Below are 288,358 nucleotides of genomic sequence, written 5' to 3' on the forward strand. Positions count from 1 at the left end.
TTTCTGTTCTGTGCATTCAACTAACAGAGTTGAACCTTACTTTTGATTGAGCCGTTCTGAAACACTCTTTCTGTAGAAACTGCAATTGGACATTCTGAGCGCTAAGAGGCCTATATTGGGAAAAAGAATGTCTACAAATAAAAACTACACAGAAGAATTGTGTGAAACTTCTTTCTGTTCTGTTTGTTCAACTAAAAGAGTTGAACCTTAGTTTTGATTGAGCCGTTCTGAAACACTCTTTCTGTAGAAAATGCAAGTGGAGATTCGGAGCGCTAAGAGGGTAATAGTGGAAAAAGGAATGTCTCCAAATATAAACTACACAGAATCATTCTGTGAAACTTCTTTCTGATCTGTGCATTCAGCTAACAGAGTTAAACCACACTTTTGATTGAGCAGATCTGAACACTCTTTCTGTAGAAAATGCAACTGGACATTTGGAGAGCTAAGAGAGTAGTAGTGGAAAAAGGAATATATTCAAATATAAACTACACAGAAGCATTCTGTGAAACTTCTTTCTGATCTGAGCATTCAGCTAACAGACTTAAACCACACTTTTGATTGAGCAGTTTTGAAACACTCTGTCTGTAGAAAATGCAACTGGACATTCGTAGCGCTAAGTGGGTAATAGTGGAAAAAAGAATATGTTCAAATATAAACTACACAGAAGCATTGTATGAAACTTCTTTCTGTTCGGCGCATTCAACTAACAGAGTTGAACCTTACTTTTGATTGAGCCTTTCTGAAACACTCTTTCTGTAGAAACTGCAATTGGACATTCTGAGCGCTAAGAGGCCTATATTGGGAAAAATAATATCTTCAAATAAAAACTACACAGAAGCATTGTGTGAAACTTATTTCTGATATGTTCATTAAGCTAACAGAGTTAAACCATACTTTTGATTGCGCAGTTCTGAACACTCTTTCTGTAGAAAATGCAAGTGGACATTCGGAGCGCTAAGAGGGTAATAGTGGAAAAAGGAATATATTCAAATATAAACTACACAGTAGCATTCTGTGAAAACTCTTTCTGTTCTGTGCATTCAGCTAACAGAGTTGAACCTTACTTTGATTGAGCCGTTCTGAAACACTCTTTCTGTAGAAACTGCAATTGGACATGCTAAGCGCTAAGAGGCCTACATTGGGAAAAAGAATATCTTCAAATAAAAACTACACAGATGCATTCTGTGAAACTTATTTCTGATCTGTAAATTCAGTTAACAGAGATAAAACATATTTTTGATTGAGCAGTTATGAAACCCTCTTTTTGTAGAAAATGCAAGTGGAGATTCGGAGCGCTAAGAGGGTAATAGTGGAAAAAGGAATGTCTTCAAATATAAACTACACAGAATCATTCGTGAAACTTCTTTCTGATCTGTGCATTCAGCAAACAGAGTTAAACCGTACTTTTGATTGAGCAGATCTGAACACTCTTTCTGTTGAAAATGCAACTGGACATTTGGAGCGCTAAGCGCGTATTAGTGGAAAAAGGAATATATTCAAATATAAACTACACAGAAGCATTCTGTGAAACTTCTTTCTGATCTGAGCATTCAGCTAACAGAGTTAAACCATACTTTTGATTGAGCAGTTTTGAAACACTCTGTCTGTAGTAAATGCAACTGGACATTCGTAGCGCTAAGTGGGTAATAGTGGAAAAAAGAATATGTTCAAATATAAACTACACAGAAGCATTGTATGAAACTTCTTTCTGTTCTGTGCATTCAACTAACAGAGTTTAACCTTACTTTTGATTGAGCCGTTCTGAAACACTCTTTCTGTAGAAACTGCAATTGGACATTCTGAGCGCTAAGAGGCCTATATTGGGAAAAAGAATGTCTACAAATAAAAACTACACAGAAGAATTGTGTGAAACTTCTTTCTGTTCTGTTTGTTCAACTAAAAGAGTTGAACCTTAGTTTTGATTGAGCTGTTCTGAAACACTCTTTCTGTAGAAAATGCAAGTGGAGATTCGGAGCGCTAAGAGGGTAATAGTGGAAAAAGGAATGTCTCCAAATATAAACTACACAGAATCATTCTGTGAAACTTCTTTCTGATCTGTGCATTCAGCTAACAGAGTTAAACCATACTTTTGATTGAGCAGATCTGAACAGTCTTTCTGTAGAAAATGCAACTGGACATTTGGAGCGCTAAGAGAGTAGTAGTGGAAAAAGGAATATATTCAAATATAAACTACACAGAAGCATTCTGTGAAACTTCTTTCTGAACTGAGCATTCAGCTAACAGAGTTAAACCATACTTTTGATTGAGCAGTTTTGAAACACTCTGTCTGTAGAAAATGCAACTGGACATTCGTAGCGCTAAGTGGGTAATAGTGGAAAAAAGAATATGTTCAAATATAAACTACACAGAAGCATTGTATGAAACTTCTTTCTGTTCTGTGCATTCAACTAACAGAGTTGAACCTTACTTTTGATTGAGCCTTTCTGAAACACTCTTTCTGTAGAAACTGCAATTGGACATTCTGAGCGCTAAGAGGCCTCTATTGGGAAAAATAATATCTTCAAATAAAAACTACACCGAAGCATTGTGTGAAACTTATTTCTGATATGTTCATTAAGCTAACAGAGTTAAACCATACTTTTGATTGCACAGTTCTGAACACTCTTTCTGTAGAAATTGCAAGTGGACATTCGGAGCGCTAAGAGGGTAATAGTGGAAAAAGGAATATATTCAAATATAAACTACACAGTAGCATTCTGTGTAAAATCTTTCTGTTCTGTGCATTCAACTAACAGGGTTGAACCTTACTTTTGATTGAGCCCTTCTGAAACACTGTTTCTGTAGAAACTGCAGTTGGACATGCTAAGCGCTAAGAGGCCTACATTGGGAAAAAGAATATCTTCAAATAAAAACTACACAGATGCATTCTGTGAAACTTATTTCTGATCTGTAAATTCAGTTAACAGAGATAAAACATATTTTTGATTGAGCAGTTATGAAACCCTCTTTTTGTAGAAAATGCAAGTGGAGATTCGGAGCGCTAAGAGGGTAATAGTGGAAAAAGGAATGTCTTCAAATATAAACTACACAGAATCATTCGTGAAACTTCTTTCTGATCTGTGCATTCAGCAAACAGAGTTAAACCGTACTTTTGATTGAGCAGATCTGAACACTCTTTCTGTTGAAAATGCAACTGGACATTTGGAGCGCTAAGCGCGTATTAGTGGAAAAAGGAATATATTCAAATATAAACTACACAGAAGCATTCTGTGAAACTTCTTTCTGATCTGAGCATTCAGCTAACAGAGTTAAACCATACTTTTGATTGAGCAGTTTTGAAACACTCTGTCTCTAGTAAATGCAACTGGACATTCGTAGCGCTAAGTGGGTAATAGTGGAAAAAAGAATATGTTCAAATATAAACTACACAGAAGCATTGTATGAAACTTCTTTCTGTTCTGTGCATTCAACTAACAGAGTTTAACCTTACTTTTGATTGAGCCGTTCTGAAACACTCTTTCTGTAGAAACTGCAATTGGACATTCTGAGCGCTAAGAGGCCTATATTGGGAAAAAGAATGTCTACAAATAAAAACTACACAGAAGAATTGTGTGAAACTTCTTTCTGTTCTGTTTGTTCAACTAAAAGAGTTGAACCTTAGTTTTGATTGAGCCGTTCTGAAACACTCTTTCTGTAGAAAATGCAAGTGGAGATTCGGAGCGCTAAGAGGGTAATAGTGGAAAAAGGAATGTCTCCAAATATAAACTACACAGAATCATTCTGTGAAACTTCTTTCTGATCTGTGCATTCAGCTAACAGAGTTAAACCATACTTTTGATTGAGCAGATCTGAACACACTTTCTGTAGAAAATGCAACTGGACATTTGGAGCGCTAAGAGAGTAGTAGTGGAAAAAGGAATATATTCAAATATAAACTACACAGAAGCATTCTGTGAAACTTCTTTCTGAACTGAGCATTCAGCTAACAGAGTTAAACCATACTTTTGATTGAGCAGTTTTGAAACACTCTGTCTGTAGAAAATGCAACTGGACATTCGTAGCGCTAAGTGGGTAATAGTGGAAAAAAGAATATGTTCAAATATAAACTACACAGAAGCATTGTATGAAACTTCTTTCTGTTCTGTGCATTCAACTAACAGAGTTGAACCTTACTTTTGATTGAGCCTTTCTGAAACACTCTTTCTGTAGAAACTGCAATTGGACATTCTGAGCGCTAAGAGGCCTCTATTGGGAAAAATAATATCTTCAAATAAAAACTACACAGAAGCATTGTGTGAAACTTATTTCTGATATGTTCATTAAGCTAACAGAGTTAAACCATACTTTTGATTGCACAGTTCTGAACACTCTTTCTGTAGAAATTGCAAGTGGACATTCGGAGCGCTAAGAGGGTAATAGTGGAAAAAGGAATATATTCAAATATAAACTACACAGTAGCATTCTGTGTAAAATCTTTCTGTTCTGTGCATTCAACTAACAGGGTTGAACCTTACTTTTGATTGAGCCCTTCTGAAACACTGTTTCTGTAGAAACTGCAGTTGGACATGCTAAGCGCTAAGAGGCCTACATTGGGAAAAAGAATATCTTCAAATAAAAACTACACTGATGCATTCTGTGAAACTTATTTCTGATCTGTAAATTCAGTTAACAGAGATAAAACATATTTTTGATTGAGCAGTTATGAAACACTCTTTTTGTAGAAAATGCAAGTGGAGATTCGGAGCGCTAAGAGGGTAATAGTGGAAAAAGGAATGTCTTCAAATATAAACTACACAGAATCATTCGGTGAAACTTCTTTCTGATCTGTGCATTCAGCTAACAGAGTTAAACCATACTTTTGATTTAGCAGATCTGAACACTCTTTCTGTTGAAAATGCAACTGGACATTTGGAGCGCTAAGAGCGTAGTAGTGGAAAAAGGAATATATTCAAATATAAACTACACAGAAGCATTCTGTGAAACTTCTTTCTGATCTGAGCATACAGCTAACAGAATTAAACCATACTTTTGATTGAGCTGTTTTGAAACACTCTGTCTGTAGAAAATGCAACTGGACATTCGTAGCGCTAAGTGGGTAATAGTGGAAAAGAGAATATGTTCAAATATAAACTACACAGAAGCATTGTATTAAACTTCTTTCTGTTCTGTGCATTCAACTAACAGAGTTGAACCTTACTTTTGATTGAGCCGTTCTGAAACACTCTTTCTGTAGAAACTGCAATTGGACATTCTGAGCGCTAAGAGGCCTATATTGGGAAAAAGAATGTCTACAAATAAAAACTACACAGAAGAATTGTGTGAAACTTCTTTCTGTTCTGTTTGTTCAACTAAAAGAGTTGAACCTTAGTTTTGATTGAGCCGTTCTGAAACACTCTTTCTGTAGAAAATGCAAGTGGAGATTCGGAGCGCTAAGAGGGTAATAGTGGAAAAAGGAATGTCTCCAAATATAAACTACACAGAATCATTCTGTGAAACTTCTTTCTGATCTGTGCATTCAGCTAACAGAGTTAAACCATACTTTTGATTGAGCAGATCTGAACACTCTTTCTGTAGAAAATGCAACTGGACATTTGGAGAGCTAAGAGAGTAGTAGTGGAAAAAGGAATATATTCAAATATAAACTACACAGAAGCATTCTGTGAAACTTCTTTCTGATCTGAGCATTCAGCTAACAGACTTAAACCACACTTTTGATTGAGCAGTTTTGAAACACTCTGTCTGTAGAAAATGCAACTGGACATTCGTAGCGCTAAGTGGGTAATAGTGGAAAAAAGAATATGTTCAAATATAAACTACACAGAAGCATTGTATGAAACTTCTTTCTGTTCGGCGCATTCAACTAACAGAGTTGAACCTTACTTTTGATTGAGCCTTTCTGAAACACTCTTTCTGTAGAAACTGCAATTGGACATTCTGAGCGCTAAGAGGCCTATATTGGGAAAAATAATATCTTCAAATAAAAACTACACAGAAGCATTGTGTGAAACTTATTTCTGATATGTTCATTAAGCTAACAGAGTTAAACCATACTTTTGATTGCACAGTTCTGAACACTCTTTCTGTAGAAAATGCAAGTGGACATTCGGAGCGCTAAGAGGGTAATAGTGGAAAAAGGAATATATTCAAATATAAACTACACAGTAGCATTTTGTGTAAAATCTTTCTGTTCTGTGCATTCAACTAACAGAGTTGAACCTTACTTTTGATTGAGCCCTTCTGAAACACTGTTTCTGTAGAAACTGCAATTGGACATGCTAAGCGCTAAGAGGCCTACATTGGGAAAAAGAATATCTTCAAATGAAAAGTACACAGATGCATTCTGTGAAACTTATTTCTGATCTGTAAATTCAGTTAACAGAGATAAAACATATTTTTGATTGAGCAGTTATGAAACACTCTTTTTGTAGAAAACGCAAGTGGAGATTCGGAGCGCTAAGAGGGTAATAGTGGAAAAAGGAATGTCTTCAAATATAAACTACACAGAATCATTCGGTGAAACTTCTTTCTGATCTGTGCATTCAGCTAACAGAGTTAAACCATACTTTTGATTGAGCAGATCTGAACACTCTTTCTGTTGAAAATGCAACTGGACATTTGGAGCGCTAAGAGCGTAGTAGTGGAAAAAGGAATATATTCAAATATAAACTACACAGAAGCATTCTGTGAAACTTCTTTCTGATCTGAGCATACAGCTAACAGAGTTAAACCATACTTTTGATTGAGCAGTTTTGAAACACTCTGTCTGTAGAAAATGCAACTGGACATTCGTAGCGCTAAGTGGGTAATAGTGGAAAAGAGAATATGTTCAAATATAAACTACACAGAAGCATTGTATTAAACTTCTTTCTGTTCTGTGCATTCAACTAACAGAGTTGAACCTTACTTTTGATTGAGCCGTTCTGAAACACTCTTTCTGTAGAAACTGCAATTGGACATTCTGAGCGCTAAGAGGCCTATATTGGGAAAAAGAATGTCTACAAATAAAAACTACACAGAAGAATTGTGTGAAACTTCTTTCCGTTCTGTTTGTTCAACTAAAAGAGTTGAACCTTAGTTTTGATTGAGCCGTTCTGAAACACTCTTTCTGTAGAAAATGCAAGTGGAGATTCGGAGCGCTAAGAGGGTAATAGTGGAAAAAGGAATGTCTCCAAATATAAACTACACAGAATCATTCTGTGAAACTTCTTTCTGATCTGTGCATTCAGCTAACAGAGTTAAACCATACTTTTGATTGAGCAGATCTGAACACTCTTTCTGTAGAAAATGCAACTGGACATTTGGAGCGCTAAGAGAGTAGTAGTGGAAAAAGGAATATATTCAAATATAAACTACACAGAAGCATTCTGTGAAACTTCTTTCTGATCTGAGCATTCAGCTAACAGACTTAAACCACACTTTTGATTGAGCAGTTTTGAAACACTCTGTCTGTAGAAAATGCAACTGGACATTCGTAGCGCTAAGTGGGTAATAGTGGAAAAAAGAATATGTTCAAATATAAACTACACAGAAGCATTGTATGAAACTTATTTCTGTTCGGTGCATTCAACTAACAGAGTTGAACCTTACTTTTGATTGAGCCTTTCTGAAACACTCTTTCTGTAGAAACTGCAATTGGACATTCTGAGCGCTAAGAGGCCTATATTGGGAAAAATAATATCTTCAAATAAAAACTACACAGAAGCATTGTGTGAAACTTATTTCTGATATGTTCATTAAGCTAACAGAGTTAAACCATACTTTTGATTGCGCAGTTCTGAACACTCTTTCTGTAGAAAATGCAAGTGGACATTCGGAGCGCTAAGAGGGTAATAGTGGAAAAAGGAATATATTCAAATATAAACTACACAGTAGCATTCTGTGAAAACTCTTTCTGTTCTGTGCATTCAGCTAACAGAATTGAACCTTACTTTGATTGAGCCGTTCTGAAACACTCTTTCTGTAGAAACTGCAATTGGACATGCAAAGCGCTAAGAGGCCTACATTGGGAAAAAGAATATCTTCAAATAAAAACTACACAGATGCATTCTCTGAAACTTATTTCTGATCTGTAAATTCAATTAACAGAGATAAAACATATTTTTGATTGAGCAGTTATGAAACACTCTTTTTGTAGAAAATGCAAGTGGAGATTCGGAGCGCTAAGAGGGTAATAGTGGAAAAAGGAATGTTTTCAATTATAAACTACACAGAATCATTCGTGAAACTTCTTTCTGATCTGTGCATTCAGCTAACAGAGTTAAACCATACTTTTGATTGAGCAGATCTGAACACTCTTTCTGTTGAAAATGCAACTGGACATTTGGAGCGCTAAGAGCGTAGTAGTGGAAAAAGGAATATATTCAAATATAAACTACACAGAAGCATTCTGTGAAACTTCTTTCTGATCTGAGCATTCAGCTAACAGAGTTAAACCATACTTTTGATTGAGCAGTTTTGAAACACTCTGTCTGTAGAAAATGCAACTGGACATTCGTAGCGCTAAGTGGGTAATAGTGGAAAAAAGAATATGTTCAAATATAAACTACACAGAAACATTGTATGAAACTCCTTTCTGTTCTGTGCATTCAACTAACAGAGTTGAACCTTACTTTTGATTGAGCCGTTCTGAAACACTCTTTCTGTAGAAACTGCAATTGGACATTCTGAGCGCTAAGAGGCCTATATTGGGAAAAAGAACGTCTACAAATAAAAACTACACAGCAGAATTGTGTGAAACTTCTTTCTGTTCTGTTTGTTCAACTAAAAGAGTTGAACCTTAGTTTTGATTGAGCCGTTCTGAAACACTCTTTCTGTAGAAAATGCAAGTGGAGATTCGGAGCGCTAAGAGGGTAATAGTGGAAAAAGGAATGTCTCCAAATATAAACTACACAGAATCATTCTGTGAAACTTCTTTCTGATCTGTGCATTCAGCTAACAGAGTTAAATCATACTTTTGATTGAGCAGATCTGAACACTCTTTCTGTAGAAAATGCAACTGGACATTTGGAGCGCTAAGAGAGTAGTAGTGGAAAAAGGAATATATTCAAATATAAACTACACAGAAGCATTCTGTGGAACTTCTTTCTGAACTGAGCATTCAGCTAACAGAGATAAACCATACTTTTGATTGAGCAATTTTGAAACACTCTGTCTGTAGAAAATGCAACTGGACATTCGTAGCGCTAAGTGGGTAATAGTGGAAAAAAGAATATGTTCAAATATAAACTACACAGAAGCATTGTATGAAACTTCTTTCTGTTCTGTGCATTCAACTAACAGAGTTGAACCTTACTTTTGATTGAGCCTTTCTGAAACACTCTTTCTGTAGAAACTGCAATTGGACATTCTGAGCGCTAAGAGGCCTCTATTGGGAAAAATAATATCTTCAAATAAAAACTACACAGAAGCATTGTGTGAAACTTATTTCTGATATGTTCATTAAGCTAACAGAGTTAAACCATACTTTTGATTGCACAGTTCTGAACACTCTTTCTGTAGAAAATGCAAGTGGACATTCGGAGCGCTAAGAGGGTAATAGTGGAAAAAGGAATATATTCAAATATAAACTACACAGTAGCATTCTGTGAAAAATCTTTCTGTTCTGTACATTCAACTAACAGAGTTGAAACTTACTTTTGATTGAGCCGTTCTGAAACACTGTTTCTGTAGAAACTGCAATTGGACATTCTAAGCGCTAAGAGGCCTACATTGGGAAAAAGAATATCTTCAAATAAAAACTACACAGATGCATTCTGTGAAACTTATTTCTGATCTGTAAATTCAGTTAACAGAGATAAAACATATTTTTGATTGAGCAGTTATGAAACACTCTTTTTGTAGAAAATGCAAGTGGAGATTCGGAGCGCTAAGAGGGTAATAGTGGAAAAAGGAATGTCTTCAAATATAAACTACACAGAATCATTCGGTGAAACTTCTTTCTGATCTGTGCATTCAGCTAACAGAGTTAAACCATACTTTTGATTGAGCAGATCTGAACACTCTTTCTGTTGAAAATGCAACTGGACATTTGGAGCGCTAAGAGCGTAGTAGTGGAAAAAGGAATATATTCAAATATAAACTACACAGAAGCATTCTGTGAAACTTCTTTCTGATCTGAGCATACAGCTAACAGAGTTAAACCATACTTTTGATTGAGCAGTTTTGAAACACTCTGTCTGTAGAAAACGCAACTGGACATTCGTGGCGCTAAGTGGGTAATAGTGGAAAAGAGAATATGTTCAAATATAAACTACACAGAAGCATTGTATTAAACTTCTTTCTGTTCTGTGCATTCAACTAACAGAGTTGAACCTTACTTTTGATTGAGCCGTTCTGAAACACTCTTTCTGTAGAAACTGCAATTGGACATTCTGAGCGCTAAGAGGCCTATATTGGGAAAAAGAATATCTACAAATAAAAACTACACAGAAGAATTGTGTGAAACTTCTTTCTGTTCTGTTTGTTCAACTAAAAGAGTTGAACCTTAGTTTTGATTGAGCCGTTCTGAAACACTCTTTCTGTAGAAAATGCAAGTGGAGATTCGGAGCGCTAAGAGGGTAATAGTGGAAAAAGGAATGTCTCCAAATATAAACTACACAGAATCATTCTGTGAAACTTCTTTCTGATCTGTGCATTCAGCTAACATAGTTAAACCATACTTTTGATTGAGCAGATCTGAACACTCTTTCTCTAGAAAATGCAACTGGACATTTGGAGCGCGAAGAGAGTAGTAGTGGAAAAAGGAATATATTCAAATATAAACTACACAGAAGCATTCTGTGAAACTTCTTTCTGATCTGAGCATTCAGCTAACAGAGTTAAACCACACTTTTGATTGAGCAGTTTTGAAACACTCTGTCTGTAGAAAATGCAACTGGACATTCGTAGCGCTAAGTGGGTAATAGTGGAAAAAAGAATATGTTCAAATATAAACTACACAGAAGCATTGTATGAAACTTCTTTCTGTTCTGTGCATTCAACTAACAGAGTTGAACCTTACTTTTGATTGAGCCTTTCTGAAACACTCTTTCTGTAGAAACTGCAATTGGACATTCTGAGCGCTAAGAGGCCTCTATTGGGAAAAATAGTATCTTCAAATAAAAACTACACAGATGCATTCTGTGAAACTTATTTCTGATCTGTAAATTCAGTTAACAGAGATAAAACATATTTTTGATTGAGCAGTTATGAAACACTCTTTTTGTAGAAAATGCAAGTGGAGATTCGGAGCGCTAAGAGGGTAATAGTGGAAAAAGGAATGTCTTCAAATATAAACTACACAGAATCATTCGGTGAAACTTCTTTCTGATCTGTGCATTCAGCTAACAGAGTTAAACCATACTTTTGATTGAGCAGATCTGAACACTCTTTCTGTTGAAAATGCAACTGGACATTTGGAGCGCTAAGAGCGTAGTAGTGGAAAAAGGAATATATTCAAATATAAACTACACAGAAGCATTCTGTGAAACTTCTTTCTGATCTGAGCATACAGCTAACAGAATTAAACCATACTTTTGATTGAGCTGTTTTGAAACACTCTGTCTGTAGAAAATGCAACTGGACATTCGTAGCGCTAAGTGGGTAATAGTGGAAAAGAGAATATGTTCAAATATAAACTACACAGAAGCATTGTATTAAACTTCTTTCTGTTCTGTGCATTCAACTAACAGAGTTGAACCTTACATTTGATTGAGCCGTTCTGAAACACTCTTTCTGTAGAAACTGCAATTGGACATTCTGAGCGCTAAGAGGCCTATATTGGGAAAAAGAATGTCTACAAATAAAAACTACACAGAAGAATTGTGTGAAACTTCTTTCTGTTCTGTTTGTTCAACTAAAAGAGTTGAACCTTAGTTTTGATTGAGCCGTTCTGAAACACTCTTTCTGTAGAAAATGCAAGTGGAGATTCGGAGCGCTAAGAGGGTAATAGTGGAAAAAGGAATGTCTCCAAATATAAACTACACAGAATCATTCTGTGAAACTTCTTTCTGATCTGTGCATTCAGCTAACAGAGTTAAACCATACTTTTGATTGAGCAGATCTGAACACTCTTTCTGTAGAAAATGCAACTGGACATTTGGAGAGCTAAGAGAGTAGTAGTGGAAAAAGGAATATATTCAAATATAAACTACACAGAAGCATTCTGTGAAACTTCTTTCTGATCTGAGCATTCAGCTAACAGACTTAAACCACACTTTTGATTGAGCAGTTTTGAAACACTCTGTCTGTAGAAAATGCAACTGGACATTCGTAGCGCTAAGTGGGTAATAGTGGAAAAAAGAATATGTTCAAATATAAACTACACAGAAGCATTGTATGAAACTTCTTTCTGTTCGGCGCATTCAACTAACAGATTTGAACCTTACTTTTGATTGAGCCTTTCTGAAACACTCTTTCTGTAGAAACTGCAATTGGACATTCTGAGCGCTAAGAGGCCTATATTGGGAAAAATAATATCTTCAAATAAAAACTACACAGAAGCATTGTGTGAAACTTATTTCTGATATGTTCATTAAGCTAACAGAGTTAAACCATACTTTTGATTGCGCAGTTCTGAACACTCTTTCTGTAGAAAATGCAAGTGGACATTCGGAGCGCTAAGAGGGTAATAGTGGAAAAAGGAATATATTCAAATATAAACTACACAGTAGCATTCTGTGAAAACTCTTTCTGTTCTGTGCATTCAGCTAACAGAATTGAACCTTACTTTGATTGAGCCGTTCTGAAACACTCTTTCTGTAGAAACTGCAATTGGACATGCAAAGCGCTAAGAGGCCTACATTGGGAAAAAGAATATCTTCAAATAAAAACTACACAGTTGCATTCTCTGAAACTTATTTCTGATCTGTAAATTCAATTAACAGAGATAAAACATATTTTTGATTGAGCAGTTATGAAACACTCTTTTTGTAGAAAATGCAAGTGGAGATTCGGAGCGCTAAGAGGGTAATAGTGGAAAAAGGAATGTCTTCAATTATAAACTACACAGAATCATTCGTGAAACTTCTTTCTGATCTGTGCATTCAGCTAACAGAGTTAAACCATACTTTTGATTGAGCAGATCTGAACACTCTTTCTGTTGAAAATGCAACTGGACATTTGGAGCGCTAAGAGCGTAGTAGTGGAAAATGGAATATATTCAAATATAAACTACACAGAAGCATTCTGTGAAACTTCTTTCTGATCTGAGCATTCAGCTAACAGAGTTAAACCATACTTTTGATTGAGCAGTTTTGAAACACTCTGTCTGTAGAAAATGCAACTGGACATTCGTAGCGCTAAGTGGGTAATAGTGGAAAAAAGAATATGTTCAAATATAAACTACACAGAAACATTGTATGAAACTCCTTTCTGTTCTGTGCATTCAACTAACAGAGTTGAACCTTACTTTTGATTGAGCCGTTCTGAAACACTCTTTCTGTAGAAACTGCAATTGGACATTCTGAGCGCTAAGAGGCCTATATTGGGAAAAAGAACGTCTACAAATAAAAACTACACAGAAGAATTGTGTGAAACTTCTTTCTGTTCTGTTTGTTCAACTAAAAGAGTTGAACCTTAGTTTTGATTGAGCCGTTCTGAAACACTCTTTCTGTAGAAAATGCAAGTGGAGATTCAGAGCGCTAAGAGGGTAATAGTGGAAAAAGGAATGTCTCCAAATATAAACTACACAGAATCATTCTGTGAAACTTCTTTCTGATCTGTGCATTCAGCTAACAGAGTTAAACCATACTTTTGATTGAGCAGATCTGAACACTCTTTCTGTAGAAAATGCAACTGGACATTTGGAGCGCTAAGAGAGTAGTAGTGGAAAAAGGAATATATTCAAATATAAACTACACAGAAGCATTCTGTGAAACTTCTTTCTGATCTGAGCATTCAGCTAACAGAGTTAAACCATACTTTTGATTGAGCAGTTTTGAAACACTCTGTCTGTAGAAAATGCAACTGGACATTCGTAGCGCTAAGTGGGTAATAGTGGAAAAAAGAATATGTTCAAATATAAACTACACAGAAGCATTGTATGAAACTTCTTTCTGTTCTGTGCATTCAACTAACAGAGTTGAACCTTACTTTTGATTGAGCCTTTCTGAAACACTCTTTCTGTAGAAACTGCAATTGGACATTCTGAGCGCTAAGAGGCCTATATTGGGAAAAATAGTATCTTCAAATAAAAACTACACAGAAGCATTGTGTGAAACATATTTCTGATATGTTCATTAAGCTAACAGAGTTAAACCATACTTTTGATTGCGCAGTTCTGAACACTCTTTCTGTAGAAAATGCAAGTGGACATTCGGAGCGCTAAGAGGGTAATAGTGGAAAAAGGAATATATTCAAATATAAACTACACAGTAGCATTCTGTGAAAACTCTTTCTGTTCTGTGCATTCAGCTAACAGAGTTGAACCTTACTTTGATTGAGCCGTTCTGAAACACTCTTTCTCTAGAAACTGCAATTGGACATGCAAAGCGCTAAGAGGCCTACATTGGGAAAAAGAATATCTTCAAATAAAAACTACACAGATGCATTCTCTGAAACTTATTTCTGATCTGTAAATTCAATTAACAGAGATAAAACATATTTTTGATTGAGCAGTTATGAAACACTCTTTTTGTAGAAAATGCAAGTGGAGATTCGGAGCGCTAAGAGGGTAATAGTGGAAAAAGGAATGTCTTCAAATATAAACTACACAGAATCATTCGTGAAACTTCTTTCTGATCTGTGCATTCAGCTAACAGAGTTAAACCATACTTTTGATTGAGCAGATCTGAACACTCTTTCTGTTGAAAATGCATCTGGACATTTGGAGCGCTAAGAGCGTAGTAGTGGAAAAAGGAATATATTCAAATATAAACTACACAGAAGCATTCTGTGAAACTTCTTTCTGATCTGAGCATTCAGCTAACAGAGTTAAACCATACTTTTGATTGAGCAGTTTTGAAACACTCTGTCTGTAGAAAATGCAACTGGACATTCGTAGCGCTAAGTGGGTAATAGTGGAAAAAAGAATATGTTCAAATATAAACTACACAGAAGCATTGTATGAAACTTCTTTCTGTTCTGTGCATTCAACTAACAGATTTGAACCTTACTTTTGATTGAGCCGTTCTGAAACACTCTTTCTGTAGAAACTGCAATTGGACATTCTGAGCGCTAAGAGGCCTATATTGGGAAAAAGAATGTCTACAAATAAAAACTACACAGAAGAATTGTGTGAAACTTCTTTCTGTTCTGTTTGTTCAACTAAAAGAGTTGAACCTTAGTTTTGATTGAGCCGTTCTGAAACACTCTTTCTGTAGAAAATGCAAGTGGAGATTCGGAGCGCTAAGAGGGTAATAGTGGAAAAAGAATGTCTCCAAATATAAACTACACAGAATCATTCTGTGAAACTTCTTTCTGATCTGTGCATTCAGCTAACAGAGTTAAACCATACTTTTGATTGAGCAGATCTGAACACTCTTTCTGTAGAAAATGCAACTGGACATTTGGAGCGCTAAGAGAGTAGTAGTGGAAAAAGGAATATATTCAAATATAAACTACACAGAAGCATTCTGTGAAACTTCTTTCTGATCTGAGCATTCAGCTAACAGACTTAAACCACACTTTTGATTGAGCAGTTTTGAAACACTCTGTCTGTAGAAAATGCAACTGGACATTCGTAGCGCTAAGTGGGTAATAGTGGAAAAAAGAATATGTTCAAATATAAACTACACAGAAGCATTGTATGAAACTTCTTTCTGTTCGGCGCATTCAACTAACAGAGTTGAACCTTACTTTTGATTGAGCCTTTCTGAAACACTCTTTCTGTAGAAACTGCAATTGGACATTCTGAGCGCTAAGAGGCCTATATTGGGAAAAAGAATATCTTCAAATAAAAACTACACAGAAGCATTGTGTGAAACTTATTTCTGATATGTTCATTAAGCTAACAGAGTTAAACCATACTTTTGATTGCGCAGTTCTGAACACTCTTTCTGTAGAAAATGCAAGTGGACTTTCGGAACGCTAAGAGGGTAATAGTGGAAAAAGGAATATATTCAAATATAAACTACACAGTAGCATTCTGTGAAAACTCTTTCTGTTCTGTGCATTCAGCTAACAGAGTTGAACCTTACTTTGATTGAGCCGTTCCGAAACACTCTTTCTGTAGAAACTGCAATTGGACATGCTAAGCGCTAAGAGGCCTACATTGGGAAAAAGAATATCTTCAAATAAAAACTACACAGATGCATTCTGTGAAACTTATTTCTGATCTGTAAATTCAGTTAACAGAGATAAAACATATTTTTGATTGAGCAGTTATGAAACACTCTTTTTGTAGAAAATGCAAGTGGAGATTCGGAGCGCTAAGAGGGTAATAGTGGAAAATGGAATGTCTTCAAATATAAACTACACAGAATCATTCGTGAAACTTCTTTCTGATCTGTGCATTCAGCTAACAGAGTTAAACCGTACTTTTGATTGAGCAGATCTGAACACTCTTTCTGTTGAAAATGCAACTGGACATTTGGAGCGCTAAGCGCGTATTAGTGGAAAAAGGAATATATACAAATATAAACTACACAGAAGCATTCTGTGAAACTTCTTTCTGATCTGAGCATTCAGCTAACAGAGTTAAACCATACTTTTGATTGAGCAGTTTTGAAACACTCTGTCTGTAGAAAATGCAACTGGACATTCGTAGCGCTAAGTGGGTAATAGTGGAAAAAAGAATATATTCAAATATAAACTACACAGAAGCATTGTATGAAACTTCTTTCTGTTCTGTGCATTCAACTAACAGAGTTTAACCTTACTTTTGATTGAGCCGTTCTGAAACACTCTTTCTGTAGAAACTGCAATTGGACATTCTGAGCGCTAAGAGGCATATATGGGGAAAAAGAATATCTACAAATAAAAACTACACAGAAGAATTGTGTGAAACTTCTTTCTGTTCTGTTTGTTCAACTAAAAGAGTTGAACCTTAGTTTTGATTGAGCCGTTCTGAAACACTCTTTCTGTAGAAAATGCAAGTGGAGATTCGGAGCGCTAAGAGGGTAATAGTGGAAAAAGGAATGTCTCCAAATATAAACTACACAGAATCATTCTGTGAAACTTCTTTCTGATCTGTGCATTCAGCTAACAGAGTTAAAACATACTTTTGATTGAGCAGATCTGAACACTCTTTCTGTAGAAAATGCAACTGGACATTTGGAGCGCTAAGAGAGTAGTAGTGGAAAAAGGAATATATTCAAATATAAACTACACAGAAGCATTCTGTGAAACTTCTTGCTGAACTGAGCATTCAGCTAACAGAGTTAAACCATACTTTTGATTGAGCAGTTTTGAAACACTCTGTCTGTAGAAAATGCAACTGGACATTCGTAGCGCTAAGTGGGTAATAGTGGAAAAAAGAATATGTTCAAATATAAACTACACAGAAGCATTGTATGAAACTTCTGTCTCTTCTGTGCATTCAACTAACAGAGTTGAACCTTACTTTTGATTGAGCCTTTCTGAAACACTCTTTCTGTAGAAACTGCAATTGGACATTCTGAGCGCTAAGAGGCCTCTATTGGGAAAAATAATATCTTCAAATAAAAACTACACCGAAGCATTGTGTGAAACTTATTTCTGATATGTTCATTAAGCTAACAGAGTTAAACCATACTTTTGATTGCACAGTTCTGAACACTCTTTCTGTAGAAAATGCAAGTGGACATTCGGAGCGCTAAGAGGGTAATAGTGGAAAAAGGAATATATTCAAATATAAACTACACAGTAGCATTTTGTGTAAAATCTTTCTGTTCTGTGCATTCAACTAACAGAGTTGAACCTTAATTTTGATTGAGCCCTTCTGAAACACTGTTTCTGTAGAAACTGCAATTGGACATGCTAAGCGCTAAGAAGCCTACATTGGGAAAAAGAATATCTTCAAATGAAAACTACACAGATGCATTCTGTGAAACTTATTTCTGATCTGTAAATTCAGTTAACAGAGATAAAACATATTTTTGATTGAGCAGTTATGAAACACTCTTTTTGTAGAAAACGCAAGTGGAGATTCGGAGCGCTAAGAGGGTAATAGTGGAAAAAGTAATGTCTTCAAATATAAACTACACAGAATCATTCGTGAAACTTCTTTCTGATCTGTGCATTCAGCTAACAGAGTTAAACCATACTTTTGATTGAGCAGATCTGAACACTCTTTCTGTTGAAAATGCATCTGGACATTTGGAGCGCTAAGAGCGTAGTAGTGGAAAAAGGAATATATTCAAATATAAACTACACAGAAGCATTCTGTGAAACTTCTTTCTGATCTGAGCATTCAGCTAACAGAGTTAAACCATACTTTTGATTGAGCAGTTTTGAAACACTCTGTCTGTAGAAAATGCAACTGGACATTCGTAGCGCTAAGTGGGTAATAGTGGAAAAAAGAATATGTTCAAATATAAACTACACAGAAGCATTGTATGAAACTTCTTTCTGTTCTGTGCATTCAACTAACAGATTTGAACCTTACTTTTCATTGAGCCGTTCTGAAACACTCTTTCTGTAGAAACTGCAATTGGACATTCTGAGCGCTAAGAGGCCTATATTGGGAAAAAGAATGTCTACAAATAAAAACTACACAGAAGAATTGTGTGAAACTTCTTTCTGTTCTGTTTGTTCAACTAAAAGAGTTGAACCTTAGTTTTGATTGAGCCGTTCTGAAACACTCTTTCTGTAGAAAATGCAAGTGGAGATTCGGAGCGCTAAGAGGGTAATAGTGGAAAAAGGAATGTCTCCAAATATAAACTACACAGAATCATTCTGTGAAACTTCTTTCTGATCTGTGCATTCAGCTAACAGAGTTAAACCATACTTTTGATTGAGCAGATCTGAACACTCTTTCTGTAGAAAATGCAACTGGACATTTGGAGCGCTAAGAGAGTAGTAGTGGAAAAAGGAATATATTCAAATATAAACTACACAGAAACATTCTGTGAAACTTCTTTCTGAACTGAGCATTCAGCTAACAGAGATAAACCATACTTTTGATTGAGCAGTTTTGAAACACTCTGTCTGTAGAAAATGCAACTGGACATTCGTAGCGCTAAGTGGGTAATAGTGGAAAAAAGAATATGTTCAAATATAAACTACACAGAAGCATTGTATGAAACTTCTTTCTGTTCTGTGCATTCAACTAACAGAGTTGAACCTTACTTTTGATTGAGCCTTTCTGAAACACTCTTTCTGTAGAAACTGCAATTGGACATTCTGAGCGCTAAGAGGCCTCTATTGCTAAAAATAATATCTTCAAATAAAAACTACACAGAAGCATTGTGTGAAACTTATTTCTGATATGTTCATTAAGCTAACAGAGTTAAACCATACTTTTGATTGCACAGTTCTGAACACTCTTTCTGTAGAAAATGCAAGTGGACATTCGGAGCGCTAAGAGGGTAATAGTGGAAAAAGGAATATATTCAAATATAAAATACACAGTAGCATTCTGTGTAAAATCTTTCTGTTCTGTGCATTCAACTAACAGAGTTGAACCTTACTTTTGATTGAGCCCTTCTGAAACACTGTTTCTGTAGAAACTGCAATTGGACATTCTAAGGGCTAAGAGGCCTACATTGGGAAAAAGAATATCTTCAAATAAAAACTACACAGATGCATTCTGTGAAACTTATTTCTGATCTGTAAATTCAGTTAACAGAGATAAAACATATTTTTGATTGAGCAGTTATGAAACACTCTTTTTGTAGAAAATGCAAGTGGAGATTCGGAGCGCTAAAAGGGTAATAGTGGAAAAAGGAATGTCTTCAAATATAAACTACACAGAATCATTCGGTGAAACTTCTTTCTGATCTGTGCATTCAGCTAACAGAGTTAAACCATATTTTTGATTGAGCAGATCTGAACACTCTTTCTGTTGAAAATGCAACTGGACATTTGGAGCGCTAAGAGCGTAGTAGTGGAAAAAGGAATATATTCAAATATAAACTACACAGAAGCATTCTGTGAAACTTCTTTCTGATCTGAGCATACAGCTAACAGAGTTAAACCATACTTTTGATTGAGCAGTTTTGAAACACTCTGTCTGTAGAAAATGCAACTGGACATTCGTAGCGCTAAGTGGGTAATAGTGGAAAAGAGAATATGTTCAAATATAAACTACACAGAAGCATTGTATTAAACTTCTTTCTGTTCTGTGCATTCAACTAACAGAGTTGAACCTTACTTTTGATTGAGCCGTTCTGAAACACTCTTTCTGTAGAAACTGCAATTGGACATTCTGAGCGCTAAGAGGCCTATATTGGGAAAAAGAACGTCTACAAATAAAAACTACACAGAAGAATTGTGTGAAACTTCTTTCTGTTCTGTTTGTTCAACTAAAAGAGTTGAACCTTAGTTTTGATTGAGCCGTTCTGAAACACTCTTTCTGTAGAAAATGCAAGTGGAGATTCAGAGCGCTAAGAGGGTAATAGTGGAAAAAGGAATGTCTCCAAATATAAACTACACAGAATCATTCTGTGAAACTTCTTTCTGATCTGTGCATTCAGCTAACAGAGTTAAACCATACTTTTGATTGAGCAGATCTGAACACTCTTTCTGTAGAAAATGCAACTGGACATTTGGAGCGCTAAGAGAGTAGTAGTGGAAAAAGGAATATATTCAAATATAAACTACACAGAAGCATTCTGTGAAACTTCTTTCTGATCTGAGCATTCAGCTAACAGAGTTAAACCATACTTTTGATTGAGCAGTTTTGAAACACTCTGTCTGTAGAAAATGCAACTGGACATTCGTAGCGCTAAGTGGGTAATAGTGGAAAAAAGAATATGTTCAAATATAAACTACACAGAAGCATTGAATGAAACTTCTTTCTGGTCTGTGCATTCAACTAACGGAGTTGAACCTTACTTTTGATTGAGCCGTTCTGAAACACTCTTTCTGTAGAAACTGCAATTGGACATGCTAAGCGCTAAGAGGCCTACATTGGGAGAAAGAATATCTTGAAATAAAAACTACACAGATGCATTCTGTGAAACTTATTTCTGATCTGTAAATTCAGTTAACAGAGATAAAACATATTTTTGATTGAGCAGTTATGAAACACTCTTTTTGTAGAAAATGCAAGTGGAGATTCGGAGCGCTAAGAGGGTAATAGTGGAAAAAGGAATGTCTTCAAATATAAACTACACAGAATCATTCGTGAAACTTCTTTCTGATCTGTGCATTCAGCTAACAGAGTTAAACCGTACTTTTGATTGAGCAGATCTGAACACTCTTTCTGTTGAAAATGCAACTGGACATTTGGAGCGCTAAGCGCGTATTAGTGGAAAAAGGAATATATTCAAATATAAACTACACAGAAGCATTCTGTGAAACTTCTTTCTGATCTGAGCATTCAGCTAACAGAGTTAAACCATACTTTTGATTGAGCAGTTTTGAAACACTCTGTCTGTAGAAAATGCAACTGGACATTCGTAGCGCTAAGTGGGTAATAGTGGAAAAAAGAATATGTTCAAATATAAACTACACAGAAGCATTGTATGAAACTTCTTTCTGTTCTGTGCATTCAACTAACAGAGTTGAACCTTACTTTTGATTGAGCCGTTCTGAAACACTCTTTCTGTAGAAACTGCAGTTGGACATTCTGAGCGCTAAGAGGCCTATATTGGGAAAAAGAATGTCTACAAATAAAAACTACACAGAAGAATTGTGTGAAACTTCTTTCTGTTCTGTTTGTTCAACTAAAAGAGTTGAACCTTAGTTTTGATTGAGCCGTTCTGAAACACTCTTTCTGTAGAAAATGCAAGTGGAGATTCGGAGCGCTAAGAGGGTAATAGTGGAAAAAGGAATGTCTCCAAATATAAACTACACAGAATCATTCTGTGAAACTTCTTTCTGATCTGTGCATTCAGCTAACAGACTTAAACCATACTTTTGATTGAGCAGATCTGAACACTCTTTCTGTAGAAAATGCAACTGGACATTTGGAGCGCTAAGAGAGTAGTAGTGGAAAAAGGAATATATTCAAATATAAACTACACAGAAGCATTCTGTGAAACTTCTTTCTGAACTGAGCATTCAGCTAACAGAGTTAAACCATACTTTTGATTGAGCAGTTTTGAAACACTCTGTCTGTAGAAAATGCAACTGGACATTCGTAGCGCTAAGTGGGTAATAGTGGAAAAAAGAATATGTTCAAATATAAACTACACAGAAGCATTGTATGAAACTTCTTTCTGTTCTGTGCATTCAACTAACAGAGTTGAACCTTACTTTTGATTGAGCCTTTCTGAAACACTCTTTCTGTAGAAACTGCAATTGGACATTCTGAGCGCTAAGAGGCCTCTATTGGGAAAAATAATATCTTCAAATAAAAACTACACCGAAGCATTGTGTGAAACTTATTTCTGATATGTTCATTAAGCTAACAGAGTTAAACCATACTTTTGATTGCACAGTTCTGAACACTCTTTCTGTAGAAAATGCAAGTGGACATTCGGAGCGCTAAGAGGGTAATAGTGGAAAAAGGAATATATTCAAATATAAACTACACAGTAGCATTCTGTGTAAAATCTTTCTGTTCTGTGCATTCAACTAACAGAGTTGAACCTTACTTTTGATTGAGCCCTTCTGAAACACTGTTTCTGTAGAAACTGCAATTGGACATTCTAAGCGCTAAGAGGCCTACATTGGGAAAAAGAATATCTTCAAATAAAAACTACACAGATGCATTCTGTGAAACTTATTTCTGATCTGTAAATTCAGTTAACAGAGATAAAACATATTTTTGATTGAGCAGTTATGAAACACTCTTTTTGTAGAAAATGCAAGTGGAGATTCGGAGCGCTAAAATGGTAATAGTGGAAAAAGGAATGTCTTCAAATATAAACTACACAGAATCATTCGGTGAAACTTCTTTCTGATCTGTGCATTCAGCTAACAGAGTTAAACCATATTTTTGATTGAGCAGATCTGAACACTCTTTCTGTTGAAAATGCAACTGGACATTTGGAGCGCTAAGAGCGTAGTAGTGGAAAAAGGAATATATTCAAATATAAACTACACAGAAGCATTCTGTGAAACTTCTTTCTGATCTGAGCATACAGCTAACAGAGTTAAACCATACTTTTGATTGAGCAGTTTTGAAACACTCTGTCTGTAGAAAATGCAAGTGGACATTCGTAGCGCTAAGTGGGTAATAGTGGAAAAGAGAATATGTTCAAATATAAACTACACAGAAGCATTGTATTAAACTTCTTTCTGTTCTGTGCATTCAACTAACAGAGTTGAACCTTACTTTTGATTGAGCCGTTCTGAAACACTCTTTCTGTAGAAACTGCAATTGGACATTCTGAGCGCTAAGAGGCCTATATTGGGAAAAAGAACGTCTACAAATAAAAACTACACAGAAGAATTGTGTGAAACTTCTTTCTGTTCTGTTTGTTCAACTAAAAGAGTTGAACCTTAGTTTTGATTGAGCCGTTCTGAAACACTCTTTCTGTAGAAAATGCAAGTGGAGATTCAGAGCGCTAAGAGGGTAATAGTGGAAAAAGGAATGTCTCCAAATATAAACTACACAGAATCATTCTGTGAAACTTCTTTCTGATCTGTGCATTCAGCTAACAGAGTTAAACCATACTTTTGATTGAGCAGATCTGAACACTCTTTCTGTAGAAAATGCAACTGGACATTTGGAGCGCTAAGAGAGTAGTAGTGGAAAAAGGAATATATTCAAATATAAACTACACAGAAGCATTCTGTGAAACTTCTTTCTGATCTGAGCATTCAGCTAACAGAGTTAAACCATACTTTTGATTGAGCAGTTTTGAAACACTCTGTCTGTAGAAAATGCAACTGGACATTCGTAGCGCTAAGTGGGTAATAGTGGAAAAAAGAATATGTTCAAATATAAACTACACAGAAGCATTGTATGAAACTTCTTTCTGTTCTGTGCATTCAACTAACAGAGTTGAACCTTACTTTTGATTGAGCCTTTCTGAAACACTCTTTCTGTAGAAACTGCAATTGGACATTCTGAGCGCTAAGAGGCCTATATTGGGAAAAATAGTATCTTCAAATAAAAACTACACAGAAGCATTGTTTGAAACTTATTTCTGATATGTTCATTAAGCTAACAGAGTTAAACCATACTTTTGATTGCGCAGTTCTGAACACTCTTTCTGTAGAAAATGCAAGTGGACATTCGGAGCGCTAAGAGGGTAATAGTGGAAAAAGGAATATATTCAAATATATACTACACAGTAGCATTCTGTGAAAACTCTTTCTGTTCTGTGCATTCAGCTAACAGAGTTGAACCTTACTTTGATTGAGCCGTTCTGAAACACTCTTTCTGTAGAAACTGCAATTGGACATGCAAAGCGCTAAGAGGCCTACATTGGGAAAAAGAATATCTTCAAATAAAAACTACACAGATGCATTCTCTGAAACTTATTTCTGATCTGTAAATTCAATTAACAGAGATAAAACATATTTTTGATTGAGCAGTTATGAAACACTCTTTTTGTAGAAAATGCAAGTGGAGATTCGGAGCGCTAAGAGGGTAATAGTGGAAAAAGGAATGTCTTCAAATATAAACTACACAGAATCATTCGTGAAACTTCTTTCTGATCTGTGCATTCAGCTAACAGAGTTAAACCATACTTTTGATTGAGCAGATCTGAACACTCTTTCTGTTGAAAATGCATCTGGACATTTGGAGCGCTAAGAGCGTAGTAGTGGAAAAAGGAATATATTCAAATATAAACTACACAGAAGCATTCTGTGAAACTTCTTTCTGATCTGAGCATTCAGCTAACAGAGTTAAACCATACTATTGATTGAGCAGTTTTGAAACACTCTGTCTGTAGAAAATGCAACTGGACATTCGTAGCGCTAAGTGGGTAATAGTGGAAAAAAGAATATGTTCAAATATAAACTACACAGAAGCATTGTATGAAACTTCTTTCTGTTCTGTGCATTCAACTAACAGAGTTGAACCTTACTTTTGATTGAGCCGTTCTGAAACACTCTTTCTGTAGAAACTGCAATTGGACATTCTGAGCGCTAAGAGGCCTATATTGGGAAAAAGAATGTCTACAAATAAAAACTACACAGAAGAATTGTGTGAAACTTCTTTCTGTTCTGTTTGTTCAACTAAAAGAGTTGAACCTTAGTTTTGATTGAGCCGTTCTGAAACACTCTTTCTGTAGAAAATGCAAGTGGAGATTCGGAGCGCTAAGAGGGTAATAGTGGAAAAAGGAATGTCTCCAAATATAAACTACACAGAATCATTCTGTGAAACTTCTTTCTGATCTGTGCATTCAGCTAACAGAGTTAAACCATACTTTTGATTGAGCAGATCTGAACACTCTTTCTGTAGAAAATGCAACTGGACATTTGGAGAGCTAAGAGAGTAGTAGTGTAAAAAGGAATATATTCAAATATAAACTACACAGAAGCATTCTGTGAAACTTCTTTCTGAACTGAGCATTCAGCTAACAGAGATAAACCATACTTTTGATTGAGCAGTTTTGAAACACTCTGTCTGTAGAAAATGCAACTGGACATTCGTAGCGCTAAGTGGGTAATAGTGGAAAAAAGAATATGTTCAAATATAAACTACACAGAAGCATTGTATGAAACTTCTTTCTGTTCTGTGCATTCAACTAACAGAGTTGAACCTTAATTTTGATTGAGCCTTTCTGAAACACTCTTTCTGTAGAAACTGCAATTGGACATTCTGAGCGCTAAGAGGCCTCTATTGCTAAAAATAATATCTTCAAATAAAAACTACACAGAAGCATTGTGTGAAACTTATTTCTGATATGTTCATTAAGCTAACAGAGTTAAACCTTACTTTTGATTGCACAGTTCTGAACACTCTTTCTGTAGAAAATGCAAGTGGACATTCGGAGCGCTAAGAGGGTAATAGTGGAAAAAGGAATATATTCAAATATAAACTACACAGTAGCATTCTGTGTAAAATCTTTCTGTTCTGTGCATTCAACTAACAGAGTTGAACCTTACTTTTGATTGAGCCCTTCTGAAACACTGTTTCTGTAGAAACTGCAATTGGACATTCTAAGCGCTAAGAGGCCTACATTGGGAAAAAGAATATCTTCAAATAAAAACTACACAGATGCATTCTGTGAAACTTATTTCTGATATGTAAATTCAGTTAACAGAGATAAAACATATTTTTGATTGAGCAGTTATGAAACACTCTTTTTGTAGAAAATGCAAGTGGAGATTCGGAGCGCTAAAAGGGTAATAGTGGAAAAAGGAATGTCTTCAAATATAAACTACACAGAATCATTCGGTGAAACTTCTTTCTGATCTGTGCATTCAGCTAACAGAGTTAAACCATATTTTTGATTGAGCAGATCTGAACACTCTTTCTGTTGAAAATGCAACTGGACATTTGGAGCGCTAAGAGCGTAGTAGTGGAAAAAGGAATATATTCAAATATAAACTACACAGAAGCATTCTGTGAAACTTCTTTCTGATCTGAGCATACAGCTAACAGAGTTAAACCATACTTTTGATTGAGCAGTTTTGAAACACTCTGTCTGTAGAAAATGCAACTGGACATTCGTAGCGCTAAGTGGGTAATAGTGGAAAAGAGAATATGTTCAAATATAAACTACACAGAAGCATTGTATTAAACTTCTTTCTGTTCTGTGCATTCAACTAACAGAGTTGAACCTTACTTTTGATTGAGCCGTTCTGAAACACTCTTTCTGTAGAAACTGCAATTGGACATTCTGAGCGCTAAGAGGCCTATATTGGGAAAAAGAACGTCTACAAATAAAAACTACACAGAAGAATTGTGTGAAACTTCTTTCTGTTCTGTTTGTTCAACTAAAAGAGTTGAACCTTAGTTTTGATTGAGCCGTTCTGAAACACTCTTTCTGTAGAAAATGCAAGTGGAGATTCAGAGCGCTAAGAGGGTAATAGTGGAAAAAGGAATGTCTCCAAATATAAACTACACAGAATCATTCTGTGAAACTTCTTTCTGATCTGTGCATTCAGCTAACAGAGTTAAACCATACTTTTGATTGAGCAGATCTGAACACTCTTTCTGTAGAAAATGCAACTGGACATTTGGAGCGCTAAGAGAGTAGTAGTGGAAAAAGGAATATATTCAAATATAAACTACACAGAAGCATTCTGTGAAACTTCTTTCTGATCTGAGCATTCAGCTAACAGAGTTAAACCATACTTTTGATTGAGCAGTTTTGAAACACTCTGTCTGTAGAAAATGCAACTGGACATTCGTAGCGCTAAGTGGGTAATAGTGGAAAAAAGAATATGTTCAAATATAAACTACACAGAAGCATTGAATGAAACTTCTTTCTGTTCTGTGCATTCAACTAACAGAGTTGAACCTTACTTTTGATTTAGCCTTTCTGAAACACTCTTTCTGTAGAAACTGCAATTGGACATTCTGAGCGCTAAGAGGCCTATATTGGGAAAAATAATATCTTCAAATAAAAACTACACAGAAGCATTGTGTGAAACTTATTTCTGATATGTTCATTAAGCTAACAGAGTTAAAACATACTTTTGATTGCGCAGTTCTGAACACTCTTTCTGTAGAAAATGCAAGTGGACATTCGGAGCGCTAAGAGGGTAATAGTGGAAAAAGGAATATATTCAAATATAAACTACACAGTAGCATTCTGTGAAAACTCTTTCTGTTCTGTGCATTCAACTAACAGAGTTGAACCTTACTTTGATTGAGCCGTTCTGAAACACTCTTTCTGTAGAAACTGCAATTGGACATGCAAAGCGCTAAGAGGCCTACATTGGGAAAAAGAATATCTTCAAATAAAAACTACACAGATGCATTCTCTGAAACTTATTTCTGATCTGTAAATTCAATTAACAGAGATAAAACATATTTTTGATTGAGCAGTTATGAAACACTCTTTTTGTAGAAAATGCAAGTGGAGATTCGGAGCGCTAAGAGGGTAATAGTGGAAAAAGGAATGTCTTCAAATATAAACTACACAGAATCATTCGGTGAAACTTCTTTCTGATCTGTGCATTCAGCTAACAGAGTTAAACCATATTTTTGATTGAGCAGATCTGAACACTCTTTCTGTTGAAAATGCAACTGGACATTTGGAGCGCTAAGAGCGTAGTAGTGGAAAAAGGAATATATTCAAATATAAACTACACAGAAGCATTCTGTGAAACTTCTTTCTGATCTGAGCATACAGCTAACAGAGTTAAACCATACTTTTGATTGAGCAGTTTTGAAACACTCTGTCTGTAGAAAATGCAACTGGACATTCGTAGCGCTAAGTGGGTAATAGTGGAAAAGAGAATATGTTCAAATATAAACTACACAGAAGCATTGTATTAAACTTCTTTCTGTTCTGTGCATTCAACTAACAGAGTTGAACCTTACTTTTGATTGAGCCGTTCTGAAACACTCTTTCTGTAGAAACTGCAATTGGACATTCTGAGCGCTAAGAGGCCTATATTGGGAAAAAGAACGTCTACAAATAAAAACTACACAGAAGAATTGTGTGAAACTTCTTTCTGTTCTGTTTGTTCAACTAAAAGAGTTGAACATTAGTTTTGATTGAGCCGTTCTGAAACACTCTTTCTGTAGAAAATGCAAGTGGAGATTCGGAGCGCTAAGAGGGTAATAGTGGAAAAAGGAATGTCTCCAAATATAAACTACACAGAATCATTCTGTGAAACTTCTTTCTGATCTGTGCATTCAGCTAACAGAGTTAAACCATACTTTTGATTGAGCAGATCTGAACACTCTTTCTGTAGAAAATGCAACTGGACATTTGGAGCGCTAAGAGAGTAGTAGTGGAAAAAGGAATATATTCAAATATAAACTACACAGAAGCATTCTGTGAAACTTCTTTCTGATCTGAGCATTCAGCTAACAGAGTTAAACCACACTTTTGATTGAGCAGTTTTGAAACACTCTGTCTGTAGAAAATGCAAGTGGACATTCGTAGCGCTAAGTGGGTAATAGTGGAAAAAAGAATATGTTCAAATATAAACTACACAGAAGCATTGTATGAAACTACTTTCTGTTCGGTGCATTCAACTAACAGAGTTGAACCTTACTTTTGATTGAGCCTTTCTGAAACACTCTTTCTGTAGAAACTGCAATTGGACATTCTGAGCGCTAAGAGGCCTATATTGGGAAAAATAATATCTTCAAATAAAAACTACACCGAAGCATTGTGTGAAACTTATTTCTGATATGTTCATTAAGCTAACAGAGTTAAACCATACTTTTGATTGCACAGTTCTGAACACTCTTTCTGTAGAAAATGCAAGTGGACATTCGGAGCGCTAAGAGGGTAATAGTGGAAAAAGGAATATATTCAAATATAAACTACACAGTAGCATTCTGTGTAAAATCTTTCTGTTCTGTGCATTCAACTAACAGAGTTGAACCTTACTTTTGATTGAGCCCTTCTGAAACACTGTTTCTGTAGAAACTGCAATTGGACATTCTAAGCGCTAAGAGGCCTACATTGGGAAAAAGAATATCTTCAAATAAAAACTACACAGATGCATTCTGTGAAACTTATTTCTGATCTGTAAATTCAGTTAACAGAGATAAAACATATTTTTGATTGAGCAGTTATGAAACACTCTTTTTGTAGAAAATGCAAGTGGAGATTCGGAGCGCTAAAATGGTAATAGTGGAAAAAGGAATGTCTTCAAATATAAACTACACAGAATCATTCGGTGAAACTTCTTTCTGATCTGTGCATTCAGCTAACAGAGTTAAACCATATTTTTGATTGAGCAGATCTGAACACTCTTTCTGTTGAAAATGCAACTGGACATTTGGAGCGCTAAGAGCGTAGTAGTGGAAAAAGGAATATATTCAAATATAAACTACACAGAAGCATTCTGTGAAACTTCTTTCTGATCTGAGCATACAGCTAACAGAGTTAAACCATACTTTTGATTGAGCAGTTTTGAAACACTCTGTCTGTAGAAAATGCAACTGGACATTCGTAGCGCTAAGTGGGTAATAGTGGAAAAGAGAATATGTTCAAATATAAACTACACAGAAGCATTGTATTAAACTTCTTTCTGTTCTGTGCATTCAACTAACAGAGTTGAACCTTACTTTTGATTGAGCCGTTCTGAAACACTCTTTCTGTAGAAACTGCAATTGGACATTCTGAGCGCTAAGAGGCCTATATTGGGAAAAAGAACGTCTACAAATAAAAACTACACAGAAGAATTGTGTGAAACTTCTTTCTGTTCTGTTTGTTCAACTAAAAGAGTTGAACCTTAGTTTTGATTGAGCCGTTCTGAAACACTCTTTCTGTAGAAAATGCAAGTGGAGATTCAGAGCGCTAAGAGGGTAATAGTGGAAAAAGGAATGTCTCCAAATATAAACTACACAGAATCATTCTGTGAAACTTCTTTCTGATCTGTGCATTCAGCTAACAGAGTTAAACCATACTTTTGATTGAGCAGATCTGAACACTCTTTCTGTAGAAAATGCAACTGGACATTTGGAGCGCTAAGAGAGTAGTAGTGGAAAAAGGAATATATTCAAATATAAACTACACAGAAGCATTCTGTGAAACTTCTTTCTGATCTGAGCATTCAGCTAACAGAGTTAAACCATACTTTTGATTGAGCAGTTTTGAAACACTCTGTCTGTAGAAAATGCAACTGGACATTCGTAGCGCTAAGTGGGTAATAGTGGAAAAAAGAATATGTTCAAATATAAACTACACAGAAGCATTGTATGAAACTTCTTTCTGTTCTGTGCATTCAACTAACAGAGTTGAACCTTACTTTTGATTGAGCCTTTCTGAAACACTCTTTCTGTAGAAACTGCAATTGGACATTCTGAGCGCTAAGAGGCCTATATTGGGAAAAATAGTATCTTCAAATAAAAACTACACAGAAGCATTGCTTGAAACTTATTTCTGATATGTTCATTAAGCTAACAGAGTTAAACCATACTTTTGATTGCGCAGTTCTGAACACTCTTTCTGTAGAAAATGCAAGTGGACATTCGGAGCGCTAAGAGGGTAATAGTGGAAAAAGGAATATATTCAAATATATACTACACAGTAGCATTCTGTGAAAACTCTTTCTGTTCTGTGCATTCAGCTAACAGAGTTGAACCTTACTTTGATTGAGCCGTTCTGAAACACTCTTTCTGTAGAAACTGCAATTGGACATGCAAAGCGCTAAGAGGCCTACATTGGGAAAAAGAATATCTTCAAATAAAAACTACACAGATGCATTCTCTGAAACTTATTTCTGATCTGTAAATTCAATTAACAGAGATAAAACATATTTTTGATTGAGCAGTTATGAAACACTCTTTTTGTAGAAAATGCAAGTGGAGATTCGGAGCGCTAAGAGGGTAATAGTGGAAAAAGGAATGTCTTCAAATATAAACTACACAGAATCATTCGTGAAACTTCTTTCTGATCTGTGCATTCAGCTAACAGAGTTAAACCATACTTTTGATTGAGCAGATCTGAACACTCTTTCTGTTGAAAATGCATCTGGACATTTGGAGCGCTAAGAGCGTAGTAGTGGAAAAAGGAATATATTCAAATATAAACTACACAGAAGCATTCTGTGAAACTTCTTTCTGATCTGAGCATTCAGCTAACAGAGTTAAACCATACTATTGATTGAGCAGTTTTGAAACACTCTGTCTGTAGAAAATGCAACTGGACATTCGTAGCGCTAAGTGGGTAATAGTGGAAAAAAGAATATGTTCAAATATAAACTACACAGAAGCATTGTATGAAACTTCTTTCTGTTCTGTGCATTCAACTAACAGAGTTGAACCTTACTTTTGATTGAGCCGTTCTGAAACACTCTTTCTGTAGAAACTGCAATTGGACATTCTGAGCGCTAAGAGGCCTATATTGGGAAAAAGAATGTCTACAAATAAAAACTACACAGAAGAATTGTGTGAAACTTCTTTCTGTTCTGTTTGTTCAACTAAAAGAGTTGAACCTTAGTTTTGATTGAGCCGTTCTGAAACACTCTTTCTGTAGAAAATGCAAGTGGAGATTCGGAGCGCTAAGAGGGTAATAGTGGAAAAAGGAATGTCTCCAAATATAAACTACACAGAATCATTCTGTGAAACTTCTTTCTGATCTGTGCATTCAGCTAACAGAGTTAAACCATACTTTTGATTGAGCAGATCTGAACACTCTTTCTGTAGAAAATGCAACTGGACATTTGGAGAGCTAAGAGAGTAGTAGTGTAAAAAGGAATATATTCAAATATAAACTACACAGAAGCATTCTGTGAAACTTCTTTCTGAACTGAGCATTCAGCTAACAGAGATAAACCATACTTTTGATTGAGCAGTTTTGAAACACTCTGTCTGTAGAAAATGCAACTGGACATTCGTAGCGCTAAGTGGGTAATAGTGGAAAAAAGAATATGTTCAAATATAAACTACACAGAAGCATTGTATGAAACTTCTTTCTGTTCTGTGCATTCAACTAACAGAGTTGAACCTTAATTTTGATTGAGCCTTTCTGAAACACTCTTTCTGTAGAAACTGCAATTGGACATTCTGAGCGCTAAGAGGCCTCTATTGCTAAAAATAATATCTTCAAATAAAAACTACACAGAAGCATTGTGTGAAACTTATTTCTGATATGTTCATTAAGCTAACAGAGTTAAACCTTACTTTTGATTGCACAGTTCTGAACACTCTTTCTGTAGAAAATGCAAGTGGACATTCGGAGCGCTAAGAGGGTAATAGTGGAAAAAGGAATATATTCAAATATAAACTACACAGTAGCATTCTGTGTAAAATCTTTCTGTTCTGTGCATTCAACTAACAGAGTTGAACCTTACTTTTGATTGAGCCCTTCTGAAACACTGTTTCTGTAGAAACTGCAATTGGACATTCTAAGCGCTAAGAGGCCTACATTGGGAAAAAGAATATCTTCAAATAAAAACTACACAGATGCATTCTGTGAAACTTATTTCTGATATGTAAATTCAGTTAACAGAGATAAAACATATTTTTGATTGAGCAGTTATGAAACACTCTTTTTGTAGAAAATGCAAGTGGAGATTCGGAGCGCTAAAAGGGTAATAGTGGAAAAAGGAATGTCTTCAAATATAAACTACACAGAATCATTCGGTGAAACTTCTTTCTGATCTGTGCATTCAGCTAACAGAGTTAAACCATATTTTTGATTGAGCAGATCTGAACACTCTTTCTGTTGAAAATGCAACTGGACATTTGGAGCGCTAAGAGCGTAGTAGTGGAAAAAGGAATATATTCAAATATAAACTACACAGAAGCATTCTGTGAAACTTCTTTCTGATCTGAGCATACAGCTAACAGAGTTAAACCATACTTTTGATTGAGCAGTTTTGAAACACTCTGTCTGTAGAAAATGCAACTGGACATTCGTAGCGCTAAGTGGGTAATAGTGGAAAAGAGAATATGTTCAAATATAAACTACACAGAAGCATTGTATTAAACTTCTTTCTGTTCTGTGCATTCAACTAACAGAGTTGAACCTTACTTTTGATTGAGCCGTTCTGAAACACTCTTTCTGTAGAAACTGCAATTGGACATTCTGAGCGCTAAGAGGCCTATATTGGGAAAAAGAACGTCTACAAATAAAAACTACACAGAAGAATTGTGTGAAACTTCTTTCTGTTCTGTTTGTTCAACTAAAAGAGTTGAACCTTAGTTTTGATTGAGCCGTTCTGAAACACTCTTTCTGTAGAAAATGCAAGTGGAGATTCAGAGCGCTAAGAGGGTAATAGTGGAAAAAGGAATGTCTCCAAATATAAACTACACAGAATCATTCTGTGAAACTTCTTTCTGATCTGTGCATTCAGCTAACAGAGTTAAACCATACTTTTGATTGAGCAGATCTGAACACTCTTTCTGTAGAAAATGCAACTGGACATTTGGAGCGCTAAGAGAGTAGTAGTGGAAAAAGGAATATATTCAAATATAAACTACACAGAAGCATTCTGTGAAACTTCTTTCTGATCTGAGCATTCAGCTAACAGAGTTAAACCATACTTTTGATTGAGCAGTTTTGAAACACTCTGTCTGTAGAAAATGCAACTGGACATTCGTAGCGCTAAGTGGGTAATAGTGGAAAAAAGAATATGTTCAAATATAAACTACACAGAAGCATTGAATGAAACTTCTTTCTGTTCTGTGCATTCAACTAACAGAGTTGAACCTTACTTTTGATTTAGCCTTTCTGAAACACTCTTTCTGTAGAAACTGCAATTGGACATTCTGAGCGCTAAGAGGCCTATATTGGGAAAAATAATATCTTCAAATAAAAACTACACAGAAGCATTGTGTGAAACTTATTTCTGATATGTTCATTAAGCTAACAGAGTTAAACCATACTTTTGATTGCGCAGTTCTGAACACTCTTTCTGTAGAAAATGCAAGTGGACATTCGGAGCGCTAAGAGGGTAATAGTGGAAAAAGGAATATATTCAAATATAAACTACACAGTAGCATTCTGTGAAAACTCTTTCTGTTCTGTGCATTCAACTAACAGAGTTGAACCTTACTTTGATTGAGCCGTTCTGAAACACTCTTTCTGTAGAAACTGCAATTGGACATGCAAAGCGCTAAGAGGCCTACATTGGGAAAAAGAATATCTTCAAATAAAAACTACACAGATGCATTCTCTGAAACTTATTTCTGATCTGTAAATTCAATTAACAGAGATAAAACATATTTTTGATTGAGCAGTTATGAAACACTCTTTTTGTAGAAAATGCAAGTGGAGATTCGGAGCGCTAAGAGGGTAATAGTGGAAAAAGGAATGTCTTCAAATATAAACTACACAGAATCATTCGGTGAAACTTCTTTCTGATCTGTGCATTCAGCTAACAGAGTTAAACCATATTTTTGATTGAGCAGATCTGAACACTCTTTCTGTTGAAAATGCAACTGGACATTTGGAGCGCTAAGAGCGTAGTAGTGGAAAAAGGAATATATTCAAATATAAACTACACAGAAGCATTCTGTGAAACTTCTTTCTGATCTGAGCATACAGCTAACAGAGTTAAACCATACTTTTGATTGAGCAGTTTTGAAACACTCTGTCTGTAGAAAATGCAACTGGACATTCGTAGCGCTAAGTGGGTAATAGTGGAAAAGAGAATATGTTCAAATATAAACTACACAGAAGCATTGTATTAAACTTCTTTCTGTTCTGTGCATTCAACTAACAGAGTTGAACCTTACTTTTGATTGAGCCGTTCTGAAACACTCTTTCTGTAGAAACTGCAATTGGACATTCTGAGCGCTAAGAGGCCTATATTGGGAAAAAGAACGTCTACAAATAAAAACTACACAGAAGAATTGTGTGAAACTTCTTTCTGTTCTGTTTGTTCAACTAAAAGAGTTGAACATTAGTTTTGATTGAGCCGTTCTGAAACACTCTTTCTGTAGAAAATGCAAGTGGAGATTCGGAGCGCTAAGAGGGTAATAGTGGAAAAAGGAATGTCTCCAAATATAAACTACACAGAATCATTCTGTGAAACTTCTTTCTGATCTGTGCATTCAGCTAACAGAGTTAAACCATACTTTTGATTGAGCAGATCTGAACACTCTTTCTGTAGAAAATGCAACTGGACATTTGGAGCGCTAAGAGAGTAGTAGTGGAAAAAGGAATATATTCAAATATAAACTACACAGAAGCATTCTGTGAAACTTCTTTCTGATCTGAGCATTCAGCTAACAGAGTTAAACCACACTTTTGATTGAGCAGTTTTGAAACACTCTGTCTGTAGAAAATGCAAGTGGACATTCGTAGCGCTAAGTGGGTAATAGTGGAAAAAAGAATATGTTCAAATATAAACTACACAGAAGCATTGTATGAAACTACTTTCTGTTCGGTGCATTCAACTAACAGAGTTGAACCTTACTTTTGATTGAGCCTTTCTGAAACACTCTTTCTGTAGAAACTGCAATTGGACATTCTGAGCGCTAAGAGGCCTATATTGGGAAAAATAATATCTTCAAATAAAAACTACACAGAAGCATTGTGTGAAACTTATTTCTGATATGTTCATTAAGCTAATAGAGTTAAACCATACTTTTGATTGCGCAGTTCTGAACACTCTTTCTGTAGAAAATGCAAGTGGACATTCGGAGCGCTAAGAGGGTAATAGTGGAAAAAGGAATATATTCAAATATAAACTACAGAGTAGCATTCTGTGAAAATTCTTTCTGTTCTGTGCATTCAACTAACAGAGTTGAACCTTACTTTTGATTGAGCCGTTCTGAAACACTCTTTCTGTAGAAACTGCAATTGGACATGCTAAGCGCTAAGAGGCCTACATTGGGAAAAAGAATATCTTCAAATAAAAACTACCCGCATGCATTCTGTGAAACTTATTTCTGATCTGTAAATTCAGTTAACAGAGATAGAACATATTTTTGATTGAGCAGTTATGAAATACTCTTTTTGTAGAAAATGCAAGTGGAGATTCGGAGCGCTAAGAGGGTAATAGTGGAAAAAGGAATGTCTTCAAATATAAACTACACAGAATCATTCGGTGAAACTTCTTTCTGATCTGTGCATTCAGCTAACAGAGTTAAACCATACTTTAGATTGAGCAGATCTGAACACTCTTCCTGTTGAAAATGCAACTGGACATTTGGAGCGCTAAGAGCGTAGTAGTGGAAAAAGGAATATATTCAAATATAAACTACACAGAAGCATTCTGTGAAACTTCTTTCTGATCTGAACATTCAGCTAACAGAGTTAAACCATACTTTGATTGAGCAGTTTTGAAACCCTCTGTCTGTAGAAAATGCAACTGGACATTCGTAGCGCTAAGTGGGTAATAGTGGAAAAAAGAATATGTTCAAATATAAACTACACAGAAGCATTGTATGAAACTTCTTTCTGTTCTGTGCATTCAACTAACAGAGTTGAACCTTACTTTTGATTGAGCCGTTCTGAAACACTCTTTCTGTAGAAACTGCAATTGGACATTCTGAGCGCTAAGAGGCCTATATTGGGAAAAAGAATGTCTACAAATAAAAACTACACAGAAGAATTGTGTGAAACTTCTTTCTGTTCTGTTTGTTCAACTAAATGAGTTGAACCTTAGTTTTGATTGAGCCGTTCTGAAACACTCTTTCTGTAGAAAATGCAAGTGGAGATTCGGAGCGCTAAGAGGGTAATAGTGGAAAAAGGAATGTCTCCAAATATAAACTACACAGAATCATTGTGTGAAACTTATTTCTGATCTGTGCATTCAGCTAACAGAGTTAAACCATACTTTTGATTGAGCAGATCTGAACACTCTTTCTGTAGAAAATGCAACTGGACATTTGGAGCGCTAAGAGAGTAGTAGTGGAAAAAGGAATATATTCAAATATAAACTACACAGAAGCATTCTGTGAAACTTCTTTCTGATCTGAGCATTCAGCTTACAGAGTTAAACCATACTTTTGATTGAGCAGTTTTGAAACACTCTGTCTGTAGAAAATGCAACTGGACATTCGTAGCGCTAAGTGGGTAATAATGGAAAAAAGAATATGTTCAAATATAAACTACACAGAAGCATTGTATGAAACTTCTTTCTGTTCTGTGCATTCAACTAACAGAGTTGAACCTTACTTTTGATTGAGCCTTTCTGAAACACTCTTTCTGTAGAAACTGCAATTGGACATTCTGAGCGCTAAGAGGCCTCTATTGGGAAAAATAATATCTTCAAATAAAAACTACACAGAAGCATTGTGTGAAACTTATTTCTGATATGTTCATTAAGCTAACAGAGTTAAACCATACTTTTGATTGCGCAGTTCTGAACACTCTTTCTGTAGAAAATGCAAGTGGACATTCGGAGCGCTAAGAGGGTAATAGTGGAAAAAGGAATATATTCAAATATAAACTACACAGTAGCATTCTGTGAAAATTCTTTCTGTTCTGTGCATTCAACTAACAGAGTTGAACCTTACTTTTGATTGAGCCGTTCTGAAACACTCTTTCTGTAGAAACTGCAATTGGACATGCTAAGCGCTAAGAGGCCTACATTGGGAAAAAGAATATCTTCAAATAAAAACTACACAGATGCACTCTGTGAAACTTATTTCTGATCTGTAAATTCAGTTAACAGAGATAAAACATATTTTTGATTGAGCAGTTATGAAACACTCTTTTTGTAGAAAATGCAAGTGGAGATTCGGAGCGCTAAGAGGTTAATAGTGGAAAAAGGAATGTCTTCAAATATAAACTACACAGAATCATTCGGTGAAACATCTTTCGGATCTGTGCATTCAGCTAACAGAGTTAAACCATACTTTTGATTGAGCAGATCTGAACACTCTTTCTGTTGAAAATGCAACTGGACATTTGGAGCGCTAAGAGCGTAGTAGTGGAAAAAGGAATATATTCAAATATAAACTACACAGAAGCATTCTGTGAAACTTCTTTCTGATCTGAGCATTCAGCTAACAGAGTTAAACCATACTTTTGATTGAGCAGTTTTGAAACACTCTGTCTGTAGAAAATGCAACTGGACAATCGTAGCGCTAAGTGGGTAATAGTGGAAAAAAGAATATGTTCAAATATAAACTACACAGAAGCATTTTATGAAACTTCTTTCTGTTCTGTGCATTCAACTAACAGAGTTGAACCTTACTTTTGATTGAGCCGTTCTGAAACACTCTTTCTGTAGAAACTGCAATTGGACATTCTGAGCGCTAAGAGGCCTATATTGTAAAAAAGAATGTCTACAAATAAAAACTACACAGAAGAATTGTGTGAAACTTCTTTCTGTTCTGTTTGTTCAACTAAAAGAGTTGAACCTTAATTTTGATTGAGCCGTTCTGAAACACTCTTTCTGTAGAAAATGCAAGTGGAGATTCGGAGCGCTAAGAGGGTAATAGTGGAAAAAGGAATGTCTCCAAATATAAACTACACAGAATCATTCTGTGAAACTTCTTTCTGATCTGTGCATTCAGCTAACAGAGTTAAACCATACTTTTGATTGAGCAGATCTGAACACTCTTTCTGTAGAAAATGCAACTGGACATTTGGAGCGCTAAGAGAGTAGTAGTGGAAAAAGGAATATATTCAAATATAAACTACACAGAAGCATTCTGTGAAACTTCTTTCAGATCTGAGCATTCAGCTTACAGAGTTAAACCATACTTTTGATTGAGCAGTTTTGAAACACTCTGTCTGTAGAAAATGCAACTGGACATTCGTAGCGCTAAGTGGGTAATAGTGGAAAAAAGAATATGTTCAAATATAAACTACAAAGAAGCATTGTATGAAACTTCTTTCTGTTCTGTGCATTCAACTAACAGAGTTGAACCTTACTTTTGATTGAGCCTTTCTGAAACACTCTTTCTGTAGAAACTGCAATTGGACATTCTGAGCGCTAAGAGGCCTCTATTGGGAAAAATAATATCTTCAAATAAAAACTACACAGAAGCATTGTGTGAAACTTATTTCTGATATGTTCATTAAGCTAACAGAGTTAAACCATACTTTTGATTGCGCAGTTCTGAACACTCTTTCTGTAGAAAATGCAAGTGGACATTCGGAGCGCTAAGAGGGTAATAGTGGAAAAAGGAATATATTCAAATATAAACTACACAGTAGCATTCTGTGAAAATTCTTTCTGTTCTGTGCATTCAACTAACAGTGTTGAACCTTACTTTTGATTGAGCCGTTCTGAAACACTCTTTCTGTAGAAACTGCAATTGGACATGCTAAGCGCTAAGAGGCCTACATTGGGAAAAAGAATATCTTCAAATAAAAACCACACAGATGCATTCTGTGAAACTTATTTCTGATCTGTAAATTCAGTTAACAGATATAAAACATATTTTTGATTGAGCAGTTATGAAACACTCTTTTTGTAGAAAATGCAAGTGGAGATTCGGAGCGCTAAGAGGGTAACAGTGGAAAAAGGAATGTCTTCAAATATAAACTACACAGAATCATTCGGTGAAACTTCTTTCTGATCTGTGAATTCAGCTAACAGAGTTAAATCATACTTTTGATTGAGCAGATCTGAACACTCTTTCTGTAGAAAATGCAACTGGAGATTTGGAGCGCTAAGAGCGTAGTAGTGGAAAAAGGAATATATTCAAATATAAACTACACAGAAGCATTCTGTGAAACTTCTTTCTGATCTGGGCATTCAGCTAACAGAGTTAAACCATACTTTTGATTGAGCAGTTTTGAAACACTCTGTCTGTAGAAAATGCAACTGGACATTCGTAGCGCTAAGTGGGTAATAGTGGAAAAAAGAATATGTTCAAATATAAACTACACAGAAGCATTTTATGAAACTTCTTTCTGTTCTGTGCATTCAACTAACAGAGTTGAACCTTACTTTTGATTGAGCCGTTCTGAAACACTCTTTCTGTGGAAACTGCAATTGGACATTCTGAGCGCTAAGAGGCCTATATTGTAAAAAAGAATGTCTACAAATAAAAACTACACAGAAGAATTGTGTGAAACTTCTTTCTGTTCTGTTTGTTCAACTAAAAGAGTTGAACCTTAGTTTTGATTGAGCCGTTCTGAAACACTCTTTCTGTAGAAAATGCAAGTGGAGATTCGGAGCGCTAAGAGGGTAATAGTGGAAAAAGGAATGTCTCCAAATATAAACTACACAGAATCATTCTGTGAAACTTCTTTCTGATCTGTGCATTCAGCTAACAGAGTTAAACCATACTTTTGATTGAGCAGATCTGAACACTCTTTCTGTAGAAAATGCAACTGGACATTTGGAGCGCTAAGAGAGTAGTAGTGGAAAAAGGAATATATTCAAATATAAACTACACAGAAGCATTCTGTGAAACTTCTTTCTGATCTGAGCATTCAGCTAACAGAGTTAAACCATACTTTTGATTGAGCAGTTTTGAAACACTCTGTCTGTAGAAAATGCAACTGGACATTCGTAGCGCTAAGTGGGTAATAGTGGAAAAAAGAATATGTTCAAATATAAACTACACAGAAGCATTGTATGAAACTTCTTTCTGTTCTGTGCATTCAACTAACAGAGTTGAACCTTACTTTTGATTGAGCCTTTCTGAAACACTCTTTCTGTAGAAACTGCAATTGGACATTCTGAGCGCTAAGAGGCCTCTATTGGGAAAAATAATATCTTCAAATAAAAACTACACAGAAGCATTGTGTGAAACTTATTTCTGATATGTTCATTAAGCTAACAGAGTTAAACCATACTTTTGATTGCGCAGTTCTGAACACTCTTTCTGTAGAAAATGCAAGTGGACATTCGGAGCGCTAAGAGGGTAATAGTGGAAAAAGGAATATATTCAAATATAAACTACACAGTAGCATTCTGTGAAAATTCTTTCTGTTCTGTGCATTCAACTAACAGAGTTGAACCTTACTTTTGATTGAGCCGTTCTGAAACACTCTTTCTGTAGAAACTGCAATTGGACATGCTAAGCGCTAAGAGGCCTACATTGGGAAAAAGAATAACTTCAAATAAAAACTACCCGCATGCATTCTGTGAAACTTATTTCTGATCTGTAAATTCAGTTAACAGAGATAAAACATATTTTTGATTGAGCAGTTATGAAATACTCTTTTTGTAGAAAATGCAAGTGGAGATTCGGAGCGCTAAGAGGGTAATAGTGGAAAAAGGAATGTCTTCAAATATAAACTACACAGAATCATTCGGTGAAACTTCTTTCTGATCTGTGCATTCAGCTAACAGAGTTAAACCATACTTTTGATTGAGCAGATCTGAACACTCTTTCTGTTGAAAATGCAACTGGACATTTGGAGCGCTAAGAGCGTAGTAGTGGAAAAAGTAATATATTCAAATATAAACTACACAGAAGCATTCTGTGAAACTTCTTTCTGATCTGAACATTCAGCTAACAGAGTTAAACCATACTTTGATTGAGCAGTTTTGAAACACTCTGTCTGTAGAAAATGCAACTGGACATTCGTAGCGCTAAGTGGGTAATAGTGGAAAAAAGAATATGTTCAAATATAAACTACACAGAAGCATTGTATGAAACTTCTTTCAGTTCTGTGCATTCAACTAACAGAGTTGAACCTTACTTTTGATTGAGCCGTTCTGAAACTCTCTTTCTGTAGAAACTGCAATTGGACATTCTGAGCGCTAAGAGGCCTATATTGGGAAAAAGAATGTCTACAAATAAAAACTACACAGAAGAATTGTGTGAAACTTCTTTCTGTTCTGTTTGTTCAACTAAATGAGTTGAACCTTAGTTTTGATTGAGCCGTTCTGAAACACTCTTTCTGTAGAAAATGCAAGTGGAGATTCGGAGCGCTAAGAGGGTAATAGTGGAAAAAGGAATGTCTCCAAATATAAACTACACAGAATCATTCTGTGAAACTTCTTTCTGATCTGTGCATTCAGCTAACAGAGTTAAATCATACTTTTGATTGAGCAGATCTGAACACTCTTTCTGTACAAAATGCAACTGGACATTTGGAGCGCTAAGAGAGTAGTAGTGGAAAAAGGAATATATTCAAATATAAACTACACAGAAGCATTCTGTGAAACTTCTTTCTGATCTGAGCATTCAGCTAACAGAGTTAAACCATACTTTTGATTGAGCAGTTTTGAAACACTCTGTCTGTAGAAAATGCAACTGGACATTCGTAGCGCTAAGTGGGTAATAGTGGAAAAAAGAATATGTTCAAATATAAACTACACAGAAGCATTGTATGAAACTTCTTTCTGTTCTGTGCATTCAACTAACAGAGTTGAACCTTACTTTTGATTGAGCCTTTCTGAAACACTCTTTCTGTAGAAACTGCAATTGGACATTCTGAGCGCTAAGAGGCCTCTATTGGGAAAAATAATATCTTCAAATAAAAACTACACAGAAGCATTGTGTGAAACTTATTTCTGATATGTTCATTAAGCTAACAGAGTTAAACCATACTTTTGATTGCGCAGTTCTGAACACTCTTTCTGTAGAAAATGCAAGTGGACATTCGGAGCGCTAAGAGGGTAATAGTGGAAAAAGGAATATATTCAAATATAAACTACACAGTAGCATTCTGTGAAAATTCTTTCTGTTCTGTGCATTCAACTAACAGAGTTGAACCTTACTTTTGATTGAGCCATTCTGAAACACTCTTTCTGTAGAAACTGCAATTGGACATGCTAAGCGCTAAGAGGCCTATATTGGTAAAAAGAATATCTTCAAATAAAAACTACACAGAGGCATTCTGTGAAACTTATTTCTGATCTGTAAATTCAGTTAACAGAGATAAAACATATTTTTGATTGAGCAGTTATGAAACAGTCTTTTTGTAGAAAATGCAAGTGGAGATTCGGAGCGCTAAGTGGGTAATAGTGGAAAAAGGAATGTCTTCAAATATAAACTACACAGAATCATTCGGTGAAACTTCTTTCTGATCTGTGCATTCAGCTAACAGAGTTAAACCACACTTTTGATTGAGCAGATCTGAACACTCTTTCTGTTGAAAATGCAACTGGACATTTGGAGCGCTAAGAGCGTAGTAGTGGAAAAAGGAATATATTCAAATATAAACTACACAGAAGCATTCTGTGAAACTTCTTTCTGATCTGAGCATACAGCTAACAGAGTTAAACCATACTTTTGATTGAGCAGTTTTGAAACACTCTGTCTGTAGAAAATGCAACTGGACATTCGTAGCGCTAAGTGGGTAATAGTGGAAAAGAGAATATGTTCAAATATAAACTACACAGAAGCATTGTATTAAACTTCTTTCTGTTCTGTGCATTCAACTAACAGAGTTGAACCTTACTTTTGATTGAGCCGTTCTGAAACACTCTTTCTGTAGAAACTGCAATTGGACATTCTGAGCGCTAAGAGGCCTATATTGGGAAAAAGAACGTCTACAAATAAAAACTACACAGAAGAATTGTGTGAAACTTCTTTCTGTTCTGTTTGTTCAACTAAAAGAGTTGAACCTTAGTTTTGATTGAGCCGTTCTGAAACACTCTTTCTGTAGAAAATGCAAGTGGAGATTCAGAGCGCTAAGAGGGTAATAGTGGAAAAAGGAATGTCTCCAAATATAAACTACACAGAATCATTCTGTGAAACTTCTTTCTGATCTGTGCATTCAGCTAACAGAGTTAAACCATACTTTTGATTGAGCAGATCTGAACACTCTTTCTGTAGAAAATGCAACTGGACATTTGGAGCACTAAGAGAGTAGTAGTGGAAAAAGGAATATATTCAAATATAAACTACACAGAAGCATTCTGTGAAACTTCTTTCTGATCTGAGCATTCAGCTAACAGAGTTAAACCATACTTTTGATTGAGCAGTTTTGAAACACTCTGTCTGTAGAAAATGCAACTGGACATTCGTAGCGCTAAGTGGGTAATAGTGGAAAAAAGAATATGTTCAAATATAAACTACACAGAAGCATTGAATGAAACTTCTTTCTGTTCTGTGCATTCAACTAACAGAGTTGAACCTTACTTTTGATTGAGCCTTTCTGAAACACTCTTTCTGTAGAAACTGCAATTGGACATTCTGAGCGCTAAGAGGCCTATATTGGGAAAAATAATATCTTCAAATAAAAACTACACAGAAGCATTGTGTGAAACTTATTTCTGATATGTTCATTAAGCTAACAGAGTTAAACCATACTTTTGATTGCGCAGTTCTGAACACTCTTTCTGTAGAAAATGCAAGTGGACATTCGGAGCGCTAAGAGGGTAATAGTGGAAAAAGGAATATATTCAAATATAAACTACACAGTAGCATTCTGTGAAAACTCTTTCTGTTCTGTGCATTCAACTAACAGAGTTGAACCTTACTTTGATTGAGCCGTTCTGAAACACTCTTTCTGTAGAAACTGCAATTGGACATGCAAAGCGCTAAGAGGCCTACATTGGGAAAAAGAATATCTTCAAATAAAAACTACACAGATGCATTCTCTGAAACTTATTTCTGATCTGTAAATTCAATTAACAGAGATAAAACATATTTTTGATTGAGCAGTTATGAAACACTCTTTTTGTAGAAAATGCAAGTGGAGATTCGGAGCGCTAAGAGGGTAATAGTGGAAAAAGGAATGTCTTCAAATATAAACTACACAGAATCATTCGGTGAAACTTCTTTCTGATCTGTGCATTCAGCTAACAGAGTTAAACCATATTTTTGATTGAGCAGATCTGAACACTCTTTCTGTTGAAAATGCAACTGGACATTTGGAGCGCTAAGAGCGTAGTAGTGGAAAAAGGAATATATTCAAATATAAACTACACAGAAGCATTCTGTGAAACTTCTTTCTGATCTGAGCATACAGCTAACAGAGTTAAACCATACTTTTGATTGAGCAGTTTTGAAACACTCTGTCTGTAGAAAATGCAACTGGACATTCGTAGCGCTAAGTGGGTAATAGTGGAAAAGAGAATATGTTCAAATATAAACTACACAGAAGCATTGTATTAAACTTCTTTCTGTTCTGTGCATTCAACTAACAGAGTTGAACCTTACTTTTGATTGAGCCGTTCTGAAACACTCTTTCTGTAGAAACTGCAATTGGACATTCTGAGCGCTAAGAGGCCTATATTGGGAAAAAGAACGTCTACAAATAAAAACTACACAGAAGAATTGTGTGAAACTTCTTTCTGTTCTGTTTGTTCAACTAAAAGAGTTGAACATTAGTTTTGATTGAGCCGTTCTGAAACACTCTTTCTGTAGAAAATGCAAGTGGAGATTCGGAGCGCTAAGAGGGTAATAGTGGAAAAAGGAATGTCTCCAAATATAAACTACACAGAATCATTCTGTGAAACTTCTTTCTGATCTGTGCATTCAGCTAACAGATTTAAAACATACTTTTGATTGAGCAGATCTGAACACTCTTTCTGTAGAAAATGCAACTGGACACTTGGAGCGCTAAGAGAGTAGTAGTGGAAAAAGGAATATATTCAAATATAAACTACACAGAAGCATTCTGTGAAACTTCTTTCTGATCTGAGCATTCAGCTAACAGAGTTAAACCACACTTTTGATTGAGCAGTTTTGAAACACTCTGTCTGTAGAAAATGCAAGTGGACATTCGTAGCGCTAAGTGGGTAATAGTGGAAAAAAGAATATGTTCAAATATAAACTACACAGAAGCATTGTATGAAACTACTTTCTGTTCGGTGCATTCAACTAACAGAGTTGAACCTTACTTTTGATTGAGCCTTTCTGAAACACTCTTTCTGTAGAAACTGCAATTGGACATTCTGAGCGCTAAGAGGCCTATATTGGGAAAAATAATATCTTCAAATAAAAACTACACAGAAGCATTGTGTGAAACTTATTTCTGATATGTTCATTAAGCTAATAGAGTTAAACCATACTTTTGATTGCGCAGTTCTGAACACTCTTTCTGTAGAAAATGCAAGTGGACATTCGGAGCGCTAAGAGGGTAATAGTGGAAAAAGGAATATATTCAAATATAAACTACAGAGTAGCATTCTGTGAAAATTCTTTCTGTTCTGTGCATACAACTAACAGAGTTGAACCTTACTTTTGATTGAGCCGTTCTGAAACACTCTTTCTGTAGAAACTGCAATTGGACATGCTAAGCGCTAAGAGGCCTACATTGGGAAAAAGAATATCTTCAAATAAAAACTACCCGCATGCATTCTGTGAAACTTATTTCTGATCTGTAAATTCAGTTAACAGAGATAAAACATATTTTTGATTGAGCAGTTATGAAATACTCTTTTTGTAGAAAATGCAAGTGGAGATTCGGAGCGCTAAGAGGGTAATAGTGGAAAAAGGAATGTCTTCAAATATAAACTACACAGAATCATTCGGTGAAACTTCTTTCTGATCTGTGCATTCAACTAACAGAGTTGAACCTTACTTTTGATTGAGCCGTTCTGAAACACTCTTTCTGTAGAAACTGCAATTGGACATTCTGAGCGCTAAGAGGCCTATATTGGGAAAAAGAATTTCTACAAATAAAAACTACACAGAAGAATTGTGTGAAACTTCTTTCTGTTCTGTTTGTTCAACTAAAAGAGTTGAACCTTAATTTTGATTGAGCCGTTCTGAAACACACTTTCTGTAGAAAATGCAAGTGGAGATTCGGAGCGCTAAGAGGTTAATAGTGGAAAAAGGAATGTCTTCAAATATAAACTACACAGAATCATTCTGTGAAACTTCTTTCTGATCTGTGCATTCAGCTAACAGAGTTAAACCATACTTTTGATTGAGCAGATCTGAACACTCTTTCTGTTGAAAATGCAACTGGACAATTGGAGCGCTAAGAGCGTAGTAGTGGAAAAAGGAATATATTCAAATATAAACTACACAGAAGCATTCTGTGAAACTTCTTTCTGATCTGAGCATTCAGCTAACAGAGTTAAACCATACTTTTGATTGAGCAGTTTTGAAACACTCTGTCTGTAGAAAATGCAACTGGACATTCGTAGCGCTAAGTGGGTAATAGTGGAAAAAAGAATATGTTCAAATATGAACTACACAGAAGCATTTTATGAAACTTCTTTCTGTTCTGTGCATTCAACTAACAGAGTTGAACCTTACTTTTGATTGAGCCGTTCTGAAACACTCTTTCTGTGGAAACTGCAATTGGACATTCTGAGCGCTAAGAGGCCTATATTGTAAAAAAGAATGTCTACAAATAAAAACTACACAGAAGAATTGTGTGAAACTTCTTTCTGTTCTGTTTGTTCAACTAAAAGAGTTGAACCTTAGTTTTGATTGAGCCGTTCTGAAACACTCTTTCTGTAGAAAATGCAAGTGGAGATTCGGAGCGCTAAGAGGGTAATAGTGGAAAAAGGAATGTCTCCAAATATAAACTACACAGAATCATTCTGTGAAACTTCTTTCTGATCTGTGCATTCAGCTAACAGAGTTAAACCATACTTTTGATTGAGCAGATCTGAACACTCTTTCTGTACAAAATGCAACTGGACATTTGGAGCGCTAAGAGAGTAGTAGTGGAAAAAGGAATATATTCAAATATAAACTACACAGAAGCATTCTGTGAAACTTCTTTCTGATCTGAGCATTCAGCTAACAGAGTTAAACCATACTTTTGATTGAGCAGTTTTGAAACACTCTGTCTGTAGAAAATGCAACTGGACATTCGTAGCGCTAAGTGGGTAATAGTGGAAAAAAGAATATGTTCAAATATAAACTACACAGAAGCATTGTATGAAACTTCTTTCTGTTCTGTGCATTCAACTAACAGAGTTGAACCTTACTTTTGATTGAGCCTTTCTGAAACACTCTTTCTGTAGAAACTGCAATTGGACATTCTGAGCGCTAAGAGGCCTCTATTGGGAAAAATAATATCTTCAAATAAAAACTACACAGAAGCATTGTGTGAAACTTATTTCTGATATGTTCATTAAGCTAACAGAGTTAAACCATACTTTTGATTGCGCAGTTCTGAACACTCTTTCTGTAGAAAATGCAAGTGGACATTCGGAGCGCTAAGAGGGTAATAGTGGAAAAAGGAATATATTCAAATATAAACTACACAGTAGCATTCTGTGAAAATTCTTTCTGTTCTGTGCATTCAACTAACAGAGTTGAACCTTACTTTTGATTGAGCCATTCTGAAACACTCTTTCTGTAGAAACTGCAATTGGACATGCTAAGCGCTAAGAGGCCTATATTGGTAAAAAGAATATCTTCAAATAAAAACTACACAGATGCATTCTGTGAAACTTATTTCTGATCTGTAAATTCAGTTAACAGAGATAAAACATATTTTTGATTGAGCAGTTATGAAACAGTCTTTTTGTAGAAAATGCAAGTGGAGATTCGGAGCGCTAAGTGGGTAATAGTGGAAAAAGGAATGTCTTCAAATATAAACTACACAGAATCATTCGGTGAAACTTCTTTCTGATCTGTGCATTCAGCTAACAGAGTTAAACCATACTTTTGATTGAGCAGATCTGAACACTCTTTCTGTTGAAAATGCAACTGGACATTTGGAGCGCTAAGAGCGTAGTAGTGGAAAAAGGAATATATTCAAATATAAACTACACAGAAGCATTCTGTGAAACTTCTTTCTGATCTGAGCATTCAGCTAACAGAGTTAAACCATACTTTTGATTGAGCAATTTTGAAACACTCTGTCTGTAGAAAATGCAACTGGACATTCGTAGCGCTAAGTGGGTAATAGTGGAAAAAAGAATATGTTCAAATATAAACTACACAGAAGCATTGTATGAAACTTCTTTCTGTTCTGTGCATTCAACTAACAGAGTTGAACCTTACTTTTGATTGAGCCGTTCTGAAACACTCTTTCTGTAGAAACTGCAATTGGACATTCTGAGCGCTAAGAGGCCTATATTGGGAAAAAGAATGTCTACAAATAAAAACTACACAGAAGAATTGTGTGAAACTTCTTTCTGTTCTGTTTGTTCAACTAAAAGATTTGAACCTTAGTTTTGATTGAGCCGTTCTGTAACAGTCTTTCTGTAGAAAATGCAAGTGGAGATTCGGAGCGCTAAGAGGGTAATAGTGGAAAAAGGAATGTCTCCATATATAAACTACACAGAATCATTCTGTGAAACTTCTTTCTGATCTGTGCATTCAGCTAACAGAGTTAAACCATACTTTTGATTGAGCAGATCTGAACACTCTTTCTGTAGAAAATGCAACTGGACATTTGGAGCGCTAAGAGAGTAGTAGCGGAAAAAGGAATATATTCAAATATAAACTACACAGAAGCATTCTGTGAAACTTCTTTCAGATCTGAGCATTCAGCTCACAGAGTTAAACCATACTTTTGATTGAGCAGTTTTGAAACACTCTGTCTGTAGAAAATGCAACTGGACATTCGTAGCGCTAAGTGGGTAATAGTGGAAAAAAGAATATGTTCAAATATAAACTACACAGAAGCATTGTATGAAACTTCTTTCTGTTCTGTGCATTCAACTAACAGAGTTGAACCTTACTTTTGATTGAGCCTTTCTGAAACACTCTTTCTGTAGAAACTGCAATTGGACATTCTGAGCGCTAAGAGGCCTCTATTGGGAAAAATAATATCTTCAAATAAAAACTACACAGAAGCATTGTGTGAAACTTATTTCTGATATGTTCATTAAGCTAACAGAGTTAAACCATACTTTTGATTGCGCAGTTCTGAACACTCTTTCTGTAGAAAATGCAAGTGGACATTCGGAGCGCTAAGAGGGTAATAGTGGAAAAAGGAATATATTCAAATATAAACTACACAGTAGCATTCTGTGAAAATTCTTTCTGTTCTGTGCATTCAACTAACAGCGTTGAACCTTACTTTTGATTGAGCCGTTCTGAAACACTCTTTCTGTAGAAACTGCAATTGGACATGCTAAGCGCTAAGAGGCCTACATTGGGAAAAAGAATATCTTCAAATAAAAACTACACAGATGCATTCTGTGAAACTTATTTCTGATCTGTAAATTCAGTTAACAGATATAAAACATATTTTTGATTGAGCAGTTATGAAACACTCTTTTTGTAGAAAATGCAAGTGGAGATTCGGAGCGCTAAGATGGTAACAGTGGAAAAAGGAATGTCTTCAAATATAAACTACACAGAATCATTCGGTGAAACTTCTTTCTGATCTGTGAATTCAGCTAACAGAGTTAAATCATACTTTTGATTGAGCAGATCTGAACACTCTTTCTGTAGAAAATGCAACTGGAGATTTGGAGCGCTAAGAGCGTAGTAGTGGAAAAAGGAATATATTCAAATATAAACTACACAGAAGCATTCTGTGAAACTTCTTTCTGATCTGGGCATTCAGCTAACAGAGTTAAACCATACTTTTGATTGAGCAGTTTTGAAACACTCTGTCTGTAGAAAATGCAACTGGACATTCGTAGCGCTAAGTGGGTAACAGTGGAAAAAAGAATATGTCCAAATATAAACTACACAGAAGCATTGTATGAAACTTCTTTCTGTTCTGTGCATTCAACTAACAGAGTTGAACCTTACTTTTGATTGAGCCGTTCTGAAACACTCTTTCTGTAGAAACTGCAATTGGACATTCTGAGCGCTAAGAGGCCTATATTGGGAAAAAGAATGTCTACAAATAAAAACTACACAGAAGAATTGTGTGAAACTTCTTTCTGTTCTGTTTGTTCAACTAAAAGAGTTGAACCTTAATTTTGATTGAGCCGTTCTGAAACACTCTTTCTGTAGAAAATGCAAGTGGAGATTCGGAGCGCTAAGAGGGTAATAGTGGAAAAAGGAATGTCTCCAAATATAAACTACACAGAATCATTCTGTGAAACTTCTTTCTGATCTGTGCATTCAGCTAACAGAGTTAAACCATACTTTTGATTGAGCAGATCTGAACACTCTTTCTGTACAAAATGCAACTGGACATTTGGAGCGCTAAGAGAGTAGTAGTGGAAAAAGGAATATATTCAAATATAAACTACACAGAAGCATTCTGTGAAACTTCTTTCTGATCTGAGCATTCAGCTTACAGAGTTAAACCATACTTTTGATTGAGCAGTTTTGAAACACTCTGTCTGTAGAAAATGCAACTGGACATTCGTAGCGCTAAGTGGGTAATAATGGAAAAAAGAATATGTTCAAATATAAACTACACAGAAGCATTGTATGAAACTTCTTTCTGTTCTGTGCATTCAACTAACAGAGTTGAACCTTACTTTTGATTGAGCCTTTCTGAAACACTCTTTCTGTAGAAACTGCAATTGGACATTCTGAGCGCTAAGAGGCCTCTATTGGGAAAAATAATATCTTCAAATAAAAACTACACAGAAGCATTGTGTGAAACTTATTTCTGATATGTTCATTAAGCTAACAGAGTTAAACCATACTTTTGATTGCGCAGTTCTGAACACTCTTTTTGTAGAAAATGCAAGTGGACATTCGGAGCGCTAAGAGGGTAATAGTGGAAAAAGGAATATATTCAAATATAAACTACACAGTAGCATTCTGTGAAAATTCTTTCTGTTCTGTGCATTCAACTAACAGAGTTGAACCTTACTTTTGATTGAGCCGTTCTGAAACACTCTTTCTGTAGAAACTGCAATTGGACATGCTAAGCGCTAAGAGGCCTACATTGGGAAAAAGAATATCTTCAAATAAAAACTACACAGATGCACTCTGTGAAACTTATTTCTGATCTGTAAATTCAGTTAACAGAGATAAAACATATTTTTGATTGAGCAGTTATGAAACACTCTTTTTGTAGAAAATGCAAGTGGAGATTCGGAGCGCTAAGGGGTTAATAGTGGAAAAAGGAATGTCTTCAAATATAAACTACACAGAATCATTCGGTGAAACATCTTTCTGATGTGTGCATTCAGCTAACAGAGTTAAACCATACTTTTGATTGAGCAGATCTGAACACTCTTTCTGTAGAAAATGCAACTGGACATTTGGAGCGCTAAGAGCGTAGTAGTGGAAAAAGGAATATATTCAAATATAAACTACACAGAAGCATTCTGTGAAACTTCTTTCTGATCTGAGCATTCAGCTAACAGAGTTAAACCATACTTTTGATTGAGCAGTTTTGAAACACTCTGTCTGTAGAAAATGCAACTGGACATTCGTAGCGCTAAGTGGGTAATAGTGGAAAAAAGAATATGTTCAAATATAAACTACACAGAAGCATTGTATGAAACTTCTTTCTGTTCTGTGCATTCAACTAACAGAGTTGAACCTTACTTTTGATTGAGCCGTTCTGAAACACTCTTTCTGTAGAAACTGCAATTGGACATTCTGAGCGCTAAGAGGCCTATATTGTAAAAAAGAATGTCTACAAATAAAAACTACACAGAAGAATTGTGTGAAACTTCTTTCTGTTCTGTTTGTTCAACTAAAAGAGTTGAACCTTAGTTTTGATTGAGCCGTTCTGAAACACTCTTTCTGTAGAAAATGCAAGTGGAGATTCGGAGCGCTAAGAGGGTAATAGTGGAAAAAGGAATGTCTCCAAATATAAACTACACAGAATCATTCTGTGAAACTTCTTTCTGATCTGTGCATTCAGCTAACAGAGTTAAACCATACTTTTGATTGAGCAGATCTGAACACTCTTTCTGTAGAAAATGCAACTGGACATTTGGAGCGCTAAGAGAGTAGTAGTGGAAAAAGGAATATATTCAAATATAAACTACACAGAAGCATTCTGTGAAACTTCTTTCTGATCTGAGCATTCAGCTAACAGAGTTAAACCATACTTTTGATTGAGCAGTTTTGAAACACTCTGTCTGTAGAAAATGCAACTGGACATTCGTAGCGCTAAGTGGGTAATAGTGGAAAAAAGAATATGTTCAAATATAAACTACACAGAAGCATTGTATGAAACTTCTTTCTGTTCTGTGCATTCAACTAACAGAGTTGAACCTTACTTTTGATTGAGCCGTTCTGAAACACTCTTTCTGTAGAAACTGCAATTGGACATTCTGAGCGCTAAGAGGCCTATATTGGGAAAAAGAATGTCTACAAATAAAAACTACACAGAAGAATTGTGTGAAACTTCTTTCTGTTCTGTTTGTTCAACTAAAAGAGTTGAACCTTAGTTTTGATTGAGCCGTTCTGAAACACACTTTCTGTAGAAAATGCAAGTGGAGATTCGGAGCGCTAAGAGGGTAATAGTGGAATAAGGAATGTGTTCAAATATAAACTACACAGAATCATTCGGTGAAACTTCTTTCTGATCTGTGCATTCAGCTAACAGAGTTAAACCATACTTTTGAGTGAGCAGATCTGAACACTCTTTCTGTAGAAAATGCAACTGGACATTTGGAGCGCTAAGAGAGTAGTAGTGGAAAAAGGAATATATTCAAATATAAACTACACAGAAGCATTCTGTGAAACTTCTTTCTGATGTGAGCATTCAGCTAACAGAGTTAAACCATACTTTTGATTGAGCAGTTTTGAAACACTCTGTCTGTAGAAAATGCAACTGGACATTCGTAGCGCTAAGTGGGTAATAGTGGAAAAAAGAATATGTTCAAATATAAACTACACAGAAGCATTGTATGAAACTTCTTTCTGTTCTGTGCATTCAACTAACAGAGTTGAACCTTACTTTTGATTGAGCCGTTCTGAAACACTCTTTCTGTAGAAACTGCAATTGGACATTCTGAGCGCTAAGAGGCCTCTATTGGGAAAAATAATATCTTCAAATAAAAACTACACAGAAGCATTGTGTGAAACTTATTTCTGATATGTTCATTAAGCTAACAGAGTTAAACCATACTTTTGATTGCGCAGTTCTGAACACTCTTTCTGTAGAAAATGCAAGTGGACATTCGGAGCGCTAAGAGGGTAATAGTGGAAAAAGGAATATATTCAAATATAAACTACACAGTAGCATTCTGTGAAAATTCTTTCTGTTCTGTGCATTCAACTAACAGAGTTGAACCTTACTTTTGATTGAGCCGTTCTGAAACACTCTTTCTGTAGAAACTGCAATTGGACATGCTAAGCGCTAAGAGGCCTACATTGGGAAAAAGAATATCTTCAAATAAAAACTACACAGATGCACTCTGTGAAACTTATTTCTGATCTGTAAATTCAGTTAACAGAGATAAAACATATTTTTGATTGAGCAGTTATGAAACACTCTTTTTGTAGAAAATGCAAGTGGAGATTCGGAGCGCTAAGGGGTTAATAGTGGAAAAAGGAATGTCTTCAAATATAAACTACACAGAATCATTCGGTGAAACATCTTTCTGATGTGTGCATTCAGCTAACAGAGTTAAACCATACTTTTGATTGAGCAGATCTGAACACTCTTTCTGTAGAAAATGCAACTGGACATTTGGAGCGCTCAGAGTGTAGTAGTGGAAAAAGGAATATATTCAAATATAAACTACACAGAAGCATTCTGTGAAACTTCTTTCTGATCTGAGCATTCAGCTAACAGAGTTAAACCATACTTTTGATTGAGCAGTTTTGAAACACTCTGTCTGTAGAAAATGCAACTGGACATTCGTAGCGCTAAGTGGGTAATAGTGGAAAAAAGAATATGTTCAAATATAAACTACACAGAAGCATTGTATGAAACTTCTTTCTGTTCTGTGCATTCAACTAACAGAGTTGAACCTTACTTTTGATTGAGCCGTTCTGAAACACTCTTTCTGTAGAAACTGCAATTGGACATTCTGAGCGCTAAGAGGCCTATATTGTAAAAAAGAATGTCTACAAATAAAAACTACACAGAAGAATTGTGTGAAACTTATTTCTGTTCTGTTTGTTCAACTAAAAGAGTTGAACCTTAGTTTTGATTGAGCCGTTCTGAAACACTCTTTCTGTAGAAAATGCAAGTGGAGATTCGGAGCGCTAAGAGGGTAATAGTGGAAAAAGGAATGTCTCCAAATATAAACTACACAGAATCATTCTGTGAAACTTCTTTCTGATCTGTGCATTCAGCTAACAGAGTTAAACCATACTTTTGATTGAGCAGATCTGAACACTCTTTCTGTAGAAAATGCAACAGGACATTTGGAGCGCTAAGAGAGTAGTAGTGGAAAAAGGAATATATTCAAATATAAACTACACAGAAGCATTCTGTGAAACTTCTTTCTGATCTGAGCATTCAGCTAACAGAGTTAAACCATACTTTTGATTGAGCAGTTTTGAAACACTCTGTCTGTAGAAAATGCAACTGGACATTCGTAGCGCTAAGTGGGTAATAGTGGAAAAAAGAATATGTTCAAATATAAACTACACAGAAGCATTGTATGAAACTTCTTTCTGTTCTGTGCATTCAACTAACAGAGTTGAACCTTACTTTTGATTGAGCCGTTCTGAAACACTCTTTCTGTAGAAACTGCAATTGGACATTCTGAGCGCTAAGAGGCCTATATTGTAAAAAAGAATGTCTACAAATAAAAACTACACAGAAGAATTGTGTGAAACTTCTTTCTGTTCTGTTTGTTCAACTAAAAGAGTTGAACCTTAGTTTTGATTGAGCCGTTCTGAAACACTCTTTCTGTAGAAAATGCAAGTGGAGATTCGGAGCGCTGAGAGGGTAATAGTGGAAAAAGGAATGTCTCCAAATATAAACTACACAGAATCATTCTGTGAAACTTCTTTCTGATGTGTGCATTCAGCTAACAGAGTTAAACCATACTTTTGATTGAGCAGTTCTGAACACTCTTTCTGTAGAAAATGCAACTGGACATTTGGAGCGCTAAGAGAGTAGTAGTGGAAAAAGGAATATATTCAAATATAAACTACACAGAAGCATTCTGTGAAACTTCTTTCTGATCTGAGCATTCAGCTAACAGAGTTAAACCATACTTTTGATTGAGCAGTTTTGAAACACTCTGTCTGTAGAAAATGCAACTGGACATTCGTAGCGCTAAGTGGGTAATAGTGGAAAAAGGAATATATTCAAATGTAAACTACACAGTAGCATTCTGTGAAAATTCTTTCTGTTCTGTGCATTCAACTAACAGAGTTGAACCTTACTTTTGATTGAGCCGTTCTGAAACACTCTCTCTGTAGAAACTGCAATTGGACATTCTGAGCGCTAAGAGGCCTACATTGGGAAAAAGAATATCTTCAAATAAAAACTACACAGATGCATTCTGTGAAACTTATTTCTGATCTGTAAATTCAGTTAACAGAGATAAAACATATTTTTGATTGAGCAGTTATGAAACACTCTTTTTGTAGAAAATGCAAGTGGATATTCGGAGCGCTAAGAGGGTAATAGTGGAAAAAGGAATGTCTTCAGATATAAACTACACAGAATCATTCGGTGAAACTTCTTTCTGATGTGTGCATTCAGCTAACAGAGTTAAACCATACTTTAGATTGAGCAGATCTGAATACTCTTTCTGTTGAAAATGCAACTGGACACTTGGAGCGCTAAGAGCGTAGTAGTGGAAAAAGGAATATATTCAAATATAAACTACACAGAAGCATTCTGTGAAACTTCTTTCTGATCTGAGCATTCAGCTAACAGAGTTACACCATACTTTTGATTGAGCAGTTTTGAAACACTCTGTCTGTAGAAAATGCAACTGGACATTCGTAGCGCTAAGTGGGTAATAGTGGAAAAAAGAATATGTTCAAATATAAACTACACAGAAGCATTGTATGAAACTTCTTTCTGTTCTGTGCATTCAACTAACAGAGTTGAACCTTACTTTTGATTGAGCCTTTCTGAAACACTCTTTCGGTAGAAACTGCAATTGGACATTCTGAGCGCTAAGAGGCCTCTATTGGGAAAAATAATATCTTCAAATAAAAACTACACAGAAGCATTGTGTGAAACTTATTTCTGATATGTTCATTAAGCTAACAGAGTTAAACCATACTTTTGTTTGCGCAGTTCTGTACACTCTTTCTGTAGAAAATGCAAGTGGACATTCGGAGCGCTAAGAGGGTAATAGTGGAAAAAGGAATATATACAAATATAAACTACACAGTAGCATTCTGTGAAAATTCTTTCTGTTCTGTGCATTCAACTAACAGAGTTGAACCTTACTTTTGATTGAGCCGTTCTGAAACACTCTTTCTGTAGAAACTGCAATTGGACATGCTAAGCGCTAAGAGGCCTACATTGGGAAAAAGAATATCTTCAAATAAAAACTACACAGATGCATTCTGTGAAACTTATTTCTGATCTGTAAATTCAGTTAACAGAGATAAAACATATTTTTGATTGAGCAGTTATGAAACACTCTTTTTGTAGAAAATGCAAGTGGAGATTCGGAGCGCTAAGAGGGTAATAGTGGAAAAAGGAATGTCTTCAAATATAAACTACACAGAATCATTCGGTGAAACTTCTTTCTGATGTGTGCATTCAGCTAACAGAGTTAAACCATACATTTGATTGAGCAGATCAGAACACTCTTTCTGTTGAAAATGCAACTGGACATTTGGAGCGCTAAGAGCGTAGTAGTGTAAAAAGGAATATATTCAAATATAAACTACACAGAAGCATTCTGTGAAACTTCTTTCTGATCTGAGCATTCAGCTAACAGAGTTAAACCATACTTTTGATTGAGCAGTTTTGAAACACTCTGTCTGTAGAAAATGCAACTGGACATTCGTAGCGCTAAGTGGGTAATAGTGGAAAAGAGAATATGTTCAAATATAAACTACACAGAAGCATTGTATGAAACTTCTTTCTGTTCTGTGCATTCAACTAACAGAGTTGAACCTTACTTTTGATTGAGCCGTTCTGAAACACTCTTTCTGTAGAAACTGCAATTGGACATTCTGAGCGCTAAGAGGCCTATATTGGGAAAAAGAATGTCTACAAATAAAAACTACACAGAAGAATTGTGTGAAACTTCTTTCTGTTCTGTTTGTTCAACTAAAAGAGTTGAACCTTAGTTTTGATTGAGCCGTTCTGAAACACTCTTTCTGTAGAAAATGCAAGTGGACATTCGGAGCGCTAAGAGGGTAATAGTGGAAAAAGGAATGTCTCCAAATATAAACTACACAGAATCATTCTGTGAAACTTCTTTCTGATCTGTGCATTCAGCTAACAGAGTTAAACCATACTTTTGATTGAGCAGATCTGAACACTCTTTCTGTAGAAAATGCAACTGGACATTTGGAGCGCTAAGAGAGTAGTAGTGGAAAAAGGAATATATTCAAATATAAACTACACAGAAGCATTCTGTGAAACTTCTTTCTGATCTGAGCATTCAGCTTACAGAGTTAAACCATACTTTTGATTGAGCAGTTTTGAAACACTCTGTCTGTAGAAAATGCAACTGGACATTCGTAGCGCTAAGTGGGTAATAGTGGAAAAAAGAATATGTTCAAATATAAACTACACAGAAGCATTGTATGAAACTTCTTTCTGTTCTGTGCATTCAACTAACAGAGTTGAACCTTACTTCTGATTGAGCCGTTCTGAAACACTCTTTCTGTAGAAACTGCAATTGGACATTCTGAGCGCTAAGAGGCCTCTATTGGGAAAAATAATATCTTCAAATAAAAACTACACAGAAGCATTGTGTGAAACTTATTTCTGATATGTTCATTAAGCTAACAGAGTTAAACCATACTTTTGATTGCGCAGTTCTGAACACTCTTTCTGTAGAAAATGCAAGTGGACATTCGGAGCGCTAAGAGGGTAATAGTGGAAAAAGGAATATATTCAAATATAAACTACACAGTAGCATTCTGTGAAAATTCTTTCTGTTCTGTGCATTCAACTAACAGAGTTGAACCTTACTTTTGATTGAGCCGTTCTGAAACACTCTTTCTGTAGAAACTGCAATTGGACATGCTAAGCACTAAGAGGCCTACATTGGGAAAAAGAATATCTTCAAATAAAAACTACACAGATGCATTCTGTGAAACTTATTTCTGATCTGTAAATTCAGTTAACAGATATAAAACATATTTTTGATTGAGCAGTTATGAAACACTCTTTTTGTAGAAAATGCAAGTGGAGATTCGGAGCGCTAAGAGGGTAACAGTGGAAAAAGGAATATCTTCAAATATAAACTACACAGAATCATTCGGTGAAACTTCTTTCTGATCTGTGCATTCAGCTAACAGAGTTAAACCATACTTTTGATTGAGCAGATCTGAACACTCTTTCTGTAGAAAATGCAACTGGACATTTGGAGCGCTAAGAGCGTAGTAGTGGAAAAAGGAATATATTCAAATATAAACTACACAGAAGCATCCTGTGAAACTTCTTTCTGATCTGAGCATTCAGCTAACAGAGTTAAACCATACTTTTGATTGAGCAGTTTTGAAACACTCTGTCTGTAGAAAATGCAACTGGACATTTGTAGCGCTAAGTGGGTAATAGTGGAAAAAAGAATATGTTCAAATATAAACTACACAGAAGCATTGTATGAAACTTCTTTCTGTTCTGTGCATTCAACTAACAGAGTTGAACCTTACTTTTGATTGAGCCGTTCTGAAACTCTCTTTCTGTAGAAACTGCAATTGGACATTCTGAGCGCTAAGAGGCCTATATTGGGAAAAAGAATGTCTACAAATAAAAACTACACAGAAGAATTGTGTGAAACTTCTTTCTGTTCTGTTTGTTCAACTAAATGAGTTGAACCTTAGTTTTGATTGAGCCGTTCTGAAACACTCTTTCTGTAGAAAATGCAAGTGGAGATTCGGAGCGCTAAGAGGGTAATAGTGGAAAAAGGAATGTCTCCAAATATAAACTACACAGAATCATTCTGTGAAACTTCTTTCTGATCTGTGCATTCAGCTAACAGAGTTAAACCATACTTTTGATTGAGCAGATCTGAACACTCTTTCTGTACAAAATGCAACTGGACATTTGGAGCGCTAAGAGAGTAGTAGTGGAAAAAGGAATATATTCAAATATAAACTACACAGAAGCATTCTGTGAAACTTCTTTCTGATCTGAGCATTCAGCTAACAGAGTTAAACCATACTTTTGATTGAGCAGTTTTGAAACACTCTGTCTGTAGAAAATGCAACTGGACATTCGTAGCGCTAAGTGGGTAATAGTGGAAAAAAGAATATGTTCAAATATAAACTACACAGAAGCATTGTATGAAACTTCTTTCTGTTCTGTGCATTCAACTAACAGAGTTGAACCTTACTTTTGATTGAGCCTTTCTGAAACACTCTTTCTGTAGAAACTGCAATTGGACATTCTGAGCGCTAAGAGGCCTCTATTGGGAAAAATAATATCTTCAAATAAAAACTACACAGAAGCATTGTGTGAAACTTATTTCTGATATGTTCATTAAGCTAACAGAGTTAAACCATACTTTTGATTGCGCAGTTCTGAACACTCTTTCTGTAGAAAATGCAAGTGGACATTCGGAGCGCTAAGAGGGTAATAGTGGAAAAAGGAATATATTCAAATATAAACTACACAGTAGCATTCTGTGAAAATTCTTTCTGTTCTGTGCATTCAACTAACAGAGTTGAACCTTACTTTTGATTGAGCCATTCTGAAACACTCTTTCTGTAGAAACTGCAATTGGACATGCTAAGCGCTAAGAGGCCTATATTGGTAAAAAGAATATCTTCAAATAAAAACTACACAGATGCATTCTGTGAAACTTATTTCTGATCTGTAAATTCAGTTAACAGAGATAAAACATATTTTTGATTGAGCAGTTATGAAACAGTCTTTTTGTAGAAAATGCAAGTGGAGATTCGGAGCGCTAAGTGGGTAATAGTGGAAAAAGGAATGTCTTCAAATATAAACTACACAGAATCATTCGGTGAAACTTCTTTCTGATCTGTGCATTCAGCTAACAGAGTTAAACCATACTTTTGATTGAGCAGATCTGAACACTCTTTCTGTTGAAAATGCAACTGGACATTTGGAGCGCTAAGAGCGTAGTAGTGGAAAAAGGAATATATTCAAATATAAACTACACAGAAGCATTCTGTGAAACTTCTTTCTGATCTGAGCATTCAGCTAACAGAGTTAAACCATACTTTTGATTGAGCAATTTTGAAACACTCTGTCTGTAGAAAATGCAACTGGACATTCGTAGCGCTAAGTGGGTAATAGTGGAAAAAAGAATATGTTCAAATATAAACTACACAGAAGCATTGTATGAAACTTCTTTCTGTTCTGTGCATTCAACTAACAGAGTTGAACCTTACTTTTGATTGAGCCGTTCTGAAACACTCTTTCTGTAGAAACTGCAATTGGACATTCTGAGCGCTAAGAGGCCTATATTGGGAAAAAGAATGTCTACAAATAAAAACTACACAGAAGAATTGTGTGAAACTTCTTTCTGTTCTGTTTGTTCAACTAAAAGATTTGAACCTTAGTTTTGATTGAGCCGTTCTGTAACAGTCTTTCTGTAGAAAATGCAAGTGGAGATTCGGAGCGCTAAGAGGGTAATAGTGGAAAAAGGAATGTCTCCATATATAAACTACACAGAATCATTCTGTGAAACTTCTTTCTGATCTGTGCATTCAGCTAACAGAGTTAAACCATACTTTTGATTGAGCAGATCTGAACACTCTTTCTGTAGAAAATGCAACTGGACATTTGGAGCGCTAAGAGAGTAGTAGCGGAAAAAGGAATATATTCAAATATAAACTACACAGAAGCATTCTGTGAAACTTCTTTCAGATCTGAGCATTCAGCTCACAGAGTTAAACCATACTTTTGATTGAGCAGTTTTGAAACACTCTGTCTGTAGAAAATGCAACTGGACATTCGTAGCGCTAAGTGGGTAATAGTGGAAAAAAGAATATGTTCAAATATAAACTACACAGAAGCATTGTATGAAACTTCTTTCTGTTCTGTGCATTCAACTAACAGAGTTGAACCTTACTTTTGATTGAGCCTTTCTGAAACACTCTTTCTGTAGAAACTGCAATTGGACATTCTGAGCGCTAAGAGGCCTCTATTGGGAAAAATAATATCTTCAAATAAAAACTACACAGAAGCATTGTGTGAAACTTATTTCTGATATGTTCATTAAGCTAACAGAGTTAAACCATACTTTTGATTGCGCAGTTCTGAACACTCTTTCTGTAGAAAATGCAAGTGGACATTCGGAGCGCTAAGAGGGTAATAGTGGAAAAAGGAATATATTCAAATATAAACTACACAGTAGCATTCTGTGAAAATTCTTTCTGTTCTGTGCATTCAACTAACAGCGTTGAACCTTACTTTTGATTGAGCCGTTCTGAAACACTCTTTCTGTAGAAACTGCAATTGGACATGCTAAGCGCTAAGAGGCCTACATTGGGAAAAAGAATATCTTCAAATAAAAACTACACAGATGCATTCTGTGAAACTTATTTCTGATCTGTAAATTCAGTTAACAGATATAAAACATATTTTTGATTGAGCAGTTATGAAACACTCTTTTTGTAGAAAATGCAAGTGGAGATTCGGAGCGCTAAGAGGGTAACAGTGGAAAAAGGAATGTCTTCAAATATAAACTACACAGAATCATTCGGTGAAACTTCTTTCTGATCTGTGAATTCAGCTAACAGAGTTAAATCATACTTTTGATTGAGCAGATCTGAACACTCTTTCTGTAGAAAATGCAACTGGAGATTTGGAGCGCTAAGAGCGTAGTAGTGGAAAAAGGAATATATTCAAATATAAACTACACAGAAGCATTCTGTGAAACTTCTTTCTGATCTGGGCATTCAGCTAACAGAGTTAAACCATACTTTTGATTGAGCAGTTTTGAAACACTCTGTCTGTAGAAAATGCAACTGGACATTCGTAGCGCTAAGTGGGTAACAGTGGAAAAAAGAATATGTCCAAATATAAACTACACAGAAGCATTGTATGAAACTTCTTTCTGTTCTGTGCATTCAACTAACAGAGTTGAACCTTACTTTTGATTGAGCCGTTCTGAAACACTCTTTCTGTAGAAACTGCAATTGGACATTCTGAGCGCTAAGAGGCCTATATTGGGAAAAAGAATGTCTACAAATAAAAACTACACAGAAGAATTGTGTGAAACTTCTTTCTGTTCTGTTTGTTCAACTAAAAGAGTTGAACCTTAATTTTGATTGAGCCGTTCTGAAACACTCTTTCTGTAGAAAATGCAAGTGGAGATTCGGAGCGCTAAGAGGGTAATAGTGGAAAAAGGAATGTCTCCAAATATAAACTACACAGAATCATTCTGTGAAACTTCTTTCTGATCTGTGCATTCAGCTAACAGAGTTAAACCATACTTTTGATTGAGCAGATCTGAACACTCTTTCTGTACAAAATGCAACTGGACATTTGGAGCGCTAAGAGAGTAGTAGTGGAAAAAGGAATATATTCAAATATAAACTACACAGAAGCATTCTGTGAAACTTCTTTCTGATCTGAGCATTCAGCTTACAGAGTTAAACCATACTTTTGATTGAGCAGTTTTGAAACACTCTGTCTGTAGAAAATGCAACTGGACATTCGTAGCGCTAAGTGGGTAATAATGGAAAAAAGAATATGTTCAAATATAAACTACACAGAAGCATTGTATGAAACTTCTTTCTGTTCTGTGCATTCAACTAACAGAGTTGAACCTTACTTTTGATTGAGCCTTTCTGAAACACTCTTTCTGTAGAAACTGCAATTGGACATTCTGAGCGCTAAGAGGCCTCTATTGGGAAAAATAATATCTTCAAATAAAAACTACACAGAAGCATTGTGTGAAACTTATTTCTGATATGTTCATTAAGCTAACAGAGTTAAACCATACTTTTGATTGCGCAGTTCTGAACACTCTTTTTGTAGAAAATGCAAGTGGACATTCGGAGCGCTAAGAGGGTAATAGTGGAAAAAGGAATATATTCAAATATAAACTACACAGTAGCATTCTGTGAAAATTCTTTCTGTTCTGTGCATTCAACTAACAGAGTTGAACCTTACTTTTGATTGAGCCGTTCTGAAACACTCTTTCTGTAGAAACTGCAATTGGACATGCTAAGCGCTAAGAGGCCTACATTGGGAAAAAGAATATCTTCAAATAAAAACTACACAGATGCATTCTGTGAAACTTATTTCTGATCTGTAAATTCAGTTAACAGATATAAAACATATTTTTGATTGAGCAGTTATGAAACACTCTTTTTGTAGAAAATGCAAGTGGAGATTCGGAGCGCTAAGAGGGTAACAGTGGAAAAAGGAATGTCTTCAAATATAAACTACACAGAATCATTCGGTGAAACTTCTTTCTGATCTGTGAATTCAGCTAACAGAGTTAAATCATACTTTTGATTGAGCAGATCTGAACACTCTTTCTGTAGAAAATGCAACTGGAGATTTGGAGCGCTAAGAGCGTAGTAGTGGAAAAAGGAATATATTCAAATATAAACTACACAGAAGCATTCTGTGAAACTTCTTTCTGATCTGGGCATTCAGCTAACAGAGTTAAACCATACTTTTGATTGAGCAGTTTTGAAACACTCTGTCTGTAGAAAATGCAACTGGACATTCGTAGCGCTAAGTGGGTAACAGTGGAAAAAAGAATATGTCCAAATATAAACTACACAGAAGCATTGTATGAAACTTCTTTCTGTTCTGTGCATTCAACTAACAGAGTTGAACCTTACTTTTGATTGAGCCGTTCTGAAACACTCTTTCTGTAGAAACTGCAATTGGACATTCTGAGCGCTAAGAGGCCTATATTGGGAAAAAGAATGTCTACAAATAAAAACTACACAGAAGAATTGTGTGAAACTTCTTTCTGTTCTGTTTGTTCAACTAAAAGAGTTGAACCTTAATTTTGATTGAGCCGTTCTGAAACACTCTTTCTGTAGAAAATGCAAGTGGAGATTCGGAGCGCTAAGAGGGTAATAGTGGAAAAAGGAATGTCTCCAAATATAAACTACACAGAATCATTCTGTGAAACTTCTTTCTGATCTGTGCATTCAGCTAACAGAGTTAAACCATACTTTTGATTGAGCAGATCTGAACACTCTTTCTGTACAAAATGCAACTGGACATTTGGAGCGCTAAGAGAGTAGTAGTGGAAAAAGGAATATATTCAAATATAAACTACACAGAAGCATTCTGTGAAACTTCTTTCTGATCTGAGCATTCAGCTTACAGAGTTAAACCATACTTTTGATTGAGCAGTTTTGAAACACTCTGTCTGTAGAAAATGCAACTGGACATTCGTAGCGCTAAGTGGGTAATATGGAAAAAAGAATATGTTCAAATATAAACTACACAGAAGCATTGTATGAAACTTCTTTCTGTTCTGTGCATTCAACTAACAGAGTTGAACCTTACTTTTGATTGAGCCTTTCTGAAACACTCTTTCTGTAGAAACTGCAATTGGACATTCTGAGCGCTAAGAGGCCTCTATTGGGAAAAATAATATCTTCAAATAAAAACTACACAGAAGCATTGTGTGAAACTTATTTCTGATATGTTCATTAAGCTAACAGAGTTAAACCATACTTTTGATTGCGCAGTTCTGAACACTCTTTCTGTAGAAAATGCAAGTGGACATTCGGAGCGCTAAGAGGGTAATAGTGGAAAAAGGAATATATTCAAATATAAACTACACAGTAGCATTCTGTGAAAATTCTTTCTGTTCTGTGCATTCAACTAACAGCGTTGAACCTTACTTTTGATTGAGCCGTTCTGAAACACTCTTTCTGTAGAAACTGCAATTGGACATGCTAAGCGCTAAGAGGCCTACATTGGGAAAAAGAATATCTTCAAATAAAAACTACACAGATGCATTCTGTGAAACTTATTTCTGATCTGTAAATTCAGTTAACAGATATAAAACATATTTTTGATTGAGCAGTTATGAAACACTCTTTTTGTAGAAAATGCAAGTGGAGATTCGGAGCGCTAAGAGGGTAACAGTGGAAAAAGGAATGTCTTCAAATATAAACTACACAGAATCATTCGGTGAAACTTCTTTCTGATCTGTGAATTCAGCTAACAGAGTTAAATCATACTTTTGATTGAGCAGATCTGAACACTCTTTCTGTAGAAAATGCAACTGGAGATTTGGAGCGCTAAGAGCGTAGTAGTGGAAAAAGGAATATATTCAAATATAAACTACACAGAAGCATTCTGTGAAACTTCTTTCTGATCTGGGCATTCAGCTAACAGAGTTAAACCATACTTTTGATTGAGCAGTTTTGAAACACTCTGTCTGTAGAAAATGCAACTGGACATTCGTAGCGCTAAGTGGGTAACAGTGGAAAAAAGAATATGTCCAAATATAAACTACACAGAAGCATTGTATGAAACTTCTTTCTGTTCTGTGCATTCAACTAACAGAGTTGAACCTTACTTTTGATTGAGCCGTTCTGAAACACTCTTTCTGTAGAAACTGCAATTGGACATTCTGAGCGCTAAGAGGCCTATATTGGGAAAAAGAATGTCTACAAATAAAAACTACACAGAAGAATTGTGTGAAACTTCTTTCTGTTCTGTGCATTCAACTAACAGAGTTGAACCTTACTTTTGATTGAGCCGTTCTGAAACACTCTTTCTGTAGAAACTGCAATTGGACATTCTGAGCGCTAAGAGGCCTATATTGTAAAAAAGAATGTCTACAAATAAAAACTACACAGAAGAATTGTGTGAAACTTCTTTCTGTTCTGTTTGTTCAACTAAAAGAGTTGAACCTTAGTTTTGATTGAGCCGTTCTGAAACACTCTTTCTGTAGAAAATGCAAGTGGAGATTCGGAGCGCTAAGAGGGTAATAGTGGAAAAAGGAATGTCTCCAAATATAAACTACACAGAATCATTCTGTGAAACTTCTTTCTGATCTGTGCATTCAGCTAACAGAGTTAAACCATACTTTTGATTGAGCAGATCTGAACACTCTTTCTGTAGAAAATGCAACTGGACATTTGGAGCGCTAAGAGAGTAGTAGTGGAAAAAGGAATATATTCAAATATAAACTACACAGAAGCATTCTGTGAAACTTCTTTCTGATCTGAGCATTCAGCTAACAGAGTTAAACCATACTTTTGATTGAGCAGTTTTGAAACACTCTGTCTGTAGAAAATGCAACTGGACATTCGTAGCGCTAAGTGGGTAATAGTGGAAAAAAGAATATGTTCAAATATAAACTACACAGAAGCATTGTATGAAACTTCTTTCTGTTCTGTGCATTCAACTAACAGAGTTGAACCTTACTTTTGATTGAGCCGTTCTGAAACACTCTTTCTGTAGAAACTGCAATTGGACATTCTGAGCGCTAAGAGGCCTATATTGGGAAAAAGAATGTCTACAAATAAAAACTACACAGAAGAATTGTGTGAAACTTCTTTCTGTTCTGTTTGTTCAACTAAAAGAGTTGAACCTTAGTTTTGATTGAGCCGTTCTGAAACACACTTTCTGTAGAAAATGCAAGTGGAGATTCGGAGCGCTAAGAGGGTAATAGTGGAATAAGGAATGTGTTCAAATATAAACTACACAGAATCATTCGGTGAAACTTCTTTCTGATCTGTGCATTCAGCTAACAGAGTTAAACCATACTTTTGAGTGAGCAGATCTGAACACTCTTTCTGTAGAAAATGCAACTGGACATTTGGAGCGCTAAGAGAGTAGTAGTGGAAAAAGGAATATATTCAAATATAAACTACACAGAAGCATTCTGTGAAACTTCTTTCTGATGTGAGCATTCAGCTAACAGAGTTAAACCATACTTTTGATTGAGCAGTTTTGAAACACTCTGTCTGTAGAAAATGCAACTGGACATTCGTAGCGCTAAGTGGGTAATAGTGGAAAAAAGAATATGTTCAAATATAAACTACACAGAAGCATTGTATGAAACTTCTTTCTGTTCTGTGCATTCAACTAACAGAGTTGAACCTTACTTTTGATTGAGCCGTTCTGAAACACTCTTTCTGTAGAAACTGCAATTGGACATTCTGAGCGCTAAGAGGCCTCTATTGGGAAAAATAATATCTTCAAATAAAAACTACTCAGAAGCATTGTGTGAAACTTATTTCTGATATGTTCATTAAGCTAACAGAGTTAAACCATACTTTTGATTGCGCAGTTCTGAACACTCTTTCTGTAGAAAATGCAAGTGGACATTCGGAGCGCTAAGAGGGTAATAGTGGAAAAAGGAATATATTCAAATATAAACTACACAGTAGCATTCTGTGAAAATTCTTTCTGTTCTGTGCATTCAACTAACAGAGTTGAACCTTACTTTTGATTGAGCCGTTCTGAAACACTCTTTCTGTAGAAACTGCAATTGGACATGCTAAGCGCTAAGAGGCCTACATTGGGAAAAAGAATATCTTCAAATAAAAACTACACAGATGCACTCTGTGAAACTTATTTCTGATCTGTAAATTCAGTTAACAGAGATAAAACATATTTTTGATTGAGCAGTTATGAAACACTCTTTTTGTAGAAAATGCAAGTGGAGATTCGGAGCGCTAAGGGGTTAATAGTGGAAAAAGGAATGTCTTCAAATATAAACTACACAGAATCATTCGGTGAAACATCTTTCTGATGTGTGCATTCAGCTAACAGAGTTAAACCATACTTTTGATTGAGCAGATCTGAACACTCTTTCTGTAGAAAATGCAACTGGACATTTGGAGCGCTAAGAGTGTAGTAGTGGAAAAAGGAATATATTCAAATATAAACTACACAGAAGCATTCTGTGAAACTTCTTTCTGATCTGAGCATTCAGCTAACAGAGTTAAACCATACTTTTGATTGAGCAGTTTTGAAACACTCTGTCTGTAGAAAATGCAACTGGACATTCGTAGCGCTAAGTGGGTAATAGTGGAAAAAAGAATATGTTCAAATATAAACTACACAGAAGCATTGTATGAAACTTCTTTCTGTTGTGTGCATTCAACTAACAGAGTTGAACCTTACTTTTGATTGAGCCGTTCTGAAACACTCTTTCTGTAGAAACTGCAATTGGACATTCTGAGCGCTAAGAGGCCTATATTGTAAAAAAGAATGTCTACAAATAAAAACTACACAGAAGAATTGTGTGAAACTTCTTTCTGTTCTGTTTGTTCAACTAAAAGAGTTGAACCTTAGTTTTGATTGAGCCGTTCTGAAACACTCTTTCTGTAGAAAATGCAAGTGGAGATTCGGAGCGCTAAGAGGGTAATAGTGGAAAAAGGAATGTCTCCAAATATAAACTACACAGAATCATTCTGTGAAACTTCTTTCTGATCTGTGCATTCAGCTAACAGAGTTAAACCATACTTTTGATTGAGCAGATCTGAACACTCTTTCTGTAGAAAATGCAACTGGACATTTGGAGCGCTAAGAGAGTAGTAGTGGAAAAAGGAATATATTCAAATATAAACTACACAGAAGCATTCTGTGAAACTTCTTTCTGATCTGAGCATTCAGCTAACAGAGTTAAACCATACTTTTGATTGAGCAGTTTTGAAACACTCTGTCTGTAGAAAATGCAACTGGACATTCGTAGCGCTAAGTGGGTAATAGTGGAAAAAAGAATATGTTCAAATATAAACTACACAGAAGCATTGTATGAAACTTCTTTCTGTTCTGTGCATTCAACTAACAGAGTTGAACCTTACTTTTGATTGAGCCTTTCTGAAACACTCTTTCTGTAGAAACTGCAATTGGACATTCTGAGCGCTAAGAGGCCTCTATTGGGAAAAATAATATCTTCAAATAAAAACTACACAGAAGCATTGTGTGAAACTTATTTCTGATATGTTCATTAAGCTAACAGAGTTAAACCATACTTTTGATTGCGCAGTTCTGAACACTCTTTTTGTAGAAAATGCAAGTGGACATTCGGAGCGCTAAGAGGGTAATAGTGGAAAAAGGAATATATTCAAATATAAACTACACAGTAGCATTCTGTGAAAATTCTTTCTGTTCTGTGCATTCAACTAACAGAGTTGAACCTTACTTTTGATTGAGCCGTTCTGAAACACTCTTTCTGTAGAAACTGCAATTGGACATGCTAAGCGCTAAGAGGCCTACATTGGGAAAAAGAATATCTTCAAATAAAAACTACACAGATGCACTCTGTGAAACTTATTTCTGATCTGTAAATTCAGTTAACAGAGATAAAACATATTTTTGATTGAGCAGTTATGAAACACTCTTTTTGTAGAAAATGCAAGTGGAGATTCGGAGCGCTAAGGGGTTAATAGTGGAAAAAGGAATGTCTTCAAATATAAACTACACAGAATCATTCGGTGAAACATCTTTCTGATGTGTGCATTCAGCTAACAGAGTTAAACCATACTTTTGATTGAGCAGATCTGAACACTCTTTCTGTAGAAAATGCAACTGGACATTTGGAGCGCTAAGAGCGTAGTAGTGGAAAAAGGAATATATTCAAATATAAACTACACAGAAGCATTCTGTGAAACTTCTTTCTGATCTGAGCATTCAGCTAACAGAGTTAAACCATACTTTTGATTGAGCAGTTTTGAAACACTCTGTCTGTAGAAAATGCAACTGGACATTCGTAGCGCTAAGTGGGTAATAGTGGAAAAAAGAATATGTTCAAATATAAACTACACAGAAGCATTGTATGAAACTTCTTTCTGTTCTGTGCATTCAACTAACAGAGTTGAACCTTACTTTTGATTGAGCCGTTCTGAAACACTCTTTCTGTAGAAACTGCAATTGGACATTCTGAGCGCTAAGAGGCCTATATTGTAAAAAAGAATGTCTACAAATAAAAACTACACAGAAGAATTGTGTGAAACTTCTTTCTGTTCTGTTTGTTCAACTAAAAGAGTTGAACCTTAGTTTTGATTGAGCCGTTCTGAAACACTCTTTCTGTAGAAAATGCAAGTGGAGATTCGGAGCGCTGAGAGGGTAATAGTGGAAAAAGGAATGTCTCCAAATATAAACTACACAGAATCATTCTGTGAAACTTCTTTCTGATGTGTGCATTCAGCTAACAGAGTTAAACCATACTTTTGATTGAGCAGTTCTGAACATTCTTTCTGTAGAAAATGCAACTGGACATTTGGAGCGCTAAGAGAGTAGTAGTGGAAAAAGGAATATATTCAAATATAAACTACACAGAAGCATTCTGTGAAACTTCTTTCTGATCTGAGCATTCAGCTAACAGAGTTAAACCATACTTTTGATTGAGCAGTTTTGAAACACTCTGTCTGTAGAAAATGCAACTGGACATACGTAGCGCTAAGTGGGTAATAGTGGAAAAAGGAATATATTCAAATGTAAACTACACAGTAGCATTCTGTGAAAATTCTTTCTGTTCTGTGCATTCAACTAACAGAGTTGAACCTTACTTTTGATTGAGCCGTTCTGAAACACTCTCTCTGTAGAAACTGCAATTGGACATGCTAAGCGCTAAGAGGCCTACATTGGGAAAAAGAATATCTTCAAATAAAAACTACACAGATGCATTCTGTGAAACTTATTTCTGATCTGTAAATTCAGTTAACAGAGATAAAACATATTTTTGATTGAGCAGTTATGAAACACTCTTTTTGTAGAAAATGCAAGTGGATATTCGGAGCGCTAAGAGGGTAATAGTGGAAAAAGGAATGTCTTCAGATATAAACTACACAGAATCATTCGGTGAAACTTCTTTCTGATGTGTGCATTCAGCTAACAGAGTTAAACCATACTTTAGATTGAGCAGATCTGAACACTCTTTCTGTTGAAAATGCAACTGGACACTTGGAGCGCTAAGAGCGTAGTAGTGGAAAAAGGAATATATTCAAATATAAACTACACAGAAGCATTCTGTGAAACTTCTTTCTGATCTGAGCATTCAGCTAACAGAGTTACACCATACTTTTGATTGAGCAGTTTTGAAACACTCTGTCTGTAGAAAATGCAACTGGACATTCGTAGCGCTAAGTGGGTAATAGTGGAAAAAAGAATATGTTCAAATATAAACTACACAGAAGCATTGTATGAAACTTCTTTCTGTTCTGTGCATTCAACTAACAGAGTTGAACCTTACTTTTGATTGAGCCTTTCTGAAACACTCTTTCTGTAGAAACTGCAATTGGACATTCTGAGCGCTAAGAGGCCTCTATTGGGAAAAATAATATCTTCAAATAAAAACTACACAGAAGCATTGTGTGAAACTTATTTCTGATATGTTCATTAAGCTAACAGAGTTAAACCATACTTTTGTTTGCGCAGTTCTGTACACTCTTTCTGTAGAAAATGCAAGTGGACATTCGGAGCGCTAAGAGGGTAATAGTGGAAAAAGGAATATATACAAATATAAACTACACAGTAGCATTCTGTGAAAATTCTTTCCGTTCTGTGCATTCAACTAACAGAGTTGAACCTTACTTTTGATTGAGCCGTTCTGAAACACTCTTTCTGTAGAAACTGCAATTGGACATGCTAAGCGCTAAGAGGCCTACATTGGGAAAAAGAATATCTTCAAATAAAAACTACACAGATGCATTCTGTGAAACTTATTTCTGATCTGTAAATTCAGTTAACAGAGATAAAACATATTTTTGATTGAGCAGTTATGAAACACTCTTTTTGTAGAAAATGCAAGTGGAGATTCGGAGCGCTAAGAGGGTAATAGTGGAAAAAGGAATGTCTTCAAATATAAACTACACAGAATCATTCGGTGAAACTTCTTTCTGATGTGTGCATTCAGCTAACAGAGTTAAACCATACATTTGATTGAGCAGATCAGAACACTCTTTCTGTTGAAAATGCAACTGGACATTTGGAGCGCTAAGAGCGTAGTAGTGGAAAAAGGAATATATTCAAATATAAACTACACAGAAGCATTCTGTGAAACTTCTTTCTGATCTGAGCATTCAGCTAACAGAGTTAAACCATACTTTTGATTGAGCAGTTTTGAAACACTCTGTCTGTAGAAAATGCAACTGGACATTCGTAGCGCTAAGTGGGTAATAGTGGAAAAGAGAATATGTTCAAATATAAACTACACAGAAGCATTGTATGAAACTTCTTTCTGTTCTGTGCATTCAACTAACAGAGTTGAACCTTACTTTTGATTGAGCCGTTCTGAAACACTCTTTCTGTAGAAACTGCAATTGGACATTCTGAGCGCTAAGAGGCCTATATTGGGAAAAAGAATGTCTACAAATAAAAACTACACAGAAGAATTGTGTGAAACTTCTTTCTGTTCTGTTTGTTCAACTAAAAGAGTTGAACCTTAGTTTTGATTGAGCCGTTCTGAAACACTCTTTCTGTAGAAAATGCAAGTGGACATTCGGAGCGCTAAGAGGGTAATAGTGGAAAAAGGAATGTCTCCAAATATAAACTACACAGAATCATTCTGTGAAACTTCTTTCTGATCTGTGCATTCAGCTAACAGAGTTAAACCATACTTTTGATTGAGCAGATCTGAACACTCTTTCTGTAGAAAATGCAACTGGACATTTGGAGCGCTAAGAGAGTAGTAGTGGAAAAAGGAATATATTCAAATATAAACTACACAGAAGCATTCTGTGAAACTTCTTTCTGATCTGAGCATTCAGCTTACAGAGTTAAACCATACTTTTGATTGAGCAGTTTTGAAACACTCTGTCTGTAGAAAATGCAACTGGACATTCGTAGCGCTAAGTGGGTAATAGTGGAAAAAAGAATATGTTCAAATATAAACTACACAGAAGCATTGTATGAAACTTCTTTCTGTTCTGTGCATTCAACTAACAGAGTTGAACCTTACTTCTGATTGAGCCGTTCTGAAACACTCTTTCTGTAGAAACTGCAATTGGACATTCTGAGCGCTAAGAGGCCTCTATTGGGAAAAATAATATCTTCAAATAAAAACTACACAGAAGCATTGTGTGAAACTTATTTCTGATATGTTCATTAAGCTAACAGAGTTAAACCATACTTTTGATTGCGCAGTTCTGAACACTCTTTCTGTAGAAAATGCAAGTGGACATTCGGAGCGCTAAGAGGGTAATAGTGGAAAAAGGAATATATTCAAATATAAACTACACAGTAGCATTCTGTGAAAATTCTTTCTGTTCTGTGCATTCAACTAACAGAGTTGAACCTTACTTTTGATTGAGCCGTTCTGAAACACTCTTTCTGTAGAAACTGCAATTGGACATGCTAAGCACTAAGAGGCCTACATTGGGAAAAAGAATATCTTCAAATAAAAACTACACAGATGCATTCTGTGAAACTTATTTCTGATCTGTAAATTCAGTTAACAGATATAAAACATATTTTTGATTGAGCAGTTATGAAACACTCTTTTTGTAGAAAATGCAAGTGGAGATTCGGAGCGCTAAGAGGGTAACAGTGGAAAAAGGAATATCTTCAAATATAAACTACACAGAATCATTCGGTGAAACTTCTTTCTGATCTGTGCATTCAGCTAACAGAGTTAAACCATACTTTTGATTGAGCAGATCTGAACACTCTTTCTGTAGAAAATGCAACTGGACATTTGGAGCGCTAAGAGCGTAGTAGTGGAAAAAGGAATATATTCAAATATAAACTACACAGAAGCATCCTGTGAAACTTCTTTCTGATCTGATCATTCAGCTAACAGAGTTAAACCATACTTTTGATTGAGCAGTTTTGAAACACTCTGTCTGTAGAAAATGCAACTGGACATTTGTAGCGCTAAGTGGGTAATAGTGGAAAAAAGAATATGTCCAAATATAAACTACACAGAAGCATTGTATGAAACTTCTTTCTGTTCTGTGCATTCAACTAACAGAGTTGAACCTTACTTTTGATTGAGCCGTTCTGAAACACTCTTTCTGTAGAAACTGCAATTGGACATTCTGAGCGCTAAGAGGCCTATATTGGGAAAAAGAATGTCTACAAATAAAAACTACACAGAAGAATTGTGTGAAACTTCTTTCTGTTCTGTTTGTTCAACTAAAAGAGTTGAACCTTAATTTTGATTGAGCCGTTCTGAAACACTCTTTCTGTAGAAAATGCAAGTGGAGATTCGGAGCGCTAAGAGGGTAATAGTGGAAAAAGGAATGTCTCCAAATATAAACTACACAGAATCATTCTGTGAAACTTCTTTCTGATCTGTGCATTCAGCTAACAGACTTAAACCATACTTTTGATTGAGCAGATCTGAACACTCTTTCTGTAGAAAATGCAACTGGACATTTGGAGCGCTAAGAGAGTATTAGTGGAAAAAGGAATATATTCAAATATAAACTACACAGAAGCATTCTGTGAAACTTCTTTCTGATCTGAGCATTCAGATAACAGAGTTAAACCATACTTTTGATTGAGCAGTTTTGAAACACTCTGTCTGTAGAAAATGCAACTGGATATTCGTAGCGCTAAGTGGGTAATAGTGGAAAAAAGAATATGTTCAAAAATAAACTACACAGAAGCATTGTATGAAACTTCTTTCTGTTCTGTGCATTCAACTAACAGAGTTGAACCTTACTTTTGATTGAGCCGTTCTGAAACACTCTTTCTGTAGAAACTGCAATTGGACATTCTGAGTGCTAAGAGGTCTCTATTGGGAAAAATAATATCTTCAAATAAAAACTACACAGAAGCATTGTGTGAAACTTATTTCTGATATGTTCATTAAGCTAACAGAGTTAAACCATACTTTTGATTGCGCAGTTCGGAACACTCTTTCTGTAGAAAATGCAAGTGGACATTCGGAGCGCTAAGAGGGTAATAGTGGAAAAAGGAATATAATCAAATATAAACTACACAGTAGCATTCTATGAAAATTCTTTCTGTTCTGTGCATTCAACTAACAGAGTTGAACCTTACTTTTGATTGAGCCGTTCTGAAACACTCTTTCTGTAGAAACTGCAATTGGACATGCTAAGCGCTAAGAGGCCTACATTGGGAAAAAGAATATCTTCATATAAAAACTACACAGATGCATTCTGTGAAACTTATTTCTGATCTGTAAATTCAGTTAACAGAGATAAAACATATTTTTGATAGAGCAGTTATGAAACACTCTTTTTGTAGAAAATGCAAGTGGAGATTCGGAGCGCTAAGAGGGTAATAGTGGAAAAAGGAATGTCTTCAAATATAAACTACACAGAATCATTCGGTAAAACTTCTTTGTGATCTGTGCATTCAGCTAACAGAGCTAAACCATACTTTTGATTGAGCAGATCTGAACACTCTTTCTGTAGAAAATGCAACTGGACATTTGGAGCGCTAAGAGCGTAGTAGTGGAAAAAGGAATATATTCAAATATAAACTACACAGAAGCATTCTGTGAAACTTCTTTCTGATCTGAGCATTCAGCTAACAGAGTTAAACCATACTTTTGATTGAGCACTTTTGAAACACTCTGTCTGTAGAAAATGCAACTGGACATTCGTAGCGCTAAGTGGGTAATAGTGGAAAAAAGAATATGTTCAAATATAAACTACACAGAATCATTGTATGAAACTACTTTCTGTTCTGTGCATTCAACTAACAGAGTTGAACCTTACTTTTGATTGAGCCGTTCTGAAACACTCTTCCTGTAGAAACTGCAATTGGACATTCTGAGCGCTAAGAGGCCTATATTGGGAAAAAGAATGTCTACAAATAAAAACTACACAGAAAAATTGTGTGAAACTTCTTTCTGTTCTGTTTGTTCAACTAAAAGAGTTGAACCTTAGTTTTGATTGAGCCGTTCTGAAACACTCTTTCTGTAGAAAATGCAAGTGGAGATTCGGAGCGCTAAGAGGGTAATAGTGGAAAAAGGAATATCTCCAAATATAAACTACACAGAATCATTCTGTGAAACTTCTTTCTGATCTGTGCATTCAGCTAACAGAGTTAAACCATACTTTTGATTGAGCAGATCTGAACACTCTTTCTCTAGAAAATGCAACAGGACATTTGGAGCGCTAAGAGAGTAGTAGTGGAAAAAGGAATATATTCAAATATAAACTACACAGAAGCATTCTGTGAAACTTCTTTCTGATCTGAGCATTCAGCTAACAGAGTTAAACCATACTTTTGATTGAGCAGTTTTGAAACACTCTGTCTGTAGAAAATGCAACTGGATATTCGTAGCGCTAAGTGGGTAATAGTGGAAAAAAGAATATGTTCAAATATAAACTACACAGAAGCATTGTATGAAACATCTTTCTGTTCTGTGTATTCAACTAACAGAGTTGAACCTTACTTTTGATTGAGCCTTTCTGAAACACTCTTTCTGTAGAAACTGCAATTGGACATTCTGAGCGCTAAGAGGCCTCTATTGTGAAAAATAATATCTTCAAATAAAAACTACACAGAAGCATTGTGTGAAACTTATTTCTGATATGTTCATTAAGCTAACAGAGTTAAACCATACTTTTGATTGCGCAGTTCTGAACACTCTTTCTGTAGAAAATGCAAGTGTACATTCGGAGCGCTAAGAGGGTAATAGTGGAAAAAGGAATATATTCAAATATAAACTACATAGTAGCATTCTGTGAAAATTCTTTCTGTTCTGTGCACTCAACTAACAGAGTTGAACCTTACTTTTGATTGAGCCGTTCTGAAACACTCTTTCTGTAGAAACTGCAATTGGACATTCTGAGCGCTAAGAGGCCTATATTGTAAAAAAGAATGTCTACAAATAAAAACTACACAGAAGAATTGTGTGAAACTTCTTTCTGTTCTGTTTGTTCAACTAAAAGAGTTGAAACTTAGTTTTGATTGAGCCGTTCTGAAACACTCTTTCTGTAGAAAATGCAAGTGGAGATTCGGAGCGCTAAGAGGGTAATAGTGGAAAAAGGAATGTCTCCAAATATAAACTACACAGAATCATTCTGTGAAACTTCTTTCTGATGTGTGCATTCAGCTAACAGGGTTAAACCATACTTTTGATTGAGCAGATCTGAACACTCTTTCTGTAGAAAATGCAACTGGACATTTGGAGCGCTAAGAGAGTAGTAGTGGAAAAAGGAATATATTCAAATATAAACTACACAGAAGCATTCTGTGAAACTTCTTTCTGATCTGAGCATTCAGCTAACAGAGTTAAACCATACTATTGATTGAGCAGTTTTGAAACACTCTGTCTGTAGAAAATGCAACTGGACATTCGTAGCGCTAAGTGGGTAATAGTGGAAAAAAGAATATGTTCAAATATAAACTACACAGAAGCATTTTACGAAACTTCTTTCTGTTCTGTGCATTCAACTAACAGAGTTGAACCTTACTTTTGATTGAGCCTTTCTGAAACACTCTTTCTGTAGAAACTGCAATTGGACATTCTGAGCGCTAAGAGGCCTATATTGGGAAAAATAATATCTTCAAATAAAAACTACACAGAAGCATTGTGTGAAACTTATTTCTGATATGTTCATTAAGCAAACAGAGTTAAACCATACTTTTGTTTGCGCAGTTCTGAACACTCTTTCTGTAGAAAATGCAAGTGGACATTCGGAGCGCTCAGAGGGTAATAGTGGAAAAAGGAATATATACAAATATAAACTACACAGTAGCATTCTGTGAAAATTCTTTCTGTTCTGTGCATTCAACTAACAGAGTTGAACCTTACTTTTGATTGAGCCGTTCTGAAACACTCTTTCTGTAGAAACTGCAATTGGACATGCTAAGCGCTAAGAGGCCTACATTGGGAAAAAGAATATCTTCAAATAAAAACCACACAGATGCATTCTGTGAAACTTATTTCTGATCTGTAAATTCAATTAACAGAGATAAAACATATTTTTGATTGAGCAGTTATGAAACACTCTTTTTGTAGAAAATGCAAGTGGAGATTCGGAGCGCTAAGAGGGTAATAGTGGAAAAAGGATTGTCTCCAAATTTAAACTACACAGAATCATTCTGTGAAACTTCTTTCTGATCTGTGCATTCAGCTAACAGAGTTAAACCATACTTTTGATTGAGCAGATCTGAACACTCTTTCTGTAGAAAATGCAACTGGACATTTGGAGCGCTAAGAGAGTAGTAGTGGAAAAAGGAATATATTCAAATATAAACTACACAGAAGCATTCTGTGAAACTTCTTTCTGATCTGAGCATTCAGCTAACAGAGTTAAACCATACTTATGATTGAGCAGTTTTGAAACACTCTGTCTGTAGAAAATGCAACTGGACATTCGTAGCGCTAAGTGGGTAATAGTGGAAAAAAGAATATGTTCAAATATAAACTACACAGAAGCATTGTATGAAACTTCTTTCTGTTCTGTGCATTCAACTAACAGAGTTGAACCTTACTTTTGATTGAGCCTTTCTGAAACACTCTTTCTGTAGAAACTGCAATTGGACATTCTGAGCGCTAAGAGGCCTCTATTGGGAAAAATAATATCTTCAAATAAAAACTACACAGAAGCATTGTATGAAACTTATTTCTGATATGTTCATTAAGCTAACAGAGTTAAACCATACTTTTGATTGCACAGTTCTGAACACTCTTTCTGTAGAAAATGCAAGTGGACATTCGGAGCGCTAAGAGGGTAATAGTGGAAAAAGGAATATATTCAAATATAAACTACACAGTAGCATTCTGTGTAAAATCTTTCTGTTCTGTGCATTCAACTAACAGAGTTGAACCTTACTTTTGATTGAGCCCTTCTGAAACACTGTTTCTGTAGAAACTGCAATTGGACATGCTAAGCGCTAAGAGGCCTACATTGGGAAAAAGAATATCTTCAAATGAAAACTACACAGATGCATTCTGTGAAACTTATTTCTGATCTGTAAATTCAGTTAACAGAGATAAAACATATTTTTGATTGAGCAGTTATGAAACACTCTTTTTGTAGAAAATGCAAGTGGAGATTCGGAGCGCTAAGAGGGTAATAGTGGAAAAAGGAATGTCTTCAAATATAAACTACACAGAATCATTCGGTGAAACTTCTTTCTGATCTGTGCATTCAGCTAACAGAGTTAAACCATACTTTTGATTGAGCAGATCTGAACACTCTTTCTGTTGAAAATGCAACTGGACATTTGGAGCGCTAAGAGCGTAGTAGTGGAAAAAGGAATATATTCAAATATAAACTACACAGAAGCATTCTGTGAAACTTCTTTCTTATCTGAGCATTCAGCTAACAGAGTTAAACCATACTTTTGATTGAGCAGTTTTGAAACACTCTGTCTGTAGAAAATGCAACTGGACATTCGTAGCGCTAAGTGGGTAATAGTGGAAAAAATAATATGTTCAAATATAAACTACACAGAAGCATTGTATGAAACTTCTTTCTGTTCGGTGCATTCAACTAACAGAGTTGAACCTTACTTTTGATTGAGCCTTTCTGAAACACTCTTTCTGTAGAAACTGCAATTGGACATTCCGAGCACTAAGAGGCCTATATTGGGAAAAATAATATCTTCAAATAAAAACTACACAGAAGCATTGTGTGAAACTTATTTCTGATATGTTCATTAAGCTAACAGAGTTAAACCATACTTTTGATTGCGCAGTTCTGAACACTCTTTCTGTAGAAAATGCAAGTGGACATTCGGAGCGCTAAGAGGGTAATAGTGGAAAAAGGAATATATTCAAATATAAACTACACAGTAGCATTCTGTGAAAACTCTTTCTGTTCTGTGCATTCAGCTAACAGAGTTGAACCTTACTTTGATTTAGCCGTTCTGAAACACTCTTTCTGTAGAAACTGCAATTGGACATGCTAAGCGCTAAGAGGCCTACATTGGGAGAAAGAATATCTTCAAATAAAAACTACACAGATGCATTCTGTGAAACTTATTTCTGATCTGTAAATTCAGTTAACAGAGATAAAACATATTTTTGATTGAGCAGTTATGAAACACTCTTTTTGTAGAAAATGCAAGTGGAGATTCGGAGCGCTAAGAGGGTAATAGTGGAAAAAGGAATGTCTTCAAATATAAACTACACAGAATCATTCGGTGAAACTTCTTTCTTATCTGTGCATTCAGCTAACAGAGTTAAACCATACTTTTGATTGAGCAGATCTGAACACTCTTTCTGTTGAAAATGCAACTGGACATTTGGAGCGCTAAGAGCGTAGTAGTGGAAAAAGTAATATATTCAAATATAAACTACACAGAAGCATTCTGTGAAACTTCTTTCTGATCTGAGCATTCAGCTAACAGAGTTAAACCATACTTTTGATTGAGCAGTTTTGAAACACTCTGTCTGTAGAAAATGCAACTGGACATTCGTAGCGCTAAGTGGGTAATAGTGGAAAAGAGAATATGTTCAAATATAAACTACCCAGAAGCATTGTATGAAACTTCTTTCTGTTCTGTGCATTCAACTAACAGAGTTGAACCTTACTTTTGATTGAGCCGTTCTGAAACACTCTTTCTGTAGAAACTGCAATTGGACATTCTGAGCGCTAAGAGGCCTATATTGGGAAAAAGAATGTCTACAAATAAAAACTACACAGAAGAATTGTGTGAAACTTCTTTCTGTTCTGTTTGTTCAACTAAAAGAGTTGAACCTTAGTTTTGATTGAGCCGTTCTGAAACACTCTTTCTGTAGAAAATGCAAGTGGACATTCGGAGCGCTAAGAGGGTAATAGTGGAAAAAGGAATGTCTCCAAATATAAACTACACAGAATCATTCTGTGAAACTTCTTTCTGATCTGTGCATTCAGCTAACAGAGTTAAACCATACTTTTGATTGAGCAGATCTGAACACTCTTTCTGTAGAAAATGCAACTGGACATTTGGAGCGCTAAGAGAGTAGTAGTGGAAAAAGGAATATATTCAAATATAAACTACACAGAAGCATTCTGTGAAACTTCTTTCTGATCTGAGCATTCAGCTTACAGAGTTAAACCATACTTTTGATTGAGCAGTTTTGAAACACTCTGTCTGTAGAAAATGCAACTGGACATTCGTAGCGCTAAGTGGGTAATAGTGGAAAAAAGAATATGTTCAAATATAAACTACACAGAAGCATTGTATGAAACTTCTTTCTGTTCTGTGCATTCAACTAACAGAGTTGAACCTTACTTCTGATTGAGCCGTTCTGAAACACTCTTTCTGTAGAAACTGCAATTGGACATTCTGAGCGCTAAGAGGCCTCTATTGGGAAAAATAATATCTTCAAATAAAAACTACACAGAAGCATTGTGTGAAACTTATTTCTGATATGTTCATTAAGCTAACAGAGTTAAACCATACTTTTGATTGCGCAGTTCTGAACACTCTTTCTGTAGAAAATGCAAGTGGACATTCGGAGCGCTAAGAGGGTAATAGTGGAAAAAGGAATATATTCAAATATAAACTACACAGTAGCATTCTGTGAAAATTCTTTCTGTTCTGTGCATTCAACTAACAGAGTTGAACCTTACTTTTGATTGAGCCGTTCTGAAACACTCTTTCTGTAGAAACTGCAATTGGACATGCTAAGCACTAAGAGGCCTACATTGGGAAAAAGAATATCTTCAAATAAAAACTACACAGATGCATTCTGTGAAACTTATTTCTGATCTGTAAATTCAGTTAACAGATATAAAACATATTTTTGATTGAGCAGTTATGAAACACTCTTTTTGTAGAAAATGCAAGTGGAGATTCGGAGCGCTAAGAGGGTAACAGTGGAAAAAGGAATATCTTCAAATATAAACTACACAGAATCATTCGGTGAAACTTCTTTCTGATCTGTGCATTCAGCTAACAGAGTTAAACCATACTTTTGATTGAGCAGATCTGAACACTCTTTCTGTAGAAAATGCAACTGGACATTTGGAGCGCTAAGAGCGTAGTAGTGGAAAAAGGAATATATTCAAATATAAACTACACAGAAGCATCCTGTGAAACTTCTTTCTGATCTGATCATTCAGCTAACAGAGTTAAACCATACTTTTGATTGAGCAGTTTTGAAACACTCTGTCTGTAGAAAATGCAACTGGACATTTGTAGCGCTAAGTGGGTAATAGTGGAAAAAAGAATATGTCCAAATATAAACTACACAGAAGCATTGTATGAAACTTCTTTCTGTTCTGTGCATTCAACTAACAGAGTTGAACCTTACTTTTGATTGAGCCGTTCTGAAACACTCTTTCTGTAGAAACTGCAATTGGACATTCTGAGCGCTAAGAGGCCTATATTGGGAAAAAGAATGTCTACAAATAAAAACTACACAGAAGAATTGTGTGAAACTTCTTTCTGTTCTGTTTGTTCAACTAAAAGAGTTGAACCTTAATTTTGATTGAGCCGTTCTGAAACACTCTTTCTGTAGAAAATGCAAGTGGAGATTCGGAGCGCTAAGAGGGTAATAGTGGAAAAAGGAATGTCTCCAAATATAAACTACACAGAATCATTCTGTGAAACTTCTTTCTGATCTGTGCATTCAGCTAACAGACTTAAACCATACTTTTGATTGAGCAGATCTGAACACTCTTTCTGTAGAAAATGCAACTGGACATTTGGAGCGCTAAGAGAGTATTAGTGGAAAAAGGAATATATTCAAATATAAACTACACAGAAGCATTCTGTGAAACTTCTTTCTGATCTGAGCATTCAGATAACAGAGTTAAACCATACTTTTGATTGAGCAGTTTTGAAACACTCTGTGTGTAGAAAATGCAACTGGATATTCGTAGCGCTAAGTGGGTAATAGTGGAAAAAAGAATATGTTCAAAAATAAACTACACAGAAGCATTGTATGAAACTTCTTTCTGTTCTGTGCATTCAACTAACAGAGTTGAACCTTACTTTTGATTGAGCCGTTCTGAAACACTCTTTCTGTAGAAACTGCAATTGGACATTCTGAGTGCTAAGAGGTCTCTATTGGGAAAAATAATATCTTCAAATAAAAACTACACAGAAGCATTGTGTGAAACTTATTTCTGATATGTTCATTAAGCTAACAGAGTTAAACCATACTTTTGATTGCGCAGATCGGAACACTCTTTCTGTAGAAAATGCAAGTGGACATTCGGAGCGCTAAGAGGGTAATAGTGGAAAAAGGAATATAATCAAATATAAACTACACAGTAGCATTCTATGAAAATTCTTTCTGTTCTGTGCATTCAACTAACAGAGTTGAACCTTACTTTTGATTGAGCCGTTCTGAAACACTCTTTCTGTAGAAACTGCAATTGGACATGCTAAGCGCTAAGAGGCCTACATTGGGAAAAAGAATATCTTCATATAAAAACTACACAGATGCATTCTGTGAAACTTATTTCTGATCTGTAAATTCAGTTAACAGAGATAAAACATATTTTTGATTGAGCAGTTATGAAACACTCTTTTTGTAGAAAATGCAAGTGGAGATTCGGAGCGCTAAGAGGGTAATAGTGGAAAAAGGAATGTCTTCAAATATAAACTACACAGAATCATTCGGTAAAACTTCTTTGTGATCTGTGCATTCAGCTAACAGAGCTAAACCATACTTTTGATTGAGCAGATCTGAACACTCTTTCTGTAGAAAATGCAACTGGACATTTGGAGCGCTAAGAGCGTAGTAGTGGAAAAAGGAATATATTCAAATATAAACTACACAGAAGCATTCTGTGAAACTTCTTTCTGATCTGAGCATTCAGCTAACAGAGTTAAACCATACTTTTGATTGAGCACTTTTGAAACACTCTGTCTGTAGAAAATGCAACTGGACATTCGTAGCGCTAAGTGGGTAATAGTGGAAAAAAGAATATGTTCAAATATAAACTACACAGAATCATTGTATGAAACTACTTTCTGTTCTGTGCATTCAACTAACAGAGTTGAACCTTACTTTTGATTGAGCCGTTCTGAAACACTCTTCCTGTAGAAACTGCAATTGGACATTCTGAGCGCTAAGAGGCCTATATTGGGAAAAAGAATGTCTACAAATAAAAACTACACAGAAAAATTGTGTGAAACTTCTTTCTGTTCTGTTTGTTCAACTAAAAGAGTTGAACCTTAGTTTTGATTGAGCCGTTCTGAAACACTCTTTCTGTAGAAAATGCAAGTGGAGATTCGGAGCGCTAAGAGGGTAATAGTGGAAAAAGGAATATCTCCAAATATAAACTACACAGAATCATTCTGTGAAACTTCTTTCTGATCTGTGCATTCAGCTAACAGAGTTAAACCATACTTTTGATTGAGCAGATCTGAACACTCTTTCTCTAGAAAATGCAACAGGACATTTGGAGCGCTAAGAGAGTAGTAGTGGAAAAAGGAATATATTCAAATATAAACTACACAGAAGCATTCTGTGAAACTTCTTTCTGATCTGAGCATTCAGCTAACAGAGTTAAACCATACTTTTGATTGAGCAGTTTTGAAACACTCTGTCTGTAGAAAATGCAACTGGATATTCGTAGCGCTAAGTGGGTAATAGTGGAAAAAAGAATATGTTCAAATATAAACTACACAGAAGCATTGTATGAAACATCTTTCTGTTCTGTGTATTCAACTAACAGAGTTGAACCTTACTTTTGATTGAGCCTTTCTGAAACACTCTTTCTGTAGAAACTGCAATTGGACATTCTGAGCGCTAAGAGGCCTCTATTGTGAAAAATAATATCTTCAAATAAAAACTACACAGAAGCATTGTGTGAAACTTATTTCTGATATGTTCATTAAGCTAACAGAGTTAAACCATACTTTTGATTGCGCAGTTCTGAACACTCTTTCTGTAGAAAATGCAAGTGTACATTCGGAGCGCTAAGAGGGTAATAGTGGAAAAAGGAATATATTCAAATATAAACTACATAGTAGCATTCTGTGAAAATTCTTTCTGTTCTGTGCACTCAACTAACAGAGTTGAACCTTACTTTTGATTGAGCCGTTCTGAAACACTCTTTCTGTAGAAACTGCAATTGGACATTCTGAGCGCTAAGAGGCCTATATTGTAAAAAAGAATGTCTACAAATAAAAACTACACAGAAGAATTGTGTGAAACTTCTTTCTGTTCTGTTTGTTCAACTAAAAGAGTTGAAACTTAGTTTTGATTGAGCCGTTCTGAAACACTCTTTCTGTAGAAAATGCAAGTGGAGATTCGGAGCGCTAAGAGGGTAATAGTGGAAAAAGGAATGTCTCCAAATATAAACTACACAGAATCATTCTGTGAAACTTCTTTCTGATGTGTGCATTCAGCTAACAGGGTTAAACCATACTTTTGATTGAGCAGATCTGAACACTCTTTCTGTAGAAAATGCAACTGGACATTTGGAGCGCTAAGAGAGTAGTAGTGGAAAAAGGAATATATTCAAATATAAACTACACAGAAGCATTCTGTGAAACTTCTTTCTGATCTGAGCATTCAGCTAACAGAGTTAAACCATACTATTGATTGAGCAGTTTTGAAACACTCTGTCTGTAGAAAATGCAACTGGACATTCGTAGCGCTAAGTGGGTAATAGTGGAAAAAAGAATATGTTCAAATATAAACTACACAGAAGCATTTTACGAAACTTCTTTCTGTTCTGTGCATTCAACTAACAGAGTTGAACCTTACTTTTGATTGAGCCTTTCTGAAACACTCTTTCTGTAGAAACTGCAATTGGACATTCTGAGCGCTAAGAGGCCTATATTGGGAAAAATAATATCTTCAAATAAAAACTACACAGAAGCATTGTGTGAAACTTATTTCTGATATGTTCATTAAGCAAACAGAGTTAAACCATACTTTTGTTTGCGCAGTTCTGAACACTCTTTCTGTAGAAAATGCAAGTGGACATTCGGAGCGCTCAGAGGGTAATAGTGGAAAAAGGAATATATACAAATATAAACTACACAGTAGCATTCTGTGAAAATTCTTTCTGTTCTGTGCATTCAACTAACAGAGTTGAACCTTACTTTTGATTGAGCCGTTCTGAAACACTCTTTCTGTAGAAACTGCAATTGGACATGCTAAGCGCTAAGAGGCCTACATTGGGAAAAAGAATATCTTCAAATAAAAACCACACAGATGCATTCTGTGAAACTTATTTCTGATCTGTAAATTCAATTAACAGAGATAAAACATATTTTTGATTGAGCAGTTATGAAACACTCTTTTTGTAGAAAATGCAAGTGGAGATTCGGAGCGGTAAGAGGGTAATAGTGGAAAAAGGAATGTCTTCAAATATAAACTACACAGAATCATTCGGTGAAACTTCTTTCTGATGTGTGCATTCAGCTAACCGAGTTAAACCATACTTTTGATTGAGCAGATCAGAACACTCTTTCTGTTGAAAATGCAACTGGACATTTGGAGCGCTAAGAGCGTAGTAGTGGAAAAAGGAATATATTCAAATATAAACTACACAGAAGCATTCTGTGAAACTTCTTTCTGATCTGAGCATTCAGCTAACAGAGTTAAACCATACTTTTGATTGAGCAGTTTTGAAACACTCTGTCTGTAGAAAATGCAACTGGACATTCGTAGCGCTAAGTGGGTAATAGTGGAAAAGAGAATATGTTCAAATATAAACTACACAGAAGCATTGTATGAAACTTCTTTCTGTTCTGTGCATTCAACTAACAGAGTTGAACCTTACTTTTGATTGAGCCGTTCTGAAACACTCTTTCTGTAGAAACTGCAATTGGACATTCTGAGCGCTAAGAGGCCTATATTGGGAAAAAGAATGTCTACAAATAAAAACTACACAGAAGAATTGTGTGAAACTTCTTTATGTTCTGTTTGTTCAACTAAAAGAGTTGAACCTTAGTTTTGATTGAGCCGTTCTGAAACACTCTTTCTGTAGAAAATTCAAGTGGAGATTCGGAGCGCTAAGAGGGTAATAGTGGAAAAAGGATTGTCTCCAAATTTAAACTACACAGAATCATTCTGTGAAACTTCTTTCTGATCTGTGCATTCAGCTAACAGAGTTAAACCATACTTTTGATTGAGCAGATCTGAACACTCTTTCTGTAGAAAATGCAACTGGACATTTGGAGCGCTAAGAGAGTAGTAGTGGAAAAAGGAATATATTCAAATATAAACTACACAGAAGCATTCTGTGAAACTTCTTTCTGATCTGAGCATTCAGCTAACAGAGTTAAACCATACTTATGATTGAACAGTTTTGAAACACTCTGTCTGTAGAAAATGCAACTGGACATTCGTAGCGCTAAGTGGGTAATAGTGGAAAAAAGAATATGTTCAAATATAAACTACACAGAAGCATTGTATGAAACTTCTTTCTGTTCTGTGCATTCAACTAACAGAGTTGAACCTTACTTTTGATTGAGCCTTTCTGAAACACTCTTTCTGTAGAAACTGCAATTGGACATTCTGAGCGCTAAGAGGCCTCTATTGGGAAAAATAATATCTTCAAATAAAAACTACACAGAAGCATTGTATGAAACTTATTTCTGATATGTTCATTAAGCTAACAGAGTTAAACCATACTTTTGATTGCACAGTTCTGAACACTCTTTCTGTAGAAAATGCAAGTGGACATTCGGAGCGCTAAGAGGGTAATAGTGGAAAAAGGAATATATTCAAATATAAACTACACAGTAGCATTCTGTGTAAAATCTTTCTGTTCTGTGCATTCAACTAACAGAGTTGAACCTTACTTTTGATTGAGCCCTTCTGAAACACTGTTTCTGTAGAAACTGCAATTGGACATGCTAAGCGCTAAGAGGCCTACATTGGGAAAAAGAATATCTTCAAATGAAAACTACACAGATGCATTCTGTGAAACTTATTTCTGATCTGTAAATTCAGTTAACAGAGATAAAACATATTTTTGATTGAGCAGTTATGAAACACTCTTTTTGTAGAAAATGCAAGTGGAGATTCGGAGCGCTAAGAGGGTAATAGTGGAAAAAGGAATGTCTTCAAATATAAACTACACAGAATCATTCGGTGAAACTTCTTTCTGATCTGTGCATTCAGCTAACAGAGTTAAACCATACTTTTGATTGAGCAGATCTGAACACTCTTTCTGTTGAAAATGCAACTGGACATTTGGAGCGCTAAGAGCGTAGTAGTGGAAAAAGGAATATATTCAAATATAAACTACACAGAAGCATTCTGTGAAACTTCTTTCTTATCTGAGCATTCAGCTAACAGAGTTAAACCATACTTTTGATTGAGCAGTTTTGAAACACTCTGTCTGTAGAAAATGCAACTGGACATTCGTAGCGCTAAGTGGGTAATAGTGGAAAAAATAATATGTTCAAATATAAACTACACAGAAGCATTGTATGAAACTTCTTTCTGTTCGGTGCATTCAACTAACAGAGTTGAACCTTACTTTTGATTGAGCCTTTCTGAAACACTCTTTCTGTAGAAACTGCAATTGGACATTCCGAGCACTAAGAGGCCTATATTGGGAAAAATAATATCTTCAAATAAAAACTACACAGAAGCATTGTGTGAAACTTATTTCTGATATGTTCATTAAGCTAACAGAGTTAAACCATACTTTTGATTGCGCAGTTCTGAACACTCTTTCTGTAGAAAATGCAAGTGGACATTCGGAGCGCTAAGAGGGTAATAGTGGAAAAAGGAATATATTCAAATATAAACTACACAGTAGCATTCTGTGAAAACTCTTTCTGTTCTGTGCATTCAGCTAACAGAGTTGAACCTTACTTTGATTTAGCCGTTCTGAAACACTCTTTCTGTAGAAACTGCAATTGGACATGCTAAGCGCTAAGAGGCCTACATTGGGAGAAAGAATATCTTCAAATAAAAACTACACAGATGCATTCTGTGAAACTTATTTCTGATCTGTAAATTCAGTTAACAGAGATAAAACATATTTTTGATTGAGCAGTTATGAAACACTCTTTTTGTAGAAAATGCAAGTGGAGATTCGGAGCGCTAAGAGGGTAATAGTGGAAAAAGGAATGTCTTCAAATATAAACTACACAGAATCATTCGGTGAAACTTCTTTCTTATCTGTGCATTCAGCTAACAGAGTTAAACCATACTTTTGATTGAGCAGATCTGAACACTCTTTCTGTTGAAAATGCAACTGGACATTTGGAGCGCTAAGAGCGTAGTAGTGGAAAAAGTAATATATTCAAATATAAACTACACAGAAGCATTCTGTGAAACTTCTTTCTGATCTGAACATTCAGCTAACAGAGTTAAACCATACTTTGATTGAGCAGTTTTGAAACACTCTGTCTGTAGAAAATGCAACTGGACATTCGTAGCGCTAAGTGGGTAATAGTGGAAAAAAGAATATGTTCAAATATAAACTACACAGAAGCATTTTACGAAACTTCTTTCTGTTCTGTGCATTCAACTAACAGAGTTGAACCTTACTTTTGATTGAGCCTTTCTGAAACACTCTTTCTGTAGAAACTGCAATTGGACATTCTGAGCGCTAAGAGGCCTATATTGGGAAAAATAATATCTTCAAATAAAAACTACACAGAAGCATTGTGTGAAACTTATTTCTGATATGTTCATTAAGCAAACAGAGTTAAACCATACTTTTGTTTGCGCAGTTCTGAACACTCTTTCTGTAGAAAATGCAAGTGGACATTCGGAGCGCTCAGAGGGTAATAGTGGAAAAAGGAATATATACAAATATAAACTACACAGTAGCATTCTGTGAAAATTCTTTCTGTTCTGTGCATTCAACTAACAGAGTTGAACCTTACTTTTGATTGAGCCGTTCTGAAACACTCTTTCTGTAGAAACTGCAATTGGACATGCTAAGCGCTAAGAGGCCTACATTGGGAAAAAGAATATCTTCAAATAAAAACCACACAGATGCATTCTGTGAAACTTATTTCTGATCTGTAAATTCAGTTAACAGAGATAAAACATATTTTTGATTGAGCAGTTATGAAACACTCTTTTTGTAGAAAATGCAAGTGGAGATTCGGAGCGGTAAGAGGGTAATAGTGGAAAAAGGAATGTCTTCAAATATAAACTACACAGAATCATTCGGTGAAACTTCTTTCTGATGTGTGCATTCAGCTAACAGAGTTAAACCATACTTTTGATTGAGCAGATCAGAACACTCTTTCTGTTGAAAATGCAACTGGACATTTGGAGCGCTAAGAGCGTAGTAGTGGAAAAAGGAATATATTCAAATATAAACTACACAGAAGCATTCTGTGAAACTTCTTTCTGATCTGAGCATTCAGCTAACAGAGTTAAACCATACTTTTGATTGAGCAGTTTTGAAACACTCTGTCTGTAGAAAATGCAACTGGACATTCGTAGCGCTAAGTGGGTAATAGTGGAAAAGAGAATATGTTCAAATATAAACTACACAGAAGCATTGTATGAAACTTCTTTCTGTTCTGTGCATTCAACTAACAGAGTTGAACCTTACTTTTGATTGAGCCGTTCTGAAACACTCTTTCTGTAGAAACTGCAATTGGACATTCTGAGCGCTAAGAGGCCTATATTGGGAAAAAGAATGTCTACAAATAAAAACTACACAGAAGAATTGTGTGAAACTTCTTTCTGTTCTGTTTGTTCAACTAAAAGAGTTGAACCTTAGTTTTGATTGAGCCGTTCTGAAACACTCTTTCTGTAGAAAATTCAAGTGGAGATTCGGAGCGCTAAGAGGGTAATAGTGGAAAAAGGATTGTCTCCAAATTTAAACTACACAGAATCATTCTGTGAAACTTCTTTCTGATCTGTGCATTCAGCTAACAGAGTTAAACCATACTTTTGATTGAGCAGATCTGAACACTCTTTCTGTAGAAAATGCAACTGGACATTTGGAGCGCTAAGAGAGTAGTAGTGGAAAAAGGAATATATTCAAATATAAACTACACAGAAGCATTCTGTGAAACTTCTTTCTGATCTGAGCATTCAGCTAACAGAGTTAAACCATACTTATGATTGAGCAGTTTTGAAACACTCTGTCTGTAGAAAATGCAACTGGACATTCGTAGCGCTAAGTGGGTAATAGTGGAAAAAAGAATATGTTCAAATATAAACTAAACAGAAGCATTGTATGAAACTTCTTTGTGTTCTGTGCATTCAACTAACAGAGTTGAACCTTACTTTTGATTGAGCCTTTCTGAAACACTCTTTCTGTAGAAACTGCAATTGGACATTCTGAGCGCTAAGAGGCCTATATTGGGAAAAATAATATCTTCAAATAAAAACTACACAGAAGCATTGTGTGAAACTTATTTCTGATATGTTCATTAAGCAAACAGAGTTAAACCATACTTTTGTTTGCGCAGTTCTGAACACTCTTTCTGTAGAAAATGCAAGTGGACATTCGGAGCGCTCAGAGGGTAATAGTGGAAAAAGGAATATATACAAATATAAACTACACAGTAGCATTCTGTGAAAATTCTTTCTGTTCTGTGCATTCAACTAACAGAGTTGAACCTTACTTTTGATTGAGCCGTTCTGAAACACTCTTTCTGTAGAAACTGCAATTGGACATGCTAAGCGCTAAGAGGCCTACATTGGGAAAAAGAATATCTTCAAATAAAAACCACACAGATGCATTCTGTGAAACTTATTTCTGATCTGTAAATTCAATTAACAGAGATAAAACATATTTTTGATTGAGCAGTTATGAAACACTCTTTTTGTAGAAAATGCAAGTGGAGATTCGGAGCGGTAAGAGGGTAATAGTGGAAAAAGGAATGTCTTCAAATATAAACTACACAGAATCATTCGGTGAAACTTCTTTCTGATGTGTGTTTTCAGCTAACAGAGTTAAACCATACTTTTGATTGAGCAGATCAGAACACTCTTTCTGTTGAAAATGCAACTGGACATTTGGAGCGCTAAGAGCGTAGTAGTGGAAAAAGGAATATATTCAAATATAAACTACACAGAAGCATTCTGTGAAACTTCTTTCTTATCTGAGCATTCAGCTAACAGAGTTAAACCATACTTTTGATTGAGCAGTTTTGAAACACTCTGTCTGTAGAAAATGCAACTGGACATTCGTAGCGCTAAGTGGGTAATAGTGGAAAAAATAATATGTTCAAATATAAACTACCCAGAAGCATTGTATGAAACTTCTTTCTGTTCGGTGCATTCAACTAACAGAGTTGAACCTTACTTTTGATTGAGCCTTTCTGAAACACTCTTTCTGTAGAAACTGCAATTGGACATTCCGAGCACTAAGAGGCCTATATTGGGAAAAATAATATCTTCAAATAAAAACTACACAGAAGCATTGTGTGAAACTTATTTCTGATATGTTCATTAAGCTAACAGAGTTAAACCATACTTTTGATTGCGCAGTTCTGAACACTCTTTCTGTAGAAAATGCAAGTGGACATTCGGAGCGCTAAGAGGGTAATAGTGGAAAAAGGAATATATTCAAATATAAACTACACAGTAGCATTCTGTGAAAACTCTTTCTGTTCTGTGCATTCAGCTAACAGAGTTGAACCTTACTTTGATTTAGCCGTTCTGAAACACTCTTTCTGTAGAAACTGCAATTGGACATGCTAAGCGCTAAGAGGCCTACATTGGGAGAAAGAATATCTTCAAATAAAAACTACACAGATGCATTCTGTGAAACTTATTTCTGATCTGTAAATTCAGTTAACAGAGATAAAACATATTTTTGATTGAGCAGTTATGAAACACTCTTTTTGTAGAAAATGCAAGTGGAGATTCGGAGCGCTAAGAGGGTAATAGTGGAAAAAGGAATGTCTTCAAATATAAACTACACAGAATCATTCGGTGAAACTTCTTTCTTATCTGTGCATTCAGCTAACAGAGTTAAACCATACTTTTGATTGAGCAGATCTGAACACTCTTTCTGTTGAAAATGCAACTGGACATTTGGAGCGCTAAGAGCGTAGTAGTGGAAAAAGTAATATATTCAAATATAAACTACACAGAAGCATTCTGTGAAACTTCTTTCTGATCTGAACATTCAGCTAACAGAGTTAAACCATACTTTGATTGAGCAGTTTTGAAACACTCTGTCTGTAGAAAATGCAACTGGACATTCGTAGCGCTAAGTGGGTAATAGTGGAAAAAAGAATATGTTCAAATATAAACTACACAGAAGCATTTTACGAAACTTCTTTCTGTTCTGTGCATTCAACTAACAGAGTTGAACCTTACTTTTGATTGAGCCTTTCTGAAACACTCTTTCTGTAGAAACTGCAATTGGACATTCTGAGCGCTAAGAGGCCTATATTGGGAAAAATAATATCTTCAAATAAAAACTACACAGAAGCATTGTGTGAAACTTATTTCTGATATGTTCATTAAGCAAACAGAATTAAACCATACTTTTGTTTGCGCAGTTCTGAACACTCTTTCTGTAGAAAATGCAAGTGGACATTCGGAGCGCTCAGAGGGTAATAGTGGAAAAAGGAATATATACAAATATAAACTACACAGTAGCATTCTGTGAAAATTCTTTCTGTTCTGTGCATTCAACTAACAGAGTTGAACCTTACTTTTGATTGAGCCGTTCTGAAACACTCTTTCTGTAGAAACTGCAATTGGACATGCTAAGCGCTAAGAGGCCTACATTGGGAAAAAGAATATCTTCAAATAAAAACCACACAGATGCATTCTGTGAAACTTATTTCTGATCTGTAAATTCAATTAACAGAGATAAAACATATTTTTGATTGAGCAGTTATGAAACACTCTTTTTGTAGAAAATGCAAGTGGAGATTCGGAGCGGTAAGAGGGTAATAGTGGAAAAAGGAATGTCTTCAAATATAAACTACACAGAATCATTCGGTGAAACTTCTTTCTGATGTGTGCATTCAGCTAACAGAGTTAAACCATACTTTTGATTGAGCAGATCAGAACACTCTTTCTGTTGAAAATGCAACTGGACATTTGGAGCGCTAAGAGCGTAGTAGTGGAAAAAGGAGTATATTCAAATATAAACTACACAGAAGCATTCTGTGAAACTTCTTTCTGATCTGAGCATTCAGCTAACAGAGTTAAACCATACATTTGATTGAGCAGTTTTGAAACACTCTGTCTGTAGAAAATGCAACTGGACATTCGTAGCGCTAAGTGGGTAATAGTGGAAAAGAGAATATGTTCAAATATAAACTACACAGAAGCATTGTATGAAACTTCTTTCTGTTCTGTGCATTCAACTAACAGAGTTGAACCTTACTTTTGATTGAGCCGTTCTGAAACACTCTTTCTGTAGAAACTGCAATTGGACATTCTGAGCGCTAAGAGGCCTATATTGGGAAAAAGAATGTCTACAAATAAAAACTACACAGAAGAATTGTGTGAAACTTCTTTCTGTTCTGTTTGTTCAACTAAAAGAGTTGAACCTTAGTTTTGATTGAGCCGTTCTGAAACACTCTTTCTGTAGAAAATTCAAGTGGAGATTCGGAGCGCTAAGAGGGTAATAGTGGAAAAAGGATTGTCTCCAAATTTAAACTACACAGAATCATTCTGTGAAACTTCTTTCTGATCTGTGCATTCAGCTAACAGAGTTAAACCATACTTTTGATTGAGCAGATCTGAACACTCTTTCTGTAGAAAATGCAACTGGACATTTGGAGCGCTAAGAGAGTAGTAGTGGAAAAAGGAATATATTCAAATATAAACTACACAGAAGCATTCTGTGAAACTTCTTTCTGATCTGAGCATTCAGCTAACAGAGTTAAACCATACTTATGATTGAGCAGTTTTGAAACACTCTGTCTGTAGAAAATGCAACTGGACATTCGTAGCGCTAAGTGGGTAATAGTGGAAAAAAGAATATGTTCAAATATAAACTAAACAGAAGCATTGTATGAAACTTCTTTGTGTTCTGTGCATTCAACTAACAGAGTTGAACCTTACTTTTGATTGAGCCTTTCTGAAACACTCTTTCTGTAGAAACTGCAATTGGACATTCTGAGCGCTAAGAGGCCTATATTGGGAAAAATAATATCTTCAAATAAAAACTACACAGAAGCATTGTGTGAAACTTATTTCTGATATGTTCATTAAGCAAACAGAGTTAAACCATACTTTTGTTTGCGCAGTTCTGAACACTCTTTCTGTAGAAAATGCAAGTGGACATTCGGAGCGCTCAGAGGGTAATAGTGGAAAAAGGAATATATACAAATATAAACTACACAGTAGCATTCTGTGAAAATTCTTTCTGTTCTGTGCATTCAACTAACAGAGTTGAACCTTACTTTTGATTGAGCCGTTCTGAAACACTCTTTCTGTAGAAACTGCAATTGGACATGCTAAGCGCTAAGAGGCCTACATTGGGAAAAAGAATATCTTCAAATAAAAACCACACAGATGCATTCTGTGAAACTTATTTCTGATCTGTAAATTCAATTAACAGAGATAAAACATATTTTTGATTGAGCAGTTATGAAACACTCTTTTTGTAGAAAATGCAAGTGGAGATTCGGAGCGGTAAGAGGGTAATAGTGGAAAAAGGAATGTCTTCAAATATAAACTACACAGAATCATTCGGTGAAACTTCTTTCTGATGTGTGTTTTCAGCTAACAGAGTTAAACCATACTTTTGATTGAGCAGATCAGAACACTCTTTCTGTTGAAAATGCAACTGGACATTTGGAGCGCTAAGAGCGTAGTAGTGGAAAAAGGAATATATTCAAATATAAACTACACAGAAGCATTCTGTGAAACTTCTTTCTGATCTGAGCATTCAGCTAACAGAGTTAAACCATACTTTTGATTGAGCAGTTTTGAAACACTCTGTCTGTAGAAAATGCAACTGGACATTCGTAGCGCTAAGTGGGTAATAGTGGAAAAGAGAATATGTTCAAATATAAACTACACAGAAGCATTGTATGAAACTTCTTTCTGTTCTGTGCATTCAACTAACAGAGTTGAACCTTACTTTTGATTGAGCCGTTCTGAAACACTCTTTCTGTAGAAACTGCAATTGGACATTCTGAGCGCTAAGAGGCCTATATTCGGAAAAAGAATGTCTACAAATAAAAACTACACAGAAGAATTGTGTGAAACTTCTTTATGTTCTGTTTGTTCAACTAAAAGAGTTGAACCTTAGTTTTGATTGAGCCGTTCTGAAACACTCTTTCTGTAGAAAATTCAAGTGGAGATTCGGAGCGCTAAGAGGGTAATAGTGGAAAAAGGATTGTCTCCAAATTTAAACTACACAGAATCATTCTGTGAAACTTCTTTCTGATCTGTGCATTCAGCTAACAGAGTTAAACCATACTTTTGATTGAGCAGATCTGAACACTCTTTCTGTAGAAAATGCAACTGGACATTTGGAGCGCTAAGAGAGTAGTAGTGGAAAAAGGAATATATTCAAATATAAACTACACAGAAGCATTCTGTGAAACTTCTTTCTGATCTGAGCATTCAGCTAACAGAGTTAAACCATACTTATGATTGAGCAGTTTTGAAACACTCTGTCTGTAGAAAATGCAACTGGACATTCGTAGCGCTAAGTGGGTAATAGTGGAAAAAAGAATATGTTCAAATATAAACTACACAGAAGCATTGTATGAAACTTCTTTCTGTTCTGTGCATTCAACTAACAGAGTTGAACCTTACTTTTGATTGAGCCTTTCTGAAACACTCTTTCTGTAGAAACTGCAATTGGACATTCTGAGCGCTAAGAGGCCTCTATTGGGAAAAATAATATCTTCAAATAAAAACTACACAGAAGCATTGTATGAAACTTATTTCTGATATGTTCATTAAGCTAACAGAGTTAAACCATACTTTTGATTGCACAGTTCTGAACACTCTTTCTGTAGAAAATGCAAGTGGACATTCGGAGCGCTAAGAGGGTAATAGTGGAAAAAGGAATATATTCAAATATAAACTACACAGTAGCATTCTGTGTAAAATCTTTCTGTTCTGTGCATTCAACTAACAGAGTTGAACCTTACTTTTGATTGAGCCCTTCTGAAACACTGTTTCTGTAGAAACTGCAATTGGACATGCTAAGCGCTAAGAGGCCTACATTGGGAAAAAGAATATCTTCAAATGAAAACTACACAGATGCATTCTGTGAAACTTATTTCTGATCTGTAAATTCAGTTAACAGAGATAAAACATATTTTTGATTGAGCAGTTATGAAACACTCTTTTTGTAGAAAATGCAAGTGGAGATTCGGAGCGCTAAGAGGGTAATAGTGGAAAAAGGAATGTCTTCAAATATAAACTACACAGAATCATTCGGTGAAACTTCTTTCTGATCTGTGCATTCAGCTAACAGAGTTAAACCATACTTTTGATTGAGCAGATCTGAACACTCTTTCTGTTGAAAATGCAACTGGACATTTGGAGCGCTAAGAGCGTAGTAGTGGAAAAAGGAATATATTCAAATATAAACTACACAGAAGCATTCTGTGAAACTTCTTTCTTATCTGAGCATTCAGCTAACAGAGTTAAACCATACTTTTGATTGAGCAGTTTTGAAACACTCTGTCTGTAGAAAATGCAACTGGACATTCGTAGCGCTAAGTGGGTAATAGTGGAAAAAATAATATGTTCAAATATAAACTACACAGAATCATTGTATGAAACTTCTTTCTGTTCGGTGCATTCAACTAACAGAGTTGAACCTTACTTTTGATTGAGCCTTTCTGAAACACTCTTTCTGTAGAAACTGCAATTGGACATTCCGAGCGCTAAGAGGCCTATATTGGGAAAAATAATATCTTCAAATAAAAACTACACAGAAGCATTGTGTGAAACTTATTTCTGATATGTTCATTAAGCTAACAGAGTTAAACCATACTTTTGATTGCGCAGTTCTGAACACTCTTTCTGTAGAAAATGCAAGTGGACATTCGGAGCGCTAAGAGGGTAATAGTGGAAAAAGGAATATATTCAAATATAAACTACACAGTAGCATTCTGTGAAAACTCTTTCTGTTCTGTGCATTCAGCTAACAGAGTTGAACCTTACTTTGATTTAGCCGTTCTGAAACACTCTTTCTGTAGAAACTGCAATTGGACATGCTAAGCGCTAAGAGGCCTACATTGGGAGAAAAATATCTTCAAATAAAAACTACACAGATGCATTCTGTGAAACTTATTTCTGATCTGTAAATTCAGTTAACAGAGATAAAACATATTTTTGATTGAGCAGTTATGAAACACTCTTTTTGTAGAAAATGCAAGTGGAGATTCGGAGCGCTAAGAGGGTAATAGTGGAAAAAGGAATGTCTTCAAATATAAACTACACAGAATCATTCGGTGAAACTTCTTTCTTATCTGTGCATTCAGCTAACAGAGTTAAACCATACTTTTGATTGAGCAGATCTGAACACTCTTTCTGTTGAAAATGCAACTGGACATTTGGAGCGCTAAGAGCGTAGTAGTGGAAAAAGTAATATATTCAAATATAAACTACACAGAAGCATTCTGTGAAACTTCTTTCTGATCTGAACATTCAGCTAACAGAGTTAAACCATACTTTGATTGAGCAGTTTTGAAACACTCTGTCTGTAGAAAATGCAACTGGACATTCGTAGCGCTAAGTGGGTAATAGTGGAAAAAAGAATATGTTCAAATATAAACTACACAGAAGCATTTTACGAAACTTCTTTCTGTTCTGTGCATTCAACTAACAGAGTTGAACCTTACTTTTGATTGAGCCTTTCTGAAACACTCTTTCTGTAGAAACTGCAATTGGACATTCTGAGCGCTAAGAGGCCTATATTGGGAAAAATAATATCTTCAAATAAAAACTACACAGAAGCATTGTGTGAAACTTATTTCTGATATGTTCATTAAGCAAACAGAGTTAAACCATACTTTTGTTTGCGCAGTTCTGAACACTCTTTCTGTAGAAAATGCAAGTGGACATTCGGAGCGCTCAGAGGGTAATAGTGGAAAAAGGAATATATACAAATATAAACTACACAGTAGCATTCTGTGAAAATTCTTTCTGTTCTGTGCATTCAACTAACAGAGTTGAACCTTACTTTTGATTGAGCCGTTCTGAAACACTCTTTCTGTAGAAACTGCAATTGGACATGCTAAGCGCTAAGAGGCCTACATTGGGAAAAAGAATATCTTCAAATAAAAACCACACAGATGCATTCTGTGAAACTTATTTCTGATCTGTAAATTCAATTAACAGAGGTAAAACATATTTTTGATTGAGCAGTTATGAAACACTCTTTTTGTAGAAAATGCAAGTGGAGATTCGGAGCGGTAAGAGGGTAATAGTGGAAAAAGGAATGTCTTCAAATATAAACTACACAGAATCATTCGGTGAAACTTCTTTCTGATGTGTGCATTCAGCTAACAGAGTTAAACCATACTTTTGATTGAGCAGATCAGAACACTCTTTCTGTTGAAAATGCAACTGGACATTTGGAGCGCTAAGAGCGTAGTAGTGGAAAAAGGAATATATTCAAATATAAACTACACAGAAGCATTCTGTGAAACTTCTTTCTGATCTGAGCATTCAGCTAACAGAGTTAAACCATACTTTTGATTGAGCAGTTTTGAAACACTCTGTCTGTAGAAAATGCAACTGGACATTCGTAGCGCTAAGTGGGTAATAGTGGAAAAGAGAATATGTTCAAATATAAACTACACAGAAGCATTGTATGAAACTTCTTTCTGTTCTGTGCATTCAACTAACAGAGTTGAACCTTACTTTTGATTGAGCCGTTCTGAAACACTCTTTCTGTAGAAACTGCAATTGGACATTCTGAGCGCTAAGAGGCCTGTATTGGGAAAAAGAATGTCTACAAATAAAAACTACACAGAAGAATTGTGTGAAACTTCTTTCTGTTCTGTTTGTTCAACTAAAAGATTTGAACCTTAGTTTTGATTGAGCCGTTCTGAAACACTCTTTCTGTAGAAAATTCAAGTGGAGATTCGGAGCGCTAAGAGGGTAATAGTGGAAAAAGGATTGTCTCCAAATTTAAACTACACAGAATCATTCTGTGAAACTTCTTTCTGATCTGTGCATTCAGCTAACAGAGTTAAACCATACTTTTGATTGAGCAGATCTGAACACTCTTTCTGTAGAAAATGCAACTGGACATTTGGAGCGCTAAGAGAGTAGTAGTGGAAAAAGGAATATATTCAAATATAAACTACACAGAAGCATTCTGTGAAACTTCTTTCTGATCTGAGCATTCAGCTAACAGAGTTAAACCATACTTATGATTGAGCAGTTTTGAAACACTCTGTCTGTAGAAAATGCAACTGGACATTCGTAGCGCTAAGTGGGTAATAGTGGAAAAAAGAATATGTTCAAATATAAACTACACAGAAGCATTGTATGAAACTTCTTTCTGTTCTGTGCATTCAACTAACAGAGTTGAACCTTACTTTTGATTGAGCCTTTCTGAAACACTCTTTCTGTAGAAACTGCAATTGGACATTCTGAGCGCTAAGAGGCCTCTATTGGGAAAAATAATATCTTCAAATAAAAACTACACAGAAGCATTGTATGAAACTTATTTCTGATATGTTCATTAAGCTAACAGAGTTAAACCATACTTTTGATTGCACAGTTCTGAACACTCTTTCTGTAGAAAATGCAAGTGGACATTCGGAGCGCTAAGAGGGTAATAGTGGAAAAAGGAATATATTCAAATATAAACTACACAGTAGCATTCTGTGTAAAATCTTTCTGTTCTGTGCATTCAACTAACAGAGTTGAACCTTACTTTTGATTGAGCCCTTCTGAAACACTGTTTCTGTAGAAACTGCAATTGGACATGCTAAGCGCTAAGAGGCCTACATTGGGAAAAAGAATATCTTCAAATGAAAACTACACAGATGCATTCTGTGAAACTTATTTCTGATCTGTAAATTCAGTTAACAGAGATAAAACATATTTTTGATTGAGCAGTTATGAAACACTCTTTTTGTAGAAAATGCAAGTGGAGATTCGGAGCGCTCAGAGGGTAATAGTGGAAAAAGGAATGTCTTCAAATATAAACTACACAGAATCATTCGGTGAAACTTCTTTCTGATCTGTGCATTCAGCTAACAGAGTTAAACCATACTTTTGATTGAGCAGATCTGAACACTCTTTCTGTTGAAAATGCAACTGGACATTTGGAGCGCTAAGAGCGTAGTAGTGGAAAAAGGAATATATTCAAATATAAACTACACAGAAGCATTCTGTGAAACTTCTTTCTTATCTGAGCATTCAGCTAACAGAGTTAAACCATACTTTTGATTGAGCAGTTTTGAAACACTCTGTCTGTAGAAAATGCAACTGGACATTCGTAGCGCTAAGTGGGTAATAGTGGAAAAAATAATATGTTCAAATATAAACTACACAGAAGCATTGTATGAAACTTCTTTCTGTTCGGTGCATTCAACTAACAGAGTTGAACCTTACTTTTGATTGAGCCTTTCTGAAACACTCTTTCTGTAGAAACTGCAATTGGACATTCCGAGCACTAAGAGGCCTATATTGGGAAAAATAATATCTTCAAATAAAAACTACACAGAAGCATTGTGTGAAACTTATTTCTGATATGTTCATTAAGCTAACAGAGTTAAACCATACTTTTGATTGCGCAGTTCTGAACACTCTTTCTGTAGAAAATGCAAGTGGACATTCGGAGCGCTAAGAGGGTAATAGTGGAAAAAGGAATATATTCAAATATAAACTACACAGTAGCATTCTGTGAAAACTCTTTCTGTTCTGTGCATTCAGCTAACAGAGTTGAACCTTACTTTGATTTAGCCGTTCTGAAACACTCTTTCTGTAGAAACTGCAATTGGACATGCTAAGCGCTAAGAGGCCTACATTGGGAGAAAGAATATCTTCAAATAAAAACTACACAGATGCATTCTGTGAAACTTATTTCTGATCTGTAAATTCAGTTAACAGAGATAAAACATATTTTTGATTGAGCAGTTATGAAACACTCTTTTTGTAGAAAATGCAAGTGGAGATTCGGAGCGCTAAGAGGGTAATAGTGGAAAAAGGAATGTCTTCAAATATAAACTACACAGAATCATTCGGTGAAACTTCTTTCTTATCTGTGCATTCAGCTAACAGAGTTAAACCATACTTTTGATTGAGCAGATCTGAACACTCTTTCTGTTGAAAATGCAACTGGACATTTGGAGCGCTAAGAGCGTAGTAGTGGAAAAAGTAATATATTCAAATATAAACTACACAGAAGCATTCTGTGAAACTTCTTTCTGATCTGAACATTCAGCTAACAGAGTTAAACCATACTTTGATTGAGCAGTTTTGAAACACTCTGTCTGTAGAAAATGCAACTGGACATTCGTAGCGCTAAGTGGGTAATAGTGGAAAAAAGAATATGTTCAAATATAAACTACACAGAAGCATTGTATGAAACTTATTTCTGTTCTGTGCATTCAACTAACAGAGTTGAACCTTACTTTTGATTGAGCCTTTCTGAAACACTCTTTCTGTAGAAACTGCAATTGGACATTCTGAGCGCTAAGAGGCCTCTATTGGGAAAAATAATATCTTCAAATAAAAACTACACAGATGCATTCTGTGAAACTTATTTCTGATCTGTAAATTCAGTTAACAGAGATAAAACATATTTTTGATTGAGCAGTTATGAAACACTCTTTTTGTAGAAAATGCAAGTGGAGATTCGGAGCGCTAAGAGGGTAATAGTGGAAAAAGGAATGTCTTCAAATATAAACTACACAGAATCATTCGGTGAAACTTCTTTCTGATCTGTGCATTCAGCTAACAGAGTTAAACCATACTTTTGATTGAGCAGATCTGAACACTCTTTCTGTTGAAAATGCAACTGGACATTTGGAGCGCTAAGAGCGTAGTAGTGGAAAAAGGAATATATTCAAATATAAACTACACAGAAGCATTCTGTGAAACTTCTTTCTTATCTGAGCATTCAGCTAACAGAGTTAAACCATACTTTTGATTGAGCAGTTTTGAAACACTCTGTCTGTAGAAAATGCAACTGGACATTCGTAGCGCTAAGTGGGTAATAGTGGAAAAAAGAATATGTTCAAATATAAACTACACAGAAGCATTGTATGAAACTTCTTTCTGTTCGGTGCATTCAACTAACAGAGTTGAACCTTACTTTTGATTGAGCCTTTCTGAAACACTCTTTCTGTAGAAACTGCAATTGGACATTCCGAGCACTAAGAGGCCTATATTGGGAAAAATAATATCTTCAAATAAAAACTACACAGAAGCATTGTGTGAAACTTATTTCTGATATGTTCATTAAGCTAACAGAGTTAAACCATACTTTTGATTGCGCAGTTCTGAACACTCTTTCTGTAGAAAATGCAAGTGGACATTCGGAGCGCTAAGAGGGTAATAGTGGAAAAAGGAATATATTCAAATATAAACTACACAGTAGCATTCTGTGAAAACTCTTTCTGTTCTGTGCATTCAGCTAACAGAGTTGAACCTTACTTTGATTGAGCCGTTCTGAAACACTCTTTCTGTAGAAACTGCAATTGGACACGCTAAGCGCTAAGAGGCCTACATTGGGAGAAAGAATATCTTCAAATAAAAACTACACAGATGCATTCTGTGAAACTTATTTCTGATCTGTAAATTCAGTTAACAGAGATAAAACATATTTTTGATTGAGCAGTTATGAAACACTCTTTTTGTAGAAAATGCAAGTGGAGATTCGGAGCGCTAAGAGGGTAATAGTGGAAAAAGGAATGTCTTCAAATATAAACTACACAGAATCATTCGTGAAACTTCTTTCTGATCTGTGCATTCAGCTAACAGAGTTAAACCGTACTTTTGATTGAGCAGATCTGAACACTCTTTCTGTTGAAAATGCAACTGGACATTTGGAGCGCTAAGCGCGTATTAGTGGAAAAAGGAATATATTCAAATATAAACTACACAGAAGCATTCTGTGAAACTTCTTTCTGATCTGAGCATTCAGCTAACAGAGTTAAACCATACTTTTGATTGAGCAGTTTTGAAACACTCTGTCTGTAGAAAATGCAACTGGACATTCGTAGCGCTAAGTGGGTAATAGTGGAAAAAAGAATATGTTCAAATATAAACTACACAGAAGCATTGTATGAAACTTCTTTCTGTTCTGTGCATTCAACTAACAGAGTTGAACCTTACTTTTGATTGAGCCGTTCTGAAACACTCTTTCTGTAGAAACTGCAATTGGACATTCTGAGCGCTAAGAGGCCTATATTGGGAAAAAGAATGTCTACAAATAAAAACTACACAGAAGAATTGTGTGAAACTCCTTTCTGTTCTGTTTGTTCAACTAAAAGAGTTGAACCTTAGTTTTGATTGAGCCGTTCTGAAACACTCTTTCTGTAGAAAATGCAAGTGGAGATTCGGAGCGCTAAGAGGGTAATAGTGGAAAAAGGAATGTCTCCAAATATAAACTACACAGAATCATTCTGTGAAACTTCTTTCTGATCTGTGCATTCAGCTAACAGACTTAAACCATACTTTTGATTGAGCAGATCTGAACACTCTTTCTGTAGAAAATGCAACTGGACATTTGGAGCGCTAAGAGAGTAGTAGTGGAAAAAGGAATATATTCAAATATAAACTACACAGAAGCATTCTGTGAAACTTCTTTCTGAACTGAGCATTCAGCTAACAGAGTTAAACCATACTTTTGATTGAGCAGTTTTGTAACACTCTGTCTGTAGAAAATGCAACTGGACATTCGTAGCGCTAAGTGGGTAATAGTGGAAAAAAGAATATGTTCAAATATAAACTACACAGAAGCATTGTATGAAACTTCTTTCTGTTCTGTGCATTCAACTAACAGGGTTGAACCTTACTTTTGATTGAGCCTTTCTGAAACACTCTTTCTGTAGAAACTGCAATTGGACATTCTGAGCGCTAAGAGGCCTCTATTGGGAAAAATAATATCTTCAAATAAAAACTACACCGAAGCATTGTGTGAAACTTATTTCTGATATGTTCATTAAGCTAACAGAGTTAAACCATACTTTTGATTGCACAGTTCTGAACACTCTTTCTGTAGAAAATGCAAGTGGACATTCGGAGCGCTAAGAGGGTAATAGTGGAAAAAGGAATATATTCAAATATAAACTACACAGTAGCATTCTGTGTAAAATCTTTCTGTTCTGTGCATTCAACTAACAGAGTTGAACCTTACTTTTGATTGAGCCCTTCTGAAACACTGTTTCTGTAGAAACTGCAATTGGACATTCTAAGCGCTAAGAGGCCTACATTGGGAAAAAGAATATCTTCAAATAAAAACTACACAGATGCATTCTGTGAAACTTATTTCTGATCTGTAAATTCAGTTAACAGAGATAAAACATATTTTTGATTGAGCAGTTATGAAACACTCTTTTTGTAGAAAATGCAAGTGGAGATTCGGAGCGCTAAAAGGGTAATAGTGGAAAAAGGAATGTCTTCAAATATAAACTACACAGAATCATTCGGTGAAACTTCTTTCTGATCTGTGCATTCAGCTAACAGAGTTAAACCATATTTTTGATTGAGCAGATCTGAACACTCTTTCTGTTGAAAATGCAACTGGACATTTGGAGCGCTAAGAGCGTAGTAGTGGAAAAAGGAATATATTCAAATATAAACTACACAGAAGCATTCTGTGAAACTTCTTTCTGATCTGAGCATACAGCTAACAGAGTTAAACCACACTTTTGATTGAGCAGTTTTGAAACACTCTGTCTGTAGAAAATGCAACTGGACATTCGTGGCGCTAAGTGGGTAATAGTGGAAAAGAGAATATGTTCAAATATAAACTACACAGAAGCATTGTATTAAACTTCTTTCTGTTCTGTGCATTCAACTAACAGAGTTGAACCTTACTTTTGATTGAGCCGTTCTGAAACACTCTTTCTGTAGAAACTGCAATTGGACATTCTGAGCGCTAAGAGGCCTATATTGGGAAAAAGAACGTCTACAAATAAAAACTACACAGAAGAATTGTGTGAAACTTCTTTCTGTTCTGTTTGTTCAACTAAAAGAGTTGAACCTTAGTTTTGATTGAGCCGTTCTGAAACACTCTTTCTGTAGAAAATGCAAGTGGAGATTCGGAGCGCTAAGAGGGTAATAGTGGAAAAAGGAATGTCTCCAAATATAAACTACACAGAATCATTCTGTGAAACTTCTTTCTGATCTGTGCATTCAGCTAACAGAGTTAAACCATACTTTTGATTGAGCAGATCTGAACACTCTTTCTGTAGAAAATGCAACTGGACATTTGGAGCGCTAAGAGAGTAGTAGTGGAAAAAGGAATATATTCAAATATAAACTACACAGAAGCATTCTGTGAAACTTCTTTCTGATCTGAGCATTCAGCTAACAGAGTTAAACCATACTTTTGATTGAGCAGTTTTGAAACACTCTGTCTGTAGAAAATGCAACTGGACATTCGTAGCGCTAAGTGGGTAATAGTGGAAAAAAGAATATGTTCAAATATAAACTACACAGAAGCATTGTATGAAACTTCTTTCTGTTCTGTGCATTCAACTAACAGAGTTGAACCTTACTTTTGATTGAGCCTTTCTGAAACACTCTTTCTGTAGAAACTGCAATTGGACATTCTGAGCGCTAAGAGGCCTATATTGGGAAAAATAATATCTTCAAATAAAAACTACACAGAAGCATTGTGTGAAACTTATTTCTGATATGTTCATTAAGCTAACAGAGTTAAACCATACTTTTGATTGCGCAGTTCTGAACACTCTTTCTGTAGAAAATGCAAGTGGACATTCGGAGCGCTAAGAGGGTAATAGTGGAAAAAGGAATATATTCAAATATAAACTACACAGTAGCATTCTGTGAAAACTCTTTCTGTTCTGTGCATTCAGCTAACAGAGTTGAACCTTACTTTGATTGAGCCGTTCTGAAACACTCTTTCTGTAGAAACTGCAATTGGACATGCAAAGCGCTAAGAGGCCTACATTGGGAAAAAGAATATCTTCAAATAAAAACTACACAGATGCATTCTCTGAAACTTATTTCTGATCTGTAAATTCAATTAACAGAGATAAAACATATTTTTGATTGAGCAGTTATGAAACACTCTTTTTGTAGAAAATGCAAGTGGAGATTCGGAGCGCTAAGAGGGTAATAGTGGAAAAAGGAATGTCTTCAAACATAAACTACCCAGAATCATTCGTGAAACTTCTTTCTGATCTGTGCATTCAGCTAACAGAGTTAAACCATACTTTTGATTGAGCAGATCTGAACACTCTTTCTGTTGAAAATGCAACTGGACATTTGGAGCGCTAAGAGCATAGAAGTGGAAAAAGGAATATATTCAAATATAAACTACACAGAAGCATTCTGTGAAACTTCTTTCTGATCTGAGCATTCAGCTAACAGAGTTAAACCATACTTTTGATTGAGCAGTTTTGAAACACTCTGTCTGTAGAAAATGCAACTGGACATTCGTAGCGCTAAGTGGGTAATAGTGGAAAAAAGAATATGTTCAAATATAAACTACACAGAAGCATTGTATGAAACTTCTCTCTGTTCTGTGCATTCAACTAACAGAGTTGAACCTTACTTTTGATTGAGCCGTTCTGAAACACTCTTTCTGTAGAAACTGCAATTGGACATTCTGAGCGCTAAGAGGCCTATATTGGGAAAAAGAATGTCTACAAATAAAAACTAAACAGAAGAATTGTGTGAAACTTCTTTCTGTTCTGTTTGTTCAACTAAAAGAGTTGAACCTTAGTTTTGATTGAGCCGTTCTGAAACACTCTTTCTGTAGAAAATGCAAGTGGAGATTCGGAGCGCTAAGAGGGTAATAGTGGAAAAAGGAATGTCTCCAAATATAAACTACACAGAATCATTCTGTGAAACTTCTTTCTGATCTGTGCATTCAGCTAACAGAGTTAAACCATACTTTTGATTGAGCAGATCTGAACACTCTTTCTGTAGAAAATGCAACTGGACATTTGGAGCGCTAAGAGAGTAGTAGTGGAAAAAGGAATATATTCAAATATAAACTACACAGAAGCATTCTGTGAAACTTCTTTCTGAACTGAGCATTCAGCTAACAGAGATAAACAATACTTTTGATTGACCAGTTTTGAAACACTCTGTCTGTAGAAAATGCAACTGGACATTCGTAGCGCTAAGTGGGTAATAGTGGAAAAAAGAATATGTTCAAATATAAACTACACAGAAGCATTGTATGAAACTTCTTTCTGTTCTGTGCATTCAACTAACAGAGTTGAACCTTACTTTTGATTGAGCCTTTCTGAAACACTCTTTCTGTAGAAACTGCAATTGGACATTCTGAGCGCTAAGAGGCCTCTATTGCTAAAAATAATATCTTCAAATAAAAACTACACAGAAGCATTGTGTGAAACTTATTTCTGATATGTTCATTAAGCTAACAGAGTTAAACCATACTTTTGATTGCACAGTTCTGAACACTCTTTCTGTAGAAAATGCAAGTGGACATTCGGAGCGCTAAGAGGGTAATAGTGGAAAAAGGAATATATTCAAATATAAACTACACAGTAGCATTCTGTGAAAAATCTTTCTGTTCTGTACATTCAACTAACAGAGTTGAACCTTACTTTTGATTGAGCCGTTCTGAAACACTGTTTCTGTAGAAATTGCAATTGGACATGCTAAGCGCTAAGAGGCCTACATTGGGAAAAAGAATATCTTCAAATAAAAACTACACAGATGCACTCTGTGAAACTTATTTCTGATCTGTAAATTCAGTTAACAGAGATAAAACATATTTTTGATTGAGCAGTTATGAAACACTCTTTTTGTAGAAAATGCAAGTGGAGATTCGGAGCGCTAAGAGGGTAATAGTGGAAAAAGGAATGTCTTCAAATATAAACTACACAGAATCATTCGTGAAACTTCTTTCTGATCTGTGCATTCAGCTAACAGAGTTAAACCGTACTTTTGATTGAGCAGATCTGAACACTCTTTCTGTTGAAAATGCAACTGGACATTTGGAGCGCTAAGCGCGTATTAGTGGAAAAAGGAATATATTCAAATATAAACTACACAGAAGCATTCTGTGAAACTTCTTTCTGATCTGAGCATTCAGCTAACAGAGTTAAACCATACTTTTGATTGAGCAGTTTTGAAACACTCTGTCTGTAGAAAATGCAACTGGACATTCGTAGCGCTAAGTGGGTAATAGTGGAAAAAAGAATATGTTCAAATATAAACTACACAGAAGCATTGTATGAAACTTCTTTCTGTTCTGTGCATTCAACTAACAGAGTTGAACCTTACTTTTGATTGAGCCGTTCTGAAACACTCTTTCTGTAGAAACTGCAATTGGACATTCTGAGCGCTAAGAGGCCTATATTGGGAAAAAGAATGTCTACAAATAAAAACTACACAGAAGAATTGTGTGAAACTCCTTTCTGTTCTGTTTGTTCAACTAAAAGAGTTGAACCTTAGTTTTGATTGAGCCGTTCTGAAACACTCTTTCTGTAGAAAATGCAAGTGGAGATTCGGAGCGCTAAGAGGGTAATAGTGGAAAAAGGAATGTCTCCAAATATAAACTACACAGAATCATTCTGTGAAACTTCTTTCTGATCTGTGCATTCAGCTAACAGACTTAAACCATACTTTTGATTGAGCAGATCTGAACACTCTTTCTGTAGAAAATGCAACTGGACATTTGGAGCGCTAAGAGAGTAGTAGTGGAAAAAGGAATATATTCAAATATAAACTACACAGAAGCATTCTGTGAAACTTCTTTCTGAACTGAGCATTCAGCTAACAGAGTTAAACCATACTTTTGATTGAGCAGTTTTGTAACACTCTGTCTGTAGAAAATGCAACTGGACATTCGTAGCGCTAAGTGGGTAATAGTGGAAAAAAGAATATGTTCAAATATAAACTACACAGAAGCATTGTATGAAACTTCTTTCTGTTCTGTGCATTCAACTAACAGGGTTGAACCTTACTTTTGATTGAGCCTTTCTGAAACACTCTTTCTGTAGAAACTGCAATTGGACATTCTGAGCGCTAAGAGGCCTCTATTGGGAAAAATAATATCTTCAAATAAAAACTACACCGAAGCATTGTGTGAAACTTATTTCTGATATGTTCATTAAGCTAACAGAGTTAAACCATACTTTTGATTGCACAGTTCTGAACACTCTTTCTGTAGAAAATGCAAGTGGACATTCGGAGCGCTAAGAGGGTAATAGTGGAAAAAGGAATATATTCAAATATAAACTACACAGTAGCATTCTGTGTAAAATCTTTCTGTTCTGTGCATTCAACTAACAGAGTTGAACCTTACTTTTGATTGAGCCCTTCTGAAACACTGTTTCTGTAGAAACTGCAATTGGACATTCTAAGCGCTAAGAGGCCTACATTGGGAAAAAGAATATCTTCAAATAAAAACTACACAGATGCATTCTGTGAAACTTATTTCTGATCTGTAAATTCAGTTAACAGAGATAAAACATATTTTTGATTGAGCAGTTATGAAACACTCTTTTTGTAGAAAATGCAAGTGGAGATTCGGAGCGCTAAAAGGGTAATAGTGGAAAAAGGAATGTCTTCAAATATAAACTACACAGAATCATTCGGTGAAACTTCTTTCTGATCTGTGCATTCAGCTAACAGAGTTAAACCATATTTTTGATTGAGCAGATCTGAACACTCTTTCTGTTGAAAATGCAACTGGACATTTGGAGCGCTAAGAGCGTAGTAGTGGAAAAAGGAATATATTCAAATATAAACTACACAGAAGCATTCTGTGAAACTTCTTTCTGATCTGAGCATACAGCTAACAGAGTTAAACCACACTTTTGATTGAGCAGTTTTGAAACACTCTGTCTGTAGAAAATGCAACTGGACATTCGTGGCGCTAAGTGGGTAATAGTGGAAAAGAGAATATGTTCAAATATAAACTACACAGAAGCATTGTATTAAACTTCTTTCTGTTCTGTGCATTCAACTAACAGAGTTGAACCTTACTTTTGATTGAGCCGTTCTGAAACACTCTTTCTGTAGAAACTGCAATTGGACATTCTGAGCGCTAAGAGGCCTATATTGGGAAAAAGAACGTCTACAAATAAAAACTACACAGAAGAATTGTGTGAAACTTCTTTCTGTTCTGTTTGTTCAACTAAAAGAGTTGAACCTTAGTTTTGATTGAGCCGTTCTGAAACACTCTTTCTGTAGAAAATGCAAGTGGAGATTCGGAGCGCTAAGAGGGTAATAGTGGAAAAAGGAATGTCTCCAAATATAAACTACACAGAATCATTCTGTGAAACTTCTTTCTGATCTGTGCATTCAGCTAACAGAGTTAAACCATACTTTTGATTGAGCAGATCTGAACACTCTTTCTGTAGAAAATGCAACTGGACATTTGGAGCGCTAAGAGAGTAGTAGTGGAAAAAGGAATATATTCAAATATAAACTACACAGAAGCATTCTGTGAAACTTCTTTCTGATCTGAGCATTCAGCTAACAGAGTTAAACCATACTTTTGATTGAGCAGTTTTGAAACACTCTGTCTGTAGAAAATGCAACTGGACATTCGTAGCGCTAAGTGGGTAATAGTGGAAAAAAGAATATGTTCAAATATAAACTACACAGAAGCATTGTATGAAACTTCTTTCTGTTCTGTGCATTCAACTAACAGAGTTGAACCTTACTTTTGATTGAGCCTTTCTGAAACACTCTTTCTGTAGAAACTGCAATTGGACATTCTGAGCGCTAAGAGGCCTATATTGGGAAAAATAATATCTTCAAATAAAAACTACACAGAAGCATTGTGTGAAACTTATTTCTGATATGTTCATTAAGCTAACAGAGTTAAACCATACTTTTGATTGCGCAGTTCTGAACACTCTTTCTGTAGAAAATGCAAGTGGACATTCGGAGCGCTAAGAGGGTAATAGTGGAAAAAGGAATATATTCAAATATAAACTACACAGTAGCATTCTGTGAAAACTCTTTCTGTTCTGTGCATTCAGCTAACAGAGTTGAACCTTACTTTGATTGAGCCGTTCTGAAACACTCTTTCTGTAGAAACTGCAATTGGACATGCAAAGCGCTAAGAGGCCTACATTGGGAAAAAGAATATCTTCAAATAAAAACTACACAGATGCATTCTCTGAAACTTATTTCTGATCTGTAAATTCAATTAACAGAGATAAAACATATTTTTGATTGAGCAGTTATGAAACACTCTTTTTGTAGAAAATGCAAGTGGAGATTCGGAGCGCTAAGAGGGTAATAGTGGAAAAAGGAATGTCTTCAAACATAAACTACCCAGAATCATTCGTGAAACTTCTTTCTGATCTGTGCATTCAGCTAACAGAGTTAAACCATACTTTTGATTGAGCAGATCTGAACACTCTTTCTGTTGAAAATGCAACTGGACATTTGGAGCGCTAAGAGCATAGAAGTGGAAAAAGGAATATATTCAAATATAAACTACACAGAAGCATTCTGTGAAACTTCTTTCTGATCTGAGCATTCAGCTAACAGAGTTAAACCATACTTTTGATTGAGCAGTTTTGAAACACTCTGTCTGTAGAAAATGCAACTGGACATTCGTAGCGCTAAGTGGGTAATAGTGGAAAAAAGAATATGTTCAAATATAAACTACACAGAAGCATTGTATGAAACTTCTCTCTGTTCTGTGCATTCAACTAACAGAGTTGAACCTTACTTTTGATTGAGCCGTTCTGAAACACTCTTTCTGTAGAAACTGCAATTGGACATTCTGAGCGCTAAGAGGCCTATATTGGGAAAAAGAATGTCTACAAATAAAAACTAAACAGAAGAATTGTGTGAAACTTCTTTCTGTTCTGTTTGTTCAACTAAAAGAGTTGAACCTTAGTTTTGATTGAGCCGTTCTGAAACACTCTTTCTGTAGAAAATGCAAGTGGAGATTCGGAGCGCTAAGAGGGTAATAGTGGAAAAAGGAATGTCTCCAAATATAAACTACACAGAATCATTCTGTGAAACTTCTTTCTGATCTGTGCATTCAGCTAACAGAGTTAAACCATACTTTTGATTGAGCAGATCTGAACACTCTTTCTGTAGAAAATGCAACTGGACATTTGGAGCGCTAAGAGAGTAGTAGTGGAAAAAGGAATATATTCAAATATAAACTACACAGAAGCATTCTGTGAAACTTCTTTCTGAACTGAGCATTCAGCTAACAGAGATAAACAATACTTTTGATTGACCAGTTTTGAAACACTCTGTCTGTAGAAAATGCAACTGGACATTCGTAGCGCTAAGTGGGTAATAGTGGAAAAAAGAATATGTTCAAATATAAACTACACAGAAGCATTGTATGAAACTTCTTTCTGTTCTGTGCATTCAACTAACAGAGTTGAACCTTACTTTTGATTGAGCCTTTCTGAAACACTCTTTCTGTAGAAACTGCAATTGGACATTCTGAGCGCTAAGAGGCCTCTATTGCTAAAAATAATATCTTCAAATAAAAACTACACAGAAGCATTGTGTGAAACTTATTTCTGATATGTTCATTAAGCTAACAGAGTTAAACCATACTTTTGATTGCACAGTTCTGAACACTCTTTCTGTAGAAAATGCAAGTGGACATTCGGAGCGCTAAGAGGGTAATAGTGGAAAAAGGAATATATTCAAATATAAACTACACAGTAGCATTCTGTGAAAAATCTTTCTGTTCTGTACATTCAACTAACAGAGTTGAACCTTACTTTTGATTGAGCCGTTCTGAAACACTGTTTCTGTAGAAATTGCAATTGGACATGCTAAGCGCTAAGAGGCCTACATTGGGAAAAAGAATATCTTCAAATAAAAACTACACAGATGCACTCTGTGAAACTTATTTCTGATCTGTAAATTCAGTTAACAGAGATAAAACATATTTTTGATTGAGCAGTTATGAAACACTCTTTTTGTAGAAAATGCAAGTGGAGATTCGGAGCGCTAAGAGGTTAATAGTGGAAAAAGGAATGTCTTCAAATATAAACTACACAGAATCATTCGGTGAAACATCTTTCTGATCTGTGCATTCAGCTAACAGTGTTAAACCATACTTTTGATTGAGCAGATCTGAACACTCTTTCTGTTGAAAATGCAACTGGACATTTGGAGCGCTAAGAGCGTAGTAGTGGAAAAAGGAATATATTCAAATATAAACTACACAGAAGCATTCTGTGAAACTTCTTTCTGATCTGAGCATTCAGCTAACAGAGTTAAACCATACTTTTGATTGAGCAGTTTTGAAACACTCTGTCTGTAGAAAATGCAACTGGACATTCGTAGCGCTAAGTGGGTAATAGTGGAAAAAAGAATATGTTCAAATATAAACTACACAGAAGCATTGTATGAAACTTCTTTCTGTTCTGTGCATTCAACTAACAGAGTTGAACCTTACTTTTGATTGAGCCGTTCTGAAACACTCTTTCTGTAGAAACTGCAATTGGACATTCTGAGCGCTAAGAGGCCTATATTGGGAAAAAGAATGTCTACAAATAAAAACTACACAGAAGAATTGTGTGAAACTCCTTTCTGTTCTGTTTGTTCAACTAAAAGAGTTGAACCTTAGTTTTGATTGAGCCGTTCTGAAACACTCTTTCTGTAGAAAATGCAAGTGGAGATTCGGAGCGCTAAGAGGGTAATAGTGGAAAAAGGAATGTCTCCAAATATAAACTACACAGAATCATTCTGTGAAACTTCTTTCTGATCTGTGCATTCAGCTAACAGACTTAAACCATACTTTTGATTGAGCAGATCTGAACACTCTTTCTGTAGAAAATGCAACTGGACATTTGGAGCGCTAAGAGAGTAGTAGTGGAAAAAGGAATATATTCAAATATAAACTACACAGAAGCATTCTGTGAAACTTCTTTCTGAACTGAGCATTCAGCTAACAGAGTTAAACCATACTTTTGATTGAGCAGTTTTGTAACACTCTGTCTGTAGAAAATGCAACTGGACATTCGTAGCGCTAAGTGGGTAATAGTGGAAAAAAGTATATGTTCAAATATAAACTACACAGAAGCATTGTATGAAACTTCTTTCTTTTCTGTGCATTCAACTAACAGGGTTGAACCTTACTTTTGATTGAGCCTTTCTGAAACACTCTTTCTGTAGAAACTGCAATTGGACATTCTGAGCGCTAAGAGGCCTCTATTGGGAAAAATAATATCTTCAAATAAAAACTACACCGAAGCATTGTGTGAAACTTATTTCTGATATGTTCATTAAGCTAACAGAGTTAAACCATACTTTTGATTGCACAGTTCTGAACACTCTTTCTGTAGAAAATGCAAGTGGACATTCGGAGCGCTAAGAGGGTAATAGTGGAAAAAGGAATATATTCAAATATAAACTACACAGTAGCATTCTGTGTAAAATCTTTCTGTTCTGTGCATTCAACTAACAGAGTTGAACCTTACTTTTGATTGAGCCCTTCTGAAACACTGTTTCTGTAGAAACTGCAATTGGACATTCTAAGCGCTAAGAGGCCTACATTGGGAAAAAGAATATCTTCAAATAAAAACTACACAGATGCATTCTGTGAAACTTATTTCTGATCTGTAAATTCAGTTAACAGAGATAAAACATATTTTTGATTGAGCAGTTATGAAACACTCTTTTTGTAGAAAATGCAAGTGGAGATTCGGAGCGCTAAAAGGGTAATAGTGGAAAAAGGAATGTCTTCAAATATAAACTACACAGAATCATTCGGTGAAACTTCTTTCTGATCTGTGCATTCAGCTAACAGAGTTAAACCATATTTTTGATTGAGCAGATCTGAACACTCTTTCTGTTGAAAATGCAACTGGACATTTGGAGCGCTAAGAGCGTAGTAGTGGAAAAAGGAATATATTCAAATATAAACTACACAGAAGCATTCTGTGAAACTTCTTTCTGATCTGAGCATACAGCTAACAGAGTTAAACCATACTTTTGATTGAGCAGTTTTGAAACACTCTGTCTGTAGAAAATGCAACTGGACATTCGTGGCGCTAAGTGGGTAATAGTGGAAAAGAGAATATGTTCAAATATAAACTACACAGAAGCATTGTATTAAACTTCTTTCTGTTCTGTGCATTCAACTAACAGAGTTGAACCTTACTTTTGATTGAGCCGTTCTGAAACACTCTTTCTGTAGAAACTGCAATTGGACATTCTGAGCGCTAAGAGGCCTATATTGGGAAAAAGAACGTCTACAAATAAAAACTACACAGAAGAATTGTGTGAAACTTCTTTCTGTTCTGTTTGTTCAACTAAAAGAGTTGAACCTTAGTTTTGATTGAGCCGTTCTGAAACACTCTTTCTGTAGAAAATGCAAGTGGAGATTCGGAGCGCTAAGAGGGTAATAGTGGAAAAAGGAATGTCTCCAAATATAAACTACACAGAATCATTCTGTGAAACTTCTTTCTGATTTGTGCATTCAGCTAACAGACTTAAACCATACTTTTGATTGAGCAGATCTGAACACTCTTTCTGTAGAAAATGCAACTGGACATTTGGAGCACTAAGAGAGTAGTAGTGGAAAAAGGAATATATTCAAATATAAACTACACAGAAGCATTCTGTGAAACTTCTTTCTGATCTGAGCATTCAGCTAACAGAGTTAAACCATACTTTTGATTGAGCAGTTTTGAAACACTCTGTCTGTAGAAAATGCAACTGGACATTCGTAGCGCTAAGTGGGTAATAGTGGAAAAAAGAATATGTTCAAATATAAACTACACAGAAGCATTGTATGAAACTTCTTTCTGTTCTGTGCATTCAACTAACAGAGTTGAACCTTACTTTTGATTGAGCCTTTCTGAAACACTCTTTCTGTAGAAACTGCAATTGGACATTCTGAGCGCTAAGAGGCCTATATTGGGAAAAATAATATCTTCAAATAAAAACTACACAGAAGCATTGTGTGAAACTTATTTCTGATATGTTCATTAAGCTAACAGAGTTAAACCATACTTTTGATTGCGCAGTTCTGAACACTCTTTCTGTAGAAAATGCAAGTGGACATTCGGAGCGCTAAGAGGGTAATAGTGGAAAAAGGAATATATTCAAATATAAACTACACAGTAGCATTCTGTGAAAACTCTTTCTGTTCTGTGCATTCAGCTAACAGAGTTGAACCTTACTTTGATTGAGCCGTTCTGAAACACTCTTTCTGTAGAAACTGCAATTGGACATGCAAAGCGCTAAGAGGCCTACATTGGGAAAAAGAATATCTTCAAATAAAAACTACACAGATGCATTCTCTGAAACTTATTTCTGATCTGTAAATTCAATTAACAGAGATAAAACATATTTTTGATTGAGCAGTTATGAAACACTCTTTTTGTAGAAAATGCAAGTGGAGATTCGGAGCGCTAAGAGGGTAATAGTGGAAAAAGGAATGTCTTCAAATATAAACTACCCAGAATCATTCGTGAAACTTCTTTCTGATCTGTGCATTCAGCTAACAGAGTTAAACCATACTTTTGATTGAGCAGATCTGAACACTCTTTCTGTTGAAAATGCAACTGGACATTTGGAGCGCTAAGAGCATAGTAGTGGAAAAAGGAATATATTCAAATATAAACTACACAGAAGCATTCTGTGAAACTTCTTTCTGATCTGAGCATTCAGCTAACAGAGTTAAACCATACTTTTGATTGAGCAGTTTTGAAACACTCTGTCTGTAGAAAATGCAACTGGACATTCGTAGCGCTAAGTGGGTAATAGTGGAAAAAAGAATATGTTCAAATATAAACTACACAGTAGCATTGTATGAAACTTCTCTCTGTTCTGTGCATTCAACTAACAGAGTTGAACCTTACTTTTGATTGAGCCGTTCTGAAACACTCTTTCTGTAGAAACTGCAATTGGACATTCTGAGCGCTAAGAGGCCTATATTGGGAAAAAGAATGTCTACAAATAAAAACTAAACAGAAGAATTGTGTGAAACTTCTTTCTGTTCTGTTTGTTCAACTAAAAGAGTTGAACCTTAGTTTTGATTGAGCCGTTCTGAAACACTCTTTCTGTAGAAAATGCAAGTGGAGATTCGGAGCGCTAAGAGGGTAATAGTGGAAAAAGGAATGTCTCCAAATATAAACTACACAGAATCATTCTGTGAAACTTCTTTCTGATCTGTGCATTCAGCTAACAGAGTTAAACCATACTTTTGATTGAGCAGATCTGAACACTCTTTCTGTAGAAAATGCAACTGGACATTTGGAGCGCTAAGAGAGTAGTAGTGGAAAAAGGAATATATTCAAATATAAACTACACAGAAGCATTCTGTGAAACTTCTTTCTGAACTGAGCATTCAGCTAACAGAGATAAACAATACTTTTGATTGACCAGTTTTGAAACACTCTGTCTGTAGAAAATGCAACTGGACATTCGTAGCGCTAAGTGGGTAATAGTGGAAAAAAGAATATGTTCAAATATAAACTACACAGAAGCATTGTATGAAACTTCTTTCTGTTCTGTGCATTCAACTAACAGAGTTGAACCTTACTTTTGATTGAGCCTTTCTGAAACACTCTTTCTGTAGAAACTGCAATTGGACATTCTGAGCGCTAAGAGGCCTCTATTGCTAAAAATAATATCTTCAAATAAAAACTACACAGAAGCATTGTGTGAAACTTATTTCTGATATGTTCATTAAGCTAACAGAGTTAAACCATACTTTTGATTGCACAGTTCTGAACACTCTTTCTGTAGAAAATGCAAGTGGACATTCGGAGCGCTAAGAGGGTAATAGTGGAAAAAGGAATATATTCAAATATAAACTACACAGTAGCATTCTGTGAAAAATCTTTCTGTTCTGTACATTCAACTAACAGAGTTGAACCTTACTTTTGATTGAGCCGTTCTGAAACACTGTTTCTGTAGAAATTGCAATTGGACATGCTAAGCGCTAAGAGGCCTACATTGGGAAAAAGAATATCTTCAAATAAAAACTACACAGATGCACACTGTGAAACTTATTTCTGATCTGTAAATTCAGTTAACAGAGATAAAACATATTTTTGATTGAGCAGTTATGAAACACTCTTTTTGTAGAAAATGCAAGTGGAGATTCGGAGCGCTAAGAGGTTAATAGTGGAAAAAGGAATGTCTTCATATATAAACTACACAGAATCATTCGGTGAAACATCTTTCTGATCTGTGCATTCAGCTAACAGTGTTAAACCATACTTTTGATTGAGCAGATCTGAACACTCTTTCTGTTGAAAATGCAACTGGACATTTGGAGCGCTAAGAGCGTAGTAGTGGAAAAAGGAATATATTCAAATATAAACTACACAGAAGCATTCTGTGAAACTTCTTTCTGATCTGAGCATTCAGCTAACAGAGTTAAACCATACTTTTGATTGAGCAGTTTTGAAACACTCTGTCTGTAGAAAATGCAACTGGACATTCGTAGCGCTAAGTGGGTAATAGTGGAAAAAAGAATATGTTCAAATATAAACTACACAGAAGCATTTTATGAAACTTCTTTCTGTTCTGTGCATTCAACTAACAGAGTTGAACCTTACTTTTGATTGAGCCGTTCTGAAACACTCTTTCTGTAGAAACTGCAATTGGACATTCTGAGCGCTAAGAGGCCTATATTGTAAAAAAGAATGTCTACAAATAAAAACTACACAGAAGAATTGTGTGAAACTTCTTTCTGTTCTGTTTGTTCAACTAAAAGAGTTGAACCTTAGTTTTGATTGAGCCGTTCTGAAACACTCTTTCTGTAGAAAATGCAAGTGGAGTTTCGGAGCGCTAAGAGGGTAATAGTGGAAAAAGGAATGTCTCCAAATATAAACTACACAGAATCATTCTGTGAAACTTCTTTCTGATCTGTGCATTCAGCTAACAGAGTTAAACCATACTTTTGATTGAACAGATCTGAACACTCTTTCTGTACAAAATGCAACTGGACATTTGGAGCGCTAAGAGAGTAGTAGTGGAAAAAGGAATATATTCAAATATAAACTACACAGAAGCATTCTGTGAAACTTCTTTCTGATCTGAGCATTCAGCTAACAGAGTTAAACCATACTTTTGATTGAGCAGTTTTGAAACACTCTGTCTGTAGAAAATGCAACTGGACATTCGTAGCGCTAAGTGGGTAATAGTGGAAAAAAGAATATGTTCTAATATAAACTACACAGAAGCATTGTATGAAACTTCTTTCTGTTCTGTGCATTCAACTAACAGAGTTGAACCTTACTTTTGATTGAGCCTTTCTGAAACACTCTTTCTGTAGAAACTGCAATTGGACATTCTGAGCGCTAAGAGGCCTCTATTGGGAAAAATAATATCTTCAAATAGAAACTACACAGAAGCATTGTGTGAAACTTATTTCTGATATGTTCATTAAGCTAACAGAGTTAAACCATACTTTTGATTGCGCAGTTCTGAACACTCTTTCTGTAGAAAATGCAAGTGGACATTCGGAGCGCTAAGAGGGTAATAGTGGAAAAAGGAATATATTCAAATATAAACTACACAGTAGCATTCTGTGAAAATTCTTTCTGTTCTGTGCATTCAACTAACAGAGTTGAACCTTACTTTTGATTGAGCCGTTCTGAAACACTCTTTCTGTAGAAACTGCAATTGGACATGCTAAGCGCTAAGAGGCCTACATTGGTAAAAAGAATATCTTCAAATAAAAACTACACAGATGCATTCTGTGAAACTTATTTCTGATCTGTAAATTCAGTTAACAGAGATAAAACATATTTTTGATTGAGCAGTTATGAAACAGTCTTTTTGTAGAAAATGCAAGTGGAGATTCGGAGCGCTAAGTGGGTAATAGTGGAAAAAGGAATGTCTTCAAATATAAACTACACAGAATCATTCGGTGAAACTTCTTTCTGATCTGTGCATTCAGCTAACAGAGTTAAACCATACTTTTGATTGAGCAGATCTGAACACTCTTTCTGTTGAAAATGCAACTGGACATTTGGAGCGCTAAGAGCGTAGTAGTGGAAAAAGGAATATATTCAAATATAAACTACACAGAAGCATTCTGTGAAACTTCTTTCTGATCTGAGCATTCAGCTAACAGAGTTAAACCATACTTTTGATTGAGCAATTTTGAAACACTCTGTCTGTAGCAAATGCAACTGGACATTCGTAGCGCTAAGTGGGTAATAGTGGAAAAAAGAATATGTTCAAATATAAACTACACAGAAGCATTGTATGAAACTTCTTTCTGTTCTGTGCATTCAACTAACAGAGTTGAACCTTACTTTTGATTGAGCCGTTCTGAAACACTCTTTCTGTAGAAACTGCAATTGGACATTCTGAGCGCTAAGAGGCCTATATTGGGAAAAAGAATGTCTACAAATAAAAACTACACAGAAGAATTGTGTGAAACTTCTTTCTGTTCTGTTTGTTCAACTAAAAGAGTTGAACCTTAGTTTTGATTGAGCCGTTCTGTAACAGTCTTTCTGTAGAAAATGCAAGTGGAGATTCGGAGCGCTAAGAGGGTAATAGTGGAAAAAGGAATGTCTCCAAATATAAACTACACAGAATCATTCTGTGAAACTTCTTTCTGATCTGTGCATTCAGCTAACAGAGTTAAACCATACTTTTGATTGAGCAGATCTGAACACTCTTTCTGTAGAAAATGCAACTGGACATTTGGAGCGCTAAGAGAGTAGTAGTGGAAAAAGGAATATATTCAAATATAAACTACACAGAAGCATTCTGTGAAACTTCTTTCAGATCTGAGCATTCAGCTTACAGAGTTAAACCATACTTTTGATTGAGCAGTTTTGAAACACTCTGTCTGTAGAAAATGCAACTGGACATTCGTAGCGCTAAGTGGGTAATAGTGGAAAAAAGAATATGTTCAAATATAAACTACACAGAAGCATTGTATGAAACTTCTTTCTGTTCTGTGCATTCAACTAACAGAGTTGAACCTTACGTTTGATTGAGCCTTTCTGAAACACTCTTTCTGTAGAAACTGCAATTGGACATTCTGAGCGCTAAGAGGCCTCTATTGGGAAAAATAATATCTTCAAATAAAAACTACACAGAAGCATTGTGTGAAACTTATTTCTGATATGTTCATTAAGCTAACAGAGTTAAACCATACTTTTGATTGCGCAGTTCTGAACACTCTTTCTGTAGAAAATGCAAGTGGACATTCGGAGCGCTAAGAGGGTAATAGTGGAAAAAGGAATATATTCAAATATAAACTACACAGTAGCATTCTGTGAAAATTCTTTCTGTTCTGTGCATTCAACTAACAGTGTTGAACCTTACTTTTGATTGAGCCGTTCTGAAACACTCTTTCTGTAGAAACTGCAATTGGACATGCAAAGCGCTAAGAGGCCTACATTGGGAAAAAGAATATCTTCAAATAAAAACTACACAGATGCATTCTCTGAAACTTATTTCTGATCTGTAAATTCAATTAACAGAGATAAAACATATTTTTGATTGAGCAGTTATGAAACACTCTTTTTGTAGAAAATGCAAGTGGAGATTCGGAGCGCTAAGTGGGTAATAGTGGAAAAAGGAATGTCTTCAAATATAAACTACCCAGAATCATTCGTGAAACTTCTTTCTGATCTGTGCATTCAGCTAACAGAGTTAAACCATACTTTTGATTGAGCAGATCTGAACACTCTTTCTGTTGAAAATGCAACTGGACATTTGGAGCGCTAAGAGCATAGTAGTGGAAAAAGGAATATATTCAAATATAAACTACACAGAAGCATTCTGTGAAACTTCTTTCTGATCTGAGCATTCAGCTAACAGAGTTAAACCATACTTTTGATTGAGCAGTTTTGAAACACTCTGTCTGTAGAAAATGCAACTGGACATTCGTAGCGCTAAGTGGGTAATAGTGGAAAAAAGAATATGTTCAAATATAAACTACACAGAAGCATTGTATGAAACTTCTCTCTGTTCTGTGCATTCAACTAACAGAGTTGAACCTTACTTTTGATTGAGCCGTTCTGAAACACTCTTTCTGTAGAAACTGCAATTGGACATTCTGAGCGCTAAGAGGCCTATATTGGGAAAAAGAATGTCTACAAATAAAAACTAAACAGAAGAATTGTGTGAAACTTCTTTCTGTTCTGTTTGTTCAACTAAAAGAGTTGAACCTTAGTTTTGATTGAGCCGTTCTGAAACACTCTTTCTGTAGAAAATGCAAGTGGAGATTCGGAGCGCTAAGAGGGTAATAGTGGAAAAAGGAATGTCTCCAAATATAAACTACACAGAATCATTCTGTGAAACTTCTTTCTGATCTGTGCATTCAGCTAACAGAGTTAAACCATACTTTTGATTGAGCAGATCTGAACACTCTTTCTGTAGAAAATGCAACTGGACATTTGGAGCGCTAAGAGAGTAGTAGTGGAAAAAGGAATATATTCAAATATAAACTACACAGAAGCATTCTGTGAAACTTCTTTCTGAACTGAGCATTCAGCTAACAGAGATAAACAATACTTTTGATTGACCAGTTTTGAAACACTCTGTCTGTAGAAAATGCAACTGGACATTCGTAGCGCTAAGTGGGTAATAGTGGAAAAAAGAATATGTTCAAATATAAACTACACAGAAGCATTGTATGAAACTTCTTTCTGTTCTGTGCATTCAACTAACAGAGTTGAACCTTACTTTTGATTGAGCCTTTCTGAAACACTCTTTCTGTAGAAACTGCAATTGGACATTCTGAGCGCTAAGAGGCCTCTATTGCTAAAAATAATATCTTCAAATAAAAACTACACAGAAGCATTGTGTGAAACTTATTTCTGATATGTTCATTAAGCTAACAGAGTTAAACCATACTTTTGATTGCACAGTTCTGAACACTCTTTCTGTAGAAAATGCAAGTGGACATTCGGAGCGCTAAGAGGGTAATAGTGGAAAAAGGAATATATTCAAATATAAACTACACAGTAGCATTCTGTGAAAAATCTTTCTGTTCTGTACATTCAACTAACAGAGTTGAACCTTACTTTTGATTGAGCCGTTCTGAAACACTGTTTCTGTAGAAATTGCAATTGGACATGCTAAGCGCTAAGAGGCCTACATTGGGAAAAAGAATATCTTCAAATAAAAACTACACAGATGCACTCTGTGAAACTTATTTCTGATCTGTAAATTCAGTTAACAGAGATAAAACATATTTTTGATTGAGCAGTTATGAAACACTCTTTTTGTAGAAAATGCAAGTGGAGATTCGGAGCGCTAAGAGGTTAATAGTGGAAAAAGGAATGTCTTCAAATATAAACTACACAGAATCATTCGGTGAAACATCTTTCTGATCTGCGCATTCAGCTAACAGTGTTAAACCATACTTTTGATTGAGCAGATCTGAACACTCTTTCTGTTGAAAATGCAACTGGACATTTGGAGCGCTAAGAGCGTAGTAGTGGAAAAAGGAATATATTCAAATATAAACTACACAGAAGCATTCTGTGAAACTTCTTTCTGATCTGAGCATTCAGCTAACAGAGTTAAACCATACTTTTGATTGAGCAGTTTTGAAACACTCTGTCTGTAGAAAATGCAACTGGACATTCGTAGCGCTAAGTGGGTAATAGTGGAAAAAAGAATATGTTCAAATATAAACTACACAGAAGCATTTTATGAAACTTCTTTCTGTTCTGTGCATTCAACTAACAGAGTTGAACCTTACTTTTGATTGAGCCGTTCTGAAACACTCTTTCTGTAGAAACTGCAATTGGACATTCTGAGCGCTAAGAGGCCTATATTGTAAAAAAGAATGTCTACAAATAAAAACTACACAGAAGAATTGTGTGAAACTTCTTTCTGTTCTGTTTGTTCAACTAAAAGAGTTGAACCTTAGTTTTGATTGAGCCGTTCTGAAACACTCTTTCTGTAGAAAATGCAAGTGGAGTTTCGGAGCGCTAAGAGGGTAATAATGGAAAAAGGAATGTCTCCAAATATAAACTACACAGAATCATTCTGTGAAACTTCTTTCTGATCTGTGCATTCAGCTAACAGAGTTAAACCATACTTTTGATTGAACAGATCTGAACACTCTTTCTGTACAAAATGCAACTGGACATTTGGAGCGCTAAGAGAGTAGTAGTGGAAAAAGGAATATATTCAAATATAAACTACACAGAAGCATTCTGTGAAACTTCTTTCTGATCTGAGCATTCAGCTAACAGAGTTAAACCATACTTTTGATTGAGCAGTTTTGAAACACTCTGTCTGTAGAAAATGCAACTGGACATTCGTAGCGCTAAGTGGGTAATAGTGGAAAAAAGAATATGTTCTAATATAAACTACACAGAAGCATTGTATGAAACTTCTTTCTGTTCTGTGCATTCAACTAACAGAGTTGAACCTTACTTTTGATTGAGCCTTTCTGAAACACTCTTTCTGTAGAAACTGCAATTGGACATTCTGAGCGCTAAGAGGCCTCTATTGGGAAAAATAATATCTTCAAATAGAAACTACACAGAAGCATTGTGTGAAACTTATTTCTGATATGTTCATTAAGCTAACAGAGTTAAACCATACTTTTGATTGCGCAGTTCTGAACACTCTTTCTGTAGAAAATGCAAGTGGACATTCGGAGCGCTAAGAGGGTAATAGTGGAAAAAGGAATATATTCAAATATAAACTACACAGTAGCATTCTGTGAAAATTCTTTCTGTTCTGTGCATTCAACTAACAGAGTTGAACCTTACTTTTGATTGAGCCGTTCTGAAACACTCCTTCTGTAGAAACTGCAATTGGACATGCTAAGCGCTAAGAGGCCTACATTGGTAAAAAGAATATCTTCAAATAAAAACTACACAGATGCATTCTGTGAAACTTATTTCTGATCTGTAAATTCAGTTAACAGAGATAAAACATATTTTTGATTGAGCAGTTATGAAACAGTCTTTTTGTAGAAAATGCAAGTGGAGATTCGGAGCGCTAAGTGGGTAATAGTGGAAAAAGGAATGTCTTCAAATATAAACTACACAGAATCATTCGGTGAAACTTCTTTCTGATCTGTGCATTCAGCTAACAGAGTTAAACCATACTTTTGATTGAGCAGATCTGAACACTCTTTCTGTTGAAAATGCAACTGGACATTTGGAGCGCTAAGAGCGTAGTAGTGGAAAAAGGAATATATTCAAATATAAACTACACAGAAGCATTCTGTGAAACTTCTTTCTGATCTGAGCATTCAGCTAACAGAGTTAAACCATACTTTTGATTGAGCAATTTTGAAACACTCTGTCTGTAGCAAATGCAACTGGACATTCGTAGCGCTAAGTGGGTAATAGTGGAAAAAAGAATATGTTCAAATATAAACTACACAGAAGCATTGTATGAAACTTCTTTCTGTTCTGTGCATTCAACTAACAGAGTTGAACCTTACTTTTGATTGAGCCGTTCTGAAACACTCTTTCTGTAGAAACTGCAATTGGACATTCTGAGCGCTAAGAGGCCTATATTGGGAAAAAGAATGTCTACAAATAAAAACTACACAGAAGAATTGTGTGAAACTTCTTTCTGTTCTGTTTGTTCAACTAAAAGAGTTGAACCTTAGTTTTGATTGAGCCGTTCTGTAACAGTCTTTCTGTAGAAAATGCAAGTGGAGATTCGGAGCGCTAAGAGGGTAATAGTGGAAAAAGGAATGTCTCCAAGTATAAACTACACAGAATCATTCTGTGAAACTTCTTTCTGATCTGTGCATTCAGCTAACAGAGTTAAACCATACTTTTGATTGAGCAGATCTGAACACTCTTTCTGTAGAAAATGCAACTGGACATTTGGAGCGCTAAGAGAGTAGTAGTGGAAAAAGGAATATATTCAAATATAAACTACACAGAAGCATTCTGTGAAACTTCTTTCAGATCTGAGCATTCAGCTTACAGAGTTAAACCATACTTTTGATTGAGCAGTTTTGAAACACTCTGTCTGTAGAAAATGCAACTGGACATTCGTAGCACTAAGTGGGTAATAGTGGAAAAAAGAATATGTTCAAATATAAACTACACAGAAGCATTGTATGAAACTTCTTTCTGTTCTGTGCATTCAACTAACAGAGTTGAACCTTACGTTTGATTGAGCCTTTCTGAAACACTCTTTCTGTAGAAACTGCAATTGGACATTCTGAGCGCTAAGATGCCTCTATTGGGAAAAATAATATCTTCAAATAAAAACTACACAGAAGCATTGTGTGAAACTTATTTCTGATATGTTCATTAAGCTAACAGAGTTAAACCATACTTTTGATTGCGCAGTTCTGAACACTCTTTCTGTAGAAAATGCAAGTGGACATTCGGAGCGCTAAGAGGGTAATAGTGGAAAAAGGAATATATTCAAATATAAACTACACAGTAGCATTCTGTGAAAATTCTTTCTGTTCTGTGCATTCAACTAACAGTGTTGAACCTTACTTTTGATTGAGCCGTTCTGAAACACTCTTTCTGTAGAAACTGCAATTGGACATGCTAAGCGCTAAGAGGCCTACATTGGGAAAAAGAATATCTTCAAATAAAAACTACACAGATGCATTCTGTGAAACTTATTTCTGATCTGTAAATTCAGTTAACAGAGATAAAACATATTTTTGATTGAGCAGTTATGAAACAGTCTTTTTGTAGAAAATGCAAGTGGAGATTCGGAGCGCTAAGTGGGTAATAGTGGAAAAAGGAATGTCTTCAAATATAAACTACACAGAATCATTCGGTGAAACTTCTTTCTGATCTGTGCATTCAGCTAACAGAGTTAAACCATACTTTTGATTGAGCAGATCTGAACACTCTTTCTGTTGAAAATGCAACTGGACATTTGGAGCGCTAAGAGCGTAGTAGTGGAAAAAGGAATATATTCAAATATAAACTACACAGAAGCATTCTGTGAAACTTCTTTCTGATCTGAGCATTCAGCTAACAGAGTTAAACCATACTTTTGATTGAGCAATTTTGAAACACTCTGTCTGTAGCAAATGCAACTGGACATTCGTAGCGCTAAGTGGGTAATAGTGGAAAAAAGAATATGTTCAAATATAAACTACACAGAAGCATTGTATGAAACGTCTTTCTGTTCTGTGCATTCAACTAACAGAGTTGAACCTTACTTTTGATTGAGCCGTTCTGAAACACTCTTTCTGTAGAAACTGCAATTGGACATTCTGAGCGCTAAGAGGCCTATATTGGGAAAAAGAATGTCTACAAATAAAAACTACACAGAAGAATTGTGTGAAACTTCTTTCTGTTCTGTTTGTTCAACTAAAAGAGTTGAACCTTAGTTTTGATTGAGCCGTTCTGTAACAGTCTTTCTGTAGAAAATGCAAGTGGAGATTCGGAGCGCTAAGAGGGTAATAGTGGAAAAAGGAATGTCTCCAAATATAAACTACACAGAATCATTCTGTGAAACTTCTTTCTGATCTGTGCATTCAGCTAACAGAGTTAAACCATACTTTTGATTGAGCAGATCTGAACACTCTTTCTGTAGAAAATGCAACTGGACATTTGGAGCGCTAAGAGAGTAGTAGTGGAAAAAGGAATATATTCAAATATAAACTACACAGAAGCATTCTGTGAAACTTCTTTCAGATCTGAGCATTCAGCTTACAGAGTTAAACCATACTTTTGATTGAGCAGTTTTGAAACACTCTGTCTGTAGAAAATGCAACTGGACATTCGTAGCGCTAAGTGGGTAATAGTGGAAAAAAGAATATGTTCAAATATAAACTACACAGAAGCATTGTATGAAACTTCTTTCTGTTCTGTGCATTCAACTAACAGAGTTGAACCTTACGTTTGATTGAGCCTTTCTGAAACACTCTTTCTGTAGAAACTGCAATTGGACATTCTGAGCGCTAAGAGGCCTCTATTGGGAAAAATAATATCTTCAAATAAAAACTACACAGAAGCATTGTGTGAAACTTATTTCTGATATGTTCATTAAGCTAACAGAGTTAAACCATACTTTTGATTGCACAGTTCTGAACACTCTTTCTGTAGAAAATGCAAGTGGACATTCGGAGCGCTAAGAGGGTAATAGTGGAAAAAGGAATATATTCAAATATAAACTACACAGTAGCATTCTGTGAAAATTCTTTCTGTTCTGTGCATTCAACTAACAGTGTTGAACCTTACTTTTGATTGAGCCGTTCTGAAACACTCTTTCTGTAGAAACTGCAATTGGACATGCTAAGCGCTAAGAGGCCTACATTGGGAAAAAGAATATCTTCAAATAAAAACTACACAGATGCATTCTGTGAAACTTATTTCTGATCTGTAAATTCAGTTAACAGATATAAAACATATTTTTGATTGAGCAGTTATGAAACACTCTTTTTGTAGAAAATGCAAGTGGAGATTCGGAGCGCTAAGAGGGTAACAGTGGAAAAAGGAATGTCTTCAAATATAAACTACACAGAATCATTCGGTGAAACTTCTTTCTGATCTGTGAATTCAGCTAACAGAGTTAAATCATACTTTTGATTGAGCAGATCTGAACACTCTTTCTGTAGAAAATGCAACTGGAGATTTGGAGCGCTAAGTGCGTAGTAGTGGAAAAAGGAATATATTCAAATATAAACTACACAGAAGCATTCTGTGAAACTTCTTTCTGATCTGGGCATTCAGCTAACAGAGTTAAACCATACTTTTGATTGAGCAGTTTTGAAACACTCTGTCTGTAGAAAATGCAACTGGACATTCGTAGCGCTAAGTGGGTAATAGTGGAAAAAAGAATATGTCCAAATATAAACTACACAGAAGCATTGAATGAAACTTCTTTCTGTTCTGTGCATTCAACTAACAGAGTTGAACCTTACTTTTGATTGAGCCGTTCTGAAACACTCTTTCTGTAGAAACTGCAATTGGACATTCTGAGCGCTAAGAGGCCTATATTGGGAAAAAGAATGTCTACAAATAAAAACTACACAGAAGAATTGTGTGAAACTTCTTGCTGATCTGTTTGTTCAACTAAAAGAGTTGAACCTTAATTTTGATTGAGCCGTTCTGAAACACTCTTTCTGTAGAAAATGCAAGTGGAGATTCGGAGCGCTAAGAGGGTAATAGTGGAAAAAGGAATGTCTCCAAATATAAACTACACAGAATCATTCTGTGAAACTTCTTTCTGATCTGTGCATTCAGCTAACAGAGTTAAACCATACTTTTGATTGAGCAGATCTGAACACTCTTTCTGTAGAAAATGCAACTGGACATTTGGAGCGCTAAGAGAGTAGTAGTGGAAAAAGGAATATATTCAAATATAAACTACACAGAAGCATTCTGTGAAACTTCTTTCTGATCTGAGCATTCAGCTTACAGAGTTAAACCATACTTTTGATTGAGCAGTTTTGAAACACTCTGTCTGTAGAAAATGCAACTGGACATTCGTAGCGCTAAGTGGGTAATAATGGAAAAAAGAATATGTTCAAATATAAACTACACAGAAGCATTGTATGAAACTTCTTTCTGTTCTGTGCATTCAACTAACAGAGTTGAACCTTACTTTTGATTGAGCCTTTCTGAAACACTCTTTCTGTAGAAACTGCAATTGGACATTCTGAGCGCTAAGAGGCCTCTATTGGGAAAAATAATATCTTCAAATAAAAACTACACAGAAGCATTGTGTGAAACTTATTTCTGATATGTTCATTAAGCTAACAGAGTTAAACCATACTTTTGATTGCGCAGTTCTGAACACTCTTTCTGTAGAAAATGCAAGTGGACATTCGGAGCGCTAAGAGGGTAATAGTGGAAAAAGGAATATATTCAAATATAAACTACACAGTAGCATTCTGTGAAAATTCTTTCTGTTCTGTGCATTCAACTAACAGAGTTGAACCTTACTTTTGATTGAGCCGTTCTGAAACACTCTTTCTGTAGAAACTGCAATTGGACATGCTAAGCGCTAAGAGGCCTACATTGGGAAAAAGAATATCTTCAAATAAAAACTACACAGATGCACTCTGTGAAACTTATTTCTGATCTGTAAATTCAGTTAACAGAGATAAAACATATTTTTGATTGAGCAGTTATGAAACACTCTTTTTGTAGAAAATGCAAGTGGAGATTCGGAGCGCTAAGATGTTAATAGTGGAAAAAGGAATGTCTTCAAATATAAACTACACAGAATCATTCGGTGAAACATCTTTCTGATCTGTGCATTCAGCTAACAGAGTTAAACCATACTTTTGATTGAGCAGATCTGAACACTCTTTCTGTTGAAAATGCAACTGGACATTTGGAGCGCTAAGAGCATAGTAGTGGAAAAAGGAATATATTCAAATATAAACTACACAGAAGCATTCTGTGAAACTTCTTTCTGATCTGAGCATTCAGCTAACAGAGTTAAACCATACTTTTGATTGAGCAGTTTTGAAACACTCTGTCTGCAGAAAATGCAACTGGACATTCGTAGCGCTAAGTTTGTAATAGTGGAAAAAAGAATATGTTCAAATATAAACTACACAGAAGCATTTTATGAAACTTCTTTCTGTTCTGTGCATTCAACTAACAGAGTTGAACCTTACTTTTGATTGAGCCGTTCTGAAACACTCTTTCTGTAGAAACTGCAATTGGACATTCTGAGCGCTAAGAGGCCTATATTGTAAAAAAGAATGTCTACAAATAAAAACTACACAGAAGAATTGTGTGAAACTTCTTTCTGTTCTGTTTGTTCAACTAAAAGAGTTGAACCTTAGTTTTGATTGAGCCGTTCTGAAACACTCTTTCTGTAGAAAATGCAAGTGGAGATTCGGAGCGCTAAGAGGGTAATAGTGGAAAAAGAAATGTCTCCAAATATAAACTACACAGAATCATTCTGTGAAACTTCTTTCTGATCTGTGCATTCAGCTAACAGAGTTAAACCATACTTTTGATTGAGCAGATCTGAACACTCTTTCTGTAGAAAATGCAACTGGACATTTGGAGCGCTAAGAGAGTAGTAGTGGAAAAAGGAATATATTCAAATATAAACTACACAGAAGCATTCTGTGAAACTTCTTTCTGATCTGAGCATTCAGCTAACAGAGTTAAACCATACTTTTGATTGAGCAGTTTTGAAACACTCTGTCTGTAGAAAATGCAACTGGACATTCGTAGCGCTAAGTGGGTAATAGTGGAAAAAAGAATATGTTCAAATATAAACTACACAGAAGCATTGTATGAAACTTCTTTCTGTTCTGTGCATTCAACTAACAGAGTTGAACCTTACTTTTGATTGAGCCGTTCTGAAACACTCTTTCTGTAGAAACTGCAATTGGACATGCTAAGCGCTAAGAGGCCTACATTGGGAAAAAGAATATCTTCAAATAAAAACTACCCGCATGCATTCTGTGAAACTTATTTCTGATCTGTAAATTCAGTTAACAGAGATAAAACATATTTTTGATTGAGCAGTTATGAAATACTCTTTTTGTAGAAAATGCAAGTGGAGATTCGGAGCGCTAAGAGGGTAATAGTGGAAAAAGGAATGTCTTCAAATATAAACTACACAGAATCATTCGGTGAAACTTCTTTCTGATCTGTGCATTCAGCTAACAGAGTTAAACCATACTTTTGATTGAGCAGATCTGAACACTCTTTCTGTTGAAAATGCAACTGGACATTTGGAGCGCTAAGAGCGTAGTAGTGGAAAAAGTAATATATTCAAATATAAACTACACAGAAGCATTCTGTGAAACTTCTTTCTGATCTGAACATTCAGCTAACAGAGTTAAACCATACTTTGATTGAGCAGTTTTGAAACACTCTGTCTGTAGAAAATGCAACTGGACAATCGTAGCGCTAAGTGGGTAATAGTGGAAAAAAGAATATGTTCAAATATAAACTACACAGAAGCATTGTATGAAACTTCTTTCTGTTCTGTGCATTCAACTAACAGAGTTGAAACTTACTTTTGATTGAGCCGTTCTGAAACACTCTTTCTGTAGAAACTGCAATTGGACATTCTGAGCGCTAAGAGGCCTATATTGGGAAAAAGAATGTCTACAAATAAAAACTACACAGAAGAATTGTGTGAAACTTCTTTCTGTTCTGTTTGTTCAACAAAATGAGTTGAACCTTAGTTTTGATTGAGCCGTTCTGAAACACTCTTTCTGTAGAAAATGCAAGTGGAGATTCGGAGCGCTAAGAGGGTAATAGTGGAAAAAGGAATGTCTCCAAATATAAACTACACAGAATCATTCTGTGAAACTTCTTTCTGATCTGTGCATTCAGCTAACAGAGTTAAACCATACTTTTGATTGAGCAGATCTGAACACTCTTTCTGTTGAAAATGCAACTGGACATTTGGAGCGCTAAGAGAGTAGTAGTGGAAAAAGGAATATATTCAAATATAAACTACACAGAAGCATTCTGTGAAACTTCTTTCTGATCTGAGCATTCAGCTAACAGAGTTAAACCATACTTTTGATTGAGCAGTTTTGAAACACTCTGTCTGCAGAAAATGCAACTGGACATTCGTAGCGCTAAGTTTGTAATAGTGGAAAAAAGAATATGTTCAAATATAAACTACACAGAAGCATTTTATGAAACTTCTTTCTGTTCTGTGCATTCAACTAACAGAGTTGAACCTTACTTTTGATTGAGCCGTTCTGAAACACTCTTTCTGTAGAAACTGCAATTGGACATTCTGAGCGCTAAGAGGCCTATATTGTAAAAAAGAATGTCTACAAATAAAAACTACACAGAAGAATTGTGTGAAACTTCTTTCTGTTCTGTTTGTTCAACTAAAAGAGTTGAACCTTAGTTTTGATTGAGCCGTTCTGAAACACTCTTTCTGTAGAAAATGCAAGTGGAGATTCGGAGCGCTAAGAGGGTAATAGTGGAAAAAGAAATGTCTCCAAATATAAACTACACAGAATCATTCTGTGAAACTTCTTTCTGATCTGTGCATTCAGCTAACAGAGTTAAACCATACTTTTGATTGAGCAGATCTGAACACTCTTTCTGTAGAAAATGCAACTGGACATTTGGAGCGCTAAGAGAGTAGTAGTGGAAAAAGGAATATATTCAAATATAAACTACACAGAAGCATTCTGTGAAACTTCTTTCTGATCTGAGCATTCAGCTAACAGAGTTAAACCATACTTTTGATTGAGCAGTTTTGAAACACTCTGTCTGTAGAAAATGCAACTGGACATTCGTAGCGCTAAGTGGGTAATAGTGGAAAAAAGAATATGTTCAAATATAAACTACACAGAAGCATTGTATGAAACTTCTTTCTGTTCTGTGCATTCAACTAACAGAGTTGAACCTTACTTTTGATTGAGCCGTTCTGAAACACTCTTTCTGTAGAAACTGCAATTGGACATGCTAAGCGCTAAGAGGCCTACATTGGGAAAAAGAATATCTTCAAATAAAAACTACCCGCATGCATTCTGTGAAACTTATTTCTGATCTGTAAATTCAGTTAACAGAGATAAAACATATTTTTGATTGAGCAGTTATGAAATACTCTTTTTGTAGAAAATGCAAGTGGAGATTCGGAGCGCTAAGAGGGTAATAGTGGAAAAAGGAATGTCTTCAAATATAAACTACACAGAATCATTCGGTGAAACTTCTTTCTGATCTGTGCATTCAGCTAACAGAGTTAAACCATACTTTTGATTGAGCAGATCTGAACACTCTTTCTGTTGAAAATGCAACTGGACATTTGGAGCGCTAAGAGCGTAGTAGTGGAAAAAGTAATATATTCAAATATAAACTACACAGAAGCATTCTGTGAAACTTCTTTCTGATCTGAACATTCAGCTAACAGAGTTAAACCATACTTTGATTGAGCAGTTTTGAAACACTCTGTCTGTAGAAAATGCAACTGGACAATCGTAGCGCTAAGTGGGTAATAGTGGAAAAAAGAATATGTTCAAATATAAACTACACAGAAGCATTGTATGAAACTTCTTTCTGTTCTGTGCATTCAACTAACAGAGTTGAAACTTACTTTTGATTGAGCCGTTCTGAAACACTCTTTCTGTAGAAACTGCAATTGGACATTCTGAGCGCTAAGAGGCCTATATTGGGAAAAAGAATGTCTACAAATAAAAACTACACAGAAGAATTGTGTGAAACTTCTTTCTGTTCTGTTTGTTCAACTAAATGAGTTGAACCTTAGTTTTGATTGAGCCGTTCTGAAACACTCTTTCTGTAGAAAATGCAAGTGGAGATTCGGAGCGCTAAGAGGGTAATAGTGGAAAAAGGAATGTCTCCAAATATAAACTACACAGAATCATTCTGTGAAACTTCTTTCTGATCTGTGCATTCAGCTAACAGAGTTAAACCATACTTTTGATTGAGCAGATCTGAACACTCTTTCTGTACAAAATGCAACTGGACATTTGGAGCGCTAAGAGAGTAGTAGTGGAAAAAGGAATATATTCAAATATAAACTACACAGAAGCATTCTGTGAAACTTCTTTCTGATCTGAGCATTCAGCTAAGAGAGTTAAACCATACTTTTGATTGAGCAGTTTTGAAACACTCTGTCTGTAGAAAATGCAACTGGACATTCGTAGCGCTAAGTGGGTAATAGTGGAAAAAAGAATATGTTCAAATATAAACTACGCAGAAGCATTGTATGAAACTTCTTTCTGTTCTGTGCATTCAACTAACAGAGTTGAACCTTACTTTTGATTGAGCCTTTCTGAAACACTCTTTCTGTAGAAACTGCAATTGGACATTCTGAGCGCTAAGAGGCCTCTATTGGGAAAAATAATATCTTCAAATAAAAACTACACAGAAGCATTGTGTGAAACTTATTTCTGATATGTTCATTAAGCTAACAGAGTTAAACCATACTTTTGATTGCGCAGTTCTGAACACTCTTTCTGTAGAAAATGCAAGTGGACATTCGGAGCGCTAAGAGGGTAATAGTGGAAAAAGGAATATATTCAAATATAAACTACACAGTAGCATTCTGTGAAAATTCTTTCTGTTCTGTGCATTCAACTAACAGTGTTGAACCTTACTTTTGATTGAGCCGTTCTGAAACACTCTTTCTGTAGAAACTGCAATTGGACATGCTAAGCGCTAAGAGGCCTACATTGGGAAAAAGAATATCTTCAAATAAAAACTACACAGATGCATTCTGTGAAACTTATTTCTGATCTGTAAATTCAGTTAACAGATATAAAACATATTTTTGATTGAGCAGTTATGAAACACTCTTTTTGTAGAAAATGCAAGTGGAGATTCGGAGCGCTAAGAGGGTAATAGTGGAAAAAGGAATGTCTCCGAATATAAACTACACAGAATCATTCTGTGAAACTTCTTTCTGATCTGTGCATTCAGCTAACAGAGTTAAATCATACTTTTGATTGAGCAGATCTGAACACTCTTTCTGTAGAAAAGGCAACTGGAGATTTGGAGCGCTAAGAGCGTAGTAGTGGAAAAAGGAATATATTCAAATATAAACTACACAGAAGCATTCTGTGAAACTTCTTTCTGATCTGGGCATTCAGCTAACAGAGTTAAACCATACATTTGATTGAGCAGTTTTGAAACACTCTGTCTGTAGAAAATGCAACTGGACATTCGTAGCGCTAAGTGGGTAATAGTGGAAAAAAGAATATGTCCAAATATAAACTACACAGAAGCATTGTATGAAACTTCTTTCTGTTCTGTGCATTCAACTAACAGAGTTGAACCTTACTTTTGATTGAGCCGTTCTGAAACACTCTTTCTGTAGAAACTGCAATTGGACATTCTGAGCGCTAAGAGGCCTATATTGGGAAAAACAATGTCTACAAATAAAAACTACACAGAAGAATTGTGTGAAACTTCTTTCTGTTCTGTTTGTTCAACTAAAAGAGTTGAACCTTAATTTTGATTGAGCCGTTCTGAAACACTCTTTCTGTAGAAAATGCAAGTGGAGATTCGTAGAGCTAAGAGGGTAATAGTGGAAAAAGGAATATCTCCAAATATAAACTACACAGAATCATTCTGTGAAACTTCTTTCTGATCTGTGCTTTCAGCTAACAGAGTTAAACCATACTTTTGATTGAGCAGATCTGAACACTCTTTCTGTAGAAAATGCAACTGGACATTTGGAGCGCTAAGAGAGTAGTAGTGGAAAAAGGAATATATTCAAATATAAACTACACGGAAGCATTCTGTGAAACTTCTTTCTGATCTGAGCATTCAGCTAACAGACTTAAACCATACTTTTGATTGAGCAGTTTTGAAACACTCTGTCTGTAGAAAATGCAACTGGACATTCGTAGCGCTAAGTGGGTAATAGTGGAAAAAAGAATATGTTCAAATATAAACTACACAGAAGCATTGTATGAAACTTCTTTCTGTTCTGTGCATTCAACTAACAGAGTTGAACCTTACTTTTGATTGAGCCGTTGTGAAACACTCTTTCTGTAGAAACTGCAATTGGACATTCTGAGCGCTAAGAGGCCTCTATTGGGAAAAATAATATCTTCAAATAAAAACTACACAGAAGCATTGTGTGAAACTTATTTCTGATAGGTTCATTAAGCTAACAGAGTTAAACCATACTTTTGATTGCGCAGTTCTGAACACTCTTTCTGTAGAAAATGCAAGTGGACATTCGGAGCGCTAAGAGGGTAATAGTGGAAAAAGGAATATATTCAAATATAAACTACACAGTAGCATTCTGTGAAAATTCTTTCTGTTCTGTGCATTCAACTAACAGAGTTGAACCTTACTTTTGATTGAGCCGTTCTGAAACACTCTTTCTGTAGAAACTGCAATTGGACATGCTAAGCGCTAAGAGGCCTACATTGGGAAAAAGAATATCTTCAAATAAAAACTACACAGATGCATTCTGTGAAGCTTATTTCTGATCTGTAAATTCAGTTAACAGAGATAAAACATATTTTTGATTGAGCAGTTATGAAACACTCTTTTTGTAGAAAATGCAAGTGGAGATTCGGAGCGCTAAGTGGGTAATAGTGGAAAAAGGAATGTCTTCAAATATAAACTACACAGAATCATTCGGTGAAACTTCTTTCTGATCTGTGCATTCAGCTAACAGAGCTAAACCATACTTTTGATTGAGCAGATCTGAACACTCTTTCTGTAGAAAATGCAACTGGACATTTGGAGCGCTAAGAGCGTAGTAGTGGAAAAAGGAATATATTCAAATATAAACTACACAGAAGCATTCTGTGAAACTTCTTTCTGATCTGAGCATTCAGCTAACAGAGTTAAACCATACTTTTGATTGAGCAGTTTTGAAACACTCTGTCTGTAGAGAATGCAACTGGACATTCGTAGCGCTAAGTTGGTAATAGTGGAAAAAAGAATATGTTCAAATATAAACTACACAGAAGCATTGTATGAAACTTCTTTCTGTTCTGTGCATTCAACTAACAGTGTTGAACCTTACTTTTGATTGAGCCGTTCTGAAACACTCTTTCTGTAGAAACTGCAATTGGACATTCTGAGCGCTAAGAGGCCTATATTGTAAAAAAGAATGTCTACAAATAAAAACTACACAGAAGAATTGTGTGAAACTTCTTTCTGTTCTGTTTGTTCAACTAAAAGAGTTGAACCTTAGTTTTGATTGAGCCGTTCTGAAACACTCTTTCTGTAGAAAATGCAAGTGGAGATTCGGAGCGCTAAGAGGGTAATAGTGGAAAAAGGAATGTCTCCAAATATAAACTACACAGAATCATTCTGTGAAACTTCTTTCTGATCTGTGCATTCAGCTAACAGAGTTAAACCATACTTTTGATTGAGCAGATCTGAACACTCTTTCTGTAGAAAATGCAACTGGACATTTGGAGCGCTAAGAGAGTAGTAGTGGAAAAAGGAATATATTCAAATATAAACTACACAGAAGCATTCTGTGAAACTTCTTTCTGATCTGGGCATTCAGCTAACAGAGTTAAACCATACTTTTGATTGAGCAGTTTTGAAACACTCTGTCTGTAGAAAATGCAACTGGACATTCGTAGCGCTAAGTGGGTAATAGTGGAAAAAAGAATATGTCCAAATATAAACTACACAGAAGCATTGTATGAAACTTCTTTCTGTTCTGTGCATTCAACTAACAGAGTTGAACCTTACTTTTGATTGAGCCGTTCTGAAACACTCTTTCTGTAGAAACTGCAATTGGACATTCTGAGCGCTAAGAGGCCTATATTGGGAAAAAGAATGTCTACAAATAAAAACTACACAGAAGAATTGTGTGAAACTTCTTTCTGTTCTGTTTGTTCAACTAAAAGAGTTGAACCTTAATTTTGATTGAGCCGTTCTGAAACAGTCTTTCTGTAGAAAATGCAAGTGGAGATTCGGAGCGCTAAGAGGGTAATAGTGGAAAAAGGAATGTCTCCAAATATAAACTACACAGAATCATTCTGTGAAACTTCTTTCTGATCTGTGCATTCAGCTAACAGAGTTAAACCATACTTTTGATTGAGCAGTTTTGAAACACTCTGTCTGTAGAAAATGCAACTGGACATTCGTAGTGCTAAGTGGGTAATAGTGGAAAAAGGAATATATTCAAATATAAACTACACAGTAGCATTCTGTGAAAATTCTTTCTGTTCTGTGCATTCAACTAACAGAGTTGAACCTTACTTTTGATTGAGCCGTTCTGAAACACTCTCTCTGTAGAAACTGCAATTGGACATGCTAAGCGCTAAGAGGCCGACATTGGGAAAAAGAATATCTTCAAATAAAAACTACACAGATGCATTCTGTGAAACTTATTTCTGATCTGTAAATTCAGTTAACAGAGATAAAACATATTTTTGATTGAGCAGTTATGAAACACTCTTTTTGTAGAAAATGCAAGTGGAGATTCGGAGCGCTAAGAGGGTAATAGTGGAAAAAGGAATGTCTTCAAATATAAACTACACAGAATCATTCGGTAAAACTTCTTTCTGATCTGTGCATTCAGCTAACAGAGCTAAACCATACTTTTGATTGAGCAGATCTGAACACTCTTTCTGTAGAAAATGCAACTGGACATTTGGAGCACTAAGAGCTTAGTAGTGGAAAAAGGAATATATTCAAATATAAACTACACAGAAGCATTCTGTGAAACTTCTTTCTGATCTGAGCATTCAGCTACCAGAGTTAAACCATACTTTTGATTGAGCACTTTTGAAACACTCTGTCTGTAGAAAATGCAACTGGACATTCGTAGCGCTAAGTGGGTAATAGTGGAAAAAAGAATATGTTCAAATATAAACTACACAGAAGCATTGTATGAAACTTCTTTCTGTTCTGTGCATTCAACTAACAGAGTTGAACCTTACTTTTGATTGAGCCGTTCTGAAACACTCTTTCTGTAGAAACTGCAATTGGACATTCTGAGCGCTAAGAGGCCTATATTGGGAAAAAGAATGTCTACAAATAAAAACTACACAGAAAAATTGTGTGAAACTTCTTTCTGTTCTGTTTGTTCAACTAAAAGAGTTGAACCTTAGTTTTGATTGAGCCGTTCTGAAACACTCTTTCTGTAGAAAATGCAAGTGGAGATTCGGAGCGCTAAGAGGGTAATAGTGGAAAAAGGAATATCTCCAAATATAAACTACACAGAATCATTCTGTGAAACTTCTTTCTGATCTGTGCATTCAGCTAACAGAGTTAAACCATACTTTTGATTGAGCAGATCTGAACACTCTTTCTGTAGAAAATGCAACTGGACATTTGGAGCGCTAAGAGAGTAGTAGTGGAAAAAGGAATATATTCAAATATAAACTACACAGAAGCATTCTGTGAAACTTCTTTCTGATCTGAGCATTCAGCTAACAGAGTTAAACCATACTTTTGATTGAGCAGTTTTGAAACACTCTGTCTGTAGAAAATGCAACTGGATATTCGTAGCGCTAAGTGGGTAATAGTGGAAAAAAGAATATGTTCAAATATAAACTACACAGAAGCATTGTATGAAACATCTTTCTGTTCTGTGCATTCAACTAACAGAGTTGAACCTTACTTTTGATTGAGCCTTTCTGAAACACTCTTTCTGTAGAAACTGCAATTGGACATTCTGAGCGCTAAGAGGCCTCTATTGGGAAAAATAATATCTTCAAATAAAAACTACACAGAAGCATTGTGTGAAACTTATTTCTGATATGTTCATTAAGCTAACAGAGTTAAACCATACTTTTGATTGCGCAGTTCTGAACACTCTTTCTGTAGAAAATGCAAGTGGACATTCGGAGCGCTAAGAGGGTAATAGTGGAAAAAGGAATATATTCAAATATAAACTACATAGTAGCATTCTGTGAAAATTCTCTCTGTTCTGTGCACTCAACTAACAGAGTTGAACCTTACTTTTGATTGAGCCGTTCTGAAACACTCTTTCTGTAGAAACTGCAATTGGACATTCTGAGCGCTAAGAGGCCTATATTGTAAAAAAGAATGTCTACAAATAAAAACTACACAGAAGAATTGTGTGAAACTTCTTTCTGTTCTGTTTGTTCAACTAAAAGAGTTGAAACTTAGTTTTGATTGAGCCGTTCTGAAACACTCTTTCTGTAGAAAATGCAAGTGGAGATTCGGAGCGCTAAGAGGGTAATAGTGGAAAAAGGAATGTCTCCAAATATAAACTACACAGAATCATTCTGTGAAACTTCTTTCTGATGTGTGCATTCAGCTAACAGGGTTAAACCATACTTTTGATTGAGCAGATCTGAACACTCTTTCTGTAGAAAATGCAACTGGACATTTGGAGCGCTAAGAGAGTAGTAGTGGAAAAAGGAATATATTCAAATATAAACTACACAGAAGCATTCTGTGAAACTTCTTTCTGATCTGAGCATTCAGCTAACAGAGTTAAACCATACTTATGATTGAGCAGTTTTGAAACACTCTGTCTGTAGAAAATGCAACTGGACATTCGTAGCGCTAAGTGGGTAATAGTGGAAAAAAGAATATGTTCAAATATAAACTACACAGAAGCATTGTATGAAACTTCTTTCTGTTCTGTGCATTCAACTAACAGAGTTGAACCTTACTTTTGATTGAGCCTTTCTGAAACACTCTTTCTGTAGAAACTGCAATTGGACATTCTGAGCGCTAAGAGGCCTATATTGGGAAAAATAATATCTTCAAATAAAAACTACACAGAAGCATTGTGTGAAACTTATTTCTGATATGTTCATTAAGCTAACAGAGTTAAACCATACTTTTGATTGCACAGTTCTGAACACTCTTTCTGTAGAAAATGCAAGTGGACATTCGGAGCGCTAAGAGGGTAATAGTGGAAAAAGGAATATATTCAAATATAAACTACACAGTAGCATTCTGTGAAAATTCTTTCTGTTCTGTGCATTCAACTAACAGAGTTGAACCTTACTTTTGATTGAGCCGTTCTGAAACACTCTTTCTGTAGAAACTGCAATTGGACATGCTAAGCGCTAAGAGGCCTACATTGGGAAAAAATATCTTCAAATAAAAACTACACAGATGCATTCTGTGAAACTTATTTCTGATCTGTAAATTCAGTTAACAGAGATAAAACATATTTTTGATTGAGCAGTTATGAAACACTCTTTTTGTAGAAAATGCAAGTGGAGATTCAGAGCGCTAAGGGGGTAATAGTGGAAAAAGGAATGTCTTCAAATATAAACTACACAGAATCATTCGGTAAAACTTCTTTCTGATCTGTGCATTCAGCTAACAGAGCTAAACCATACTTTTGATTGAGCAGATCTGAACACTCTTTCTGTAGAAAATGCAACTGGACATTTGGAGCACTAAGAGCTTAGTAGTGGAAAAAGGAATATATTCAAATATAAACTACACAGAAGCATTCTGTGAAACTTCTTTCTGATCTGAGCATTCAGCTAACAGAGTTAAATCATACTTTTGATTGAGCACTTTTGAAACACTCTGTCTGTAGAAAATGCAACTGGACATTCGTAGCGCTAAGTGGGTAATAGTGGAAAAGAGAATATGTTCAAATATAAACTACACAGAAGCATTGTATGAAACTTCTTTCTGTTCTGTGCATTCAACTAACAGAGTTGAACCTTACTTTTGATTGAGCCGTTCTGAAACACTCTTTCTGTAGAAACTGCAATTGGACATTCTGAGCGATAAGAGGCCTATATTGGGAAAAAGAATGTCTACAAATAAAAACTACACAGAAGAATTGTGTGAAACTTCTTTCTGTTCTGTTTGTTCAACTAAAAGAGTTGAACCTTAGTTTTGATTGAGCCGTTCTGAAACACTCTTTCTGTAGAAAATGCAAGTGGAGATTCGGAGCGCTAAGAGGGTAATAGTGGAAAAAGGAATGTCTCCAAATATAAACTACACAGAATCATTCTGTGAAACTTCTTTCTGATCTGTGCATTCAGCTAACAGAGTTAAACCATACTTTTGATTGAGCAGATCTGAACACTCTTTCTGTAGAAAATGCAACTGGACATTTGGAGCGCTAAGAGAGTAGTAGTGGAAAAAGGAATATATTCAAATATAAACTACACAGAAGCATTCTGTGAAACTTCTTTCTGATCTGAGCATTCAGATTACAGAGTTAAACCATACTTTTGATTGAGCAGTTTTGAAACACTCTGTCTGTAGAAAATGCAACTGGACATTCGTAGCGCTAAGTGGGTAATAGTGGAAAAAAGAATATGTTCAAAAATAAACTACACAGAAGCATTGTATGAAACTTCTTTCTGTTCTGTGCATTCAACTAACAGAGTTGAACCTTACTTTTGATTGAGCCGTTCTGAAACACTCTTTCTGTAGAAACTGCAATTGGACATTCTGAGCGCTAAGAGGCCTCTATTGGGAAAAATAATATCTTCAAATAAAAACTACACAGAAGCATTGTGTGAAACTTATTTCTGATATGTTCATTAAGCTAACAGAGTTAAACCATACTTTTGATTGCGCAGTTCTGAACACTCTTTCTGTAGAAAATGCAAGTGGACATTCGGAGCGCTAAGAGGGTAATAGTGGAAAAAGGAATATATTCAAATATAAACTACACAGTAGCATTCTGTGAAAATACTTTCTGTTCTGTGCACTCAACTAACAGAGTTGAACCTTACTTTTGATTGAGCCGTTCTGAAACACTCTTTCTGTAGAAACTGCAATTGGACATTCTGAGCGCTAAGAGGCCTATATTGTAAAAAAGAATGTCTACAAATAAAAACTACACAGAAGAATTGTGTGAAACTTCTTTCTGTTCTGTTTGTTCAACTAAAAGAGTTGAACCTTAGTTTTGATTGAGCCGTTCTGAAACACTCTTTCTGTAGAAAATGCAAGTGGAGATTCAGAGCGCTAAGAGGGTAATAGTGGAAAAAGGAATGTCTCCAAATATAAACTACACAGAATCATTCTGTGAAACTTCTTTCTGATGTGTGCATTCAGCTAACAGAGTTAAACCATACTTTTGATTGAGCAGATCTGAACACTCTTTCTGTAGATAATGCAACTGGACATTTGGAGCGCTAAGAGAGTAGTAGTGGAAAAAGGAATATATTCAAATATAAACTACACAGAAGCATTCTGTGAAACTTCTTTCTGATCTGAGCATTCAGCTAACAGAGTTAAACCATACTTTTGATTGAGCAGTTTTGAAACACTCTGTCTGTAGAAAATGCAACTGGACATTCGTAGCGCTAAGTGGGTAATAGTGGAAAAAGGAATATATTCAAATATAAACTACACAGTAGCATTCTGTGAAAATTCTTTCTGTTCTGTGCATTCAACTAACAGAGTTGAACCTTACTTTTGATTGAGCCGTTCTGAAACACTCTCTCTGTAGAAACTGCAATTGGACATGCTAAGCGCTAAGAGGCCTACATTGGGAAAAAGAATATCTTCAAATAAAAACTACACAGATGCATTCTGCGAAACTTATTTCTGATCTGTAAATTCAGTTAACAGAGATAAAATATATTTTTGATTGAGCAGTTATGAAACACTCTTTTTGTAGAAAATGCAAGTGGAGATTCGGAGCGCTAAGAGGGTAATAGTGGAAAAAGGAATGTCTTCAAATATAAACTACACAGAATCATTCGGTGAAACTTCTTTCTGATGTGTGCATTCAGCTAACAGAGTTAAACCATACTTTAGATTGAGCAGATCTGAACACTCTTTCTGTTGAAAATGCAACTGGACACTTGGAGCGCTAAGAGCGTAGTAGTGGAAAAAGGAATATATTCAAATATAAACTACACAGAAGCATTCTGTGAAACTTCTTTCTGATCTGAGCATTCAGCTAACAGAGTTAAACCATACTTTTGATTGAGCAGTTTTGAAACACTCTGTCTGTAGAAAATGCAACTGGACATTCGTAGCGCTAAGTGGGTAATAGTGGAAAAAAGAATATGTTCAAATATAAACTACACAGAAGCATTGTATGAAACTTCTTTCTGTTCTGTGCATTCAACTAACAGAGTTGAACCTTACTTTTGATTGAGCCTTTCTGAAACACTCTTTCTGTAGAAACTGCAATTGGACATTCTGAGCGCTAAGAGGCCTCTATTGGGAAAAATAATATCTTCAAATAAAAACTACACAGAAGCATTGTGTGAAACTTATTTCTGATATGTTCATTAAGCTAACAGAGTTAAACCATACTTTTGTTTGCGCAGTTCTGTACACTCTTTCTGTAGAAAATGCAAGTGGACATTCGGAGCGCTAAGAGGGTAATAGTGGAAAAAGGAATATATACAAATATAAACTACACAGTAGCATTCTGTGAAAATTCTTTCTGTTCTGTGCATTCAACTAACAGAGTTGAACCTTACTTTTGATTGAGCCGTTCTGAAACACTCTTTCTGTAGAAACTGCAATTGGACATGCTAAGCGCTAAGAGGCCTACATTGGGAAAAAGAATATCTTCAAATAAAAACTACACAGATGCATTCTGTGAAACTTATTTCTGATCTGTAAATTCAGTTAACAGAGATAAAACATATTTTTGATTGAGCAGTTATGAAACACTCTTTTTGTAGAAAATGCAAGTGGAGATTCGGAGCGCTAAGAGGGTAATAGTGGAAAAAGGAATGTCTTCAAATATAAACTACACAGAATCATTCGGTGAAACTTCTTTCTGATGTGTGCATTCAGCTAACAGAGTTAAACCATACTTTTGATTGAGCAGATCAGAACACTCTTTCTGTTGAAAATGCAACTGGACATTTGGAGCGCTAAGAGCGTAGTAGTGGAAAAAGGAATATATTCAAATATAAACTACACAGAAGCATTCTGTGAAACTTCTTTCTGATCTGAGCATTCAGCTAACAGAGTTAAATCATACTTTTGATTGAGCAGTTTTGAAACACTCTGTCTGTAGAAAATGCAACTGGACATTCGTAGCGCTAAGTGGGTAATAGTGGAAAAGAGAATATGTTCAAATATAAACTACACAGAAGCATTGTATGAAACTTCTTTCTGTTCTGTGCATTCAACTAACAGAGTTGAACCTTACTTTTGATTGAGCCGTTCTGAAACACTCTTTCTGTAGAAACTGCAATTGGACATTCTGAGCGCTAAGAGGCCTATATTGGGAAAAAGAATGTCTACAAATAAAAACTACACAGAAGAATTGTGTGAAACTTCTTTCTGTTCTGTTTGTTCAACTAAAAGAGTTGAACCTTAGTTTTGATTGAGCCGTTCTGAAACACTCTTTCTGTAGAAAATGCAAGTGGAGATTTGGAGCGCTAAGAGGGTAATAGTGGAAAAAGGAATGTCTCCAAATATAAACTACACAGAATCATTCTGTGAAACTTCTTTCTGATCTGTGCATTCAGCTAAGAGAGTTAAACCATACTTTTGATTGAGCAGATCTGAACACTCTTTCTGTAGAAAATGCAACTGGACATTTGGAGCGCTAAGAGAGTAGTAGTGGAAAAAGGAATATATTCAAATATAAACTACACAGAAGCATTCTGTGAAACTTCTTTCTGATCTGAGCATTCAGCTTACAGAGTTAAACCATACTTTTGATTGAGCAGTTTTGAAACACTCTGTCTGTAGAAAATGCAACTGGACATTCGTAGCGCTAAGTGGGTAATAGTGGAAAAAGGAATATATTCAAATATAAACTACACAGTAGCATTCTGTGAAAATTCTTTCTGTTCTGTGCATTCAACTAACAGAGTTGAACCTTACTTTTGATTGAGCCGTTCTGAAACACTCTCTCTGTAGAAACTGCAATTGGACATGCTAAGCGCTAAGAGGCCTACATTGGGAAAAAGAATATCTTCAAATAAAAACTACACAGATGCATTCTGCGAAACTTATTTCTGATCTGTAAATTCAGTTAACAGAGATAAAATATATTTTTGATTGAGCAGTTATGAAACACTCTTTTTGTAGAAAATGCAAGTGGAGATTCGGAGCGCTAAGAGGGTAATAGTGGAAAAAGGAATGTCTTCAAATATAAACTACACAGAATCATTCGGTGAAACTTCTTTCTGATGTGTGCATTCAGCTAACAGAGTTAAACCATACTTTAGATTGAGCAGATCTGAACACTCTTTCTGTTGAAAATGCAACTGGACACTTGGAGCGCTAAGAGCGTAGTAGTGGAAAAAGGAATATATTCAAATATAAACTACACAGAAGCATTCTGTGAAACTTCTTTCTGATCTGAGCATTCAGCTAACAGAGTTAAACCATACTTTTGATTGAGCAGTTTTGAAACACTCTGTCTGTAGAAAATGCAACTGGACATTCGTAGCGCTAAGTGGGTAATAGTGGAAAAAAGAATATGTTCAAATATAAACTACACAGAAGCATTGTATGAAACTTCTTTCTGTTCTGTGCATTCAACTAACAGAGTTGAACCTTACTTTTGATTGAGCCGTTCTGAAACACTCTTTCTGTAGAAACTGCAATTGGACATTCTGAGCGCTAAGAGGCCTCTATTGGGAAAAATAATATCTTCAAATAAAAACTACACAGAAGCATTGTGTGAAACTTATTTGTGATATGTTCATTAAGCTAACAGAGTTAAACCATACTTTTGATTGCGCAGTTCGGAACACTCTTTCTGTAGAAAATGCAAGTGGACATTCGGAGCGCTAAGAGGGTAATAGTGGAAAAAGGAATATATTCAAATATAAACTACACAGTAGCATTCTGTGAAAATTCTTTCTGTTCTGTGCATTCAACTAACAGAGTTGAACCTTACTTTTGATTGAGCCGTTCTGAAACACTCTTTCTGTAGAAACTGCAATTGGACATGCTAAGCGCTAAGAGGCCTACATTGGGAAAAAGAATATCTTCAAATAAAAACTACACAGATGCATTCTGTGAAACTTATTTCTGATCTGTAAATTCAGTTAACAGAGATAAAACATATTTTTGATTGAGCAGTTATGAAACACTCTTTTTGTAGAAAATGCAAGTGGAGATTCGGAGCGCTAAGTGGGTAATAGTGGAAAAAGGAATGTCTTCAAATATAAACTACACAGAATCATTCGGTAAAACTTCTTTCTGATCTGTGCATTCAGCTAACAGAGCTAAACCATACTTTTGATTGAGCAGATCTGAACACTCTTTCTGTAGAAAATGCAACTGGACATTTGGAGCGCTAAGAGCGTAGTAGTGGAAAAAGGAATATATTCAAATATAAACTACACAGAAGCATTCTGTGAAACTTCTTTCTGATCTGAGCATTCAGCTAACAGAGTTAAACCATACTTTTGATTGAGCACTTTTGAAACACTCTGTCTGTAGAAAATGCAACTGGACATTCGTAGCGCTAAGTGGGTAATAGTGGAAAAAAGAATATGTTCAAATATAAACTACACAGAATCATTGTATGAAACTTCTTTCTGTTCTGTGCATTCAACTAACAGAGTTGAACCTTACTTTTGATTGAGCCGTTCTGAAACACTCTTTCTGTAGAAACTGCAATTGGACATTCTGAGCGCTAAGAGGCCTATATGGGGAAAAAGAATGTCTACAAATAAAAACTACACAGAAAAATTGTGTGAAACTTCTTTCTGTTCTGTTTGTTCAACTAAAAGAGTTGAACCTTAGTTTTGATTGAGCCGTTCTGAAACACTCTTTCTGTAGAAAATGCAAGTGGAGATTCGGAGCGCTAAGAGGGTAATAGTGGAAAAAGGAATATCTCCAAATATAAACTACACAGAATCATTCTGTGAAACTTCTTTCTGATCTGTGCATTCAGCTAACAGAGTTAAACCATACTTTTGATTGAGCAGATCTGAACACTCTTTCTGTAGAAAATGCAACTGGACATTTGGAGCGCTAAGAGAGTAGTAGTGGAAAAAGGAATATATTCAAATATAAACTACACAGAAGCATTCTGTGAAACTTCTTTCTGATCTGAGCATTCAGCTAACAGAGTTAAACCATACTTTTGATTGAGCAGTTTTGAAACACTCTGTCTGTAGAAAATGCAACTGGATATTCGTAGCGCTAAGTGGGTAATAGTGGAAAAAAGAATATGTTCAAATATAAACTACACAGAAGCATTGTATGAAACATCTTTCTGTTCTGTGCATTCAACTAACAGAGTTGAACCTTACTTTTGATTGAGCCTTTCTGAAACACTCTTTCTGTAGAAACTGCAATTGGACATTCTGAGCGCTAAGAGGCCTCTATTGGGAAAAATAATATCTTCAAATAAAAACTACACAGAAGCATTGTGTGAAACTTATTTCTGATATGTTCATTAAGCTAACAGAGTTAAACCATACTTTTGATTGCGCAGTTCTGAACACTCTTTCTGTAGAAAATGCAAGTGGACATTCGGAGCGCTAAGAGGGTAATAGTGGAAAAAGGAATATATTCAAATATAAACTACATAGTAGCATTCTGTGAAAATTCTTTCTGTTCTGTGCACTCAACTAACAGAGTTGAACCTTACTTTTGATTGAGCCGTTCTGAAACACTCTTTCTGTAGAAACTGCAATTGGACATTCTGAGCGCTAAGAGGCCTATATTGTAAAAAAGAATGTCTACAAATAAAAACTACACAGAAGAATTGTGTGAAACTTCTTTCTGTTCTGTTTGTTCAACTAAAAGAGTTGAACCTTACTTTTGATTGAGCCGTTCTGAAACACTCTTTCTGTAGAAACTGCAATTGGACATGCTAAGCGCTAAGAGGCCTACATTGGGAAAAAATATCTTCAAATAAAAACTACACAGATGCATTCTGTGAAACTTATTTCTGATCTGTAAATTCAGTTAACAGAGATAAAACATATTTTTGATTGAGCAGTTATGAAACACTCTTTTTGTAGAAAATGCAAGTGGAGATTCAGAGCGCTAAGGGGGTAATAGTGGAAAAAGGAATGTCTTCAAATATAAACTACACAGAATCATTCGGTGAAACTTCTTTCTGATCTGTGCATTCAGCTAACAGAGCTAAACCATACTTTTGATTGAGCAGATCTGTACACCCTTTCTGTAGAATATGCAACTGGACATTTGGAGCGCTAAGAGCGTAGTAGTGGAAAAAGGAATATATTCAAATATAAACTACACAGGAGCATTCTGTGTAACTTCTTTCTGATCTGAGCATTCAGCTAACAGAGTTAAACCATACTTTTGATTGAGAAGTTGTGAAACACTCTGTCTGTAGAAAATGCAACTGGACATTCGTAGCGCTAAGTGGGTAATATTGGAAACAAGATTATGTTCAAATATAAACTACACAGAAGCATTGTATGAAACTTCTTTCTGTTCTGTGCATTCAACTAACAGAGTTGAACCTTACTTTTGATTGAGCCGTTCTGAAACACTCTTTCTGTAGAAACTGCAATTGGACATTCTGAGCGCTAAGAGGCCTATATTGGGAAAAAGAATGTCTACAAATAAAAACTACACAGAAGAATTGTGTGAAACTTCTTTCTGTTCTGTTTGTTCAACTAAAAGAGTTGAACTTTAGTTTTGATTGAGCCGTTCTGAAACACTCTTTCTGTAGGAAATGCAAGTGGAGATTCGGAGCGCTAAGAGGGTAATAGTGGAAAAAGGAATGTCTCCAAATATAAACTACACAGAATCATTCTGTGAAACTTCTTTCTGATCTGAGCATTCAGCTAACAGAGTTAAACCATACTTTTGATTGAGCAGATCTGAACACTCTTTCTGTAGAAAATGCAACTGGACATTTGGAGCGCTAAGAGAGTAGTAGTGGAAAAAGGAATATATTCAAATATAAACTACACAGAAGCATTCTGTGAAACTACTTTCTGATCTGAGCATTCAGCTAACAGAGTTAAACCATACTTTTGATTGAGCAGTTTTGAAACACTCTGTCTGTAGAAAATGCAACTGGACATTCGTAGCGCTAAGTGGGTAATAGTGGAAAAAAGAATATGTTCAAATATAAACTACACAGAAGCATTGTATGAAACTTCTTTCTGTTCTGTGCATTCAACTAACAGAGTTGAACCTTACTTTTGATTGAGCCGTTCTGAAACACTCTTTCTGTAGAAACTGCAATTGGACATTCTGAGCGCTAAGAGGCCTATATTGGGAAAAAGTATGTCTACAAATAAAAACTACACAGAAGAATTGTGTGAAACTTCTTTCTGTTCTGTTTGTTCAACTAAAAGAGTTGAACCTTAATTTTGATTGAGCCGTTCTGAAACACTCTTTCTGTAGAAAATGCAAGTGGAGATTCGGAGCGCTAAGAGGGTAATAGTGGAAAAAAGGAATGTCTCCAAATATAAACTACACAGAATCATTCTGTGAAACTTCTTTCTGATCTGTGCATTCAGCTAACAGATTTAAACCATACTTTTGATTGAGCAGATCTGAACACTCTTTCTGTAGAAAATGCAACTGGACATTTGGAGCGCTAAGAGAGTAGTAGTGGAAAAAGGAATATATTCAAATATAAACTACACAGAAGCATTCTGTGAAACTTGTTTCTGATCTGAGAATTCAGCTAACAGAGTTAAACTATACTTTTGAGTGAGCAGTTTTGAAACCCTCTGTCTGTAGAAAATGCAACTGGACATTCGTAGCGCTAAGTGGGTAATAGTGGAAAAAAGTATATGTTCACATATAAACTACACAGAAGCATTGTATGAAACTTCTTTCTGTTCTGTGCATTCAACTAACAGAGTTGAACCTTACTTTTGATTGAGCCTTTCTGAAACACTCTTTCTGTAGAAACTGCAATTGGACATTCTGAGCGCTAAGAGGCCTCTATTGGGAAAAATAATATCTTCAAATAAAAACTACACAGAAGCATTGTGTGAAACTTACTTCTGATATGTTCATTAAGCTAACAGAGTTAAACCATACTTTTGATTGCGCAGTTCTGAACCCTCTTTCTGTAGAAAATGCAAGTGGACATTCGGAGCGCTAAGAGGGTAATAGTGGAAAAAGGAATATATTCAAATATAAACTACACAGTAGCATTCTGTGAAAATACTTTCTGTTCTGTGCATTCAACTAACAGAGTTGAACCTTACTTTTGATTGAGCCGTTCTGAAACACTCTTTCTGTAGAAACTGCAATTGGACATGCTAAGCGCTAAGAGGCCTACATTGGGAAGAAGAATATCTTCAAATAAAAACTACACAGATGCATTCTGTGAAACTTATTTCTGATCTGTAAATTCAGTTAACAGAGATAAAACATATTTTTGATTGAGCAGTTATGAAACACTCTTTTTGTAGAAAATGCAAGTGGAGATTCGGAGCGCTAAGAGGGTAATAGTGGAAAAAGGAATGTCTTCAAATATAAACTACACAGAATCATTCGGTGAAACTTCTTTCTGATCTGTGCATTCAGCTAACAGAGTTAAACCATACTTTTGATTGAGCAGATCTGAACACTCTTTCTGTTGAAAATGCAACTGGACATTTGGAGCGCTAAGAGAGTAGTAGTGGAAAAAGGAATATCTTCAAATATAAACTACACAGAAGCATTCTGTGAAACTTCTTTCTGATCTGAGCATTCAGCTAACAGAGTTAAACCATACTTTTGATTGAGCAGTTTTGAAACACTCTGTCTGTAGAAAATGCAACTGGACATTCGTAGCGCTAAGTGGGTAATAGTGGAAAAAAGAATATGTTCAAATATAAACTACACAGAAGCATTGTATGAAACTTCTTTCTGTTCTGTGCATTCAACTAACAGAGTTGAACCTTACTTTTGATTGAGCCTTTCTGAAACACTCTTTCTGTAGAAACTGCAATTGGACATTCTGAGCGCTAAGAGGCCTCTATTGGGAAAAATAATATCTTCAAATAAAAACTACACAGAAGCATTGTGTGAAACTTATTTCTGATATGTTCATTAAGCTAACAGAGTTAAACCATAGTTTTGATTGCGCAGTTCTGAACACTCTTTCTGTAGAAAATGCAAGTGGACATTCGGAGCGCTAAGAGGGTAATAGTGGAAAAAGGAATATATTCAAATATAAACTACACAGTAGCATTCTGTGAAAATTCTTTCTGTTCTGTGCATTCAACTAACAGAGTTGAACCTTACTTTTGATTGAGCCGTTCTGAAACACTCTTTCTGTAGAAACTGCAATTGGACATGCTAAGCGCTAAGAGGCCTACATTGGGAAAAAGAATATCTTCAAATAAAAACTACACAGATGCATTCTGTGAAACTTATTTCTGATCTGTAAATTCAGTTAACAGAGATAAAACATATTTTTGATTGAGCAGTTATGAAACACTCTTTTTGTAGAAAATGCAAGTGGAGATTCGGAGCGCTAAGAGGGTAATAGTGGAAAAAGGAATGTCTTCAAATATAAACTACACAGAAACATTCGGTGAAACTTCTTTCTGATCTGTGCATTCAGCTAACAGAGTTAAACCATACTTTTGATTGAGCAGATCTGAACACTCTTTCTGTTGAAAATGCAACTGGACATTTGGAGCGCTAAGAGCGTAGTAGTGGAAAAAGGAATATATTCAAATATAAACTACACAGAAGCATTCTGTGAAACTTCTTTCTGATCTGAGCATTCAGCTAACAGAGTTAAACCATACTTTTGATTGAGCAGTTTTGAAACACTCTGTCTGTAGAAAATGCAACTGGACATTCGTAGCGCTAAGTGGGTAATAGTGGAAAAAAGAATATGTTCAAATATAAACTACACAGAAGCATTGTATGAAACTTCTTTCTGTTCTGTGCATTCAACTAACAGAGTTGAACCTTAATTTGATTGAGCCGTTGTGAAACACTCTTTCTGTAGAAACTGCAATTGGACATTCTGAGCGCTAAGAGGCCTATATTGGGAAAAAGAATGTCTACAAATAAAAACTACACAGAAGAATTGTGTGAAACTTCTTTCTGTTCTGTTTGTTCAACTAAAAGAGATGAACCTTAGTTTTCATTGAGCCGTTCTGAAACACACTTTCTGTAGAAAATGCAAGTGGAGATTCGGAGCGCTAAGGGGGTAATAGTGGAAAAAGGAATGTCTCCAAATATAAACTACACAGTATCATTCTGTGAAACTTCTTTCTGATCTGTGCATTCAGCTAACAGAGTTAAACCATACTTTTGATTGAGCCGATCTGAACACTCTTTCTGTAGAAAATGCAACTGGACATTTGGAGCGCTAAGAGAGTAGTAGTGGAAAAAGGAATATATTCAAATATAAACTACACAGAAGCATTCTGTGAAACTTCTTTCTGATCTGAGCATTCAGCTAACAGAGTTAAACCATACTTTTGACTGAGCAGTTTTGAAACACTCTGTCTGTAGAAAATGCAACTGGACATTCGTAGCGCTAAGTGGGTAATAGTAGAAAAAAGAATATGTTCAAATATAAACTACACAGAAGCATTGTATGAAACTTCTTTCTGTTCTGTGCATTCAAATAACAGAGTTGAACCTTACTTTTGATTGAGCCTTTCTGAAACACTCTTTCTGTAGAAACTGCAATTGGACATTCTGAGCGCTAAGAGGCCTCTATTGGGAAAAATAATATCTTCAAATAAAAACTACACAGAAGCATTGTGTGAAACTTATTTCTGATATGTTCATTAAGCTAACAGAGTTAAACCATACTTTTGATTGCGCAGTTCTGAACACTCTTTCTGTAGAAAATGCAAGTGGACATTCGGAGCGCTAAGAGGGTAATAGTCGAAAAAGGAATATATTCAAATATAAACTACACAGTAGCATTCTGTGTAAATTCTTTCTGTTCTGTGCATTCAACTAACAGAGTTGAACCTTACGTTTGATTGAGCCGTTCTGAAACACTCTTTCTGTAGAAACTGCAATTGGACATGCTAAGCGCTAAGAGGCCTACATTGGGAAAAAGAATATCTTCAAATAAAAACTACACAGATGCATTCTGTGGAACTTATTTCTGATCTGTAAATTCAGTTACCAGAGATAAAACATATTTTTGATTGAGCAGTTATGTAACACTCTTTTTGTAGAAAATGCAAGTGGAGATTCGGAGCGCTAAGGGGGTAATAGTGGAAAAAGGAATGTCTTCAAATATAAACTACACAGAATCATTCGGTGAAACTTCTTTCTGATCTGTGCATTCAGCTAACAGAGTTAAACCATAGTTTTGATAGAGCAGATCTGAACACTCTTTCTGTAGAAAATGCAACTGGACATTTGGAGCGCTAAGGGCGTAGTAGAGGAAAAAGGAATATATTCAAATATAAACTACACAGAAGCATTCTGTGAAACTTCTTTCTGATCTGAGCACTCAGCTAACAGAGTTAAACCATACTTTTGATTGAGCAGTTTTGAAACACTCTGTCTGTAGAAAATGCAACTGGACATTCGTAGCGCTAAGTGGGTAATAGTGGAAAAAAGAATATGTTCAAATATAAACTACACAGAAGCATTGTATGAAACTTCTTTCTGTTCTGTGCATTCAACTAACAGAGTAGAACCTTACTTTTGATTGAGCCGTTCTGAAACACTCTTTCTGTAGAAACTGCAATTGGACATTCTGAGCGCTAAGAGGCCTATATTGGGAAAAATTATGTCTACAAATAAAAACTACAAAGAAGAATTGTGTGAAACTTCTTTCTGTTCTGTTTGTTCAACTAAAAGAGTTGAACCTTAGTTTTGATTGAGCCGTTCTGAAACACACTTTCTGTAGAAACTGCAATTGGACATTCTGAGCGCTAAGAGGCCTATATTGGGAAAAAGAATGTCTACAAATAAAAACTACACTGAAGAATTGTGTGAAACTTCTTTCTGTTCTGTTTGTTCAACTAAAAGAGTTGAACCTTAGTTTTGATTGAGCCGTTCTGTAACAGTCTTTCTGTAGAAAATGCAAGTGGAGATTCGGAGCGCTAAGAGGGTAATAGTGGAAAAAGGAATGTCTGCAAATATAAACTACACAGAATCATTTTGTGAAACTTCTTTCTGATCTGTGCATTCAGCTAACAGAGTTAAACCATACTTTTTATTGAGCAGATCTGAACACTCTTTCTGTAGAAAATGCAACTGGACATTTGGAGCGCTAAGAGAGTAGTAGTGGAAAAAGGAATATATTCAAATATAAACTACACAGAAGCATTCTGTGAAACTTCTTTCTGATCTGAGCATTCAGCTAACAGATTTAAACAATACTTTTGATTGAGCAGTTTTGAAACACTCTGTCTGTAGAAAATGCAACTGGACATTCGTAGCACTAAGTGGGTAATAGTGGAAAAAAGAATATGTTCAAATATAAACTACACAGAAGCATTGTATGAAACTTCTTTCTGTTCTGTGCATTCAACTAACAGAGTTGAACCTTACTTTTGATTGAGCCGTTCTGAAACACTCTTTCTGTAGAAACTGCAATTGGATATTCTGAGCGCTAAGAGGCCTATATTGGGAAAAAGAATGTCTACAAATAAAAACTACACAGAAGAATTGTGTGAAACTTCTTTCTGTTCTGTTTTTTCAACTAAAAGAGTTGAACCTTAGTTTTGATTGAGCCGTTCTTAAACACTCTTTCTGTAGAAAATGCAAGTGGAGATTCGGAGTGCTAAGAGGGTAATAGTGGAAAAAGGAATGTCTCCAAATATAAACTACACAGAATCATTCTGTGAAACTTCTTTCTGATCTATGCATTCAGCTAACAGAGTTAAACCATGCTTTTGATTGAGCAGATCTGAACACTCTTTCTGTAGAAAATGCAACCGGACATTTGGAGCGCTAAGAGAGTAGTAATGGAAAAAGGAATATATTCAAATATAAACTACACAGAAGCATTCTGTGAAACTTCTTTCTGATCTGAGCATTCAGCTAACAGAGTTAAACCATACTTTTGATTGAGCAGTTTTGAAACACTCTGTCTGTAGAAAATGCAACTGGACATTCGTAGCGCTAAGTGGGTAATAGTGGAAAAAAGAGTATGTTCAGATATAAACTACACAGAAGCATTGTATGAAACTTCTTTCTGTTCTGTGCATTCAACTAACAGAGTTGAACCTTACTTTTGATTGAGCCTTTCTGAAACACTCTTTCTGTAGACACTGCAATTGGACATTCTGAGCACTAAGAGGCCTCTATTGGGAAAAATAATATCTTCAAATAAAAACTACACAGAAGCATTGTGTGAAACTTATTTCTGATATGTTCATTAAGCTAACAGAGTTAAACCATACTTTTTATTGCGCAGTTCTGAACACTCTTTCTGTAGAAAATGCAAGTGTACATTCGGAGCGCTAAGAGGGTAATAGTGGAAAAAGGAATATATTCAAATATAAACTACACAGTAGCATTCTGTGAAAATTCTTTCTGTTTTGTGCATTCAACTAACAGAGTTGAACCTTACTTTTGATTGAGCCGTTCTGAAACACTCTTTCTGTAGAAACTGCAATTGGACATGCTAAGCGCTAAGAGGCCTACATTGGGAAGAAGAATATCTTCAAATAAAAACTACACAGATGCATTCTGTGAAACTTATTTCTGATCTGTAAATTCAGTTAACAGAGATAAAACATATTTTTGATTGAGCAGTTATGAAACACTCTTTTTGTAGAAAATGCAAGTGGAGATTCGGAGCGCTAAGAGGGTAATAGTGGAAAAAGGAATGTCTTCAAATATAAACTACACAGAATCATTCGGTGAAACTTCTTTCTGATCTGTGCATTCAGCTAACAGATTTGAACCATACTTTTGATTGAGCAGATCTGAACACTCTTTCTGTTGAAAATGCAACTGGACATTTGGAGCGCTAAGAGCGTAGTAGTGGAAAAAGGAATATATTCAAATATAAACTACACAGAAGCATTCTGTGAAACTTCTTTCTGATCTGATCATTCAGCTAACAGAGTTAAACCATACTTTTGATTGAGCAGTTTTGAAACACTCTGTCTGTAGAAAATGCAACTGGACATTCGTAGCGCTACGTTGGTAATAGCGGAAAAAAGAATATGTTCAAATATAAACTACACAGAAGCATTGTATGAAACTACTTTCTGTTCTGTGCATTCAACTAACAGAGTTGAACCTTACTTTTGATTTAGCCGTTCTGAAACACACTTTCTGTAGAAACTGCAATTGGACATTCTGAGCGCTAAGAGGCCTATATTGGGAAAAAGAATGTCTACAAATAAAAACTACACAGAAGAATTGTGTGAAACTTCTTTCTGTTCTGTTTGTTCAACTAAAAGAGTTGAACCTTAGTTTTGATTGAGCCGTTCTGTAACAGTCTTTCTGTAGGAAATGCAAGTGGAGATTCGGAGCGCTAAGAGGGTAATAGTGGAAAAAGGAATGTCTCCAAATATAAACTACACAGAATCATTCTGTGAAACTTCTTTCTGATCTGTGCATTCAGCTAACAGAGTTAAACCATACTTTTGATTGAGCAGATCTGAACACTCTTTCTGTAGAAAATGCAACCGGACATTTGGAGCGCTAAGAGAGTAGTAATGGAAAAAGGAATATATTCAAATATAAACTACACAGAAGCATTCTGTGAAACTTCTTTCTGATCTGAGCATTCAGCTAACAGAGTTAAACCATACTTTTGATTGAGCAGTTTTGAAACACTCTGTCTGTAGAAAATGCAACTGGACATTCGTAGCGCTAAGTGGGTAATAGTGGAAAAAAGAGTATGTTCAGATATAAACTACACAGAAGCATTGTATGAAACTTCTTTCTGTTCTGTGCATTCAACTAACAGAGTTGAACCTTACTTTTGATTGAGCCTTTCTGAAACACTCTTTCTGTAGAAACTGCAATTGGACATTCTGAGCGCTAAGAGGCCTCTATTGGGAAAAATAATATCTTCAAATAAAAACTACACAGAAGCATTGTGTGAAACTTACTTCGGATATGTTCATTAAGCTAACAGAGTTAAACCATACTTTTGATTGCGCAGTTCTGAACACTCTTTCTGTAGAAAATGCAAGTGGACATTCGGAGCGCTAAGAGGGTAATAGTGGAAAAAGGAATATATTCAAATATAAACTACACAGTAGCATTCTGTGAAAATACTTTCTGTTCTGTGCATTCAACTAACAGAGTTGAACCTTACTTTTGATTGAGCCGTTCTGAAACACTCTTTCTGTAGAAACTGCAATTGGACATGCTAAGCGCTAAGAGGCCTACATTGGGAAAAAGAATATCTTCAAATAAAAACTACACAGATTCATTCTGTGAAACTTATTTCTGATCTGTAAATTCAGTTAACAGAGATAAAACATATTTTTGATTGAGCAGTTATGAAACACTCTTTTTGTAGAAAATGCAAGTGGAGATTCGGAGCGCTAAGAGGGTAATAGTGGAAAAAGGAATGTCTTCAAATATAAACTACACAGAATCATTCGGTGAAACTTCTTTCTGATCTGTGCATTCAGCTAACAGAGTTAAACCATACTTTTGATTGAGCAGATCTGAACACTCTTTCTGTAGAAAATGCAACTGGACATTTGGAGCGCTAAGAGAGTAGTAGTGGAAAAAGGAATATATTCAAATATAAACTACACAGAAGCATTCTGTGAAACTTCTTTCTGATCTGAGCATTCAGCTAACAGAGTTAAACCATACTTTTGATTGAGCTGTTTTGAAACACTCTGTCTGTAGAAAATGCAACTGGACATTCGTAGCGCTAAGTGGGTAATAGTGGAAAAAAGAATATGTTGAAATATAAACTACACAGAAACATTGTATGAAACTTCCTTCTGTTCTGCGCATTCAACTAACAGAGTTGAACCTTACTTTTGATTGAGCCGTTCTGAAACACTCTTTCTGTAGAAACTGCAATTGGACATGCTAAGCGCTAAGAGGCCTACATTGGGAAAAAGAATATCTTCAAATAAAAACTACACAGATGCATTCTGTGAAACTTATTTCTGATCTGTAAATTCAGTTAACAGAGATAAAACATATTTTTGATTGAGCAGTTATGAAACACTCTTTTTGTAGAAAATGCAAGTGGAGATTCGGAGCGCTAAGAGGGTAATAGTGGAAAAAGGAATGTCTTCAAATATAAACTACACAGAAACATTCGGTGAAACTTCTTTCTGATCTGTGCATTCAGCTAACAGAGTTAAACCATACTTTTGATTGAGCAGATCTGAACACTCTTTCTGTTGAAAATGCAACTGGACATTTGGAGCGCTAAGAGCGTAGTAGTGGAAAAAGGAATATATTCAAATATAAACTACACAGAAGCATTCTGTGAAACTTCTTTCTGATCTGAGCATTCAGCTAACAGAGTTAAACCATACTTTTGATTGAGCAGTTTTGAAACACTCTGTCTGTAGAAAATGCAACTGGACATTCGTAGCGCTAAGTGGGTAATAGTGGAAAAAAGAATATGTTCAAATATAAACTACACAGAAGCATTGTATGAAACTTCTTTCTGTTCTGTGCATTCAACTAACAGAGTTGAACCTTAATTTGATTGAGCCGTTGTGAAACACTCTTTCTGTAGAAACTGCAATTGGACATTCTGAGCGCTAGGAGGCCTATATTGGGAAAAAGAATGTCTACAAATAAAAACTACACAGAAGAATTGTGTGAAACTTCTTTCTGTTCTGTTTGTTCAACTAAAAGAGATGAACCTTAGTTTTCATTGAGCCGTTCTGAAACACACTTTCTGTAGAAAATGCAAGTGGAGATTCGGAGCGCTAAGGGGGTAATAGTGGAAAAAGGAATGTCTCCAAATATAAACTACACAGTATCATTCTGTGAAACTTCTTTCTGATCTGTGCATTCAGCTAACAGAGTTAAACCATACTTTTGATTGAGCCGATCTGAACACTCTTTCTGTAGAAAATGCAACTGGACATTTGGAGCGCTAAGAGAGTAGTAGTGGAAAAAGGAATATATTCAAATATAAACTACACAGAAGCATTCTGTGAAACTTCTTTCTGATCTGAGCATTCAGCTAACAGAGTTAAACCATACTTTTGACTGAGCAGTTTTGAAACACTCTGTCTGTAGAAAATGCAACTGGACATTCGTAGCGCTAAGTGGGTAATAGTAGAAAAAAGAATATGTTCAAATATAAACTACACAGAAGCATTGTATGAAACTTCTTTCTGTTCTGTGCATTCAAATAACAGAGTTGAACCTTACTTTTGATTGAGCCTTTCTGAAACACTCTTTCTGTAGAAACTGCAATTGGACATTCTGAGCGCTAAGAGGCCTCTATTGGGAAAAATAATATCTTCAAATAAAAACTACACAGAAGCATTGTGTGAAACTTATTTCTGATATGTTCATTAAGCTAACAGAGTTAAACCATACTTTTGATTGCGCAGTTCTGAACACTCTTTCTGTAGAAAATGCAAGTGGACATTCGGAGCGCTAAGAGGGTAATAGTGGAAAAAGGAATATATTCAAATATAAACTACACAGTAGCATTCTGTGTAAATTCTTTCTGTTCTGTGCATTCAACTAACAGAGTTGAACCTTACGTTTGATTGAGCCGTTCTGAAACACTCTTTCTGTAGAAACTGCAATTGGACATGCTAAGCGCTAAGAGGCCTACATTGGGAAAAAGAATATCTTCAAATAAAAACTACACAGATGCATTCTGTGGAACTTATTTCTGATCTGTAAATTCAGTTACCAGAGATAAAACATATTTTTGATTGAGCAGTTATGTAACACTCTTTTTGTAGAAAATGCAAGTGGAGATTCGGAGCGCTAAGGGGGTAATAGTGGAAAAAGGAATGTCTTCAAATATAAACTACACAGAATCATTCGGTGAAACTTCTTTCTGATCTGTGCATTCAGCTAACAGAGTTAAACCATAGTTTTGATAGAGCAGATCTGAACACTCTTTCTGTAGAAAATGCAACTGGACATTTGGAGCGCTAAGGGCGTAGTAGAGGAAAAAGGAATATATTCAAATATAAACTACACAGAAGCATTCTGTGAAACTTCTTTCTGATCTGAGCACTCAGCTAACAGAGTTAAACCATACTTTTGATTGAGCAGTTTTGAAACACTCTGTCTGTAGAAAATGCAACTGGACATTCGTAGCGCTAAGTGGGTAATAGTGGAAAAAAGAATATGTTCAAATATAAACTACACAGAAGCATTGTATGAAACTTCTTTCTGTTCTGTGCATTCAACTAACAGAGTAGAACCTTACTTTTGATTGAGCCGTTCTGAAACACTCTTTCTGTAGAAACTGCAATTGGACATTCTGAGCGCTAAGAGGCCTATATTGGGAAAAAGTATGTCTACAAATAAAAACTACAAAGAAGAATTGTGTGAAACTTCTTTCTGTTCTGTTTGTTCAACTAAAAGAGTTGAACCTTAGTTTTGATTGAGTCGTTCTGAAACACACTTTCTGTAGAAACTGCAATTGGACATTCTGAGCGCTAAGAGGCCTATATTGGGAAAAAGAATGTCTACAAATAAAAACTACACAGAAGAATTGTGTGAAACTTCTTTCTGTTCTGTTTGTTCAACTAAAAGAGTTGAACCTTAGTTTTGATTGAGCCGTTCTGTAACAGTCTTTCTGTAGAAAATGCAAGTGGAGATTCGGAGCGCTAAGAGGGTAATAGTGGAAAAAGTAATGTCTGCAAATATAAACTACACAGAATCATTTTGTGAAACTTCTTTCTGATCTGTGCATTCAGCTAACAGAGTTAAACCATACTTTTTATTGAGCAGATCTGAACACTCTTTCTGTAGAAAATGCAACTGGACATTTGGAGCGCTAAGAGAGTAGTAGTGGAAAAAGGAATATATTCAAATATAAACTACACAGAAGCATTCTGTGAAACTTCTTTCTGATCTGAGCATTCAGCTAACAGATTTAAACAATACTTTTGATTGAGCAGTTTTGAAACACTCTGTCTGTAGAAAATGCAACTGGACATTCGTAGCGCTAAGTGGGTAATAGTGGAAAAAAGAATATGTTCAAATATAAACTACACAGAAGCATTGTATGAAACTTCTTTCTGTTCTGTGCATTCAACTAACAGAGTTGAACCTTACTTTTGATTGAGCCGTTCTGAAACACTCTTTCTGTAGAAACTGCAATTGGATATTCTGAGCGCTAAGAGGCCTATATTGGGAAAAAGAATGTCTACAAATAAAAACTACACAGAAGAATTGTGTGAAACTTCTTTCTGTTCTGTTTTTTCAACTAAAAGAGTTGAACCTTAGTTTTGATTGAGCCGTTCTTAAACACTCTTTCTGTAGAAAATGCAAGTGGAGATTCGGAGTGCTAAGAGGGTAATAGTGGAAAAAGGAATGTCTCCAAATATAAACTACACAGAATCATTCTGTGAAACTTCTTTCTGATCTATGCATTCAGCTAACAGAGTTAAACCATACTTTTGATTGAGCAGATCTGAACACTCTTTCTGTAGAAAATGCAACTGGACATTTGGAGCGCTAAGAGAGTAGTAGTGGAAAAAGGAATATATTCAAATATAAACTACACAGAAGCATTCTGTGAAACTTGTTTCTGATCTGAGCATTCAGCTAACAGAGTTAAACCATACTTTTGATTGAGCAGTTTTGAAACACTCTGTCTGTAGAAAATGCAACTGGACATTCGTAGCGCTAAGTGGGTAATAGTGGAAAAAAGAGTATGTTCAGATATAAACTACACAGAAGCATTGTATGAAACTTCTTTCTGTTCTGTGCATTCAACTAACAGAGTTGAACCTTACTTTTGATTGAGCCTTTCTGAAACACTCTTTCTGTAGAAACTGCAATGGGACATTCTGAGCGCGAAGAGGCCTCTATTGGGAAAAATAATATCTTCAAATAAAAACTACACAGAAGCATTGTGTGAAACTTACTTCTGATATGTTCATTAAGCTAACAGAGTTAAACCATACTTTTGATTGCGCAGTTCTGAACACTCTTTCTGTAGAAAATGCAAGTGGACATTCGGAGCGCTAAGAGGGTAATAGTGGAAAAAGGAATATATTCAAATATAAACTACACAGTAGCATTCTGTGAAAATTCTTTCTGTTCTGTGCATTCAACTAACAGAGTTGAACCTTACTTTTGATTGAGCCGTCCTGAAACACTCTTTCTGTAGAAACTGCAATTGGACATGCTAAGCGCTAAGAGGCCTACATTGGGAAAAAGAATATCTTCAAATAAAAACTACACAGATGCATTCTGTGAAACTTATTTCTGATCTGTAAATTCAGTTAACAGAGATAAAACATATTTTTGATTGAGCAGTTATGAAACACTCTTTTTGTAGAAAATGCAAGTGGAGATTCGGAGCGCTAAGAGGGTAATAGTGGAAAAAGGAATGTCTTCAAATATAAACTACACAGAATCATTCGGTGAAACTTCTTTCTGATCTGTGCATTCAGCTAACAGAGTTAAACCATACTTTTGATTGAGCAGATCTGAACACTCTTTCTGTAGAAAATGCAACTGGACATTTGGAGCGCTAAGAGCGTAGTAGTGGAAAAAGGAATATATTCAAATATAAACTACACAGAAGCATTCTGTGAAACTTCTTTCTGATCTGAGCATTCAGCTAACAGATTTAAACCATACTTTTGATTGAGCAGTTCTGAAACACTCTGTAGAAAATGCAACTGGACATTCATAGCGCTAAGTGGGTAATAGTGGAAAAAAGAATATGTTCAAATATAAACTACACAGAAGCATTGTATGAAACTTCTTTCTGTTCTGTGCATTCAACTAACAGAGTTGAACCTTACTTTTGATTGAGCCGTTCTGAAACACTCTTTCTGTAGAAACTGCAATTGGACATTCTGAGCGCTAAGAGGCCTATATTGGGAAAAAGAATGTCTACAAATAAAAACTACACAGAAGAATTGTGTGAAACTTCTTTCTGTTCTGTTTGTTCATCTAAAAGAGTTGAACCTTAGTTTTGATTGAGCCGTTCTGAAACACTCTTTCTGTAGAAAATGCAAGTGGAGATTCGGAGCGGTAAGAGGGTAATAGTGGAAAAAGGAATGTCTCCAATTATAAACTACACAGAATCATTCTGTGAAACATCTTTCTGATCTGTGCATTCAGCTAACAGTGTTAAACCATACTTTTGATTGAGCAGATCTGAACACTCTTTCTGTAGAAAATGCAACTGGACATTTCGAGCGCTAAGAGAGTAGTAGTGGAAAAAGGAATATATTCAAATATAAACTACACAGAAGCATTCTGTGAAACTTCTTTCTGATCTGAGCATTCAGCTAACAGAGTTAAACCATACTTTTGATTGAGCAGTTTTGAAACACTCTGTCTGTAGGAAATGCAACTGGACATTCGTAGTGCTAAGTGGGTAATAGTGGAAAAAAGAATATGTTCAAATATAAACTACACAGAATCATTGTATGAAACTTCTTTCTGTTCTGTGCATTCAACTAACAGAGTTGAACCTTACTTTTGATTGAGCCTTTCTGAAACACTCTTTCTGTAGACACTGCAATTGGACATTCTGAGCACTAAGAGGCCTCTATTGGGAAAAATAATATCTTCAAATAAAAACTACACAGAAGCATTGTGTGAAACTTATTTCTGATATGTTCATTAAGCTAACAGAGTTAAACCATACTTTTTATTGCGCAGTTCTGAACACTCTTTCTGTAGAAAATGCAAGTGTACATTCGGAGCGCTAAGAGGGTAATACTGGAAAAAGGAATATATTCAAATATAAACTACACAGTAGCATTCTGTGAAAATTCTTTCTGTTCTGTGCATTCAACTAACAGAGTTGAACCTTACTATTGATTGAGCCGTTCTGAAACACTCTTTCTGTAGAAACTGCAATTGGACATGCTAAGCGCTAAGAGGCCTACATTGGGAAGAAGAATATCTTCAAATAAAAACTACACAGATGCATTCTGTGAAACTTATTTCTGATCTGTAAATTCAGTTAACAGAGATAAAACATATTTTTGATTGAGCAGTTATGAAACACTCTTTTTGTAGAAAATGCAAGTGGAGATTCGGAGCGCTAAGAGGGTAATAGTGGAAAAAGGAATGTCTTCAAATATAAACTACACAGAATCATTCGGTGAAACTTCTTTCTGATCTGTGCATTCAGCTAACAGATTTGAACCATACTTTTGATTGAGCAGATCTGAACACTCTTTCTGTTGAAAATGCAACTGGACATTTGGAGCGCTAAGAGCGTAGTAGTGGAAAAAGGAATATATTCAAATATAAACTACACAGAAGCATTCTGTGAAACTTCTTTCTGATCTGATCATTCAGCTAACAGAGTTAAACCATACTTTTGATTGAGCAGTTTTGAAACACTCTGTCTGTAGAAAATGCAACTGGACATTCGTAGCGCTACGTTGGTAATAGCGGAAAAAAGAATATGTTCAAATATAAACTACACAGAAGCATTGTATGAAACTACTTTCTGTTCTGTGCATTCAACTAACAGAGTTGAACCTTACTTTTGATTTAGCCGTTCTGAAACACACTTTCTGTAGAAACTGCAATTGGACATTCTGAGCGCTAAGAGGCCTATATTGGGAAAAAGAATGTCTACAAATAAAAACTACACAGAAGAATTGTGTGAAACTTCTTTCTGTTCTGTTTGTTCAACTAAAAGAGTTGAACCTTAGTTTGATTGAGCCGTTCTGTAACAGTCTTTCTGTAGGAAATGCAAGTGGAGATTCGGAGCGCTAAGAGGGTAATAGTGGAAAAAGGAATGTCTCCAAATATAAACTACACCGAATCATTTTGTGAAACTTCTTTCTGATCTGTGCATTCAGCTAACAGAGTTAAACCATACTTTTGATTGAGCAGATCTGAACACTCTTTCTGTAGAAAATGCAACTGGACATTTGGAGCGCTAAGAGAGTAGTAGTAGAAAAAGGAATATATTCAAATATAAACTACACAGAAGCATTCTGTGAAACTTCTTTCTGATCTGAGCATTCAGCTAACAGAGATAAACCATACTTTTGATTGAGCAGTTTTGAAACACTCTGTCTGTAGAAAATGCAACTGGACATTCGTAGCGCTAAGTGGGTAATAGTGGAAAAAAGAATATGTTCAAATATAAACTACACAGAAGCATTGTATGAAACTTCTTACTGTTCTGTGCATTCAACTAACAGAGTTGAACCTTACTTTTGATTGAGCCGTTCTGAAACACTCTTTCTGTAGAAACTTCAATTGGATATTCTGAGCGCTAAGAGGCCTATATTGGGAAAAAGAATGTCTACAAATAAAAACTACACAGAAGAATTGTGTGCAACTTCTTTCTGTTCTGTTTTTTCAACTAAAAGAGTTGAACCTTAGTTTTGATTGAGCCGTTCTTAAACAATCTTTCTGTAGAAAATGCAAGTGGAGATTCGGAGTGCTAAGAGGGTAATAGTGGAAAAAGGAATGTCTCCAAATATAAACTACACAGAATCATTCTGTGAAACTTCTTTCTGATCTGTGCATTCAGCTAACAGAGTTAAACCATACTTTTGATTGAGCAGATCTGAACACTCTTTCTGTAGAAAATGCAACCGGACATTTGGAGCGCTAAGAGAGTAGTAATGGAAAAAGGAATATATTCAAATATAAACTAAACAGAAGCATTCTGTGAAACTTCTTTCTGATCTGAGCATTCAGCTAACAGAGTTAAACCATACTTTTGATTGAGCAGTTTTGAAACACTCTGTCTGTAGAAAATGCAACTGGACATTCGTAGCGCTAAGTGGGTAATAGTGGAAAAAAGAGTATGTTCAGATATAAACTACACAGAAGCATTGTATGAAACTTCTTTCTGTTCTGTGCATTCAACTAACAGAGTTGAACCTTACTTTTGATTGAGCCTTTCTGAAACACTCTTTCTGTAGAAACTGCAATTGGACATTCTGAGCGCTAAGAGGCCTCTATTGGGAAAAATAATATCTTCAAATAAAAACTACACAGAAGCATTGTGTGAAACTTACTTCGGATATGTTCATTAAGCTAACAGAGTTAAACCATACTTTTGATTGCGCAGTTCTGAACACTCTTTCTGTAGAAAATGCAAGTGGACATTCGGAGCGCTAAGAGGGTAATAGTGGAAAAAGGAATATATTCAAATATAAACTACACAGTAGCATTCTGTGAAAATACTTTCTGTTCTGTGCATTCAACTAACAGAGTTGAACCTTACTTTTGATTGAGCCGTTCTGAAACACTCTTTCTGTAGAAACTGCAATTGGACATGCTAAGCGCTAAGAGGCCTACATTGGGAAGAAGAATATCTTCAAATAAAAACTACACAGATGCATTCTGTGAAACTTATTTCTGATCTGTAAATTCAGTTAACAGAGATAAAACATATTTTTGATTGAGCAGTTATGAAACACTGTTTTTGTAGAAAATGCAAGTGGAGATTCGGAGCGCTAAGAGGGTAATAGTGGAAAAAGGAATGTCTTCAAATATAAACTACACAGAATCATTCGGTGAAACTTCTTTCTGATCTGTGCATTCAGCTAACAGATTTGAACCATACTTTTGATTGAGCAGATCTGAACACTCTTTCTGTTGATAATGCAACTGGACATTTGGAGCGCTAAGAGCGTAGTAGTGGAAAAAGGAATATATTCAAATATAAACTACACAGAAGCATTCTGTGAAACTTCTTTCTGATCTGATCATTCAGCTAACAGAGTTAAACCATACTTTTGATTGAGCAGTTTTGAAACACTCTGTCTGTAGAAAATGCAACTGGACATTCGTAGCGCTACGTTGGTAATAGTGGAAAAAAGAATATGTTCAAATATAAACTACACAGAAGCATTGTATGAAACTACTTTCTGTTCTGTGCATTCAACTAACAGAGTTGAACCTTACTTTTGACTTAGCCGTTCTGAAACACACTTTCTGTAGAAACTGCAATTGGACATTCTGAGCGCTAAGAGGCCTATATTGGGAAAAAGAATGTCTACAAATAAAAACTACACAGAAGAATTGTGTGAAACTTCTTTCTGTTCTGTTTGTTCAACTAAAAGAGTTGAACCGTAGTTTTGATTGAGCCGTTCTGTAACAGTCTTTCTGTAGGAAATGCAAGTGGAGATTCGGAGCGCTAAGAGGGTAATAGTGGAAAAAGGAATGTCTCCAAATATAAACAACACCGAATCATTCTGTGAAACTTTTTCTGATCTGTGCATTCAGCTAACAGAGTTAAACCATACTTTTGATTTAGCAGATCTGAACACTCTTTCTGTAGAAAATGCAACTGGACATTTGGAGCGCTAAGAGAGTAGTAGTAGAAAAAGGAATATATTCAAATATAAACTACACAGAAGCATTCTGTGAAACTTCTTTCTGATCTGAGCATTCAGCTAACAGTGATAAACCATACTTTTGATTGAGCAGTTTTGAAACACTCTGTCTGTAGAAAATGCAACTGGACATTCGTAGCGCTAAGTGGGTAATAGTGGAAAAAAGAATATGTTCAAATATAAACTACACAAAAGCATTGTATGAAACTTCTTACTGTTCTGTGCATTCAACTAACAGAGTTGAACCTTACTTTTGATTGAGCCGTTCTGAAACACTCTTTCTGTAGAAACTTCAATTGGATATTCTGAGCGCTAAGAGGCCTATATTGGGAAAAAGAATGTCTACAAATAAAAACTACACAGAAGAATTGTGTGCAACTTCTTTCTGTTCTGTTTTTTCAACTAAAAGAGTTGAACCTTAGTTTTGATTGAGCCGTTCTTAAACAATCTTTCTGTAGAAAATGCAAGTGGAGATTCGGAGTGCTAAGAGGGTAATAGTGGAAAAAGGAATGTCTCCAAATATAAACTACACAGAATCATTCTGTGAAACTTCTTTCTGATCTGTGCATTCAGCTAACAGAGTTAAACCATACTTTTGATTGAGCAGATCTGAACACTCTTTCTGTAGAAAATGCAACCGGACATTTGGAGCGCTAAGAGTGTAGTAATGGAAAAAGGAATATATTCAAATATAAACTACACAGAAGCATTCTGTGAAACTTCTTTCTGATCTGAGCATTCAGCTAACAGAGTTAAACCATACTTTTGATTGAGCAGTTTTGAAACACTCTGTCTGTAGAAAATGCAACTGGACATTCGTAGCGCTAAGTGGGTAATAGTGGAAAAAAGAGTATGTTCAGATATAAACTACACAGAAGCATTGTATGAAACTTCTTTCTGTTCTGTGCATTCAACTAACAGAGTTGAACCTTACTTTTGATTGAGCCTTTCTGAAACACTCTTTCTGTAGAAACTGCAATTGGACATTCTGAGCGCTAAGAGGCCTCTATTGGGAAAAATAATATCTTCAAATAAAAACTACACAGAAGCATTGTGTGAAACTTACTTCTGATATGTTCATTAAGCTAACAGAGTTAAACCATACTTTTGATTGCGCAGTTCTGAACACTCTTTCTGTAGAAAATGCAAGTGGACATTCGGAGCGCTAAGAGGGTAATAGTGGAAAAAGGAATATATTCAAATATAAACTACACAGTAGCATTCTGTGAAAATACTTTCTGTTCTGTGCATTCAACTAACAGAGTTGAACCTTACTTTTGATTGAGCCGTTCTGAAACACTCTTTCTGTAGAAACTGCAATTGGACATGCTAAGCGCTAAGAGGCCTACATTGGGAAAAAGAATATCTTCAAATAAAAACTACACAGATTCATTCTGTGAAACTTATTTCTGATCTGTAAATTCAGTTAACAGAGATAAAACATATTTTTGATTGAGCAGTTATGAAACACTCTTTTTGTAGGAAATGCAAGTGGAGATTCGGAGCGCTAAGAGGGTAATAGTGGAAAAAGGAATGTCTTCAAATATAAACTACACAGAATCATTCGGTGAAACTTCTTTCTGATCTGTGCATTCAGCTAACAGAGTTAAACCATACTTTTGATTGAGCAGATCTGAACACTCTTTCTGTAGAAAATGCAACTGGACATTTGGAGCGCTAAGAGCGTAGTAGTTGAAAAAGTAATATATTCAAATATAAACTACACAGAAGCATTCTGTGAAACTTCTTTCTGATCTGAGCATTCAGCTAACAGAGTTAAACCATACTTTTGATTGAGCAGTTTTGAAACACTCTGTCTGTAGAAAATGCAACTGGACATTCGTAGCGCTAAGTGGGTAATAGTGGAAAAAAGAATATGTTGAAATATAAACTACACAGAAACATTGTATGAAACTTCCTTCTGTTCTGCGCATTCAACTAACAGAGTTGAACCTTACTTTTGATTGAGCCGTTCTGAAACACTCTTTCTGTAGAAACTGCCATTGGACATTCTGAGCACTAAGAGGCCTATATTGGGAAAAAGAATGTCTACAAATAAAAACTACACAGAAGAATTGTGTGAAACTTCTTTCTGTTCTGTTTGTTCAACTAAAAGAGTTGGACCTTAGTTTTGATTGAGCCGTTCTGAAACACTCTTTCTGTAGAAAATGCAAGTGGAGATTCGGAGCGCTAAGAGGGTAATAGTGGAAAAAGGAATGTCTCCAAATATAAACTACACAGAATCATTCTGTGAAACTTCTTTCTGATCTGTGCATTCAGCTAACAGAGTTAAACCATACTTTTGATTGAGCAGATCTGAACACTCTTTCTGTAGAAAATGCAACTGGACATTTGGAGCGCTAAGAGCGTAGTAGTGGAAAAAGGAATATATTCAAATATAAACTACACAGAAGCATTCTGTGAAACTTTTTTCTGATCTGAGCATTCAGCTAACAGATTTAAACCATACTTTTGATTGAGCAGTTCTGAAACACTCTGTCTGTAGAAAATGCAACTGGACATTCATGGCGCTAAGTGGGTAATAGTGGAAAAAAGAATATGTTCAAATATAAACTACACAGAAGCATTGTATGAAACTTCTTTCTGTTCTGTGCATTCAACTAACAGAGTTGAACCTTACTTTTGATTGAGCCGTTCTGAAACACTCTTTCTGTAGAAACTGCAATTGGACATTCTGAGCGCTAAGAGGCCTATATTGGGAAAAAGAATGTCTACAAATAAAAACTACACAGAAGAATTGTGTGAAACTTCTTTCTGTTCTGTTTGTTCATCTAAAAGAGTTGAACCTTAGTTTTGATTGAGCCGTTCTGAAACACTCTTTCTGTAGAAAATGCAAGTGGAGATTCGGAGCGCTAAGAGGTTAATAGTGGAAAAAGGAATGTCTCCAATTATAAACTACACAGAATCATTCTGTGAAACTTCTTTCTGATCTGTGCATTCAGCTAACAGAGTTAAACCATACTTTTGATTGAGCAGATCTGAACACTCTTTCTGTAGAAAATGCAACTGGACATTTCGAGCGCTAAGAGAGTAGTAGTGGAAAAAGGAATATATTCAAATATAAACTACACAGAAGCATTCTGTGAAACTTCTTTCTGATCTGAGCATTCAGCTAACAGAGTTAAACCATACTTTTGATTGAGCAGTTTTGAAACACTGTGTCTGTAGGAAATGCAACTGGACATTCGTAGTGCTAAGTGGGTAATAGTGGAAAAAAGAATATGTTCAAATATAAACTACACAGAATCATTGTATGAAACTTCTTTCTGTTCTGTGCATTCAACTAACAGAGTTGAACCTTACTTTTGATTGAGCCTCTCTGAAACACTCTTTCTGTAGACACTGCAATTGGACATTCTGAGCACTAAGAGGCCTCTATTGGGAAAAATAATATCTTCAAATAAAAACTACACAGAAGCATTGTGTGAAACTTATTTCTGATATGTTCATTAAGCTAACAGAGTTAAAACATACTTTTGATTGCGCAGTTTTGAACACTCTTTCTGTAGAAAATGCAAGTGGACATTCGGAGCGCTAAGAGGGTAATAGTGGAAAAAGGAATATATTCAAATATAAACTACACAGTAGCATTCTGTGAAAATTCTTTCTGTTCTGTGCATTCAACTAACAGAGTTGAACCTTACTTTTGATTGAGCCGTTCTGAAACACTCTTTCTGTAGAAACTGCAATTGGACATGCTAAGCGCTAAGAGGCCTACATTGGGAAGAAGAATATCTTCAAATAAAAACTACACAGATGCATTCTGTGAAACTTATTTCTGATCTGTAAATTCAGTTAACAGAGATAAAACATATTTTTGATTGAGCAGTTATGAAACACTGTTTTTGTAGAAAATGCAAGTGGAGATTCGGAGCGCTAAGAGGGTAATAGTGGAAAAAGGAATGTCTTCAAATATAAACTACACAGAATCATTCGGTGAAACTTCTTTCTGATCTGTGCATTCAGCTAACAGATTTGAACCATACTTTTGATTGAGCAGATCTGAACACTCTTTCTGTTGATAATGCAACTGGACATTTGGAGCGCTAAGAGCGTAGTAGTGGAAAAAGGAATATATTCAAATATAAACTACACAGAAGCATTCTGTGAAACTTCTTTCTGATCTGATCATTCAGCTAACAGAGTTAAACCATACTTTTGATTGAGCAGTTTTGAAACACTCTGTCTGTAGAAAATGCAACTGGACATTCGTAGCGCTACGTTGGTAATAGTGGAAAAAAGAATATGTTCAAATATAAACTACACAGAAGCATTGTATGAAACTACTTTCTGTTCTGTGCATTCAACTAACAGAGTTGAACCTTACTTTTGACTTAGCCGTTCTGAAACACACTTTCTGTAGAAACTGCAATTGGACATTCTGAGCGCTAAGAGGCCTATATTGGGAAAAAGAATGTCTACAAATAAAAACTACACAGAAGAATTGTGTGAAACTTCTTTCTGTTCTGTTTGTTCAACTAAAAGAGTTGAACCGTAGTTTTGATTGAGCCGTTCTGTAACAGTCTTTCTGTAGGAAATGCAAGTGGAGATTCGGAGCGCTAAGAGGGTAATAGTGGAAAAAGGAATGTCTCCAAATATAAACAACACCGAATCATTCTGTGAAACTTCTTTCTGATCTGTGCATTCAGCTAACAGAGTTAAACCATACTTTTGATTGAGCAGATCTGAACACTCTTTCTGTAGAAAATGCAACTGGACATTTGGAGCGCTAAGAGAGTAGTAGTAGAAAAAGGAATATATTCAAATATAAACTACACAGAAGCATTCTGTGAAACTTCTTTCTGATCTGAGCATTCAGCTAACAGAGATAAACCATACTTTTGATTGAGCAGTTTTGAAACACTCTGTCTGTAGAAAATGCAACTGGACATTCGTAGCGCTAAGTGGGTAATAGTGGAAAAAAGAATATGTTCAAATATAAACTACACAGAAGCATTGTATGAAACTTCTTACTGTTCTGTGCATTCAACTAACAGAGTTGAACCTTACTTTTGATTGAGCCGTTCTGAAACACTCTTTCTGTAGAAACTTCAATTGGATATTCTGAGCGCTAAGAGGCCTATATTGGGAAAAAGAATGTCTACAAATAAAAACTACACAGAAGAATTGTGTGCAACTTCTTTCTGTTCTGTTTTTTCAACTAAAAGAGTTGAACCTTAGTTTTGATTGAGCCGTTCTTAAACAATCTTTCTGTAGAAAATGCAAGTGGAGATTCGGAGTGCTAAGAGGGTAATAGTGGAAAAAGGAATGTCTCCAAATATAAACTACACAGAATCATTCTGTGAAACTTCTTTCTGATCTGTGCATTCAGCTAACAGAGTTAAACCATACTTTTGATTGAGCAGATCTGAACACTCTTTCTGTAGAAAATGCAACCGGACATTTGGAGCGCTAAGAGAGTAGTAATGGAAAAAGGAATATATTCAAATATAAACTACACAGAAGCATTCTGTGAAACTTCTTTCTGATCTGAGCATTCAGCTAACAGAGTTAAACCATACTTTTGATTGAGCAGTTTTGAAACACTCTGTCTGTAGAAAATGCAACTGGACATTCGTAGCGCTAAGTGGGTAATAGTGGAAAAAAGAGTATGTTCAGATATAAACTACACAGAAGCATTGTATGAAACTTCTTTCTGTTCTGTGCATTCAACTAACAGAGTTGAACCTTACTTTTGATTGAGCCTTTCTGAAACACTCTTTCTGTAGAAACTGCAATTGGACATTCTGAGCGCTAAGAGGCCTCTATTGGGAAAAATAATATCTTCAAATAAAAACTACACAGAAGCATTGTGTGAAACTTACTTCTGATATGTTCATTAAGCTAACAGAGTTAAACCATACTTTTGATTGCGCAGTTCTGAACACTCTTTCTGTAGAAAATGCAAGTGGACATTCGGAGCGCTAAGAGGGTAATAGTGGAAAAAGGAATATATTCAAATATAAACTACACAGTAGCATTCTGTGAAAATACTTTCTGTTCTGTGCATTCAACTAACAGAGTTGAACCTTACTTTTGATTGAGCCGTTCTGAAACACTCTTTCTGTAGAAACTGCAATTGGACATGCTAAGCGCTAAGAGGCCTACATTGGGAAAAAGAATATCTTCAAATAAAAACTACACAGATTCATTCTGTGAAACTTATTTCTGATCTGTAAATTCAGTTAACAGAGATAAAACATATTTTTGATTGAGCAGTTATGAAACACTCTTTTTGTAGGAAATGCAAGTGGAGATTCGGAGCGCTAAGAGGGTAATAGTGGAAAAAGGAATGTCTTCAAATATAAACTACACAGAATCATTCGGTGAAACTTCTTTCTGATCTGTGCATTCAGCTAACAGAGTTAAACCATACTTTTGATTGAGCAGATCTGAACACTCTTTCTGTAGAAAATGCAACTGGACATTTGGAGCGCTAAGAGCGTAGTAGTGGAAAAAGGAATATATTCAAATATAAACTACACAGAAGCATTCTGTGAAACTTCTTTCTGATCTGAGCATTCAGCTAACAGAGTTAAACCATACTTTTGATTGAGCAGTTTTGAAACACTCTGTCTGTAGAAAATGCAACTGGACATTCGTAGCGCTAAGTGGGTAATAGTGGAAAAAAGAATATGTTGAAATATAAACTACACAGAAACATTGTATGAAACTTCCTTCTGTTCTGCGCATTCAACTAACAGAGTTGAACCTTACTTTTGATTGAGCCGTTCTGAAACACTCTTTCTGTAGAAACTGCCATTGGACATTCTGAGCACTAAGAGGCCTATATTGGGAAAAAGAATGTCTACAAATAAAAACTACACAGAAGAATTGTGTGAAACTTCTTTCTGTTCTGTTTGTTCAACTAAAAGAGTTGGACCTTAGTTTTGATTGAGCCGTTCTGAAACACTCTTTCTGTAGAAAATGCAAGTGGAGATTCGGAGCGCTAAGAGGGTAATAGTGGAAAAAGGAATGTCTCCAAATATAAACTACACAGAATCATTCTGTGAAACTTCTTTCTGATCTGTGCATTCAGCTAACAGAGTTAAACCATACTTTTGATTGAGCAGATCTGAACACTCTTTCTGTAGAAAATGCAACTGGACATTTGGAGCGCTAAGAGAGTAGTAGTGGAAAAAGGAATATATTCAAATATAAACTACACAGAAGCATTCTGTGAAACTTCTTTCTGATCTGAGCATTCAGCTAACAGAGTTAAACCATACTTTTGATTGAGCAGTTTTGAAACACTCTCTCTGTAGAAAATGCAACTGGACATTCGTAGCGCTAAGTGGGTAATAGTGGAAAAAAGAATATGTTCAAATATAAACTACACAGAAGCATTGTATGAAACTTCTTTCTGTTCTGTGCATTCAACTAACAGAGTTGAACCTTACTTTTGATTGAGCCTTTCTGAAACACTCTTTCTGTAGAAACTGCAATTGGACATTCTGAGCGCTAAGAGGCCTCTATTGGGAAAAATAATATCTTCAAATAAAAACTACACAGAAGCATTGTGTGAAACTTATTTCTGATATGTTCATTAAGCTAACAGAGTTAAACCATACTTTTGATTGCGCAGTTCTGAACACTCTTTCTGTAGAAAATGCAAGTGGACATTCGCAGCGCTAAGAGGGTAATAGTGGAAAAAGGAATATATTCAAATATAAACTACACAGTAGCATTCTGTGAAAATTCTTTCTGTTCTGTGCATTCAACTAACAGAGTTGAACCTTACTTTTGATTGAGCCGTTCTGAAACACTCTTTCTGTAGAAACTGCAATTGGACATGCTAAGCGCTAAGAGGCCTACATTGGGAAAAAGAATATCTTCAAATAAAAACTACACAGATGCATTCTGTGAAACTTATTTCTGATCTGTAAATTCAGTTAACAGAGATAAAACATATTTTTGATTGAGCAGTTATGAAACACTCTTTTTGTAGAAAATGCAAGTGGAGATTCGGAGCGCTAAGATGGTAATAGTGGAAAAAGGAATGTCTTCAAATATAAACTACACAGAATCATTCGGTGAAATTTCTTTCTGATCTGTGCATTCAGCTAACAGAGTTAAACCATACTTTTGATTGAGCAGATCTGAACACTCTTTCTGTAGAAAATGCAACTGGACATTTGGAGCGCTAAGAGCGTAGTAGTGGAAAAAGGAATATATTCAAATATAAACTACACAGAAGCATTCTGTGAAACTTCTTTCTGATCTGAGCATTCAGCTAACAGAGTTATACCATACTTTTGATTGAGCAGTTTTGAAACACTCTGTCTGTAGAAAATGCAACTGGACATTCGTAGCGCTAGGCCTATATTGGGAAAAAGAATGTCTACAAATAAAAACTACACAGAAGAATTGTGTGAAACTTCTTTCTGTTCTGTTTGTTCAACTAAAAGAGTTGAATCTTAGTTTTGATTGAGCCGTTCTGAAACACTCTTTCTGTAGAAAATGCAAGTGGAGATTCGGAGCGCTAAGAGGGTAATAGTGGAAAAAGGAATGTCTCCAAATATAAACTACACAGAATCATTCTGTGAAACTTCTTTCTGATCTGTGCATTCAGCTAACAGAGTTAAACCATACATTTGATTGAGCAGATCTGAACACTCTTTCTGTAGAAAATGCAACTGGACATTTGGAGCGCTAAGAGAGTAGTAGTGGAAAAAGGAATATATTCAAATATAAACTACACAGAAGCATTCTGTGAAACTTCTTTCTGATCTGAGCATTCAGCTAACAGAGTTAAACCATACTTTTGATTGAGCAGTTTTGAAACACTCTGTCTGTAGAAAATGCAACTGGACATTCGTAGCGCTAAGTGGGTAATAGTGGAAAAAAGAGTATGTTCAGATATAAACTACACAGAAGCATTGTATGAAACTTCTTTCTGTTCTGTGCATTCAACTAACAGAGTTGAACCTTACTTTTGATTGAGCCTTTCTGAAACACTCTTTCTGTAGAAACTGCAATTGGACATTCTGAGCGCTAAGAGGCCTCTAATGGGAAAAATAATATCTTCAAATAAAAACTACACAGAAGCATTGTGTGAAACTTATTTCTGATATGTTCATTAAGCTAACAGAGTTAAACCATACTTTTGATTGCGCAGTTCTGAACACTCTTTCTGTAGAAAATGCAAGTGGACATTCGGAGCGCTAAGAGGGTAATAGTGGAAAAAGGAATATATTCAAATATAAACTACACAGTAGCATTCTGTGAAAATTCTTTCTGTTCTGTGCATTCAACTAACAGAGTTGAACCTTACTTTTGATTGAGCCTTTCTGAAACACTCTTTCTGTAGAAACTGCAATTGGACATTCTGAGCGCTAAGAGGCCTCTATTGGGAAAAATAATATCTTCAAATAAAAACTACACAGAAGCATTGTGTGAAACTTATTTCTGATATGTTCATTAAGCTAACAGAGTTAAACCATACTTTTGATTGCGCAGTTCTGAACACTCTTTCTGTAGAAAATGCAAGTGGACATTCGGAGCGCTAAGAGGGTAATAGTGGAAAAAGGAATATATTCAATATAAACTACACAGTAGCATTCTGTGAAAATTCTTTCTGTTCTGTGCATTCAACTAACAGAGTTGAACCTTACTTTTGATTGAGCCGTTCTGAAACACTCTTTCTGTAGAAACTGCAATTGGACATGCTAAGCGCTAAGAGGCCTACATTGGGAAAAAGAATATCTTCAAATAAAAACTACACAGATGCATTCTGTGAAACTTATTTCTGATCTGTAAATTCAGTTAACAGAGATAAAACATATTTTTGATTGAGCAGTTATGAAACAATCTTTTTGTAGAAAATGCAAGTGGAGATTCGGAGCGCTAAGAGGGTAACAGTGGAAAAAGGAACGTCTTCAAATATAAACTACACAGAATCATTCGGTGAAACTTCTTTCTGATCTGTGCATTCAGCTAACAGAGTTAAACCATACTTTTGATTGAGCAGATCTGAACACTCTTTCTGTAGAAAATGCAACTGGACATTTGGAGCGCTAAGAGCGTAGTAGTGGAAAAAGTAATATATTCAAATATAAACTACACAGAAGCATTCTGTGAAACTTCTTTCTGATCTGGGCATTCAGCTAACAGAGTTAAACCATACTTTTGATTGAGCAGTTTTGAAACACTCTGTCTGTAGAAAATGCAACTGGACATTCGTAGCGCTAAGTGGGTAATAGTGGAAAAAAGAATATGTTCAAATATAAACTACACAGAAGCATTGTATGAAACTTCTTTCTGTTCTGTGCATTCAACTAACAGAGTTGAACCTTACTTTTGATTGAGCCGTTCTGAAACACTCTTTCTGTAGAAACTGCAATTGGACATTCTGAGCGCTAAGAGGCCTATATTGGGAAAAAGAATGTCTACAAATAAAAACTACACAGAAGAATTGTGTGAAACTTCTTTCTGTTCTGTTTGTTCAACTAAAAGAGTTGAACCTTAGTTTTGATTGAGCCGTTCTGAAACACTCTTTCTGTAGAAAATGCAAGTGGAGATTCGGAGCGCTAAGAGGGTAATAGTGGAAAAAGGAATGTCTCCAAATATAAACTACACAGAATCATTCTGTGAAACTTCTTTCTGATCTGTGCATTCAGCTAACAGAGTTAAAAAATACTTTTGATTGAGCAGATCTGAACACTCTTTCTGTAGAAAATGCAACTGGACATTTGGAGCGCTAAGAGAGCAGTAGTGGAAAAAGGAATATATTCAAATATAAACTACACAGAAGCATTCTGTGAAACTTCTTTCTGATCTGAGCATTCAGCTAACAGAGTTAAACCATACTTTTGATTGAGCAGTTTTGAAACACTCTGTCTGTAGAAAATGCAACTGGATATTCGTAGCGCTAAGTGGGTAATAGTGGAAAAAAGAATATGTTCAAATATAAAATACACAGAAGCATTGTATGAAACTTCTTTCTGTTCTGTGCATTCAACTAACAGAGTTGAACCTTACTTTTGATTGAGCCTTTCTGAAACACTCTTTCTGTAGAAACTGCAATTGGACATTCTGAGCGCTAAGAGGCCTCTATTGGGAAAAATAATATCTTCAAATAAAAACTACACAGAAGCATTGTGTGAAACTTATTTCTGATATGTTCATTAAGCTAACAGAGTTAAACCATACTTTTGATTGCGCAGTTCTGAACACTCTTTCTGTAGAAAATGCAAGTGGACATTCGGAGCGCTAAGAGGGTAATAGTGGAAAAAGGAATATATTCAAATATAAACTACACAGTAGCATTCTGTGAAACTTCTTTCTGTCCTGTGCATTCAACTAACAGAGTTGAACCTTACTTTTGATTGAGCCGTTCTGAAACACTCTTTCTGTAGAAACTGCAATTGGACATTCTGAGCGCTAAGAGGCCTATATTGGGAAAAAGAATGTCTACAAATAAAAACTACACAGAAGAATTGTGTGAAACTTCTTTCTGTTCTGTTTGTTCAACTAAAAGAGTTGAACCTTAGTTTTGATTGAGCCGTTCTGAAACACTCTTTCTGTAGAAAATGCAAGTGGAGATTCGGAGCGCTAAGAGGGTAATAGTGGAAAAAGGAATGTCTCCAAATATAAACTACACAGAATCATTCTGTGAAACTTCTTTCTGATCTGAGCATTCAGCTAACAGATTTAAACCATACTTTTGATTGAGCAGATCTGAACACTCTTTCTGTAGAAAATGCAACTGTACATTTGGAGCGCTAAGAGATTAGTAGTGGAAAAAGGAATATATTCAAATATAAACTACACAGAAGCATTCTGTGAAACTTCTTTCTGATCTGAGCATTCAGCTAACAGAGTTAAACCATACTTTTGATTGAGCAGTTTTGAAACACTCTGTCTGTAGAAAATGCAACTGGACATTCGTAGCGCTAAGTGGGTAATAGTGGAAAAAAGAATATGTTCAAATATAAACTACACAGAAGCATTGTATGAAACATCTTTCTTTTCTGTGCATTCAACTAACAGAGTTGAACCTTACTTTTGATTGAGCCTTTCTGAAACACTCTTTCTGTAGAAACTGCAATTAGACATTCTGAGCGCTAAGAGGCCTCTATTGGGAAAAATAATATCTTCAAATAAAAACTACACAGAAGCATTGTGTGAAACTTATTTCTGATATGTTCATTAAGCTAACAGAGTTAAACCATACTTTTGATTGCGCAGTTCTGAACACTCTTTCTGTAGAAAATGCAAGTGGACATTCGGAGCGCTAAGAGGGTAATAGTGGAAAAAGGAATATATTCAAATATAAACTACACAGTAGCATTCTGTGAAAATTCTTTCTGTTCTGTGCATTCAACTAACAGAGTTGAACCTTACTTTTGATTGAGCCGTTCTGAAACACTCTTTCTGTAGAAACTGCAATTGGACATGCTAAGCGCTAAGAGGCCTACATTGGGAAAAAGAATATCTTCAAATAAAAACTACACAGACGCATTCTGTGAAACTTATTTCTGATCTGTAAATTCAGTTAACAGAGATAAAACATATTTTTGATTGAGCAGTTATGAAACACTCTTTTTGTAGAAAATGCAAGTGGAGATTCGGAGCGCTAAGAGGGTAATAGTGGAAAAAGGAATGTCTTCAAATATAAACTACACAGAATCATTCGGTGAAACTTCTTTCTGATCTGTGCATTCAGCTAACAGAGTTAAACCATACTTTTGATTGAGCAGATCTGAACACTCTTTCTGTTGAAAATGCAACTGGACATTTGGAGCGCTAAGAGCGTACTAGTGGAAAAAGGAATATATTCAAATATAAACTACACAGAAGCATTCTGTGAAACTGCTTTCTCATCTGAGCATTCAGCTAACAGAGTTAAACCATACTTTTGATTGAGCAGTTTTGAAACACTCTGTGTGTAGAAAATGCAACTGGACATTCGTAGCGCTAAGTGGGTAATAGTGGAAAAAAGAATATGTTCAAATATAAACTACACAGAAGCATTGTATGAAACTTCTTTCTGTTCTGTGCATTCAACTAACAGAGTTGAACCTTACTTTTGATTGAGCCGTTCTGAAACACTCTTTCTGTAGAAACTGCAATTGGACATTCTGAGCGCTAAGAGGCCTATATTGGGAAAATGTATGTCTACAAATAAAAACTACACAGAAGAATTGTGTGAAACTTCTTTCTGTTCTGTTTGTTCAACTAAAAGAGTTGAACCGTAGTTTTGATTGAGCTGTTCTGAAACACTCTTTCTGTAGAAAATGCAAGTGGAGATTCGGAGCGCTAAGAGGGTAATAGTGGAAAAAAGGAATGTCTCCAAATATAAACTACACAGAATCATTCTGTGAAACTTCTTTCTGATCTGTGCATTCAGCTAACAGAGTTAAACCATACTTTTGATTGAGCAGATCTGAACACTCTTTCTGTAGAAAATGCAACTGGACATTTGGAGCGCTAAGAGAGTAGTAGTGGAAAAAGGAATATATTCAAATATAAACCACACAGAAGCATTCTGTGAAACTTCTTTCTGATCTGAGCATTCAGCTAACAGAGTTAAACCATACTTTTGATTGAGCAGTTTTGAAACACTCTGTCTGTAGAAAATGCAACTGGACATTCGTAGCGCTAAGTGGGTAATAGGGGAAAAAAGAATATGTTCAAATATAAACTACACAGAAGCATTGTATGAAACTTCTTTCTGTTCTGTGCATTCAACTAACAGAGTTGAACCTTACTTTTGACTGAGCCTTTCTGAAACACTCTTTCTGTAGAAACTGCAATTGGACATTCTGAGCGCTAAGAGGCCTCTATTGGGAAAAATAATATCTTCAAATAAAAACTACACAGAAGCATTGTGTGAAACTTATTTCTGATATGTTCATTAAGCTAACAGAGTTAAACCATACTTTTGATTGCGCAGTTCTGAACACTCTTTCTGTAGAAAATGCAAGTGGACATTCGGAGCGCTAAGAGGGTAATAGTGGAAAAAGGAATATATTCAAATATAAACTACACAGTAGCATTCTGTGAAAACTCTTTCTGTTCTGTGCATTCAGCTAACAGAGTTGAACCTTACTTTTGATTGAGCCTTTCTGAAACACTCTTTCTGTAGAAACTGCAATTGGACATGCTAAGCGCTAAGAGGCCTACATTGGGAAAAAGAATATCTTCAAATAAAAACTACACAGATGCATTCTGGGAAACTTATTTCTGATCTGTAAATTCAGTTAACAGAGATAAAATATATTTTTGATTGAGCAGTTATGAAACACTCTTTTTGTAGAAAATGCAAGTGGAGATTCGGAGCGCTAAGAGGGTAAGAGTGGAAAAAGGAATGTCTTCAAATATAAACTACACAGAATCATTCGGTGAAACTTCTTTCTGATCTGTGCATTCAGCTAACAGAGTTAAACCATACTTTTGATTGAGCAGATCTGAATACTCTTTCTGTTGAAAATGCAACTGGACATTTGGAGCGCTAAGAGCGTAGTAGTGGAAAAAGGAATATATTCAAATATAAACTACACAGAAGCATTCTGTGAAACTTCTTTCTGATCTGAGCATTCAGCTAACAGAGTTAAACCATACTTTTGATTGAGCAGTTTTGAAACACTCTGTCTGTAGAAAATGCAACTGGACATTCGTAGCGCTAAGTGGGTAATAGTGGAAAAAAGAATATGTTCAAATATAAACTACACAGAAGCATTGTATGAAACTTGTTTCTGTTCTGTGCATTCAACTAACAGAGTTGAACCTTACTTTTGATTGAGCCTTTCTGAAACACTCTTTCTGTAGAAACTGCAATTGGACATTCTGAGCGCTAAGAGGCCTCTATTGGGAAAAATAATATCTTCAAATAAAAACTACACAGAAGCATTGTGTGAAACTTATTTCTGATATGTTCATTAAGCTAACAGAGTTAAACCATACTTTTGATTGCGCAGTTCTGAACACTCTTTCTGTAGAAAATGCAAGTGGACATTCGGAGCGCTAAGAGGGTAATAGTGGAAAAAGGAATATATTCAAATATAAACTACACAGTAGCATTCTGTGAAAATTCTTTCTGTTCTGTGCATTCAACTAACAGAGTTGAACCTTACTTTTGATTGAGCCGTTCTGAAACACTCTTTCTGTAGAAACTGCAATTGGACATGCTAAGCGCTAAGAGGCCTACATTGGGAAAAAGAATATCTTCAAATAAAAACTACACAGACGCATTCTGTGAAACTTATTTCTGATCTGTAAATTCAGTTAACAGAGATAAAACATATTTTTGATTGAGCAGTTATGAAACACTCTTTTTGTAGAAAATGCAAGTGGAGATTCGGAGCGCTAAGAGGGTAATAGTGGAAAAAGGAATGTCTTCAAATATAAACTACACAGAATCATTCGGTGAAACTTCTTTCTGATCTGTGCATTCAGCTAACAGAGTTAAACCATACTTTTGATTGAGCAGATCTGAACACTCTTTCTGTAGAAAATGCAACTGGACATTTGGAGCGCTAAGAGCGTAGTAGTGGAAAAAGGAATATATTCAAATATAAACTACACAGAAGCATTCTGTGAAACTTCTTTCTGATCTGATCATTCAGCTAACAGAGTTAAACCATAGTTTTGATTGAGCAGTTTTGAAACACTCTGTCTGTAGAAAATGCAACTGGACATTCGTAGCGCTAAGTGGGTAATAGTGGAAAAAAGAATATGTTCAAATATAAACTACACAGAAACATTGTATGAAACTTCTTTCTGTTCTGTGCATTCAAATAACAGAGTTGAACCTTACTTTTGATTGAGCCGTTCTGAAACACACTTTCTGTAGAAACTGCAATTGGACATTCTGAGCGCTAAGAGGCCTATATTGGGAAAAAGAATGTCTACAAATAAAAACTACACAGAAGAATTGTGTGAAACTTCTTTCTGTTCTGTTTGTTCAACTAAAAGAGTTGAACCTTAGTTTTGATTTAGCCATTCTGTAACAGTCTTTCTGTAGAAAATGCAAGTGGAGATTCGGAGCGCTAAGAGGGTAATAGTGGAAAAAGGAATGTCTCCAAATATAAACTACACAGAATCATTCTGTGAAACTTCTTTCAGATCTGTGCATTCAGCTAACAGAGTTAAACCATACTTTTGATTGAGCAGATCTGAACACTCTTTCTGTAGAAAATGCAACTGGACATTTTGAGCGCTAAGAGAGTAGTAGTGGAAAAAGGAATATATTCAAATATAAACTACACAGAAGCATTCTGTGAAACTTCTTTCTGATCTGAGCATTCAGCTAACAGAGTTAAACCATACTTTTGATTGAGCAGTTTTGAAACACTCTGTCTGTAGAAAATGCAACTGGACATTCGTAGCGCTAAGTGGGTAATAGTGGAAAAAAGAATATGTTCAAATATAAACTACACAGAAGCATTGTATGAAACTACTTTCTTTTCTGTGCATTCAACTAACAGAGTTGAACCTTACTTTTGATTGAGCCTTTCTGAAACACTCTTTCTGTAGAAACTGCAATTAGACATTCTGAGCTCTAAGAGGCCTCTATTGGGAAAAATAATATCTTCAAATAAAAACTACACAGAAGCATTGTGTGAAACTTATTTCTGATATGTTCATTAAGCTAACAGAGTTAAACCATACTTTTGATTGCGGAGTTCTGAACACTCTTTCTGTAGAAAATGCAAGTGGACATTCGGAGCGCTAAGAGGGTAATAGTGGAAAAAGGAATATATTCAAATATAAACTACACAGTAGCATTCTGTGAAAATTCTTTCTGTTCTGTGCATTCAACTAACAGAGTTGAACCTTACTTTTGATTGAGCCGTTCTGAAACACTCTTTCTGTAGAAACTGCAATTGGACATGCTAAGCGCTAAGAGGCCTACATTGGGAAAAAGAATATCTTCAAATAAAAACTACACAGATGCATTCTGTGAAACTTATTTCTGATCTGTAAATTCAGTTAACAGAGATAAAACATATTTTTGATTGAGCAGTTATGAAACACTCTTTTTGTAGAAAATGCAAGGGGAGATTCGGAGTGCTAAGAGGGTAATAGTGGAAAAAGGAATGTCTTCAAATATAAACTACACAGAATCATTCGGTGAAACTTCTTTCTGATCTGTGCATTCAGCTAACAGAGTTAAACCATACTTTTGATTCAGCAGATCTGAAAACTCTTTCTGTTGAAAATGCAACTTGACATTTGGAGCGCTAAGAGCGTACTAGTGGAAAAAGGAATATATTCAAATATAAACTACACAGAAGCATTCTGTGAAACTGCTTTCTCATCTGAGCATTCAGCTAACAGAGTTAAACCATACTTTTGATTGAGCAGTTTTGAAACACTCTGTGTGTAGAAAATGCAACTGGACATTCGTAGCGCTAAGTGGGTAATAGTGGAAAAAAGAATATGTTCAAATATAAACTACACAGAAGCATTGTATGAAACTTCTTTCTGTTCTGTGCTTTCAACTAACAGAGTTGAACCTTACTTTTGATTGAGCCGTTCTGAAACACTCTTTCTGTAGAAACTGCAATTGGACATTCTGAGCGCTAAGAGGCCTATATTGGGAAAAAGTATGTCTACAAATAAAAACTACACAGAAGAATTGTGTGAAACTTCTTTCTGTTCTGTTTGTTCAACTAAAAGAGTTGAACCTTAGTTTTGATTGAGCCGTTCTGAAACACTCTTTCTGTAGAAAATGCAAGTGGAGATTCGGAGCGCTAAGAGGGTAATAGTGGAAAAAAGGAATGTCTCCAAATATAAACTACACAGAATCATTCTGTCAAACTTCTTTCTGATCTGTGCATTCAGCTAACAGAGTTAAACCATACTTTTGATTGAGGAGATCTGAACACTCTTTCTGTAGAAAATGCAACTGGACATTTGGAGCGCTAAGAGAGTATTAGTGGAAAAAGGAATATATTCAAATATAAACTACACAGAAGCATTCTGTGAAACTTCTTTCTGATCTGAGAATTCAGCTAACAGAATTAAACCATACTTTTGATTGAGCAGTTTTGAAACACTCTGTGTGTAAAAAATGCAACTGGACATTCTTAGCGCTAAGTGGGTAATAGTGGAAAAAAGTATATGTTCAAATATAAACTACACAGAAGCATTGTATAAAACTCCTTTCTGTTCTGTGCATTCAACTAACAGAGTTGAACCTTACTTTTGATTGAGCCTTTCTGAAACACTCTTTCTGTAGAAACTGCAATTGGACATTCTGAGCGCTAAGAGGCCTCTATTGGGAAAAAAAATATCTTCAAATAAAAACTACACAGAAGCATTGTGTGAAACTTATTTCTGATATGTTCATTAAGCTAACAGAGTTAAACCATACTTTTGATTGCGCAGTTCTGAACACTCTTTCTGTAGAAAATGCAAGTGGACATTCGGAGCGCTAAGAGGGTAATAGTGGAAAAAGGAATATATTCAAATATAAACTACACAGTAGCATTCTGTGAAAATTCTTTCTGTTCTGTGCATTCAACTAACAGAGTTGAACCTTACTTTTGATTGAGCCGTTCTGAAACACTCTTTCTGTAGAAACTGCAATTGGACATGCTAAGCGCTAAGAGGCCTTCATAGGGAAAAAGAATATCTTCAAATAAAAACTACACAGATGCATTCTGTGAAACTTATTTCTGATCTGTAAATTCAGTTAACAGAGATAAAACATATTTTTGATTGAGCAGTTATGAAACACTCTTTTTGTAGAAAATGCAAGTGGAGATTCGGAGCGCTAAGAGGGTAATAGTGGAAAAAGGAATGTCTTCAAATATAAACTACACAGAATCATTCGGTGAAACTTCTTTCTGATCTGTGCATTCAGCTAACAGAGTTAAACCATACTTTTGATTGAGCAGATCTGAACACTCTTTCTGTTGAAAATGCAACTGGACATTTGGAGCGCTAAGAGCGTACTAGTGGAAAAAGGAATATATTCAAATATAAACTACACAGAAGCATTCTGTGAAACTTCTTTCTGATCTGCGCATTCAGCTAACAGAGTTAAACCATACTTTTGATTGAGCAGTTTTGAAACACTCTGTCTGTATAAAATGCAACTGGACATTCGTAGTGCTAAGTGGGTAATAGTGGAAAAAAGAATATGTTCAAATATAAACTACACAGAAGCATTGTATGAAACTTCTTTCTGTTCTGTGCATTCAACTAACAGAGTTGAACCTTACTTTTGATTGAGCCGTTCTGAAACACTCTTTCTGTAGAAACTGCAATTGGACATTCTGAGCGCTAAGAGGCCTATATTGGGAAAAAGAATGTCTACAAATAAAAACTACACAGAAGAATTGTGTGAAACTTCTTTCTGTTCTGTTTGTTCAACTAAAAGAGTTGAACCTTAGTTTTGATTGAGCCGTTCTGAAACACTCTTTCTGTAGAAAATGCAAGTGGAGATTCGGAGCGCTAAGAGGGTAATAGTGGGAAAAGGAATGTCTCCAAATATAAACTACACAGAATCATTCTGTGAAACTTCTTTCTGATCTGTGCATTCAGCTAACAGTGTTAAACCATACTTTTGATTGAGCAGATCTGAACACTCTTTCTGTAGAAAATGCAACTGGACATTTGGAGCGCTAAGAGAGTAGTAGTGGAAAAAGGAATATATTCAAATATAAACTACACAGAAGCATTCTGTGAAACTTCTTTCTGATCTGAGCATTCAGCTAACAGAGTTAAACCATACTTTTGATTGAGCAGTTTTGAAACACTCTGTCTGTAGAAAATGCAACTGGACATTCGTAGCGCTAAGTGGGTAATAGTGGAAAAAAGAATATGTTCAAATATAAACTACACAGAAGCATTGTATGAAACTTCTTTCTGTTCTGTGCATTCAACTAACAGAGTTGAACCTTACTTTTGATTGAGCCGTTCTGAAACACTCTTTCTGTAGAAACTGCAATTGGACATTCTGAGCGCTAAGAGGCCTATATTGGGAAAAAGTATGTCTACAAATAAAAACTACACAGAAGAATTGTGTGAAACTTCTTTCTGTTCTGTTTGTTCAACTAAAAGAGTTGAACCTTAGTTTTGATTGAGCCGTTCTGAAACACTCTTTCTGTAGAAAATGCAAGTGGAGATTCGGAGCGCTAAGAGGGTAATAGTGGAAAAAAGGAATGTCTCCAAATATAAACTACACAGAATCATTCTGTGAAACTTCTTTCTGATATGTGCATTCAGCTAACAGAGTTAAACCATACTTTTGATTGAGCAGATCTGAACACTCTTTCTGTAGAAAATGCAACTGGACATTTGGAGCGCTAAGAGAGTAGTAGTGGAAAAAGGAATATATTCAAATATAAACTACACAGAAGCATTCTGTGAAACTTCTTTCTGATCTGAGAATTCAGCTAACAGAGTTAAACCATAATTTTGATTGAGCAGTTTTGAAACACTCTGTCTGTAGAAAATGCAACTGGACATTCGTAGCGCTAAGTGGGTAATAGTGGAAAAAAGTATATGTTCAAATATAAACTACACAGAAGCATTGTATAAAACTTCTTTCTGTTCTGTGCATTCAACTAACAGAGTTGAACCTTACTTTTGATTGAGCCTTTCTGAAACACTCTTTCTGTAGAAACTGCAATTGGACATTCTGAGCGCTAAGAGGCCTCTATTGGGAAAAAAAATATCTTCAAATAAAAACTACACAGAAGCATTGTGTGAAACTTATTTCTGATATGTTCATTAAGCTAACAGAGTTAAACCATACTTTTGATTGCGCAGTTCTGAACACTCTTTCTGTAGAAAATGCAAGTGTACATTCGGAACGCTAAGAGGGTAATAGTGGAAAAAGGAATATATTCAAATATAAACTACACAGTAGCATTCTGTGAAAATTCTTTCTGTTCTGTGCATTGAACTAACAGAGTTGAACCTTACTTTTGATTGAGCCGTTCTGAAACACTCTTTCTGTAGAAACTGCAATTGTACATGCTAAGCGCTAAGAGGCCTACATTGGGAAGAAGAATATCTTCAAATAAAAACTACACAGATGCATTCTGTGAAACTTATTTCTGATCTGTAAATTCAGTTAACAGAGATAAAACATATTTTTGATTGAGCAGTTATGAAACACTCTTTTTGTAGAAAATGCAAGCGGAGATTCGGAGCGCTAAGAGGGTAATAGTGGAAAAAGGAATGTCTTCAAATATAAACTACACAGAATCATTCGGTGAAACTTCTTTCTGATCTGTGCATTCAGCTAACAGAGTTAAACCATACTTTTGATTGAGCAGATCTGAACACTCTTTCTGTTGAAAATGCAACTGGACATTTGGAGCGCTAAGAGCGTAGTAGTGGAAAAAGGAATATATTCAAATATAAACTACACAGAAGCATTCTGTGAAACTTCTTTCTGATCTGAGAATTCAGCTAACAGAGTTAAACCATACTTTTGATTGAGCAGTTTTGAAACACTCTGTCTGTAGAAAATGCAACTGGACATTCGTAGCGCTAAGTGGGTAATAGTGGAAAAAAGTATATGTTCAAATATAAACTACACAGAAGCATTGTATAAAACTTCTTTCTGTTCTGTGCATTCAACTAACAGAGTTGAACCTTACTTTTGATTGAGCCTTTCTGAAACACTCTTTCTGTAGAAACTGCAATTGGACATTCTGAGCGCTAAGAGGCCTCTATTGGGAAAAAAAATATCTTCAAATAAAAACTACACAGAAGCATTGTGTGAAACTTATTTCTGATATGTTCATTAAGCTAAGAGAGTTAAACCATACTTTTGATTGCGCAGTTCTGAACACTCTTTCTGTAGAAAATGCAAGTGGACATTCGGAGCGCTAAGAGGGTAATAGTGGAAAAAGGAATATATTCAAATATAAACTACACAGTAGCATTCTGTGAAAATTCTTTCTGTTCTGTGCATTCAACTAACAGAGTTGAACCTTACTTTTGATTGAGCCGTTCTGAAACACTCTTTCTGTAGAAACTGCAATTGGAAATGCTAAGCGCTAAGAGGCCTACATTGGGAAGAAGAATATCTTCAAATAAAAACTACACAGATGCATTCTGTGAAACTTATTTCTGATCTGTAAATTCAGTTAACAGAGATAAAACATATTTTTGATTGAGCAGTTATGAAACACTCTTTTTGTAGAAAACGCAAGTGGAGATTCGGAGCGCTAAGAGGGTAATAGTGGAAAAAGGAATGTCTTCAAATATAAACTACACAGAATCATTCGGTGAAACTTCTTTCTGATCTGTGCATTCAGCTAACAGAGTTAAACCACACTTTTGATTGAGCAGATCTGAACACTCTTTCTGTTGAAAATGCAACTGGACATTTGGAGCGCTAAGAGCGTAGTAGTGGAAAAAGGAATATATTCAAATATAAACTACACAGAAGCATTCTGTGAAACTTCTTTCTGATCTGATCATTCAGCTAACAGAGTTAAACCATACTTTTGATTGAGCAGTTTTGAAACACTCTGTCTGTAGAAAATGCAACTGGACATTCGTAGCGCTAAGTGGGTAATAGTGGAAAAAAGAATATGTTCAAATATAAACTACACAGAAACATTGTATGAAACTTCTTTCTGTTCTGTGCATTCAACTAACAGAGTTGAACCTTACTTTTGATTGAGCCGTTCTGAAACACACTTTCTGTAGAAACTGCAATTGGACATTCTGAGCGCTAAGAGGCCTATATTGGGAAAAAGAATGTCTACAAATAAAAACTACACAGAAGAATTGTGTGAAACTTCTTTCTGTTCTGTTTGTTCAACTAAAAGAGTTGAACCTTAGTTTTGATTGAGCCGTTCTGTAACAGTCTTTCTGTAGGAAATGCAAGTGGATATTCGGAGCGCTAAGAGGGTAATAGTGGAAAAAGGAATGTCTCCAAATATAAACTACACCGAATCATTCTGTGAAACTTCTTTCTGATCTGTGCATTCAGCTAACAGAGTTAAACCATACTTTTGATTGAGCAGATCTGAACACTCTTTCTGTAGAAAATGCAACTGGACATTTGGAGCGCTAAGAGAGTAGTAGTAGAAAAAGGAATATATTCAAATATAAACTACACAGAAGCATTCTGTGAAACTTCTTTCTGATCTGAGCATTCAGCTAACAGAGATAAACCATACTTTTGATTGAGCAGTTTTGAAACACTCTGTCTGTAGAAAATGCAACTGGACATTCGTAGCGCTAAGTGGGTAATAGTGGAAAAAAGAATATGTTCAAATATAAACTACACAGAAGCATTGTATGAAACTTCTTACTGTTCTGTGCATTCAACTAACAGAGTTGAACCTTACTTTTGATTGAGCCGTTCTGAAACACTCTTTCTGTAGAAACTTCAATTGGATATTCTGAGCGCTAAGAGGCCTATATTGGGAAAAAGAATGTCTACAAATAAAAACTACACAGAAGAATTGTGTGCAACTTCTTTCTGTTCTGTTTTTTCAACTAAAAGAGTTGAACCTTAGTTTTGATTGAGCCGTTCTTAAACAATCTTTCCGTAGAAAATGCAAGTGGAGATTCGGAGTGCTAAGAGGGTAATAGTGGAAAAAGGAATGTCTCCAAATATAAACTACACAGAATCATTCTGTGAAACTTCTTTCTGATCTGTGCATTCAGCTAACAGAGTTAAACCATACTTTTGATTGAGCAGATCTGAACACTCTTTCTGTAGAAAATGCAACTGGACATTTGGAGCGCTAAGAGAGTAGTAGTGGAAAAAGGAATATATTCAAATATAAACTACACAGAAGCATTCTGTGAAACTTATTTCTGATCTGAGCATTCAGCTAACAGAGTTAAACCATACTTTTGATTGAGCAGTTTTGAAACACTCTCTCTGTAGAAAATGCAACTGGACATTCGTAGCGCTAAGTGGGTAATAGTGGAAAAAAGAATATGTTCAATATAAAATACACAGAAGCATTGTATGAAACTTCTTTCTGTTCTGTGCATTCAACTAACAGAGTTGAACCTTACTTTTGATTGAGCCTTTCTGAAACACTCTTTCTGTAGAAACTGCAATTGGACATTCTGAGCGCTAAGAGGCCTCTATTGGGAAAAATAATATCTTCAAATAAAAACTACACAGAAGCATTGTGTGAAACTTATTTCTGATATGTTCATTAAGCTAACAGAGTTAAACCATACTTTTGATTGCGCAGTTCTGAACACTCTTTCTGTAGAAAATGCAAGTGGACATTCGCAGCGCTAAGAGGGTAATAGTGGAAAAAGGAATATATTCAAATATAAACTACACAGTAGCATTCTGTGAAAATTCTTTCTGTTCTGTGCATTCAACTAACAGAGTTGAACCTTACTTTTGATTGAGCCGTTCTGAAACACTCTTTCTGTAGAAACTGCAATTGGACATGCTAAGCGCTAAGAGGCCTACATTGGGAAAAAGAATATCTTCAAATAAAAACTACACAGATGCATTCTGTGAAACTTATTTCTGATCTGTAAATTCAGTTAACAGAGATAAAACATATTTTTGATTGAGCAGTTATGAAACACTCTTTTTGTAGAAAATGCAAGTGGAGATTCGGAGCGCTAAGATGGTAATAGTGGAAAAAGGAATGTCTTCAAATATAAACTACACAGAATCATTCGGTGAAATTTCTTTCTGATCTGTGCATTCAGCTAACAGAGTTAAACCATACTTTTGATTGAGCAGATCTGAACACTCTTTCTGTAGAAAATGCAACTGGACATTTGGAGCGCTAAGAGCGTAGTAGTGGAAAAAGGAATATATTCAAATATAAACTACACAGAAGCATTCTGTGAAACTTCTTTCTGATCTGAGCATTCAGCTAACAGAGTTATACCATACTTTTGATTGAGCAGTTTTGAAACACTCTGTCTGTAGAAAATGCAACTGGACATTCGTAGCGCTAGGCCTATATTGGGAAAAAGAATGTCTACAAATAAAAACTACACAGAAGAATTGTGTGAAACTTCTTTCTGTTCTGTTTGTTCAACTAAAAGAGTTGAATCTTAGTTTTGATTGAGCCGTTCTGAAACACTCTTTCTGTAGAAAATGCAAGTGGAGATTCGGAGCGCTAAGAGGGTAATAGTGGAAAAAGGAATGTCTCCAAATATAAACTACACAGAATCATTCTGTGAAACTTCTTTCTGATCTGTGCATTCAGCTAACAGAGTTAAACCATACATTTGATTGAGCAGATCTGAACACTCTTTCTGTAGAAAATGCAACTGGACATTTTGAGCGCTAAGAGAGTAGTAGTGGAAAAAGGAATATATTCAAATATAAACTACACAGAAGCATTCTGTGAAACTTCTTTCTGATCTGAGCATTCAGCTAACAGAGTTAAACCATACTTTTGATTGAGCAGTTTTGAAACACTCTGTCTGTAGAAAATGCAACTGGACATTCGTAGCGCTAAGTGGGTAATAGTGGAAAAAAGAGTATGTTCAGATATAAACTACACAGAAGCATTGTATGAAACTTCTTTCTGTTCTGTTCATTCAACTAACAGAGTTGAACCTTACTTTTGATTGAGCCTTTCTGAAACACTCTTTCTGTAGAAACTGCAATTGGACATTCTGAGCGCTAAGAGGCCTCTAATGGGAAAAATAATATCTTCAAATAAAAACTACACAGAAGCATTGTGTGAAACTTATTTCTGATATGTTCATTAAGCTAACAGAGTTAAACCATTCTTTTGATTGCGCAGTTCTGAACACTCTTTCTGTAGAAAATGCAAGTGGACATTCGGAGCGCTAAGAGGGTAATAGTGGAAAAAGGAATATATTCAAATATAAACTACACAGTAGCATTCTGTGAAAATTCTTTCTGTTCTGTGCATTCAACTAACAGAGTTGAACCTTACTTTTGACTGAGCCTTTCTGAAACACTCTTTCTGTAGAAACTGCAATTGGACATTCTGAGCGCTAAGAGGCCTCTATTGGGAAAAATAATATCTTCAAATAAAAACTACACAGAAGCATTGTGTGAAACTTATTTCTGATATGTTCATTAAGCTAACAGAGTTAAACCATACTTTTGATTGCGCAGTTCTGAACACTCTTTCTGTAGAAAATGCAAGTGGACATTCGGAGCGCTAAGAGGGTAATAGTGGAAAAAGGAATATATTCAAATATAAACTACACAGTAGCATTCTGTGAAAACTCTTTCTGTTCTGTGCATTCAGCTAACAGAGTTGAACCTTACTTTTGATTGAGCCTTTCTGAAACACTCTTTCTGTAGAAACTGCAATTGGACATGCTAAGCGCTAAGAGGCCTACATTGGGAAAAAGAATATCTTCAAATAAAAACTACACAGATGCATTCTGGGAAACTTATTTCTGATCTGTAAATTCAGTTAACAGAGATAAAATATATTTTTGATTGAGCAGTTATGAAACACTCTTTTTGTAGAAAATGCAAGTGGAGATTCGGAGCGCTAAGAGGGTAATAGTGGAAAAAGGAATGTCTTCAAATATAAACTACACAGAATCATTCGGTGAAACTTCTTTCTGATCTGTGCATTCAGCTAACAGAGTTAAACCATACTTTTGATTGAGCAGATCTGAATACTCTTTCTGTTGAAAATGCAACTGGACATTTGGAGCGCTAAGAGCGTAGTAGTGGAAAAAGGAATATATTCAAATATAAACTACACAGAAGCATTCTGTGAAACTTCTTTCTGATCTGAGCATTCAGCTAACAGAGTTAAACCATACTTTTGATTGAGCAGTTTTGAAACACTCTGTCTGTAGAAAATGCAACTGGACATTCGTAGCGCTAAGTGGGTAATAGTGGAAAAAAGAATATGTTCAAATATAAACTACACAGAAGCATTGTATGAAACTTGTTTCTGTTCTGTGCATTCAACTAACAGAGTTGAACCTTACTTTTGATTGAGCCTTTCTGAAACACTCTTTCTGTAGAAACTGCAATTGGACATTCTGAGCGCTAAGAGGCCTCTATTGGGAAAAATAATATCTTCAAATAAAAACTACACAGAAGCATTGTGTGAAACTTATTTCTGATATGTTCATTAAGCTAACAGAGTTAAACCATACTTTTGATTGCGCAGTTCTGAACACTCTTTCTGTAGAAAATGCAAGTGGACATTCGGAGCGCTAAGAGGGTAATAGTGGAAAAAGGAATATATTCAAATATAAACTACACAGTAGCATTCTGTGAAAATTCTTTCTGTTCTGTGCATTCAACTAACAGAGTTGAACCTTACTTTTGATTGAGCCGTTCTGAAACACTCTTTCTGTAGAAACTGCAATTGGACATGCTAAGCGCTAAGAGGCCTACATTGGGAAAAAGAATATCTTCAAATAAAAACTACACAGACGCATTCTGTGAAACTTATTTCTGATCTGTAAATTCAGTTAACAGAGATAAAACATATTTTTGATTGAGCAGTTATGAAACACTCTTTTTGTAGAAAATGCAAGTGGAGATTCGGAGCGCTAAGAGGGTAATAGTGGAAAAAGGAATGTCTTCAAATATAAACTACACAGAATCATTCGGTGAAACTTCTTTCTGATCTGTGCATTCAGCTAACAGAGTTAAACCATACTTTTGATTGAGCAGATCTGAACACTCTTTCTGTAGAAAATGCAACTGGACATTTGGAGCGCTAAGAGCGTAGTAGTGGAAAAAGGAATATATTCAAATATAAACTACACAGAAGCATTCTGTGAAACTTCTTTCTGATCTGATCATTCAGCTAACAGAGTTAAACCATAGTTTTGATTGAGCAGTTTTGAAACACTCTGTCTGTAGAAAATGCAACTGGACATTCGTAGCGCTAAGTGGGTAATAGTGGAAAAAAGAATATGTTCAAATATAAACTACACAGAAACATTGTATGAAACTTCTTTCTGTTCTGTGCATTCAAATAACAGAGTTGAACCTTACTTTTGATTGAGCCGTTCTGAAACACACTTTCTGTAGAAACTGCAATTGGACATTCTGAGCGCTAAGAGGCCTATATTGGGAAAAAGAATGTCTACAAATAAAAACTACACAGAAGAATTGTGTGAAACTTCTTTCTGTTCTGTTTGTTCAACTAAAAGAGTTGAACCTTAGTTTTGATTGAGCCATTCTGTAACAGTCTTTCTGTAGAAAATGCAAGTGGAGATTCGGAGCGCTAAGAGGGTAATAGTGGAAAAAGGAATGTCTCCAAATATAAACTAAACAGAATCATTCTGTGAAACTTCTTTCAGATCTGTGCATTCAGCTAACAGAGTTAAACCATACTTTTGATTGAGCAGATCTGAACACTCTTTCTGTAGAAAATGCAACTGGACATTTTGAGCGCTAAGAGAGTAGTAGTGGAAAAAGGAATATATTCAAATATAAACTACACAGAAGCATTCTGTGAAACTTCTTTCTGATCTGAGCATTCAGCTAACAGAGCTAAACCATACTTTTGATTGAGCAGTTTTGAAACACTCTGTCTGTAGAAAATGCAACTGGACATTCGTAGCGCTAAGTGGGTAATAGTGGAAAAAAGAATATGTTCAAATATAAACTACACAGAAGCATTGTATGAAACTACTTTCTTTTCTGTGCATTCAACTAACAGAGTTGAACCTTACTTTTGATTGAGCCTTTCTGAAACACTCTTTCTGTAGAAACTGCAATTGGACATGCTAAGCGCTAAGAGGCCTACATTGGGAAAAAGAATATCTTCAAATAAAAACTACACAGATGCATTCTGTGAAACTTATTTCTGATCTGTAAATTCAGTTAACAGAGATAAAACATATTTTTGATTGAGCAGTTATGAAACACTCTTTTTGTAGAAAATGCAAGGGGAGATTCGGAGTGCTAAGAGGGTAATAGTGGAAAAAGGAATGTCTTCAAATATAAACTACACAGAATCATTCGGTGAAACTTCTTTCTGATCTGTGCATTCAGCTAACAGAGTTAAACCATACTTTTGATTGAGCAGATCTGAACACTCTTTCTGTTGAAAATGCAACTTGACATTTGGAGCGCTAAGAGCGTACTAGTGGAAAAAGGAATATATTCAAATATAAACTACACAGAAGCATTCTGTGAAACTGCTTTCTCATCTGAGCATTCAGCTAACAGAGTTAAACCATACTTTTGATTGAGCAGTTTTGAAACACTCTGTGTGTAGAAAATGCAACTGGACATTCGTAGCGCTAAGTGGGTAATAGTGGAAAAAAGAATATGTTCAAATATAAACTACACAGAAGCATTGTATGAAACTTCTTTCTGTTCTGTGCTTTCAACTAACAGAGTTGAACCTTACTTTTGATTGAGCCGTTCTGAAACACTCTTTCTGTAGAAACTGCAATTGGACATTCTGAGCGCTAAGAGGCCTATATTGGGAAAAAGTATGTCTACAAATAAAAACTACACAGAAGAATTGTGTGAAACTTCTTTCTGTTCTGTTTGTTCAACTAAAAGAGTTGAACCTTAGTTTTGATTGAGCCGTTCTGAAACACTCTTTCTGTAGAAAATGCAAGTGGAGATTCGGAGCGCTAAGAGGGTAATAGTGGAAAAAAGGAATGTCTCCAAATATAAACTACACAGAATCATTCTGTCAAACTTCTTTCTGATCTGTGCATTCAGCTAACAGAGTTAAACCATACTTTTGATTGAGGAGATCTGAACACTCTTTCTGTAGAAAATGCAACTGGACATTTGGAGCGCTAAGAGAGTAGTAGTGGAAAAAGGAATATATTCAAATATAAACTACACAGAAGCATTCTGTGAAACTTCTTTCTGATCTGAGAATTCAGCTAACAGAATTAAACCATACTTTTGATTGAGCAGTTTTGAAACACTCTGTCTGTAGAAAATGCAACTGGACATTCGTAGCGCTAAGTGGGTAATAGTGGAAAAAAGTATATGTTCAAATATAAACTACACAGAAGCATTGTATAAAACCCCTTTCTGTTCTGTGCATTCAACTAACAGAGTTGAACCTTACTTTTGATTGAGCCTTTCTGAAACACTCTTTCTGTAGAAACTGCAATTGGACATTCTGAGCGCTAAGAGGCCTCTATTGGGAAAAAAAATATCTTCAAATAAAAACTACACAGAAGCATTGTGTGAAACTTATTTCTGATATGTTCATTAAGCTAACAGAGTTAAACCATACTTTTGATTGCGCAGTTCTGAACACTCTTTCTGTAGAAAATGCAAGTGGACATTCGGAGCGCTAAGAGGGTAATAGTGGAAAAAGGAATATATTCAAATATAAACTACACAGTAGCATTCTGTGAAAATTCTTTCTGTTCTGTGCATTCAACTAACAGAGTTGAACCTTACTTTTGATTGAGCCGTTCTGAAACACTCTTTCTGTAGAAACTGCAATTGGACATGCTAAGCGCTAAGAGGCCTTCATAGGGAAAAAGAATATCTTCAAATAAAAACTACACAGATGCATTCTGTGAAACTTATTTCTGATCTGTAAATTCACTTAACAGAGATAAAACATATTTTTGATTGAGCAGTTATGAAACACTCTTTTTGTAGAAAATGCAAGTGGAGATTCGGAGCGCTAAGAAGGTAATAGTGGAAAAAGGAATGTCTTCAAATATAAACTACACAGAATCATTCGGTGAAACTTCTTTCTGATCTGTGCATTCAGCTAACAGAGTTAAACCATACTTTTGATTGAGCAGATCTGAACACTCTTTCTGTTGAAAATGCAACTGGACATTTGGAGCGCTAAGAGCGTACTAGTGGAAAAAGGAATATATTCAAATATAAACTACACAGAAGCATTCTGTGAAACTTCTTTCTGATCTGCGCATTCAGCTAACAGAGTTAAACCATACTTTTGATTGAGCAGTTTTGAAACACTCTGTCTGTAGAAAATGCAACTGGACATTCGTAGTGCTAAGTGGGTAATAGTGGAAAAAAGAATATGTTCAAATATAAACTACACAGAAGCATTGTATGAAACTTCTTTCTGTTCTGTGCATTCAACTAACAGAGTTGAACCTTACTTTTGATTGAGCCGTTCTGAAACACTCTTTCTGTAGAAACTGCAATTGGACATTCTGAGCGCTAAGAGGCCTATATTGGGAAAAAGAATGTCTACAAATAAAAACTACACAGAAGAATTGTGTGAAACTTCTTTCTGTTCTGTTTGTTCAACTAAAAGAGTTGAACCTTAGTTTTGATTGAGCCGTTCTGAAACACTCTTTCTGTAGAAAATGCAAGTGGAGATTCGGAGCGCTAAGAGGGTAATAGTGGGAAAAGGAATGTCTCCAAATATAAACTACACAGAATCATTCTGTGAAACTTCTTTCTGATCTGTGCATTCAGCTAACAGAGTTAAACCATACTTTTGATTGAGCAGATCTGAACACTCTTTCTGTAGAAAATGCAACTGGACATTTGGAGCGCTAAGAGAGTAGTAGTGGAAAAAGGAATATATTCAAATATAAACTACACAGAAGCATTCTGTGAAACTTCTTTCTGATCTGAGCATTCAGCTAACAGAGTTAAACCATACTTTTGATTGAGCAGTTTTGAAACACTCTGTCTGTAGAAAATGCAACTGGACATTCGTAGCGCTAAGTGGGTAATAGTGGAAAAAAGAATATGTTCAAATATAAACTACACAGAAGCATTGTATGAAACTTCTTTCTTTTCTGTGCATTCAACTAACAGAGTTGAACCTTACTTTTGATTGAGCCTTTCTGAAACACTCTTTCTGTAGAAACTGCAATTAGACATTCTGAGCGCTAAGAGGCCTCTATTGGGAAAAATAATATCTTCAAATAAAAACTACACAGAAGCATTGTGTGAAACTTATTTCTGATATGTTCATTAAGCTAACAGAGTTAAACCATACTTTTGATTGCGCAGTTCTGAACACTCTTTCTGTAGAAAATGCAAGTGGACATTCGGAGCGCTAAGAGGGTAATAGTGGAAAAAGGAATATATTCAAATATAAACTACACAGTAGCATTCTGTGAAAATTCTTTCTGTTCTGTGCATTCAACTAACAGAGTTGAACCTTACTTTTGATTGAGCCGTTCTGAAACACTCTTTCTGTAGAAACTGCAATTGGACATGCTAAGCGCTAAGAGGCCTACATTGGGAAAAAGAATATCTTCAAATAAAAACTACACAGATGCATTCTGTGAAACTTATTTCTGATCTGTAAATTCAGTTAACAGAGATAAAACATATTTTTGATTGAGCAGTTATGAAACACTCTTTTTGTAGAAAATGCAAGGGGAGATTCGGAGCGCTAAGAGGGTAATAGTGGAAAAAGGAATGTCTTCAAATATAAACTACACAGAATCATTCGGTGAAACTTCTTTCTGATCTGTGCATTCAGCTAACAGAGTTAAACCATACTTTTGATTGAGCAGATCTGAACACTCTTTCTGTTGAAAATGCAACTGGACATCTGGAGCGCTAAGAGCGTACTGGTGGAAAAAGGAAAATATTCAAATATAAACTACACAGAAGCATACTGTGAAACTGCTTTCTCATCTGAGCATTCAGCTAACAGAGTTAAACCATACTTTTGATTGAGCAGTTTTGAAACACTCTGTGTGTAGAAAATGCAACTGGACATTCGTAGCGCTAAGTGGGTAATAGTGGAAAAAAAATATGTTCAAATATAAACTACACAGAAGCATTGTATGAAACTTCTTTCTGTTCTGTGCATTCAACTAACAGAGTTGAACCTTACTTTTGATTGAGCCGTTCTGAAACACTCTTTCTGTAGAAACTGCAATTGGACATTCTGAGCGCTAAGAGGCCTATATTGGGAAAAAGTATGTCTACAAATAAAAACTACACAGAAGAATTGTGTGAAACTTCTTTCTGTTCTGTTTGTTCAACTAAAAGAGTTGAACCTTAGTTTTGATTGAGCCGTTCTGAAACACTCTTTCTGTAGAAAATGCAAGTGGAGATTCGGAGCGCTAAGAGGGTAATAGTGGAAAAAAGGAATGTCTCCAAATATAAACTACACAGAATCATTCTGTGAAACTTCTTTCTGATATGTGCATTCAGCTAACAGAGTTAAACCATACTTTTGATTGAGCAGATCTGAACACTCTTTCTGTAGAAAATGCAACTGGACATTTGGAGCGCTAAGAGAGTAGTAGTGGAAAAAGGAATATATTCAAATATAAACTACACAGAAGCATTCTGTGAAACTTCTTTCTGATCTGAGAATTCAGCTAACAGAGTTAAACCATAATTTTGATTGAGCAGTTTTGAAACACTCTGTCTGTATAAAATGCAACTGGACATTCGTAGCGCTAAGTGGGTAATAGTGGAAAAAAGTATATGTTCAAATATAAACTACACAGAAGCATTGTATAAAACTTCTTTCTGTTCTGTGCATTCAACTAACAGAGTTGAACCTTACTTTTGATTGAGCCTTTCTGAAACACTCTTTCTGTAGAAACTGCAATTGGACATTCTGAGCGCTAAGAGGCCTCTATTGGGAAAAAAAAAAATCTTCAAATAAAAACTACACAGAAGCATTGTGTGAAACTTATTTCTGATATGTTCATTAAGCTAACAGAGTTAAACCATACTTTTGATTGCGCAGTTCTGAACACTCTTTCTGTAGAAAATGCAAGTGTACATTCGGAGCGCTAAGAGGGTAATAGTGGAAAAAGGAATATATTCAAATATAAACTACACAGTAGCATTCTGTGAAAATTCTTTCTGTTCTGTGCATTCAACTAACAGAGTTGAACCTTACTTTTGATTGAGCCGTTCTGAAACACTGTTTCTGTAGAAACTGCAATTGGACATGCTAAGCGCTAAGAGGCCTACATTGGGAAGAAGAATATCTTCAAATAAAAACTACACAGATGCATTCTGTGAAACTTATTTCTGAAGTGTAAATTCAGTTAAGAGAGATAAAACATATTTTTGATTGAGCAGTTATGAAACACTCTTTTTGTAGAAAATGCAAGCGGAGATTCGGAGCGCTAAGAGGGTAATAGTGGAAAAAGGAATGTCTTCAAATATAAACTACACAGAATCATTCGGTGAAACTTCTTTCTGATCTGTGCATTCAGCTAACAGAGTTAAACCATACTTTTGATTGAGCAGATCTGAACACTCTTTCTGTTGAAAATGCAACTGGACATTTGGAGCGCTAAGAGCGTAGTAGTGGAAAAAGGAATATATTCAAATATAAACTACACAGAAGCATTCTGTGAAACTTCTTTCTGATCTGAGAATTCAGCTAACAGAGTTAAACCATACTTTTGATTGAGCAGTTTTGAAACACTCTGTCTGTAGAAAATGCAACTGGACATTCGTAGCGCTAAGTGGGTAATAGTGGAAAAAAGTATATGTTCAAATATAAACTACACAGAAGCATTGTATAAAACTTCTTTCTGTTCTGTGCATTCAACTAACAGAGTTGAACCTTACTTTTGATTGAGCCTTTCTGAAACACTCTTTCTGTAGAAACTGCAATTGGACATTCTGAGCGCTAAGAGGCCTCTATTGGGAAAAAAAATATCTTCAAATAAAAACTACACAGAAGCATTGTGTGAAACTTATTTCTGATATGTTCATTAAGCTAAGAGAGTTAAACCATACTTTTGATTGCGCAGTTCTGAACACTCTTTCTGTAGAAAATGCAAGTGGACATTCGGAGCGCTAAGAGGGTAATAGTGGAAAAAGGAATATATTCAAATATAAACTACACAGTAGCATTCTGTGAAAATTCTTTCTGTTCTGTGCATTCAACTAACAGAGTTGAACCTTACTTTTGATTGAGCCGTTCTGAAACACTCTTTCTGTAGAAACTGCAATTGGACATGCTAAGCGCTAAGAGGCCTACATTGGGAAGAAGAATATCTTCAAATAAAAACTACACAGATGCATTCTGTGAAACTTATTTCTGATCTGTAAATTCAGTTAACGGAGATAAAACATATTTTTGATTGAGCAGTTATGAAACACTCTTTTTGTAGAAAATGCAAGTGGAGATTCGGAGCGCTAAGAGGGTAATAGTGGAAAAAGGAATGTCTTCAAATATAAACTACACAGAATCATTCGGTGAAACTTCTTTCTGATCTGTGCATTCAGCTAACAGAGTTAAACCACACTTTTGATTGAGCAGATCTGAACACTCTTTCTGTTGAAAATGCAACTGGACATTTGGAGCGCTAAGAGCGTAGTAGTGGAAAAAGGAATATATTCAAATATAAACTACACAGAAGCATTCTGTGAAACTTCTTTCTGATCTGATCATTCAGCTAACAGAGTTAAACCATACTTTTGATTGAGCAGTTTTGAAACACTCTGTCTGTAGAAAATGCAACTGGACATTCGTAGCGCTAAGTGGGTAATAGTGGAAAAAAGAATATGTTCAAATATAAACTACACAGAAACATTGTATGAAACTTCTTTCTGTTCTGTGCATTCAACTAACAGAGTTGAACCTTACTTTTGATTGAGCCGTTCTGAAACACACTTTCTGTAGAAACTGCAATTGGACATTCTGAGCGCTAAGAGGCCTATATTGGGAAAAAGAATGTCTACAAATAAAAACTACACAGAAGAATTGTGTGAAACTTCTTTCTGTTCTGTTTGTTCAACTAAAAGAGTTGAACCTTAGTTTTGATTGAGCCGTTCTGTAACAGTCTTTCTGTAGAAAATGCAAGTGGAGATTCGGAGCGCTAAGAGGGTAATAGTGGAAAAAGGAATGTCTCCAAATATAAAGTACACAGAATCATTCGGTGAAACTTCTTTCAGATCTGTGCATTCAGCTAACAGAGTTAAACCATACTTTTGATTGAGCAGATCTGAACACTCTTTCTGTAGAAAATGCAACTGGACAATTGGAGCGCTAAGAGAGTAGTAGTGGAAAAAGGAATATATTCAAATATAAACTACACAGAAGCATTCTGTGAAACTTCTTTCTGATCTGAGCATTCAGCTAACAGAGTTAAACCATACTTTTGATTGAGCAGTTTTGAAACACTCTGTCTGTAGAAAATGCAACTGGACATTCGTAGCGCCAAGTGGGTAATAGTGGAAAAAAGAATATGTTCAAATATAAACTACACAGAAGCATTGCATGAAACTTCTTTCTGTTCTGTGCATTCAACTAACAGAGTTGAACCTTACTTTTGATTGAGCCTTTCTGAAACACTCTTTCTGTAGAAACTGCAATTGGACATTCTGAGCGCTAAGAGGCCTCTATTGGGAAAAATAATATCTTCAAATAAAAACTACACAGAAGCATTGTGTGAAACTTATTTCTGATATGTTCATTAAGCTAACAGAGTTAAACCATACTTTTGATTGCGCAGTTCTGAACACTCTTTCTGTAGAAAATGCAAGTGGACATTCGGAGTGCTAAGAGGGTAATAGTGGAAAAAGGAATATATTCAAATATAAACTACACAGTAGCATTCTGTGAAAATTCTTTCTGTTCTGTGCATTCAACTAACAGAGTTGAACCTTACTTTTAATTGAGCCGTTCTGAAACACTCTTTCTGTAGAAACTGCAATTGGACATGCTAAGCGCTAAGAGGCCTACATTGGGAAAAAGAATATCTTCAAATAAAAACTACACAGATGCATTCTGTGAAACTTCTTTCTGTTCTGTTTGTTCAACTAAAAGAGTTGAACCTTAGTTTTGATTGAGCCGTTCTGAAACACACTTTCTGTAGAAAATGCAAGTGGAGATTCGGAGCGCTAAGAGGGTAATAGTGGAAAAAGGAATGTCTCCAAATATAAACTACACAGAATCATTCTGTGAAACTTCTTTCTGATCTGTGCATTCAGCTAACAGAGTTAAACCATACTTTTGATTGAGCAGATCTGAACACTCTTTCTGTAGAAAATGCAACTGGACATTTGGAGCGCTAAGAGCGTAGTAGTGGAAAAAGGAATATATTCAAATATAAACTACACAGAAGCATTCTGTGAAACTTCTTTCTGATCTGAGCATTCAGCTAACAGAGTTAAACCATACTTTTGATTGAGCAGTTTTGAAACACTCTGTCTGTAGAAAATGCAACTGGACATTCGTAGCGCTAAGTGGGTAATAGTGGAAAAAGAATATGTTCAAATATAAACTACACAGAAGCATTGTATGAAACTTCTTTCTGTTCTGTGCATTCAACTAACAGAGTTGAAGCTTACTTTTGATTGAGCCTTTCTGAAACACTCTTTCTGTAGAAACTGCAATTGGACATTCTGAGCGCTAAGAGGCCTCTATTGGGAAAAATAATATCTTCAAATAAAAACTACACAGAAGCATTGTGTGAAACTTATTTCTGATATGTTCATTAAGCTAACAGAGTTAAACCATACTTTTGATTGCGCAGTTCTGAACAGTCTTTCTGTAGAAAATGCAAGTGGACATTCGGAGCGCTAAGAGGGTAATAGTGGAGAAAGGAATATATTCAAATATAAACTACACAGTAGCATTCTGTGAAAATTCTTTCTGTTCTGTGCATTCAACTAACAGAGTTGAACCTTACTTTTAATTGAGCCGTTCTGAAACACTCTTTCTGTAGAAACTGCAATTGGACATGCTAAGCGCTTAGAGGCCTACATTGGGAAAAAGAATATCTTCAAATAAAAACTACACAGATGCATTCTGTGAAACTTATTTCTGATCTGTAAATTCAGTTAACAGAGATAAAACATATTTTTGATTGAGCAGTTATGAAACACTCTTTTTGTAGAAAATGCAAGTGGAGATTCGGAGCACTAAGAGGGTAATAGTGGAAAAAGGAATGTCTTCAAATATAAACTACACAGAATCATTCGGTGAAACTTCTTTCTGATCTGTGCATTCAGCTAAGAGAGTTAAACCATACTTTTGATTGAGCAGATCTGAACACTCTTTTTGTAGAACATGCAACTGGACATTTGGAGCGCTAAGAGCGTAGTAGTGGAAAAAGGAATATATTCAAATATAAACTACACAGAAGCATTCTGTGAAACTTCTTTCTGATCTGAGCATTCAGCTAACAGAGTTAAACCATACTTTTGATTGAGCAGTTTTGAAACACTCTGTCTGTAGAAAATGCAACTGGACATTCGTAGCGCTAAGTGGGTAATAGTGGAAAAAAGAATATGTTCAAATATAAACTACACAGAAGCATTGTATGAAACTTCTTTCTGTTCTGTGCATTCAACTAACAGAGTTGAACCTTACTTTTGATTGAGCCTTTCTGAAACACTCTTTCTGTAGAAACTGCAATTGGACATTCTGAGCGCTAAGAGGCCTCTATTGGGAAAAATAATATCTTCAAATAAAAACTACACAGAAGCATTGTGTGAAACTTATTTCTGATATGTTCATTAAGCTAACAGAGTAAAACCATACTTTTGATTGCGCAGTTCTGAACACTCTTTCTGTAGAAAATGCAAGTGGACATTCGGAGCGCTAAGAGGGAAATAGTGGAAAAAGGAATATATTCAAATATAAACTACACAGTAGCATTCTGTGAAAATTCTTTCTGTTCTGTGCATTCAACTAACAGAGTTGAACCTTACTTTTAATTGAGCCGTTCTGAAACACTCTTTCTGTAGAAACTGCAATTGGACATGCTAAGCGCTAAGAGGCCTACATTGGGAAAAAGAATATCTTCAAATAAAAACTACACAGATGTATTCTGTGAAATTTCTTTCTGTTCTGTTTGTTCAACTAAAAGAGTTGAACCTTAGTTTTGATTGAGCCGTTCTGAAACACTCTTTCTGTAGAAAATGCAAGTGGAGATTCGGAGCGCTAAGAGGGTAATAGTGGAAAAAGGAATGTCTCCAAATATAAACTACACAGAATCATTCTGTGAAACTTCTTTCTGATCTGTGCATTCAGCTAACAGAGTTAAACCATACTTTTGATTGAGCAGATCTGAACACTCTTTCTGTAGAAAATGCAACTGGACATTTGGAGCGCTAAGAGCGTAGTAGTGGAAAAAGGAATATATTCAAATATAAACTACACAGAAGCATTCTGTGAAACTTATTTCTGATCTGAGCATTCAGCTAACAGAGTTAAACCATACTTTTGATTGAGCAGTTTTGAAACACTCTGTCTGTAGAAAATGCAACTGGACATTCGTAGCGCTAAGTGGGTAATAGTGGAAAAAAGAATATGTTCAAATATAAACTACACAGAAGCATTGTATGAAACTTCTTTCTGTTCTGTGCATTCAACTAACAGAGTTGAACCTTACTTTTGATTGAGCCGTTCTGAAACACTCTTTCTGTAGAAACTGCAATTGGACATTCTGAGCGCTAAGAGGCCTATATTGGGAAAAAGAATGTCTACAAATAAAAACTACACAGAAGAATTGTGTGAAACTTCTTTCTGTTCTGTTTGTTCAACTAAAAGAGTTGAACCTTTGTTTTGATTGAGCCGTTCTGAAACACTCTTTCTGTAGAAAATGCAAGTGGAGATTCGGAGCACTAAGAGGGTAATAGTGGAAAAAGGAATGTCTCCAAATATAAACTACACAGAATCATTATGTGAAACTTCTTTCTGATCTGTGCATTCAGCTAACAGAGTTAAACCATACTTTTGATTGAGCAGATCTGAACATTCTTTCTGTAGAAAATGCAACTGGACATTTGGAGCGCTAAGAGCGTAATAGTGGAAAAAGTAATATATTCAAGTATAAACTACACAGAAGCATTCTGTGAAACTTCTTTCTGATCTGAGCATTCTGCTAACAGAGTTAAACCATACTTTTGATTGAGCAGTTTTGAAACACTCTGTCTGTAGAAAATGCAACTGGACATTCGTAGCGCCAAGTGGGTAATAGTGGAAAAAAGAATATGTTCAAATATAAACTACACAGAAGCATTGCATGAAACTTCTTTCTGTTCTGTGCATTCAACTAACAGAGCTGAACCTTACTTTTGATTGTGCCTTTCTGAAACACTCTTTCTGTAGAAACTGCAATTGGACATTCTGAGCGCTAAGAGGACTCTATTGGGAAAAATAATATCTTCAAATAAAAACTACACAGAAGCATTGTGGGAAACTTATTTCTGATATGTTCATTAAGCTAACAGAGTTAAACCATACTTTTGATTGCGCAGTTCTGAACACTCTTTCTGTAGAAAATGCAAGTGGAAATTCGGAGCACTAAGAGGGTAATAGTGGAAAAAGGAATATATTCAAATATAAACTACACAGTAGCATTCTGTGAAAATTCTTTCTGTTCTGTGCATTCAACTAACAGAGTTGAACCTTACTTTTGTTTGAGCCGTTCTGAAACACTCTTTCTGTAGAAACTGCAATTGGACATGCTAAGCGCTAAGAGGCCTACATTGGGAAAAAGAATATCTTCAAATAAAAACTACACAGATGCATTCTGTGAAACTTCTTTCTGATCTGTAAATTCAGTTAACAGAGATAAAACATATTTTTGATTGAGCAGTTATGAAACACTCTTTTTTAGATAATGCAAGTGGAGATTCGGAGCGCTAAGAGGGTAATAGTGGAAAAAGGAATGTCTTCAAATATAAACTACACAGAATCATTCGGTGAAAATTCTTTCTGATCTGTGCATTCAGCTAACAGAATTAAACCATAGTTTTGATTGAGCAGATCTGAACACTCTTTCTGTAGAAAATGCAACTGGACATTTGGAGCGCTAAGAGCGTAGTAGTGGAAAAAGGAATATATTCAAATATAAACTACACAGAAGCATTCTGTGAAACTTCTTTCTGATCTGAGCATTCAGCTAGCAGAGTTAAACCATACTTTTGATTGAGCAGTTTTGAAACACTCTGTCTGTAGAAAATGCAACTGGACATTCTTAGCGCTAAGTGGGTAATAGTGGAAAAAAGAATATGTTCAAATATAAACTACACAGAAGCATTGTATGAAACTACTTTCTGTTCTGTGCATTCAACTAACAGAGTTGAACCTTACTTTTGATTGAGCCGTTCTGAAACACTCTTTCTGTAGAAACTGCAATTGGACATTCTGAGCGCTAAGAGGCCTATATTGGGAAAAAGAATGTCTACAAATAAAAACTACACAGAAGAATTGTGTGAAACTTCTTTCTGTTCTGTTTGTTCAACTAAAAGAGTTGAACCTTAGTTTTGATTGAGCCATTCTGAAACACTCTTTCTGTAGAAAATGCAAGTGGAGATTCGGAGCGCTAAGAGGGTAATAGCGGAAAAAGGAATGTCTCCAAATATAAACTACACAGAATCATTCTGTGAAACTTATTTCTGATCTGTGCATTCAGCTAACAGAGTTAAACCATACTTTTGATTGAGCAGATCTGAACACTCTTTCTGTAGAAAATGCAACTGGACATTTGGAGCGCTAAGAGCGTAGTAGTGGAAAAAGGAATATATTCAAATATAAACTACACAGAAGCATTCTGTGAAACTTCTTTCTGATCTGAGCATTCAGTTTACAGAGTTAAACCATACTTTTGATTGAGCAGTTTTGAAACACTCTGTCTGTAGAAAATGCAACTGGACATTCGTAGCGCCAAGTGGGTAATAGTGGAAAAAAGAATATGTTCAAATATAAACTACACAGAAGCATTGTATGAAACTTCTTTCTGTTCTGTGCATTCAACTAACAGAGTTGAACCTTACTTTTGATTGAGCCTTTCTGAAACACTCTTTCTGTAGAAACTGCAATTGGACATTCTGAGCGCTAAGAGGCCTCTATTGGGAAAAATAATATCTTCAAATAAAAACTACACAGAAGCATTGTGTGAAACTTATTTCTGATATGTTCATTAAGTTAACAGAGTTAAACCATACTTTTGATTGCGCAGTTCTGAACACTCTTTCTGTAGAAAATGCAAGTGGACATTCGGAGCGCTAAGAGGGTAATAGTGGAAAAAGGAATATATTCAAATATAAACTACACAGTAGCATTCTGTGAAAATTCCTTCTGTTCTGTGCATTCAACTAACAGAGTTGAACCTTACTTTTAATTGAGCCGTTCTGAAACACTCTTTCTGTAGAAACTGCAATTGGACATGCTAAGCGCTAAGAGGCCTACATTGGGAAAAAGAATATCTTCAAATAAAAACTACACAGATGCATTCTGTGAAACTTCTTTCTGTTCTGTTTGTTCCACTAAAAGAGTTGAACCTTAGTTTTGATTGAGCCGTTCTGAAACACTCTTTCTGTAGAAAATGCAAGTGCAGATTCGGAGCGATAAGAGGGTAATAGTGGAAAAAGGAATGTCTCCAAATATAAACTACACAGAATCATTCTGTGAAACTTCTCTCTGATCTGTGCATTCAGCTAACAGAATTAAACCATACTTTTGTTTGAGCAGATCTGAACACTCTTTCTGTAGAAAATGCAACTGGACATTTGGAGCGCTAAGAGCGTAGTAGTGGAAAAAGGAATATATTCAAATATAAACTACACAGAAGCATTCTGTGAAACTTCTTTCTGATCTGAGCATTCAGCTAACAGAGTTAAACCATACTTTTGATTGAGCAGTTTTGAAACACTCTGTCTGTAGAAAATGCAACTGGACATTCGTAGCGCTAAGTGGGTAATAGTGGAAAAAAGAATATGTTCAAATATAAACTACACAGAAGCATTGTATGAAACTTCTTTCTGTTCTGTGCATTCAACTAACAGAGTTGAACCTTACTTTTGATTGAGCCGTTCTGAAACACTCTTTCTGTAGAAACTGCAATTGGACATTCTGAGCGCTAAGAGGCCTATATTGGGAAAAAGAATGTCTTCAAATAAAAACTACACAGAAGAATTGTGTGAAACTTCTTTCTGTTCTGTTTGTTCAACTAAAAGTGTTGAACCTTAGTTTTGATTGAGCCGTTCTGAAACACTCTTTCTGTAGAAAATGCAAGTGGAGATTCGGAGCGCTAAGAGGGTAATAGTGGAAAAAGGAATGTCTCCAAATATAAACTACACAGAATCATTCTGCGAAACTTCTTTCTGATCTGTGCATTCAGCTAACAGAGTTAAACCATACTTTTGAGTGAGCAGATCTGAACACTCTTTCTGTAGAAAATGCAACTGGACATTTGGAGCGCTAAGAGAGTAGTAGTGGAAAAAGGAATATATTCATATATAAACTAGACAGAAGCATTCTGTGAAAATAATTTCTGATCTGAGCATTCAGCTAACAGAGTTAAACCATACTTTTGATTGAGCAGTTTTTAAACACTCTGTCTGTAGAAAATGCAACTGGACATTCGTAGCGCCATGTGGGTAATAGTGGAAAAAAGAATATGTTCAAATATAAACTACACAGAAGCATTGTATGAAATTTCTTTCTGTTCTGTGCATTCAACTAACAGAGTTGATCCTTACTTTTGATTGAGCCTTTCTGAAACACTCTTTCTGTAGAAACTGCAATTGGACATTCTGAGCGCGAAGAGGCCTATATTGGGAAAAATAATATCTTCAAATAAAAACTACACAGAAGCATTGTGTGAAACTTATTTCTGATATGTTCATTAAGCTAACAGAGTTAAACCATACTTTTGATTGCGCAGTTCTGAACACTCTTTCTGTAGAAAATGCAAGTGAACATTCGGAGCGCTAAGAGGGTAATAGTGGAAAAAGGAATGTCTTCAAATATAAACTACACAGAATCATTCGGTGAAACTTCTTTCTGATCTGTGCATTCAGCTAACAGAGTTAAACCATACTTTTGATTGAGTAGATCTGTACACTCTTTCTGTAGAAAATTCAACTGGACATTTGGAGCGCTAAGAGCGTAGTAGTGGAAAAAGGAATATATTCAAATATAAACTACACAGAAGCATTCTGTGAAACTTCTTTCTGATCTGAGCATTCAGCTAACAGAGTTAAACCATACTTTTGATTGAGCAGTTTTGAAACACTCTGTCTGTAGAAAATGCAATTGGACATTCGTAGCGCTAAGTGGTTAATAGTGGAAAAAAGAATATGTTCAAATATAAACTACACAGAAGCATTGTATGAAACTTCTTTCTGTTCTGTGCATTCAACTAACAGAGTTGAACCTTACTTTTGATTGAGCCGTTCTGAAACACTCTTTCTGTAGAAACTGCAATTGGACATTCTGAGCGCTAAGAGGCCTATATTGGGAAAAATAATATCTTCAAATAAAAACTACACAGAAGCATTGTGTGAAACTTATTTCTGATATGTTCATTAAGCTAACAGAGTTAAACCATACTTTTGATTGCGCAGTTCTGAACACTCTTTCTGTAGAAAATGCAAGTGAACATTCGGAGCGCTAAGAGGGTAATAGTGGAAAAAGGAATGTCTTCAAATATAAACTACACAGAATCATTCGGTGAAACTTCTTTCTGATCTGTGCATTCAGCTAACAGAGTTAAACCATACTTTTGATTGAGTAGATCTGTACACTCTTTCTGTAGAAAATTCAACTGGACATTTGGAGCGCTAAGAGCGTAGTAGTGGAAAAAGGAATATATTCAAATATAAACTACACAGAAGCATTCTGTGAAACTTCTTTCTGATCTGAGCATTCAGCTAACAGAGTTAAACCATACTTTTGATTGAGCAGTTTTGAAACACTCTGTCTGTAGAAAATGCAATTGGACATTCGTAGCGCTAAGTGGTTAATAGTGGAAAAAAGAATATGTTCAAATATAAACTACACAGAAGCATTTTATGAAACTTCTTTCTGTTCTGTGCATTCAACTAACAGAGTTGAACCTTACTTTTGATTGAGCCGTTCTGAAACACTCTTTCTGTAGAAACTGCAATTGGACATTCTGAGCGCTAAGAGGCCTATATTGGGAAAAAGAATGTCTACAAATAAAAACTACACAGAAGAATTGTGTGAAACTTCTTTCTGTTCTGTTTGTTCAACTAAAAGAGTTGAACCTTAGTTTTGATTGAGCCGTTGTGAAACACTCTTTCTGTAGAAAATGCAAGTGGAGATTCGGAGCGCTAAGAGGGTAATAGTGGAAAAAGGAATGTCTCCAAATATAAACTACACAGAATCATTCTGTGAAACTTCTTTCTGATCTGTGCATTCAGCTAAGAGAGTTAAACCATACTTTTGATTGAGCAGATCTGAACACTCTTTCTGTAGAAAATGCAACTGGACATTTGGAGCGCTAAGAGCGTAGTAGTGGAAAAAGGAATATATTCAAATATAAACTACACAGAAGCATTCTGTGAAACTTCTTTCTGATCTGAGCATTCAGCTAACAGAGTTAAACCATACTTTTGATTAAGCAGTTTTGAAACACTCTGTCTGTAGAAAATGCCACTGGAAATTCGTAGCGCTAAGTGGGTAATAGTGGAAAAAAGAATATGTTCAAATATAAACTACACAGAAGCATTGTATGAAACTTCTTTCTGTTCTGTGCATTCAACTAACAGAGTTGAACCTTACTTTTGATTGAGCCGTTCTGAAACACTCTTTCTGTAGAAAATGCAATTGGACATTCTGAGCGCTAAGAGGCCTATATTGGGAAAAAGAATGTCTTCAAATAAAAACTACACAGAAGAATTGTGTGAAACTTCTTTCTGTTCTGTTTGTTCAACTAAAAGAGTTGAAACTTAGTTTTGATTCAGCCGTTCTGAAACACTCTTTCTGTAGAAAATGCAAGTGGAGATTCGGAGCGCTAAGAGGGTAATAGTGGAAAAAGGAATGTCTCCAAATATAAACTACACAGAATCATTCTGCGAAACTTCTTTCTGATCTGTGCATTCAGCTAACAGAGTTAAACCATACTTTTGAGTGAGCAGATCTGAACACTCTTTCTGTAGAAAATGCAACTGGACATTTGGAGCGCTAAGAGAGTAGTAGTGGAAAAAGGAATATATTCATATATAAACTACACCGAAGCATTCTGTGAAAATTCTTTCTGATCTGAGCATTCAGCTAACAGAGTTAAACCATACTTTTGATTGAGCAGTTTTGAAACACTCTGTCTGTAGAAAATGCAACTGGACATTCGTAGCGCCAAGTGGGTAATAGTGGAAAAAAGAATATGTTCAAATATAAACTACACAGAAGCATTGTATGAAATTTCTTTCTGTTCTGTGCATTCAACTAACAGAGTTGAACCTTACTTTTGATTGAGCCTTTCTGAAACACTCTTTCTGTAGAAACTGCAATTTGACATTCTGAGCGCTAAGAGGCCTATATTGGGAAAAATAATATCTTCAAATAAAAACTACACCGAAGCATTGTGTGAAACTTATTTCTGATATGTTCATTAAGCTAACAGAGTTAAACCATACTTTTGATTGCGCAGTTCTGAACACTCTTTCTGTTGAAAATGCAAGTGGACATTCGGAGCGCTAAGAGGGTAATAGTGGAAAATGGAATGTCTTCAAATATAAACTACACAGAATCATTCGGTGAAACTTCTTTCTGATCTGTGCATTCAGCTAACAGAGTTAAACCATACTTTTGATTGAGCAGATCTGAACACTCTTTCTGTAGAAAATGCAACTGGACATTTGGAGCACTAAGAGCGTAGTAGTGGAAAAAGGAATATATTCAAATATAAACTACACAGAAGCATTCTGTGAAACTTCTTTCTGATCTGAGCATTCAGCTAACAGAGTTAAACCATACTTTTGATTGAGCAGTTTTGAAACACTCTGTCTGTAGAAAATGCAACTGGACATTCGTAGCGCTAAGTGGGTAATAGTGGAAAAAAGAATATGTTCAAATATAAACTACACAGAAGCATTGTATGAAACTTCTTTCTGTTCTGTGCATTCAACTAACAGAGTTGAACCTTACTTTTGATTGAGCCGTTCTGAAACACTCTTTCTGTAGAAACTGCAATTGGACATTCTGAGCGCTAAGAGGCCTATATTGGGAAAAAGAATGTCTACAAATAAAAACTACACAGAAGAATTGTGTGAAACTTCTTTCTGTTCTGTTTGTTCAACTAAAAGAGTTGAACCTTAGTTTTGATTGAGCCGTTCTGAAACACTCTTTCTGTAGAAAATGCAAGTGGAGATTCGGAGCGCTAAGAGGGTAATAGTGGAAAAAGGAATGTCTCCAAATATAAACTACACAGAATCATTCTGTGAAATTTCTTTCTGATCTGTGCATTCAGCTAACAGAGTTAAACCATACTTTTGATTGAGCAGATCTGAACACTCTTTCTGTAGAAAATGCAACTGGACATTTGGAGCACTAAGAGCGTAGTAGTGGAAAAAGGAATATATTCAAATATAAACTACACAGAAGCATTCTGTGAAACTTCTTTCTGATCTGAGCATTCAGCTAACAGAGTTAAACCATACTTTTGATTGAGCAGTTTTGAAACACTCTGTCTGTAGAAAATGCCACTGGACATTCGTAGCGCTAGGTGGGTAATAGTGGAAAAAAGAATATGTTCAAATATAAACTACACAGAAGCATTGTATGAAACTACTTTCTGTTCTGTGCATTCAACTAACAGAGTTGAACCTTACTTTTGATTGAGCCGTTCTGAAACACTCTTTCTGTAGAAACTGCAATTGGACATTCTGAGCGCTAAGAGGCCTATATTGGGAAAAAGAATGTCTTCAAATAAAAACTACACAGAAGAATTGTGTGAAACTTCTTTCTGTTCTGTTTGTTCAACTAAAAGAGTTGAACCTTAGTTTTGATTGAGCCGTTCTGAAACACTCTTTCTGTAGAAAATGCAAGTGGAGATTCGGAGCGCTAAGAGGGTAATAGTGGAAAAAGGAATGTCTCCAAATATAAACTACACAGAATCATTCTGCGAAACTTCTTTCTGATCTGTGCATTCAGCTAACAGAGTTAAACCATACTTTTGAGTGAGCAGATCTGAACACTCTTTCTGTAGAAAATGCAACTGGACATTTGGAGCGCTAAGAGAGTAGTAGTGGAAAAAGGAATATATTCATATATAAACTAGACAGAAGCATTCTGTGAAAATACATTCTGATCTGAGCATTCAGCTAACAGAGTTAAACCATACTTTTGATTGAGCAGTTTTTAAACACTCTGTCTGTAGAAAATGCAACTGGACATTCGTAGCGCCAAGTGGGTAATAGTGGAAAAAAGAATATGTTCAAATATAAACTACACAGAAGCATTGTATGAAATTTCTTTCTGTTCTGTGCATTCAACTAACAGAGTTGATCCTTACTTTTGATTGAGCCTTTCTGAAACACTCTTTCTGTAGAAACTGCAATTGGACATTCTGAGCGCGAAGAGGCCTATATTGGGAAAAATAATATCTTCAAATAAAAACTACACAGAAGCATTGTGTGAAACTTATTTCTGATATGTTCATTAAGCTAACAGAGTTAAACCATACTTTTGATTGCGCAGTTCTGAACACTCTTTCTGTAGAAAATGCAAGTGAACATTCGGAGCGCTAATAGGGTAATAGTGGAAAAAGGAATGTCTTCAAATATAAACTACACAGAATCATTCGGTGAAACTTCTTTCTGATCTGTGCATTCAGCTAACAGAGTTAAACCATACTTTTGATTGAGTAGATCTGTACACTCTTTCTGTAGAAAATTCAACTGGACATTTGGAGCGCTAAGAGCGTAGTAGTGGAAAAAGGAATATATTCAAATATAAACTACACGGAAGCATTCTGTGAAACTTCTTTCTGATCTGAGCATTCAGCTAACAGAGTTAAACCATACTTTTGATTGAGCAGTTTTGAAACACTCTGTCTGTAGAAAATGCAATTGGACATTCGTAGCGCTAAGTGGTTAATAGTGGAAAAAAGAATATGTTCAAATATAAACTACACAGAAGCATTGTATGAAACTTCTTTCTGTTCTGTGCATTCAACTAACAGAGTTGAACCTTACTTTTGATTGAGCCGTTCTGAAACACTCTTTCTGTAGAAACTGCAATTGGACATTCTGAGCGCTAAGAGGCCTATATTGGGAAAAAGAATGTCTACAAATAAAAACTACACAGAAGAATTGTGTGAAACTTCTTTCTGTTCTGTTTGTTCAACTAAAAGAGTTGAACCTTAGTTTTGATTGAGCCGTTGTGAAACACTCTTTCTGTAGAAAATGCAAGTGGAGATTCGGAGCGCTAAGAGGGTAATAGTGGAAAAAGGAATGTCTCCAAATATAAACTACACAGAATCATTCTGTGAAACTTCTTTCTGATCTGTGCATTCAGCTAACAGAGTTAAACCATACTTTTGATTGAGCAGATCTGAACACTCTTTCTGTAGAAAATGCAACTGGACATTTGGAGCGCTAAGAGCGTAGTAGTGGAAAAAGGAATATATTCAAATATAAACTACACAGAAGCATTCTGTGAAATTTCTTTCTGATCTGAGCATTCAGCTAACAGAGTTAAACCATACTTTTGATTAAGCAGTTTTGAAACACTCTGTCTGTAGAAAATGCCACTGGACATTCGTAGCGCTAAGTGGGTAATAGTGGAAAAAACAATATGTTCAAATATAAACTACACAGAAGCATTGTATGAAACTTCTTTCTGTTCTGTGCATTCAACTAACAGAGTTGAACCTTACTTTTGATTGAGCCGTTCTGAAACACTCTTTCTGTAGAAACTGCAATTGGACATTCTGAGCGCTAAGAGGCCTATATTGGGAAAAAGAATGTCTTCAAATAAAAACTACACAGAAGAATTGTGTTAAACTTCTTTCTGTTCTGTTTGTTCAACTAAAAGAGTTGAACCTTAGTTTTGATTGAGCCGTTCTGAAACACTCTTTCTGTAGAAAATGCAATTGGAGATTCGGAGCGCTAAGAGGGTAATAGTGGAAAAAGGAATGTCTCCAAATATAAACTACACAGAATCATTCTGCGAAACTTTTTTCTGATCTGTGCATTCAGCTAACAGAGTTAAACCATACTTTTGAGTGAGCAGATCTGAACACTCTTTCTGTAGAAAATGCAACTGGACATTTGGAGCGCTAAGAGAGTAGTAGTGGAAAAAGGAATATATTCATATATAAACTACACCGAAGCATTCTGAGAAAATTCTTTCTGATCTGAGCATTCAGCTAACAGAGTTAAACCATACTTTTGATTGAGCAGTTTTGAAACACTCTGTCTATAGAAAATGCAACTGGACATTCGTAGCGCCAAGTGGGTAATAGTGGAAAAAAGAATATGTTCAAATATAAACTACACACAAGCATTGTATGAAATTTCTTTCTGTTCTGTGCATTCAACTAACAGAGTTGAACCTTACTTTTAATTGAGCCGTTCTGAAACACTCCTTCTGTAGAAACTGCAATTGGACATGCTAAGCGCTAAGAGGCCTACATTGGGAAAAAATATCTTCAAATAAAAACTACACAGATGCATTCTGTGAAACTTATTTCTGATCTGTAAATTCAGTTAACAGAGATAAAACATATTTTTGATTGAGCAGTTATGAAACACTCTTTTTGTAGAAAATACAAGTGGAGATTCGGAGCGCTAAGTGGGTAATAGTGGAAAAAGTAATGTCTTCAAATATAAACTACACAGAATCATTCGGTGAAACTTCTTTCTGATCTGTGCATTCAGCTAACACTGTTAAACCATACTTTTGATTGAGCAGATCTGAACACTCTTTCTGTAGAAAATGCAACTGGACATTTGGAGCGCTAAGAGCGTAGTAGTGGAAAAAGGAATATATTCAAATATAAACTACACAGAAGCATTCTGTGAAACTTCTTTCTGATCTGAGCATTCAGCTAGCAGAGTTAAACCATACTTTTGATTGAGCAGTTTTGAAACACTCTGTCTGTAGAAAATGCAACTGGACATTCGTAGCGCTAAGTGGGTAATAGTGGAAAAAAGAATATGTTCAAATATAAACTACACAGAAGCATTGTATGAAACTTCTTTCTGTTCTGTGCATTCAACTAACAGAGTTGAACCTTACTTTTGATTGAGCCGTTCTGAAACACTCTTTCTGTAGAAACTGCAATTGGACATTCTGAGCGCTAAGAGGCCTATATTGGGAAAAAGAATGTCTACAAATAAAAACTACACAGAAGAATTGTGTGAAACTTCTTTCTGTTCTGTTTGTTCAACTAAAAGAGTTGAACCTTAGTTTTGATTGAGCTGTTCTGAAACACTCTTTCTGTAGAAAATGCAAGTGGAGATTCGGAGCGCTAAGAGGTTAATAGTGGAAATAGGAATGTCTCCAAATATAAACTACACAGAATCATTCTGTGAAACTTCTTTCTGATCTGTGCATTCAGCTAACAGAGTTAAACCATACTTTTGATTGAGCAGATCTGAACACTCTTTCTGTAGAAAATGCAACTGGACAATTGGAGCACTAAGAGAGTAGTAGTGGAAAAAGGAATATATTCAAATATAAACTACACAGAAGCATTCTGTGAAACTTCTTTCTGATCTGAGCATTCAGCTAACAGAGTTAAACCATACTTTTGATTGAGCAGTTTTGAAACACTCTGTCTGTAGAAAATGCACCTGGACATTCGTAGCGCCAAGTGGGTAATAGTGGAAAAAAGAATATGTTCAAATATGAACTACACAGAAGCATTGTATGAAACTTCTTTCTGTTCTGTGCATTCAACTAACAGAGTTGAACCTTACTTTTGATTGAGCCTTTCTGAAACACTCTTTCTGTAGAAACTGCAATTGGACATTCTGAGCGCTAAGAGGCCTCTATTGGGAAAAATAATATCTTCAAATAAAAACTACACAGAAGCATTGTGTGAAACTTATTTCTGATATGTCCATTAAGCTAACAGAGTTAAACCATACTTTTGATTGCGCAGTTCTGAACACTCTTTCTGTAGAAAATGCAAGTGTACATTCAGAGCGCTAAGAGGGTAATAGTGGAAAAAGGAATATATTCAAATATAAACTACACAGTAGCATTCTGTGAAAATTTTTTCTGTTCTGTGCATTCAACTAACAGAGTAGAACCTTACTTTTAATTGAGCTGTTCTGAAACACTCTTTCTGTAGAAACTGCAATTGCACATGCTAAGCGCTAAGAGGCCTACATTGGGAAAAAGAATATCTTCAAATAAAAACTACACAGATGCATTCTGTGAAACTTCTTTCTGTTCTGTTTGTTCAACTAAAAGAGTTGAACCTTAGTTTTGATTGAGCCGTTCTGAAACACTCTTTCTGTAGAAAATGCAAGTGGAGATTCGGAGCGCTAAGAGGGTAATAGTGGAAAAAGGAATGTCTCCAAATATAAACTACACAGAATCATTCTGCGAAACTTCTTTCTGATCTGTGCATTCAGCTAACAGAGTTAAACCATACTTTTGAGTGAGCAGATCTGAACACTCTTTCTGTAGAAAATGCAACTGGACATTTGGAGCGCTAAGAGAGTAGTAGTGGAAAAAGGAATATATTCATATATAAACTAGACAGAAGCATTCTGTGAAAATACATTCTGATCTGAGCATTCAGCTAACAGAGTTAAACCATACTTTTGATTGAGCAGTTTTTAAACACTCTGTCTGTAGAAAATGCAACTGGACATTCGTAGCGCCAAGTGGGTAATAGTGGAAAAAAGAATATGTTCAAATATAAACTACACAGAAGCATTGTATGAAATTTCTTTCTGTTCTGTGCATTCAACTAACAGAGTTGATCCTTACTTTTGATTGAGCCTTTCTGAAACACTCTTTCTGTAGAAACTGCAATTGGACATTCTGAGCGCGAAGAGGCCTATATTGGGAAAAATAATATCTTCAAATAAAAACTACACAGAAGCATTGTGTGAAACTTATTTCTGATATGTTCATTAAGCTAACAGAGTTAAACCATACTTTTGATTGCGCAGTTCTGAACACTCTTTCTGTAGAAAATGCAAGTGAACATTCGGAGCGCTAATAGGGTAATAGTGGAAAAAGGAATGTCTTCAAATATAAACTACACAGAATCATTCGGTGAAACTTCTTTCTGATCTGTGCATTCAGCTAACAGAGTTAAACCATACTTTTGATTGAGTAGATCTGTACACTCTTTCTGTAGAAAATTCAACTGGACATTTGGAGCGCTAAGAGCGTAGTAGTGGAAAAAGGAATATATTCAAATATAAACTACACAGAAGCATTCTGTGAAACTTCTTTCTGATCTGAGCATTCAGCTAACAGAGTTAAACCATACTTTTGATTGAGCAGTTTTGAAACACTCTGTCTGTAGAAAATGCAATTGGACATTCGTAGCGCTAAGTGGTTAATAGTGGAAAAAAGAATATGTTCAAATATAAACTACACAGAAGCATTGTATGAAACTTCTTTCTGTTCTGTGCATTCAACTAACAGAGTTGAACCTTACTTTTGATTGAGCCGTTCTGAAACACTCTTTCTGTAGAAACTGCAATTGGACATTCTGAGCGCTAAGAGGCCTATATTGGGAAAAAGAATGTCTACAAATAAAAACTACACAGAATAATTGTGTGAAACTTCTTTCTGTTCTGTTTGTTCAACTAAAAGAGTTGAACCTTAGTTTTGATTGAGCCGTTGTGAAACACTCTTTCTGTAGAAAATGCAAGTGGAGATTCGGAGCGCTAAGAGGGTAATAGTGGAAAAAGGAATGTCTCCAAATATAAACTACACAGAATCATTCTGTGAAACTTCTTTCTGATCTGTGCATTCAGCTAACAGAGTTAAACCATACTTTTGATTGAGCAGATCTGAACACTCTTTCTGTAGAAAATGCAACTGGACATTTGGAGCGCTAAGAGCGTAGTAGTGGAAAAAGGAATATATTCAAATATAAACTACACAGAAGCATTCTGTGAAATTTCTTTCTGATCTGAGCATTCAGCTAACAGAGTTAAACCATACTTTTGATTAAGCAGTTTTGAAACACTCTGTCTGTAGAAAATGCCACTGGACATTCGTAGCGCTAAGTGGGTAATAGTGGAAAAAACAATATGTTCAAATATAAACTACACAGAAGCATTGTATGAAACATCTTTCTGTTCTGTGCATTCAACTAACAGAGTTGAACCTTACTTTTGATTGAGCCGTTCTGAAACACTCTTTCTGTAGAAACTGCAATTGGACATTCTGAGCGCTAAGAGGCCTATATTGGGAAAAAGAATGTCTTCAAATAAAAACTACACAGAAGAATTGTGTTAAACTTCTTTCTGTTCTGTTTGTTCAACTAAAAGAGTTGAACCTTAGTTTTGATTGAGCCGTTCTGAAACACTCTTTCTGTAGAAAATGCAATTGGAGATTCGGAGCGCTAAGAGGGTAATAGTGGAAAAAGGAATGTCTCCAAATATAAACTACACAGAATCATTCTGCGAAACTTTTTTCTGATCTGTGCATTCAGCTAACAGAGTTAAACCATACTTTTGAGTGAGCAGATCTGAACACTCTTTCTGTAGAAAATGCAACTGGACATTTGGAGCGCTAAGAGAGTAGTAGTGGAAAAAGGAATATATTCATATATAAACTACACCGAAGCATTCTGTGAAAATTCTTTCTGATCTGAGCATTCAGCTAACAGAGTTAAACCATACTTTTGATTGAGCAGTTTTGAAACACTCTGTCTATAGAAAATGCAACTGGACATTCGTAGCGCCAAGTGGGTAATAGTGGAAAAAAGAATATGTTCAAATATAAACTACACACAAGCATTGTATGAAATTTCTTTCTGTTCTGTGCATTCAACTAACAGAGTTGAACCTTACTTTTAATTGAGCCGTTCTGAAACACTCCTTCTGTAGAAACTGCAATTGGACATGCTAAGCGCTAAGAGGCCTACATTGGGAAAAAATATCTTCAAATAAAAACTACACAGATGCATTCTGTGAAACTTATTTCTGATCTGTAAATTCAGTTAACAGAGATAAAACATATTTTTGATTGAGCAGTTATGAAACACTCTTTTTGTAGAAAATACAAGTGGAGATTCGGAGCGCTAAGTGGGTAATAGTGGAAAAAGTAATGTCTTCAAATATAAACTACACAGAATCATTCGGTGAAACTTCTTTCTGATCTGTGCATTCAGCTAACACTGTTAAACCATACTTTTGATTGAGCAGATCTGAACACTCTTTCTGTAGAAAATGCAACTGGACATTTGGAGCGCTAAGAGCGTAGTAGTGGAAAAAGGAATATATTCAAATATAAACTACACAGAAGCATTCTGTGAAACTTCTTTCTGATCTGAGCATTCAGCTAGCAGAGTTAAACCATACTTTTGATTGAGCAGTTTTGAAACACTCTGTCTGTAGAAAATGCAACTGGACATTCGTAGCGCTAAGTGGGTAATAGTGGAAAAAAGAATATGTTCAAATATAAACTACACAGAAGCATTGTATGAAACTTCTTTCTGTTCTGTGCATTCAACTAACAGAGTTGAACCTTACTTTTGATTGAGCCGTTCTGAAACACTCTTTCTGTAGAAACTGCAATTGGACATTCTGAGCGCTAAGAGGCCTATATTGGGAAAAAGAATGTCTACAAATAAAAACTACACAGAAGAATTGTGTGAAACTTCTTTCTGTTCTGTTTGTTCAACTAAAAGAGTTGAACCTTAGTTTTGATTGAGCTGTTCTGAAACACTCTTTCTGTAGAAAATGCAAGTGGAGATTCGGAGCGCTAAGAGGTTAATAGTGGAAAAAGGAATGTCTCCAAATATAAACTACACAGAATCATTCTGTGAAACTTCTTTCTGATCTGTGCATTCAGCTAACAGAGTTAAACCATACTTTTGATTGAGCAGATCTGAACACTCTTTCTGTAGAAAATGCAACTGGACAATTGGAGCGCTAAGAGAGTAGTAGTGGAAAAAGGAATATATTCAAATATAAACTACACAGAAGCATTCTGTGAAACTTCTTTCTGATCTGAGCATTCAGCTAACAGAGTTAAACCATACTTTTGATTGAGCAGTTTTGAAACACTCTGTCTGTAGAAAATGCACCTGGACATTCGTAGCGCCAAGTGGGTAATAGTGGAAAAAAGAATATGTTCAAATATGAACTACACAGAAGCATTGTATGAAACTTCTTTCTGTTCTGTGCATTCAACTAACAGAGTTGAACCTTACTTTTGATTGAGCCTTTCTGAAACACTCTTTCTGTAGAAACTGCAATTGGACATTCTGAGCGCTAAGAGGCCTCTATTGGGAAAAATAATATCTTCAAATAAAAACTACACAGAAGCATTGTGTGAAACTTATTTCTGATATGTCCATTAAGCTAACAGAGTTAAACCATACTTTTGATTGCGCAGTTCTGAACACTCTTTCTGTAGAAAATGCAAGTGTACATTCAGAGCGCTAAGAGGGTAATAGTGGAAAAAGGAATATATTCAAATATAAACTACACAGTAGCATTCTGTGAAAATTCTTTCTGTTCTGTGCATTCAACTAACAGAGTAGAACCTTACTTTTAATTGAGCTGTTCTGAAACACTCTTTCTGTAGAAACTGCAATTGCACATGCTAAGCGCTAAGAGGCCTACATTGGGAAAAAGAATATCTTCAAATAAAAACTACACAGATGCATTCTGTGAAACTTCTTTCTGTTCTGTTTGTTCAACTAAAAGAGTTGAACCTTAGTTTTGATTGAGCCGTTCTGAAACACTCTTTCTGTAGAAAATGCAAGTGGAGATTCGGAGCGCTAAGAGGGTAATAGTGGAAAAAGGAATGTCTCCAAATATAAACTACACAGAATCATTCTGCGAAACTTCTTTCTGATCTGTGCATTCAGCTAACAGAGTTAAACCATACTTTTGAGTGAGCAGATCTGAACACTCTTTCTGTAGAAAATGCAACTGGACATTTGGAGCGCTAAGAGAGTAGTAGTGGAAAAAGGAATATATTCATATATAAACTAGACAGAAGCATTCTGTGAAAATACATTCTGATCTGAGCATTCAGCTAACAGAGTTAAACCATACTTTTGATTGAGCAGTTTTTAAACACTCTGTCTGTAGAAAATGCAACTGGACATTCGTAGCGCCAAGTGGGTAATAGTGGAAAAAAGAATATGTTCAAATATAAACTACACAGAAGCATTGTATGAAATTTCTTTCTGTTCTGTGCATTCAACTAACAGAGTTGATCCTTACTTTTGATTGAGCCTTTCTGAAACACTCTTTCTGTAGAAACTGCAATTGGACATTCTGAGCGCGAAGAGGCCTATATTGGGAAAAATAATATCTTCAAATAAAAACTACACAGAAGCATTGTGTGAAACTTATTTCTGATATGTTCATTAAGCTAACAGAGTTAAACCATACTTTTGATTGCGCAGTTCTGAACACTCTTTCTGTAGAAAATGCAAGTGAACATTCGGAGCGCTAATAGGGTAATAGTGGAAAAAGGAATGTCTTCAAATATAAACTACACAGAATCATTCGGTGAAACTTCTTTCTGATCTGTGCATTCAGCTAACAGAGTTAAACCATACTTTTGATTGAGTAGATCTGTACACTCTTTCTGTAGAAAATTCAACTGGACATTTGGAGCGCTAAGAGCGTAGTAGTGGAAAAAGGAATATATTCAAATATAAACTACACAGAAGCATTCTGTGAAACTTCTTTCTGATCTGAGCATTCAGCTAACAGAGTTAAACCATACTTTTGATTGAGCAGTTTTGAAACACTCTGTCTGTAGAAAATGCAATTGGACATTCGTAGCGCTAAGTGGTTAATAGTGGAAAAAAGAATATGTTCAAATATAAACTACACAGAAGCATTGTATGAAACTTCTTTCTGTTCTGTGCATTCAACTAACAGAGTTGAACCTTACTTTTGATTGAGCCGTTCTGAAACACTCTTTCTGTAGAAACTGCAATTGGACATTCTGAGCGCTAAGAGGCCTATATTGGGAAAAAGAATGTCTACAAATAAAAACTACACAGAATAATTGTGTGAAACTTCTTTCTGTTCTGTTTGTTCAACTAAAAGAGTTGAACCTTAGTTTTGATTGAGCCGTTGTGAAACACTCTTTCTGTAGAAAATGCAAGTGGAGATTCGGAGCGCTAAGAGGGTAATAGTGGAAAAAGGAATGTCTCCAAATATAAACTACACAGAATCATTCTGTGAAACTTCTTTCTGATCTGTGCATTCAGCTAACAGAGTTAAACCATACTTTTGATTGAGCAGATCTGAACACTCTTTCTGTAGAAAATGCAACTGGACAATTGGAGCGCTAAGAGAGTAGTAGTGGAAAAAGGAATATATTCAAATATAAACTACACAGAAGCATTCTGTGAAACTTCTTTCTGATCTGAGCATTCAGCTAACAGAGTTAAACCATACTTTTGATTGAGCAGTTTTGAAACACTCTGTCTGTAGAAAATGCACCTGGACATTCGTAGCGCCAAGTGGGTAATAGTGGAAAAAAGAATATGTTCAAATATGAACTACACAGAAGCATTGTATGAAACTTCTTTCTGTTCTGTGCATTCAACTAACAGAGTTGAACCTTACTTTTGATTGAGCCTTTCTGAAACACTCTTTCTGTAGAAACTGCAATTGGACATTCTGAGCGCTAAGAGGCCTCTATTGGGAAAAATAATATCTTCAAATAAAAACTACACAGAAGCATTGTGTGAAACTTATTTCTGATATGTCCATTAAGCTAACAGAGTTAAACCATACTTTTGATTGCGCAGTTCTGAACACTCTTTCTGTAGAAAATGCAAGTGTACATTCAGAGCGCTAAGAGGGTAATAGTGGAAAAAGGAATATATTCAAATATAAACTACACAGTAGCATTCTGTGAAAATTCTTTCTGTTCTGTGCATTCAACTAACAGAGTAGAACCTTACTTTTAATTGAGCTGTTCTGAAACACTCTTTCTGTAGAAACTGCAATTGCACATGCTAAGCGCTAAGAGGCCTACATTGGGAAAAAGAATATCTTCAAATAAAAACTACACAGATGCATTCTGTGAAACTTCTTTCTGTTCTGTTTGTTCAACTAAAAGAGTTGAACCTTAGTTTTGATTGAGCCGTTCTGAAACACTCTTTCTGTAGAAAATGCAAGTGGAGATTCGGAGCGCTAAGAGGGTAATAGTGGAAAAAGGAATGTCTCCAAATATAAACTACACAGAATCATTCTGCGAAACTTCTTTCTGATCTGTGCATTCAGCTAACAGAGTTAAACCATACTTTTGAGTGAGCAGATCTGAACACTCTTTCTGTAGAAAATGCAACTGGACATTTGGAGCGCTAAGAGAGTAGTAGTGGAAAAAGGAATATATTCATATATAAACTAGACAGAAGCATTCTGTGAAAATACATTCTGATCTGAGCATTCAGCTAACAGAGTTAAACCATACTTTTGATTGAGCAGTTTTTAAACACTCTGTCTGTAGAAAATGCAACTGGACATTCGTAGCGCCAAGTGGGTAATAGTGGAAAAAAGAATATGTTCAAATATAAACTACACAGAAGCATTGTATGAAATTTCTTTCTGTTCTGTGCATTCAACTAACAGAGTTGATCCTTACTTTTGATTGAGCCTTTCTGAAACACTCTTTCTGTAGAAACTGCAATTGGACATTCTGAGCGCGAAGAGGCCTATATTGGGAAAAAAATATCTTCAAATAAAAACTACACAGAAGCATTGTGTGAAACTTATTTCTGATATGTTCATTAAGCTAACAGAGTTAAACCATACTTTTGATTGCGCAGTTCTGAACACTCTTTCTGTAGAAAATGCAAGTGAACATTCGGAGCGCTAATAGGGTAATAGTGGAAAAAGGAATGTCTTCAAATATAAACTACACAGAATCATTCGGTGAAACTTCTTTCTGATCTGTGCATTCAGCTAACAGAGTTAAACCATACTTTTGATTGAGTAGATCTGTACACTCTTTCTGTAGAAAATTCAACTGGACATTTGGAGCGCTAAGAGCGTAGTAGTGGAAAAAGGAATATATTCAAATATAAACTACACAGAAGCATTCTGTGAAACTTCTTTCTGATCTGAGCATTCAGCTAACAGAGTTAAACCATACTTTTGATTGAGCAGTTTTGAAACACTCTGTCTGTAGAAAATGCAATTGGACATTCGTAGCGCTAAGTGGTTAATAGTGGAAAAAAGAATATGTTCAAATATAAACTACACAGAAGCATTGTATGAAACTTCTTTCTGTTCTGTGCATTCAACTAACAGAGTTGAACCTTACTTTTGATTGAGCCGTTCTGAAACACTCTTTCTTTAGAAACTGCAATTGGACATTCTGAGCGCTAAGAGGCCTATATTGGGAAAAAGAATGTCTACAAATAAAAACTACACAGAATAATTGTGTGAAACTTCTTTCTGTTCTGTTTGTTCAACTAAAAGAGTTGAACCTTAGTTTTGATTGAGCCGTTGTGAAACACTCTTTCTGTAGAAAATGCAAGTGGAGATTCGGAGCGCTAAGAGGGTAATAGTGGAAAAAGGAATGTCTCCAAATATAAACTACACAGAATCATTCTGTGAAACTTCTTTCTGATCTGTGCATTCAGCTAACAGAGTTAAACCATACTTTTGATTGAGCAGATCTGAACACTCTTTCTGTAGAAAATGCAACTGGACATTTGGAGCGCTAAGAGCGTAGTAGTGGAAAAAGGAATATATTCAAATATAAACTACACAGAAGCATTCTGTGAAATTTCTTTCTGATCTGAGCATTCAGCTAACAGAGTTAAACCATACTTTTGATTAAGCAGTTTTGAAACACTCTGTCTGTAGAAAATGCCACTGGACATTCGTAGCGCTAAGTGGGTAATAGTGGAAAAAACAATATGTTCAAATATAAACTACACAGAAGCATTGTATGAAACATCTTTCTGTTCTGTGCATTCAACTAACAGAGTTGAACCTAACTTTTGATTGAGCCGTTCTGAAACACTCTTTCTGTAGAAACTGCAATTGGACATTCTGAGCGCTAAGAGGCCTATATTTGGAAAAAGAATGTCTTCAAATAAAAACTACACAGAAGAATTGTGTTAAACTTCTTTCTGTTCTGTTTGTTCAACTAAAAGAGTTGAACTTTAGTTTTGATTGAGCCGTTCTGAAACACTCTTTCTGTAGAAAATGCAATTGGAAATTCGGAGCGCTAAGAGGGTAATAGTGGAAAAAGGAATGTCTCCAAATATAAACTACACAGAATCATTCTGTGAAACTTTTTTCTGATCTGTGCATTCAGCTAACAGAGTTAAACCATACTTTTGAGTGAGCAGATCTGAACACTCTTTCTGTAGAAAATGCAACTGGACATTTGGAGCGCTAAGAGAGTAGTAGTGGAAAAAGGAATATATTCATATATAAACTACACCGAAGCATTCTGTGAAAATTCTTTCTGATCTGAGCATTCAGCTAACAGAGTTAAACCATACTTTTGATTGAGCAGTTTTGAAACACTCTGTCTGTAGAAAATGCAACTGGACATTCGTAGCGCCAAGTGGGTAATAGTGGAAAAAAGAATATGTTCAAATATAAACTACACACAAGCATTGTATGAAATTTCTTTCTGTTCTGTGCATTCAACTAACAGAGTTGAACCTTACTTTTAATTGAGCCGTTCTGAAACACTCTTTCTGTAGAAACTGCAATTGGACATGCTAAGCGCTAAGAGGCCTACATTGGGAAAAAGATATCTTCAAATAAAAACTACACAGATGCATTCTGTGAAACTTATTTCTGATCTGTAAATTCAGTTAACAGAGATAAAACATATTTTTGATTGAGCAGTTATGAAACCCTCTTTTTGTAGAAAATACAAGTGGAGATTCGGAGCGCTAAGTGGGTAATAGTGGAAAAAGTAATGTCTTCAAATATAAACTACACAGAATCATTCGGTGAAACTTCTTTCTGATCTGTGCATTCAGCTAACACTGTTAAACCATACTTTTGATTGAGCAGATCTGAACACTCTTTCTGTAGAAAATGCAACTGGACATTTGGAGCGCTAAGAGCGTAGTAGTGGAAAAAGGAATATATTCAAATATAAACTACACAGAAGCATTCTGTGAAACTTCTTTCTGATCTGAGCATTCAGCTAGCAGAGTTAAACCATACTTTTGATTGAGCAGTTTTGAAACACTCTGTCTGTAGAAAATGCAACTGGACATTCGTAGCGCTAAGTGGGTAATAGTGGAAAAAAGAATATGTTCAAATATAAACTACACAGAAGCATTGTATGAAACTTCTTTCTGTTCTGTGCATTCAACTAACAGAGTTGAACCTTACTTTTGATTGAGCCGTTCTGAAACACTCTTTCTGTAGAAACTGCAATTGGACATTCTGAGCGCTAAGAGGCCTATATTGGGAAAAAGAATGTCTACAAATAAAAACTACACAGAAGAATTGTGTGAAACTTCTTTCTGTTCTGTTTGTTCAACTAAAAGAGTTGAACCTTAGTTTTGATTGAGCTGTTCTGAAACACTATTTCTGTAGAAAATGCAAGTGGAGATTCGGAGCGCTAAGAGGGTAATAGTGGAAAAAGGAATGTCTCCAAATATAAACTACACAGAATCATTCTGTGAAACTTCTTTCTGATCTGTGCATTCAGCTAACAGAGTTAAACCATACTTTTGATTGAGCAGATCTGAACACTCTTTCTGTAGAAAATGCAACTGGACAATTGGAGCGCTAAGAGAGTAGTAGTGGAAAAAGGAATATATTCAAATATAAACTACACAGAAGCATTCTGTGAAACTTCTTTCTGATCTGAGCATTCAGCTAACAGAGTTAAACCATACTTTTGATTGAGCAGTTTTGAAACACTCTGTCTGTAGAAAATGCACCTGGACATTCGTAGCGCCAAGTGGGTAATAGTGGAAAAAAGAATATGTTCAAATATGAACTACACAGAAGCATTGTATGAAACTTCTTTCTGTTCTGTGCATTCAACTAACAGAGTTGAACCTTACTTTTGATTGAGCCTTTCTGAAACACTCTTTCTGTAGAAACTGCAATTGGACATTCTGAGCGCTAAGAGGCCTCTATTGGGAAAAATAATATCTTCAAATAAAAACTACACAGAAGCATTGTGTGAAACTTATTTCTGATATGTCCATTAAGCTAACAGAGTTAAACCATACTTTTGATTGCGCAGTTCTGAACACTCTTTCTGTAGAAAATGCAAGTGTACATTCAGAGCGCTAAGAGGGTAATAGTGGAAAAAGGAATATATTCAAATATAAACTACACAGTAGCATTCTGTGAAAATTCTTTCTGTTCTGTGCATTCAACTAACAGAGTAGAACCTTACTTTTAATTGAGCTGTTCTGAAACACTCTTTCTGTAGAAACTGCAATTGCACATGCTAAGCGCTAAGAGGCCTACATTGGGAAAAAGAATATCTTCAAATAAAAACTACACAGATGCATTCTGTGAAACTTCTTTCTGTTCTGTTTGTTCAACTAAAAGAGTTGAACCTTAGTTTTGATTGAGCCGTTCTGAAACACTCTTTCTGTAGAAAATGCAAGTGGAGATTCGGAGCGCTAAGAGGGTAATAGTGGAAAAAGGAATGTCTCCAAATATAAACTACACAGAATCATTCTGCGAAACTTCTTTCTGATCTGTGCATTCAGCTAACAGAGTTAAACCATACTTTTGATTGAGCAGATCTGAACACTCTTTCTGTAGAAAATGCAACTGGACATTTGGAGCGCTAAGAGCGTAGTAGTGGAAAAAGGAATATATTCAAATATAAACTACACAGAAGCATTCTGTGAAACTTCTTTCTGATCTGAGCATTCAGCTAAGAGAGTTAAACCATACTTTTGATTGAGCAGTTTTGAAACACTCTGTCTGTAGAAAATGCCACTGGACATTCGTAGCGCTAAGTGGGTAATAGTGGAAAAAAGAATATGTTCAAATATAAACTACACAGAAGCATTGTATGAAACTTCTTTCTGTTCTGTGCATTCAACTAACAGAGTTGAACCTTACTTTTGATTGAGCCGTTCTGAAACACTCTTTCTGTAGAAACTGCAATTGGACATTCTGAGCGCTAAGAGGCCTATATTGGGAAAAATAATGTCTACAAATAAAAACTACACAGAAGAATTGTGTGAAACTTCTTTCTGTTCTGTTTGTTCAACTAAAAGAGTTGAACCTTAGTTTTGATTGAGCTGTTCTGAAATACTCTTTCTGTAGAAAATGCACGTGGAGATTCGGAGCGCTAAGAGGGTAATAGTGGAAAAAGGAATGTCTCCAAATATAAACTACACAGAATCATTCTGCGAAACTTCTTTCTGATCTGTGCATTCAGCTAACAGAGTTAAACCATACTTTTGAGTGAGCAGATCTGAACACTCTTTCTGTAGAAAATGCAACTGGACATTTGGAGCGCTAAGAGAGTAGTAGTGGAAAAAGGAATATATTCATATATAAACTACACAGAAGCATTCTGTGAAAATTCTTTCTGATCTGAGCATTCAGCTAACAGAGTTAAACCATAATTTTGATTGAGCAGTTTTGAAACACTCTGTCTGTAGAAAATGCAACTGGACATTCGTAGCGCCAAGTGGGTAATAGTGGAAAAAAGAATATGTTCAAATATAAACTACACAGAAGCATTGTATGAAATTAATTTCTGTTCTGTGCATTCAACTAACAGAGTTGAACCTTACTTTTGATTGAGCCTTTCTGAAACACTCTTTCTGTAGAAACTGCAATTGGACATTCTGAGCGCTAAGAGGCCTATATTGGGAAAAATAATATCTTCAAATAAAAACTACACCGAAGCATTGTGTGAAACTTATTTTTGATATGTTCATTAAGCTAACAGAGTTAAACCATACTTTTGATTGCGCAGTTCTGAACACTCTTTCTGTAGAAAATGCAAGTGGACATTCGGAGCGCTAAGAGGGTAATAGTGGAAAAAGGAATATATTCAAATATAAACTACACAGTAGCATTCTGTGAAAATTCTTTCTGTTCTGTGCATTCAACTAACAGAGTTGAACCTTACTTTTGATTGAGCCTTTCTGAAACACTCTTTCTGTAGAAACTGCAATTGGACATTCTGAGCGCTAAGAGGCCTCTATTGGGAAAAATAATATCTTCAAATAAAAACTACACAGAAGCATTGTGTGAAACTTATTTCTGATATGTTCATTAAGCTAACAGAGTTAAACCATACTTTTGATTGCGCAGTTCTGAACACTATTTCTGTAGAAAATGCAAGTGGACATTCGGAGCACTAAGAGGGTAATAGTGGAAAAAGGAATATATTCAAATATAAACTACACAGTAGCATTCTGTGAAAATTCTTTCTGTTCTGTGCATTCAACTAACAGAGTTGAACCTTACTTTTAATTGAGCCGTTCTGAAACACTCTTTCTGTAGAAACTGCAATTGGACATGCTAAGCGCTAAGAGGCCTACATTGGGAAAAAGATATCTTCAAATAAAAACTACACAGATGCATTCTGTGAAACTTATTTCTGATCTGTAAATTCAGTTAACAGAGATAAAACATATTTTTGATTGAGCAGTTATGAAACACTCTTTTTGTAGAAAATACAAGTGGAGATTCGGAGCGCTAAGTGGGTAATAGTGGAAAAAGGAATGTCTTCAAATATAAACTACACAGAATCATTCGGTGAAACTTCTTTCTGATCTGTGCATTCAGCTAACAGTGTTAAACCATACTTTTGATTGAGCAGATCTGAACACTCTTTCTGTAGAAAATGCAACTGGACATTTGGAGCGCTAAGAGCGTAGTAGTGGAAAAAGGAATATATTCAAATATAAACTACACAGAAGCATTCTGTGAAACTTCTTTCTGATCTGAGCATTCAGCTAGCAGAGTTAAACCATACTTTTGATTGAGCAGTTTTGAAACACTCTGTCTGTAGAAAATGCAACTGGACATTCGTAGCGCTAAGTGGGTAATAGTGGAAAAAAGAATATGTTCAAATATAAACTACACAGAAGCATTGTATGAAACTTCTTTCTGTTCTGTGCATTCAACTAACAGAGTTGAACCTTACTTTTGATTGAGCCGTTCTGAAACACTCTTTCTGTAGAAACTGCAATTGGACATTCTGAGCGCTAAGAGGCCTATATTGGGAAAAAGAATGTCTACAAATAAAAACTACACAGAAGAATTGTGTGAAACTTCTTTCTGTTCTGTTTGTTCAACTAAAAGAGTTGAACCTTAGTTTTGATTGAGCCGTTCTGAAACACTCTTTCTGTAGAAAATGCACGTGGAGATTCGGAGCGCTAAGAGGGTAATAGTGGAAAAAGGAATGTCTCCAAATATAAACTACACAGAATCATTCTGCGAAACTTCTTTCTGATCTGTGCATTCAGCTAACAGAGTTAAACCATACTTTTGAGTGAGCAGATCTGAACACTCTTTCTGTAGAAAATGCAACTGGACATTTGGAGCGCTAAGAGAGTAGTAGTGGAAAAAGCAATATATTCATATATAAACTACACAGAAGCATTCTGTGAAAATTCTTTCTGATCTGAGCATTCAGCTAACAGAGTTAAACCATAATTTTGATTGAGCAGTTTTGAAACACTCTGTCTGTAGAAAATGCAACTGGACATTCGTAGCGCCAAGTGGGTAATAGTGGAAAAAAGAATATGTTCAAATATAAACTACACAGAAGCATTGTATGAAATTTCTTTCTGTTCTGTGCATTCAACTAACAGAGTTGAACCTTACTTTTGATTGAGCCTTTCTGAAACACTCTTTCTGTAGAAACTGCAATTGGACATTCTGAGCGCTAAGAGGCCTATATTGGGAAAAATAATATCTTCAAATAAAAACTACACCGAAGCATTGTGTGAAACTTATTTTTGATATGTTCATTAAGCTAACAGAGTTAAACCATACTTTTGATTGCGCAGTTCTGAACACTCTTTCTGTAGAAAATGCAAGTGGACATTCGGAGCGCTAAGAGGGTAATAGTGGAAAAAGGAATGTCTTCAAATATAAACTACACAGAATCATTCGGTGAAACTTCTTTCTGATCTGTGCATTCAGCTAACAGAGTTAAACCATACTTTTGATTGAGCAGATCTGAACACTCTTTCTGTAGAAAATGCAACTGGACATTTGGAGCGCTAAGAGCGTAGTAGTGGAAAAAGGAATATATTCAAATATAAACTACACAGAAGCATTCTGTGAAACTTCTTTCTGATCTGAGCATTCAGCTAACAGAGTTAAACCATACTTTTGATTGAGCAGTTTTGAAACACTCTGTCTGTAGAAAATGCAACTGGACATTCGTAGCGCGAAGTGGGTAATAGTGGAAAAAAGAATATGTTCAAATATAAACTACACAGAAGCATTGTATGAAATTTCTTTCTGTTCTGTGCATTCAACTAACAGAGTTGAACCTTACTTTTGATTGAGCCGTTCTGAAACACTCTTTCTGTAGAAACTGCAATTGGACATTCTGAGCGCTAAGAGACCTATATTGGGAAAAAGAATGTCTACAAATAAAAACTACACAGAAGAATTGTGTGAAACTTATTTCTCATCTGTAAATTCAGTTAACAGAGATAAAACATATTTTTGATTGAGCAGTTATGAAACACTCTTTTCGTAGGAAATGCAACTGGAGATTCGGAGCGCTAAGATGGTAATAGTGGAAAAAGGAATGTCTTCAAATATAAACTACACAGAATCATTCGGTGAAACTTCTTTCTGATCTGTGCATTCAGCTAACAGAGTTAAACCATACTTTTGATTGAGCAGATCTGAACACTCTTTCTGTTGAAAATGCAACTGGACATTTGGAGCGCTAAGAGCGTAGTAGTGGAAAAAGGAATATATTCAAATATAAACTACACAGAAGCATTCTGTGAAACTTCTTTCTGATCTGAGCATTCAGCTAGCAGAGTTAAACCATACTTTTGATTGAGCAGTTTTGAAACACTCTGTCTGTAGAAAATGCAACTGGACATTCGTAGCGCTAAGTGGGTAATAGTGGAAAAAAGAATATGTTCAAATATAAACTACACAGAAGCATTGTATGAAACTTCTTTCTGTTCTGTGCATTCAACTAACAGAGTTGAACCTTACTTTTGATTGAGCCGTTCTGAAACACTCTTTCTGTAGAAACTGCAATTGGACATTCTGAGCGCTAAGAGGCCTATATTGGGAAAAATAATGTCTACAAATAAAAACTACACAGAAGAATTGTGTGAAACTTCTTTCTGTTCTGTTTGTTCAACTAAAAGAGTTGAACCTTAGTTTTGATTGAGCCGTTCTGAAATACTCTTTCTGTAGAAAATGCACGTGGAGATTCGGAGCGCTAAGAGGGTAATAGTGGAAAAAGGAATGTCTCCAAATATAAACTACACAGAATCATTCTGCGAAACTTCTTTCTGATCTGTGCATTCAGCTAACAGAGTTAAACCATACTTTTGATTGAGCAGATCTGAACACTCTTTCTGTAGAAAATGCAACTGGACAATTGGAGCGCTAAGAGAGTAGTAGTGGAAAAAGGAATATATTCAAATATAAACTACACAGAAGCATTCTGTGAAACTTATTTCTGATCTGAGCATTCAGCTAACAGAGTTAAACCATACTTTTGATTGAGCAGTTTTGAAACACTCTGTCTGTAGAAAATGCACCTGGACATTCGTAGCGCCAAGTGGGTAATAGTGGAAAAAAGAATATGTTCAAATATGAACTACACAGAAGCATTGTATGAAACTTCTTTCTGTTCTGTGCATTCAACTAACAGAGTTGAACCTTACTTTTGATTGAGCCTTTCTGAAACACTCTTTCTGTAGAAACTGCAATTGGACATTCTGAGCGCTAAGAGGCCTCTATTGGGAAAAATAATATCTTCAAATAAAAACTACACAGAAGAATTGTGTGAAACTTATTTCTGATATGTTCATTAAGCTAACAGAGTTAAACCATACTTTTGATTGCGCAGTTCTGAACACTCTTTCTGTAGAAAATGCAAGTGGACATTCGGAGCACTAAGAGGGTAATAGTGGAAAAAGGAATATATTCAAATATAAACTACACAGTAGCATTCTGTGAAAATTCTTTCTGTTCTGTGCATTCAACTAACAGAGTTGAACCTTACTTTTAATTGAGCCGTTCTGAAACACTCTTTCTGTAGAAACTGCAATTGGACATGCTAAGCGCTAAGAGGCCTACATTGGGAAAAAGATATCTTCAAATAAAAACTACACAGATGCATTCTGTGAAACTTATTTCTGATCTGTAAATTCAGTTAACAGAGATAAAACATATTTTTGATTGAGCAGTTATGAAACACTCTTTTTGTAGAAAATACAAGTGGAGATTCGGAGCGCTAAGTGGGTAATAGTGGAAAAAGGAATGTCTTCAAATATAAACTACACAGAATCATTCGGTGAAACTTCTTTCTGATCTGTGCATTCAGCTAACAGTGTTAAACCATACTTTTGATTGAGCAGATCTGAACACTCTTTCTGTAGAAAATGCAACTGGACATTTGGAGCGCTAAGAGCGTAGTAGTGGAAAAAGGAATATATTCAAATATAAACTACACAGAAGCATTCTGTGAAACTTCTTTCTGATCTGAGCATTCAGCTAGCAGAGTTAAACCATACTTTTGATTGAGCAGTTTTGAAACACTCTGTCTGTAGAAAATGCAACTGGACATTCGTAGCGCTAAGTGGGTAATAGTGGAAAAAAGAATATGTTCAAATATAAACTACACAGAAGCATTGTATGAAACTTCTTTCTGTTCTGTGCATTCAACTAACAGAGTTGAACCTTACTTTTGATTGAGCCGTTCTGAAACACTCTTTCTGTAGAAACTGCAATTGGACATTCTGAGCGCTAAGAGGCCTATATTGGGAAAAAGAATGTCTACAAATAAAAACTACACAGAAGAATTGTGTGAAACTTCTTTCTGTTCTGTTTGTTCAACTAAAAGAGTTGAACCTTAGTTTTGATTGAGCCGTTCTGAAACACTCTTTCTGTAGAAAATGCACGTGGAGATTCGGAGCGCTAAGAGGGTAATAGTGGAAAAAGGAATGTCTCCAAATATAAACTACACAGAATCATTCTGCGAAACTTCTTTCTGATCTGTGCATTCAGCTAACAGAGTTAAACCATACTTTTGAGTGAGCAGATCTGAACACTCTTTCTGTAGAAAATGCAACTGGACATTTGGAGCGCTAAGAGAGTAGTAGTGGAAAAAGCAATATATTCATATATAAACTACACAGAAGCATTCTGTGAAAATTCTTTCTGATCTGAGCATTCAGCTAACAGAGTTAAACCATAATTTTGATTGAGCAGTTTTGAAACACTCTGTCTGTAGAAAATGCAACTGGACATTCGTAGCGCCAAGTGGGTAATAGTGGAAAAAAGAATATGTTCAAATATAAACTACACAGAAGCATTGTATGAAATTTCTTTCTGTTCTGTGCATTCAACTAACAGAGTTGAACCTTACTTTTGATTGAGCCTTTCTGAAACACTCTTTCTGTAGAAACTGCAATTGGACATTCTGAGCGCTAAGAGGCCTATATTGGGAAAAATAATATCTTCAAATAAAAACTACACCGAAGCATTGTGTGAAACTTATTTTTGATATGTTCATTAAGCTAACAGAGTTAAACCATACTTTTGATTGCGCAGTTCTGAACACTCTTTCTGTAGAAAATGCAAGTGGACATTCGGAGCGCTAAGAGGGTAATAGTGGAAAAAGGAATGTCTTCAAATATAAACTACACAGAATCATTCGGTGAAACTTCTTTCTGATCTGTGCATTCAGCTAACAGAGTTAAACCATACTTTTGATTGAGCAGATCTGAACACTCTTTCTGTAGAAAATGCAACTGGACATTTGGAGCGCTAAGAGCGTAGTAGTGGAAAAAGGAATATATTCAAATATAAACTACACAGAAGCATTCTGTGAAACTTCTTTCTGATCTGAGCATTCAGCTAACAGAGTTAAACCATACTTTTGATTGAGCAGTTTTGAAACACTCTGTCTGTAGAAAATGCAACTGGACATTCGTAGCGCGAAGTGGGTAATAGTGGAAAAAAGAATATGTTCAAATATAAACTACACAGAAGCATTGTATGAAATTTCTTTCTGTTCTGTGCATTCAACTAACAGAGTTGAACCTTACTTTTGATTGAGCCGTTCTGAAACACTCTTTCTGTAGAAACTGCAATTGGACATTCTGAGCGCTAAGAGACCTATATTGGGAAAAAGAATGTCTACAAATAAAAACTACACAGAAGAATTGTGTGAAACTTATTTCTCATCTGTAAATTCAGTTAACAGAGATAAAACATATTTTTGATTGAGCAGTTATGAAACACTCTTTTCGTAGGAAATGCAACTGGAGATTCGGAGCGCTAAGATGGTAATAGTGGAAAAAGGAATGTCTTCAAATATAAACTACACAGAATCATTCGGTGAAACTTCTTTCTGATCTGTGCATTCAGCTAACAGAGTTAAACCATACTTTTGATTGAGCAGATCTGAACACTCTTTCTGTTGAAAATGCAACTGGACATTTGGAGCGCTAAGAGCGTAGTAGTGGAAAAAGGAATATATTCAAATATAAACTACACAGAAGCATTCTGTGAAACTTCTTTCTGATCTGAGCATTCAGCTAGCAGAGTTAAACCATACTTTTGATTGAGCAGTTTTGAAACACTCTGTCTGTAGAAAATGCAACTGGACATTCGTAGCGCTAAGTGGGTAATAGTGGAAAAAAGAATATGTTCAAATATAAACTACACAGAAGCATTGTATGAAACTTCTTTCTGTTCTGTGCATTCAACTAACAGAGTTGAACCTTACTTTTGATTGAGCCGTTCTGAAACACTCTTTCTGTAGAAACTGCAATTGGACATTCTGAGCGCTAAGAGGCCTATATTGGGAAAAATAATGTCTACAAATAAAAACTACACAGAAGAATTGTGTGAAACTTCTTTCTGTTCTGTTTGTTCAACTAAAAGAGTTGAACCTTAGTTTTGATTGAGCCGTTCTGAAATACTCTTTCTGTAGAAAATGCACGTGGAGATTCGGAGCGCTAAGAGGGTAATAGTGGAAAAAGGAATGTCTCCAAATATAAACTACACAGAATCATTCTGCGAAACTTCTTTCTGATCTGTGCATTCAGCTAACAGAGTTAAACCATACTTTTGATTGAGCAGATCTGAACACTCTTTCTGTAGAAAATGCAACTGGACAATTGGAGCGCTAAGAGAGTAGTAGTGGAAAAAGGAATATATTCAAATATAAACTACACAGAAGCATTCTGTGAAACTTATTTCTGATCTGAGCATTCAGCTAACAGAGTTAAACCATACTTTTGATTGAGCAGTTTTGAAACACTCTGTCTGTAGAAAATGCACCTGGACATTCGTAGCGCCAAGTGGGTAATAGTGGAAAAAAGAATATGTTCAAATATGAACTACACAGAAGCATTGTATGAAACTTCTTTCTGTTCTGTGCATTCAACTAACAGAGTTGAACCTTACTTTTGATTGAGCCTTTCTGAAACACTCTTTCTGTAGAAACTGCAATTGGACATTCTGAGCGCTAAGAGGCCTCTATTGGGAAAAATAATATCTTCAAATAAAAACTACACAGAAGAATTGTGTGAAACTTATTTCTGATATGTTCATTAAGCTAACAGAGTTAAACCATACTTTTGATTGCGCAGTTCTGAACACTCTTTCTGTAGAAAATGCAAGTGGACATTCGGAGCACTAAGAGGGTAATAGTGGAAAAAGGAATATATTCAAATATAAACTACACAGTAGCATTCTGTGAAAATTCTTTCTGTTCTGTGCATTCAACTAACAGAGTTGAACCTTACTTTTAATTGAGCCGTTCTGAAACACTCTTTCTGTAGAAACTGCAATTGGACATGCTAAGCGCTAAGAGGCCTACATTGGGAAAAAGATATCTTCAAATAAAAACTACACAGATGCATTCTGTGAAACTTATTTCTGATCTGTAAATTCAGTTAACAGAGATAAAACATATTTTTGATTGAGCAGTTATGAAACACTCTTTTTGTAGAAAATACAAGTGGAGATTCGGAGCGCTAAGTGGGTAATAGTGGAAAAAGGAATGTCTTCAAATATAAACTACACAGAATCATTCGGTGAAACTTCTTTCTGATCTGTGCATTCAGCTAACAGTGTTAAACCATACTTTTGATTGAGCAGATCTGAACACTCTTTCTGTAGAAAATGCAACTGGACATTTGGAGCGCTAAGAGCGTAGTAGTGGAAAAAGGAATATATTCAAATATAAACTACACAGAAGCATTCTGTGAAACTTCTTTCTGATCTGAGCATTCAGCTAGCAGAGTTAAACCATACTTTTGATTGAGCAGTTTTGAAACACTCTGTCTGTAGAAAATGCAACTGGACATTCGTAGCGCTAAGTGGGTAATAGTGGAAAAAAGAATATGTTCAAATATAAACTACACAGAAGCATTGTATGAAACTTCTTTCTGTTCTGTGCATTCAACTAACAGAGTTGAACCTTACTTTTGATTGAGCCGTTCTGAAACACTCTTTCTGTAGAAACTGCAATTGGACATTCTGAGCGCTAAGAGGCCTATATTGGGAAAAATAATGTCTACAAATAAAAACTACACAGAAGAATTGTGTGAAACTTCTTTCTGTTCTGTTTGTTCAACTAAAAGAGTTGAACCTTAGTTTTGATTGAGCCGTTCTGAAATACTCTTTCTGTAGAAAATGCACGTGGAGATTCGGAGCGCTAAGAGGGTAATAGTGGAAAAAGGAATGTCTCCAAATATAAACTACACAGAATCATTCTGCGAAACTTCTTTCTGATCTGTGCATTCAGCTAACAGAGTTAAACCATACTTTTGAGTGAGCAGATCTGAACACTCTTTCTGTAGAAAATGCAACTGGACATTTGGAGCGCTAAGAGAGTAGTAGTGGAAAAAGGAATATATTCATATATAAACTACACAGAAGCATTCTGTGAAAATTCTTTCTGATCTGAGCATTCAGCTAACAGAGTTAAACCATAATTTTGATTGAGCAGTTTTGAAACACTCTGTCTGTAGAAAATGCAACTGGACATTCGTAGCGCCAAGTGGGTAATAGTGGAAAAAAGAATATGTTCAAATATAAACTACACAGAAGCATTGTATGAAATTTCTTTCTGTTCTGTGCATTCAACTAACAGAGTTGAACCTTACTTTTGATTGAGCCTTTCTGAAACACTCTTTCTGTAGAAACTGCAATTGGACATTCTGAGCGCTAAGAGGCCTATATTGGGAAAAATAATATCTTCAAATAAAAACTACACCGAAGCATTGTGTGAAACTTATTTTTGATATGTTCATTAAGCTAACAGAGTTAAACCATACTTTTGATTGCGCAGTTCTGAACACTCTTTCTGTAGAAAATGCAAGTGGACATTCGGAGCGCTAAGAGGGTAATAGTGGAAAAAGGAATATATTCAAATATAAACTACACAGTAGCATTCTGTGAAAATTCTTTCTGTTCTGTGCATTCAACTAACAGAGTTGAACCTTACTTTTGATTGAGCCTTTCTGAAACACTCTTTCTGTAGAAACTGCAATTGGACATTCTGAGCGCTAAGAGGCCTCTATTGGGAAAAATAATATCTTCAAATAAAAACTACACAGAAGCATTGTGTGAAACTTATTTCTGATATGTTCATTAAGCTAACAGAGTTAAACCATACTTTTGATTGCGCAGTTCTGAACACTATTTCTGTAGAAAATGCAAGTGGACATTCGGAGCACTAAGAGGGTAATAGTGGAAAAAGGAATATATTCAAATATAAACTACACAGTAGCATTCTGTGAAAATTCTTTCTGTTCTGTGCATTCAACTAACAGAGTTGAACCTTACTTTTAATTGAGCCGTTCTGAAACACTCTTTCTGTAGAAACTGCAATTGGACATGCTAAGCGCTAAGAGGCCTACATTGGGAAAAAGATATCTTCAAATAAAAACTACACAGATGCATTCTGTGAAACTTATTTCTGATCTGTAAATTCAGTTAACAGAGATAAAACATATTTTTGATTGAGCAGTTATGAAACACTCTTTTTGTAGAAAATACAAGTGGAGATTCGGAGCGCTAAGTGGGTAATAGTGGAAAAAGGAATGTCTTCAAATATAAACTACACAGAATCATTCGGTGAAACTTCTTTCTGATCTGTGCATTCAGCTAACAGTGTTAAACCATACTTTTGATTGAGCAGATCTGAACACTCTTTCTGTAGAAAATGCAACTGGACATTTGGAGCGCTAAGAGCGTAGTAGTGGAAAAAGGAATATATTCAAATATAAACTACACAGAAGCATTCTGTGAAACTTCTTTCTGATCTGAGCATTCAGCTAGCAGAGTTAAACCATACTTTTGATTGAGCAGTTTTGAAACACTCTGTCTGTAGAAAATGCAACTGGACATTCGTAGCGCTAAGTGGGTAATAGTGGAAAAAAGAATATGTTCAAATATAAACTACACAGAAGCATTGTATGAAACTTCTTTCTGTTCTGTGCATTCAACTAACAGAGTTGAACCTTACTTTTGATTGAGCCGTTCTGAAACACTCTTTCTGTAGAAACTGCAATTGGACATTCTGAGCGCTAAGAGGCCTATATTGGGAAAAAGAATGTCTACAAATAAAAACTACACAGAAGAATTGTGTGAAACTTCTTTCTGTTCTGTTTGTTCAACTAAAAGAGTTGAACCTTAGTTTTGATTGAGCCGTTCTGAAACACTCTTTCTGTAGAAAATGCACGTGGAGATTCGGAGCGCTAAGAGGGTAATAGTGGAAAAAGGAATGTCTCCAAATATAAACTACACAGAATCATTCTGCGAAACTTCTTTCTGATCTGTGCATTCAGCTAACAGAGTTAAACCATACTTTTGAGTGAGCAGATCTGAACACTCTTTCTGTAGAAAATGCAACTGGACATTTGGAGCGCTAAGAGAGTAGTAGTGGAAAAAGCAATATATTCATATATAAACTACACAGAAGCATTCTGTGAAAATTCTTTCTGATCTGAGCATTCAGCTAACAGAGTTAAACCATAATTTTGATTGAGCAGTTTTGAAACACTCTGTCTGTAGAAAATGCAACTGGACATTCGTAGCGCCAAGTGGGTAATAGTGGAAAAAAGAATATGTTCAAATATAAACTACACAGAAGCATTGTATGAAATTTCTTTCTGTTCTGTGCATTCAACTAACAGAGTTGAACCTTACTTTTGATTGAGCCTTTCTGAAACACTCTTTCTGTAGAAACTGCAATTGGACATTCTGAGCGCTAAGAGGCCTATATTGGGAAAAATAATATCTTCAAATAAAAACTACACCGAAGCATTGTGTGAAACTTATTTTTGATATGTTCATTAAGCTAACAGAGTTAAACCATACTTTTGATTGCGCAGTTCTGAACACTCTTTCTGTAGAAAATGCAAGTGGACATTCGGAGCGCTAAGAGGGTAATAGTGGAAAAAGGAATGTCTTCAAATATAAACTACACAGAATCATTCGGTGAAACTTCTTTCTGATCTGTGCATTCAGCTAACAGAGTTAAACCATACTTTTGATTGAGCAGATCTGAACACTCTTTCTGTAGAAAATGCAACTGGACATTTGGAGCGCTAAGAGCGTAGTAGTGGAAAAAGGAATATATTCAAATATAAACTACACAGAAGCATTCTGTGAAACTTCTTTCTGATCTGAGCATTCAGCTAACAGAGTTAAACCATACTTTTGATTGAGCAGTTTTGAAACACTCTGTCTGTAGAAAATGCAACTGGACATTCGTAGCGCGAAGTGGGTAATAGTGGAAAAAAGAATATGTTCAAATATAAACTACACAGAAGCATTGTATGAAACTTCTTTCTGTTCTGTGCATTCAACTAACAGAGTTGAACCTTACTTTTGATTGAGCCGTTCTGAAACACTCTTTCTGTAGAAACTGCAATTGGACATTCTGAGCGCTAAGAGGCCTATATTGGGAAAAAGAATGTCTACAAATAAAAACTACACAGAAGAATTGTGTGAAACTTATTTCTGATCTGTAAATTCAGTTAACAGAGATAAAACATATTTTTGATTGAGCAGTTATGAAACACTCTTTTCGTAGGAAATGCAAGTGGAGATTCGGAGCGCTAAGATGGTAATAGTGGAAAAAGGAATGTCTTCAAATATAAACTACACAGAATCATTCGGTGAAACTTCTTTCTGATCTGTGCATTCAGCTAACAGAGTTAAACCATACTTTTGATTGAGCAGATCTGAACACTCTTTCTGTTGAAAATGCAACTGGACATTTGGAGCGCTAAGAGCGTAGTATTGGAAAAAGGAATATATTCAAATATAAACTACACAGAAGCATTCTGTGAAACTTCTTTCTGATCTGAGCATACAGCTAACAGAGTTAAACCATACTTTTGATTGAGCAGTTTTGAAACACTCTGTCTGTAGAAAATGCAACTGGACATTCGTAGCGCTAAGTGGGTAATAGTGGAAAAAAAATATGTTCAAATATAAACTACACAGAAGCATTGTATGAAACTTCTTTCTGTTCTGTGCATTCAACTAACAGAGTTGAACCTTACTTTTGATTGAGCCGTTCTGAAACACTCTTTCTGTAGAAACTGCAATTGGACATTCTGAGAGCTAAGATTCCTATATTGGGAAAAAGAATGTCTACAAATAAAAACTACACAGAAGAATTGTGTGAAACTTCTTTCTGTTCTGTTTGTTCAACTAAAAGAGTTGATCCTTAGTTTTGATTGAGCCGTTCTGAAACACTCTTTCTGTAGAAAATGCAAGTGGAGATTCGGAGCGCTAAGAGGGTAATAGTGGAAAAAGGAATGTCTCCAAATATAAACTACACAGAACCATTCTGTGAAACTTCTTTCTGATCTGTGCATTCAGCTAACAGAGTTAAACCATACTTTTGATTGAGCAGATCTGAACACTCTTTCTGTAGAAAATGCAACTGGACATTTGGAGCGCTAAGAGGGTAGTAGTGGAAAAAGGAATATATTCAAATATCAACTACACAGAAGCATTCTCTGAAACTTCTTTCTGATCTCAGCATTCAGCTAACAGAGTTAAACCATACTTTTGATTGAGCAGTTTTGAAACACTCTGTCTGTAGAAAATGCAACTGGACATTCGTAGCACTAAGTGGGTAATAGTGGAAAAAAGAATATGTTCAAATATAAACTACACAGAAGCATTGTATGAAACTTCTTTCTGTTCTGTGCATTCAACTAACAGAGTTGAACTTTACTTTTGATTGAGCCTTTCTGAAACACTCTTTCTGTAGAAACTGCAATTGGACATTCTGAGCGCGAAGAGGCCTCTATTGGGAAAAATAATATCTTCAAATAAAAACTACACAGAAGCATTGTGTGAAACTTATTTCTGATATGTTCATTAAGCTAACAGAGTTAAACCATACTTTTGATTGCGCAGTTCTGAACACTCTTTCTGTAGAAAATGCAAGTGGACATTCGGAGCGCTAAGAGGGTAATAGTGGAAAAAGGAATATATTCAAATATAAACTACACAGTAGCATTCTGTGAAAATTCTTTCTGTTCTGTGCATTCAACTAACAGAGTTGAACCTTACTTTTGATTGAGCCGTTCTGAAACGCTCTTTCTGTAGAAACTGCAATTGGACATGCTAAGTGCTAAGAGGCCTACATTGGGAAAAAGAATATCTTCAAATAAAAACTACACAGATGCATTCTGTGAAACTTATTTCTGATATGTAAATTCAGTTAACAGAGATAAAACATATTTTTGATTGAGCAGTTATGAAACACTCTTTTCGTAGGAAATGCAAGTGGAGATTCGGAGCGCTAAGAGGGTAATAGTGGAAAAAGGAATGCCTTCAAATATAAACTACACAGAATCATTCGGTGAAACTTCTTTCTGATCTGTGCATTCAGCTAACAGAGTTAAACCATACTTTTGATTGAGCAGATCTGAACACTCTTTCTGTTGAAAATGCAACTGGACATTTGGAGCGCTAAGAGCGTAGTAGTGGAAAAAGGAATATATTCAAATATAAACTACACAGAAGCATTCTGTGAAACTTCTTTCTGATCTGAGCATACAGCTAACAGAGTTAAACCATACTTTTGATTGAGCAGTTTTGAAACACTCTGTCTGTAGAAAATGCAACTGGACATTCGTAGCGCTAAGTGGGTAATAGTGGAAAAAAGAATATGTTCAAATATAAACTACACAGAAGCATTGTATGAAACTTCTTTCTGTTCTGTGCATTCAACTAACAGAGTTGAACCTTACTTTTGATTGAGCCGTTCTGAAACACTCTTTCTGTAGAAACTGCAATTGGACATTCTGAGCGCTAAGAGGCCTATATTGGGAAAAAGAATGTCTACAAATAAAAACTACACAGAAGAATTGTGTGAAACTTCTTTCTGTTCTGTTTGTTCCACTAAAAGAGTTGAACCTTAGTTTTGATTGAGCCGTTCTGAAACACTCTTTCTGTAGAAAATGCACGTGGAGATTCGGAGCACTAAGAGGGTAATAGTGGAAAAAGGAATGTGTCCAAATATAAACTACACAGAATCATTCTGTGAAACTTCTTTCTGATCTGTGCATTCAACTAACAGAGTTGAACCTTACTTTTTATTGATCCTTTCTGAAACACTCTTTCTGTAGAAACTGCAATTGGACATTCTGAGCGCTAAGAGGCCTATATTGGGAAAAATAATATCTTCAAATAAAAACTACACCGAAGCATTGTGTGAAACTTATTTCTGATATGTTCATTAAGCTAACAGAGTTAAACCATACTTTTGATTGCCCAGTTCTGAACACTCTTTCTGTAGAAAATGCAAGTGGACATTCGGAGCGCTAAGAGGGTAATAGTGGAAAAAGGAATGTCTTCAAATATAAACTACACAGAATCATTCGGTGAAACTTCTTTCTGATCTGTGCATTCAGCTAACAGAGTTAAACCATACTTTTGATTGAGCAGATCTGAACACTCTTTCTGTAGAAAATGCAACTGGACATTTGGAGCGCTAAGAGCGTAGTAGTGGAAAAAGGAATATATTCAAATATAAACTACACAGAAGCATTCTGTGAAACTTCTTTCTGATCTGAGCATTCAGCTAACAGAGTTAAACCATACTTTTGATTGAGCAGTTTTGAAACACCCTGTCTGTAGAAAATGCAACTGGACATTCGTAGCGCTAAGTGGGTAATAGTGGAAAAAAGAATATGTTCAAATATAAACTACACAGAAGCATTGTATGAAACTTCTTTCTGTTCTGTGCATTCAACTAACAGAGTTGAACCTTACTTTTGATTGAGCCTTTCTGAAACACTCTTTCTGTAGAAACTGCAATTGGACATTCTGAGCGCTAAGAGGCCTATATTGGGAAAAAGAATGTCTACAAATAAAAACTACACAGAAGAATTGTGTGAAACTTCTTTCTGTTCTGTTTGTTCAACTAAAAGAGTTGAACCTTAGTTTTGATTGAGCCGTTCTGAAACACTCTTTCTGTAGAAAATGCAAGTGGAGATTCGGAGCGCTAAGAGGGTAATAGTGGAAAAAGGAATGTCTCCAAATATAAACTACACAGAATCATTCTGCGAAACTTCTTTCTGATCTGTGCATTCAGCTAACAGAGTTAAACCATACTTTTGAGTGAGCAGATCTGAACACTCTTTCTGTAGAAAATGCAACTGGACATTTGGAGCGCTAAGAGAGTAGTAGTGGAAAAAGGAATATATTCATATATAAACTACACAGAAGCATTCTGTGAAAATACTTTCTGATCTGAGCATTCAGCTAACAGAGTTAAACCATAATTTTGATTGAGCAGTTTTGAAACACTCTGTCTGTAGAAAATGCAACTGGACATTCGTAGCGCCAAGTGGGTAATAGTGGAAAAAAGAATATGTTCAAATATAAACTACACAGAAGCATTGTATGAAATTTCTTTCTGTTCTGTGCATTCAACTAACAGAGTTGAACCTTACTTTTGATTGAGCCTTTCTGAAACACTCTTTCTGTAGAAACTGCAATTGGACATTCTGAGCGCTAAGAGGCCTATATTGGGAAAAATAATATCTTCAAATAAAAACTACACCGAAGCATTGTGTGAAACTTATTTCTGATATGTTCATTAAGCTAACAGAGTTAAACCATACTTTTGATTGCGCAGTTCTGAACACTCTTTCTGTAGAAAATGCAAGTGGACATTCGGAGCGCTAAGAGGGTAATAGTGGAAAAAGGAATGTCTCCAAATATAAACTACACAGAATCATTCTGTGAAACTTCTTTCTGATCTGTGCATTCAGCTAACAGAGTTAAACCATACTTTTGATTGAGCAGATCTGAACACTCTTTCTGTAGAAAATGCACCTGGACATTTGGAGCGCTAAGAGAGTAGTAGTGGAAAAAGGAATATATTCAAATATAAACTACACAGAAGCATTCTGTGAAACTTCTTTCTGATCTGAGCATTCAGCTAACAGAGTTAAACCATACTTTTGATTGAGCAGTTTTGAAACACTCTGTCTGTAGAAAATGCACCTGGACATTCGTAGCGCCAAGTGGGTAATAGTGGAAAAAAGAATATGTTCAAATATGAACTACACAGAAGCATTGTATGAAACTTCTTTCTGTTCTGTGCATTCAACTAACAGAGTTGAACCTTACTTTTGATTGAGCCTTTCTGAAAAACTCTTTCTGTAGAAACTGCAATTGGACATTCTGAGCGCTAAGAGGCCTCTATTGGGAAAAATAATATCTTCAAATAAAAACTACACAGAAGCATTGTGTGAAACTTATTTCTGATATGTTCATTAAGCTAACAGAGTTAAACCATACTTTTGATTGCGCAGTTCTGAACACTCTTTCTGTAGAAAATGCAAGTGGACATTCGGAGCACTAAGAGGGTAATAGTGGAAAAAGGAATATATTCAAATATAAACTACACAGTAGCATTCTGTGAAAATTCTTTCTGTTCTGTGCATTCAACTAACAGAGTTGAACCTTACTTTTAATTGAGCCGTTCTGAAACACTCTTTCTGTAGAAACTGCAATTGGACATGCTAAGCGCTAAGAGGCCTACATTGGGAAAAAGATATCTTCAAATAAAAACTACACAGATGCGTTCTGTGAAACTTATTTCTGATCTGTAAATTCAGTTAACAGAGATAAAACATATTTTTGATTGAGCAGTTATGAAACACTCTTTTTGTAGAAAATACAAGTGGAGATTCGGAGCGCTAAGTGGGTAATAGTGGAAAAAGGAATGTCTTCAAATATAAACTACACAGAATCATTCGGTGAAACTTCTTTCTGATCTGTGCATTCAGCTAACAGTGTTAAACCATACTTTTGATTGAGCAGATCTGAACACTCTTTCTGTAGAAAATGCAACTGGACATTTGGAGCGCTAAGAGCGTAGTAGTGGAAAAAGGAATATATTCAAATATAAACTACACAGAAGCATTCTGTGAAACTTCTTTCTGATCTGAGCATTCAGCTAGCAGAGTTAAACCATACTTTTGATTGAGCAGTTTTGAAACACTCTGTCTGTAGAAAATGCAACTGGACATTCGTAGCGCTAAGTGGGTAATAGTGGAAAAAAGAATATGTTCAAATATAAACTACACAGAAGCATTGTATGAAACTTCTTTCTGTTCTGTGCATTCAACTAACAGAGTTGAACCTTACTTTTGATTGAGCCGTTCTGAAACACTCTTTCTGTAGAAACTGCAATTGGACATTCTGAGCGCTAAGAGGCCTATATTGGGAAAAAGAATGTCTACAAATAAAAACTACACAGAAGAATTGTGTGAAACTTCTTTCTGTTCTGTTTGTTCAACTAAAAGAGTTGAACCTTAGTTTTGATTGAGCCGTTCTGAAACACTCTTTCTGTAGAAAATGCAAGTGGAGATTCGGAGCGCTAAGAGGGTAATAGTGGAAAAAGGAATGTCTCCAAATATAAACTACACAGAATCATTCTGCGAAACTTCTTTCTGATCTGTGCATTCAGCTAACAGAGTTAAACCCTACTTTTGAGTGAGCAGATCTGAACACTCTTTCTGTAGAAAATGCAACTGGACATTTGGAGCGCTAAGAGAGTAGTAGTGGAAAAAGGAATATATTCATATATAAACTACACAGAAGCATTCTGTGAAAATACTTTCTGATCTGAGCATTCAGCTAACAGAGTTAAACCATAATTTTGATTGAGCAGTTTTGAAACACTCTGTCTGTAGAAAATGCAACTGGACATTCGTAGCGCCAAGTGGGTAATAGTGGAAAAAAGAATATGTTCAAATATAAACTACACAGAAGCATTGTATGAAAGTTCTTTCTGTTCTGTGCATTCAACTAACAGAGTTGAACCTTACTTTTGATTGAGCCTTTCTGAAACACTCTTTCTGTAGAAACTGCAATTGGACATTCTGAGCGCTAAGAGGCCTATATTGGGAAAAATAATATCTTCAAATAAAAACTACACCGAAGCATTGTGTGAAACTTATTTCTGATATGTTCATTAAGCTAACAGAGTTAAACCATACTTTTGATTGCGCAGTGCTGAACACTCTTTCTGTAGAAAATGCAAGTGGACATTCGGAGCGCTAAGAGGGTAATAGTGGAAAAAAGAATGTCTCCAAATATAAACTACACAGAATCATTCTGTGAAACTTCTTTCTGATCTGTGCATTCAGCTAACAGAGTTAAACCATACTTTTGATTGAGCAGATCTGAACATTCTTTCTGTAGAAAATGCAACTGGACAATTGGAGCGCTAAGAGAGTAGTAGTGGAAAAAGGAATATATTCAAATATAAACTACACAGAAGCATTCTGTGAAACTTCTTTCTGATCTGAGCATTCAGCTAACAGAGTTAAACCATACTTTTGATTGAGCAGTTTTGAAACACTCTGTCTGTAGAAAATGCACCTGGACATTCGTAGCGCCAAGTGGGTAATAGTGGAAAAAAGAATATGTTCAAATATAAACTACACAGAAGCATTGTATGAAACTTGTTTCTGTTCTGTGCATTCAACTAACAGAGTTGAACCTGACTTTTGATTGAGCCTTTCTGAAACACTCTTTCTGTAGAAACTGCAATTGGACATTCTGAGCGCTAAGAGGCCTCTATTGGGAAAAATAATATCTTCAAATAAAAACTACACAGAAGCATTGTGTGAAACTTAATTCTGATATGTTCATTAAGCTAACAGAGTTAAACCATACTTTTGATTGCGCAGTTCTGAACACTCTTTCTGTAGAAAATGCAAGTGGACATTCGGAGCACTAAGAGGGTAATAGTGGAAAAAGGAATATATTCAAATATAAACTACACAGTAGCATTCTGTGAAAATACTTTCTGTTCTGTGCATTCAACTAACAGAGTTGAACCTTACTTTTAATTGAGCCGTTCTGAAACACTCTTTCTGTAGAAACTGCAATTGGACATGCTAAGCGCTAAGAGGCCTACATTGGGAAAAAGATATCTTCAAATAAAAACTACACAGATGCATTCTGTGAAACTTATTTCTGATCTGTAAATTCAGTTAACAGAGATAAAACATATTTTTGATTGAGCAGTTATGAAACACTCTTTTTGTAGAAAATACAAGTGGAGATTCGGAGCGCTAAGTGGGTAATAGTGGAAAAAGGAATGTCTTCAAATATAAACTACACAGAATCATTCGGTGAAACTTCTTTCTGATCTGTGCATTCAGCTAACAGTGTTAAACCATACTTTTGATTGAGCAGATCTGAACACTCTTTCTGTAGAAAATGCAACTGGACATTTGGAGTGCTAAGAGCGTAGTAGTGGAAAAAGGAATATATTCAAATATAAACTACACAGAAGCATTCTGTGAAACTTCTTTCTGATCTGAGCATTCAGCTAGCAGAGTTAAACCATACTTTTGATTGAGCAGTTTTGAAACACTCTGTCTGTAGAAAATGCAACTGGACATTCGTAGCGCTAAGTGGGTAATAGTGGAAAAAAGAATATGTTCAAATATAAACTACACAGAAGCATTGTATGAAACTTCTTTCTGTTCTGTGCATTCAACTAACAGAGTTGAACCTTACTTTTGATTGAGCCGTTCTGAAACACTCTTTCTGTAGAAACTGCAATTGGACATTCTGAGCGCTAAGAGGCCTATATTGGGAAAAAGAATGTCTACAAATAAAAACTACACAGAAGAATTGTGTGAAACTTCTTTCTGTTCTGTTTGTTCAACTAAAAGAGTTGAACCTTAGTTTTGATTGAGCCGTTCTGAATCACTCTTTCTGTAGAAAATTCACGTGGAGATTCGGAGCACTAAGAGGGTAATAGTGGAAAAAGGAATGTCTCCAAATATAAACTACACTGAATCATTCTGTGAAACTTCTTTCTGATCTGTGCATTCAGCTAACAGAGTTAAACCATACTTTTGATTGAGCAGATCTGAACACTCTTTCTGTAGAAAATGCAACTGGACAATTGGAGCGCTAAGAGAGTAGTAGTGGAAAAAGGAATATATTCAAATATAAACTACACAGAAGCATTCTGTGAAACTTCTTTCTGATCTGAGCATTCAGCTAACAGAGTTAAACCATACTTTTGATTGAGCAGTTTTGAAACACTCTGTCTGTAGAAAATGCAACTGGACATTCGTAGCGCCAAGTGGGTAATAGTGGAAAAAAGAATATGTTCAAATATAAACTACACAGAAGCATTGCATGAAACTACTTTCTGTTCTGTGCATTCAACTAACAGAGTTGAACCTTACTTTTGATTGAGCCTTTCTGAAACACTCCTTCTGTAGAAACTGCAATTGGACATTCTGAGCGCTAAGAGGCCTATATTGGGAAAAATAATATCTTCAAATAAAAACTACACCGAAGCATTGTGTGAAACTTATTTCTGATATGTTCATTAAGCTAACAGAGTTAAACCATACTTTTGATTGCGCAGTTCTGAACACTCTTTCTGTAGAAAATGCAAGTGGACATTCGGAGCGCTAAGAGGGTAATAGTGGAAAAAGGAATGTCTTCAAATATAAACTACATAGAATCATTCGGTGAAACTTCTTTCTGATCTGTGCATTCAGCTAACAGAGTTAAACCATACTTTTGATTGAGCAGATCTGAACATTCTTTCTGTAGAAAATGCAACTGGACATTTGGAGCGCTAAGAGCGTAGTAGTGGAAAAAGGAATATATTCAAATATAAACTACACAGAAGCATTCTGTGAAACTTCTTTCTGATCTGAGCATTCAGCTAACAGAGTTAAACCATACTTTTGATTGAGCAGTTTTGAAACACTCTGTCTGTAGAAAATGCAACTGGACATTCGTAGCGCTAAGTGGGTAATAGTGGAAAAAAGAATATGTTCAAATATAAACTACACAGAAGCATTGTATGAAACTTCTTTCTGTTCTGTGCATTCAACTAACAGAGTTGAACCTTACTTTTGATTGAGCCGTTCTGAAACACTCTTTCTGTAGAAACTGCAATGGGACATTCTGAGCGCTAAGAGGCCTATATTGGGAAAAAGAATGTCTACAAATAAAAACTACACAGAAGAATTGTGTGAAACTTCTTTCTGTTCTGTTTGTTCAACTAAAAGCGTTGAACCTTAGTTTTGATTGAGCCGTTCTGAAACACTCTTTCTGTAGAAAATGCAAGTGGAGATTCGGAGCGCTAAGAGGGTAATAGTGGAAAAAGGAATGTCTCCAAATATAAACTACACAGAATCATTCTGCGAAACTTCTTTCTGATCTGTGCATTCAGCTAACAGAGTTAAACCATACTTTTGAGTGAGCAGATCTGAACACTCTTTCTGTAGAAAATGCAACTGGACATTTGGAGCGCTAAGAGAGTAGTAGTGGAAAAAGGAATATATTCATATATAAACTACACAGAAGCATTCTGTGAAAATACTTTCTGATCTGAGCATTCAGCTAACAGAGTTAAACCATAATTTTGATTGAGCAGATTTGAAACACTCTGTCTGTAGAAAATGCAACTGGACATTCGTAGCGCCAAGTGGGTAATAGTGGAAAAAAGAATATGTTCAAATATAAACTACACAGAAGCATTGCATGAAACTTCTTTCTGTTCTGTGCATTCAACTAACAGAGTTGAACCTTACTTTTGATTGAGCCTTTCTGAAACACTGTTTCTGTAGAAACTGCAATTGGACATTCTGAGCGCTAAGAGGCCTATATTGGGAAAAATAATATCTTCAAATAAAAACTACACCGAAGCATTGTGTGAAACTTATTTCTGCTATGTTCATTAAGCTAACAGAGTTAAACCATACTTTTGATTGCGCAGTTCTGAACACTCTTTCTGTAGAAAATGCAAGTGGACATTCGGAGCGCTAAGAGGGTAATAGTGGAAAAAGGAATGTCTTCAAATATAAACTACACAGAATCATTCGGTGAAACTTCTTTCTGATCTGTGCATTCAGCTAACAGAGTTAAACCATACTTTTGATTGAGCAGATCTGAACACTCTTTCTGTAGAAAATGCAACTGGACATTTGGAGCGCTAAGAGCGTAGTAGTGGAAAAAGGAATATATTCAAATATAAACTACACAGAAGCATTCTGTGAAACTTCTTTCTGATCTGAGCATTCAGCTAACAGAGTTAAACCATACTTTTGATTGAGCAGTTTTGAAACACTCTGTCTGTAGAAAATGCAACTGGACATTCGTAGCGCTAAGTGGGTAATAGTGGAAAAAAGAATATGTTCAAATATAAACTACACAGAAGCATTGTATGAAACTTCTTTCTGTTCTGTGCATTCAACTAACAGAGTTGAACCTTACTTTTGATTGAGCCGTTCTGAAACACTCTTTCTGTAGAAACTGCAATTGGACATTCTGAGCGCTAAGAGGCCTATATTGGGAAAAAGAATGTCTACAAATAAAAACTACACAGAAGAATTGTGTGAAACTTCTTTCTGTTCTGTTTGTTCAACTAAAAGAGTTGAACCTTAGTTTTGATTGAGCCGTTCTGAAACACTCTTTCTGTAGAAAATGCAAGTGGAGATTCGGAGCGCTAAGAGGGTAATAGTGGAAAAAGGAATGTCTCCAAATATAAACTACACAGAATCATTCTGCGAAACTTCTTTCTGATCTGTGCATTCAGCTAACAGAGTTAAACCCTACTTTTGAGTGAGCAGATCTGAACACTCTTTCTGTAGAAAATGCAACTGGACATTTGGAGCGCTAAGAGAGTAGTAGTGGAAAAAGGAATATATTCAAATATAAACTACACAGAAGCATTCTGTGAAACTTCTTTCTGATCTGAGCATTCAGCTAACAGAGTTAAACCATACTTTTGATTGAGCAGTTTTGAAACACTCTGTCTGTAGAAAATGCAACTGGACATTCGTAGCGCCAAGTGGGTAATAGTGGAAAAAAGAATATGTTCAAATATAAACTACACAGAAGCATTGCATGAAACTTCTTTCTGTTCTGTGCATTCAACTAACAGAGTTGAACCTTACTTTTGATTGAGCCTTTCTGAAACACTCTTTCTGTAGAAACTGCAATTGGACATTCTGAGCGCTAAGAGGCCTATATTGGGAAAAATAATATCTTCAAATAAAAACTACACCGAAGCATTGTGTGAAACTTATTTCTGATATGTTCATTAAGCTAACAGAGTTAAACCATACTTTTGATTGCGCAGTTCTGAACACTCTTTCTGTAGAAAATGCAAGTGGACATTCGGAGCGCTAAGAGGGTAATAGTGGAAAAAGGAATGTCTTCAAATATAAACTACACAGAATCATTCGGTGAAACTTCTTTCTGATCTGTGCATTCAGCTAACAGAGTTAAACCATACTTTTGATTGAGCAGATCTGAACACTCTTTCTGTAGAAAATGCAACTGGACATTTGGAGCGCTAAGAGCGTAGTAGTGGAAAAAGGAATATATTCAAATATAAACTACACAGAAGCATTCTGTGAAACTTCTTTCTGATCTGAGCATTCAGCTAACAGAGTTAAACCATACTTTTGATTGAGCAGTTTTGAAACACTCTGTCTGTAGAAAATGCAACTGGACATTCGTAGCGCTAAGTGGGTAATAGTGGAAAAAAGAATATGTTCAAATATAAACTACACAGAAGCATTGTATGAAACTTCTTTCTGTTCTGTGCATTCAACTAACAGAGTTGAACCTTACTTTTGATTGAGCCGTTCTGAAACACTCTTTCTGTAGAAACTGCAATTGGACATTCTGAGCGCTAAGAGGCCTATATTGGGAAAAAGAATGTCTACAAATAAAAACTACACAGAAGAATTGTGTGAAACTTCTTTCTGTTCTGTTTGTTCAACTAAAAGAGTTGAACCTTAGTTTTGATTGAGCCGTTCTGAAACACTCTTTCTGTAGAAAATGCAAGTGGAGATTCGGAGCGCTAAGAGGGTAATAGTGGAAAAAGGAATGTCTCCAAATATAAACTACACAGAATCATTCTGCGAAACTTCTTTCTGATCTGTGCATTCAGCTAACAGAGTTAAACCCTACTTTTGAGTGAGCAGATCTGAACACTCTTTCTGTAGAAAATGCAACTGGACATTTGGAGCGCTAAGAGAGTAGTAGTGGAAAAAGGAATATATTCAAATATAAACTACACAGAAGCATTCTGTGAAACTTCTTTCTTATCTGAGCATTCAGCTAACAGAGTTAAACCATACTTTTGATTGAGCAGTTTTGAAACACTCTGTCTGTAGAAAATGCAACTGGACATTCGTAGCGCCAAGTGGGTAATAGTGGAAAAAAGAATATGTTCAAATATAAACTACACAGAAGCATTGCATGAAACTTCTTTCTGTTCTGTGCATTCAACTAACAGAGTTGAACCTTACTTTTGATTGAGCCTTTCTGAAACACTCTTTCTGTAGAAACTGCAATTGGACATTCTGAGCGCTAAGAGGCCTATATTGGGAAAAATAATATCTTCAAATAAAAACTACACCGAAGCATTGTGTGAAACTTATTTCTGATATGTTCATTAAGCTAACAGAGTTAAACCATACTTTTGATTGCGCAGTTCTGAACACTCTTTCTGTAGAAAATGCAAGTGGACATTCGGAGCGCTAAGAGGGTAATAGTGGAAAAAGGAATGTCTTCAAATATAAACTACACAGAATCATTCGGTGAAACTTCTTTCTGATCTGTGCATTCAGCTAACAGAGTTAAACCATACTTTTGATTGAGCAGATCTGAACACTCTTTCTGTAGAAAATGCAACTGGACATTTGGAGCGCTAAGAGCGTAGTAGTGGAAAAAGGAATATATTCAAATATAAACTACACAGAAGCATTCTGTGAAACTTCTTTCTGATCTGAGCATTCAGCTAACAGAGTTAAACCATACTTTTGATTGAGCAGTTTTGAAACACTCTGTCTGTAGAAAATGCAACTGGACATTCGTAGCGCTAAGTGGGTAATAGTGGAAAAAAGAATATGTTCAAATATAAACTACACAGAAGCATTGTATGAAACTTCTTTCTGTTCTGTGCATTCAACTAACAGAGTAGAACCTTACTTTTGATTGAGCCGTTCTGAAACACTCTTTCCGTAGAAACTGCAATTGGACATTCTGAGCGCTAAGAGGCCTATATTGGGAAAAAGAATGTCTACAAATAAAAACTACACAGAAGAATTGTGTGAAACTTCTTTCTGTTCTGTTTGTTCAACTAAAAGAGTTGAACCTTAGTTTTGATTGAGCCGTTCTGAAACACTCTTTCTGTAGAAAGTGCAAGTGGAGATTCGGAGCGCTAAGAGGGTAATAGTGGAAAAAGGAATGTCTCCAAATATAAACTACACAGAATCATTCTGCGAAACTTCTTTCTGATCTGTGCATTCAGCTAACAGAGTTAAACCCTACTTTTGAGTGAGCAGATCTGAACACTCTTTCTGTAGAAAATGCAACTGGACATTTGGAGCGCTAAGAGAGTAGTAGTGGAAAAAGGAATATATTCATATATAAACTACACAGAAGCATTCTGTGAAAATACTTTCTGATCTGAGCATTCAGCTAACAGAGTTAAACCATAATTTTGATTGAGCAGTTTTGAAACACTCTGTCTGTAGAAAATGCAACTGGACATTCGTAGCGCCAAGTGGGTAATAGCGGAAAAAAGAATATGTTCAAATATAAACTACACAGAAGCATTGTATGAAATTTCTTTCTGTTCTGTGCATTCAACTAACAGAGCTGAACCTTACTTTTGATTGAGCCTTTCTGAAACACTCTTTCTGTAGAAACTGCAATTGGACATTCTGAGCGCTAAGAGGCCTATATTGGGAAAAATAATATCTTCAAATAAAAACTACACCGAAGCATTGTGTGAAACTTATTTCTGATATGTTCATTAAGCTAACAGAGTTAAACCATACTTTTGATTGCCCAGTTCTGAACACTCTTTCTGTAGAAAATGCAAGTGGACATTCGGAGCGCTAAGAGGGTAATAGTGGAAAAAAGAATGTCTCCAAATATAAACTACACAGAATCATTCTGTGAAACTTCTTTCTGATCTGTGCATTCAGCTAACAGAGTTAAACCATACTTTTGATTGAGCAGATCTGAACATTCTTTCTGTAGAAAATGCAACTGGACAATTGGAGCGCTAAGAGAGTAGTAGTGGAAAAAGGAATATATTCAAATATAAACTACACAGAAGCATTCTGTGAAACTACTTTCTGATCTCAGCATTCAGCTAACAGAGTTAAACCATACTTTTGATTGAGCAGTTTTGAAACACTCTGTCTGTAGAAAATGCACCTGGACATTCGTAGCGCCAAGTGGGTAATAGTGGAAAAAAGAATATGTTCAAATATGAACTACACAGAAGCATTGTATGAAACTTCTTTCTGTTCTGTGCATTCAACTAACAGAGTTGAAACTGACTTTTGATTGAGCCTTTGTGAAACACTCTTTCTGTAGAAACTGCAATTGGACATTCTGAGCGCTAAGAGGCCTCTATTGGGAAAAATAATATCTTCAAATAAAAACTACACAGAAGCATTGTGTGAAACTTATTTCTGATATGTTCATTAAGCTAACAGAGTTAAACCATACTTTTGATTGCGCAGTTCTGAACACTCTTTCTGTAGAAAATGCAAGTGGACATTCGGAGCACTAAGAGGGTAATAGTGGAAAAAGGAATATATTCAAATATAAACTACACAGTAGCATTCTGTGAAAATTCTTTCTGTTCTGTGCATTCAACTAACAGAGTTGAACCTTACTTTTAATTGAGCCGTTCTGAAACACTCTTTCTGTAGAAACTGCAATTGGACATGCTAAGCGCTAAGAGGCCTACATTGGGAAAAAGATATCTTCAAATAAAAACTACACAGATGCATTCTGTGAAACTTATTTCTGATCTGTAAATTCAGTTAACAGAGATAAAACATATTTTTGATTGAGCAGTTATGAAACACTCTTTTTGTAGAAAATACAAGTGGAGATTCGGAGCGCTAAGTGGGTAATAGTGGAAAAAGGAATGTCTTCAAATATAAACTACACAGAATCATTCGGTGAAACTTCTTTCTGATCTGTGCATTCAGCTAACAGTGTTAAACCATACTTTTGATTGAGCAGATCTGAACACTCTTTCTGTAGAAAATGCAACTGGACATTTGGAGCGCTAAGAGCGTATTAGTGGAAAAAGGAATATATTCAAATATAAACTACACAGAAGCATTCTGTGAAACTTCTTTCTGATCTGAGCATTCAGCTAGCAGAGTTAAACCATACTTTTGATTGAGCAGTTTTGAAACACTCTGTCTGTAGAAAATGCAACTGGACATTCGTAGCGCTAAGTGGGTAATAGTGGAAAAAAGAATATGTTCAAATATAAACTACACAGAAGCATTGTATGAAACTTCTTTCTGTTCTGTGCATTCAACTAACAGAGTTGAACCTTACTTTTGATTGAGCCGTTCTGAAACACTCTTTCTGTAGAAACTGCAATTGGACATTCTGAGCGCTAAGAGGCCTATATTGGGAAAAAGAATGTCTACAAATAAAAACTACACAGAAGAATTGTGTGAAACTTCTTTCTGTTCTGTTTGTTCAACTAAAAGAGTTGAACCTTAGTTTTGATTGAGCCGTTCTGAAACACTCTTTCTGTAGAAAATGCACGTGGAGATTCGGAGCACTAAGAGAGTAATAGTGGAAAAAGGAATGTCTCCAAATATAAACTACACAGAATCATTCTGTGAAACTTCTTTCTGATCTGTGCATTCAGCTAACAGTGTTAAACCATACTTTTGATTGAGCAGATCTGAACACTCTTTCTGTAGAAAATGCAACTGGACATTTGGAGCGCTAAGAGAGTAGTAGTGGAAAAAGGAATATATTCAAATATAAACTACACAGAAGCATTCTGTGAAACTTCTTTCTTATCTGAGCATTCAGCTAACAGAGTTAAACCATACTTTTGATTGAGCAGTTTTGAAACACTCTGTCTGTAGAAAATGCAACTGGACATTCGTAGCGCTAAGTGGGTAATAGTGGAAAAAAGAATATGTTCAAATATAAACTACACAGAAGCATTGTATGAAACTTCTTTCTGTTCTGTGCATTCAACTAACAGAGTTGAACCTTACATTTGATAGAGCCTTTCTGAAACACTCTTTCTGTAGAAACTGCAATTGGACATTCTGAGCGCTAAGAGGTCTCTATTGGGAAAAATAATATCTTCAAATAAAAACTACACAGAAGCATTGTGTGAAACTTATTTCTGATATGTTCATTAAGCTAACAGAGTTAAACCATACTTTTGATTGCGCAGTTCTGAACACTCTTTCTGTAGAAAATGCAAGTGGACATTCGGAGCGCTAAGAGGGTAATAGTGGAAAAAGGAATATATTCAAATATAAACTACACAGTAGCATTCTGTGAAAATACTTTCTGTTCTGTGCATTCAACTAACAGAGTTGAACCTTACTTTTGATTGAGCCATTCTGAAACACTCTTTCTGTAGAAACTGCAATTGGACATGCTAAGCGCTAAGAGGCCTACATTGGGAAAAAGATATCTTCAAATAAAAACTACACAGATGCATTCTGTGAAACTTATTTCTGATCTGTAAATTCAGTTAACAGAGATAAAACATATTTTTGATTGAGCAGTTATGAAACACTCTTTTTGTAGAAAATACAAGTGGAGATTCGGAGCGCTAAGTGGGTAATAGTGGAAAAAGGAATGTCTTCAAATATAAACTACACAGAATCATTCGGTGAAACTTCTTTCTGATCTGTGCATTCAGCTAACAGTGTTAAACCATACTTTTGATTGAGCAGATCTGAACACTCTTTCTGTAGAAAATGCAACTGGACATTTGGAGCGCTAAGAGCGTATTAGTGGAAAAAGGAATATATTCAAATATAAACTACACAGAAGCATTCTGTGAAACTTCTTTCTGATCTGAGCATTCAGCTAGCAGAGTTAAACCATTCTTTTGATTGAGCAGTTTTGAAACACTCTGTCTGTAGAAAATGCAACTGGACATTCGTAGCGCTAAGTGGGTAATAGTGGAAAAAAGAATATGTTCAAATATAAACTACACAGAAGCATTGTATGAAACTTCTTTCTGTTCTGTGCATTCAACTAACAGAGTTGAACCTTACTTTTGATTGAGCCGTTCTGAAACACTCTTTCTGTAGAAACTGCAATTGGACATTCTGAGCGCTAAGAGGCCTATATTGGGAAAAAGAATGTCTACAAATAAAAACTACACAGAAGAATTGTGTGAAACTTCTTTCTGTTCTGTTTGTTCAACTAAAAGAGTTGAACCTTAGTTTTGATTGAGCCGTTCTGAAACACTCTTTCTGTAGAAAATGCACGTGGAGATTCGGAGCACTAAGAGGGTAATAGTGGAAAAAGGAATGTCTCCAAATATAAACTACACAGAATCATTCTGTGAAACTTCTTTCTGATCTGTGCATTCAGCTAACAGTGTTAAACCATACTTTTGATTGAGCAGATCTGAACACTCTTTCTGTAGAAAATGCAACTGGACATTTGGAGCGCTAAGAGAGTAGTAGTGGAAAAAGGAATATATTCAAATATAAACTACACAGAAGCATTCTGTGAAATTTCTTTCTTATCTGAGCATTCAGCTAACAGAGTTAAACCATACTTTTGATTGAGCAGTTTTGAAACACTCTGTCTGTAGAAAATGCAACTGGACATTCGTAGCGCTAAGTGGGTAATAGTGGAAAAAAGAATATGTTCAAATATAAACTACACAGAAGCATTGTATGAAACTTCTTTCTGTTCTGTGCATTCAACTAACAGAGTTGAACCTTACATTTGATAGAGCCTTTCTGAAACACTCTTTCTGTAGAAACTGCAATTGGACATTCTGAGCGCTAAGAGGTCTCTATTGGGAAAAATAATATCTTCAAATAAAAACTACACAGAAGCATTGTGTGAAACTTATTTCTGATATGTTCATTAAGCTAACAGAGTTAAACCATACTTTTGATTGCGCAGTTCTGAACACTCTTTCTGTAGAAAATGCAAGTGGACATTCGGAGCGCTAAGAGGGTAATAGTGGAAAAAGGAATATATTCAAATATAAACTACACAGTAGCATTCTGTGAAAATTCTTTCTGTTCTGTGCATTCAACTAACAGAGTTGAACCTTACTTTTGATTGAGCCGTTGTGAAACACTCTTTCTGTAGAAACTGCAATTGGACATGCTAAGCGATAAGAGGCCTACATTGGGAAAAAAAATATCTTCAAATAAAAACTACACAGATGCATTCTGTGAAACTTATTTCTGATCTATAAATTCAGTTAACAGAGATAAAACATATTTTTGATTGAGCAGTTATGAAACACTCTTTTTGTAGAAAATGCAACTGGAGATTCGGAGCTCTAAGAGGGTAATAGTGGAAAAAGGAATGTCTTCAAATATAAACTACACAGAATCATTTGGTGAAACTTCTTTCTGATCTGTGCATTCAGCTAACAGAGTTAAACCATACTTTTGATTTAGCAGATCTGAACACTCTTTCTGTTGAAAATGCAACTGGACCTTTGGAGCGCTAAGAGCGTAGTAGTGGAAAAAGGAATATATTCAAATATAAACTACACAGAAGCATTCTGTGAAACTTCTTTCTGATCTGAGCATACAGCTAACAGAGTTAAACCATACTTTTGATTGAGCAGTTTTGAAACACTCTGTCTGTAGAAAATGCAACTGGACATTCGTAGCGCTAAGTGGGTAATAGTGGAAAAGAGAATATGTTCAAATATAAACTACACAGAAGCATTGTATGAAACTTCTTTCTGTTCTGTGCATTCAACTAAGAGAGTTGAACCTTACTTTTGATTGAGCCGTTCTGAAACACTCTTTCTGTAGAAACTGCAATTGGACATTCTGAGCGCTAAGAGGCCTATATTGGGAAAAAGAATGTCTACAAATAAAAACTACACAGAAGAATTGTGTGAAACTTCTTTCTGTTCTGTTTGTTCAACTAAAAGAGTTGAACCTTAGTTTTGATTGAGCCGTTCTGAAACACTCTTTCTGTAGAAAATGCAAGTGGAGATTCGGAGCGCTAAGAGGGTAATAGTGGAAAAAGGAATGTCTCCAAATATAAACTACACAGAATCATTCTGTGAAACTTCTTTCTGATCTGTGCATTCAGCTAACAGAGTTAAACCATACTTTTGATTGAGCAGATCTGAACACTCTTTCTGTAGAAAATGCAACTGGACATTTGGAGCGCTAAGAGAGTAGTAGTGGAAAAAGGAATATATTCAAATATAAACAACACAGAAGCATTCTGTGAAACTTCTTTCTGATCTGAGCATTCAGCTAACAGAGTTAAACCATACTTTTGATTGAGCAGTTTTGAAACACTCTGTCTGTAGAAAATGCAACTGGACATTCGTAGCGCTAAGTGGGTAATAGTGGAAAAAAGAGTATGTTCAAATATAAACTACACAGAAGCATTGTATGAAACTTCTTTCTGTTCTGTGAATTCAACTAACAGAGTTGAACCTTACTTTTGATTGAGCCTTTCTGAAACACTCTTTCTGTAGAAACTGCAATTGGACATTCTGAGCGCTAAGAGGCCACTATTGGGAAAAATAATATCTTCAAATAAAAACTACACAGAAGCATTGTGTGAAACTTATTTCTGATATGTTCATTAAGCTAACAGAGTTAAACCATACTTTTGATTGCACAGTTCTGAACACTCTTTCTGTAGAAAATGCAAGTGGACATTCGGAGCGCTAAGAGGGTAATAGTGGAAAAAGGAATATATTCAAATATAAACTACACAGTAGCATTCTGTGAAAATTCTTTCAGTTCTGTGCATTCAACTAACAGAGTTGAACCTTACTTTTGATTGAGCCATTCTGAAACACTCTTTCTGTAGAAACTGCAATTGGACATGCTAAGCGCTAAGAGGCCTACATTGGGAAAAAGAATATCTTCAAATAAAAACTACACAGATGCATTCTGTGAAACTTATTTCTGATCTATAAATTCAGTTAACAGAGATAAAACATATTTTTGATTGAGCAGTTATGAAACACTCTTTTTGTAGAAAATGCAAGTGGAGATTCGGAGCGCTAAGAGGGTAATAGTGGAAAAAGGAATGTCTTCAAATATAAACTACACAGAATCATTCGGTGAAACTTCTTTCTCATCTGTGCATTCAGCTAACAGAGTTAAACCATACTTTTGATTGAGCAGATCTGAACACTCTTTCTGTTGAAAATGCAACTGGACCTTTGGAGCGCTAAGAGCGTAGTAGTGGAAAAAGGAATATATTCAAATATAAACTACACAGAAGCATTCTGTGAAACTTCTTTCTGATCTGAGCATACAGCTAACAGAGTTAAACCATACTTTTGATTGAGCAGTTTTGAAACACTCTGTCTGTAGAAAATGCAACTGGACATTCGTAATGCTAAGTGGGTAATAGTGGAAAAGAGAATATGTTCAAATATAAACTACACAGAAGCATTGTATGAAACTTCTTTCTGTTCTGTGCATTCAACTAACAGAGTTGAACCTTACTTTTGATTGAGCCGTTCTGAAACTCTCTTTCTGTAGAAACTGCAATTGGACATTCTGAGCGCTAAGAGGCCTATATTGGGAAAAAGAATGTCTACAAATAAAAACTACACAGAAGAATTGTGTGAAACTTATTTCTGTTCTGTTTGTTCAACTAAAAGTGTTGAACCTTAGTTTTGATTGAGCCGTTCTGAAACACTCTTTCTGTAGAAAATGCAAGTGGAGATTCGGAGCGCTAAGAGGGTAATAGTGGAAAAAGGAATGTCTCCAAATATAAACTACACAGAATCATTCTGTGAAACTTCTTTCTGATCTGTGCATTCAGCTAACAGTGTTAAACCATACTTTTGATTGAGCAGATCTGAACACTCTTTCTGTAGAAAATGCAACTGGACATTTGGAGCGCTAAGAGAGTAGTAGTGGAAAAAGGAATATATTCAAATATAAACTACATAGAAGCATTCTGTGAAACTTCTTTCTGATCTGAGCATTCAGCTAACAGAGTTAAACCATACTTTTGATTGAGCAGTTTTGAAACACTCTGTCTGTAGAAAATGAAACTGGACATTCGTAGCGCTAAGTGGGTAATAGTGGAAAAAAGAATATGTTCAAATATAAACTACACAGAAGCATTGTATGAAACTTCTTTCTGTTCTGTGCATTCAACTGACAGAGTTGAACCTTACTTTTGATTGAGCCTTTCTGAAACACTCTTTCTGTAGAAACTGCAATTGGACATTCTGAGCGCTAAGAGGCCTCTATTGGGAAAAATAATATCTTCAAATAAAAACTACACAGAAGCATTGTGTGAAACTTATTTCTGATATGTTCATTAAGCTAACAGAGTTAAACCATACTTTTGATTGCGCAGTTCTGAACACTCTTTCTGTAGAAAATGCAAGTGGACATTCGGAGCGCTAAGAGGGTAATAGTGGAAAAAGGAATATATTCAAATATAAACTACACAGTAGCATTCTGTGAAAATTCTTTCAGTTCTGTGCATTCAACTAACAGAGTTGAACCTTACTTTTGATTGAGCCGTTCTGAAACACTCTTTCTGTAGAAACTGCAATTGGACATGCTAAGCGCTAAGAGGCCTACATTGGGAAAAAGAATATCTTCAAATAAAAACTACACAGATGCATTCTGTGAAACTTATTTCTGATCTATAAATTCAGTTAACAGAGATAAAACATATTTTTGATTGAGCAGTTATGAAACTCTCTTTTTGTAGAAAATGCAAGTGGAGATTCGGAGCGCTAAGAGGGTAATAGTGGAAAAAGGAATGTCTTCAAATATAAACTACACAGAATCATTCGGTGAAACTTCTTTCTCATCTGTGCATTCAGCTAACAGAGTTAAACCATACTTTTGATTGAGCAGATCTGAACACTCTTTCTGTTGAAAATGCAACTGGACCTTTGGAGCGCTAAGAGCGTAGTAGTGGAAAAAGGAATATATTCAAATATAAACTACACAGAAGCATTCTGTGAAACTTCTTTCTGATCTGAGCATACAGCTAACAGAGTTAAACCATACTTTTGATTGAGCAGTTTTGAAACACTCTGTCTGTAGAAAATGCAACTGGACATTCGTAGTGCTAAGTGGGTAATAGTGGAAAAGAGAATATGTTCAAATATAAACTACACAGAAGCATTGTATGAAACTTCTTTCTGTTCTGTGCATTCAACTAACAGAGTTGAACCTTACTTTTGATTGAGCCGTTCTGAAACTCTCTTTCTGTAGAAACTGCAATTGGACATTCTGAGCGCTAAGAGGCCTATATTGGGAAAAAGAATGTCTACAAATAAAAACTACACAGAAGAATTGTGTGAAACTTATTTCTGTTCTGTTTGTTCAACTAAAAGTGTTGAACCTTAGTTTTGATTGAGCCGTTCTGAAACACTCTTTCTGTAGAAAATGCAAGTGGAGATTCGGAGCGCTAAGAGGGTAATAGTGGAAAAAGGAATGTCTCCAAATATAAACTACACAGAATCATTCTGTGAAACTTCTTTCTGATCTGTGCATTCAGCTAACAGTGTTAAACCATACTTTTGATTGAGCAGATCTGAACACTCTTTCTGTAGAAAATGCAACTGGACATTTGGAGCGCTAAGAGAGTAGTAGTGGAAAAAGGAATATATTCAAATATAAACTACATAGAAGCATTCTGTGAAACTTCTTTCTGATCTGAGCATTCAGCTAACAGAGTTAAACCATACTTTTGATTGAGCAGTTTTGAAACACTCTGTCTGTAGAAAATGCAACTGGACATTCGTAGCGCTAAGTGGGTAATAGTGGAAAAAAGAATATGTTCAAATATAAACTACACAGAAGCATTGTATGAAACTTCTTTCTGTTCTGTGCATTCAACTGACAGAGTTGAACCTTACTTTTGATTGAGCCTTTCTGAAACACTCTTTCTGTAGAAACTGCAATTGGACATTCTGAGCGCTAAGAGGCCTCTATTGGGAAAAATAATATCTTCAAATAAAAACTACACAGAAGCATTGTGTGAAACTTATTTCTGATATGTTCATTAAGCTAACAGAGTTAAACCATACTTTTGATTGCGCAGTTCTGAACACTCTTTCTGTAGAAAATGCAAGTGGACATTCGGAGCGCTAAGAGGGTAATAGTGGAAAAAGGAATATATTCAAATATAAACTACACAGTAGCATTCTGTGAAAATTCTTTCAGTTCTGTGCATTCAACTAACAGAGTTGAACCTTACTTTTGATTGAGCCGTTCTGAAACACTCTTTCTGTAGAAACTGCAATTGGACATGCTAAGCGCTAAGAGGCCTACATTGGGAAAAAGAATATCTTCAAATAAAAACTACACAGATGCATTCTGTGAAACTTATTTCTGATCTATAAATTCAGTTAACAGAGATAAAACATATTTTTGATTGAGCAGTTATGAAACTCTCTTTTTGTAGAAAATGCAAGTGGAGATTCGGAGCGCTAAGAGGGTAATAGTGGAAAAAGGAATGTCTTCAAATATAAACTACACAGAATCATTCGGTGAAACTTCTTTCTCATCTGTGCATTCAGCTAACAGAGTTAAACCATACTTTTGATTGAGCAGATCTGAACACTCTTTCTGTTGAAAATGCAACTGGACCTTTGGAGCGCTAAGAGCGTAGTAGTGGAAAAAGGAATATATTCAGATATAAACTACACAGAAGCATTCTGTGAAACTTCTTTCTGATCTGAGCATACAGCTAACAGAGTTAAACCATACTTTTGATTGAGCAGTTTTGAAACACTCTGTCTGTAGAAAATGCAACTGGACATTCGTAGTGCTAAGTGGGTAATAGTGGAAAAGAGAATATGTTCAAATATAAACTACACAGAAGCATTGTATGAAACTTCTTTCTGTTCTGTGCATTCAACTAACAGAGTTGAACCTTACTTTTGATTGAGCCGTTCTGAAACTCTCTTTCTGTAGAAACTGCAATTGGACATTCTGAGCGCTAAGAGGCCTATATTGGGAAAAAGAATGTCTACAAATAAAAACTACACAGAAGTATTGTGTGAAACTTATTTCTGTTCTGTTTGTTCAACTAAAAGTGTTGAACCTTAGTTTTGATTGAGCCGTTCTGAAACACTCTTTCTGTAGAAAATGCAAGTGGAGATTCGGAGCGCTAAGAGGGTAATAGTGGAAAAAGGAATATCTCCAAATATAAACTACACAGAATCATTCTGTGAAACTTCTTTCTGATCTGTGCATTCAGCTAACAGTGTTAAACCATACTTTTGATTGAGCAGATCTGAACACTCTTTCTGTAGAAAATGCAACTGGACATTTGGAGCGCTAAGAGAGTAGTAGTGGAAAAAGGAATATATTCAAATATAAACTACATAGAAGCATTCTGTGAAACTTCTTTCTGATCTGAGCATTCAGCTAACAGAGTTAAACCATACTTTTGATTGAGCAGTTTTGAAACACTCTGTCTGTAGAAAATGCAACTGGACATTCGTAGCGCTAAGTGGGTAATAGTGGAAAAAAGAATATGTTCAAATATAAACTACACAGAAGCATTGTATGAAACTTCTTTCTGTTCTGTGTATTCAACTAACAGAGTTGAACCTTACTTTTGACTGAGCCTTTCTGAAACACTCTTTCTGTAGAAACTGCAATTGGACATTCTGAGCGCTAAGAGGCCTATATTGGGAAAAATAATATCTTCAAATAAAAACTACACAGAAGCATTGTGTGAAACTTATTTCTGATATGTTCATTAAGCTAACAGAGTTAAACCATACTTTTGATTGCGCAGTTCTGTACACTCTTTCTGTAGATAATTCAAGTGGACTTTCGGAGCGCTAAGAGGGTAATAGTGGAAAAAGGAATATATTCAAATATAAACTACACAGTAGCATTCTGTGAAAACTCTTTCTGTTCTGTGCATTCAGCTACCAGAGTTGAACCTTACTTTTGATTGAGCCGTTCTGAAACACTCTTTCTGTAGAAACTGCAATTGGACATGCTAAGCGCTAAGAGGCCTATATTGGGAAAAAGAATATCTTCAAATAAAAACTACACAGATGCATTCTGTGAAATTTCTTTCTGTTCTGTTTGTTCAACTAAAAGAGTTGAACCTTAGTTTTGATTGAGCCGTTCTGAAACACTCTTTCTGTAGAAAATGCAAGTGGAGATTCGGAGCGCTAAGAGGGTAATAGTGGAAAAAGGAATGTCTCCAAATATAAACTACACAGAATCATTCTGTGAAACTTCTTTCTGATCTGTGCATTCAGCTAACAGAGTTAAACCATACTTTTGAATGAGCAGATCTGAACAGTCTTTCTGTAGAAAATGCAACTTGACATTTGGAGCGCTAAGAGGGTAATAGTGGAAAAAGGAATATATTCAAATATAAACTACACAGTAGCATTCTGTGAAAATTATTTCTGTTCTGTGCATTCAACTAACAGAGTTGAACCTTACTTTTGATTGAGCCGTTCTGAAACACTCTTTCTGTAGAAACTGCAATTGGACATTCTGAGCGCTAAGAGGCCTATATTGGGAAAAAGAATGTCTAAAAATAAAAACTACACAGAAGAATTGTGTGAAACTTCTTTCTGTTCTGTTTGTTCAACTAAAAGAGTTGAACCTTAGTTTTGATTGAGCCGTTCTGAAACACTCTTTCTGTAGAAAATGCAAGTGGAGATTCGGAGCGCTAAGAGGGTAATAGTGGAAAAAGGAATGTCTCCAAATATAAACTACACAGAATCATTCTGTGAAACTTCTTTCTGATGTGTGTATTCAGCTAACAGAGTTAAACCACACTTTTGATTGAGCAGATCTGAACACTCTTTCTGTAGAAAATGCAACTGGACATTTGGAGCACTAAGAGAGTAGTAGTGGAAAAAGGAATATATTCAAATATAAACTACACAGAAGCATTCTGTGAAACTTCTTTCTGATCTGAGCATTCAGCTAACAGAGTTAAACAGTACTTATGATTGAGCAGTTTTGAAACACTCTGTCTGTAGAAAATGCAACTGGACATTCGTAGCGCTAAGTGGGTAATAGTAGAAAAAAGAATATGTTCAAATATAAACTACACAGAAGCATTGTATGAAACTTCTTTCTGTTCTGTGCATTCAACTAACAGAGTTGAACCTTACTTTTGATTGAGCCTTTCTGAAACACTCTTTCTGTAGAAACTGCAATTGGACATTCTGAGCGCTAAGAGGCCTATATTGGGAGAAATAATATCTTCAAATAAAAACTACACAGAAGCATTGTGTGAAACTTATTTCTGATATGTTCATTAAGCTAACAGAGTTAAACCATACTTTTGATTGCGCAGTTCTGTACACTCTTTCTGTAGAAAATGCAAGTGGACATTCGGAGCGCTAAGAGGGTAATAGTGGAAAAAGGAATATATTCAAATATAAACTACACAGTAGCATTCTGTGAAAATTCTTTCTGTTCTGTTCATTCAACTAACAGATTTGAACCTTACTTTTTATTGAGCCGTTCTGAAACACTCTTTCTGTAGAAACTGCAATTGGACATGCTAAGCGCTAAGAGGCCTACATTGGGAAAAAGAATATCTTCAAATAAAAACTACACAGATGCATTCTGTGAAACTTACTTCTGATCTGTCAATTCAGTTAACAGAGATAAAACATATTTTTGATTGAGCAGTTATGAAACACTCTTTTTGTAGAAAATGCAAGTGGAGATTCGTAGCGCTAAGAGGGTAATAATGGAAAAAGAAATGTCTTCAAATATAAACTACACAGAATCATTCGGTGAAACTTCTTTCTGATCTGTGCATTCAGCTAACAGAGTTAAACCATACTTTTGATTGAGCAGGTCTGAACACTCTTTCTGTTGAAAATGCAACTGGACATTTGGAGCGCTAAGAGCGTAGTAGTGGAAAAAGGAATATATTCAAATATAAACTACACAGAAGCATTCTGTGAAACTTCTTTCTGATCTGAGCATTCAGCTAACAGAGTTAAACCATACTTTTGATTGAGCAGTTTTGAAACACTCTGTCTGTAGAAAATGCAACTGGACATTCGTAGCGCTAAGTGGGTAATAGTGGAAAAAAGAATATGTTCAAATATAAACTACACAGAAGCATTGTATGAAACTACTTTCTGTTCTGTGCATTCAACTAACAGAGTTGAACCTTACTTTTGATTGAGCCTTTCTGAAACACTCTTTCTGTAGAAACTGCAATTGGACATTCTGAGCGCTAAGAGGCCTATATTGGGAAAAATAATATCTTCAAATAAAAACTACACAGAAGCATTGTGTGAAACTTATTTCTGATATGTTCATTAAGCTAACAGAGTTAAACCATACTTTTGATTGCGCAGTTCTGAACACTCTTTCTGTAGAAAATGCAAGTGGACATTCGGAGCGCTAAGAGGGTAATAGTGGAAAAGGGAATATATTCAAATATAAATTACACAGTAGCATTCTGTGAAAATTCTTTCTGTTCTGTGCATTCAACTAACAGAGTTGAACCTTACTTTTGATTGAGCCGTTCTGAAACACTCTTTCTGTAGAAACTGCAATTGGACATGCTAAGCGCTAAGAGGCCTACATTGGGAAAAAGAATATCTTCAAATAAAAACTACACAGATGCATTCTGTGAAACTTATTTCTGATCTGTAAATTCAGTTAACAGAGATAAAACATATTTTTGATTGAGCAGTTATGAAACACTCTTTTTGTAGAAAATGCAAGTGGAGATTCGGAGCGCTAAGAGGGTAATAGTGGAAAAAGGAATGTCTTCAAATATAAACTACACAGAATCATTCGGTGAAACTTCTTTCTGATCTGTGCATTCAGCTAACAGAGTTAAACCATACTTTTGATTGAGCAGATCTGAACACTCTTTCTGTTGAAAATGCAACTGGATATTTGGAGCGCTAAGAGAGTAGTAGTGGAAAAAGGAATATATTCAAATATAAACTACACAGAAGCATTCTGTGAAACTTCTTTCTGATCTGAGCATTCAGCTAACAGAGTTAAAAAATACTTTTGATTGAGCAGTTTTGAAACACTCTGTCTGTAGAAAATGCAACTGGACATTCGTAGCGCTAAGTGGGTAATAGTGGAAAAAAGAATATGTTCAAATATAAACTACACAGAAGCATTGTATGAAACTTCTTTCTGTTCTGTGCATTCAACTAACAGAGTTGAACCTTACTTTTGATTGAGCCTTTCTGAAACACTCTTTCTGTAGAAACTGCAATTGGACTTTCTGAGCGCTAAGAGGCCTCTATTGGGAAAAATAATATCTTCAAATAAAAACTACACAGAAGCATTGTATGAAACTTATTTCTGATATGTTCATTAAGCTAACAGAGTTAAACCATACTTTTGATTGCGCAGTTCTGAACACTCTTTCTGTAGAGAATGCAAGTGGACATTCGGAGCGCTAAGAGGGTAATAGTGGAAAAAGGAATATATTCAAATATAAACTACACAGTAGCATTCTGTGAAAACTCTTTCTGTTCTGTGCATTCAGCTAACAGAGTTGAACCTTACTTTTGATTGAGCCGTTCTGAAACACTCTTTCTGTAGAAACTGCAATTGGACATGCTAAGCGCTAAGAGGCCTACATTGGGAAAAAGAATATCTTCAAATAAAAACTACACAGATGCATTCTGTGAAACATATTTCTGATCTGTAAATTCAGTTAACAGAGATAAAACATATTTTTGATTGAGCAGTTATGAGACACTCTTTCTGTAGAAAATGCAAGTGGAGATTCGGAGCGCTAAGAGGGTAATAGTGGAAAAAGGAATGTCTACAAATATAAACTACACAGAATCATTCTGTGAAACTTCTTTCTGATCTGTGCATTCAGCTAACAGAGTTAAACCATACTTTTGATTGAGCAGATCTGAACACTCTTTCTGTAGAAAATGCAACTGGACATTTGGAGCGCTAAGAGCTTAGTAGTGGAAAAAGGAATATATTCAAATATAAACTACACAGAAGCATTCTGTGAAACTTCTTTCTGATCTGAGCATTCAGCTAACAGAGTTAAACCATACTTTTGATTGAGCAGTTTTGAAACACTCTGTCTGTAGAAAATGCAACTGGACATTCGTAGCGCTAAGTGGGTAATAGTGGAAAAAAGAATATGTTCAAATACAAACTACACAGAAACATTGTATGAAACTTCTTTCTGTTCTGTGCATTCAACTAACAGAGTTGAACCTTACTTTTGATTGAGCCGTTCTGAAACACTCTTTCTGTAGAAACTGCAATTGGACATTCTGAGCGCTAAGAGGCCTATATTGGGAAAAAGAATGTCTACAAATAAAAACTACACAGAAGAATTGTGTGAAACTTCTTTCTGTTCTGTTTGTTCAACTAAAAGAGTTGAACCTTAGTTTTGATTGAGCCGTTCTGAAACACTCTTTCTGTAGAAAATGCAAGTGGAGATTCGGAGCGCTAAGAGGGTAATAGTGGAAAAAGGAATGTCTCCAAATATAAACTACACAGGATCATTCTGTGAAATTTCTTTCTGATCTGTGCATTCAGCTAACAGAGTTAAACCATACTTTTGATTGAGCAGATCTGAACATTCTTTCTGTAGAAAATGCAACTGGACATTTGGAGCGCTAAGAGCGTAGTAGTGGAAAAAGGAATATATTCAAATATAAACTACACAGAAGCATTCTGTGAAACTTCTTTCTGATCTGAGCATTCAGCTAACAGAGTTAAACCATACTTTTGATTGAGCAGTTTTGAAACACTCTGTCTGTAGAAAATGCAACTGGACATTCGTAGCGCCAAGTGGGTAATAGTGGAAAAAAGAATATGTTCAAATATAAACTACACAGAAGCATTGCATGAAACTTCTTTCTGTTCTGTGCATTCAACTAACAGAGCTGAACCTTAATTTGATTGAGCCTTTCTGAAACACTCTTTCTGTAGAAACTGCAATTGGACATTCTGAGCGCTAAGAGGACTCTATTGGGAAAAATAATATCTTCAAATAAAAACTACACAGAAGCATTGTGGGAAACTTATTTCTGATATGTTCATTAAGCTAACAGAGTTAAACCATACTTTTGATTGCGCAGTTCTGAACACTCTTTCTGTAGAAAATGCAAGTGGACATTCGGAGCACTAAGAGGGTAATAGTGGAAAAAGGAATATATTCAAATATAAACTACACAGTAGCATTCTGTGAAAATTCTTTCTGTTCTGTGCATTCAACTAACAGAGTTGAACCTTACTTTTGTTTGAGCCGTTCTGAAACACTCTTTCTGTAGAAACTGCAATTGGACATGCTAAGCGCTAAGAGGCCTACATTGGGAAAAAGAATATCTTCAAATAAAAACTACACAGATTCATTCTGTGAAACTTCTTTCTGTTCTGTTTGTTCAACTAAAAGAGTTGAACCTTAGTTTTGATTGAGCCGTTCTGAAACACTCTTTCTGTAGAAAATGCAAGTGGAGATTCGGAGCGCTAAGAGGGTAATAGTGGAAAAAGGAATGTCTTCAAATATAAACTACACAGAATCATTCGGTGAAACTTCTTTCTGATCTGTGCATTCAGCTAACAGAGTTAAACCATACTTTTGATTGAGCAGATCTGAACACTCTTTCTGTAGAAAATGCAACTGGACATTTGGAGCGCTAAGAGCGTAGTAGTGGAAAAAGGAATATATTCAAATATAAACTACACAGAAGCATTCTGTGAAACTTCTTTCTGATCTGAGCATTCAGCTAACAGAGTTAAACCATACTTTTGATTGAGCAGTTTTGAAACACTCTGTCTGTAGAAAATGCAACTGGACATTCGTAGCGCTAAGTGGGTAATAGTGGAAAAAAGAATATGTTCAAATATAAACTACACAGAAGCATTGTATGAAACTTCTTTCTGTTCTGTGCATTCAACTAACAGAGTTGAACCTTACTTTTGATTGAGCCGTTCTGAAACACTCTTTCTGTAGAAACTGCAATTGGACATTCTGAGCGCTAAGAGGCCTATATTGGGAAAAAGAATGTCTACAAATAAAAACTACACAGAAGAATTGTGTGAAACTTCTTTCTGTTCTGTTTGTTCAACTAAAAGAGTTGAACCTTAGTTTTGATTGAGCCGTTCTGAAACACTCTTTCTGTAGAAAATGCAAGTGGAGATTCGGAGCGCTAAGAGGGTAATAGTGGAAAAAGGAATGTCTCCAAATATAAACTACACAGAATCATTCTGCGAAACTTCTTTCTGATCTGTGCATTCAGCTAACAGAGTTAAACCCTACTTTTGAGTGAGCAGATCTGAACACTCTTTCTGTAGAAAATGCAACTGGACATTTGGAGCGCTAAGAGAGTAGTAGTGGAAAAAGGAATATATTCATATATAAACTACACAGAAGCATTCTGTGAAAATACTTTCTGATCTGAGCATTCAGCTAACAGAGTTAAACCATAATTTTGATTGAGCAGTTTTGAAACACTCTGTCTGTAGAAAATGCAACTGGACATTCGTAGCGCCAAGTGGGTAATAGTGGAAAAAAGAATATGTTCAAATATAAACTACACAGAAGCATTGTATGAAATTTCTTTCTGTTCTGTGCATTCAACTAACAGAGTTGAACCTTACTTTTGATTGAGCCTTTCTGAAACACTCTTTCTGTAGAAACTGCAATTGGACATTCTGAGCGCTAAGAGGCCTATATTGGGAAAAATAATATCTTCAAATAAAAACTACACCGAAGCATTGTGTGAAACTTATTTCTGATATGTTCATTAAGCTAACAGAGTTAAACCATACTTTTGATTGCGCAGTTCTGAACACTCTTTCTGTAGAAAATGCAAGTGGACATTCGGAGCGCTAAGAGGGTAATAGTGGAAAAAAGAATGTCTCCAAATATAAACTACACAGAATCATTCTGTGAAACTTCTTTCTGATCTGTGCATTCAGCTAACAGAGTTAAACCATACTTTTGATTGAGCAGATCTGAACATTCTTTCTGTAGAAAATGCAACTGGACAATTGGAGCGCTAAGAGAGTAGTAGTGGAAAAAGGAATATATTCAAATATAAACTACACAGAAGCATTCTGTGAAACTTCTTTCTGATCTGAGCATTCAGCTAACAGAGTTAAACCATACTTTTGATTGAGCAGTTTTGAAACACTCTGTCTGTAGAAAATGCACCTGGACATTCGTAGCGCCAAGTGGGTAATAGTGGAAAAAAGAATATGTTCAAATATGAACTACACAGAAGCATTGTATGAAACTTCTTTCTGTTCTGTGCATTCAACTAACAGAGTTGAAACTGACTTTTGATTGAGCCTTTCTGAAACACTCTTTCTGTAGAAACTGCAATTGGACATTCTGAGCGCTAAGAGGCCTCTATTGGGAAAAATAATATCTTCAAATAAAAACTACACAGAATCATTGTGTGAAACTTATTTCTGATATGTTCATTAAGCTAACAGAGTTAAACCATACTTTTGATTGCGCAGTTCTGAACACTCTTTCTGTAGAAAATGCAAGTGGACATTCGGAGCACTAAGAGGGTAATAGTGGAAAAAGGAATATATTCAAATATAAACTACACAGTAGCATTCTGTGAAAATTCTTTCTGTTCTGTGCATTCAACTAACAGAGTTGAACCTTACTTTTAATTGAGCCGTTCTGAAACACTCTTTCTGTAGAAACTGCAATTGGACATGCTAAGCGCTAAGAGGCCTACATTGGGAAAAAGAATATCTTCAAATAAAAACTACACAGATGCATTCTGTGAAACTTATTTCTGATCTGTAAATTCAGTTAACAGAGATAAAACATATTTTTGATTGAGCAGTTATGAAACACTCTTTTTGTAGAAATGCAAGTGGAGATTCGGAGCGCTAAGTGGGTAATAGTGGAAAAAGGAATGTCTTCAAATATAAACTACACAGAATCATTCGGTGAAACTTCTTTCTGATCTGTGCATTCAGCTAACAGAGTTAAACCATACTTTTGATTGAGCAGATCTGAACACTCTTTCTGTAGAAAATGCAACTGGACATTTGGAGCGCTAAGAGCGTAGTAGTGGAAAAAGGAATATATTCAAATATAAACTACACAGAAGCATTCTGTGAAACTTCTTTCTGATCTGAGCATTCAGCTAACAGAGTTAAACCATACTTTTGATTGAGCAGTTTTGAAACACTCTGTCTGTAGAAAATGCAACTGGACATTCGTAGCGCTAAGTGGGTAATAGTGGAAAAAAGAATATGTTCAAATATGAACTACACAGAAGCATTGTATGAAACTTCTTTCTGTTCTGTGCATTCAACTAACAGAGTTGAACCTTACTTTTGATTGAGCCGTTCTGAAACACTCTTTCTGTAGAAACTGCAATTGGACATTCTGAGCGCTATGAGGCCTATATTGGGAAAAAGAATGTCTACAAATAAAAACTACACAGAACAATTGTGTGAAACTTCTTTCTGTTCTGTTTGTTCAACTAAAAGAGTTGAACCTTAGTTTTGATTGAGCCGTTCTGAAACACTCTTTCTGTAGAAAATGCAAGTGGAGATTCGGAGCGCTAAGAGGGTAGTAGTGGAAAAAGGAATGTCTCCAAATATAAACTACACAGAATCATTCTGTGAAACTTCTTTCTGATCTGTGCATTCAGCTAACAGATTTAAACCATACTTTTGATTGAGCAGATCTGAACACTCTTTCTGTAGAAAATGCAACTGGACATTTGGAGCGCTAAGAGAGTAGTAGTGGAAAAAGGAATATATTCAAATATAAACTACACAGAAGCATTCTGTGAAACTTCTTTCTGATCTGAGCATTCAGCTAACAGAGTTAAACCATACTTTTGATTGAGCAGTTTTGAAACACTCTGTCTGTAGAAAATGCAACTGGACATTCGTAGCGCTAAGTGGGTAATAGTGGAAAAAAGAATATGTTCAAATATAAACTACACAGAAGCATTGTATGAAACTTCTTTCTGTTCTGTGCATTCAACTAACAGAGTTGAACCTTACTTTTGATTGAGCCTTTCTGAAACACTCTTTCTGTAGAAACTGCAATTGGACATTCTGAGCGCTAAGAGGCCTCTATTGGGAAAAATAATATCTTCAAATAAAAACTACACAGAAGAATTGTGTGAAACTTATTTCTGATATGTTCATTAAGCTAACAGAGTTAAACCATACTTTTGATTTCGCAGTTCTGAACACTCTTTCTGTAGAAAATGCAAGTGGACATTCGGAGCGCTAAGAGGGTAATAGTGGAAAAAGGAATATATTCAAATATAAACTACACAGTAGCATTCTGTGAAAATTCTTTCTGTTCTGTGCATTCAACTAACAGAGTTGAACCTTACTTTTGATTGAGCCGTTCTGAAACACTCTTTCTGTAGAAACTGCAATTGGACATGCTAAGCGCTAAGAGGCCTACATTGGGAAAAAGAATATCTTCAAATAAAAACTACACAGATGCATTCTGTGAAACTTATTTCTGATTTGTAAATTCAGTTAACAGAGATAAAACATATTTTTGATTGAACAGTTATGAAACACTCTTTTTGTAGAAAATGCAAGTGGAGATTCGGAGCGCTAAGAGGGTAATAGTGGAAAAAGGAATGTCTTCAAATATAAACTACACAGAATCATTCGGTGAAACTTCTTTCTGATCTGTGCATTCAGCTAACAGAGTTAAACCAGACTTTTTATTGAGCAGATCTGAACACTCTTTCTGTTGAAAATGCAACTGGACATTTGGAGCGCTAAGAGCGTAGTAGTGGAAAAAGGAATATATTCAAATATAAACTACACAGAAGCATTCTGTGAAACTTCTTTCTGATCTGAGCATTCAGCTAACAGAGTTAAACCATACTTTTGATTGAGCAGTTTTGAAACACTCTGTCTGTAGGAAATGCAACTGGACATTCGTAGCGCTAAGTGGGTAATAGTGGAAAAAAGAATATGTTCAAATATAAACTACACAGAAGCATTGTATGAAACTTCTTTCTGTTCTGTGCATTCAACTAACAGAGTTGAACCTTACTTTTGATTGAGCCGTTCTGAAACACTCTTTCTGTAGAAACTGCAATTGGACATTCTGAGCGCTAAGAGGCCTATATTGGGAAAAAGAATGTCTACAAATAAAAACAACACAAAAGAATTGTGTGAAACTTCTTTCTGTTCTGTTTGTTCAACTAAAAGAGTTGAACCTTAGTTTTGATTGAGCCGTTCTGAAACACTCTTTCTGTAGAAAATGCAAGTGGAGATTCGGAGCGCTAAGAGGGTAATAGTGGAAAAAGGAATGTCTCCAAATATAAACTACACAGAATCATTCTGTGAAACTTCTTTCTGATCTGTGCATTCAGCTAACAGAGTTAAACCATACTTTTGATTGAGCAGATCTGAACCCTCTTTCTGTAGAAAATGCAACTGGACATTTGGAGCGCTAAGAGAGTAGTAGTGGAAAAAGGAATATATTCAAATATAAACTACACAGAAGCATTCTGTGAAACTTCTTTCTGATCTGAGCATTCAGCTAACAGAGTTAAACCATAATTTTGATTGAGCAGTTTTGAAAAACTCTGTCTGTAGAAAATGCAACTGGACATTCGTAGCGCTAAGTGGGTAATAGTGGAAAAAAGAATATGTTCAAATATAAATTACACAGAAGCATTGTATGAAACTTCTTTCTGTTCTGTGCATTCAACTAACAGAGTTGAACCTTACTTTTGATTGAGCCTTTCTGAAACACTCTTTCTGTAGAAACTGCAATTGGACATTCTGAGCGCTAAGAGGTCTCTATTGGGAAAAATAATATCTTCAAATAAAAACTACACAGAAGCATTGTGTGAAACTTATTTCTGATATGTTCATTAAGCTAACAGAGATAAACCATACTTTTGATTGCGCAGTTCTGAACACTCTTTCTGTAGAAAATGCAAGTGGACATTCGGAGCGCTAAGAGGGTAATAGTGGAAAAAGGAATATATTCAAATATAAACTACACAGTAGCATTCTGTGAAAATTCTTTCTGTTCTGTGCATTCAACTAACAGAGTTGAACCTTACTTTTGATTGAGCCGTTCTGAAACACTCTCTCTGTAGAAACTGCAATTGGACATGCTAAGCGCTAAGAGGCCTACATTGGGAAAAAGAATATCTTCAAATAAAAACTACACAGATGCATTCTGTGAAACTTATTTCTGATCTGTAAATTCAGTTAACAGAGATAAAACATATTTTTGATTGAGCAGTTATGAAACACTCTTTTTGTAGAAAATGCAAGTGGAGATTCGGAGCGCTAAGAGGGTAATAGTGGAAAAAGGAATGTCTTCAAATATAAACTACACAGAATCATTCGGTGAAACTTCTTTCTGATCTGTGCATTCAGCTACTAGAGTTAAACCATACTTTTGATGGAGCAGATCTGAACACTCTTTCTGTTGAAAATGCAACTGGACATTTGGAGCGCTAAGAGCGTAGTAGTGGAAAAAGGAATATATTCAAATATAAACTACACAGAAGCATTCTGAGAAACTTCTTTCTGATATGAGCATAGGGCTCACAGAGTTAAACCATACTTTTGATTGAGCAGTTTTGAAACACTCTGTCTGTAGAAAATGCAACTGGACATTCCTACGCTAAGTGGGTAATAGTGGAAAAAAGAATATGTTCAAATATAAACTACACAGAAGCATTGTATGAAACTTCTTTCTGTTCTGTGCATTCAACTAACAGAGTTGAACCTTACTTTTGATTGAGCCGTTCTGAAACACTCTTTCTGTAGAAACTGCAATTGGACATTCTGTGCGCTAAGAGACCTATATTGTGAAAAAGAATGTCTACAAATAAAAACTACACAGAAGAATTTTGTGAAACTTCTTTCTGTTCTGTTTGTTCAACTAAAAGAGTTGAACCTTAGTTTTGATTGAGCCGTTCTGAAACACTCTTTCTGTAGAAAACGCAAGTGGAGATTCGGAGCGCTAAGAGGGTAATAGTGGAAAAAGGAATGTCTCCAAATATAAACTACACAGAATCATTCTGTGAAACTTCTTTCTGATCTGTGCATTCAGCTAACAGAGTTAAACCATACTTTTGATTGAGCAGAGCTGAACACTCTTTCTGTAGAAAATGCAACTGGACATTTGGAGCGCTAAGAGAGTAGTAGTTGAAAAAGGAATATATTCAAATATAAACTACACAGAAGCATTCTGTGAAACTTCTTTCTGATCTGAGCATTCAGCTAACAGAGTTAAACCATACTTTTGATTGAGCAGTTTTGAAACACTCTGTCTGTAGAAAATGCAACTGGACATTCGTAGCGCTAAGTGGGTAATAGTGGAAAAAAGAATATGTTCAAATATAAACTACACAGAAGCATTGTATGAAACTTCTTTCTGTTCTGTGCATTCAACTAACAGAGTTGAACCTTACTTTTGATTGAGCCTTTCTGAAACACTCTTTCTGTAGAAACTGCAATTGGACATTCTGAGCGCTAAGAGGCCTCTATTGGGAAAAATAATATCTTCAAATAAAAACTACACAGAAGCATTGTGTGAAACTTATTTCTGATATGTTCATTAAGCTAACAGAGTTAAACCATACTTTTGATTTCGCAGTTCTGAACACTCTTTCTGTAGAAAATGCAAGTGGACATTCAGAGCGCTAAGAGGGTAATAGTGGAAAAAGGAATATATTCAAATATAAACTACACAGTAGCATTCTGTGAAAATTCTTTCTGTTCTGTGCATTCAACTAACAGAGTTGAACCTTACTTTTGATTGAGCCGTTCTGAAACACTCTTTCTGTAGAAACTGCAATTGGACATGCTAAGCGCTAAGAGGCCTACATTGGGAAAAAGAATATCTTCAAATAAAAACTACACAGATGCATTCTGTGAAACTTATTTCTGATTTGTAAATTCAGTTAACAGAGATAAAACATATTTTTGATTGAACAGTTATGAAACACTCTTTTTGTAGAAAATGCAAGTGGAGATTCGGAGCGCTAAGAGGGTAATAGTGGAAAAAGGAATGTCTTCAAATATAAACTACACAGAATCATTCGGTGAAACTTCTTTCTGATCTGTGCATTCAGCTACTAGAGTTAAACCATACTTTTGATGGAGCAGATCTGAACACTCTTTCTGTTGAAAATGCAACTGGACATTTGGAGCGCTAAGAGCGTAGTAGTGGAAAAAGGAATATATTCAAATATAAACTACACAGAAGCATTCTGAGAAACTTCTTTCTGATATGAGCATAGGGCTCACAGAGTTAAACCATACTTTTGATTGAGCAGTTTTGAAACACTCTGTCTGTAGAAAATGCAACTGGACATTCCTAGCGCTAAGTGGGTAATAGTGGAAAAAAGAATATGTTCAAATATAAACTACACAGAAGCATTGTATGAAACTTCTTTCTGTTCTGTGCATTCAACTAACAGAGTTGAACCTTACTTTTGATTGAGCCGTTCTGAAACACTCTTTCTGTAGAAACTGCAATTGGACATTCTGTGCGCTAAGAGACCTATATTGTGAAAAAGAATGTCTACAAATAAAAACTACACAGAAGAATTTTGTGAAACTTCTTTCTGTTCTGTTTGTTCAACTAAAAGAGTTGAACCTTAGTTTTGATTGAGCCGTTCTGAAACACTCTTTCTGTAGAAAACGCAAGTGGAGATTCGGAGCGCTAAGAGGGTAATAGTGGAAAAAGGAATGTCTCCAAATATAAACTACACAGAATCATTCTGTGAAACTTCTTTCTGATCTGTGCATTCAGCTAACAGAGTTAAACCATACTTTTGATTGAGCAGAGCTGAACACTCTTTCTGTAGAAAATGCAACTGGACATTTGGAGCGCTAAGAGAGTAGTAGTTGAAAAAGGAATATATTCAAATATAAACTACACAGAAGCATTCTGTGAAACTTCTTTCTGATCTGAGCATTCAGCTAACAGAGTTAAACCATACTTTTGATTGAGCAGTTTTGAAACACTCTGTCTGTAGAAAATGCAACTGGACATTCGTAGCGCTAAGTGGGTAATAGTGGAAAAAAGAATATGTTCAAATATAAACTACACAGAAGCATTGTATGAAACTTCTTTCTGTTCTGTGCATTCAACTAACAGAGTTGAACCTTACTTTTGATTGAGCCTTTCTGAAACACTCTTTCTGTAGAAACTGCAATTGGACATTCTGAGCGCTAAGAGGCCTCTATTGGGAAAAATAATATCTTCAAATAAAAACTACACAGAAGCATTGTGTGAAACTTATTTCTGATATGTTCATTAAGCTAACAGAGTTAAACCATACTTTTGATTTCGCAGTTCTGAACACTCTTTCTGTAGAAAATGCAAGTGGACATTCAGAGCGCTAAGAGGGTAATAGTGGAAAAAGGAATATATTCAAATATAAACTACACAGTAGCATTCTGTGAAAATTCTTTCTGTTCTGTGCATTCAACTAACAGAGTTGAACCTTACTTTTGATTGAGCCGTTCTGAAACACTCTTTCTGTAGAAACTGCAATTGGACATGCTAAGCGCTAAGAGGCCTACATTGGGAAAAAGAATATCTTCAAATAAAAACTACACAGATGCATTCTGTGAAACTTATTTCTGATTTGTAAATTCAGTTAACAGAGATAAAACATATTTTTGATTGAACAGTTATGAAACACTCTTTTTGTAGAAAATGCAAGTGGAGATTCGGATCGCTAAGAGGGTAATAGTGGAAAAAGGAATGTCTTCAAATATAAACTACACAGAATCATTCGGTGAAACTTCTTTCTGATCTGTGCATTCAGCTAACAGAGTTAAACCAGACTTTTTGTTGAGCAGATCTGAACACTCTTTCTGTTGAAAATGCAACTGGACATTTGGAGCGCTAAGAGCGTAGTAGTGGAAAAAGGAATATATTCATATATAAACTACACAGAAGCATTCTGTGAAACTTCTTTCTGATCTGAGCATTCAGCTAACAGAGTTAAACCATACTTTTGATTGAGCAGTTTTGAAACACTCTGTCTGTAGAAAATGCAACTGGACATTCGTAGCGCTAAGTGGGTAATAGTGGAAAAAAGAATATGTTCAAATATAAACTACACAGAAGCATTGTATGAAACTTCTTTCTGTTCTGTGCATTCAACTAACAGAGTTGAACCTTACTTTTGATTGAGCCGTTCTGAAACACTCTTTCTGTAGAAACTGCAATTGGACATTCTGAGCGCTAAGAGGCCTATATTGGGAAAAAGAATGTCTACAAATAAAAACTACACAAAAGAATTGTGTGAAACTTCTTTCTGTTCTGTTTGTTCAACTAAAAGAGTTGAACCTTAGTTTTGATTGAGCCGTTCTGAAACGCTCTTTCTGTAGAAAATGCAAGTGGAGATTCGGAGCGCTAAGAGGGTAATAGTGGAAAAAGGAATGTCTCCAAATATAAACTACACAGAATCATTCTGTGAAACTTCTTTCTGATCTGTGCATTCAGCTAACAGAGTTAAACCATACTTTTGATTGAGCAGATCTGAACCCTCTTTCTGTAGAAAATGCAACTTGACATTTGGAGCGCTAAGAGAGTAGTAGTGGAAAAAGGAATATATTCAAATATAAACTACACAGAAGCATTCTGTGAAACTTCTTTCTGATCTGAGCATTCAGCTAACAGAGTTAAACCATAATTTTGATTGAGCAGTTTTGAAACACTCTGTCTGTAGAAAATGCAACTGGACATTCGTAGCGCTAAGTGGGTAATAGTGGAAAAAAGAATATGTT

The sequence above is a fragment of the Symphalangus syndactylus genome, chromosome 10 (genome assembly GCF_028878055.3).
Source record: "Symphalangus syndactylus isolate Jambi chromosome 10, NHGRI_mSymSyn1-v2.1_pri, whole genome shotgun sequence".
Lineage (NCBI taxonomy): Eukaryota > Metazoa > Chordata > Mammalia > Primates > Hylobatidae > Symphalangus > Symphalangus syndactylus.